This window comes from Haliotis cracherodii, unplaced genomic scaffold, assembly GCF_022045235.1.
Source record: "Haliotis cracherodii isolate W230 unplaced genomic scaffold, xgHalCrac1.p SCAF_9, whole genome shotgun sequence".
NCBI classification, from domain to species: domain Eukaryota; kingdom Metazoa; phylum Mollusca; class Gastropoda; order Lepetellida; family Haliotidae; genus Haliotis; species Haliotis cracherodii.
Window position 1 is genome coordinate 33184596 of NW_027266343.1, and position 234600 is coordinate 33419195.

General features: G+C 41.2%; 3 protein-coding genes across 3 annotated transcripts; 1 reads left to right on the forward strand and 2 right to left on the reverse strand.

The window, feature by feature from the left end:
• Nucleotides 1–23190: 23190 nt before the first annotated feature.
• LOC139452516 (sideroflexin-5-like) lies at nt 23191–47425 on the reverse strand. The gene is made up of 12 exons (XM_071234023.1): nt 47308–47425; nt 43600–43668; nt 42192–42296; nt 42050–42104; nt 40000–40025; nt 39427–39537; nt 37908–37973; nt 37260–37350; nt 36874–36989; nt 36145–36230; nt 35246–35363; nt 23191–23268 (listed from the first exon to the last, which is right to left on the reverse strand). Exons 1-12 carry the CDS (start codon nt 47371–47373, stop codon nt 23191–23193), a joined length of 987 nt encoding a protein of 328 aa, XP_071090124.1. The 5' UTR covers nt 47374–47425.
• A 2541-nt stretch (nt 47426–49966) lies between these two features.
• LOC139452243 (sideroflexin-5-like) lies at nt 49967–72633 on the forward strand. The gene is made up of 12 exons (XM_071233642.1): nt 49967–50072; nt 60145–60213; nt 61053–61157; nt 61766–61820; nt 63794–63819; nt 64835–64945; nt 65223–65288; nt 65826–65916; nt 67094–67209; nt 69646–69731; nt 71136–71253; nt 72235–72633. Exons 1-12 carry the CDS (start codon nt 49998–50000, stop codon nt 72310–72312), a joined length of 996 nt encoding a protein of 331 aa, XP_071089743.1. The 5' UTR covers nt 49967–49997; the 3' UTR covers nt 72313–72633.
• A 12548-nt stretch (nt 72634–85181) lies between these two features.
• On the reverse strand, nt 85182–232026 carry LOC139452682 (serine/threonine-protein kinase 32B-like). The gene is made up of 11 exons (XM_071234226.1): nt 231527–232026; nt 158065–158120; nt 109205–109530; nt 95999–96036; nt 95111–95200; nt 92619–92722; nt 91351–91467; nt 90306–90431; nt 89265–89402; nt 88287–88354; nt 85182–87877 (listed from the first exon to the last, which is right to left on the reverse strand). Exons 1-11 carry the CDS (start codon nt 231576–231578, stop codon nt 87730–87732), a joined length of 1263 nt encoding a protein of 420 aa, XP_071090327.1. The 5' UTR covers nt 231579–232026; the 3' UTR covers nt 85182–87729.
• Nucleotides 232027–234600: the final 2574 nt, after the last annotated feature.

Here is a 234600-nt window from a genome sequence, read left to right on the forward strand (position 1 = left end):
AGGTCTCATTGCACTTGAAACATCCCGTCCTTTGTTTCAGACATTACAAAAAGGTAGACCATTTTGAAAGCATATATTCATGATTTAGAGGATCAGATGAAAGGAACATCCTATTTTGCCCTCTAGATCAAATTCCAGATGAGGACGGGTCCGGTGTCCAACAATTTGTTTTGTTCTTGTCGTCACGTATTTAAATAATTTACCGGTACAAATAGGGTATGCTGAGACTCTATATTCACCATTCTCTGATTGTCACTTAGAAATGAATGCATATTACACTTCCCTGACATATGATTTATAGTATTCTACATGTTTTGGGATGTTTTCCCCAAATTATTAACACGTGCATATTATCATGTCTGGGACATCACACGCGCATACAGACAAAACATCCAAATTTGTCAACAGAAATGTGAGCTTTCAAAACTCTGTATGCAATATATTTTCACATTTCTACAAGGAATATGTGTTTATTTTGCCGAAATTCCTGCATTTTATGTTTCCACGCCGTCGTGTAGAGAAACCTGTAAGAAACATCCTAAAGCTCTATTCCTCTTGGGCGGGCTTCTGCAACAGAGAAATGTGTTTAAAAGACTAGTTACCATCCGACCATGAAATGAAGTGAGAGAAATCCGGATAAATCGTAATTGTTCGTCAATCTTCGACATTTCTCGGTATGATAACTTTCTCGGCCTGACTGTAGCCTTGCCAACAAGAACAACTAAAGATAGGAGTTATCTTTACCGTTCCTGTCAATAATATTCTTAATTTGTAATAATAATAATACAAGAGTTCCTTTTGTCAAATGCCCATCAAATAAAGATTGAAATATATTTTAATCTTCTCTTTGTTGTCTTAAAAATAACAAAGAATAGAAATTCCAAAGGTTTATGCGATGTTTTCATGTTTACATGATGCTGTGTCGCAGTGATTGTATCTTTGTTTCAATGTGTGCACTCCAGTACATCGCGCTCTTGTGACGGATGGCGATACAGCGTTTACTTGACTAAAGTAAGTGCCCGAGACTGTGACGTGGAGTAGTTTTCTGTCAACCCCTGTAGTCCAGTCTTTAACCGTTGTACTTAACCCCGTGGACTGACTAACCTGATTTTCAACACTATATTCTGCATCATTATTGAGGAGTCACGCAGTTAATGACAGATAAAAGCATATATTTTTTTTTTAAAACACGTCGCATTCAACTTCCATATGTGCAGTTCCGAGACATTGTATAGTTACTCTCATTGACGGTTATTTGTTATTTATTGCACGTGCATTGTCATAACCACTGGTTGCGTTCCGGTGTGCGTTTTAGGTAACTTCTTTTGTCACCTTCAATCTTGCACTTTTCATTGTTTTTATAATCGTTGTCCATTTCTCCAGTTTCATAAAAGCATTCAATCAGTATGACATAGACATAAACGTCATATTCTTCAACTGTTAACCACATTGTCAGCATACTCAGACCTGTTAACGCTTGTTGGCATATGTTCAATGTTTGACACCCAACACACCAAGGTGACCCTTAACTTATGACGCTGAGTATAATTACTGTAAGATCGATTGGGGAACTATCCGTGAAGACTGTAACACCGATTAAGTGTTAACCAAGTATACGACATATGCACAATATTTCACGAAAATTACAACACTAATATTGGGATCTTTTCATGAACGTTAACAAATGTTATATCATATGATGAAGAAATTCAGGGTGGTGGAGTAGACCTAAGTGATCAAAGCATTGCCTCGTCATCTTGGTTCGAGTCTCCTTTCTGACACAATGCATGAAGCCCCATCATAATATGGCTGGAATGATGCTGAATTTCATATAAGTTCTAGTTCGCAAGGTCCCCCTGAAGGATCTTGGATCTAGTAAGTCTTTATTGAATTGGTAAATTTCTCTTCAAATACTTTCTTTCTTTCTTTTCTGTGAGTTTATTTTTTCATGGATTATATCAAATCTATTTTCCAATAGACCGGGGCGGTCGTGTAGCCTAGTGGTTCAAGCGTTCGCTCGTCAAGCCGAAGGACCGGTTCGATTCCCCATGGGTCGATGTGTGAAGCCCATTTCTGTTGTCCCCCTCCGTGACATTGCCGGAATATTGCTAAACGGCGTAGAACTATATTCACTCACTCACTCCTATAGACCGAATTAAGATCTTTTTGTTTTACACTTATTCATTCCACCTAAATATTTTTATATACTTTACTTTTTAATATAGATTTGCTTTGATATACTGAAAGTTCTTTAATCTAATTTTTTTACTTAAAAGAGCATATCCTTCCAGTAACGCATTTCAATGCATTGCAGCAACGTATATATATAATTAGTAGGGTGTATTTTTAGCAGGGTCTGAGCACACACCACTGTGTTTACAATAGGTGTTTATATGAATATAAAGATGTCTGCATGGTGCGCAGCTAGACGCGACACTGTGAGCCTATCATGCAATTTAAATCTTCTCTAATGTTACCCTGATTGTATAAACGTCTGAAAGTATAAAGGCACATATCAAGCCAATAAAACTGAGTTTAAATCTCCGAACCAGAAGCAACATGGACAATAGCCATCATTGCTTTTAATCCTAAGTTCTGTCAAGTGGAGAACTAGAGACGAACAGCGCCGTGGCAGAACCTCAACACTGATACCCTAAGCAATTAAACCTTTGATGGCAGCCTCAGTTGAGTTTGTCCCCGCTCTGAAGCAGCACTTCACCCCCACATCTGAAAGTAAGCCAATTAGAAAACCGTTAAATGTGTAAGGGAAGAGATGTTTGAAAATATCTCCTCTTCATCTTAATGGCGACGAGAGGCTGATACACAGAGTTGAGCACCACACCGCTTTGAGCGCGTTACGTTAATTGGCTAAACGCTAGTTTATTGGTTCTCCGTTGGGAGGGGGGTACAACACCTCCGGGAGCGGTTCTCCTACAGCGTCTGCACTCAACGTAGGACCCCCAACTGGTGGAGAAGATGCTGTAATAGATACAGGAGCCACAGAAGCTACCTGATGAATTCATTGTGAGCCTGATTCTCATAATTAAGCCGTATAATTGGACGACACTTACAACAAATTGACTAATTGCAGGTGACGTTTGAAAAGCCTCTATGGCCGTGTGATGTTAAGGAATGCGTTGATTGGCTGTTGAGTTGACCTCTTGAGATGCACGTGCTTAGATCTTCCAAGATGGCGATGTCTTACAACTGAACAGCATGCTTGTCTTAATAGCAAAGGCCGATAGCTGTCAAAGAGATAGGCGCAATCTCAATCTGGATAAGGAGATTGTAGCCATTTAAACTTATAGCCCGCGATGTTTTCCTTGAAAGATACACTAATTGTTTGAAATTGGACAAATTGGACGGCTGTAGTTTAGCGCCATGCTTGAGTTATCAAAGACGGACTTTCTCCTTTGGATCTGAACGTTGTGGAGGCAACACTTGTCATCCAATAAAATAGACATTTACCGATACCATCTGACTTGGATCTCATCAGGCAGCAGACAGTGAAATTACAAAGTGTTATCTTTGATTCACCAAAACGCTATAAACCGTTAACTGGGCTCATTTGATTAGATAAATGATAATAGGATTTCGGGAATTAATTCGCTGCTCTTCAGTAGCCGTGTGCTAGTGCGGCAAATTATGGCATATGTCCAACTGGTAGTTTCAGAGGAGATTCATGAACGTGATGTCTGATGCAAACCCTAAATATGACTGAAGCTGCATCAATATAATATAACAGACCATACAACCAAATTGATTGTTCGTTCTTCGGCCCAAAATGAAAAGTTGAAGCCTCTTTGTCTTTTTTTTCAAAAACAAATAATGAATTTTCATAAAGAAAGAAACGACATGTCATAAGTTCCACCAAGACTATTGAATGACCATTACTCACAAACAGACCACTTGGTTTCTTTAGCTAGGTTAGGTGTCATTTTGTCACACACGTTGAGGGAGGAGGAGTTAGCGTGATACCATGAAAGAAATACTTACTTTTTTGCGGCCTTATCTTTAAAAAGAGACATTTAATAAATCCTAGGTTTTGTTTAACATGTATGTGCGTGTGTTTAAAACGTTACATTTAGGGACAGGTAATTCATTATAGGGGAGGAGGCAGCGCGATTCAAGGGAGGGGGGAGGGGGCATGAAAAAATGACACAGCAATAGAGAGGGGTCCCCATACCATAATTTCTCACAACCATATGGTTGCTGGGGGAATGAAACAATGACAAAGTTCTATTTTTGTCATCATATATTTAATGGGGGGGGGGGGGGGGGGGAGGCATGAAAAAAAAGTATTTGAGGGAGGGACATGATATAATGTTACATGAAATGGGGTGCAGGGTAGTCGACAAAATATGATACAGTCCTAAGACGAATCTCATCCCACCCCCGCCTATAATAAATGACCGGTCCCTTAAACAACCCTATATGTCATAACAATCGTGCTGTTTTTTGTAATGTAATTTATTTGATATTCACCACTACGTGTCATTCGGAATTATTTAAGACACTTCACATCGCCATAAAATAGTCATAAACGAGAAAATATATGGAGAGCATTGAGTTGCATCGTTCCTTGAATGAATGCGTTACTTCAGCAAATTGGAAACTTGTACCGTTTAATTCATAGAAACACTGTGAATTTTCTGCTGGAACCAAAGTGTTTTTGTACCTTGATATGATTCATTTTTATTGAACATCTTCTTCAACTTCTTTGATAATAATTAATAAGCTCGCCCGAACAAAATTCTGAGAAATTCTTTGAGAATGTTAAGGACAGCGGCACGGCTTCATTCAGCCGCAATGACGATGCGAAGGATGCACACATGCGAATTCAAGCAATGTTTCACTTGAAACATGGGAACTTTTCAGATTGAAGTCATGAATACCTATTTATACTGGTCCAGAACCTTTTGTTAAAAATATATGTATCGTTACGATACTTGATGTATTTCTGACATTTCTAACCAATTATCTTTTTCTCATGAACACTTAAGAGTATGTTAAGAATACTATATCGGTACCGTTTTATTTATTTGACTTATCTCCTGTTAATCCCATTGGCTTCCTCATTATATAGTGAGAGAGAGAGAGAGAGAGAGAGAAATAGTTTATTTATGTGTCACGCTATACGTAGGCTGTGTATATACGCAAAAATGGACATATAATTTAGTCACAATAAAACAATAAATACATGTGTGTATAAAACATAAGAATTTGTTTAAATCAGTCAGATTTGTAAAAGTAGGATTAATAACATGCAACATTAAAATGTGCTTGTCTTAAACCTTCATAAAATGGACATGTTATTAAGAAATGTAATTCATCTTCAATAATTCTTTTATTAAACTGTTTAAAACATCTTTCTAGAAGAGGGGTTGGTGGTTTGTTAAAACGTCCAGTTTCTATGACAAGAGCTAAAATATATATATACAGTAATAGTAATGTAATTGAAAGACTTTTGTACGGATTCTCTTTCAAATAAAACCTATAATATTACGATTTTAGTCGAAATTTGGACCTTATACAATATTATATGGTCTTGAGAAACAATCCAGTGATAATCACAGGTTTTTAACACCTCAAAGCATATTTCAGTGCCACCTCTCACGCCTGTCTGCAAGCCATTAATCTAACAGACAGCATTGCGTCACATGACGTCACAATGGTCATCTGAGCGTGCTTCCCTCGCTATGGACAATGTCAGGTGCTCGCTACACGATACCTCTGTTGTTGGTCAGCAGCACAAACATTTATCTACTGGCGTTACGGTCAGTGCTATACTGTTGGGTAACGGGGTAACTAAATGACCAGTTGGCGTCAAACTGAGCTTTGATTTGTTACAATTCTCACATATTGGAAAGCGATTACTGAGGTATTTAATGGTTGATGGAGCCTCTTGACAAAAGCCTTTTCGCGGCGAGTGCCCTGTTTCGTGTGAAACTGCATCTTACTTGCTACATGCTTGTAAAACATGGGAACCTAATTAAACGAGATTAATCGCACGGAAATATTAATTCCTTGTGGTGATTACTGATTAGGAGATGAAGTTCCGCTCTATTGTGAGGGGTGTCAACTTACGCTGACATTGAAGAATATTGTAAAATCAGGCATAAGACTTATCGATTTGAAATAAGGGGCTGGTCATTTGTTATAGTGAATGAGATGGATGGAGTATAATCAGAGACCATATAATAGACCTATTATATGGTCTCCGAGTATAATAGATTACTCGTCCCTGAATAAATTCGATTCCAACACATAAACTTTCAACATGAAATCAAGAGTTTAGAAAAAAAAATATAAATGCATTTCTAGTATACGAGGTTACGAATAGATGTAACCCGATATAGAATAGGTTTAGTATATGCCATCATACTAAACTGCCGGGCAGAATAAGAATACATTAAACATGAGATTTTACCAAAATATTACTAACGTTATCGGGTGAGGTGAAATGGTTTTTAAAGTCGCGTCCAAGATTATTGCACTTATATAGCGACGTGCATGTACGTGTGTGTGTTTGTGTGGCTGCTTGTACTAGTCCGGACTGATGCCGATTTATAGTGCTAGCTCACTGAGATACCACGCCGCAGTTGAACATGAATACCCCACTCAGACACAGTATACTGACTACGAGCCGACCAGTCCTTGTTTAAGCCTCTTAATGCCGAGCGCCAGACAGGGTAACAACAAGTACCATCTTTTAACGTCTTTTGGTATGACGCGGCCGGGGATCGAGCCCCGGACCTTTCACTTTCCAGGCGGACGCTCTACCACTAGACCACAGAGGCGGTCTCAAACGTTATCAAAACGTTACTAGGCTGACACCCGTTTCAGATACATCACCATCGAATAACCCTTTCTTGTCGCTTTCCTTTTTCCCGGCAGTTAATGATAAAAGGTGATTCCTGGTTATACACATTATGGCTCTTTGTCGGGAGAGTTAACAAAATGGAATAATACACAGCAAATGTTATCGATTCAGGAACCTATTGGGTATTTCGATAAATATAGTTTCCACTCTCACGTTCCATGTTTTGTCATGTCTACAATTATTTTCTATCTAGTGTGTATTTGGCGTGAACAAATTGTAATACTATCTTACTATGAATAGCCCTGATACGACTGAATAATGCTTCGACCCCCGATTAATTATTCATAGTCTGAATCAATATGCAATGACTTTTAATATAACTATACCTTTAAGTCCGGCCCAGTGTGAAATAAAAATTGACAATTAGTGATGCAAAACAAACGGCCATATACAATTTCTTACCTTTTTGGTCGCATATTTATATTTTCCAGCAAGGGAAATGGCGTCGAGACGTTTGTGTCTGTATATGCCCCCTTACCCGCAAGTAAATGCTAGATTGTTATCGTCAAATACTAGAAGAAGTTCAATTATAATGCGCCTCAGTGGATCAGTGTGCCCTCGATTTTCATTCTTCTCCATGGGGAGTATCCAACCCAAGCTGCCCGTGAGGCGCTATTGCCATTTCATCCTACCGGGTACCCACCAAGTAGATACAACATTTAACATGTGCTTGAGTGTGTCGCAGGACCGAAGCCCTAGAAATTCTCAGGAGCAAAGCTGCCTAACACGGTCACCTGTCTACTCTCCACGACCAACGTTGCTTAACCTGATTTGTGACCTGTTTGCTGTGCACAGGTATATCTGTCATTAAAATATTTATAAATATCTATAAATATTCCGTTATCTCTGTCAGACATAGGACCGCCTCCGTGGTCTAGTGGTAGAGCGTCCGCCCGGAGAGCGATCCCCGGCCGCGTCATACCAAAAGACGTTAAAAGATGGTACTTGTTGTTACCCTGTCTGGTGCTCGGCATTAAGGGGCTAAAACAAGGACTGGTCGGCTCGTAGTCAGTATACTGTGTCTGAGTGGGGTATTCATGTTAAACTGCGGCATGGTATCTCAGTGGGCTAGCACTATAAATCGGCATCAGTCCGGACTACTACAAGCAGCCACACACGTACGTCGCTATATAAGTGCAATAATCTTGGACGCGACGTTAAACCCAATTTCGCCTCACCTGTCAGGCATACCCGGTTACCAACCAAATCAAATATACTCACTTAACACCACCAAATATACTCATTTAACACCATAAACGTATATTCTTGCTGGCGATACAATACTCCTCTCTCTCTCTCTCTCTCTCTCTCTCTCTCTCTCTCTCTCTCCTTCGTTCTTTCTCTCACATAAATAATTCTAGCCCCGTTGAAGGTTGTTCCAAACCGAACTGTTAATTTCCCGTGATGTATCGGGGCACTGTTGACTTCAAGCAGGGCAACACTCAGATTTACTTTCCAAAGCAATGAGACGTCAAGACGATTTTGTCCCCCTCTCCTCATGGGGACATATCAATAACAAGAACGAAACACAACATCCACGCTACCCCCAAGTCATTATTTATACCTCATTTCGCCTTTGATCAAGAAATTCCAGTGAGAAAAAACTCAGTAGAAGCGGACTTAAAATAGTTTGATTATACAACATCGTACAGCAATCTATGTCCTCGTCAGAATAACGTCTTCATTAGGAGGACATGATACCCCACATCACTTCTCACTCCTATAATCATCTGGCCTTTTATCAGGTGTGTCATCAGAGACGGAGGGAGGGCATTCTCCAAACCGCGCCATTGACTTGTTTACATAATTCATAAGACTTACTTTACTCTCAGAAGCATTCCATGCGAGACGGTGGACGTTCCCGTCTAGAGTGTTATGGCTGAAAATTCCCTTCCAAGGAAAAACGGTCGTAATTGTCTCATAAAAATACTGTTCTTTTTGCGATCATGTTACCGGGCAAACTGGGACGGGAACCTGAAAACCCTCCCGAGAAAACGGAACAGAAAGAAATGATATCAGTATTTACGACCAATCTACAACAGATCTGTCTTCAACGGTTCTTATGCTTGATTCTTTGCTTACTGACTTGAATATGTGAAGCCGTTTGTCACACGTAATTGCTGTTCACGTGTAGTCCCATATTGACGCATTTGGAAGAGGCCTGGGAAGATCCGGGGTAGAATAGTTCTTCAGCAACCCTTGCTTGTCGACTAACGGGATCGGATGGTCAGGCTCGCTGACTTGGTTGATGCATGTCATCGATCCCCATTGCGTGGATCGATGCCCATGTTGTCAATCACTGGGTGGTCTTGTCCAGACTTGATTACTTACAGACCGCCGTCGTATAGCTGGAATATTGCCGAGTGCGGCATTAAACAACAAACAAACGAAGAATTTGGAAGAATACAATAATTATTTGAATATTCTTATTCTTATTCTCCATCACCGAACCCATGAGGTGAGGTGAAACGAGGTATAATTCTCGTTCAAGAGTATTGCACTAATATAGCGACGTACACCACCCACGTGTGTGCGTGTGTTTTTTCGGACTTTTTTCCGGTTTCAGATTGCTAGCCCATTGTATACCATGTCGCAGTTTCATGTGTATACCCCACTCATACGCAGTATACTGACTCCGAGCCGACCACTTCCTTGGATTAATTATAGTAACTACCTTGTTCTCATCGCGATATGGCTGCAAAACTGCCGATCCGATGTAAAATTTTAACTCACTCACTCACTTCTTTGGGTATTTTCTATCCTCTTAAGCCGAGCGCAAGACCGAGAAACAATAAGAAACAAAATCTCCTGACGGTTTTTTTGTATGATTCGGCCGGGACTCGACTTTGGCTGACATTGTATCCATTAGACCACGGAGGCGGTTGACACCAGGCTGTGATGAGTGAACGTTGTTTTCCGCTGTATTTCACAGCCGTCTTTTTCTAAGATCACACAAGTAATGACACCATAAACAACGATCCGATGTTGAATGATCAGACAGATTTTCCATTTTACCTGGTTATGTTGTCACTATATATAGTATCACCTTGGGGCTATTACGAGTTACATCCCTTCTGTCCCTCCTATTGACCAATCAGATTCCATCTTTTATATCACTTGGGTTTTCTTTAAACAAAATGGCGGCCCCAGTCAAGACAATCTGATCGATAATCTATAATGTAACAAAACGGGTCTTACCCCGCGATGTAGATCAAATTACTTGTGCATCTTGATTGAAAACAATTTCGGGAATATCTGTCGACGCCCAGCTGTCTCTACACATGCTTTGCAAATCCTGCACGTTGAAATCCATGTTGTTCGTTACGCGATTTTGATCGGACTATGCATAAGTCCAGCCAAAATGTGACGCCGGAATTCCAGCCTAGTTCGGCAGAGGTGGAAACTTGACTTTTATAGTCAGTTAACGCCCTTGCCTCGGGAAGAGTGAGTGAGTGAGTGAGTTGGTTTTAACGCCGCTTTTAACATTATTCCAGTTATATCACGGCGTGTCAGCTTGATGTGGGAGGAAAGCCCGAAGTGATGCAGGTCTCAGACGTTTACCACATCGGTGAAACCCCCGAGCACAGGTATGGTGCTGACAAACCTAGAAACATAATCGGGGCGAACTGGGATTCGAACCCACAATCATAGGTTTCTGGCGTGCCCAAGGGACGCAACTCTGCACAGCCAATCGCGGCGCCTTAGTCGATATGCTGTCAATATATTATCATATCATCTGGATATGCAGGCCAATATAGATTTTATCAACTAGAAATGCTGGCCAATGTATATGTATGCCTTAAATAGACAGTAACACAAGGTGACTCAGGAGATATAATAAAAACAGCATAAATCAGTGATATGAATAATAAAATGTATCAATACATTACATATAACAGGAAAAAATGCAAGATCAAAGTGATGTCACAGTCCCCTGACAAGACAATTTAGAGTATCTGAACCATTTTAATATGATAAAATTACGTAAAAGGTGATCTTGTTTATATGATCATTTTGTGAGAATTACTCAACTGACCATAAAAAGGACCAATGATAATAATGTGGCGTTTCTTGTAAGTTTGTGGATTTAGCGCATTACATGTATGCACAACATGCTTATCAGTGTCTGAACTATGTTTGTTTGTTTGTTTGTTTGTTTATTGTTTTCCATGTTCAGTATTCCAGCTGTATGACGGCGGTCAGTTAGTAATCGAGTCTGGATCAGACAATCCAGTGATTGAGATCATGGGCATCGATCTAAACAATTGGGTCACTATACCATGAAACCAAATCAGCGAGCCTGACCACTCGATCCCGTTAGTCACCTCGAACGACAAGCGCTGTTTGCTGAAGACCAGTTCTCATCCGGGTCTTCACGGATATTAAACTACGTAATATATGTGTTTATAGCGGTCAGTATATATGGTCACTGCGGCCATAGCACTTTATACGTTATGGTGTGTGAGTCGGCAGGACATGTGCGGGTGGCATATACACGGATTTCCACGTAGAAGTAGAATGTTTCGCGCCCAATAAACTCCGCGTTTCCGAATAGTTTAGCGTTGTTTATGGTTCTCATAAGCCAAACTGTCCGTCCTTGGGTATAGCACACATGCCGGTTAGGTGTCCCGGCGCCTGTGTGAGCTTGGCTGACAAAGGGGATTCTTAGCGATAAATTACCAACCTAATATTACCCTATCGTCAAGTTCTACCTCTTTCACTAAGGAGGGTATTTCACTATGACAAATGTATAGGCTAATCGAAACCGGTGCATTTACGTGAAGTGTATTTTGACGCATGCGCAGATATCTGTAGAATGCGCGTGCGGTATTTGTGGAGTGTTGACTGGTGCAGTTCTGTGGTGTGGCGCGGGACATGAGACTGGCGGGAGAGGGGGGAGGGGGATTCACAGACGCACATGTTTCCTTACATTTCAGAAAAGTGACAAACGTCAAAAATACCCTCAATAATTATCCCTAACAATATCATTTCGGCTTCCCGATTAAGTCACATCTGCTTGGGAGAATTCTTGTGTCGCCCGGGAGGCTAGTGTGATCTCCATCTCCGCAAATTGCCCGTTTCTCGTGTGAGAGCAGGGATGACGGCATACTTCATCATCGCAAACAGCAGTAAAGACATCGTCGACAACACGTTTACACAATCAGAGTGACAGCCGTGCTTAACACAACGATGTTGTCTTAGACGTTTGTGAGCAGACTACTGAAAAGAGCGTTTATCTGACGGGCATGTCTTACAAAACTTCAGCAGATATACACGTGTTAAAAAGTTAATGTTGTTTAACAACATAAAGAGCAATATTCTAGATATATCACGAGGGTCTGTAAATACTTGAGTCTGCACGTGCTAAGCAAACCAGTGACTGGCATATATATGGTATAAACTGACTTGTTTTTGTGTGTTTGTTTGTTGTTTAACTCTGTAAATAATCGAATCTGGACCACACATTCCAATGATTGACATCATGAGCATCGATCCACGCAATTGGGATCGATGACATGTATCAACCAAGTCAGCGAGCCTTATCACTAGATCCCGTTAGTCGCCTCTTACGACAAGCATAGTCGCCTTTTACGGCAAGCATGGGTTGCTGAAGACCTATTCTATCCCGGATCTTCCCGGGTCGTAAATAATCGAGTCTGGACCAGACAATCCAGTGATTGACATCACGAGCATCAATCCACGCAACTGGGATAGTATAACACGCATCAACCATGTCACTGAGTTTGACCACCCGATCCCGTTACTCGCAGCGTCTTACGACTGGCATGGGCTACTAAAGACCAATTCTTACCCGGATGTTCACTGGTCGCCCAGTTCGGTCACCTCTTTAAATTGGGTGCTAGCTGCACATTCTACCCCGGGTCCCCGCCTTGTTACCGTCATGTACGTAATGATCAACATGAGGGGAGGTGAAATTGGGTTTAACGTCGCGTCAAAGATTATTGCACTTATATAGCGACGTGCATGCACGTGTGTGTGTGTGTGTGTGTGTGGCTGCTTGTACTAGTCCGGACTTACGCCGATGAATGGTGCGAGCACACTGAGATACCATGCCGTAGTTTAATGTGAAAACCCCACTCAGACACAGTATACTGACTCCGAGCCGACCAGTCCTTGTTTTAGCCCCAAAATGTCGAGGGTACAGGGTAACAACAAGTACCATCTTTTAACGTCTTTTGGTTTTGACGGGGCTGGGGATCGAGCCCCGGACCTTCAGCTCTCCGGGCGGACGCTCTACCACTAGACCACGGAGGCGGTCTGATCAACATGAAATCAAGTCACGGAGTACGAAGTACGTTTTAGGTCGAAGGCTTCGATTTTGGGTTCTCGGACCTGGGCGGTTTGTTTATTTCTTTGTTTAACGCCGCACTTAGCAATATTCCAGTTGCCGACGGCCTGTAAATAATCGTAAACCAGTGATTGATATTATGAGCAACTTCCTAAGCCAGCTGGGTATGATGACACGCGATCAAGTCCCCAAGCCTGACTACCTGATTTATTTTGTGCTGCTCAGGACAAGCACATATTGTTGGGGCCTTTTCTAACCCGGAATACCTACGGGGATGTCTGGCATAAAACGGAGAAACGCCTAGTGGTCATAGAGCAACGACCCACGTCAAGGTACATGACTAAATAGATCCGGGTTAGAATTGGTCTTCAGCAACCCATGCTTGTAAGAGGCGGCAAAGAAATTGTGAGGTCAGGTTCGCGGACTTTGTTGATGCATGTCATCATATTTCAGTTGCGTGGATCGAAGCTCATGATGTCAATCACTGGATTGTCTGGTTCAGACCATCGATTATTACAGACCGCCGTCACATAGTGCTACGTTATAACAATAAAAAATAAGAAGAAAAAGTTGACATGAATCAAGTCACAAGCCTGACCATACGATCCATTTAGATTTCTAGGACCAATTCTAACCCGAAAATCCCCGCGGGTTGAGATTCGAACTCACGACCAATGTATAATTATATCCATTTCTTAGACTATCACAAAATATCAGGGCGGTCGGGGAGCCTAGTGGTTAAAGCGTTCGCTCGTCACGCCGAAGACCCGGGTTCGATTCCCCACACGGGTACACTGTGCGAAGCCCATTTCTGGTGTCCCCCGCGGTGATATTGCTTGAATATTGCTAAAAGCGGCGTAAAACCATACCCACTCACTCACTCACAAAATATCAACAGCACCCATTGACCCTACAGGTCAAATCTAGGTTTTTCTTTCAAACCATTACGCTTAAATATTTTCATGATACGAGACCTCGCGATGATGATGTGACGAATTCTTCTCTAACGTGCGTTAACACAATTTGTAACTTGTGTTGACATAACGTATTTCAAGAGTATTGTTACTCAAAGAGTTCTCTGCGGAGCCAGATCGTGCTGTTCGTGTTCTCTTTGCAACAGAAGAATTCAGATTACGTAAATGGACATAACCCCTTGAATCTGCACTCACTAACCTCCAACCACAAAAGGACAAGCTTGTTTATATTACACAACGCGCTTGTGCTTCTGTGGAATCTTTTACCATTCCGGCAGGTCATGCGCGTAATGGCGACAACGAACCAAATGGCCAGAACCGATGTCTCAGCTTGACGAAAACTCGCTCTGACAACAGTCGGCGTTGAAAGGAGACCGGCTCTTTGCTTCCCATGTCCAGCATTTCTCAACGTCCAAATTAAAATGTTTAGAGGCTACTCAAGTGGTCACGGTATTTCAGAAACACGTGCAGGCTGAGCGTGCGGGTCACGTGGCGCCGCCAGAGCACGTGCTGGCACCGGTCAGTTAGTGGTTGCCCACTGTCCATGTGGCGTGCATGCCATACGCATGAAACAATGTTAATGGATAAACTGTATTTGTCTAAAGCTATCTAAAAACGCATCGTTCTACCTACAGTACATCGTTTACTTTGACCCCAACTCAGACAGAATCTTCAAACTAAAGGTTTACCTTCCGAGGAACGCCTTTGATTCGTTTTGTAAATTAATAGTAAATGGTTGTTCGGACAGCGTCAATTATTGTGTCAGTCGTGTTGAATGTTCAGTTAATAATAAAGAGTGGGTGGGTGAGTTGGTTTAACAGCTTAGAACACTGTTTTAGTTTCACGTGGGACGAACGCCGCCCGAATGCATTCAGGGCCTGTTCCAGAAGGCGATCGCAGTGCAACAACGATCATTAATTTATGTTAAAGTATGGGAATTACGATCGTCTTAGCGCTACGATCGTTTTATGGAACATTTCACAAGTCCTTAACGTTTGCAAGTTTGGGTGAAACTCATGAGCACGGGTATGGTTCTGATAACCATAGAAACATAATCAGGACGAACCGGGACTCGAGCAACGATCATAGTCTCCCACAAGAGTTGCCAGAGGATTTTAGAAACATATATGCATGTATTTAGGTTCATGTATTTAAGTTTAATTGGGTGAGGGAGAATTGATTTTAACACCGTGTAGCAATATTACAGCAATATCACGGCGGGCGACCCCAGAAATGGGCTTCATACATTGAACCCATGTGGGGAATCGAACCCGGGTCTTCGGCGTGACGAGCGAACGCATTAACCACTAGGCTACCCCACAGCCCCATTTAAGTTAAAAATATCTAATCTCCATACAAAATCCCAGCCCAGCGCAGTGATTTGTGCCTTGACTGTCGCGTAGATTCACCATGTTTACAAATTATGAGGCCCATTCTTGAGCAGGTGAGCTGCCGCATAGTGTTGAGTGTAAAACCATATTCTCAGCTCAAGTGTAAAATTGATAAATAATTTCTTCAGCGTCTCAGGCTCTTGGTGCCCGTTTCAGAGCTACGCGATTCTCAGTGCACCAGTGTGACGCTGTAAGCCGACCGGAACGCAACGCTAGTGTATTCAAACTACACCAATAAGTACCGTCATCAATCTGTGGCGGCCACGCTCCCATCGGTGTCACCGTCAGGTCCATTTAAGGTCACCACAGCACTCAACCACGAATCCCACAGCTGTCATTTCCAAGTCAAATCTATTATGAAAACCCTAATTTGAAATATTTAACGCTACATTGCGTCAAATTTATAGGCTCGCATGTCTCTGGTGCCATGGTCGGTGAACCCTGTTGACAGCCTCACTGGCGGAATCCGGGATGGCGACAGTCATGGTGCTCAGCGTGCACGCATACACTTAAACACTGTCGCGGGGTAGTGTGGCAAGCCTTTTTCACATTTATTACGGAATTACAGATATCTTCAATTGTTTTTTTAAGATATCGGTATTTTATTTAAAGATATCAATAATGTTTTTAAGATATCAAAAATAATTAAAGACATCTTAAATTCATTTCTGATATCCATAATACAATTACTGATATCTTAAAATGTTACGGGGATATCAACAAATTAGTTTGTGATATCTCAAAATGTATTTTAGATATTACACATTTACCATCCTACTGTACATAAAATAAATTCAAGATATCTTAAATTCAATTCAAGATATCTTGAAATAAGTTATACATATCCGCAAATGGATTACAGATATCATTAATTCGTTTTAGAAATCTTTAATTCAGTTAGAGATATCTTTAATTCAATTCAAGATATCATTAACTCTAAACGTTACTGATATCAAAAATCCAATTAAAGATGTCATTAACAATTTTGAAGATAATTTAAGTAACATGAAGGAATTACACGAAGTATTCCAGGCTCCAAAATGGCGGGAAATGATTTACAGATATCTTCCTGTCCGGCTACATATCCCACATTACTTAACAGACGGAAGTATTTGAAGATATCTGTAAATAAGCAGAAGTCTTTAATAATGGCAACAATTTAGTTTCAAGATATAAGGAATTGAATTACTGATATCATTACAAAACGTGACATTTTGATATCTTTAAATCATATTTTGATATCAATAATCGAATGTAAGATATCAGCAATTCTTTTCAAGATATCAGTTATACGCTTCACCATATCCTTAATGCATTTCGTGATATCTTAAATTTTATTGCAGATATCTATAATTATCCGTATTTAAGATATCTTCAATTCCATTCATGCCATACGGTAGAGATGCAAAGGCTTTGTGGACATTTCTAGGGAGGTTTGGGGACAGAGATCTCATGAAGTTTCTTGTTATTTATTGGGATCAGCCGTTCGTTATTTTGGTTTTTTTAAATTCATTTTTGTTTAACGCTGCAGTCCATCTGCATGTAACAGCCGAGTCTGTACCAGATAATCCAGTGATTAATATTACGAAGCAACGATCCCGGCTGTCGGGGTACGATGCCACGCCATTAACCAAGTCATCGAGCTTGACTACCCGATCCATTATGTCGCCTCTTACAACCGGCATAGGTTGGGGACCAATTCTTACCTGGAATCTTCACGGGGAATGTCATGTTTGGTTCAGGAATAATGGTATTTGGGGTCAGGGATAACTTTTTCTATAAGTTAGTACAGTCTTGAAATCCCCGGTTCCTATGAATTAGTATACCACTCAACTTTTGATAAGGATATTCAGATGTGTTTGTTTATTGTTTAACGCCGCAATATTCCAGCTATTTGACGGCGGTCTGTAAATAATCGAGTCTGGACCAGACAATCCATTGATTGACATCATGAGCATCGATCCACACAATTGGGACATGATGACATGCATCAACCAAGTCAGCGAGCCTTATCACTCGATCCCGTTAGTCGCCTCTTACGACAAACATAGTCTCCTGCAAGCATGGGTTGCTGAACACCTATTCTACCCAGGATCAGATAAGTCAATCAATTTATACATACACTTGACATATTTTGAGAAGGATTTTAATGGAAAGATAAAAAAAAAACTATCCCCATGAAAAGTGGAGTGGTATATATCGGAATATAAAGAACAACGTTGGATGGCGTTCATGTACGACTTGAAACATTGGCTTGGTCTCTGGAGAATCACAAGGGTCGGTGACTCAGCAAAGACGACTACTGGGCGGAAAATTGGGTTCGGAGGATCCAGACGGTTAGGTGCCTAAAATGTAAGGTTCCTGAACTCGAAATATGACTCTGGTGATTATTAGGTTCGTTATAAAAGAGAATCTGAAGACATAGGAGGATATCCTAGTTGTTCCCAGGTACCGATGACCCGAGTGTGTGGGCTTCGGGGCAGTGGATTTAATTCAGTGTTCGAGGGCTTGCTTATTACGTTAGATAGTTACTCTGGGATCTGGATTCAGAAAATGACCTTAGTTTTACTGCCGACTCCCATTCTTTCAGCATAACATAACGATACTGGCAGTGCAAATACGCGGGCTAGCATAGCATGTGCTGATAAGATTGAGGTTATTACCACGATCGAGTGCGTGCGTGAATGAGTAAGAGTGCGTGAGTGTTTTTGTTTGTTTTGTTTATTGTTTAACGCAGAACTCAGCAGTATTCCAGCTATATGACAGCGGTCTGTAAATAATCAAGTCTGGACCAGACAATCCAGTGATTGACATCATGAGCATCGATCCACGCAATTGGGATACGATGGCATGCATAAACCACGTCAGCGATCCTGACTACCCGATCCCGTAAGTCGCCTCTTACGACAAGCATAGTCACCTTTTACAGCAAGCATGGGTAGCTGAAAGCTTATTCTACCCCGGATCTTCACGGGTCGCGTGCGTGAGTGAAGGAGGGAGAGAGCGAGAATTGAATTTAAACGCATACTCTGGAAAGGGATGGGGATCCGGAGTGCTTAACACTTACCTCATGAATAAACTGAGTTTTCAAATCAGGTGATAAATGGCTATAGCAGGTTGGTCTATAAAAGGAATTTATGATAAATGAATGAAAATCAGCTTTATCACAACAGAAACTACATTTTGGGCCATGCAAACCGGTGGTTGATCCACGCGGTCGAGTAACGACGACTACAGAGACTGCCAGATCAAACCGTGATGCCACCCGATCCACAATCTTGTCTATTCTTACAACACGTACTAGAAACCGGAGACCTATTCTGACAATACCCGCGGGGTACTTGGGTTGACAAGGAACGGATGTATTGACGTGTTTTAAGGTGAACATTTGTTCCTGATCAAAGCGGACACGATCCTAAGCGAAGGATGCCAACATCTCGGCTTTGAGCATAATGACTGTACATTAGTGCTCTCCATAACGTGTGTCTGCATAACTAGCCTTTGTTTTTGTAGTGAACGTGAAAACAAAGTACTTTTTCAAGGTATGCGGTGACAAAAATGACTTTAGCAGACATTTTCTGCGAATGTACGGAACACTTGACATAGTCTTCACATTGCAGGTCTCTTTCTGATCCTAATCTGGAAATCTGTGCTGGGTGTCACGGCAACAGAAACAATGTCACGTGCTGTCAGGTAGGGTTAGACGCACGATTAGTCTCTCTCGCCTCTAATACTACAGTCATGTGATGTGGTAAATATCAGAATGTCAATATGAAGCATGACTGAAGGTGTCAATGCGGAAGAATTAAGCGACGTCGGTGCAGAAAATAGGCCTTCTTGGGGGAGCTAATGGCGGGTGCACTCCATCACCTACACATAACACACAAGAACAGTCACATTATCGCAGAAAGCTGAACGTAAATTAGCATAACCGAATCGAAATTGGATGATTACGGATCAGTTTGTCGTTTTCTACGTATTCTACACCAACATAACAAGCGTGTATTCACAAAACACTTTGCAGTAGGAAACAAGCGAACTAACGATTATATAGCCGCGGCTAGGCTAAATTTCGATTAAAAGGGTGACAAGGCTCGGCAAATTTGACTCAGGTCAATGGCGATCTGAAAATGTTATTATGTACATTATCGATCTAACTGTTAATTTGTATCGTTATTTCACAGAGGCAATGCCTCAGTGTTACACATAGAGCTAAGGACAACATACGTATCCGGGAAAATCGGCAAGAAATTGATGAGCATAGGCTCTCTTTAGAATTTTGAAGGTAACGTTCTGATACATGACTCCAGTTGTCCTGAAATGGAGAAGCACACAGCCCGCCCCACAGGTTAAATGAGTCATGATTGCAAGGCTCAATACAAGTTACATGAATCATGATTGTAAAATTGACATGACACCAGTAGGGCTGAGACGAGTCCAAATTTACTACCCAGGTACCCACTGTAGGTCTCAAGAGATAGGTCCAAATGTCTGACTAAGAATAGTTTGACCGTAGCCCTGGCGAAATGTATTTAGATACAGGAATAAAAACGATCTGGTCAAGCATAAACTGAAGTTGACTGAAGGTTTTATCTTTAATCAAACATATAAAGTCTGAAGGAATGCAAACGTTAGTCACTTATAGTGTAACGATAGAGTTTTAGATATTTTTTGTCATTAAACCATATATCACGTGATTAACCACGGGTCCGTGTGCTCCTGTGGGTACCCGGGTCCTACTCAAGGCCCACCAGACCAGAGTACCCTTCGCAGCGCTATACACCAGGTGTTTTGAGGAGAAACCTATCCTTCCCTTAATGTTACATGAATCATGTGAGTGAGTGAGTTGGATTTAACGCCGCTTTTAACATTATTCCAGTTATATCGCAGCGTGTCAGCTTAATGTGGGAGGAAAGCCGGAAGTGATGGAGGTCTCAGACGTTTACCACTTCAGTGAAACCCACGAGCACGGGTATGGTGCTGACAAACCTAGAAACATAATCGGGGCGAACCGGGATTCGAACCCACAATCATAGGTTTCTGGCGTGCCCAAGGGACGCAACTCTGCACATTGAATCGCGGCGCCTTAGACGACTGGGCCACCCGTGCCCCCGTTACATGAATCATGAATGTAAGATTGATACATGACGTGTTTTGAGAAGGAGAAACCTATCCTTCCCTTAATGTTACATGAATGATTGTATCATTGCTACTTGGCACCAGGTGTCTTTTCTTCTTGTTACATGAATCATGATGGTCCTGCCTGACAACGGTATAAGGATCTATACCGAAATGTCGCTTTTTACGGTATTAAAGAAGTTGTTATCCATAAAATTGTGTCTAACTTGGATATCACGATTGCAAGATTGACACAGGACACTGATATACTGAGATGGATACACCTATTATGCCCTTAAAAGAGATCAATTGAAAACAAGTTTTAAAAACATGCTAAATTATCATACAAAGTACATACTCACACCAAACAAAAAGTCATACAGGAATCATGATGGCAGGTGATACACGACACCAGATTACCAGAATGATACAAGCATGGTACTAATGATATAATTTTATACAAATTATTCTTGACAGCACCATTGTATATACTCATGTTGGAAATTAGATATCGGTTTGAGATCAACTACAGAAAAACATTTATTTCTCAAAGTTAATTCCTCCATACAAAATATATGAAACGGCACAATATTCATAACAGTTTATGACAAATGTTAACGCTTGAATAATCAAGGTTCTTTTAAAACCAATATGCCAATTTTCCGGCTCAAGTTTAAATGCACGTTTACAATTAAATGAATAAATTAACTTAAACCATCAGCAAACAATACATTAAACTGTGACTATAAAATATATGAAATATATATACATATAAAACAAAAATATGCAAGACTTAAATTCCACCATTCCATTTATATTTGTTTACTCTGACATTTTCAACAACTCATTATATTCATAATATCCCTGAACTCTAGTCAGATAATCACAGACCCTTGTAGTGCAGCACACTCTCCTGGGTGAGATCTGGATCTTTGATTCTAGAGTCAGTTGTCCACCTGGTAATCACAGACCCTTGTAGTGCAGCACACTCTCCTGGGTGACATCTGGATCTCTGATTCTAGAGTCAGTTGTCCACCTGGTGATCACAGACCCTTGTAGTGCAGCACACTCTCCTGGGTGAGATCCTGGATCTCTGATTCTAGAGTCAGTTGTCCACCTGGTGATCACAGACCCTTGTTGTAGTACAGCACACTCTCCTGGGTGAGATCCTGGATCTCTGATTCTAGAGTCAGTTGTCCACCTGGTGATCACAGACCCTTGTAGTGCAGCACACTCTCCTGGGTGAGATCCTGGATCTCTGATTCTAGAGTCAGTTGTCCACCTGGTGATCACAGACCCTTGTTGTAGTACAGCACGCTCTCCTGGGTGAGATCCTGGATCTTTGATTCTAGAGTCAGTTGCCCACCTGGTAATTACAGACCCTTGTAGTACAGCACACTCTCCTGGGTGAGATCCTGGATCTCTGATTCTAGAGTCAGTGGTCCACCTGGTGATCACAGACCCTTGTAGTGCAGCACTCTCTCCTGGGTGAGATCTGGATCTCTGATTCTAGAGTCAGTTGTCCACCTGGTGATCACAGACCCTTGTTGTAGTACAGCACACTCTCCTGGGCGAGACCTGGATCTCTGATTCTAGAGTCAGTTGTCCACCTGGTGATCACAGACCCTTGTAGTGCAGCACGCTCTCCTGGGTGAGATCTGGATCTCTGATTCTAGAGTCAGTTGTCCACCTGGTGATCACAGACCCTTGTAGTGCAGCACACTCTCCTGGGTGAGATCTGGATCTCTGATTCTAGAGTCAGTTGTCCACCTGGTGATCACAGACCCTTGTTGTAGTACAGCACACTCTCCTGGGCGAGACCTGGATCTCTGATTCTAGAGTCAGTTGTCCACCTGGTGATCACAGACCCTTGTAGTACAGCACACTCTCCTGGGTGAGATCCTGGATCTCTGATTCTAGAGTCAGTTGTCCACCTGGTAATCACAGACCCTTGTTGTAGTACAGCACACTCTCCTGGGTGAGATCCTGGATCTCTGATTCTAGAGTCAGTTGTCCACCTGGTGATCACAGACCCTTGTAGTGCAGCACACTCTCCTGGGTGAGATCCTGGATCTCTGATTCTAGAGTCAGTTGTCCACCTGGTGATCACAGACCCTTGTTGTAGTACAGCACGCTCTCCTGGGTGAGATCCTGGATCTTTGATTCTAGAGTCAGTTGCCCACCTGGTAATTACAGACCCTTGTAGTACAGCACACTCTCCTGGGTGAGATCCTGGATCTCTGATTCTAGAGTCAGTGGTCCACCTGGTGATCACAGACCCTTGTAGTGCAGCACACTCTCCTGGGTGAGATCTGGATCTCTGATTCTAGAGTCAGTTGTCCACCTGGTAATCACAGACCCTTGTTGTAGTACAGCACACTCTCCTGGGTGAGACCTGGATCTCTGATTCTAGAGTCAGTTGTCCACCTGGTGATCACAGACCCTTGTAGTGCAGAACACTCTCCTGGGTGAGACCTGGATCTCTGATTCTAGAGTCAGTTGTCCACCTGGTGATCACAGACCCTTGTTGTAGTACAGCACACTCTCCTGGGTGAGATCCTGGAACACTGGTTCAAGATCCCGTACCTCTATCTTTAACCAGACAAAAGGAGGAATGTTACTATTGAGTTCTGAGGCAGGGTCACATTACATATAATGATTATCCATGGAATTCATCTTAAAAAAAATGTAAATGAATTCAATGTCTCAAACATTTCACTGTATCTCAAACTTCATAAACAACATATCTACCAGTATTAAAATTATGAAACAAGAAGGTTTATTTTCCCCATATCTTATTTGACATTTACCTTTAAGAAAGCAAGGAATGTGTCAATATTGTATAATAAATGTCAATTCAACCTCAAAGAAAAGAATCCATTGCATATGACATTGAATGATTTTTTGCATCATTTCTTGAATATTAAGCCATTCATATTTCCTATTCAATCACATACCTGTCAAATACAAAATATGAAAAGGATGATAAATGGCAAATTTAAACGATATTGATGACAAAATGTTAAATACTGTCATAACAGTCATATGATCTATTCATTTACCTGACACCAATGACTTCTGTGTCTGACACTTGAAAGTCTTAAATTCATGAAGTGATCAAGAACAGAAATATGGCTACAAAAGGTGTGAAAAAAGGCAGAAAATGCAACTATGAGTAAATATATAACCAAAGATGATTTTTTGACCACTTATATGTACTGTATTTACTGGCTCACCTTGATCTCAGAAAATGTAAGAAAATAAGCTTGGGTCATCCTTTTTTTTAAATTTGTGCCTTTCCAAGGGTCCAAAACAAGTATGTGCTGAAGCAACATCCTTTCATTACGATTTCTGAAAGTATTACTGATTTTATATATTTCGAAGATCTATTGGGCAAAAAAAAGAGTCCTTACTGTGCTGATAAAAGATTGCTAAAAAAATACACAGGGAAATTTAGTGCAGAAGAATTATTTTCATCATTGCCGAAGACATTGTAGATGATACCTGTTCATGAGGGCCTGCATCAGAAACATTCCCCTTCCCCAAACCAAGAATGTGGCGCTGGTTGTGGCGCTGGTTCGGTAACCTTAGTACAGCACAGAAAATGAGGCAATATACTCTGTATCCCCCCCCACACACACATATACAAGTTTCTTTGTGTCAACACTAATGACAGATTTAAGATGATTTGTTTCCAAACAACCTTGTTACTACACAGTTAGACCATGTAGCTCTCAATGCAAGGAGACATATTCGTGCAATGTGACGTCTCACTGTATTATACAGGTTGAAAGCTAAATAGCTAATTAGCACAGCTTTGTCCCTGGCAGGGTAGCAATGATGTAAGGATGCTACAGAGAGCGCCGTTGTTACAAGCCGACCATGTGACAATACAGTCTGAACACCCAGGACGACAGGTAGAGGACAGTCATGCCAGATTCATATAAATACTTGGTGTTATTACAACTGACAGACTTTACAAATAAGTGCTGTCAATAACTAGAAATATGTCACTTTGGCATAAGTTGGGTGAGAAATATGGGGGTGAACCAGTGCTTGTTGATCTGACCTTGTCATAAGCAATCAGACAAGCACTGGCAAGAACACTCAATGCAATTGAGAGTTGTCTTAATTACAAAGCAATTGGTGCTAATATTGGCGCTGACCATTCTTGCGAGTACTGCCCGGAGGATAACCCTCGTATCTTTCCGCTATCACCCTTGTATAACCCTTGTATCATCGCTGACCTACCGGACATATGGTTGCCATATTCTTCCTAGTATTGCCTTTGACCAAAGATATGCCTACAGCACTTTCAAACATTCCTCTCTGGACATAAAGTGGAGGTACAGCACTTTAACACATATATTCAAGCTGCTATTTGACAGCCCTCATCACAGGGGGCTCTAACTGCAACCACCCCTAGTTGTGTCATTACTGCGTTCACACCTACATCCTAGCATCTCTCACTTTGGAGGATGATGTATGGGCCCAGTTTGGCCACCCATCAGGTCCAGCTTCACAGATGACCTGGTCAGTGATGACCACTCTGCCAGTAATGGCAGGATCATCACTGGGAATTTCCCCACTAATAACTGACTTCCATGTGACCTGAAAATATACTTCCGATATTACATATGGCTTCCTGTTGGTCAGTAGGCTAAACATATTTTACATGGTATCACTGTTAATATTGCTTTGGTCAAATCAGTTTATGTTTTTGTTTTACACATCAACCTGAACTAAATTATTGAGCCTAAAGTAAATGAACTGTTTTAAGTTTGACTAAATGTTTTGATTGAAGCATTTTATTTGAGATGGAAGAGATTATTTGAAATTAACCCAAATTAACCCTCACAAGATCTTTTATTTATATATTTCGTATCCTGTCAGTTTTATATTTTTATTGACTCAAATAAAACATAAACAAAGAAATAAATTAGTTTGGCTCATGACAAAATAATATTTTCAGCTTTTTAATAGGAAAGGAATATAATCTAAGAGCCAATAGTACAACTTGGGTCAGTTAATCTGAGTTTACATTATTTACTTGATGGAAAGTGTATTTGACATTGAGAATCACTATGGCAACACTTTTAATGTTTGATTTTAATTTGCCAGCAGATTAGCTTTGGTAGGCAAACAAATTTTAAAAGATTTCTGTATGTGATTTTTAAATATTTTATTTGACATGACACTGTGGGGTGGTAGGTTTAGTTGGAAATAACTGAGCGTTAACTCGGTTTCAGAGATAATAGAGTCACTGTATCATCACAGCACCAAGTATTCCTGTCTCTTGTAGGAAGTTTATTCTCCTCATAAAATACTACACTATGCAAAGAAATAACATCTTTGTCACATTTTAAAATCATAATATATTTTAAACCAATAATATTCCCTGACTGTTTCGACTGTGGTGAAAGTGCCATTACAAGGCTCGGACACTACGTTAGTGACCTCAATGCTGATCTATACAGAGTGAACATATCTGATCTAATCTGATGCTCTTGTAATCTAATCTTCCATGTGAAAATGCATTCAACATTCCTTGAATTTACAAATTACCGTATTCGACCTAATAAGCGCCCTGCTCTAATAAGCGCCCACGGCAACATTTGCTAAGATATTGGCTAGTGAACAATCCAAATTAGCACCCCTTCCGATTGATCAATGTACACAAAACTTATTTATTTGCGTATAATGAGCACTTGTGTGTTATATGCACCCTTAATTATGGGCATTTAATTCAGGAAAAATATATCTGTCGTACATAAACAATTTAGGCTGTCAGCATAAACCACGAAATTTATTTTTCAACTCTGTTTTTTTTACCAAAATAACATTCTAATAAGAGCCCCCATTTCTAATTTTGAGAGCGCCCTGGGCGCTTATTATTTCGAATATGGTACTCATTATACACACTCTGTTAAAAGAAATATCAAATGAAGAAATTCTTTCAAATTGAGAAATATGATACCAAATCTGGATTCAAGTCTGTTCAAAAATACATTATAGCAACCAAATGATTCCTTTATTCACATCTTATGTTGTACTTACACCGTTGAACTCTCACATTTCCGTTTCTAGTAATATTTATCATTTTTCAAAAGACAATGTACATGTATTTATTTAGCATCTTATTAGATAGCCTATCCGCTATAGTTATCAAATTGTTAAATATTAGTTGTACGGCACATTGTACATATTTGCACATATTTGATATTGATGGTTATAAAGCCAAGCATGTATATTTCATTGATGTCAATATCTATATATATTCCACTACAGAGAGCTCTCATAAGTGAATTACTTTCGTCCAATCCTTTTGATTTTGTCAATATAATATGTTTAAACTAAATCCCATTATGCATAAAAAACAATATACATACACCAACAAAAAGTTAGAGAACACCCAATCATGACAGATTATCTATAGTCATATGAAAAAATGGGTGTTAATTTCTTTTGAGTAGTGTACAATAGTAATTTGGTCAAATGAGAAAGGTGATAGTGCAGATCTCAAAATAACAGCTGGAGACAGGCCAATAATGGATAGCACTGAACAGGAACATGGATAGCACTGAACAGGAACAGGAATACCATATTCGATGTAATAAGCGCCAAGGGCGCTCTAAAAATTACAAATATAGGGCTCTTATTAGAATATTATTTTGGTGAAAAAAACAGAGTTGAAAGATAAATTTTGTGGTTTATGCTGACAGCCTGAAATGTTTATATACGACAGATAAATTTTTCTAGAATTTAATTGCCCATAATTGAAGGTGCATATTACACACGAGTGCGTATTATACAAATAGGTCTTGTGTGCATTAATCAATCGGTAGGGGTGCTAATTGGGATTGTTCACTAGCCAATATATTAGCAAATATCGCTGTGGGCGCTTATTAGAGCGGGGCACTTATTACGTCGAATACAGTAGTTATATAATCACGGAAGCCATTAGGGTTAGGTGGTCAGGTTAATATTACACATCCTTTCTAGATCTGTATATGCAAACAACATATTTAGTGTTTCAACATACAGATGCAAAAGTGGTTCTATTCAATTATTTCAAAAATTTCTTGCTCAAAATGGTATAATAAAGGAAGCAAAACAAACAAAAAAAAGTAGTCTGGGATAATTTGAGGCTTATTTAATTAAATAATTGAAATAAATGAAATAACAAATATACAACCAAAATAATGTTGCAAAAAAGCATATTTAAAAGGAACACCAGATTCTTTATAACCTTTTGTTTCGCTTCTAAAATCTTAGCGCAGCTTCACCACTAAAAGTACCAGAAATACGGCCTGACCAGAAAATTATTAACGGTCTAACTACAGAGAAATATCCTGATGTCAACAGTGCAATTTTGATGATAGAAAAACATTTTCTTTAGAAATCATACTCAGTGGACCTTCCAGAATACAATAAAAACATGATTTAAAGCCGTCTTTTGGAAATGGTAAAACAAACAAATGCCTAACCATCTAACCAGGATAATCTATGACCCAGAAATAATGGAAGAACAGCGATGTCGGAGTGCCTGCAAGTGTGTCCCCAACATGACTGAATTATAGCAAGGGAATACAGGCAGACTATTCCAGTTATGTCAACCCAGCATTCCACCCCGGGTTTCATCTCCAGGACCATGAACTGAAGCTTTAGGTGAGTAAATCATGATCATCCTGCAACACATCTACAGAATGGCAGTGCTTTGTGTGTGAATTATTCTCCAAGTTCAGACAACCCAGTACCAAGGGCTTTGTTAAAATCAAAATGTCTTATATTGATGTTTCGTTTGAATAGTAGAAAATATTTGTTTTGTTATCATGTATGAAAACTTTTTTTCAGAGAAACATTTGAACCTAGTTGAACACATTTATACTGTACAGTTAATTGAAGCACTGTAGTAAATTATGGCATCTTGAAATAATTCACAAATTACGATTTCTTCCAAAAAACCTTTGTATGTCACCTCTGATTCTCAAAATATCATCTTCATTTTTCTTTCATTTTCTTTTATTTTGAACCCTACTTCTCAGATATTTATATATATGAAAATTAAATTTTTCTCTACAAAAATAGAAATTACACTAATAATCTTCAAGCATTTTACACAATTATATCCTGAATCTGACGTTAATTTGGCCATATTATATTTCTTTGTAATTGGCCTCAGAAAGTATAAATACATTATATTTAAGTTTTCTGTTAGTTGGTCTTCCAGGCTCCAGAGCATGTGTTTCATAAACTATCACCCCCATCCTTCTCTCATCCATTTTCAGTTCTAGTATCTCATTCTGTATTCCACTTCTTATCCCAGTTTCAGCTCGGAAAATAATTAAGAGATTTGAGGATTCTTTAACACTCTAGGAATCTTTGAAATAATCATTTTTATAAAAAAAAGTATAACTATATTTTGGAACTATATGTTAGTCTAGTTTTTGTCTCTTGCATCTTGGTGCATTGCCCAAGAAAACAAAAAAACATGGAAAACTGACAATGAAAATATGGGACTGATAATGCATCCATGGTAATGATACAACTCTATTATTTACTCACTCCGTGATAATTTTTCAACAAAAAACACATTCCTACCAAACGCAAACTTCTTTCATCACAAAATCACCTCTCCCTTCCTAAAAGTTGGACCCGTGAAGATCCGGGGTAGAATAGGTCTTCAGCATCCCATCCCATTGCCGTAAAAGGCGACTAACGGGACCAGATGGTCAGGCACGCTGACTTGGTTGATGCATGTCATCGTATTCCAATTGCATGGATCGATGCTCATGATATCAATCACTGGACTGTCTAGTCCAGACTCAATTTTTTAAAGACCGCCATCATATAGCTGGAATATTGCTGAGCACGGCATTAAACAAAAAACAAACAAAAAAAAACAAATCCTAAAAGTTAAATCTGCACTTGTGTGTTTTAAAACATTTGCAAAGGTAGAAAAAAACCTGTTTCACATACTTAGAACATGTTTAAACTACAAGTTTAAGATAATACAAAAAATAATACAACTATAAATCATTAAAAGAAAGATTTCTTCTTTTTTCCATATTGCCTTGGTGGAGAGAATCATGGGGCTAGAAGAGATTGAAAGGGTGCTTCACACACTGCAATCACTTGCATTTTACCATGTCAAATAGAATGTTATTACAGCAATTTCAGTCTGGTGATTTAAAAAGTAAACAATGTAAATGATTACTTTTAAAACATATTTTATTCAACAAATGTTATGTTGTGCATTTCAAAGTCCCGATTCCCTACCGCAGTACGACTTGGAGAATACTGCTCCCGCTTAAACAAACAATGCTGCCGGCCGAGAGTTCAAAAACTCCCACAAAAAACAGAAACACCATAACATCAATTTCAGTAATTTCTGTACATAAATCTAGAAATCCTAAATTGACATTGTCGCTGCACTACCACAAGTGACACTGAAAGATCCCTGGAGTTGATAACAACAGTTTTGAGGGGAAAGAGAGGCAGACCCCCCACCATCTCCTGTACCGTATCCCCAACGGTTATGACAATCATCACTAAATCAATCATATCTGACAATTTAATGCTGCCTGATATTGTCATGGTGTAGTCACACACAAGGTCAAGTGGTCCGCATAGTTGTACACACATAATTCTGACTCTAACCGCCATCAAATTGACATGAGGCGCAGTATAACATGAGAGGGGGGCCACAGAGGAGGGAGATGTCGCCCCGGGAATGTTCAACTCAACATGCACTCTGGTCGACTTACACCTTGATTGAACACGTATAGTCTACTGGCTTGTGCTAATCACTGCTAAGAACATTATCCAGTGGAAGCTGAGAGGAATGTTGTTATTTTATGGGGGAGTGAGGAGTGAGAATTGTCCTCTGAAGTGACTGATTCTTGTCCATTGTTCTAGTCACTGAACCTGTGTCACGCCAGGATCTTGCCAGAATCCCACCAGCATCTAGCACTGGTACTGTGCGACCTGCTTTAAAGGGGACTTGGCACATTGGCAGCTCCAGTAAGTGCTGGTTCCGTGCAACCTGCTTTAAAGGGGGACTTGCCATCTTGGCAATTCCAGTAAGTGCTAGTGTGACCTGCTTTAAAGGGGACTTGCCAAATTGGCAGCTCCAGTAAGTGCTGGTTCCGTGCAACCTGCTTTAAAGGGGGACTTGCCATCTTGGCAATTCCAGTAAGTGGTAGTGTGACCTGCTTTAAAGGGGACTTGGCAAATTGGCAGCTCCAGTAAGTGCTGGTTCCGTGCAACCTGCTTTAAAGGGGGACTTGGCAGCCCCAGTAAGCACTGGTACCGTGCTTTAAAGGGGGGACTTGCCAACTTGGCAATCCCAGTAAGTGCTTGTGTCACCAGCTTTGAAGTGAGTCTTAATTCAGTCCCAGTATTTGCTGGATAGGTGCGAACTGCTTTAAAGGGGGACTTGTCAGTCCCAGTATCTGCTTGATAGGTGCGACCTGCTTTAAAGGGGCACTTGCCAACTTGGCAATCCCAGTAAGTGCTAGCGGGACCTGCTTTGAAGTGAGTCTTAGTTCAGTCCCAGTATCTGCTTGATAGGTGTGACCTGCTTTAAAGGGGCACTTGAGAACTTGGCTATCCCAGTAAGTGCTAGTGTGACCTGCTTTGAAGTGAGACTTAATTCAGTCCCAGTATCTGCTGGATAGGTGCGACCTGCTTTAAAGGGGGACTTGGCAGCCCCAGTAAGTGCTGGTACCATGCGACCTGGTTTAAAGGGGCACTTGCCAACTTGGCAATCCCAGTAAGTGCTAGTGTCACCTGCTCTGAAGTGAGTCTTAATTCAGTCCCAGTATCTGCTGGATAGGTGCGACCTGCTTTAAAGGGGGACTTGGCAGCTCCAGTAAGTGCTGGTTCTGTGCAACCTGCTTTAAAGGGGGACTTGCCAACTTGGCAATCCCAGTAAGTGCTTGTGTGACCTGCTTTGAAGTCAGACTTATTAAAAAATAAAGTCTCACTAAGATTTAAAGAGCAAAGAACAATTCTAATTTCTTGTGTAACAGATTTCCATGGTCAAGAATCACAATGCAACAGAAGAAAGCTAAAATTGTTGTGGGGTTGATTTTATAAAGTTTACAGATAATTACTAGGAGATTGGCTTGGTTGGTTTAAATAAAAATGAGTATTGATTTGAGGATCTGAATATATTTTTATTTTATTTTGAAATATAATTGTTTGGATTATGGTCATCTTAACAGGCAGAAATCTCATTTGTTTCAAGATATACTTACAGTTACAAGTATTCTAGACTGTCACAGGAGAGTTTAGTCTTTTCATGTATGCCAACAGTAACCTTAGCAACCATTGGTATTGATTTTAACATTTTAAACTCTTGGTTTGGTTGGCTTTTTAGATAATCTGAATTGAAACCTTATGGCCTACAACATATGCTCAACATATGCAACATATGTGCTGTAATGCTCAATAGGATGGTCATGGCAGTCTAATTTTCCAAATATTTCAATTTCAGCTGCACTGTAGTCTTGTGTCTCTATTTACTTGTTGTATATATTTCCTTCTTCTAAGGGACATCAAACATACATCATACATTACGTATTGGAGAAAACACGCTCTTGAGGTTTTAGTAGACAGAGCATTCCCTGGGGAGAGGGAAAAACCAAAGGGGCGAAGCCCCCGCGGTTTTTCCCGACCCCCAGGGCATGCTCTGTCTACCAAAACCGAGGGAAAGTCTTTTTCCATACTTATAAACCGAAAAAAGAAACTAAAAAACAACATTTATCAACATTTTTATGTTTCGAACATACTTTCCATGAACCTCAGGAAGCGCGAGTAAAATATCTGTTGCTGGCGTACGGATCTTGAAAAGGACATTCTAAAAACCAGTGAGGCTTATCAACACCTCTGTAGCCTCGTGGTACACTCACTAGGCTACAGATATGAAGGTTGCGAGTTCGATCCTCGGGAATATAAAGAAAACATTTGTCATTTGATTTTACATTTCACTACATGTTACAATCTGAACGGAAGTTATATTAATAAAATACCCAGGACATTATATAAAATCCCTGGGATATTATATAAAATCCCAGGGACATTACAACATCCCATTTTATGAGATTTAACCCGACTGGAAAGTAAAACCTCACAATAGGTTTTAATGCCTATAGAAAGAAGTCTCTTACTTAATAGCGATCCCAATGAATAGGTTTATAAATTACTATAAAACTCAAGTGGACAATACTTCCATTTTAACATACACCTACTGGACAATACTTTCATTACAACATACACCCCAGTGGACAATACTTCCAGTTTAACACACACCTACTGGACAATACTTTCATTACAACATACACCCCAGTAGACAATACTTCCATTTTAAACACACCTACTGGACAATACTTCCATTACAACATACACCTTAGTGGACAATACTTCCATTACAACATACACCCCAGTTGACAATACTTCCATTTTAACACACACCTACTGGACAATACTTCCATTACAACATACACCTTAGTGGACAATACTTCCATTACAACACACACCCCAAAGGACAATAATTCCATTTTAACATACACCTACTGGACAATACTTCCATTACAACATACACCCCAGTGGACAATACTTTCATTTCAACAATAACCTACTGGACAATACTTCCAATACAACATACACCCTGGTGGACAATACTTCCATATTACACACCCTAGTGGGCAATACTTCCATTAGTACACACCCTTGTGGACAATACTTCCATATTACACATCCTAGTGGACAATACTTCCATATTACACACCCTAGTGGACAATACTTCCATATTACACACCCTGGTGGACAATACTTCCATATTACACACCCTAGTGGACAATACTTCCATTAGTACACACCCTAGTGGACAATACTTCCATATTACACATCCTAGTGGACAATACTTCCATATTAGACATCATAGTGGACAAAACTTCCATATTACACATCCTAGTGGACAATACTTCCATATTACACACCCTGGTGGACAATACTTCCATATTACACACCCTAGTGGACAATCCTTCCATTAGTACACACCCTAGTGGACAATCCTTCCATATTACACATCCTAGTGGACAATACTTCCATATTACACATCCTAGTGGACAATACTTCCATGTTACACATCCTAGTGGACAATACTCCCATATTACACATCCTAGTGGACAACACATCCATATTTCACACCCTAGTGGACAATACTGTGCAGCCACTTTCATCCCACAAAACAAGCCATTGCAAAGTTAAGCAAACTGCACTCTCTTATCTACAGTTTTTACGAGAATTCTTTTTTGATGGATGTTTGTAAATAGGATTGTTTTTAACAACAAGATCCAATTTCTTCATCGTCAGCTGTAGAAATTTTTTTAATATAAAAAAATATGTGCTCCTTTGTTCTTACCTTCCATTCAGTGGAGAAAATGGCCGCTAACCAACATGTTACATGGCTGGTTGTCATGTATGAATGTCCCTACGTGTTTCTTGTTTTACGTGACGAGTCTATGTTTCAGTCTCTTGACAGTTCCTAAGCAAAGACATCAACTTTGGGATGAAAAATCTAAATTTCTTGGGTGATGAAATATTCTAATTTATTCCCTTTCCAAGTTCTGTAGACAACAAAGAAGGAGAAAAAATGTATTACCTTATTTTTTAGGGATGTGTCATTAGAATACAGCTGGTTCATAAAAAATGCAGTAATGAATTGCACCAACTAACCATCTGCTTTCAAGATAAGTTATGCATGAGCTCAATGCATTCTACAATGGATAGCAAGTGTCAGTTTCTTTAATGCATTCATGCCTTGTTCAAAATAACTCAGATGTTTGAGTGAGTGAGTGAATGTTGTTTTACACGGATATCACGGATATCAGTAATATTTCAGCTATATCCCAGCAGCCTGTAAATATTGAAGTCTGAAATATGTCTCGTCGAGGTAAACCAGTTGATGATAGCAACCCACCGATCCAATGGCTGACAGTATTAGTACTGATGATGCACAATCACTCAAGTCACGCACTGTAACAACCGAGCCTATCAAGTCACGCACTCTAACCACCGAACCAATGGCTGACAGTATTAGTACTGATGATGCACAATCACACAAGCCACGCACTGTAACCAACGAACAATGGCTGACAGTATTAGCAGTGATGACACACAATCACTCAAATCACGTCCTGTTACCACTGAACCAAGGGCTGACAGTACTAGTACTGATGACACACAATCACTCAAATCACGTCCTGTTACCACCGAACCAATGGCTGACAGTACTAGTACTGATGACACACAATCACTCAAATCACGTCCTGTTACCACCGAACCAATGGCTGACAGTACTAGTACTGATAGCACATAATCACTCAAATCATGTCCAGTAACCACTGAACCAACGGCTGACAGTATTAGTAGTGATGACACACAATTACTCAAGTGTCAAAAATGTTGTGGTCGCTGTGGTGGTGGCAGCAGTAGGGCAGATAACTCCTGCTGTACAAAACAATGGTTAGCCACTAAATAAAACTCCACTTGTACATCTCACCTGTGAGAGTTGAGGAAACAGTGCTAAGGCCATAGGAAGTGCAAGTCCAAACACTGCTGTACACACAACTGCATTGAATGGCAAGTGGATTCTTGGATATGTCTTGAGAAACTTGGTTCTACAAGTTGAGCAAATCAGAATCACATTTCTGTCACATCTATCAAATCTTGAAAGGTCATAATGTAGGTCAAGGCCAGCTACTTGACCCACAGGGAATGGACATTTTTTAAGTGATGGAAAACATTGAAATATTGTTATGTTACTTGACATATATATATGGCATACAAGTAGGCATTTTCTTTCAAATTGATTAAGTACTTCAGTAGGGCCAACATGAGTGGAAAATGGCCCTAACTTCAAGATAAAACTATGTCCACATCCTTGACCCTAACTGATTTTTTGCATCTATTTTTCATGCTCAGTATTACAAAAAAGCATCCCGATAACCTCTCAAATCAACCTTGTAGCCTTACCTCTTATGAAAAACATCTGCTCACTATCAAAATGGTAGATCATGTCTAATTTGTTACAAATATTTGATTGAGCTTTTAAGGAAAAGGAACTTTACAGATACTCATTTGAAAAAAATCATCCAGTATTCATGAGCTATGTCAAGGTTAGGAAACATAATTCAGTTTCAAATCTTGACATAGATTATGTAAACTAGAAAGTTCAGTGTTTATTAAGGAAAATAATTTTCAATCTTTATGCTCAAACAAACATCAGGTGAAAATCTCAGGATGACTGTGTATGTATCACAGAGATTTCCGAGAAGACCAAGACATACCATTCCTAATGAGTTCACTTATAACTTTCTACCAAGCAAGTTTGTTTCCTAGGAATGATTCTCATTCCAAATTCTGACTTTTATATGAAACCCCTCAAGTCAGCTGACTCACTTTTCTAAGGCAGACATGATGATTGGAGGGATGATGAGAACTGGAGCTGGCAGGAACATCCGGGTCAAGGCCGTCTCCTTCAGAGCCTGAGGTCAGAGGTCAAGGATCAGAGGCCAGAGGTCAGAATCATTATTGTACAAGATAAGAAATACTACGTCCTCATAATGTCTTAATCTTCATAATTTGGGGTCAATGTAATATTTTTATATGAAACTTAAACTTTCCTTCAATTTGGATGAGCAACCTTGTTTTGTTTAGATAGTTGAAAACGTATATTAGTATTTGACAAAATGGCCACATAAATGAAATATAGTTCTGTGTATTTTGGTACGAGATAATCAAACGCAACAATGCCATTTTGTCACACAGTCCTCATTCTTTGTCATGCAAATAGAAATTTGCTCATAAAATCATTTTCTTGTCCTTCACTTGGAGTGAGTGGGTGAGTGAGTGAGTGAGTACGGTTTTACGCCGCTTTTAGCAATATTCCAGCAATATCACGGCGGGGGACACCAGAAAAGGGCTTCACACATTGTATCCATGTCGGGAATCGAACCCAGATCTTCAACGTGACGAGCGAACGCTTTAACCACTAGGCTACCCGACCGCCCCCTTCACTTGGAAGTTGATTACATGTTTTCAAAGTGTTTCGGTATGTAATCCAAGTAAACTTTTCTGCTGCTGATGTGTGATACTTTTCCGTTTATAGGAGCCTAGATACAGACATACTTTCCTGGCAGCAATCTTGGATGTTCCAACCATCTTCTCATTCTGGTCAAACACCTCAATACCTTCCGACAGCTCAAAGTTCCTCATGAGGAGAACATTGCAGGTGCTGCCTGTGGCTGAATAACAGAGAAAGGGACATGCTTCAATAGAATACTGGTAATTATACACGATGCTCCAATGCAATCTGTAAAGAAAGTGAACAATCAGTTTAATTTCAGCCAATGAATCATTCACATGTATCACTATTTTCAAGCACTGACATCAGAAATTGCACTCTCATATGTTGGCGATACAATAATGAACACTAACAATCATTATGTCACAAAATACCTACCTACTCCTGGGTAGGGAATTAACTTTTATATGAGCACATGAGACATACCTACCTACAGCTGGAAAGGGAATGAATTTCTGTATCAGCAGTTTTGTGGCTGGTCTGAACTTGTGAGCTTTCCTTATCAGTAGATTCAGACCAACCTGAGAAGAGAATGAACGGTTCAGACATCTGTGAGAGTCTAGGATGAATACATGGAGATTATCCCTCGTTAATGTCCATATTTTGTTGGGCATCTTCCCAAGACCCCAATATATGGCAGATACTGGAAAAACATTCCAAAAACAGTCTCCATTTCATCGGATGCAGTCATAAAATATCTTGATAGAGTCATTTTCCACAAACACGTTATTCATCTTGTAAACAGTTGAATGTCCATAAGTCTATGTTTACAGACTTCAGTTTGAAATAGGGGAACAATATGTTTTTCAACAAGTCAGCTTTGAAGTAAGGGATGAATAGATCATCACTTGCTAACCTCCATATCTTGCTTCAGAAAACTTTGAACAAATTCATTTATAGCGAAAGGCACAATGGATAATGATCTAATGTTATTCCTTTTGACTCGTATGTGACCGTCCATAGCAGCCCAGAAGTAACTAGAATATTGCTGACAGTGGCATTATACAACAAACTAGTCATTATCAGGACATTGAAAATCTGCAAGTGGAGGAAGGGAGACGACTGCAGCCAAACTCACGGCGATAGATAAGGCACTTGTGACAGCGCCACAGTAGCCAATCAGGAACCTGGATGTAGGGGTTTCCTGGAATTAAAAGACACTTTATTGTATACCAGATTTTAAAACTGATTTTGATTTCCTCACATCAAAATTACATTTCATTAATTAATTCTTATCTTACTGATGAATGAACTTAAGCAGGTGATAAAAACATTTCTTAGAAGTAAACAAAATTTTGAAAATCTTCATTGTTAAAATATATAACCATGATAAGGCCTAGTATTTTATTTCTCGTCTTCCAGTGTTTCTAGGCAAGATGCAAGATGCGAGAGACAGCTGCAAAATAGTGTCACAGCACTGTAGCTCAGTTGGGTAAAAAGTCAACAATCTTAAATGTCAGCGAAGTTAGCCACTAAAAATATTTTCTTCATAAATACTGAGGACTAAAAGCTGACACTTAGAATTAATGACTTAAACAATATGATATAATCATAAGGAGAAACATTCATGCTGAAGTTAAAAAGAATTTAAAAGTATGACCCAAGAGGTGAAAATTCAAAATATGGCAAAAATGGAATAGACACCTTGAACTACACAACAACAAAACAAATACCAAATTTCATTTCATTTTATACAAAATTGGCTGAGTAACGACCTTAAGATAGTTGAAGCGCAAACCAAGGTCAAAATTTCAAATATCGCAAAAAACAGAATATATATGTTCAGCCCCACTACTGACAACATTTGACTAATCTTCATTACATATTGAAGACAAAAAAATTCCTGGGTAATAGCTTATTCAATATGGCCGCTGTGGCGGACATATTGAAAATCAGATTCAAGATTCAAATCATTGGTGAAGAGGTTCCTGAGATTTTGATGCTATAACTAGTTTTAGCTCAATTGGGGGCCCGGGTGGCCCAGTCGTCTGAGGTGCCACAATTCGCTGTGCAGAAGTGCGTCCCTTGGGCACGCCAGAAACCTAAGATTGTGGGTTCAAATCCCAGTTCGACCCAATTATGTTTCTAGGTTTGTTAGTACCATACCCGAGCTCGTGGGTTTCACCGAAGTGGTAAAACGTATGAGATCTGCATCACTTTGGGCTTTCCTCCCACATTGAGCTGACACGACGTGATGTAACTGGAATACTTTTAGAAACAGCGTTAAACCCAACTCACTCACTCACTCACTGTAAGCTTACTTGAATTTCAGTCAGTTGAACCAAAAAAGGCAAGCACAAATTCAAACACTAAATACAAGGATAGAGATTGTTGAGCAATTAATGGATGTCACGAGTTGACTTCAAATTTCAGACTTGGTGAGCCAAAACTGATTTGGCTATAATAAATTACCATGTACTGAAAGTACACAAATGTTTATCAGTTGTACCAAGTCTGGACTATTTAAAAACTTATATTTTCAAATTATAATTTCAATTTTTTGTGTAAATGTCCAAAGTCTTCTTCCTCTAGTGAATGTGTTTTGTGTCTTTTAACACATTTATCTGATATTATCTGTTTTCATATCATTTTATTACCTTAGTGGCATTTCTATTACAGAAGTTAATACCGGCGTTGTGACTCTGGTTCAACCACTGCCAGAAAATGGTGTGGAACATGGAGGGGTTGGGCAGCAGAAGGCCGGTTACCTGCACAACAAACAACAGTTGGTAGGGGAACTGTATTAATAAAGGTCACAGTAAACAAACGTGTGTATTACAAATGGCTAGACAACAAAACAAATAAAAAGAATTGTAATTTCACAGAGGTTTAAAGCATTCATTGAATGAAGCAGTCATAAAATATCTTGAAAGAACTGTTTGATTGGCATTTCCAGAAGTTGGTAAGTGACAATAAAGTGAGTGAGTGAGTGAGTGAGTGAGTGAGTGAGTGAGTGAGTGAGTGAGTGAGTGAGTGAGTGAGTAAGTGATAGCTAAACTTTAAAAGTCACATCAACAATATGTCAGTCCTATTAAGACCAAAACTTTTCATATTCCCTATTATATGAAAATCCTGTCAATAACAGAGAGTAAAATAACCAGTATCATTATAAAAATATTCATTTAAACAATTTAAGTTGTGATAAATATGGATGTATAGCATTGACTTACGATAGGAGCTCCAAAAGGGACATTCCCTGAAAAATAACCAATCACATGTACTTCATTGTACCCAGTTCAGGTAAAGACAAGCGCCTGACCTCCCAATATTGATGGCTACAACTGACAAATCAACAGGAATATCATGACTATAGCATTTCCCAGTATTCTAAAAGAACAATCAGCAGTAATGGGCATAAAATGATCTGCGAACAAAATTGTATTCCTGATTATGAATCAACAACAACATATGGCCTCAGGGTAAATCATGGACTTACCTGACATACGGAACCGCATGAAGATCTACTCTCCTGTGTCAGGGTGGATCATGGACTTACTTGACATACAGAACGGCATGAAGATCTTCTCTCCTGTGTCAGGGTGGATCATGGACTTACCTGACATACGGAACGGCATGAAGATCTTCTCTCCTGTGTCAGGGTGGATCATAACTTATCTGATATACAGAATGGCATGAAGATCTTCTCTCCTGTGTCAGGGTGGATCATAACTTATCTGATATACAGAATGGCATGAAGATCTTCTCTCCTGTGTCAGGATGGATCATAGACTTACCTGACATACAGAACGGCATGAAGATCTTCTCTCCTGTGTCAGGGTGGATCATGGACTTACCTGACATACGGAACGGCATGAAGATCTTCTCTCCTGTGTCAGGGTGGATCATGGATTTACCTGACATACAGAACGGCATGAAGATCTTCTCTCCTGTGTCAGGGTGGATCATGACTTACCTGACATACAGAACGGCATGAAGATCTTCTCTCCTGTGTCAGGGTGGATCATGGACTTACCTGACATACAGAACGGCATGAAGATCTTCTCTCCTGTGTCAGGGTGGATCATGACTTACCTGACATACAGAACGGCATGAAGATCTTCTCTCCTGTGTCAGGATGGATCATGACTTACCTGACATACAGAACGGCATGAAGATCTTCTCTCCAGTGTCAGGATGGATCATGGACTTACCTGACATACAGAACGGTATGAAGATCTTCTCTCCTGTGTCAGGGTGGATCATGACTTACCTGACATACAGAACGGCATGAAGATCTTCTCTCCTGTGTCAGGATGGATCATGACTTACCTGACATACAGAACGGCATGAAGATCTTCTCTCCTGTGTCAGGGTGGATCATGACTTACCTGACATACAGAACGGCATGAAGATCTTCTCTCCTGTGTCAGGGTGGATCATGACTTACCTGACATACGGAACGGCTTGAAGATCTTCTCTCCAGTGTCAGGGTGGATCATGGATTTACCTGACATACAGAACGGCATGAAGATCTTCTCTCCTGTGTCAGGGTGGATCATGACTTACCTGACATACAGAACGGCATGAAGATCTTCTCTCCTGTGTCAGGGTGGATCATGGACTTACCTGACATACAGAACGGCATGAAGATCTTCTCTCCTGTGTCAGGGTGGATCATGACTTACCTGACATACAGAACGGCATGAAGATCTTCTCTCCTGTGTCAGGATGGATCATGACTTACCTGACATACAGAACGGCATGAAGATCTTCTCTCCAGTGTCAGGATGGATCATGGACTTACCTGACATACAGAACGGTATGAAGATCTTCTCTCCTGTGTCAGGATGGATCATGACTTACCTGACATACAGAACGGCATGAAGATCTTCTCTCCAGTGTCAGGATGGATCATGGACTTACCTGACATACAGAATGGCATGAAGATCTTCTCTCCTGTGTCAGGGTGGATCATGACTTACCTGACATACAGAACGGCATGAAGATCTTCTCTCCAGTGTCAGGGTGGATCATGGACTTACCTGACATACAGAACGGTATGAAGATCTTCTCTCCTGTGTCAGGATGGATCATGACTTACCTGACATACAGAACGGCATGAAGATCTTCTCTCCAGTGTCAGGATGGATCATGGACTTACCTGACATACAGAATGGCATGAAGATCTTCTCTCCTGTGTCAGGGTGGATCATGACTTACCTGACATACAGAATGGCATGAAGATCTTCTCTCCTGTGTCAGGGTGGATCATGGACTTACCTGACATACGGAACGGCATGAAGATCTTCTCTCCTGTGTCAGGGTGGATCATGGACTGAAAGAAACACAATAAAAGTAGGTATAATGTGTCTTTCTGTTCAATATCAAATTTAGACTGCAAATAAAACGAAGAATGCTTCACCTGTTTAATTTTCTGAGCTTCCCAGAGTTGCTTGTCTGTAGTGGTTGAGTTGAGGTTGCCATGACGATAGTCCTCTAGCAGAGCCACTGAAGCCTGCAGTTTAGCCTGGAACACAGGAAGCAGGAGATGTAATCCTTGCCAACAGAAAGGGGGGGGAGGAGGTAGGCTAGTGGTTAAAGCGTTCACACATCATGCGGAAGGCCCAGGTTCGATTCTCAACATAGGTACAATGTGTGAAGCCCATTTCTGGTGCTTCCACTGAATAAAAGCAGGAGAAAAACCTTACTCACTCACTCAAGTATGTCTGCAACAGTCCATCTATATGATGTTGTAAATAATCCATTCTGATCCAGCACCTAGTGTTTGACAGCATGAGCAATAATCCCTGCAATTGGGTCCGATGACAACCACCAAGGTCAGAGATTGTAGCCATCCAATCATTATCAGTTGTTTCTTTACAACCAGCCCCTGAATCCGCAGGTGGAGACAAGCATGGGGTCCTTGGGATCTAACCAAACCCTGAATCCCACAGGGGGAGACAGGCATGTGGTGCTGGGGATCTAACCAGCCCCTGAATCCCACAGTTGGACAAAAGCATGGGGTCCTTGGGATCTTACCAAATCCTGAATCCCACAGGGAGAGACAGGCATGTGGTACTTGGGATCTAACCGGCCCTTGAATCCCACAAGGGGAGACAAGTATTGGGTGCTGGGGATCTAACCGGCCCCTGAATCTGACAGCTGGAGACAAGCATGGGGTACTGGGGATCTAACTGGCCCCTGAATCCCACAGGGGGAGACAAGTATTGGGTACTTGGGATCTAACAGCTATTGAATCCACAAGGGGAGACAAGCATGGGGTGCTGGGGATCTAACCAGTCCCTGAATCTGACAGGTGGAGACAAGCATGGGGTGCTGGGGATCTAACTGGCCCCTGAATCCCACAGGGGAGAAAAGCATGGGGTACTGGGGATCTAACTGGCCCTTGAATCCCACAGAGGGAGACAAGCATGGGGTGCTGGGGATCTAACCGGCCCCTGAATCCCACAGGAGGAGAAAAGCATGGGGTGTTGGGGATCTAACCGGCCCCTGATTCCCATGGGGGAGACAAGCATGGGGTGCGGGGAATCTAACCGGCCCCAGAATCCCACAGGGGGAGACAAGCATGGGGTACTGGGGATCTAACCAGCCCCTGAATCCCACAGGAAGAGACAAGCATGGGGTACTGGGGATCTAACCAGCCCCTGAATCCCACAGGAAGAGACAAGCATGGGGTGCTGGGGATCTAACCGGCCCCAGAATCCCACAGGGGGAGACAAGCACTGTTTTGGACCTACTGTGAGCTGGCCGGCCATGCTTGAAGTACAAAGAGGAGAGGCTATTCTTGCTATTGGTGCTTGTGCACCTACCTCTGTCATGAAGAGTGTCCGTGGATCTAACACGTCAATGAAGTGGCGCAGTCGGCCCAGGTAGGTGCCCTGCAATCATCACCATAATACTCAAAATAAGATTAGGCATCAAACTCAACCATTCATTGAAATTCTGACCAAACATTTGGCTGGATGTGAAGTGTAAAAGGTTTCAGTGATTTAAGACCACACATATTTACTCACTGACTCACTACATTTGTAAAGTACCTTTTTCTCCACCTTTATTATATAATCACCGCTTAGGTCAAGACAAGCATTTCACAGTGAATGACATATGTATAAAGAATGTTGTGTCACTCTGCAGCCAGCACCATTACAAGACTATAGCTTGATAAACTTTCGGCAGACAAGTTTGACCACTCACCCATGGACTCACTCACGGACACACTCACAGACTCACTCATGGACTCACAGACTCACTCATGGACTTACAGACATACTCATGGACTAACTGACATACTCATGGACTCATACTCATGGACTCACAGATATACTCATGGACTCACAGATATACTCATGGACTCACAGACATACTCATGGACTCACAGACATACTCATGGATTTACAGACATACTCATGGACTCACAGACTCACTAATGGACTTACAGACTCACTGGACTCACAGACATACTAATGGACTCACAGACATACTCATGGACCCACAGACATACTCATGGACTCACAGACATACTCATGGACTCACAGACTCACTCATGGACTCACAGACTCACTCATGGATTCACAGACATACTAATGGACTCACAGACATACTCATTGACAGACATACTCATGGATTCACAGACATACTCATGGACTCACAGACTTATTTGACTCACAGACTTACTCATGGAAACAGACATACTCATGGACTCACAGACATACTCATGGATTCACAGACACACTCATGGACTCACAGACATACTCATGGACTCACAGACATAGTCATGGACTCACAGACATACTCATGGACTCACAGACATACTCATGGAAACAGACATACTCATGGAAACAGACATACTCATGGACTCATACTCATGGACTCACAGATATACTCATGGACTCACAGATATACTCATGGACTCACAGACATACTCATGGACTCACAGACATACTCATGGATTTACAGACATACTCATGGACTCACAGACTCACTAATGGACTTACAGACTCACTGGACTCACAGACATACTAATGGACTCACAGACATACTCATGGACCCACAGACATACTCATGGACTCACAGACATACTCATGGACTCACAGACATACTCATGGACTTACAGACATACTCATTGACAGACATACTCAAGGACTTACAGACATACTCATGGACTAACAGACATACTCATGGATTCACAGACATACTCATGCACTTACAGACATACTCATGGACTTACAGACTCACTGGACTAACAGACATACTCATGGACTCACAGACATACTCATTGACAGACATACTCATGGATTCACAGACATAATCATGGATTCACAAACATACTCATGGACTCAGACTCACAGACTCACTCACGGACTCACCCATAGACTCACACTCACTCATGAACTCACAGACTCACTCATGGATTCACAGACTCACTCATGAACTCACATACTCATTGACTCACAGACTCACTCATGGACTCACTCACGGACTCACAGACTCACTCACGGACTCACAGATTCACCCATGGACTCACAGACTCACCCATGGACTCACAGACTCACCCATGGACTCACAGACTCACCCATGGACTCACAGACATACTCATGGCCTCACAGACTCACTCATGAACTCACAAACTCACTCATGGATTCACAGACTCACTCATGGACTCACATACTCACTCATGAACTCACAGACTCACTCATGGACTCACAGACTCACTCTTGGACTCACATACTCACTCATGAACTCACAGACTCACTCATGGACTCACAGACTCACTCTTGGACTCACAGACTCACAGATTCACTCATGGACTCACAGACTCACTCATGGACTCACAGACTCACTCGTGTACTCATGAACTCACAAACTCACTCATGGAGTCACGGACTCACAGACTCACTCATGGACTCACAGACTCAATCATGGACTCACGGACTCATGGACTCACTCATGTACTCACAGACTCATTCACGGACTCAGAAACTCACATTCTCACTGACTCACTCATTCACACAAACCAATCACAAACCTTACAATACCATCCGTATTCTCAAAACCATTCTTCAGGCACAGCAACCCCCTGAAGACTGTAGCAATGTTTCAGGGCTCAGCCCAACTGTTAAGTTGTAATATCAGAGCATTGCTGGAATTACATCAGGGAGAAAATCAGAAAAGTAGCTGAAATTATTTTTATTTACCCAACCACTCTCTCTTTCATGGATTACAAACTAAATAAACAGCTACAAAAATTTAACAAACAGTAATTGTTTTTTAACTGATCAGATGTATTGTTTTTACATATTCTCTGGCCACTACAAACAGCTGATTAGAAATAAGAAATCTGTATGACGGAGAGTAAATGCATGTACATATCATGGTAAACATTGCCTTTAATCATAGACAAGATTCTTATCAAATTCAAGTATTACTGTAGAAAAAAAGAATTATCTTAAGCCAAAACATATTGCTTGTTGGTTAGAATCACTCGTCACACACACACACACATACACACACACATACACACACACACACAGCCTTTGCACTTACGAAAAGAACAGTAGCTCTACCGCCTGAACTAACGTAGCTCACATGATTGCCCTGTTAGCACAGGCTAGACACAGGCAAAAGTGGTCCCCTCGTTTGGTCAATTTGATTCACCTGCCACTTGAAGCATGAAGTTGTCACAGGCTATCCAAGTAAATATATCATTTGATTCATTCAAATATATTAAAAATACATGTAACTATCTATATTATGATTGCTGTATTCATAGTTGCACCAATATCCATTTTATCCCATGTTATTTTATCTGTATATTGTTTTACACCTTCTGTTTACTATATATGTAATTTTGTTCATTTATTCATCAATTGTTTTATCTTACATAAATAGGCCTACATTCATTTGTTTAACATTCTCTCACATTCCTTGGTGGATACCATTTGTCAAATTGTCATATTTAACTAGTCCACAGGTTATTTGGGATTAGTAGCTTATGTAACATAACTAGATTTGGGGAGCGAACACTACTAGTCCCTATAAATTTTCACGTCTCAGACTAACAGATTAGTGGCCATATTTCTTTCCCTGTCATATTGTATCTTGCAACAAATACACTTCTACATGTAGAAATAGTACAGCAAACTACGATTATAACGAGCTCATTGAGACCACTAATTTTAATTTGTTGTAACTGTAGTTCTTTATAAGCATATATATATATATATATATGTATATACATATATATATATATATATATATATATATATATATATATATATATACAGAATATATACCACAAATGGACGGGACCCCAAAACAGTTCGTTATATCCGGCACTTCGTTTTAAGGGTGTTCATCATACACGTAGTTTACTGTCTTTAAATTCAGCATATCAATTGAGATACCCGCCTTTCAAATCAATATCAGAAGTCTCTTAAAGAATGGATCAGCTGTTGATCATGCATATTGTCAATTTGAACTAGATATAACATTACACTGAAAGGAATGTCTATACTCACTTGATCATATCTGGGGCTGTTGAGTTTGAAAGAAGGGTACCCCTCGCTCGCCATCGCCCTGCCCATGGTCCTGTCATCTATCTCACTGTGACACAGTTTGTAAACTGGCGGGTCACGCGAGATGTGAACAGGTGCGCGGTGACAGAGTTGCCTCCCTTTGACCGTTGGGGCGTGATGTTAAACGAAGGAATTTTTCGTTGCACATTCGCTTTACTCGAGCGTTCGTGAGGCGCCGTTTCACTATATAACTGAATGTAATAAACGCCACTTTATAACCTCAGACAACATCCATATACAAATCATAATATAGTTATTGATATACATGTAATAGAATTTGCAATATATTTTACATCAACACAAAGGTTGACAAGTTGTTTTATGTAACATTCACCGAAATGGGTCAGCAACATTATGGAACGTGAGAATGTTTATGCAAGGTTGTCGAAACATTGTGTAACTTAATTTCAAATGGAGGGCGGGGTGTGGAGGCACAGTCGTCTGAGGCGCCTGTTCGCTGCACGCCATAAACGTATGATCGTGGGTTCGAATCCCGGTTCGCCCCGATTATGTTTCTAGATTTGTCGGCACCATATCCGAGCTCGTGGGTTTCACCGAAGTAGTAAACGCCTGAGACCTGCATCACTTCGGGCTTTCCTCCCAAATTAAGCTGGCACGCTGCGATAAACCCAACTCACTCACTCACTCTAAATAAATGACAGATTGACTCACCGGAATCTAAATCAGCGATAACACGAAAATAAAATTAACACTGAATATATATAATATAGAATTTTATATATTTATAGTTGAAACAATTTATTGAATTATTATTAATTGCCTAAATGTTTCAGCGTTACAAATTCTTTTGCATTTCTGTTACACAGGGAGTTTATCTTGTATGGAGTATTTATATTGTCCTGATTTGATATTATTCCGAAATGTTGTTCAGAAAAACTATCATCATCATCATCATCATCATCATCATCATCATCATCATCGTCGTCGTCGTCGTCGTCGTCGTCGCAGTTGAGATGGAGTTAATAGCTTTCGCTATTTCGTACTTGGGGGTACACTCTGTGAATCCCATCCCTTACCCAGATAAAATTCTGCTACGGATGCGTCCTTATAATTATCCCGTAGTGTTTCAGAATGCGTTGCTACAGCAAATAATTTTGAAAACAAATTTAGAAGGCCCGGGGTTCGATCCCCAGCCGCGTCATACCAAAAGATGTTAAAAGATGGTACTTGTTGTTACCCTGTCTGGCGCTCTGCATTAATGGCTTTAGCAAGGACTGGTCGGGTCGGAGTCAGTATACTGTGTCTGAGTGGGGTATTCATGTTAAACTGCGGCATGGTAACTCAGTTGGCTAGCACTATAAAAATCGGCATCAGTCCGGACTAGTACAAGCACCCCCACACACACGCCCGCCGCTATACAAGTACAATAATCTTGGACGCCACGTTAACCCCATTTCACCTAACCTATCTGCCCTAGTCAAAATTCAAACGGCCAAATGAGCATATTACCTGGGAAAGGGTTAAGCACCAGCACCCACTTCATTTATCCTGATCGTGAGTGTACCCTTTTGGAAATATCTGTGCATGATATTGATCACATTGATCTCAAGCCATCGATACCGATATCACCCCACGCATGTCGTAGAGCCGACTAAAATATGCCCAGGTCAACGTGTCCCGTTAATCAAGTGATGTTACGTAAAATGAGTATATGAGTTTAAATGTTTCTGTTGAATTTTAGTCATTGTGATTAGGTTGATGATGTGAAGATTTTACGACCACTTCCTGAGCTTCGATCACTATGCCTCACAACGCTGAACACGTACACATTGGGAAATATATATATACCGTTATTTGTACACTCGCGAAAATATGTTTAAATCAAGTAAATTGGATATATTTAGCTGTTCTTGTTTTAAAATTATTGGGCCTAATCGATTAGAAGTCACATGTGCCCCACGCATTTATAAATTGTCTGTATATTTATTTGTTTTAACTATGACAACATTTTGGGGGTATTTCAAAGCTTGACTGAGTAGGAGGGTTGAACTCTGCCTGATGTAACTGATCACGAGAACAAGGATCGGCAATTACCTAACTGTAAAAATCATAACAAAAAAATATCATTTTTGTGAAATATTTGGTGTCAATATGATATATTGTTGGGAATTAAGACTGTGCATAGAGGATTTTATAGTAGTATATTCAACATTCAATTTTCCTCATGTTTTCAGCATAACTTTAGCGTCGAGACAAGTTTTATAGTTTATGGCTACAAATTACAACCTCCTATAAAATTAGGTGTTTGGCCTCCATCGACAGACATATCACTCTCGGTAGCTTGGATTGTGAGGAGTTTATATTCGATAGCGATTAACCAATACGCTCCAAGTTGTTCCTATATATATGCCTACATTGTCTGAAAACTCGAAATACCTAATCATATCAAACTAGTTCTTTGACACAAAAATAATGATAAACTTAATCCAAACTGGTTACAGCCAACATAAAACTTCAAGATAAAGAGCTAACTTTGTTGTCTGCTTTTTCGGTATATGGTCTAAGGGAGGTAACTCTAAACACGCAGGTGCGGGCAGCGTTGTCACGTGACTGCTTAGTTTACACTCACCCTCCACATGACAAGTTGAGGTGAATGTGACAGAAGCTGGACGATGGGGAGTTTGCAGAAAGCCGTGGCCAGCGAAGGATACCCTCCTTTCAAGCTTAACAGCCCGAAATATGACCAGGTGACCTATAGATTGTGTCGATCGTCCTTACATTCAATGTCATCCATTGCACTTGAGCTGCTCAGCAAAACTGTGAATGGCTCCATTACTCGCTGTTGTACCGTAAACGGTCAAATAAGGTCACCAAATTATGTCATTATGACCCGTGCATTGTTTTGAATGTCTTTAATTTTCACATCGTGGGTTTTTTTGGGGGAAATTCTCTTTTCGCCGAATTGACATATTGGTCTATGTGTTTATGAAACAAAGTAAGCTTATTAATTGAATCTACATGAAATTTATGCTGAGTAATGCTTCATGTGCTTTTTTTTTTTAGGTCACGTCACATTTTTTCTCTTTTATTTTCATATGGAAATGTCAACATGATTTTGATTTGATTAACATTCTTTAGTGTTCACTGACAATTATTGTTGTTCTGGTCATATGCCTATGGTTATTATTGTAGAGATTTTTTATAAGTTGATCACTTTTTGTTCCCAGAACAATACTTTTAATGTAGGCCATATAGAGAATCTCACCCTTGTGTCTTTTGATATCAAATATATCAACACAAGTCAATAAATATAATAACTCTGTGGCTTGCCGTGTGTTGATATGTTTGATGGCAGAAGACACAGTTTAAGGGATTATTTAGTTTATCATCCCAAATCATTCTTCCTAATCGTCTTAGTTTTAAACACACTAATAACCAGTATCTTGAGTTTAGAAAGTACAGCAAATTAGCTTCAGTGGCAGAGAGATGAGTGATGTCATTTGATTGTGATGTCATGGTAACCAGTGATGTCCCAATGTTCTGCAAAGCATTGTGATGCAGTTTCATTGTAGCAGTATCTCCAGGGAGATATCGCTTGATCTCACACAAGGAGGACAGTTTTGGTTGATAATTGATGATACAACAGACTTAAGATGCAGAAGTTTGTGATCATTAGCATAGAGATTTACATATGAATCATGACTTTTAAGCTATCAGCACTTTGTGGATGTAGAGCTACAGTTTTCCAGTTTTGCAGATACTCTTTCAGTTTGCAGACAGTAATAAGCAGTGTCTTATGTGTAAAAAGTACTGCTGACTGAGATTATTGATGTTTTTTTATGGTGAAGTTATGGTAACCGATGATGTCACAGTCTTCTGCAATGGTCGCTTCATCTCACCCAAGTGATATCTCCTGTAGAAGCCAGCTTTGGATGATGAATATCAAACATTGATAACCTTAGCCTTTACCATGTTAATAATGGTTCTCCAACAGCTGCAGCTGTTTTTTTCAAAAGCCCACCTCCCTAACCTACTTTGAAATTAAATCAAGAGTAATTGGAATAGGTATTTGCCTAAGCTAAACATTGCAAAGCTACAATAAATAGAGAATCTCACCCAAGTGTCTTTTGATGGGAAGTTTTTTTACTTTTATCAACGAGTGTTGATATATTTGATGTCAAAAGACATGAGGGTGAGATTTTATTTATCATCCAACATCACTTTTTCAGTTTGTAGACAGTAATAAGCAGTGTCTTAAGTGTAAAAAGTACTGCTAACAACCTCAGTAGCAGAGCCATTAGTGATGTCATTTGATTGTGACATCGTAACCAATGACATCACAATGGTCTACAAAGCATTGTGATGCAATTTCATTGCCGCAATATCTACAATGTAGATATCGCTTGATCTCAAGCCATATCTCCTGTGGGAGCCACAATGGTCTGCAAAGCATTGTGATGCAATTTCATATCAGCTATATCTTCTATGTAGATATCGCTTGGTCTCACCCAAGCCATATCTCCTGTGGGAACCACAATGGTCTGCAAAGCATTGTGATGCAATTTCATTGCAGCGATATCTACTATGTAAATATCGCTTGATCTCACCCAAGCGATATCTCCTGTGGGAACCAGTTTTGGATAATAAACATGTTTATTTACTATATCCTGCCTACCCACCTGTGTAACAGCGCTGTACATGCGCTAGAACACGTGTGCAACCTCATTTCAACACCACAAGTTGTGCAGGTATTATTTGCTGTTAATGTCATTGTAACCTGTAAATTTGTTAAGAAAGCTTGTTGAATGATTGCAGTGAGCTTGAATAAGGACACAAGGTGAACAACAACACAGTTGTAAATGACTTAGATACCGGTAACCAGATTGTGTTTACAATGTAGAGAAGGTCACCTGTAGAAATAACATGCTAAATTGAAGTTGGAAGTGAACATGCACCTAGGATTTTGAAGTAAATGGGGAGACAATCATTACTTTGCTCAAAATTGTTAAAACCCATTAAATTTCAATTTTCGGAAATTAAGAAGAAGTTTAACGTTTCAGTCAGTGCAATAATCATAATAATGCAAAACTATAAACATCAACATTAGTAGAGCCTTATCCTTGTTACTCACAAACTTAGGCCACACAATTTTTATGTTTCGTTTCATGGGCCCACCGCTCCCACAGAAAAGCAGCAGGAAAAGAAATAAATTGAACATATAAATATTAATTTTTATTACCGTATATGACCTAATAAGCGCCCAGGGCACTCTCAAAATTAGGAATAGGGGGCTGTTATTAGAATATTATTTTGGTGGGAAGAAAACAGAGTTGAAAGATAAAATTTGTGGTTTATGCTGACAGCCTGATATGTTTATGTACGACAGATATATTTTTCCAGAATTATATTGCCCATAATTAAGGATGCATATAACACACGAGTGTGTCTTATACGTGAATAAATAAGATTTGTGAACATCAGTTGGAAGGGGTTCTAATTGGGATTGTTCACTTGCCAATATATTAGCAAATTTCGCCGTGGGCGCTTATTGGAGCGAGGAGCTTATTACGTTGAATACGGTATATGTCACCTGTTAGTGATATAGACCCTCTCATACAATAAAAAATGTTATATATAAATTCCATGTCTACATCACTATCAGTGATTCAAGAGGCTAGCTGCAGTTTTAACTCCATGGCAGAATGATATTAAAATAAAGAAATATTAATTTCATTTCTACAAAGCCATGACATTAATTATGATAATAACATCATAAGCTGGAAACATGTTTTCTTAAATTTTGGAATTTGTTCTGACATTTGCTGCAGGCATGGGTAAGTAAGAACATTTCACTGGCACTCTATTTCTTATTCATAGAATTTCAAACATGGCTTTTAAATTTAAAACATGTATGACACAGTCTAAGTGTCTTGTAAACTGTATACATTCTTCTCAGACCTCTGTCTATTACTGTATGTTAAATATCTTGTCAGTATGGATAGAACAGTTAATAAAATATCAAATAATTGAATTTTTGAATGCTTTCAAATAATTGGAAAGGTTTTAAATGCTATTATGAAACATACAGCCTGATTAGCAATGAATGATATAAATAAAACCAATATCCATTTATTGATCGAGTTCGCACATATTTTCAGATTATCAAACATAATCTTTGATTCAAGCCTGATAGGCATGATATTATTTTATTAATAGATATGAAGTAATATAACACACAGACTCGCAGATTCTTGCTGTGGAATAATTGTAAGCTACAAATCAAATTAGCACATTTTGTTTCATGCTAACATTGATTCTGCTTTTGAAATTACCCAATAATAATGATGATGATGATGATAATAATAATAATGCACTCATATAGCGCTTTCCAGCTACAATCCCTGTCCCATCCTTTTCTATTTCAGCTTCAGAAACAAATCTTGTTCTGTTTGGTCTATATCAGTCTACTCAATGTGACTTAATGCAATTTAAGATCTTATCTGTGTATCAAAAACAAACCGATCGTATATATGGACCACAATCCATCCCTTAGCACAGAGCGATCTGAACACATATTGTCTACGATGTACGTGTTTGTTGTTTAACTACGCAACCAGCCACATTCCAGCTGTATGATGGTGGCCTGGAAATAATCAAGGCTGGACCAACCAATCCAGTGATTGATATTGTGAGCAGCAATCCACACCATCAGGGTACAATCAGGCCATCAACCAAGTCACCAAGCCAGGCGATCCATTAAATCGCCTCTTACAGTTACAACCTGCATGGGAACCAATCGTAACCCAGAATCCCCACAGGGTGTGTTTACAAGGATATGTACGGTATGATGTGACATTTCACAGTTGCCAGTTCACTGAGACCAGGCCTGCATTTCCCATAATAAGGAAGCCATCAGTCTGACACTGTGTTGACCTATTGTCAGACATGGCATAGATACATACATACCAGCAAACTGCATACTATCAGAAGGACCCCGCGCTGACCGGTTCAAACCTGTGAGCTCTGGCTGCTTCAACTTTTGTTTTCAACTATTGTAAATCTTGAAATTAACGCGAGTGTGAATTAAATACGAAAAATGCGAGTGGTTTTTGTTCGCATAAATGAAACTTCGCATTTATGTCTCCAAAATGAATATCAACATCAAGACGGCCTCACTGCACACTTTGGATAGCTGAAATACCAACTTGAATATTTACACAAACATGTTTTGTTGAGCAGCAGTTGTAACAAGTACATGACAATGTCATTTAATGAATAGGAATTACACAATAGGCCCTCCGGTGAGTTATCGCTGTGGGGGTCAAGAGTTCTACCCACTCGTGTCAAACTAGGCATCATTGATCACTCTATTCCATGAACTGTTGTTGGTTCAATTATGTTATTGCCTTTGAATTTCCTTAATGCCAGTCAACAGAATAAACATATAAACTGTGTGTTGTTTTTAGGAAAACACTGTTTATTGTTACATGTATTACGAATGTGCTTTACTCAATGCTAATAAGCAGTACTATTTGCTGTTTGATTGGATTAAGGTAAGGATATGTATAATTCCACTGGGGGGGGGGGGGGGGGGGGTCGCATTGATTTTGAGTCACATTTTTGGCTTGGGGTCAGCAGTCGTATTAATTTGGAGACGCATTAATTTCAAGATTTACAGTATTTCCGAAAATGTTTTATAAAACCCTGGTGTTTAATAGATTTACAATGTGAATACATTAGATTATTAGAATCCATCTATTCCTGTGTTAAAAGCTGTGTTAAGATCAGAAATTGTTTTACAGAATGTTTTGATTGCCCTCTAGGACTTCGGCAAGGCTGCGTAATGAGCCCATTCTTATTTTCTATTTTTATAAACGACTTAGCTTTGTATATAGAATCAACATGCACTCCAGGTGTGCAGCTACACCCTGACACTGTACAGATTTTTCTATTGTTGTTTGCTGATGATGTTGCATTTATTGCTGATACTGTGTATGGCCTTCAAAAACGCATAAAAGCTCTGGAAAGATTTTGTAGTAACTATCATCTAACAGTCAACTTGGATAAAACTAAGGTAGTGGTATTTAAAAACGGGGGTATTTTATCAAAATATGAAATGTGGTATTTCAAAGGTCAAAAACTTCAGTGTGTAAGTTCTTATAAATATCTCGGTACCATTCTTTCAAAAAAACTCTCCTGGTCTTTGCATGTTAATAGTGCTGCTTTACAAGCTAAAAAAGTCCTATTTGGTGTCATTAAATCTCTAAAAATGCTTCAACCTCTTCCTTATGACTTGTTTTTCAAAATTTTTGATTCTAAAATATCTCCAATTCTTTTATACGGTGCCGAGATTTGGGGTGTAGATACCTAGAAAGAATTAGAGCAAATCCAGATACTAGCATGTAAACGCTTTCTTGGGGTTAAACAATCTTCATCAAATCATGTGGTTCGGGGGGAATGCGGAAGGTACCCTATGTACATATGTGCTTATAAGCGTGTAGTTACTTATTGGTACAGAATTTTACATTTGCCTGAAAATAGATTAGTTAAGAAATGTTATAGATTATTATTACTTGATGTTAATAATGGTAAGATCAACTGGGTCTCTAAAATCAAACACATTCTCTGTTCGTTTGGTTTTGGCTACATATGGGAGATGCAATTTAGTAATAATAGTAGAAGCTTTATCTTGGAATTTGTAAACCGTTTAAAAGCCTCGTCTGAGCAAGATTGGCATGCAGCTGTTTCATCTAGCACTAAATCCAAGAGTTACTCTCTTTACAAAATTTCATTTGGCTTAGAAAGCTATATCAAGGTAGTAAATGTTTCAAAATTCAGAGCTGCTCTTGCTCAGTTGAGATGCTCCTCCCATCGGCTGCGAATTGAGACCGGTCGATATATTAAGGAAATTAGAGAACAGAGACTGTGTTTGATGTGTAACCAGAATTTTATTGAGGACGAATATCATTTTGTGCTTGTATTCAATGCTTATAATAATTTAAGAGCTGAATGCTTTCCTCCTAAATATTTTACAACCCCTTCTAAAAATAAATTTAATGCTCTTATGTCATCCACTAACTCTATAATCATACGAAATCTAGCAGTCTACGTTTACAAAGCTTTTCGACTTCGTTCATTACATACAGTCTAAATATTTATTTGTGTATATGCATGTGTATGAATGTGTATGGATATGGATGTACATGTAAACTAGTGGTAATTCTTTTTTCTCCCTCTCTCTGTAAATACTTCTGTGTAATAGGCCTACGGCCTAACACTTTTTGTGAATAAACAATAATAAAATGTGAATACGTAGAACATCTTCGCACATTGTCAGAATTAATTGTTATTCAATCGTTTAAAGTGCATGCATCATGTAAAAAAAGTAATCGATTTGTCTTGCATCATTATGTAGCCAGTATGATGCACAATTTGATGACCGAGAATGCAGTGTGAAAATGTAGACTTAGCACTGTTGCTCTTCGTTAAAAGTACGTTTTTTGAGGTCTGCATTTGTAACAACCCAAACATATCTTACAAGCACTAACAAGGAGGTGTGGCTTAATAAGGCCTGCAAGCACAATGGATATTTCCACCAGCTGGGTATAGAATATACGTGATCGTTTCATTAGTTGTGGGGAGACCTGTGTTGTATATACAGTGATCCCTCGCTACAACGCTACCTTCGGGGTCCAAATAATTGATGAGTGTTATAGATGATCAGCGGTTTAACCGAGGTGGAGTTGTAGGTGGTAGATGACCAACAAAACAGTATACATGCTCTTCCTGCCTAACACGATCTACGTTGTTTAAAAACAGTTTAAAAAAAGATTAGTATAGAAGTTGTTTATGATTCATAGTGCAAAAAAAGATTTATCAAGTATTAATATGGGCTTTCAAACAAAGGATGGATTCCATGTATGACAAGAGTATGGCTAGTGGGGGCGTGTCAAGTAACCTTATTTAAACATCAGTGATATAATTTCAACATTGTACAATATTTTCTGTTTCAATTTTCAGGGCATGTAGTAGATATTTGCATAATTTAGACCACCAGTTAGTCCAGGTACCATGAATCACTCAGCCTTGTGTATTGTGTAATATAACACAATAGCAAGCGACACAGATTCACAGGTCCATATGACATGTCAGTTCATGTTTGTTGTGCTTTTTCAAGACTGAAACAGGGACACAGGTGGTCAAATTTTCTAAGGCGCCACGATTTGCTGTGCAGAGTTGCGTCCCTTGGGCATGCCAGAAACCTATGATTGTGGGTTCGAATCCGGGTTCACCCCAATTATGTTTCTAGGTTTGTCAGCACCATACCCATGCTCATGGGTTTCACTAAAGTTGTAAACGTCTGAGACCTGCATCACTTTGGGCTTTCCTCCCACATGAAGCTGACACGCCGTGATATAACTGTAATACTGTTAAAAGCGGCATTAAACTCAACTCACTCACTCACTCAAGACTGCAACAGAATATTGTGATTTGGAGAAAATAAACTTAACAAAATAACCAAGCTGTGTTTTGCAATCACTTATGATCTGCAGTCAGAGCTCTAGATAAGCTTGTGGTTATTTGGGTATTTTAGTATTTTTACCCATGGTTTTGATTTTTATTGGTTATCCTCAATTTTTAGTGGGTAATCAAATTTCTTTTACCCACGTATTTCTTGGAATTTGAATATTTTAACTTGACCTGTTTCATAACAATCCCTGTTAATCAATTAAACTAAATGAATAGTAGCTAACTCTTTTTACTGAATGTAACTGCCTGTAAATGAATTTCGTGATTGGCTTATACACAATCGTCTTATCGAACAGTTGTAGTATACTCATAAGTTGCTCAGAACCTAAATGTCCTGATGTGGCTGTCACCAGGTCTCAACCCAGTGGAGTGTCTGTGAGAGGAGCAGCACATTAACATCAGTGTCAACCAGGTTATCTGGAGCTATGTGGTTCCATTTGGGTCAACTGGCCAACATTGCTTGGAGAATGACCTCTTTAATCTAATATTCTAATATCTAATATCTGAAATGCCCATTCTCCACCCCACCCCACCCTTAGGGATAAGGTTATTGACCTTCTAGGTAAACATGGAGCTCAGGTCAAACATTGCTGTGCATGTTTATAGATGGTTGGGACAGTTCAGCCAGTATCAGTTGTTTTGTACAGCTACGAAATAGTTGGTGTGAGTTTGTAGTCAGATTGTCTCAGTTACACAGTACACATCTAGAACCAGACCATGTCATGACCTAATGACCTAGTGAACAGTTATTCTCTTCAAACTAGTACCAGAATATCCCATACTGAACTTGCATGTTCTCAAATATATGCGTGATAGATTTCTCTTGCTTTTGCACAGTGCTTTTGCTTCACAACTTTCCAACAAGAGCCTCCACAGACATGATGAACCACGACTGGCTGATTCTTTGTACTATATTAGTACACACACACACACACACACACACACACACACACATACACACACACACACACACACACACAAAATACCTCCAGGATGTGTGTACACATTGTGACATGGGTAGTGTTGACCTAACAAGGCAGCAACTAAAATGGTCATCTTTTGGTGAGGTTCTGATTATGACTGGAATTATTAAAATGCCTGCCTCTGAAACTACCCAACCACTCCTGTTCAGCTCCTCTTACAAAGTATTGCATCTCTGAGCCTCACCTGTTCAGCCTCTCACAAAGTATTGCATCTCTGATCCTCATCTGTTCAGCTCCTCTTTCAAAGTATTGCATCTCTGAGCCTCGTCTGTTCAGCTCCTCTTACAAAGTATTGCATCTCTGAGCCTCGTCTGTTCAGCTCCTCTTTCAAAGTATTGCATCTCTGAGCCTCGTCTGTTCAGCTCTTACAAAGTATTGCATCTCTGAGCCTCGTCTGTTCAGCTCCTCTTACAAGGTATTGCATCTCTGAGCCTCATCTGTTCAGCTCCTCTTACAAAGTATTCCATCTCTGAGCCTCGTCTGTTCAGCTCCTCTTACAAAGTATTGCATCTCTGAGCCTCATCTGTTCAGCTCCTCTTTCAAAGTATTGCATCTCTGAGCCTCGTCTGTTCAACTCCTCTTTCAACGTATTGCATCTCTGAGCCTCGTCTGTTCAGCTCCTCTTACAAAGTATTGCATCTCTGAGCCTCATCTGTTCAGCTCCTCTTACAAAGTATTGCATCTCTGAGCCTCGTCTGTTCAGCTCCTCTTACAAAGTATTGCATCTCTGAGCCTCATCTGTTCAGCTCCTCTTTCAAAGTATTGCATCTCTGAGCCTCGTCTGTTCAGCTCCTCTTTCAAAGTATTGCATCTCTGAGCCTCGTCTGTTCAGCTCCTCTTTCAAAGTATTGCATCTCTGAGCCTCATCTGTTCAGCTCCTCTTTCAAAGTATTGCATCTCTGAGCCTCATCTGTTCAACTCCTCTTTCAACGTATTGCATCTCTGAGCCTCGTCTGTTCAGCTCCTCTTACAAAGTATTGCATCTCTGAGCCTCATCTGTTCAGCTCCTTTGACAAAGTATTGCATCTCTGAGCCTCGTCTGTTCAGCTCCTCTTTCAAAGTATTGCATCTCTGACCCTTATCTGTTCAGCTCCTCTTTCAAAGTATTGCATCTCTGAGCCTCGTCTGTTCAGCTCTTTTGACAAAGTATTGCATCTCTGAGCCTCATCTGTTTAGCTCCTCTTTCAAAGTATTGCATCTCTAAGCCTCATCTGTTCAGCTCCTCTTACAAAGTATTGCATCTCTAAGCCTCATCTGTTAGACTATGTGGATTGCATGTTATATATGTCCATATTTTCACTTCCAGGGCACTTTTCTTGGTCGACTGCGACACTTCGTGGATGTCATCGATCCACTCACGCTGTTCACGACAGAGGTGGGTATCAGTGTTGTGTATACATATTGACAAGTAATAATACTCTAATTTAGCTTTTAGTATCAGTGATGATGGTGATACATGGAAACTTTAGCACCATTAACCTTCCTAGTTTCCATTTAGGATAGGGGCGGTCGGGTAGCCTAGTGGTTAAAGCGTTTGCTCGTCACGCCAAAGACCCAGGTTCGATTCCAGACATGGGTACAATGTGTGAAGCCCATTTCTGGTGTCCCCAGCCGTGATATTGCTGGAATATTGTTAAAAACGGCGTAAAACCATACTCATTCACTCACTCACTCCCATTTAGGATCATTTGTTTACATGAATACTAGCACTGTAGAGTGGAGCCATGGATTAAGGAAAGTCTAAGAGATCTGTTGGTCTTATGGAGGAATAAAACCATGGTACCAAAGTTGTCGGTAAAGAATATACATTGTATTCTTGTTTTGAATGAGTATTTTGAAAACTGAATGATAGGGAAGGAGGAGGTTGTTGTTTTGTTATATTTCTTTATGGTAGGTGACCATGGTTACAAATCTGTAAACATGGTAAATATAACTTGATTCTAACATACAACATGACATCTTGTGGCCAGGCTGCCAGCAGAATGAAGACACAAGGCAATGGTGGCCATTCCTCTGGGAATCTGGCACACTATAAATGGCATGGAATGTGCAAAAAGTTGGAATCTGGTGCAAAAATGAAACTTGCATTTAAAAGGGTGTTTCTTAAAATACTAAATATTAACCTAACAGTTAAACCAGGATTGGGTGCTCACAATGTTGGATGAGAATGAATATGTCCACTGTATCGTTAAGGAAATAATCTTACCTCCCTAGGCAAAGCTGCAGGCTTCTACTAAGCTGCTAGTTGACTTCAAACATGGCTGCCTTGAATCCTCCACTACAGACAAGCAACTCTGGGATGCACAGAAAATCAAGCAGGTAATGCACAGGTGTTATTGTGGGGGACATTTGTATTGAGTAGTATTGAATGGATAGATAATGCCATTCTTTGGCTCGTAAAAGGTTCATATATTTTTTCACCAAACAAATCAATACAGCAAGACCACTAGATCATGGCAATACTGCAGATTAGTTGATTTCAAACAGTGACTCGTTCAACTGTTCCATATATATATATATATACAACCCAAAGTAATCTAACTGCTTTACTTCTGAGTATTTTACATTTAAATAAATACAGCAAAGCAGCAATTTAGACAACAAGTATAAGCAACCAGCTGGAATCAACTCAGTCCATCATAGTTAGGCTCAGATCTTTTCCAACAACCCCTCGCTGATTGATTGGTGTAACACTAATATCTAACACACTCGACTATTGACAATAGAGATTATTCTTCATGGACTTATTCCAAATGGCCGAGGAAAAATCTTTGGGCACATGTCGGGAAAAGATCAAAGTCACAGGATGGAAAAAACAAATGTGTATTTTTTTATGCGGCACTGAAATAATGTGGCAACATGTAAGGTTTCATGGCAAACAGTCTGGAAAATATTCATGAATCTCAGTTAGTCAGTTTCTTCTTCAGTCCATGATCCATCCTGACACTGGAGAGAAGATCTTCATGCCGTTCCGTATGTCAGGTAAGTCCATGATCCACCCTGACACAGGAGAGAAGATCTTCATGCCGTTCTGTATGACAGGTAAGTCATGATCCATCCTGACACAGGAGAGAAGATCTTCATGCCGTTCCGTATGTCAGGTAAGTCTATGATCCACCCTGACACAGGAGAGAAGATCTTCATGCCGTTCTGTATGTCAGGTAAGTCCATGATCCACCCTGACACAGGAGAGAAGATCTTCATGCCGTTCCGTATGTCAGGTAAGTCTATGATCCACCCTGACACAGGAGAGAAGATCTTCATGCCGTTCTGTATGTCAGGTAAGTCCATGATCCACCCTGACACAGGAGAGAAGATCTTCATGCCGTTCCGTATGTCAGGTAAGTCCATGATCCACCCTGACACAGGAGAGAAGATCTTCATGCCATTCTGTATGTCAGGTAAGTTATGATCCACCCTGACACAGAAGAGAAGATCTTCATGCCGTTCCGTATGTCAGGTTAGTCCATGATCCACCCTGACACAGGAGAGAAGATCTTCATGCCGTTCTGTATGTCAGGTAAGTCATGATCCACCCTGACACAGGAGAGAAGATCTTCATGCCGTTCCGTATGTCAGGTAAGTCATGATCCATCCAGACTCAGGAGAGAAGATCTTCATGCCGTTCCGTATGTCAGGTAAGTTATGATCCACCCTGACACAGGAGAGAAGAACTTCATGCCATTCTGTATGTCAGGTAAGTCCATGATCCACCCTGACACAGGAGAGAAGATCTTCATGCCGTTCCGTATGTCAGGTAAGTCCATGATCCACCCTGACACAGGAGAGAAGATCTTCATGCCGTTCCGTATGTCAGGTAAGTCCATGATCCACCCTGACACAGGAGAGAAGATCTTCATGCCGTTCTGTATGACAGGTAAGTCATGATCCATCCTGAAACAGGAGAGAAGATCTTCATGCCGTTCCGTATGTCAGGTAAGTCCATGATCCACCCTGACACAGGAGAGAAGATCTTCATGCCATTCTGTATATCAGATAAGTCATGATCGACCCAGACACAGTAGAGAAGATCTTCATGCCGTTCTGTATGTCAGGTATGTTCTTGACACACTGCCATTCTGTATTCTATTCTGGATCACAAAACACCAGGAATTAGTTTTCCATAGTTTTTTAAGCGATTCTTGGTCATTGGTCAATGTTGATGTGTTGGTCAAGGTTAAAGTGTGGATAGGAGTTCAATTGTCATAGCACTAGGATTTGTGGAAGCGGGCACGCCCATGTTAGTGGATGAGATATGGTGGACACATACTTTACAAAAGAAAAAGAAACTATACCGTTTCATGGGACTGAGTTAATGATGTGTTGGAATTTGACCTCAGCCAGGGATTTTCTTTATGAATACATTGCAAAGTCTATTGACCTTAGAGATTCTTCTTGCATGGTCTGCTTCTAAATGGCCCTGGGGACTTCGTATGGCAATGTGGTGAAAGGTCAGAGGTCAAGGTCACTACATCATGTCAAAGGTCATCTGTGAAGTAATTGTGAAAAATAGTTGTATCATTTTTTCTCTTGCATACTGCAAGATTATTAGGGGATATCCCACAACGGATTTATTTCACAGACCTGGACATTTCTTTAGTACACGCAGTAAGAACATCAAAGGTCAAGATCCCGAGATAGAAGTCTCGCTCAAACATTTGTGTGTGTATCATTCAACTTTGTATTACCTTCGCCAGGTTATTGCTCTGCCTTGAAAAGCTTTTAGTCAGAATAAGTCAAAGGTCAAGGTGAGCATTCATGGTTATCCAATTGTTAGTTTCTGAGGCATGGTTACCAATGCAGCCATGAAAACACTTGCAAACACATCTAGTTTGCATTATATCTGTGAGATACACTGAGTGACCTTGAAGATAGCAGGTTAGAAAGGAAAGCATGTTTTGTTTCACTTTTTATAAACAAATATTATCTGAATGTCAATTTGTATTGCATTTCAGGATTTGTCCCATTTGGCGCTCCTATCGTAAGTTAATCTTCTGATAAAACTGTAAATTCTGTAAGGTCTAAGCCTCACATAGAAGGAATTGCGTAAATGTGATATGATATGATGTCATAAGAGCTATTTGTACAAAAACTAAATTGTTTTGCTGTGACGACAAAATAACCTTTGGTAAATGGACAAACTTGAAAATCATGTAGTTCAAACCAGTCATGTTTCATACAGTGTCTAATCAGTACTGTTCTCCCAACAAATAGTGTTGTTGTTTATGTAGGTACGTGGTAGGCCTTCTACTGCCCACCCTAGAGTGTTCCAGACAGTATCCAAGCAGTACTGTTCCCCTAACAAATAGTGTTGTTTTTCATGTACGTGGTAGGCCTTCTACTGCCCACCCTAGAGTGTTCCAGACAGTATCCAAGCAGTACTGTTCCCCTAACAAATAGTGTTGTTTTTCATGTAGGTAGTGGGCCTTTTACTGCCCACCCTAGAGTGTTCCAGATAGTATCCAAGCAGTACTGTTCCCCTAACAAATAGTGTTGTTTTTCATGTAGGTGGTGGGCCTTCTACTGCCCAACCCAAGCATGTTCCAAACAGTGTTCCCCTAACAAATAGTGTTGTTTTTCATGTAGGTGGTGGGCCTTCTACTGCCCAACCCAAGCATGTTCCAAACAGTGTTCCCCTAACAAATAGTGTTGTTTTTCATGTAGGTAGTGGGCCTTCCACTGCCAAACCCAAGCATGTTCCAAGCAGTACTGTTCCCCTAACAAATAGTGTTGTTTTTTCATGTAGGTGGTGGGCCTTCTACTGCCCAACCTAGAGTGTTCCAGATAGTATCCAAGCAGTACTGTTCCCCTAACAAATAGTGTTGTTTTTCATGTAGGTGGTGGGCCTTCCACTGCCAAACCCAAGCATGGTCCAAGCAGTACTGTTCCCCTAACAAATAGTGTTGTTTTTCATGTAGGTGGTGGGCCTTCTACTGCCCAACCCAAGCATGTTCCAAACAGTGTTCCCCTAACAAATAGTGTTGTTTTTCATGTAGGTGGTGGGCCTTCTACTGCCCAACCCAAGCATGTTCCAAACAGTGTTCTGGCAATGGATTAACCAGAGTCACAACGCTTGTGTCAACTTCTCCAACCGGAATGCCACCAAGGTAATTGTTTGAAAGAACTCAAATACAGTTTGACATCTTCAGTTTATTTGTTTTCTCCTAGAGCATTGAACTACTGTTTTAAGACTTTAATTGTCAATCTTATTTATATTCTTTTTGTTTTACAATTTACATTATGGTGTTCATTATAAAAGATTGATTTGAATTCTCTCGTCAATAAGACAGATGAACTCTACAAATATCATTTTAACCTCTAAAAATTCAGTCTTTCCTTTTTAAAACAAAAAACAGATTTTTAGTTTATTGTTTGCTGTTTCAGGAAACCCCTACATCCAGGTTCTTAATGGGCTATTTTGGTGCTGTCACAAGTGCTGTCTCCATTGCTGTAAGACATCATTGTAAACAGTATCTTCTAAATCATGAATTATTAAGGTATTCATTCAGCAGTTTCCGATATCTTTATGAGATTAATAAAAATAATTGATCATGGATTGTCAATTGTCAGTCCCAGGACTTATCTGTGTTTGGATGTCCTGGGCATGGAAGAACACTGTGATTGTGGGTTCGAATCCTGGTTCACCACGATTTTGTTTCTAGGTTTGTCAGCACCAAACCCGTGTTCCTGGGTTTCATGAAAGTTTTACTCCAAGCTTTCCTCTTACATCGAGCTGACACACTTCCATATAACAGGAATTCTGTAATACTGTTCAAAACAGAAACATACCCAACTCACTCACTCACTCACTCACTCACTCACTCACTCACTCACTCACTCTTTTCTGTGTTAACTTCAAGTTGATGTCAACCAGATCACAAATGGCTGCTATGATCACAGTGAGGACATATGAGGTGGTGTGGTATTTATAAACTGAAATCTGTTTCTTCAGATATGTCTGTTCATGTTTTTTTGTTATTTCTGCAGGTAGGTCTCAATTTGTTGATCAAGAAAGCACAGAATTTCAGTCCAGCCACCAAAACAATCATAAAGAAGTTTATTCCCTTCCCAGCTGTAGGTAGGTGTGTCTGATGTGTTGATACAGCTGTAGGTAGATGTGTCTGATGTGTTGATACAGCTGTAGGTAGGTGTGTCTGATGTGTTGATACAGCTGTAGGTAGGTGTGTCTGATGTGCTGATACAGTTGTAGGTAGGTGTGTCTGATGTGCTGATAGAGCTGTAGGTAGATGTGTCTGATGTGCTGATACAGCTGTAGGTAGGTGTGTCTGATGTGCTGATACAGCTGTAGGTAGGTGTGTCTGATGTGTTGATACAGCTGTAGGTAGATGTGTCTGATGTGCTGATACAGCTGTAGGTAGGTGTGTCTGATGTGTTGATACAGCTGTAGGTAGGTGTGTCTGATGTGCTGATACAGCTGTAGGTGGGTGTGTCTGATGTGCTGATACAGCAGGAGGTAGGTGTGTCTGATGTGCTGATACAGCAGGAGGTAGGTGTGTCTGATGTGCTGATACAGCAGGAGGTAGGTGTGTCTGATGTGTTGATACAGCTGTAGGTAGGTGTGTCTGATGTGTTGATACAGCTGTGGGTAGGTGTGTCTGATGTGCTGATACAGCTGTAGGTAGGTGTGTCTGATGTGCTTATACAGCAGGAGGTAGGTGTGTCTGATGTGTTGATACAGCTGTAGGTAGGTGTGTCTGATGTGCTGATACAGCTGTAGGTAGGTGTGTCTGATGTGTTGATACAGCTGTAGGTAGGTGTGTCTGATGTGCTGATACAGCTGTAGGTAGGTGCATCTGATGTGCTGATACAGCTGTAGGTAGGTGTGTCTGATGTGCTGATACAGCTGTAGGTATATGTGTCTCATTATGTAGATACAGAAGACCCTTTGAAGATCAGGGGTAGAATAGGCCTTCAGCAACCCATGCTTGCCATAACAGGCGACTATGCTTGTCTTAGGAGTCGACTATTTGGCCTTGGTGGTCTGACTTGGTTGATGCATGTCATCATATCCCAATTGTGTAGATCGATGCTCTTGATATCAATCACTGGATTGTCTGGTCCAGACTTCATTATTTACAGACCACCGTCATAAAGCTAGAATATTGCTGAGTGCGGCGTTAAGCAACAAAGAAACAAACAAAACATACAGGAATATATTCCCTTCCCTTTCCCTTAATAAATTGTTTGAAAGGCATTTAATAATGAATAGTTTTTTTCTTTCTTCTGTTATTCAGCCACAGCCAGCACCTGCAACGTTCTCCTCATGAGGAACTTTGAGCTGTCGGAAGGTATTGTGGTGTTCGACCAGAATGAGAAGATGGTTGGAACATCCAAGGTTGCTGCAAAAAAAGTATGTAAAGATTTTGTATGATTTCATTGCTTGGAGAAAGTAACAGTTTCTATCATATGGTGGTACCTCACTTCATACAACTTTGGCTAAGTAATTCAAGTGCCGAATTTTTGTTTGAAATAGATTTGTTCTCGGGCTGATAGTTTTCAGTTTCAGCAGGCCCTTAAGGATTGCAGTTTATTTGAAGCTGTAAACATGGTACATGAATCATAACACTGGGATTGCTTGGAGAAACAGGGTCCAGCTTCAAAGTGCTCCACTTGTTAACTCTTCCAACACCAGCCACACCGTAGCAAAATCAAAAGTCAAAATAATATATAGTTCATGAACCTACCTGTCATATCATTCATTTATTAAATCTCTCACTTTTAAGTCAAAAAGTACATATTTTATCAATAGATTTAAAATTATGAACTTATCCGAGCAATGTCATAAAAAAAAATCTGGGACACATGCTTTGACAATGGGTCCATATTGAACATGTCAAAGAGCAATATAAGCTGTTTCAAGCAGATCATAAGTAGAGTAAATAAGATAATAAATAAAATCAACATATTTCTAAAAATTCTAAAAATTACAACTTTTCGTGCGATCATGTAATGTAAGTCAAATGACATCTCGACATTTGTCGCCCAATTTTTAGCACAGACGCAATGTTTAATGCCCAAATAATTGTATGAGAAATCTTTGTGACAGGTCCTAACCTAGCATGATATGTCCACAAAGTTCCATATTTGAAACATAGGAGGCGATTTCCTGCTTAAAACATCCAAAATAACATGATAACTAAAACATTTTGTTTAGATCTGAAATATATCATACACAGTATACAGTATCCATTGCTGTAATTTGATTGGCTGACTTAGGTCATGTGCTTGATTTTGACCAATCACGATCCTTATATTAGAATATGTCAAAAGCGTCATTAGAAACCAATATCTATCCAATAAAATCACATGTTACAACTATGAAAATACACCTGGCAATGTAACTGTAATATTATTGATGTTCAGATCTTCGCACATGTTGTTTCTAGAGAGCTCGAAAACGGAGGTATTTCCCAGTAATTTTTCATGTCACTGAGCCACTATTATGAGGAAATATATGATGATAGATCATACTTAAAATTCTTTTTATCATCGTTTTCCGATTACTTTAATAATAAAAATTAAAAGAAATAAGTTAGTGGATAGCTCTATTATGAAATCTTAAAACTGTCGAAAAACGCCATAATTTTCGTTTCCTTGGTGCTCAATCTGGACGTTAAGAATGTAAATTTTTATTAGTATGAACATAATTAAGTTATAAATGCATTATTTGTATATTGTGATACACATAACTTTCATATTTATAAACAGTAGTATTAGACCATTCAAATGGTGTATGACATGCATTGGCAAAGATGTGTTACAAGCTGATGATTTCCTTGATCAGTGTAGGCTTCAGTTATCACCACAGTCTCTGTGAACTCGGTGTGGTAGCAGTAGAAGCTTCTGGTTGACTGGTTGTGTCTTATGTAATTTATATTGCAAGAGTAGGTCTCCCTGCTTCAGCTGACATGTTTGGGCCGGCAGCTTTTCCACTGGGCCTACAGCTTTTCCACTGGGCCTACAGCTTTTCCACTGGGCCTACAGTTTTTAAAATGTGCTGGCCCTTAAGGCTCTCAGTTTACCCTGCTGAGTTTCAGACACTGTGCCCAATGGATAAAACATTGACTGAGGAATATCATGTTTGCAGTTGGGCACAGAAGTGAGATTTTCAAAAGACCCTAAAAGGTCAAGGTCACTAGTGATCATTCTTAAAGTAATTGTCCAACTCTCTGTGTGTTACTCCATCTCTTTCCCCTGATTTGATTACCTTGACTAGGACCCCTTGAGCTGTAAACCATGTTCCAAATAAAAATAATGAAGTCCATGACGATCAAGATCATTTAACCATAAGTGTATTTAAAGGCGTACTGCTTTGGGCATTTGTTTTCACAACTGACAGTGACATTATTAGACCAGGGCCCACTTGCAGAAAGCGATCTTTGCACTACAATTATTGTAAGCCTATGTTAAAGAATGGGAGTTACGATCATCTTAGCGCTAAGATCGCTTTCTGCATGGGGGCCCTGGAGGGTAACTTTGTTATTAAAGTATCCAGAGCCATGGTTCTTTCTGTCTTAAAGTCCCACTGAATGTGACAGAGCCTAGCTTGCGCATAAAGTGGGTGTGTGAGTGAGTGGTTTAACGCCATTACGTTGTTGTTAGCAATTTCCGGCAATATCATGCTGGGTTACACCAGAAATGGGTTTCTCACATTGTGTCCATGTGAGGAATGAACCCAGGACTTCGGCATGACAAGCGAACACTTTAACCACGAGGCTATCCTACTGCTCCTCAGCATAAGGACCCTCTCTAGTTATATCATACTAATGATGACCTCTGACCTCAGGCTCTTACGGAGACGGCCTTGACCCGGATGTTCCTGCCAGCTCCAATTCTCATCATCCCTCCAATCATCATGTCTGCCTTAGAAAAGTGAGTTCAGTGTTCAACAGAGTATATAGGACATCGCCTTTAAAATGCTTAGTAACATCAATGACAAAGTAGACACTACTTATGGATAAGAACTTCTTTATTTACTGTAAAGGCTTGACGACAGTATAAGGATCTATACCGAAACAGCGCCTTTACATTAAGAAAAGAAGTTGTTTTCCATAGTGAGTGAGTTGGATTTAACGCCGCTTTTAACAGTATTCAAGTTAGCTTAATGTGGGAGGAAAGCCCAAAGTGATGCAGGTCTCAGACGAGCACGGGTATGACAAACCTAGAAACATAATCGGGGCGAACCCGGATTCGAACCCACAAACATAGGTTTCTGGCATGACCAAGGGACGCAACTCTGCACAGTGAATCGCAGCGCCTTAGACGACTGGGCCACCTGTGCCACCCTTGTTTTCCATAAATTGTGTCCACTTTGTCATCTGTCAACTTCTAAGTACTGCCTATCAAACAATTCAGCATCAATGTCTGTTAAATTGAGACTCTTCAGGTGGCATTAGTATGAAACATTATATTTGATATGTTTTGCAATACATTGTCCACAATAAGATCTGAAAACTATTTCAGGTGAAATTGTGATATTTTGAAACAAAGAACAATAGCTGGTTTCCTTTTCGAAAACCATTTTTTGGGTCAGTTGGTTATATTTACAACAATGCTTGATGGATAAAGTACTTTATTGGCTAAAACTAGACTATGACTAGATGCCAAAATTATGTTTTGATGTATTTGCTAACACACAATAATGATGAACTAGTTGGTATCATGCAAGTTATATACAGGTTGTGCTGTGTTATGTCAGTTTTTAGTGTTGTTATAGAATATCTTTATAGCAAACCTTTACTCCAATATGATACCTAGCTGTGAGAATATCTGACAAATCATCCAAGGGTGAATCAAACAGTCGGTGTGAAATAAATTACTCACTAATAGTGAGTCACTATTCGTTTAATGACCCCTGGCGTTTTGGTCAGTCAGATATCGCAAAATGTGTTGTAATTAGGGTTTCAAGTTCACTACTTAATATAGCCACAACAAGCATGTGTCTACAGCTAGCTTTTCCTTTTGAACCTGCTCTGAAATATTTATTGTCAAGAAGTTTCCATGTGATTTGACGTAAATATGCATATCGCGATGCGTATCATGTGACCTATGTATCATGACCTTGCTGTATCATTTCACCCCTAGCATATGTTTGTTGTGGATGTTTAATGATGTTCCTGAGGATCATAGCATCCACTACCAAAAGGTCTGTTTATGTTCTGTTTATGTATTTTGTTTTGTTAAAATCAAAATTTCAAAATCAAGGTGGTAGTGAAATGAAGATGAATCGCTTTAGAAAGTTGAATAGCATCATGCTTTTATTTGACTCTTCCACAGAACCAAATTCCTGAAGAAGTATCCCAGAATGCACTTGCCCTGTAATGCAGTCGTGTGTACAGCAGCATTTGGTCTCGCTCTCCCTGTGGCCATTGCCCTCTTCCCACAGGTGTCTCAGGTAAGAACACATCATTTTCTCTTGTTATACAGATAATTATGTATTTATGTGAAAAATATTATGGTTGGTCAAAATATAAAGAATAGTTAAATGTGCAGTGAAAAATAAATAACAGACCCGTGAAGATCCGGGTTAGAATTGGTCTTCAGCAACCCATGCTTGTCGTACTAACGGTCTCCAGTGGTCAGGCTCCCTGACATGGTTAATGCATGTCATCATATCCCAATTGTGTCGATTGCTCTTGATGTCATTCACTGGCTTGTCTGGTCCAGACTTGATTATTTACAGACCGCCATCATACAGCTGGATTATTACACAAACAAATAAAGACAATGAATAGCAGGTTCAATGATGCCTTGTACTTACAAATTAGGCCTTGATGTCCACTAGGCCACAAGCAGACTACTGTTTCCTGTTGCCTTACTATACTGAGTGATGTCAGTTATTTAATAATTTTGTCTACATTTTTTGTGTTACTGATTGAATAAGCAGTCTGTGAAATTGTTTTTGTTGACTTATTTATTTATTAAAATTGACTTCAATATTTTTTGGAGTTTATGGAAGTATGAACAAACCAAAAGGTGTGCAAACTTTGCTGAGCTGATTTATACAATGTGAACTCCGTTTTTTGTTTATACCTCCATAAACACAAAAATATTTAAGTCAATTAAGTAGATATAAATCTTAACCTTTTGAACTCTGGAGCAGAACGCTTCACTTCAATATGGGGGTCAGTGTCAAAAATGCTGCTGAAAAATAAGAATCCCACAGCAAACCCATTCTTACCCTTGCTTAGACATCATACCAAAAATAAATGAATTGTTGCTCATGCAGTTGACCAAAAGTTGAAAACTTTGCCCCCATGATGGACCTGTAAAATTACTAAGTAGAGCATAAAACTCCATGGACTCGTTGTTTAGTTCTCACCTGTCGTTACTTTTGAAGAATTTGTCACCCTCTGAATCTTCAATTCCTGTACAGGTGAACACATCAGATCTGGAACCGGAGTTGAAGGGTCTGACTGATGAATCTGTTCTCTACTACAACAAGGGGCTGTAAGAGGTTGTAACATGGAGAAGATGATGTGAAGAATACACAGACGATCATGAGAAAATGGAGATATTTTCAGTGTTGTGTAACAATATTGAACAGTTGTTATTTAGAAGGAAAGACGAGATGTTTCGATAAACTGCTTTTTATGGCACTGTGCAATGTCAGTGAATACTGGTGTAGGGTTTTTCATGCCGGACAAATGTGCGTCCAGTACGCACAAACATAGAATGGACGCAGAAAATAATTATACTGAATCCCGAGGGATGCACAATAACATTCATCGTACCTACACCTCATCAAGAGCAGTTGTGGGTATCTGTTATTTCAGCCATCCACATGATCATTGATTCATTCCAGGCTCTAAAGTAATTGTCTAAACGTACAGTACACTACACCATTTCATTACTTTACATGACCCTCATATTGCCTGCAAGGACCCTTAAAATAATTTTTTGGGATCCCCTGAACCCCCACTTTTGTAAGTCAAGGTAAAACTCTGGTGGTGCTCAATGGAACGTAATCTGGTCATGTCTTCATCACATGGCGTTTGTCTTGAAGCGAACCCATGTATGCAGACACACATTGTTACAGCCATACACGTTCACTCTCTCAAGTCTGGAATTTGTTTTGGTACATAAACTGCTTAGCGAATATATAGGAAATAATAGATATATAGAGGATATTCCATCTCTCGTGTGAATATAACATGTTTCTCTCATCGAGTGACAAGGGAAGGAGATATTTTCACGAGTGGCATAGGCATGAGTAAAAATATCACCTTTTAAAATTTACAGTTCATGACTAAACATTTTCAAAAGAATAACAAATGGCAAGAAGCAATATTGACACCATAAATGACCATCTGTCATTTTTTGGCCTTGTCAATGTGGAACTAACAAAAATAAGAAGTGAACAGTTTATGTATGGGCAAGACACTTATGATAAAGGGAGATAATTGGCGGGGAGGTAACTCTAATAAGACAAATGTTCCTTCAAAGTGTTATGTTCACTGCAGTGAAATATCAAGTGATATTATATTTGAAAATATATCTAAATATTCTAACATGAATTTGTAGATTTCTCCATTCTGATTGGTCCGTCAGTGGGTATCAAATCACAATAAGCCCCCTCTGACTGTAACAGCCGATTTGATGGCCACATCATTGCAGAGGTTAGTATTTATACAATAGTATTTTTTCAGTCATTGTCGCAAGGCAGTTAGTAATAATCATATGTGCAATTAAAGGTTACAAAATGCATAGTTGCAGTTACTACAATATTCAAAGTATGTGTGGTAATACATTTTGTGCGGAAAACATGATAGAATTCTGCAAAGAGAATGTATTTCAAGTTTCCATTACAACAGTGCTGAAAATTTGGTGACTAATCATATACACTGTGACGTCATTTCTTTTGCATGACAATGCGCAACAAGTCATAATAGTGACATGCAGTTTAGAATGAACCCTCTTGAGCATATAGAGAACCATATTTTGTTTAAAGGCTGTTATCAGTGATTCCATAATTCAGCTCGACAACCCATAAAACACTGGACTCAGCCCATGCAGCTTCACTCAATATATTTGCTAACACCAAAGAGTTAGTGTTTTGTTTAGTCATGGTAGAATGGAGATAAACACACTGTGTTTTCTATGTAGAGATAGGCTACCTGTAGATTTATCCAAGCTTAATTTGACATTCACGAAATATACCGTATTGGACGTAATAAGCGCCCCGCTCTAATAAGTGCCCACGGCGATATTTGCTAATATATTGGCTAGTGAACAATCCCAATTAGCACCCCTTCTGATTGATCAATGTACACTTATTTATTCGTGTATAATACACACTAGTGTGTTATATGCATCCTTAATTATGGGCAATTAAATTCTGGAAAATATATCTGTCAGACTTTTCTTTTGTATCATTTCAGGCTGTCAGCATAAACCACAAAATTTACGATCTTTCAATACTGTTTTTCTTCTCACCGAATTATATTCTAATAAGAGCCCCCTATTTCTAATTTTGAGAGCGCTTTGTGTGCTTATTACGTCGAATACGGTAAACCAGCAAATTCACTTGTATGTATATGCATTTAAATGGAAGGGAAGTAAATCTGTGGTATAGCCTTGAAACAGTATACATGTTAGATCTGGAACTACAGTCAGCTTATGTTAACTGAATCTTGGTTATGTGTGTATATTGTCAGTGTCATTGGTGTAGCTGGACGATCTGTAGTGAACATTCCCCCTCAGAATATAGTCAATAACTTTACAACATTTACGGTATTGTTAAATCAGGTATTTTTATACACCAACGTTTCTCTCTTTGAGAAAAGTGCCTTAGATCTATTTGAAACAAAATGGTTTTTTTCTGTTAGTATTTTGTAAGTTTTATCTAAATGTTTTTTTATATATATTTATAATTTAATGCATAACTTGTTCAAGTCACGATATGGCTGAAATATTGCCGATGTGACTTTAAATATTAACTCACTCACTCTAAATGTACATTGATGATGATCTTATGTTTATATATATATATATATATATATATATATATATATATACAGGTTTAAGATTTTTTATGTATGCCATGTGTTTTTTTATAGTGTGTATGTAGGTATGAAGACATTCACTGCCCCGTGTATTCTATCTCCCAGACCCTTGAACTCAACTCAAGTCCAGGATGATTTGGCAAGTCTAGATTGCCTCAGCCCTAAGCATTGTTCTGGTCTCCTTTTGGATTTTATTTCATATATTGTAGATATATATTTTTAACTCTATTTCTGGGACTAAATTTTAGTCTATATCCTGAGCAGAGTCACTTGTTTCAGATGACGTGTGTAATCAGTATGCAAGGCAAGGCAATCAGAATATTCATCTAAATTAAAGTCTGAAAAAGGATGTCCACTGATGCTTATTTTCTAATATTTAAGGTAATGAGAATCAGTCTCATGATGCATCTAGTTGTGGTTATAGTCAGCTAACTTGTTTCAACTCCTACTCAGGGTTTGCGCAAGTTTGCACAAATTGTGCTAAAGACTATAAATATTGTACACAATATTGTCAGCCATATTTAGATCTGCAGAGCGTGTTGCAGAAGTATGCACATATTTGATACAAGTTGGCCTCTAGTTGTATATGTTACTATCAATGTGTAAAATTATCACTTGGGCAATTAGAAAATGCCAAAATATTTCAGTTATTTTGCAATTATTTTTCCATTTATTTTATGATTTTGTTTGCTCTTTTTCATCACCCAGTGACTGAAAATGATAGGAATAATAGTAAATGAAAGTCAGTGTATATATTTTTTTATTTTTTGGCTTCTAATCCTAGCATAAGTAGTATATTGTGATTTTTTTTAACTTCTCATTAACGTTTAGTCATCCTGATGGAAAACTAATTGTACAATAGTGTTTTGTAAATTGCCTCAGTGAAAGCTTCAGTCATTTTACACATTGTCTGTAACATATAAAAGTTCTGTGCAAGGTAGCCACTAGTCCCATTTACAACGAATTATACATGTGTACATTTGTTGATTTTCTATTAAACTGCTTGATGAGTGAACTGGTGTTTAGGTATGATAAAACTCAAACCTCTTTTTTTGTCTTTCTTGTCGTAAGTTTGAAATGACTTGACCAGTGGGAGGACATGCTGAAGAAATCAGGTGTAGCAAAGGCCTTGGAAACCATGGGGATATTGAAGACTATCGCTGATTCCACTATCATGGTGCATGTCAATTACTGAACAACCAAGGAAAGTCGGCTATTCCATCCCCATCTTCCCGAGGCAAGTGAGTTAACTGACTATAAAAGTCCAGTTTCCACCCTTGCCGAACTAGGCTGGTATTATGGAGTTACATTTTGGCTGGACAAACGAGTCCTTGCATAGTCCAATCAAAATCGCGCACCGAAACAGAAATCCGGTTCGTAAACTGTCGTGCAGATTTCGGTCCATAGCAGGATATTCAAAGCATGTGCACAGCCAACTCGTTGTCAACAGTTATTTTCCAAATCTTTTCATGTTTTTAATCAAGGTGCTCACGTGATTTGATGCATTTCGCGATGTAAGACCCGTTTTATCACAATATAGATCTTGATTATCGAACAGATCGCCCTGACCGGGCGCCACCAAACGCAAGTGATACGATAGGTGGAATCTCATTGGTCCATAGGAGAGGCTTAGAGGGGACATAAATGGTAATAGTCACTGGTGGCGCTACGATCGAGCCCAGTAATTCCAGGCTAGTTCGGCAAGGGTGGAAACTTGACTTTTAAAGTGAGTTAACTCTCTTGCTTCGGTAAGATGTTCCATCCCATGCCTTGTCATAAGAAAAGACATTAGAAGATAGTATTTCTTGTTACCCTGCCTGACTCTTGGCATTATGGGAATAAGACAAGGACTGGTCGTCTGAGAGTCAGTATACTGTGTCTGAGTAGGGTATCCATGTTATACTGCGGCATGGTATCTCAGTGGGCTGGCACTATAAAACTGGCATTGGTCGGAACTAGTACAAGTAGCCCCCCACACACACATACATACATGCATGTTGCTCTACATGTATAGGGGCGGTCGAGTAGCCTAGTGGTTAAAGCGTTCGCTCGTCAGGCTGAAGCCCCGGGTTCGATTCCCGACATGGGTACAATGTGTGAAGCCCATTTCTGGTGTCCCCCACCGTGATGTTGCTGGAATATTGCTAAAAGCGACGTAAAACCATACTCACTCACTCACTCACTCACTCACTATACATGTATAAGTGAAATAACCCTGAAGGTGACATTAACCCAAGTTTACCTCAGCTCAGTTCACCTGTGTAAGATGTATATGTTGTTAAACAACAAACAAACAAACAAATAGGCATGAAATGACTTGTAAATAGTTTCATTCGGGAAGTATTGTTAGTAAAGTGCCTGTTTAAATGAAGGAGTTTTCACATATGCCTTGCTCAGGAAAATGAATTGGCCCTTATTTTGCAGACCTTTGCAGACACACACTAGTTTTTTATAAAATAATTTAGCACTGAATATCAAATGGTCGCTCCCTTAGGCACAGATTTGCCCAATTCTCTTTGGGAGTAACTTGGGACTATCACCCTACCCTATCAACCTGTGAAGATCTGGGTGAGAATTGATCTTCAGCAACCCATGCTTCTCTTAGAGGCGACTGTGCTTGTTGAAAGAAGCAATTAACAGGATCGGGCCGTCAGGCTCACTCACTTGGTTTATGCATATCATCGTAACTCAAATGCGTAGATTAATGCTCAGGGGGCGCTGATTTAAGCTTTCACCCGTCACGCCGAAGACCCGGGTCCGATTCCCCACATGGGTACAATGTGTGAAGCCCATTTCTGGGTGTTGTACAAAGCGATCTTAGCACTAAGGTGGTCGTAACTCCCATACCTTAACACTGACTCATAACAGTCGCAGTGCTAAGGTTGTTTTGTACAACGGCACCTGGTGTTCCCGTCGTGATATTGCTGGAATGTTGCTTAAAGCGGCAAAAAACGATATTCACTCACTTGCCTACTGAAGAGTATATAACGTGCACCCGATCCGCTGCCGTTTGGTCGCCCTTGTAATTCCCACGGTTGGTCGACAAGGACATCAACTTCAGCATGGGGAACTCGCCAGCTTCATCTTGTTAGATGTTCACGTCTCTTGTATTCGTGTATCCTCCCCTTCCTTAGAAACAACCTAATTGCTTTCAGCGTACTGCTGAGTGTAAAAAATGTACATGTATGCCTTCTCAGAGACCTCGTCCGGATCTTGTTGGCTTCCTGCAACGGTTTCGGTTTTCCTCCAACATCAACCTGACACACCATGATGTCGTAGTGAAATACTGTACCACTGAATCCAATTCACTCACTCACTCAACATAGTAGGCCTATCAAAAACCCAAGCATCATGTACACGACAGGTGTTTCTCACCTGCCAGACTCGTCAATGGTGATAGGAGCTTTGTACCGCTTGTGTGAACTTGTTAACATGTCTAATGCCCCTGACACTAGTGGCAACTTAATAAATTCAATCGGTCAACTTCTATCTGCCACATAAATTGCCCCGTGTGGCAACCTTTACGACTATAGTTTCACCTCAAAGCAACTTTCGGCGAGAGATAGAGATAGGCTCTATGCCAGGCCGACATCTGTTCACCCAGGTTAACAACTTTGGTTGACCGTGTGTTACCATTTAAACTTGTCTGCATGTAAAACTACCAATCCGATTGCTTATTTCCGTCACGTGATATTATCTGTCTTGCTCTCCTTGTCTTAATACACCAATGCCAATTTAATAGCTGCAAAAGCCTATTTGCCTCTCCAGCTCATCGTCAAATATTCATTCTCTCCCGCCATGTTGGTTTGGCTGAAGGGTGACGTAGTATCTTTTCCAATGCAGTGAGCCAGATGGCGGAAAAGCTTGAGGATGTATGTCTGTGCGTGAGATAGGTCTGTCTGGAGACCTTTTGGTCTCCCTCCGGATGTTGCCATACATAAATGGTCTCGTGTGTCATGAGCTAACGGGATCTAGTCCGTGGAACTCATGTTCTTCTGTGCAATAGATGCTCTGAATGATGGGGTAGCCTATATAGCGTTTAAAGCGTTCACAGCGAAGACCCGGGTTTGAATCCCGACATGGGTACAATGCGTGAAGCCCATTCCTGGTGTCCCCCGCCGTGATATTGCTGGAATATTGCTAAAAGCGGCGTAAAACCAAACCCAATTACTCACTCTGAATAATAGTGGATACATGAATGCACATTGTATTTTGTTCACCAACGAAACAATCAACAACAAAAAATATACAAAAACATCCACTTTATTCCATCTTGCTGCACATGTCACGTGATAGTTAATGCTGGTGCAGATATAGAAAATAGTTATATCACCACGTGTTTCCATGGCAACTGCAACGTACACGTACATGTACATCCCCAATCACAAGGTGGCTGTGCAGGCTATGCACAATACTCGCCAGTAACGTGTGCAATCGTGTAACACTTGTTGCGGAACAAAATAATCATACTTAGCTACTTGTTGAGGAGTAAGGGAAATCATCCTTTACGTCATGTTACGGAGGATAACATGATGCGGTGCATTAGAAATACTACTTTAACTCTTGTAGACCTATAAAATCCATACAATACTCAGCGTCATTTTTTAGGGAGCACGCAGATAATAAGAGTTAAAACTTCCCATTTGCTATGAGTGTAGTTCAGTTGCATCTGGAATGAACCATTGTAAACCCATAATGACTGTCACCTGTCATACATTGATCTAAACCTCTGCTTGCGTTCAACATGTTTGGGGTAGCTTTTACCATCACCTTCAATTTTGCGTTTTTTATTATTTAAAATAGTCGTTTTCCATTTTTTCCAGTTTCTTAAAAGCATCCAATCAGTGTGACATAGGCACAAACAACATGTTCAACTTTTAATCGCATTGTCAACATACTCAGACCTATTGACGCTTGTTGGTATACGTTCATGTTTGACACCCCACATAAGGTGAACCCGTGAAGATCCGGGATAGAATAGGTCTTCAGCAACCCATGCTTGCCGTACAAGGCGATTATGCTTGTCGTAAAAGGCAACTAACGGGATCGGGTGGCCAGGCTCGCTGACTTGGTTGATGCATCTCATCGATCCCAAGTGCGTGGATCGATGCTCATGATATTAATCACTGGATTATTGGAATAGCTGGAATATTGCTGAGTGCGGCGTTAAGCAAACCAACCAACCAACATAAGGTGATCCTTCAATAATGACACTGAGACAGTATATATATCGAATGTTGCGGAGCAAATTAATACACATTGTACCACATTTGTCCGATTTAAAGAAATAAAAAAAGAATTTTACTTGTTTCGTTCAAATAATATTCTCATATTAATGAAGAGGTTATCAATACTACCCAAAGACAAGTTTTATTCAACCAGCTATATAATAGGACGAATCGATCACATGCAAAAAGAACAAAAAAACATGCAAGACACAGACACAATATTTGTGCATTTAATTTGAGAATATCCATCGTATTAAAGATGTTGTAACTTCTTGTTGTAAAATCTGCAGCCTTCCTCTAAACTAATGAGCTAACCTGAGGGGCGAAAGAAAGTATACCGAGATTATTTTTATGTAATTGAAAATTGAAACAACTGTTGTTAAAATTTGATTATGTCTATTTAACCATCACTCATGCCTGCAACAGATTGTAAATGTTAATCTGTGGCTTGTTCATTTTGTGTAAATTTCAATGAAGACTGGGTACTAAATGAATTTGCAGCCACATGACCCCTATTATGTTTGAAATATTGAAAATTTGTGCGGAAAACAGCAAATCAGTCAACAGAGGTATTTTATGGAATCTTTTTATTTCAAAAGCTTTAAATCAAAGTATATTTTCAAAAAATGAAACCATGTAGAAGGATTCTCTAACTGCTGACTTATCGCCAGTACAGTTCTCAACTTAAGATATTTTAAATTGAAAAAGAAACATTAAAATCAACAAAAAGGCAGTTCCTTTTGCTTCTCAGATTATATTGATATTGTCCACTCTGATTTCTATGTTATAAACATGTAAACAAGGGCGATTTGAAAACTGTCTGGTTTCTACATACTCTAGTTTTAAATACTAGTATACATATTCTGCAAAACTGCGACCCCAGAGCTGAAAAAATCAAAATAGCTTAATGATGCTAATTAGATTAATTAGACTTACAGTTGAAGCGGACCGAGCGAGTAAGGCATCTTGTTGATGACAAAAAATCACAGAAGTGTAGAGGGGATTTTAAAAAAACTGATTCTAGAACGTCGAAGGTATGATTGTATTTCTTGCACATAGGCAGCAGACTCGTGGCCGTCTACTTCTCATCAGCTACTAGGGATGTTTACAAACCATGGCCAAGTGTTCATGTTAATCTTTAACGCTGGTGTTTGATATATAGTTGTGAGTATCAATGTTGTTTAACCTCATAGGAAGCCATATTACAGCTTTATCACAGCTGCCTGTACATGATCGAGTCTGAACCCATCCCCCCGAGGTAAGGGGGTTAACTGATTTCATAAGTCCAGTTTCCACCCTTGCCGAACTTGGCTGGAATTATGGAGTAATATTTAGGCTGGACTAACGAGTCTTTGCACAGTCCAATCAAAATCGCGTAATGAAATCGACATCCGGTTCGTAAACTGCCGTGCATATCTCGGTCGACTGCAGGAGTTGCAAAGTATATGTACAGTCAACATGTCGTCAACAGAAATTTTCCAAATCTTTTCATGGTTTTAATCAAGACGTTCACTTGATTTGATGCACTTCGTGACGTAAGACTTGTTTTTTTACAAAATAGATCTTGATTACCGATCAGATCGTCTTGACTGGGCGCCGCCATTTTGTTTAAAGCATATGCAAGTGATATCTGATTGGTCAAAAGGAGGGAAATAGAAGGGACATAACTAGTAATAGCCACTGGTGGCGCTACGATCGAGCCCAGAAATTCCAGTATGATTCGGCAAGGGGGGAGACTGGACTTATATAGTCGGATAACGCCCTTGCCTCGGGAAGATGGTCTGAACCAGGCAAACCAGTGATTGATAGAAAGAGCAACAACCCAAGTCATCGGAACTGTCTCGAAACCTGGCTACTGGAGGCCCTTTTTAGTCGGCTGTTACGACAAGCATGAGGTACTGGGAACCTTTTTGACATAGAATCCACACATGGTTTGATATATATGAATACACGAGCATATACACAATACAAATTGTCAATATATTGCCGACTAATTTAGGTGTAGGTTTCTTATTGTTAATAACATTCAATAAATAACAAACATAAATGGAGCTATGTTTAACAACTGGTGTGATTTGGCTCGAATCTATGGCACTGTTATGACTCTTTATCGTGGAAGGTGTGGTGGAAGGTGTGGCCGATGCTTCTCAATGCCTACACAACATACATGTGACGCGGCATCGTCCTAAGCAGTGTCAGTGCCTATTGTACGCTATACATGGTATAGAACCAAGGTTTAATGTTGACAGTGTATCGGATTCTGTCTTTGTTGTATTTGTTGTTTAACGCCGCACTCAACAGTATTCCAGCCATATAACTGCGGTCTGTGAAACCTTGAATCTGGACCAGACAATCTAGTGATTGGCATCATGGGCATCGATCTACTCAATTGGAATACGAGGACACGAATCAACCAAGTCAGTCCCGATGCTGTTAATCGCCTTTTACGACAAGCAAGAGTTGATGAAGACAAATTCTAACCCGAAACTTCACGGAGTGTAGTGTATCTACACAACGTACAATGGAAATGGCATAATCTTTGTTTCAACTTGTACATGTGAGTCTGGGTGCATTGTTTCCGGTCTGTCAGCTACTTGTACATGTGTGTCTGAGGGCATTGTTTCCGGTCTGTCAGTCAACTTGTACATGTGTGTCTGAGTGCATGGTTTCCGGTCTGTCAGCTACTTGTACATGTGTGTCTGAGGGCATTGTTTCCGGTCTGTCAGTCAACTTGTACATGTGTGTCTGAGTGCATGGTTTCCGGTCTGTCAGCTACTTGTACATGTGTGTCTGAGGGCATTGTTTCCGGTCTGTCAGTCAACTTGTACATGTGTGTCTGAGTGCATGGTTTCCGGTCTGTCAGCTACTTGTACGTGTGTGTCTGAGGGCATTGTTTCCGGTCTGTCAGCTACTTGTACATGTGTGTCTGAGTGCATTGTTTCCGGTCTGTCAGCTACTTGTACATGTGTGTCTGAGTGCATGGTTTCCGGTCTGTCAGCTACTTGTACATGTGTGTCTGAGGGCATTGTTTCCGGTCTGTCAGCTACTTGTACATGTGTGTCTGGGTGCATGGTTTCCGGTCAGTCAGCTACTTGTACATGTGTGTCTGAGTGCATGGTTTCCGGTCTGTCAGCTACTTGTACATGTGAGTCTGGGTGCATTGTTTCCGGTCTGTCAGCTACTTGTACATGTGTGTCTGAGGGCATTGTTTCCGGTCTGTCATTCAACTTGTACATGTGAGTCTGGGTGCATTGTTTCCGGTCTGTCAGCAACTTGTACATGTGTGTCTGAGTGCATGGTTTCCGGTCTGTCAGCTACTTGTACATGTGTGTCTGAGGGCATTGTTTCCGGTCTGTCAGTCAACTTGTACATGTGTGTCTGAGTGCATGGTTTCCGGTCTGTCAGCTACTTGTACATGTGTGTCTGAGTGCATGGTTTCCGGTCTGTCAGCTACTTGTACATGTGTGTCTGAGTGCATGGTTTCCGGTCTGTCAGCTACTTGTACATGTGTGTCTGAGTGCATGGTTTCCGGTCTGTCAGCAACTTGTACACAAATATAAACGTTGTCTTTTCATAGCAATCAATTTCGAAAATCGTTATAATTGGTTTCGTTAAAGTTTCGCGAAGTTGTTTACACGTGTTCATGCTCTTCTCAGCCGGATATTGATGTAGTGGCAATCTCTGGGCAGAATACATTTGAATTATTTGTTTACCATCAACTATCAAACATTTCTCAACTCGTTGTCTCGAATAATCACGTTCTTCTTGATGGAGACAGGAACAAAGTTTCGATCGTACGTGTAGAAGATTAGAACGTTCTTTGTGTTAAACACTGTGACACAAGGGACATTCTAATTTTTGTGTTAAACACTATAACACAAAGAACATTCCATCTTTGTGTTAAACACTGTAACACAAAGAACATTCTATCTTTGTGTTAAACACTAACACAAAGAACATTCTGATATTTAAAATGTACCAAATGTTATTCCTGACTTCAACAAGACGAATGTAATTATTCGAGCCAAAACAAACTCGAAAAACAAGCATTATGACTTTTGAATAATCTATTTGTTTGTAAAGGTTTTAATATGTTTACGTGACATGAAACGTGAGTCTGGGAACACAAAGTGAATCAATCAGATTTACATAATAACACCCAATCCGTTATAACCGTTAATAGAAACTATATACATTCCAAATAACTGTGACATTCATAAATATTTACAAAACGAATATACATTTGAATTATAACATATAAATATATACGTGTTAAATATACACAAGTTTAGAAATTAAACGTTTTACAAGGGATTGGACATGACATGGCATCAAATTCAATGGCACTACATCTCAAAACATACGTCCTCTTCTTTGTGGCATGGGAACGTTAGTCTTGAACAGTAATAATAAATGCGTCTCTGTAAAAATGCTGTCACATTTCCTGATCTTAAGTTTTCGCAGATGTAATACTTGAAATGATCAAGTATTTCCGTGTCTTGTATCTGCCGTTCGGTCGCTATATGGCTGAAATAATGCCGATGCGACGTTAAATTTTAACTCACTTTCTCCCGTTCCGCAAATAGTCAACACATTGAAGTTTGCCATATGACGGCGGTCTGTCAATAATAGAGTCTGGGCCGGACAATCCAGTGATTGACATCATGAGCATCGATAAACGCAATTGGGATACGATGACATGCATCAACCAAGTCAGCGATCCTGACCACCCGATCCCGTTAGTCGCCTCTTACGACAAGCATATTCGCCTTTTACGATCAGAGACTTTGCACACGCTCAAACACCGAGACAGAGTTAGAGTAATGCTGCCGGCGTAATGTCACTGTAACAACCCGTTTTCTGTAACAAATCCAAATTTTCTGTAACAAGATTTGCAGTTCTGCAGGTTTTTATTTACTGCATATAGGAGATTGGCATTGGGATAGATTGCTCTGTGTTTTATCTCAAGAACTGTTTCTGTGCGTATGTGTCCATCATCGATTATCACATGTATCAAATCTCTACTCTACTCAGATAAATACACGAGACTCCCTTCGACTCGACTCATTCAAGGCTCCCTGTAAGAAGTGAAGTCACCATGTCGAAATCTCTTGTCAGTAACTTTTCACTGATTTCCGTACATGAATGCGATTTGATGGGAAGGCGTTGTAGCGTCCTGTCCTTGTTATTCGCATTGGACTCAAACCAAAGCTAGAGCGAATGGGTCCGGGGTCTTAATCGTAACAAAATGGTGTTATAACACACTGGATAACCGAGGATGGTATGGGACTGGAAGAAGGGAATAGGATTTCCAAATACTAGAGTCAAACAAGCATTTGGACATGCATACGTGGATATAACATAGACAAAATGACACCCTCGAAGTCAAAGTCCGTCAACCCCGCGCAGTTCAAAACGGAGCAGCGCTGGGACCAACATATCTGGTCCGTTTCATCTTCCCGAGGCAAGGGAGTTAACTGACTTAGAAGTCCAGTTTCCACCATTGCCGAACTAGGCTGGTTTTATGGATTTACATTTTGGCTGGACTAACGAGTCTATGCACAGTCCAATCAAAATCGCGCACCGAAATCGAAATCCGGTTCATAAAACGTCGTGCAGATTTCGGTCGATTGAAGGATTTGCAAAGCATGTGCACCGCCAATTCGTTGTCAGCAGATATTTTTCAAATCTGTTCATGTTTTTAATCAAGGTGCTCACGTGATTTGATTCATTTAGCGATGTAAGAGCCGTTTTATCACAATATAGATCTTGATTATCGATCAGATCGTCCTGACTGGGTACCACCATTTTGTGTGAAGCAAACGCAAGTGATACGAGAGGTGGAATTTGATTGGTGTCCATCGGAGAGGCTTAGAAGGGACATAACTGGTAATAGCCACTGGTAGGGCTACGATCGAGCCGAGTAATTCCAGCCTAGTTCGGCAAGGGTGGAAACTGTACTTTTATAGTCAGCTAACTCCCTTGCCTCGGGAAGATGGGTCCGTTTTGGAGCTGGTCCATTCTTTGTGGTGCCCCTCAGTGGGCACTGTCCCGTGTTTTTATAATGGGTTAACCTGAATACAACTGACAGAACGACCGAATGTCGTGACATTCAGACATACATCCAAAAGGAAAATTATCGTCAAGACATACTTTACGGAATGATTATACTCATTTCTTGGGGCACGGGTGGCCCAGTCGTCTCAGGCGCCGCAATTCGCGGTGTAGAGTTGCGTCCCCTGTGCACACTATGTGCCAAGTGTTTCATATTGCAGGCCCAAAGGCCCGAAACACTGCATAAACAAAACATGATTGTGGGTTCGAAACCCGGTTCGTTCTTATTATGTTTCTAGTTGTGCCAGCACCATATCCGTGCTCCTGGTTTCACCAAAGTGGTAAACGTCTGAGACCTGCATCACTTCGGGCTTTCATCCCACACTAAGCTGTCACTTGTGATATAACTGGGATACTGTTCAACGCGGCGTTAAACCCTACTCACTCACTCACTCACTCACTCACTTACTCACTCAATATAAAAACAGTAATAGTGTTCAAATGCTTTGGGGTTCAACAGGTGATAGTACAATCGATCCATCCCATTAATCCGAGGCAGTACACCAATAAAACATTGATAGCTAGCATCGATGCCGCAGTGCGACGTATAAATAAAATTAATAAAATGAAAATGATATTGTTAACCTATTTACTTTAAATTTCCATATTGTTTATTCACACTTTTAAGAGACACTGCCTAACAGGCAGCTTGGGGTGCATACTCCTCAGGAAGCTGAGAATGGAAATCGAGTGTACACTGATCCATTGATCATGACTATAATAACGTCATGTCATGGAAATGTACTTAGCTAAAGGTAGATATACTTATGGCAATTCTACAGCAACAGTGGCACCGATATTGCAATACTATCACAATAGTATACTTAACTATCGAACCACTTTTCAATTAAAAAAAAGTTCTCTGTAGTCACCCCTTTTACTTGAGATGAAGATAGATATATTCCGTTTCAATTTGCATGAATCTTATAAGACAGCAAAGTCAATTGTGAAGTCAATCATAAAGGCGACATAACACACAAGGGAAGTAACTCACATGTTTGGCTCTAACAGTAACATAACATAAAAAGCAGATGATGATTACCATTTAATGAAAGAAACGAACGGCGACTAGAGAATCCATAAAACCACTCCCTGGACTCTTAGTCTCGGATCCAACAATCATTCAATAGATTTGACTGCTCGACACATATGGCTACTACAATCGGAATTCTCTTCCCTCGACAGCCTACCAGCAAACCTTGTGTGTGTGTATGTGTCATTGCAATAGAGGTGCTTGCTGTTTTTGGTAACTCCTAAAATCGTCACGAGAAATGTGTCGCAACCCATATGAAATTGGATGACGTGCTCCTATGTAAATCATATTATAAACAACAACAGAGCATGCGCATGTGCATTTTCATTCCTGGAATACAACCCACATATTGCAAATAATGACCTGATGGGGATGCTCTGGCTGCGTGATTGTTATATTTCTCCAAAACTGTTATTGCCTACATAATATAAGGGAGAAAACTCAGCCAAATATTATAACACAAATACACCCCTGTGTAGCGAGGATGGATATCAAGACGGCTCGGTGGTTTCTGCTTCTATCGTCTGCTTCTCCGGCTCGACCGAAACTGTCGTCTGCTTCACTGGCTCGTCCGATTCTGTCGTCTCCTTCTCCGATTCCAGGTCTGCTAGCTTCTTCCTTTCTTGTTCCTCGAGACTTCTGAAATACAAATGAAAGTAAGAACGTTAAAGTTGGATTGCACACATCAGGTTTACGTCTTGGTCATGAACGTATCATTAATATCTCAAGCACGGCCAGGCGCCGCGATTCGCTGTGCAGAATTGCGTCCCTTGGGCAAGCCAGAAACCTATGACTGTGGGTTCGAATCCCGGTTCGCCCCGATTATGTTTCTTGGTTTGTCAGCACCATACCCGTGCTCGTGGGTTTCACCGAAGTGGTAAACGTCTGAGACCTGCATCACTTCGGGCTTTCCTCCCACATTAAGCAGACACGCCGTGATATAACTGGAATACTGTTAAAAGCGGCGTTAAACCCAAGTCTCTCACCACTCAAGCACGGTCATGAATTGTACTGTCGAGGGAAACATATCGGAAGAGCTTATACTCACTTCTCCCTGTTGTAAGGTGTAAAGTTTTTCCCTATACTCTTTAGGTAGATCTGCAGCTCGTCCATTTCCTGAAACAGCAGAGTAGTAAACGTTGTAGAGTAATTTTGATTATAAATCGTCCTATGAACCTGTCCCTGTCCTTAGCCAAAATGTATACCGACCACCGCTCCTACGCCTACCCCCATAGCGGCCGGTTGACCAATTGACCGACCACCGTCCCAAGATAATCGCGGCCCCTGTTTTGCGCCCTATCACACCTAACCCAATCTCTACGCCGACCACATCTACACCTCCTTCAGGTACCACACCCACAACTACTGTCCCCATTCATTAACCTCATGGTTTTCCTGCTAATGTCGTATCCCCGGTCTCGTATCAATGGCACACGTTCCCCAACATCAGACTGCCCCTAGTCGAACCCATGTCGACCCCTTACGCATTTACCAATTATGCTGATAAACAAATTTCTTAGGTCGAGACACAAAATCTGCCCCCAACTGTGTTGATGCAAACTGTGTGAACGCGGGTGCTATCAGTTGCGGAGGACGTGCTTACCCTTTTCGCGAACACTGGTGTCATCACTGATTTTCAGTGATCCATTCATACAATGTTCATCCCTAGTTTGCCCTTTCCGCTCAATTGCATCTGTTTCGGCGGATAATCGAGACTGGCTAGTCTCTGGCGTTGACTTTCTATATGTGATCCATTCCTTGTCTGCCCCTGACCCTCCATCCACCCCGGGTGTCACAGCCCTACGCCCCTAATAATCGGCTAAGGGTCATTCTGAGTTCAGGCGCCATATCGTTAACAACTATACGTAACGTTGGATTATCTGGTCTGGCCGCCGTGAGATGACAACAATATTGTGGACAACGTAATTCCAAATTCACATTGGACTTGTCTCAATCCAGAGTCCATGGACTCTGTTCAGTCCAATTGGACCTGGGCCAGCAAGTTTGGTCACTACTCGCTCCCTACCTCTGTTGACGACTGGGACATCATTTCCCCCTTCCTGGAGTTTTGTTTGGCGAGTCTTTTCTTCTTCTTATGAAGTGGTTTCGTCTCTATGATCATCTCCTCCAGTTCGTACGTGGGGTCACAGTTGAGGTGATCCTTCTGGAAACACAACCACGCGCCTCGTTGTAAACTCACGATACAATGGGATCCCAATAATCCTGAAAATGCCTAAAGTCAGTTTAGACCCGTTTAGTGGACTAAATAAGTAAGGATGCTGCAATGATACAAAAGTAACATACAAACATTTGCACAAGACATCAAGTTGGCACGGCTATATATGCAATCAACACAATGAAGCTATCTTCACAATATGCATTCGCTGATGAGAGTTGTCTCCCTTAGATGCTGTGGCGAGTTGTTGGTTCAAATCCTTAAACCATCCTTTTTTCATCCTCATTCTATCAGTTAAAGGTCATTGTGAGTTTCGCCAAATTGGTAAACAACTTCCATCTGCGTAACGTTGGGTTTTCTAACCTTGTTGCCGTGAGATGACAACTATATTGTGGACAACGTGATCCCAAATTAACATTGGACTTGTGTCAGTCCAGAGATCATATGGTCTCTGTTCATTCTAAATGGACTTGGGCCAGCATTGGCGGGGATCCAGACTGGAACTATTTTCATGCACATGAGTATCCCATAAAACAGTACGACCAGGCAGCAGCCGTGAACTTCATAAAAAATGTTTCCGTTTGTTTCCATCTTCAAATCAAGCTGTATGCTTAAGTAATGCGACCTTAATTATATGGCGGGTCTCGCGTCATACGGTTTACAGTGAATGCATGCAGTATCACAATGCCACTGCTGCCCGAGGTAGTATGTAAGGGCCGAAACCCAGAGTGCCCAACTCAGTCAATTACATATATAAGCGGATCCAGATCCCTTTTCATTTTAAAACAATAAAATGTTTTATGTTGTAGGCCGAAAAATTATCTGAGACAGGATTTTGATATTTTGGACCCCTCCCTTTTAAAAATGCTGGACCCGCCCTTGAAGACTCACAGAAGGCACAAAGACAGGTTTGACTTCTTTCCTGAGCACGCTGTCCAAGTCGGTGTCCGCCATGAATGGATGTCTCTTGAAGCCAGCTAGTGTAGACAGCCTCTGGACAGGGTCCACCTCCAGTAACTGAAAGCAAGCAGTAGGAGAGAAGTGAAAGGAAACAACCCGGGGTTCCACGTGGGGAGGGTTGGGTACACCTGTGGTGGTCAGTTGACATTTGGACAGAAGTAATAAAAACAAAAAACTCAAGTTGGATGTAAGTACAGTAAACTACGTTTATAACGAACACGCTTATAACGAACTGGCGGATATAACGAACTGTTTTTTGTACCGGCCATTTGCTGTTTATATGCTGTCCCCTTGAGTTCGTTATAACCGTAGTTTACTGTCTTGTTATTGGGTTCTAAGGTTAAACGGCTATATGCCCAGGAATGTTGTAAGGAGGAAAGGACGTGTATTGTTTGGTTGTGATGTTTGGGAGAAAGGTACATTCTTGTATTGTAAGGGGTGGTGTTCGGAAGTACAGTAATAAATTGTTGTTTGTTCCTAAATTGTTGTTTGTTTCTAAATTATTGTTTGTTTCTAAAATTGTTTGGTTCTATAGTGAGGGGTGTCGTTAGGAAGAAGGGTAGGTAGTTGCTTGGTGTTTGGTCGTATGGTGAGGGGTTGTAGTGTATATTGCTATGGTTTATTCAAGCTGAGTACAGATTGTGTAAAAGACTATGCGAAAAATACTACCCGAACGGGCGTATTTATATGCCGCTTCAATGTAGTATTCCGTCCCTTAAACAAGATTTGTCTCCCTTTGCCCGTTGACATGACATCAATGCAAATGGTGATTCATATTGATATCCATGCATTCAGTTGTAACAAACAAAAGTCAAAAACGTTATTATTTATACATACATTTTGAAATGAATTTGTCACAAAACATTCTTTCTTTTACTTATTAAGTATTACTGAACTTTGGTATGGTATTTCATTGGTTGATTCTGTTAACGGGGACTGCTTAAAGGCTTCGGGGAGCCTCTAACACGCCACTGACCTGTCGAAGGAGATCCTTCATGCCGTTATCACAGAGCGACGGGTAGTGCACCTTGGAGGTATGAAACAGCGCCTTCACCTCTGTAAGGGTGGTGGAACCGTGGATCTCGTACGGCCTCTGGCGACACGAAGGGAACAGTGTAAGGCCTAGTTATGACCCCTTATAATGACACTATAAACAATTACAAAACATAATATGCATTTTAACATGACGAACCACTTCCTTATTTCTTTCCCGTACTTGCGTGTTTGGACAACATTATCGAGTACAGATACATAGCTAGTATGAGTGAAGAAGGCAGGTAGGTGATTGGGGTAGGAAGTTCCCTTGTTCTACCCCCTGGAGTTTCACTACATCACACAATGTTTACTGACTTACACGAGGACCGTTTGGTGACAAAGTGTGTGACCTGTCTGATGGTACGCCATTTTTCCCGGCTGGGAGTACTGGTTTGCATGGTCCAGACCATTTATAAATCACATTGACATAACTGTAGTATTGCTGGTTGATATAACTGTAGTATTGCTGGTTGATAGAACAGTTGTATTGTTCATAAATATAACTGTTGTATTGTTCATTGATATAACTGTAGTATTGATCATTGAGATAACTGTAGTATTGTTCATTAGAAAACTGTAGTATTGTTCATTGATATAAATGATATAACTGTCGTATTGTTCATTGAGATAACTGTGGTATTGATGATTGATAAAACAGTAGTATTGATCATTGAGATAACTGTAGTATTGCTGATTGATATAGCTGAAGTAATGTTCATTGGTATAACTGTAGTATTGTTGATTGATATAGCTGTAGTATTGTTCATTGATATAACTGTAGTATTGCTGATTGATAGAACAGTTGTATTGTTCATAAATATAACTGTTGTATTGCTGATTGATATAACTGTAGTCTTGTTCATTGACGTAACTGTAGTATTGATCATTGAGATAACTGTAGTATTTTTCATTAAGATATCTGTAGTTTGTTCATTGAGATAATTGTAGTATTGTTCATTGATATAACCGTAGTATTGTTCATTAAGATAACTGTAGTATTGCTGATCGATAAAACTGTAGTATTGTTCATTGAGATAACTGTAGTATTGTTCAGTGGGATAACTGTAGTATTGCTGATTGAGAAAACTGTAGTATTGTTCACTGATATAACTGTAGTATTGCTGATTGAGCTAACTGTAGTATTGCTGATTGTGGCGCAATACAATATTCACTCATTCCATTTTTCTAAGAGAACAAGTATACTCTCACCCTTCCTTTGAGCAATTCAAACGCTGATACTCCCATGGACCACCAGTCTACCGGGTACCCATATCCACGGCTTTCCTCCAAGGAACAGGCGAACACCTCCGGGGCTAAAAACATAACAACACACCTGTATGTTCAGTGCAGGTAACTTGGGAAGTGTTTACTTATCAACAGTGAAGCCTCGTCAAAACGAAAACCCCGTATTCCTGATAGACTACTGGAAGTAGCGTAACTATGGTAACCTCTTGATATAATGAAGGCGGATACAATGAATATTCCACCTTGACTTTGGGAAATACTCGATTCTGATTGGCCAACAATTTATGTCACCACGTTCCAAAACTGACTGGTTCCCGTTCCTTCCTGCTACAGACTGGAAAGGGGAGAAGCTACAGTGCCGAGAGGAAGCGAGAACCAGTTTTGCTCCCAAAGAACCAAGACTGCGAAGGACTATTTATAAGAAATCAGCACATTTTTCACGATTTCTTAAGGCGATATGTATGTCCTCGACAGAGACCCATAGAAAGCCTCATTGCGAGAAGTAAGCTATTGCATGTAAACAATCAATTGTCTAAATGTGAGGGTTCCGCTTCTAACAGGATCAATTATATTACGGCGTGTCTCAGCTTTATGTGGGGGGAGCAGGACCATGATGCTGACAAACCTAGAAACATAAATGGGGCGATTCGAACTCACAATCATAGATTTTTGGAGAGCCCAAGGGACGCAACTCTGCACAGCCAACTGCGACGGCTCAGACGACTGGGGCCACCCGTACCCTCTCAAGTCTTACATGTAAGTCTTACAATATAACTATGGTCCAGAGGATCAACACGGCGCAAAGACGCTATGTAGAATATCTACCTATCGAGGCAAGTACCTATACTGCCTTAAAGCGCACATGTGCAACCCAGATGATAAAACAAATTGTAATTTGCATGTGGTACCTTCAGAATCAGGAATATGAATATGGCACATTTCAGTTTAAATATTTATACAGAGCCTGTTTTACACAGTCTTATATGTTTACATGGCTAGATCGCAGGAGGGAGTCTGCTTTTGGTTGTTGTTTTGTTTTTGTTTAAGTGACTCAATGGACGTTGAACACAAAGACAATTCTATAATCCTGCGGTTATTGGCACCTCTGGATAAAAAAAAACATTCATAGACAGCGTTTTCTATAGAATGTTTAAGTGTAAAAACGTCAACGCCAGAGAACAACCAGGGACCCGTTTCACAAAACGATCGCAGCGCTACGACCACCTTAACGCCTATACTTTAACATAGACTTACGATCGACTTAGAGCTACGATCTCTTTGTGAAACGGGCCCCAGTCCGGTTATCCGCCAAAACAAGCCCCACTGGCAGCAAAAGGCGAATCAGCGGTGAAAAGCATATGCACCGAAAATCAATGACACTAAAGGGAGCACAAAGAAACACAACAGTTAATGCACGGTATTGCGAACCGTTTCCTCTTTGGATTGTTAACATATTTTTTCACAGACGGACGCTGCAAAATAAACGAAAAGTAAACCAAAAAATGAATGAGCACTGACTGTTTTAAAAATGAAACGACGAATTAAATTTATATCGTATTCAAATAACGTTAGTAATGCGGTAAAATGTTTTTAAATGCTTTGCTTTGGAATAACCATCGTTCCTGTTAGTGCTGCAGTGACCCAGTGGTGATTCCAGGGTCAAATAGGCCCCAAGTAATCTGTTTGTCGTAGCTGGCAACGTAAACGAACATGTGTTCATGCTTGCATTCGGCACCATTCGCATGTTTCCGTTACCTACAACCTACATTCGGCTTGTCCCGGAATGGGACGAGTTGGTCACGAATGGTCATGCTGGGTGAAGTGGCTGACTTAGTGTCATCGTACCCCGACGGCGTGGGGCAATGCTCATGACGTCAGCCACAGGTCCAGATTCGACTAAACTGCCGGGGAAGAATATACAGTAACCTCATTACTGTTTCCATCAGGTAATGGATTGATAACGTTTGTAATTTTTGGTCAAATCCAATTTTCAAATGTATACTTTCTTTTGCCCTCCAGTGTATTTACTGGCACTGATACCGCTAGCATAGCGCTGACTGCGGTGTTAAACAACATTCGTTCACTCACGCGTCCAGATCATTTGTAACAGTGGCGATGCACAATTTCACGACTCAGCTGAACAAATAAGCTGATTAATATTTATCAGTTCGAATCTCTGAATCGCTACAAGTATGATCCCTAGTCAGCACATGGTCCGTGGCGTGGTATTCACTTATATTTGTCGCTTTTATTCACCATAATGAAGGTTTGAGATCTGTGTCCATTTGAGATTTTGAAATATTGTTCAAAACGCCAATCACTCGCAATACACACTTACAGGCTACGTAACCAAGCCATATTGATGTATTTTGAAATTGACGCCATTAAGCGGCAAACTTTACAAACGAAATAAGGTTCCACGACTCATCGCTTAGTTCCATCTCATTGTCACATACCCATATACGGCTTGGTTCCCGACATAGATGTAGCTAGTTCTCCCGTGGCAAGTGTGGTGGCAATATTGAAGTCCGTTATATGAGCGTGACCTGTGAACATGAATAAATATCATCAATCCAGAGACTTAGAAATTAGATATTACAACCTGATCAAATTTAAAGATTAGTGATTTTTTATGCACACTGATGGCAAAAGCAAACAGGTAGGTTTATAATAGTTCTCTGTCACATCTTTGGCACAGGCTTAAGATATATCTATCCAATTCGTGATGCATTGATGAACGGATCAAAGGTCTTGTCGCGTTCGCATGAAAAAAGAAACATGGCTGCATTAAAAACACATTGTAGTATGGCGATCGCGTAAACGGTAAATTGCATTAAATTATGAACGATAGGACTTAAGTAGAAATTTGGTTTTAGTTCAATCGTCTTAAATCATAACAACGTGGACCAAAAAGCGAAAAGAAACTCATTTCAATTTCGCAGAGGTCGACAAACTCTATGTTTCTTTCGCTCAGGCGGTATGTTACAATTCCGACCAGTTTAAATTGTAAATTTTGAGAACTGCATTGAATGTATTTTGAATACAAAAATATATTCATAGTTATAAAGTCACAACATTTTTGAAAATAGCTAGTAATAGTAGGACATTTTGGAACTTGTAAATAGATCAGTGTATCAATCCGGAAGAAAATGGCCCTTAGGACATAGAAACACAGAAAAACTTGGTTGTCACACGTCTGAATTACCCTCGGGTAACCAAATCCTCATTAAAACAGAAACTTATTTGACCTTGTTCATCGTAAAGACGTATGTCAACAGTTTGGGGGATAGGATTCTGGCATCTGAAGAAAAAGCAACCAATACTGTTTTGAAAGAGGAACTTACCCTCTTCGTCCAGTAAGATGTTGTCAGGTTTAATGTCTCTGAAAATAATACAATAATATTTCAGCAATGTAATCAGATATATTGTCGGACATACATGAATCAGAGCGTACTGGTGACCTAGTCGCCTAAAACGGCCGCAGTCAGCAATACTCCAGCTATACCGGTAAACAATTGAGCAAACCAATGAGTGATAGCATGAACAACGATCCGTCATCAGGGCACGATGACACACAGTCAGGTAAATCACACAGCTTAATACCCTGAACTTCATTTAGTCGGCTGTAACATGAGGTATTTGGGACCTATTCCACTATTTGAAACCCGTATGTGGTTATCATAGGTACCTTTACCTTGACGAAGCCTTTCCTAGCGAAATTGTCCGGACCAATGAATAATAAAGACGTACAAATGTCCCTTTGAGTTGATGTTCTCAGCCCCGTGGGGATTCCGGGTTTGAATTGGTCCAACCAGTGAGTGAGTATGGTTTTACGCCGCTTTTAGCAATATTCTAGCAATATCACGGCGGGGGACACCAGAAATGGGCTTCACACATTGTACCCATGTCGGGAATCGAACCCAGGTCATCGACGTGACTAGCGAAAGCTTTAACCACTAGGCTACCCGACCGCCCCATAGGTCCAAGCAACTAATGCTGGTTGTAAGAGGTGCTTACGATATCGATCAGTGGATTGTCTGGTTCAGACATTATTTTCAGGTTGCCGTTAAAAAACTGGAATATGGATTAGTGCCTCGTGCAACTACAAGCAGACAAACAAAATATGCCCTCAACAGCAGTGTTTAGAAGGTGCGCTGGAGTATCCTAGTGGCTTAAGCGTTCGGTGGTCACATCGAATTCCCGGGTTCGATTCCCAAAATGGGTACAATGTGTGAAGGCCATTTCTGGTGTCCCCCGCCGTGATATTGCTGGAATATTGCTAATAGCGGCGTAAAACCGTACACACTCACTGCTTGGACCTATTCTAACCCGGAATCCCCAAGGGGCTGAAAACATCCACTCAAACGACATTTCTACGTCTTTATGATTCATTGGTCCGGACCTATTTTAGGTGTGGTATTGCTGGAATATTTCTACAAGCGGCGTAAAACAACACTCTTTTGAACTCTCGTCTAGAAGGCCTCGGCATACTCAGTAATAAATAGAACTGCTGAGGGATCTTAGTGCCATGCTAAATTTATGTTAAAAAATGGGAGTAACAGCAGTACAAAAGACGTGGTGCTAAGATCCCTTTGCGTAAGAGAACCCCGTATATAATACTAAGACGGTCGTTGAGTTCCGCTGGTTCATATCGTCGAAGCCCTTACATAGCCGTACAATAGCCGTAGCGCAAAGCTCCCTTTGTGCAAGAACACCCTGGTATTTAATACTAAGACGATCGTTATCAGTTGAGTTCCGCTGGTTCAAATACTGCCCAACTAGCCGACTGATGCAATAACGCCCTTGGCTTTCTTTCTACTACTGATTACATACTTGTCGAGGTTCTGAGGTGTAGTTCAGAGAGGCTGTCGTACTGCAAACATTTCGACTGGGTCAGAAGGGAAGTGTAAAATGTATTGACAGCTCTTTCTAAGTGCTTTATTTGATCAGTCGACTCAATCTGACCAGGATAACAGATTTAGCATTGATCAGATCTTGTGTCTGAAGAACGAGTCACGGACGCTGTAGTCGACTGTTACTGCCTTGGAGATGGGGATCAGTTCTGATGTAGCCATGTGGAGCTGGGTTTGTAGTTCAGATATCACGTGAAGCTGGGCTGTAGTTCAGATGTTAAGTGGTCATGGGTTGTGGTTCAGATGTCATGTGGAGCTGGGATTGTAGTTCAGATGTCAGGTGGTCATGGGTTGTGGTTCAGATGTCATGTGGAGCTGGGTTGTGGTTCAGATGTCAAGTGAGCGTGGGTTTGTGGTTCAGATGTCACGTGGAGCTGGATTGTTCAGATGCCATGTGGAGCTGGGTTGTAGTTCAGATGTCACGTGAGCCTGGGTTTGTGGTTCAGATGTCACGTGGAGCTGGATTGTTCAGATGTCATATGGCGCTTGGTTGTAGTTCAGATGTCACGTGGTGATTGGTTGTATCAGATGTAACGTGGGCCTGGGTTTGTGCTTCAGATGTCACGTGGAGCTAGGTTGTAGTTCAAATGTCATGTTGTGATGGGTTGTGGTTCAGATGTCGCGTGGAGCTGTATTGCAGGTCAGATGTTGCCATGTGAAGCTGGCTTGTAGTTCATGTCGTCACGGCGAGCTGGATCTGTAGATGCTCAACGTCTCTGCAAATAGCTCTAAGAATGCTAGTACAGCTCGCGGCCAACATGTTCTACATTGTCAGTGCACCACGGAGCGACCCAAGTAAGCTGTAATTAAAGAATGACCAACGAGTCACAAGGTCTGCGGATTTTTTGTCCGGAGTGATTGGGTTGAGTAATCCTCTATCCTTCGGAGACATTCATTTAAGAGAAACACAGATAGTAATTCCGAGTTTTGAGTATTTTTGTCGATATATTTAACAAAAAAATTATTGAAGGAAAATGATGAAATGTCTACGCTACAAGGTAGGTGCACTGACGTTTACCTGTTGTTTAGATGCCGTAAAGTGACACAATGGTGACGTGGTGAACAATGGATGGCGTTCTATCGTAGTGCTCGGAAATAGCAAATTGACGTTATATCGCTTCAACTGACCAATCAGCTTTAAGAATCGGTAGAATGCACACATAGTTTTCAAATATCGAAAGTGTTAACCTCATGGGCTAATTATATAGAGGGTACTCGGCTAATCGTGTCAAACATGATGTTTATCGCATCCAGTGACCTGACAAGTAGCACCAATCGATGAGAAATACATGTTATTTGACAAGGAAAGCCATCATTGGGATCTTAGTCTGAAAATCAAAGTGTCACCGAGGAAGACTGAAAGTAGTTCATTATATATTTCTTTCGGTACAAAAACAAAAAAACAGCGTTATCACTGTCCCCCGCCATGGGACACATTAGAATTGTTTGTTCATATAGTAGTGAGTATAAACTATAAAAAGAGTCCTAAAAAGCCTGAAGAAGAGATAGGCACTTGGGCTGCTTTATGTCATCAGAAAACAAGATAAAAAGTAAAATTAATACACACAAAAGGCCCCATTGCTGAAAAAAATAACTCAGTCTTGATAAGTATGTCTTAGATAAGCTAACTTCAGTAGCTTCTGAAAAAAACCATTGCAAACACTATGCACCAAGCAAAATAGCATTAATCAAGGTCCGTCACTCTGTAAAAAGATATTTTACGGGACCAATTTTCGAACTCTGTCTTGACATGTAATTCTGAGATAAACATGCATACTTTCATGTATGTAATTTCAGTATCTGAGAAAACTTTGTCCCCATGCAGTATGTACTAGTTGAAAAGCACGGAGCAAGGGCCATAACTCAGTAAAATATGAATTTTCAAACTCATTTGAGATCATGACCAGTAACATAGTGTGAAAACCGATGAGGAAGGAAACATGATTACTGTTCAACTCTCTATAGACAAGAACAAACTAGATATCATTAATATCAACGTCCCGAACACCGAATATCCACTTTTGTTTGAAAAAATCTCGATATACTGTTCCGTTCACTTAATAATAATTAAATTTTCGTTGTGTTCATTGAAATTCCTGCATTCTGATTAGCTGAATTGGTCACGTGTTATTCCATTCATTTCCCAATGAATGTAAAAAATTAAACCACGCCCACCGATGCGCACTCCTTTTGTAACTGTGGAATGTCGGGGAATCCCAATATTACAGTCGCGGGAATGCCCTTTCTGCTCACGTGTATCGTCATGCACAGGACATTTAGCGACTGTCATGCATACTCATTGTCCAAACTACCCTTTGAAACCGAAGGCCAAGAATGAATGAAACAGCAAACGTGCAGGCTCGCTCGTCTGTTTTTTCCCCGTTCGCCTCGGTTCAACTTTCATATCTTCGGGTTTCATTTCTAACAAGCATTTCCCCAAATGTGTTTTACCGTAATCAGGGAAGTAATGTTTGAATCTGGCGGTAACTGACCATGTTATTTAAAAAAGCTGCCTTCTACCGGACATATGTCTTCCGGTTCATTACAGTCTGACTGTTGCAGTTCTTTTAGCCTCTTGCCTTAATTGACAGGTCCAATGAACAATCATTGTTTTGATCCTACTCTCCGTTGACTGGCTACTGACTGTGTAGGCGTGTCAAGGTATGTGCATAAATTAAACGATCGTCTGATTCATGTCACGCCACAGGATGTATTCCTACACCTGGAATGTTTATCAATCTCGTCATTTTTGTCTGTTTTGATATATACAACTGTTTTAGGTTAAACTGTTGTAGATAAAACATGTTTTACGTTGTCGATTTTAATTATAAGCATTGCATGTGTATTTCTTTCGGTTCATTGAGGTATGAATCGAAAGTCCGATGTGCAAACTTTTGTAAGAATCCGCTACACAGTCAATCCTTAAGTTATCATGTAGTAGTTCGTGGCGATTGGAATGTAGTACAAGACTATGCTATAGCTACCTACAACTGTAAGAACACAAATCATCCAAAGTCAAGAGAGAGAAACATAAAGCTTCAGGACGAACAGGATTTAATTGACCCGTGGAGAACTCGAAACCTTTTTGAAAGACGATACACCTGGCGACAACCAAATCCCTTAAAACAATCTCGTTTGGATTCTTTTCTAGTTTCTCACAATATCCTCCCATCCATCACGGAAACTATAACACAACACACATCCATATCTATCATTTTCAACTTTTGCAACATGGGAAAGGCGTCTGGAAATTTAATAATTCTCTTTTGAGGGACACAAAATATGTGGAACTAATTAAAAATGTAATTTCCAGGACAAAAGAACAACATAAAACTCACAACAATTGTACGCAATTCAATATTGATGACCAATTATTCTTCTAGACGCTGATTTCAATGTTAAGAGGAGAAACGATTAAATATTCATCATATAAGAAAACAACAAGAAAACCACGAGAAAAAGTGCTATCAGAAAAGATAAAAAAAGCTGAGGAACTCCCAGCTGTGACAAACGACCTTTGCACAAAAACAGAATTACTTAATGAAATAAATAAGATGCAAAAAGACTTGGAAGATATTATTAAAATTAAAACACAAGGTCTCATTGTACGATCCAAAGCAACCTGGATAGAAAAAAGGGAAAAACCAAGAAAATTCTTTCTTTGACTCGAGTCAAGAAACTCCTTAAATAAATCAGTTACCAGAATAATGAATAGCAATGGCACAATACTTGATTCACAGGAAAAAGACTTCGAAAAGGCCTTCGATACAGTTGATATTTTACGAAGGAATTCAATCAAATGTATCAGTCAATGGTTATGGATCAGATATGTTTAGTATCTTCAGAGGATATCGCCAAGGAGATCCGAATTCACCCTATCTATTCATTTTGTGTGCTGAAATACTAGGAATAATGATCAGAAATAATGCAGATATAAAAGGCACGCATTTCGGTAATGTTGAATTTCCCATACAAGAGTTTGCAGAAGATACAATTTGTATATTAGATGGAACTGAAGTCTGTCTACACGCGGCACGGCGAGTACTTGATTTGTGTGCACGTATCTCTGGGCTAAAAGTAAACATTAATAAGACACGGGATATTTGGAAAGACTGAAGCTCACATGTCCACAGTGGAAACTAAACTGGTCTCAAGGTCCATCTGACCTCCTTGGAATATCCTATTGTCTTGAGTCAGAAGAAATGATTGATTTGAAATATAAAGAGCCTTTTAGAAATTGTGTCAATTTGGTCCTTGGCAGAAATATAATTTTGGAATCTCTTGCCCAAACTGAATCAAGTGCGTGCACGTCGCTATGTAAGTGCAATATTCTTGAATGCAACGTTAAACCCAATTTCACCTCACCACCTTCGTTTAGTTCACCTGTCATGTCGCGTTGTCCGTGGTCCAGTGAGCACACACACACGCACGCACGCTCGCACGCACGCACGCACGCACACACACAAATACACACACACACACACGCACAAATACATGTAGCCTCTGTGACACACACATAGAAACGACAGAATTTTTGGGATTGCAGCTAGTAAAAACGTTCTGGACAGCCCTGGAACTTTAGCTAAATATCAAAGGCAAAGGAAAGATCACAAAACGACTTGGTTTTTTTAGATACCAATTCAGAAGTAATGACCCATTAAAACTTACCATTATTCTTTGCAAAAAAACTTCTCATGAGAAAATCAATTTATCTTGTTAGGTAAATATATTATTTTATAACTAAATACACAAAGGATTACTGATTGCGGCCGTAATATCGACAAAATTTCTTCCGCAAAGCATAATACCAACAGATAACTGGTACCCGATACATAGGCATGGCCAACCCATGCCCTAGATAGTGCAGAGTGGTATGCCAGTGTATTGCTTTCTCTATTTCAACACACGTGTGAATCAGCAATCAGGCTTTGGCAATATGAACCGATAGCTAACCAATCACCTGCTAAATCGTTGAACAAACAATTCACCAGATGATAGAAGCTCCAGTCGTCTTCATGGTAGGACGATAGTTCTCTGTCCCGTAATTGATTCTAGGATGGTGTGTCAGGTGTATTTACTGTAATAGAGGCCTCCGTCAATAACAATGTTTGCACCACGAACCACGCTCCTGAGATTGAAAGACACATTCTCCACAGCGCCAACAAGGAACGGACATGGGAATCAAAGATGGCACTTAATGAATGGACGGTTATCGGTACCATGTTAAGTATAATAGTCAAGACCATCATCATTTGTCTCAAGGTCACATACTTCTTGATTCAGACATTGTCCTAAGGACGGTACTTTATTTCACTGGACCCGTGAAGATCCGGGGCAGAATAGGTCTTCAGCAACCCATGCTTGCCGTAAAAGGCGATTGTTCTTGTCGTAAGAGGCGACTAACGGGATCGGGTGGTCAGGTTCGCTGACTTGGTTGATACATGTCATCAATCCCAATTGCGTTGATTGATGCTCATGATGTCAATCACTGGATTGTCTGGTCCAGACTCGATTATAAACAGACCGCAATCATATAGCTGGAATATTGCTGAGTGCGGCGTTAAACAACAAACATCAACCTTTATTTCACTTCCTTCAGTTCTCGATATCCAGTCAACGGTGGTTAATTTAAACGAGATTCCTGTTTTTCATACCACAGAAATACCTCTTTTATATTAGAGAATACAAATACCATAATGTATATATTTATCTGCTATTCAATGTTTCTCCCTTACTGACCTTTGTTTTGAATGACAGAAATTACCTTACTTGCGCCGTTAGCTAATACAGCCATTAACTAAAAAGGTCCTTTAAGCAAATGCTACAAGCTCGTTCTTAAGGCAATGAATGTGTTAATGACGTCTGTGTCTAATTAACGAGCTTTCCGTTCCGCAGACAATCTATTGGCTCCCACTTAACCACTTAACACTTGTTTCAAGTCTGATAATATTGCGCCTGGCAAAGACATTTGTGACAGTAATCAGCCAATCGGAAAGCAGTATTACCTACGCCAGACAAGATCACTAATCCAATCTAGTCGACAGTGGAGGAAGGTATATGTCCTCATGTAACGCCATTAGGTATAAGACACGTTCTCTACTCCTAAGTGCCCCCTGGGGGTGCCTAAACAACGCAGGCTTGTAGGGAGGGGAACCACGAAACGCTATGTACAACCATACGGTAGACTCCCACACTTGTTTTCTTACAACGCAATCTCCACACACTATGAGTTCACGTCACGTCAATCATATGTGACAATTCCCTATTCGAATGGCGGAAACCGTTCCGTGGTACCTTGTCAGTATCGCCGTGTTCTGTGAATTTATCATTGCCATTGCGGGCGGAGGTATGGCATTGTATTGCGCTGATTGAGACGCGTAATCTGATTGTAGCTCGAGGTGGCTCCATTCAGTGTGGCAGTGTATCAGTGCGTGGTGTATTAGCTGGATTGTCGGGATATCATAGGATTACGCAGGAAGACTGTCAACAGTGTTAGGAGCAGTGATGTATTATGATAGCTCTGTGGGCCGTATACGAGGGCATTGCTTATCCTCTTGGCTAAATTAGTGTGAAAACATTGACAGTGGCCACTCTTGAAAACCGACATCAGAATAGACCACATTCGCTTTACACTACTGACACCTGAATAGTCCGCATTCTGTCTTAACTGACACCTGAATAGTCCGCATTCTGTCTTAACTGACACCTGAATAATCCGCATTCTGTCTTAACTGACACCTGAATAGTCCACATTCTGTCTTAACTGACACCTGAATAGTCCACATTCTGTCTTAACTGACACCTGAATAATCCGCATTCTGTCTTAACTGACACCTGAATAGTCCGCATTCTGTCTTAACTTACACCTGAATAGTCCGCATTTTGTCTTAACTGACACCTGAATAGTCCACATTCTGTCTTAACTGACACCTGAATAGTCCACATTCTGTCTTAACTGACACCTGAATAGTCCGTATTCTGTCTTAACTGACACCTGAATAGTCCGCATTCTGTCTTAACTGACACCTGAACAATCCGCATTCTGTCTTAACTCACACCTGAATAGTCCACATTCTGTCTTAACTGACACCTGAATAGTCCGCATTCTGTCTTAACTGACACCTGAATAGTCCGCATTCTGTCTTAACGGACACCCGAATAGTCCGCATTCTGTCTTAACTTACACCTGAATAGTCCACATTCTGTCTTAACTGACACCTGAATAGTCCACATTCTGTCTTAACTGACAACTGAATAGTCCACATTTTGTCTTAACTTACACCTGAATAGTCCGCATTCTAGATCTGTCTTAACTGACACCTGAATAGTTCCATATTCTGTCTAACCGACATCTGAGACACCTGACATTCTGTCGCAACTGACATTTGAATAGTCCCATATTCTGTTTAATAATATACCTGCATAGTTCCATATTCTGTCTATGCCGACATCTAACACCAATAACTCCACATTCCCAGGCATGCAATGTATCAGTAAATAAAAATAGCATTCTTACACATTCATTGGTAACAGTAACTCGAACAGGTGAGGTGAGGTGAGGTGAGGTGAGGTGAAATGGGGTTTACCATCGCGTTCAAGATTGTTGCACTTATTCAGCGACGTCCAAACACGTGTGTGTGTGGCTGCTTTTATTAGTCTAGACTGTTTTAGTGTTAGGCAACTGACATAACATGGGTACCTAAACGGAGACACATTATGCTGACTACGAGCAGTCCTGTTCTTGCTTTATTCCCTAAGTGCCGAGCGCCGGTCACGGTCGCGATGACCCTCCTATTTCAGTGGCACTACAAATTATGCATGTATGTCGTACGTTCGTTGGATCTTTATTGACAATCTCGATCGGTTAAACGGCCCTTAACTTTCTGCTTGAAGCTTGTAATCGACATTAAAGAACATGAATTTTGATAGAAAGTCTGACATTTCCATTGTGAAGACAATTGGTCAAGAGCTTAATATCATGATGGATGTTTTAACCAGCTGATGGGCTTTCCTGAAACGAATGTCTTTCAACAAGTCTATAGAACAAATAGACATCTTTTTTGCAGACGCATTAATCATATCCGAAGTGTGTGCACGAAAATCGGTTTGTCCATAACAGCCTGTTGGTTTTTATACAATACGGTCGATCGTACCTTTGGATCTGCAAGGCACAACCCCGAACGCTTTCATCAATACTATTTCTGTAGACTGCTCATTTGAGACACCTCATCATCGACTTAACCTAAATTTCATCAATTTATTGTCGGTATCCGAAGGCAGTCAACAGAAAAGACAGCATTTGCGTTGACTCGAACCGCTTGCAGCACTTCACGTTGCCAGTTATACAAGAGCGATCCCCATCCTTGGTCCCGAATCTGTTGCGCCATACACTACGCATTAGAGAAAGCTAACGATGTGTATCCATAGTAACAAAGGCAACCAAATGGTTTAAAAATGGTAATTTTTATTCATATCCCATTTGTGTAAAACTACTGTACGGATAGAATAATGGTCGGCGGCATCGTGGAAATCTCGTTTCATGGTGGATCGCTTTACAAGACAAATGAGATATCAAACAAAAAAGCACGACTCAGAGGCCAAGAAAACAGTATCGGTTTGCAATTAAATGCATTTGAAGACTGGTTATAGTTACACATTTTTAAAGGCATTTTCTGCATCTCATCTTCTCAAAATCGTGCCTTCTATCAAATGTCAGTGAATGGAGCCTGATTAATATTTACGACAATTGTGGGGGAAGATTTATGACACTAACGAGCTGCCCTTTATTTTCTTAGAGAGATATGATTCCAACAAGCGTCAGCGTTAATCTTCGTTTTTGAAGCTAAACAGCAACAGTAACGGTGAACAGCACTATAGCAAATAATTGATCGATCCAATGATCAAGGTTCAATTTACAAGCCAGTGTCACATACAAGTAGATTCTCTGTCACGTACTGCAACGGTTAGAAAATGAAATTTACAAAAGAGCAAACTTTGGTCCTCCGTCACGAATCACTGCGTGTCATGTCCTGCCTGTAACTCCGTGCCTGTCTGCGGTGATCCCCGAACAAATAACAGGTCAAAATGGTGGCATGGGTCATGTAGCGAGGAACGTGTCCGCGTCCCACCTGATTTGAAAAATATGTCTGAATGGTCGCACGCACCACACCAGATTGCAGAACATGTCAAAATAGTGCAAACGTTACACCTGCATGTGTCAAAACGGTTGCCCGCGTCATTCCTCACAAGTACATGTCTGAATGGGTGCACGCATCAAACTTGACAGGGACACGCCCAAAAGGTTGCACGTGTCATACCTGACAAGTACATGTCTAAATGGTTGCACGCATCACACCTGACAAGGGCATGTCTAAATGGGTGCACGCATCATACCTGACATCGACATGTCTAAATGGTTGCACGCATCATACCTAACAAGGACATGTCTAAATGGTTGCACGCATCATACCTGACATCGACATGTCTAAATGGTTGCACGCATCATACCTAACAAGGACATGTCTAAATGGGTGCACGCATCATACCTGACATCGACATGTCTAAATGGTTGCACGCATCATACCTAACAAGGACATGTCTAAATGGTTGCACGCATCATACCTGACATCGACATGTCTAAATGGTTGCACGCATCATACCTAACAAGGACATGTCTAAATGGGTGCACGCATCATACCTGACATCGACATGTCTAAATGGTTGCACGCATCATACCTGACATCGACATGTCTAAATGGTTGCACGCATCATACCTAACAAGGACATGTCTAAATGGTTGCACGCATCATACCTGACATCGACATGTCTAAATGGTTGCACGCATCATACCTAACAAGGACATGTCTAAATGGGTGCACGCATCATACCTAACAAGGACATGTCTAAATGGTTGCACGCATCATACCTGACATCGACATGTCTAAATGGTTGCACGCATCATACCTAACAAGGACATGTCTAAATGGGTGCACGCATCATACCTGACATCGACATGTCTAAATGGTTGCACGCATCATACCTGACATCGACATGTCTAAATGGTTGCACGCATCATACCTAACACGGACATGTCTAAATGGGTGCACGCATCATACCTGACATCGACATGTCTAAATGGTTGCACGCATCATACCTAACAAGGACATGTCTAAATGGTTGCACGCATCATACCTAACAAGGACATGTCTAAATGGTTACACGCATCATACCGGACAAGGACATGTCTAAATGGTTGCACGCATCATACCGGACAAGGACATGTACAAATGAAGTGCAGAACGCGTTAAGAAAGGTTAGAACCTATGGCATGACCATGGCGTTTGGAAACTTGTTCAACACTGAATTCTCAGACAAGTAATAAACGAAAGCAATACAACAAGAATGTCACATCCGCAGGTCAGGAAAATGTGACTTGGCGTTTCCCATATTACAACCAACTACCAGTGCAGCGGGGCGGGGGTGGTCGTGGAGATGAAGGCGATGTCTCGATATGCCAATACTCCCTCCATCGGAAAACAACGTGAGACCAATTCTTGGTATCAGTCATCGTGTGGAACATCGAATTAAGGACTTTGTGCCATTAATTTGGTTGTATCTTTGTTCAATGGCTTGTGGTGGCGCACCCTGAAGAAGTAGTTCATAGAGCCGGATGTGACGTTTACGACTTACATGAAGAATGTCCTCAATAGCTCCGTAACGATGATCGTGATGTGTAAATATTTTACATTCAAAGTCAAATTGTCGACTTGAGAAGTTCAGCTCATCATTTTATCGTACTATGTTGGCAGTGGTCTTCTCTTGAGCCTGTATGTAATTACAGCATCTTGAAACTGTCATCTCTAATATCTTTATGACAGATGCTCTTGAATTTGTGCAACTATCATTGTGTCGTACTATCAGAAAATATATATTGTCACTGAGCACAGGATACCATATAATCGTTACTGTTATATGATAATATGATTATAGTTGTTTAATATACAAAATATGTTTGATATTTGAACGTATGATAGATTCCATATTACTACCACAATGATATTATATCAATATTTTACACATGTCACTCAATATAACCTACAATCAGTGGAATAGCCTCTGGTTTTTAGCTAAAAATGAAGATCACATTGCGCACACTTTGAGGTCACGAATAAATGTCTGAAACAGCATGAAACACACTAACTCACTCACTCACTCACTCACCCACTCACTCACTAACTCTCATCCGACCTCCCCATGGTCTAGTGGATAGAGCGTCTGCCCAGAGACAGGGGTTCAATCCCCGGCCATGTCACACCAAATGTGCAACGGTTAAAATATGGTACATGGTGTTACCCTGCCTTGTGCTCGGCGTTAAGATGATAATTAAATCCCTGGTTGGCCGGGAGTCAGTATACTGTGTCTGAGTGGGGTATTCACGTTAAACTGCAGCATGGTATCTCAGTGGGGTACTACTACTAATAGGCACTAATCCAGACCAGTACGAGCGACCAAACACACAGACACATGAACATGTAATCTTGAAAGCGACTGCCTTCCACCCATCTCTTTCAAACTCAACCCCAACTCACTCATGTGGCGATAAGACTCATTCACACATGGAAACATCAATGATCTCACCTGTGTACTATGTTCCGACTCCTGAGGTAATCCAGTGCTAGAGCTATCTCACACAGATACAGTTTGACGTGAGTGTCGGTGAAGTCCACTTCCTGTTGCATGTGGTACCTGAGGTCGCCTCCCAACAGGAGGTCCACCACCACGAACATGTCCTCCTCGTCCTCGAAGGTGAACCACAGGTTCACCAGGAACGGGTGGTCCAATGTCCTCATGATTTCCACCTCACGCAACACGTTCAAGATGGCGTCCTTCCTCACGCACATGTTCTTGTTCATGTATTTCATAGCGAACATCTTCTTGGTATCCTTCTTCTGGACGATGCATACCTGGAACAGATCCATGTCAGTATCAGAAACATGTAAAAGTGTCTAGGTACTGTAGCTCACCAAGTACATAATGCGTGACCTGAAAGTTCTTTGTGAGTGAGTGATTTGGGTTTAATGCCGCCACCTCGCCAGTCAAAATCCTGTTGCTTTTGGACTTCGTCAACTAGACTGGATATCGTCACAGTGTCCTATTGTTATGATGAGTGAGTGAGTGAGTGAGTGAGTAGTGTTTAACGCCGCTTTTAACAGTATTCCAGTCTTATCACGGCGTGTCAGCTTAATGTGGGAGGAAAGCCCGAAGTGATGCAGGTCTCAGACGTTTACCACTTCGGTGAAACCCACGAGCATGGGTATGGTGCTGACAAACCTAGAGACATTATCGGGGCGGGATTCGAACCCACAATCATAGGTTTCCGGCGTGCCCAAGAGACATAACTCTGCACAGTGAATTGCGGCGCCTTAAAAGCTTGGACGACAGGGCCACCCGTGCCCCCCTTAAGTTCTTTGTACTGTAACGTAACTTTAAGGACGGTCGCAATGTCGCGTTTTAAACAATTTGAATGCCGTCTTTTCGCAATTCACCAATCACCAAACATTTCATGTCACTACAATAAAAAACGAAAAATCGTAAACAGGTGCTACGTTTTTCTCTAAGAGTTTAGAAATTTTCAAAGTTTACTGCTTTGTATCTTGCAAAAACATTTTACAGGCACGAACATTCCTAATTGTGTGTTACAATATTGTGGATATTGAACTCTGGAATATATAAGGTAGATATATAATACAGTGAAATACTTCCGTAGAAATAGTAACATATACAGAATATATCATAAAATACATAAACTAGAATGTGTTTTTACTCATATGTTTCCCCCATCCTGTTTTTGATACATTAGTTCATGTTGTGAGTGAGTGAGTGAGTGAGTGAGTATGGTTTTACGCCGCTTTTAGCAATATTCCAGCAATATCACGGCGGGGGACACCAGAAATGGACTTCACACATTGTAGCCATGTCGGGATCCGAACCCGGGTCTTCGGCGTGACGAGCGAACGCTTTAACCACTAGGCTACCCGACCGCCTCAGTTCAAGTTGTGACTATAAATGTGTGTGCATGTCCGAAAAACAATTCAGCTGATGATCAATGCATACTCGTGAATTTTAGCCTGGAAATATGCATTAGCAGTACAGTTTCGGCGAAACTTGTTTGAGACTAAGTCCAAATAGTTTCCATAGAAACACAAGACATTTCTAAACAAATAATTGAAAAATATTTGGAGCATGTTGTCATTGCACATGTATAGTTTCATACAAAAATAACATAGCCTAGAGTTTTTTAGACTGCGTCCAAATTGTTTCAATGGAAACACAAGAAATTTCTAAACAAATAATTGAAAAATATTTGGAGCATGTTGTCATTGCACATGTACAGTTTCATACAAAAAAAACATAGCCTAGAGTTTTTTAGACTGCGTCCAAATTGTTTCAATGGAAACGTAACAAAACAATATTTTCAAAAGGTACCAGTTAAAATGATGAGCAATGTATATGCCAAGTTTCGTTGAAAAATGTTAAAGTTTTCCCAGTTATGGCCAAGAAACGACCCATACCCTTGTTTGAGACTAATTCGAAATTGTTTCCATGGAAACGAAATGATTTTTAAAAAACTTTAAAATAACAAAAGGCATCAGTTAGGCAGATAAGCATATGCCAAGTTTCGTTGAAAAACACTGCACGGATTTCAAGTTACGGCTCGGAATAGTATGGGAACGCCCACAGTAACGCCGACGCCGACTGGAACCCACCCAAAAGAAAAAAATATGTCCCCCTCCCTTTGTAGTAATTAATACTGACAGTGTACAATAATTACCGAGAGATGTTTTAAAAAGTTGAACATAAAAAATAACACTGATGTCATTGAGCATAAATTGCACTAAATATACATGTTGAATAATCAAAGTTAACTATTTGGAAGACAAACTACATGTTAATACTGCAAAGAAAAGTCTGGATCGAAAAATGACCTCTAACTTACAATATAGGGTGGCTCACTAAAGTTCAAATGGCATTATATCTAGGGCATCAAACAAAGTGATTTACACATACACATGATAAATCTTCCGACAAATACAAAAAAAATGATTTCATGTCAGCATTAGAAGAACTACAACAACGTCTTAAATGAGTATGAAGCACATTTGTTATTCTAACCCTAAACATAAAACAACAAGGTGAAAAATGTATTTCTGGTGTAATACTATACATGAAAGAAGAAAGTGGAGCAGAAAGTCTACATAGCAGAAAGGTTATTGCATACAGCTGAAGCTAGAGCGTCTCTGGTATAAAAGAGTGTTGGTAAGTGGCAGTGTGTTAAGCATTGTACAGTATTGTTTCTATGTCTAATACCATGGTGACCAAAGTTGGCATTTCTTGGTGGTAAAGGGTCATTCAAGTTAGCTGAACCTGGGTGAGTGAGTGAGTGAGTGAGTATGGTTTTACGCTGCTTTTAGCAATATTCCAGCAATATCACGGCGGGGGACACCAGAAATGAGCTTCACACATTGTACCCATTTCGGGAATCGAACCCGGGTCTTCGGCGTGACGAGCGAACGCTTTAACCACTAGGCTACCAGAGCGCCACTTAGCTGAACCTGACCTTACAATTTTACATAAAGTAAATGGTAACTTTAGTTTGCGCCAGGCGAATTCCTTTTTTAACAGTCTGAAGCATAATATTTTTCTGCGAGAATTTATATTTCCGAAACAATCCCCCTCCCAATATGAAATGGTCGGTCCCCAATGCTGGCTCAAATTTACATGCTTTGTGAACTCCTAAAGAAATGTGACACACATCGTGGCATATTCCAAAAAAACGACCATGGTGTTACAAATTCTTCTAAAATTTCATTTTCATCCAAATTCAGAGAAATAATTGTCATATGACTCACAACGAACACTCAGTACACGTGTACCTTTGTAATGTCCTCTTTACAATCATGAGTGTCTGACCTTAACCTCATCACTAACATCAACCCATCGTTGTTGTTTGTTGCTCAGCAAACTTTCTGATATATGACGGCGGTCTGTAAATAATCGAGTCAGGACCAAACAATCTAGTGACTGACATAATGAGCATCGATCTGCGCAAAATTTGGTCGGTTGGTTCTTTAACGCCGCACTCAGCAATAGTCCAGCTATATGACGGCGGTCTGTAAATAATCGAGTCTGGACCAGACAATCCAGTGATTGACATCATGAGCATCGACCCACGCCATTGGGATGGATGACATGCATCAACCAAGTCATCGAGCCTGACCACCCGATCCCGTTAGTCGCCTCTTAGGACAAGCATGGTCGCCTTTTACGGCAAGCATGGGTTGCTGAAGACCTTTTCTACCCAGGAATCTTCACGGGTTACATGTACCTGTCCAAATGCTGAAATACCTCACGTCATTTTCTGTAAACTCACGATCTCCAAGCTACTGTGAGCTGAAATACATCGATGCCCAACGGATATCCCCCGCGTCCCTCACTCATTCCCTTTATCAGGTAGATGGCATAACGAACTCATAAGCATGTCTTGACGTCCTTCAGGCTGATCGATACCTAATAAATTCAGAACCTTATTTGATCTGTTTGCCATAATAACGCCTTCGCGTTTGACAGTTATAGGCTACGGTGATAAAGCTGTATGGATTTCCCAATTAGTCAGCAGAGTATAATGGCACATTGCAATTTCATCAAACCATCAACAGAAAACTGTTATTAAAAAGCCAGCGAAGCACATTTCTCCCTCAAATAAGTGCGTTTTCATGCCGCGTTGCAGTGTTGCACTTACACCATGTTGTTTTTAGCTTAATGGAGGAGGAACGCTCAAAGCGGTACGAGACGCACACGTCCGCCACCAACACGGGCTTGCTGACAAAGTAAGGTTCGTAATGGGGCAAAATGGGATTCGAACTCGTACTTGGAAAATAATGCACCGTAACTTCTTTATGACATCCTAAATTACCTCGCCAGTCAGAATCCTGTTGCTTTTGGACTTCGTCAACTAGATTGGATATCGTCACAGTTTCTCTATGTTCAGATGAGTGAGTGAGTGAGTAGTGTTGAACGCCGCTTTTAATAGTATTCCAGTTACGTCATGGCATGTCAGCTTAATATGGGAGGAAAGCCCGAAGTGATGCAGGTCTCAGACGTTTACCACTTCGGTGAAACCCACGGGTATGGTGCTGACAAACCTAGAAACATAATCGGGGAGAGCCGGATTCGAACCAAAATCATAGCTTTCTGGCGTGCCCAAGGGACGCAACTCTGCACAGCGAATCGCGGCGTCTTAGACGACCAGGCCACCCGTGCCCCCTGTTCAAGTGAACAGGTACATATATCGTCATATGTTTGTATAACTTTGGCGTCACATCTGTCACCTATGATGCTGTAAACATTCACGCTGTGTTAATTCAGCGGAAGACTAGGTGTCTAGCCGTTAGTGCTTGTAAGGGTGGACTTAAATGAGGATTGGATGGTTACAATGTATGATTGTGGCTGACGGTGTTCACACACCCATTCGGGGCGATGGGGTAGCCTGGTGGTTAAAGCGTTTGCTCGTCACGCCGAAGACCCGAGTTCGATTCCTCACATTGGTACACAGTGTGAAGCCCGTTTCTGGTGTCCCCCGCCGTGATATTGCTGGAATATTGCTAAAAGCGGCATTAAGTCATACTCACTCACTCACCCTTTCTTAATATTCAGGGATGATCTGATTATCTACGATAACTCAATATTGCTCATTCAGCCTACACGTTCTTTGTTTGTTGTTTCCAGCTACATGACGGCGATCTGTAATAATCGAGTCTGGACCTGACAATCCAGCGAGTCTTTACTCCGATCCCTTTCGTCTCCTCTTCCGACAACCATGTCTAACCAGGATCTTTAATGTGTTTCAACGTACGCTTATTGACTCTTTGGATAGTGATGTGTCAACTTTGCAGGAACCTTTCCAGTACCCACTGTTGAAATTCTTGACAAGTTAATATATAGCATACTCTGCAGTATAGTAAAGGAAGACATTAGTAGTACTCCAGTAGAGACGCATGTCAATATTTGCACTTATTTTTCAATTACCAGCTTCCAAAGTCTTTTAAAGTTATACAAAATGTTAAAGGAAGAAGTTACCAAGAAGTGCTGACGGTTTAAAAGTCACACAATGTAGCAGCGACACAATCCCCCAGTGCCAGGGAGCTCAGCCCTGGGCTCTCTACAAAGTGAGGACATTCCGGGATCTGTTTCTCCGCACCCACCGAGCTAGATCTTTGCGCTACTCGACGTGCATACATGTCGACCCTGCTGTCAATTATACTTCTGTTAAAACTGGTGGAGTTAACTGATATCATTAGTTGTCCCTTGAATAGTCATGTTCGTAGACGTTCAACTTCAAGTACGTTACATCATGGCAATATTACTTCAAAATTATACACATCATACTGATATGGCCCATTCCAAGCAGATGCCTCTTCATTTCAGCTGTCAGTTCCGATTTTTCAAGAGACTCACGTGTAAGACCTTTTGGAGTATGTAGACCATTAAATTCAAAAATAGAAAGCAACGCAAGTTTAAGGGGCAGTTAAATTCATGGGTTGTGATCATCACGTACAGGATATTATTTCATCAGTTTAGGAAGCCTGCTCTATTCTCTGACACCCGCCTCGGTCATCATCATCATCATCATCATCATCATCATGCTTTATTATCTTTTCGGGAATTTGATTTACATCACAGATCATTACAAAATAATTTGGGCTTATCACTTTTCACTCCCCTTTATTTATACTAGACCCGCATCCCATCTATTGTTTGGATGCTAGGCCAAACGGAAGCGGGTTCTCGTACGGATGGAATATCCCCTGTTGTGACGTCACCCATAGAATTCAGAAGGCATAAGGCTAACAGAATGTCAAAAAGAGTGAACTATTAAACTATGAACAATAAACGTGTTCACTAACACGAATACTTTTATACCAGAAGGAATACCAATCAAAAACTTCCCCCGGAAGTAAAGCCTAAAGGCATCCGTTGCAATAGTTATGGGGAGTCGAAGGTAAATAATGATGTTGTAATATAAAGCATTAGGATTAATTCTACACCAGCGTCCTGGTCGACGCCACCTTGCATGCGACATGAGACACGTACGGACTTCACATCGGGAAGGTGTAAATGTAAAATTAAATACAGTTCGGGACACGGACCTTAGATAGATGTTATAATGGGCTCCGCAATTCGTTGAGTAGAGTTGCGTACCTTAGGCGTCCCAGCATCCAAGGATTTGTCTTGACTACAATATCAGCTGCTTTGACAAGTTTCATCAAAGTGGTAAACGTCTAAGACATGCATCACTTCGGGCTTTCCTGTAACATGAAGCTGGCACGCAGGCGTACATGTATAACGAAAATGCTGTTCAAAGCAACGTTAAAACCACATCTGACAATGCTGAGTTACTGGTGAGCTCTCATAAATGCGGAGTCGTCATGGGGTTTTTTAGTAATGCTCTGCATGACCTATACAAATAAGGGCTATATATCACCTTCATAAACAATGAGCTGTCTTTTAAATGGCATATTATCTAATGCCGAACTGTTCAAAGCTGGTGTACCACAGGGATCGGTGTTGGGCCCGTTCCTGTTTCTTATGTATATGAATGATATAACTGATACATTGTAATGTTTAACGAGATTATTTGCTATTATCCTTGGGAATATCATATCATAACACTGAACATATAGAAACTACTATGACTGGCAATTTAAACACAATTAACAAATGGCCAATTCTTCGTCGTATGGCGGCAGCACTGCAGTGCGGCGTGGGACAACAACCTAACACTTGCATGTTCATGAAAACTGCCGGAGAAACCTGTACTGCCGGTAGGGTTGGTCATGCTTACCCTTTTCGCGAAGACCTGGTGTTCATATAATTTCAACTACAATTTGACCTTGTACGCCAAGTGGAATCAGTTGCAGCAGATAATCGCGACTGGTTATTCTCTTTCGTTGGCGTTTTATATTTATAATTCCGGTTAAACAAAATCGATTCTTTATCCACAAAAGAGCTGCATCGAACTCTGAAATACTTTTGGAATATTGAAAATGTTAAAACACACAAACACTGGGTGTTACATTGTCGTCATCAGGTCAAGATCTATATGTTTATAGCAAGAAGAGTAACTGGTTTACCAAGCTATACTTCTGTTAAACATTTATAATTGGAAACTTCTTGGGTGCCCTTATCTGAACGTACCCCACTGTCGGGTCACACATAACTCACAACCTTAGAACTGCTCATAATATAACCATGCCTTTATTACCTATAAACATTTCTGAATCCTCGCTTAAACCATCCTCTATCAAAAGAATATTAAAACCTACTTTCGATTCATATTCAGTTTAAGAACAGAATATCTATTGTTTCACCATATTTCTCATGTCGTCTAAGGCGCCGCGATTCGCTGTCCAGAGTTGCGTCCCAGAAACCTATGATTGTGGGTTCGAATCCCGGTTCGCCACGATTATGTTTCTAGGTTTCTCAGCACCATCCCCGAGCTCGTGGATTTCACCGAAGTGGTAAACGTCTGAAACCTGCATTACTTCGGGCTTTCCTCCCACATTAAGCTGACACGCCGTGATGTAACTGGAATACTGTTAAAAGCGGCATTAAATGGCGTACTATACATCGTTCGTTGTTAGGCTCGGAACTTTTCAGCCACCCCCACAACCAGTAGTAGTTTCCCACCCTGTTGACGGGCCTACTCAGTCTTCTGTCACGCAGCAACACTAGCCTCCATCCTGTGGGTTGGCACTTGCCGTGGCCGACAGTGTATATTACATTCTTCTTTCCTACCCCAGTAACAAACTACGTCTAGGCATCATCTGTTGCGTATTAGATGATGGGCGCTTCCTTTGATCTCGCCTCCAACCGTGATAGAATAGGTATTAATGAGTGGTTATCCTGAAATCATTAGGATAATAAACCCCAGACCTGTTCTGGCCAGTGAGGCTTACATGTAGTCAGTATTGATGTTTCAGTTACATGGTATGTTCTTTTGTGTTAAGACTGGAATTTTCGTGTTGTGAAATTCAGAAAAATGCTCTTTTTGAGTTGCTAATTTCACTGTTCCTCAACAGTGTTTTAGTATGCAAATATTCGGAATCAGTATTTATTAAACATTTTGCAATGAACGTAAGATTCATCTATTAACATAAAATATCAATGCCAGAGAATCACCAGCCTCGATTATCTGCCGAAACAGATTCCATTGGGAGTAAAAGGCAAAATAGAGGTGAAAATTAAATGAATGGATCACTGAAAATCAGTGATAACACCTGGTATTCCCTAAGACGGTAAGTTTGTCCTGCTCAATAGGTAACACCCGCCCCTCAAACGTGTTGAACCTGTTATCCGTAAACCATGAATCTGGTCAGTGGACAATGCTTTGGGATAAACTTTTATCGATATACGACGTACTTTTTTAAAATAACAAAACAAAAAACAACAACAATGAGAAAAATAGAAAATGGTTTCCTGATACGCCACACCTAAAAACATTTAAAATGGAAGAAAAATCTTAAAAGCGTTATTTTTTTAGTCCTCAGAATGCCATCCTGGTTTTTCAGCATTTATAATGTGCAAACAAAATGTTAAACCACGGGACTAGACGATCTTAAAAAAAGTGATCAGTGAACAAATGCCAACAGATTCAGTTAATCTTCTACAAAATGTTTTCTTCAGTTATTTTTTAAACCTATCGACAAGGGCTTTTCACAGACAAAAAAAATCCGTAAACGAAGAAATAGAAACGCAGGGAAAGATAATAAACGAGATGTTTTACCAAATATTGACCAACTGCAAAAAAAACAGATGGCAGCTTGAATTGCCTGAAAAGAAGTGAAATAACATTCTACATATTTGTGGGAGTATAGCACCATAATAAGCCCCATTTAAAAAATAAAAAAATATCCATTTGAAAATGCTAGAGACTCTGACAATATGCCATGCTTTATATAACATCCGTCGAATTAGGTGCAGCCTCCTGAAAAAGGACAAGGTAAGGTTCCTTTTTGAACAAATCGAAATGGCAAATTTTAAATTACGGAAATCTTTAAAATAGTCTTTTGAAGGTTATCAGACATAATATTATTGATAAGACTGACAGCTTGACATTGTTTTTCAATCATTTGCATTTATTTTCCTAAATAAACTTTTGGAACTTTGGGAAAATACGGAAATGTGAGCGGTTCTGTGAACCATGGTGATTAGTTCATTTGTCTGAACTGCCTTTACTAACAGCTTCTAAGAATACACCTTACAGTTCTACTCCTGTTCAAATAGTAGAACACATTAAACGTCAACGCCAACCGTCATCTCGACCATCTTCCCTGACAACCGGGGGCAAAAGGCAAAATAGCGATGGAAATTACACGAATAGACCACTGAAATCCAGCGATGACACCAGGTGTTCGCGAAACACGCTGTGATAACCTCTAAATGAACGTTTTCTTACATTGAGCCTTCCAACAACACCCGGTGGTTTTCATAATTATTTCTAAGTGTCTTCCCAATTCCTTTTCGCGAACACCTGGTGTCATCACTGATTTACAATTATGCATAAATAATTTTCACCGCTATTAGCTTTAACGCCCGAAGGAATATGTCTCGGAAGATAATCAACACTGATTATTCTTTTGCGTTGACGTTTTATATTTACTCGGGACGATTGTACTATAAACTGTACGATTCATAGGAGTCCAGACCCGTGAAGATCCGGGTTAGAATAGGTCTTCAGAAACCCATGCTTTCCGTAAAAGGCGATTATGCTTGTCGTAAAAGGCGACTAACGGGATCGGGTGGTCAGGCTCGCTGACTTGGTGGATGCATGTCATCCTATCCCAATTGCGTGATCGGTTCTCATGATATTAATCACTGGATTGTCTGGTCCAGACTCGATTATTCACAGACCGCCGTCATATTGCATGATTATTGATGAGTGCGGCGTTAAAACAACCAACCAACCAACCAAAGGAGTCCATCTTCACAAGTAGTGAACCACTGAAGTAGTAGACCACTGAAATCCAGCGATGACACCAGGTGTTCGCGAAACAAGCTCTGATAACCTCTAAATGAACGTTTTCTTACATTGAGCCTTCCAACAACACCCGGTGGTTTTCATAATTATTTCTAAGTGTCTTCCCAATTCCTTTTCCCGGTGTTATCACTGATTTACAATTATCCATATATAATTTTCGCCGCTATTTTAGCTTTTACGCCCGATGGAATATGTCTCTGGTGCCGGTTCTCCACAATGTAAAATTTGTGCGTTCCGACGAAAGATATAAATACATAACTTCTTTGATTATTTTAGAAAATGACACTGACTCACGTCTATCTCGAGGGACTGACAAAGAGCCGACTGACAATAAGAATCCTATAGGTCAATAGGTTGTCTGTATGACTAGTTTGGACACAATTGACCCAAGAAGGCGTGCTGCCGTCTAAGGCTGGTGTATACTAAAGTTAAATATCATCTAAACGTTGACATTTATATCATTAAACACGATTCACAACTTGACATTTCTGGAGATGAAATGTTCGATCACCTCATAGTATATATACCGGTGTAATGACAGACTGAGTAAAAGATCAATACATTTATTCTTATCCTTTTCGCGAACATTTGTGTCATCACTGGTCCATATATATCATTTTCAACACCAGTTTGCCGTTTACGCCAAAAGGAATCAGATAACCTAGACAGATCATTCTCTGTCGTTGACGTTATATATTTCCCAGCTGTATCACGCCGGGGGTACCAGGTAGCGGCCTCACAAATTGTACCCATGTGTGGAATCGAATTCGGGCCAAGGCTATAACCACTGCTCTACCCTATCACCGAAACGTTGAACAAGGCGACGTCGGATGAAGTCGACCAACGACTCCCCCAATACGTTCTGCATTGCAGGAGGTACCACTTCGAGTATGTTTTCCGAAAAAAAACAATAACATAAACCAAAAACTAGAGCCACGAATCATGAAGCTCATATGATTTTGTATCATATCTTATAATATACAGATCAAAGCGATATAGAAAATAAAAGCAATAAATCCCTTTCCATAATCACAAGAAATCTCCATCGTACGATTCCAAACATACCATATGCATTTTGTTCATAAATCACTATCCAGTAACGATGATTACCTGTATTTGTGAAACGGTCAGTTTATCCGGCCAAACCGGTGGCACCGTCACAAACACATGCAAAGGCAAATCAAGTGTTCATATGAATAAACCCGGAAACATATGGTACACATTCGGATATTATTTTGTCACTTCAGTGTCAAATTTGGAAATGGCCTCGACATGTCTACCATCAAACCTTGTGAAGTTTTGAAAGCTTTAGTAATACCCCCAGGTGTAACGTGATGAAACGAGACAATCGGGAGACAGAATGGTCAAAATAGACAAAAGTAACTCAATTTACTGTACGCGTTTCGACACATGGTCATGTTCATTGTATGTTAAAACTCAGATCTGAGTAATGTGAGAAAACTGAATAGCTTTAGGTTCTACTACACCGAATCAGAACCAGTTTGGACAGTGCGGTTTTCGTAGGGATCAGTGCAGATCGAGAGATATCTGCAGGCTGTGATTGGAGGATATTCTGTAAGATTTTTATGTCTTTCAAATGTACATCCATCCAGTTATTAAAACTGACCATGTTTTTCCATATTTAGTACTGTCTTTTTCAACATGATGACTTATGCTGAATGTGACCACAGCTTTTTTCAAGTAGGTGCGAAACTGGGGGTGGTGTGTTTCGCTTCCTGTACTCGGAAAAGGAGCTAGCTAAGCTAGTCATTTTTTATTTTTTTTATTGCTGCTCTAAGGCCAAGCTGTGCACACACGTACAGGTAATAGCTGTTGAATGCTTAGTTATTTTATTTTTTAAATATAACGTTACTATAGAAGTCTATGGGAAAACATTTGGTTGTGTGTAACCTTTAGGAATCAGATAGTTACAGTTCATATCTATTGCACCTACAGGATTAAAGGATACACTAAGACATGCTTGACAATATCGTTAAAGCATAAACATAGGATACGTGTATAGAATATGTGAGAAGGGGATAGAAGGAAAAAACATCAAAATACAGTACATATGAATGTATCTATTGCAAATGCCATGATGATTTGCTCACGTTGTTGAGAAATGGGCAAACAGACACAGTGACTTCTATATGGACTCATTAGCGCTCTAGTATCTATTCGAACGGTGATCACGTTGAAAGAGAAATAATCTCTCACAGTCCCACTTCAAGGGTCGTGTTACTAGGAAAATGTGTGACGTAACAGTGTAAGCTCACTGGACCACGGACAACGCATCATGACAGGTGAACTAAACGAAGGTGGTGAGGTGGAATGGGGTTTAACGTTGCGTCCATGATTATTGCACTTACATAGCGACGTGCATGCACGTGTGTGTGTGTGGTTGCATGCACATCGCTATTTAGTTGGGCTGCAGAAGCCACCCAAACTGACATCATTACAATCTAGTTTCCATGAGAACGCCAAACTAATGAACTTAGAAATTCTAAATGTCAAAAGGCGCCACAAAATCCTTGACTCAATTGCGTGGAAATCACAATGAAGCTGTCTTGAATGTCGTTTAGTGCTGCATTGAAAACAAAACTTAACCACCGACTTACACTTAACGTATATGTTCCAGTGAAACTTCTGGAATCCGCTTACACCAAAATGCCTATTGAGTGAGTACAAGCAATGTAGATGTCGTGGATAAGCACACATGGTTTCGGCCTGGAACCATTGTTTAACGAACTATAGGCCAAGTAATTGAAAACCCATGTTGCCAGAGCGCAAACGCCAAACGCCAGAGCAAAGACCATCATTTCTAATAACGAGCACCACGTAGGAATGACTCATGGAGAGTAGGCACAGTATATTCCAGAGTATATGTCAGACGGTATTATAATAGGATGTTTTACGCAGTAGAAATGGTAAAATTAATTGGGCTTCAAAAGTAAAGACACTTTGCATATAATACTTCACCTTTTATCTCAGAATTTGCGTTTCGTGTGAGGGTAATATACGGTTGGTTGGTTGGTTTGTTGTTTAACGTCGCACTCAGCAATATTCTAGCTATATGACGGCGGTCTGTAAATAATCGAGTCTGGACCAGACAATCCAGTGAGTAATATCATGAGCATCGATCCACGCAATTGGGATCGACGGCCAGACTTGCACGATACATCATTCTTAATAATTATGCCCTTTAAAACCATTTGCTCGGATATATATGAATTTGTTTCAAATTTAGAGAAGCCCTGGTTCGTTTTAGATGTAGCTAAAAAACACAAAAAAATAGAAACAGGAAGATTTATTCGGCAACCATGAGACCTGCGCGTGTGTAAACTATGTAACTGCAAGATGAGAAGATGAGTTTCAGTTTGTTATGATTTGCAATGCTTATAGTGCCATCAGGGAAAATATAGTTGTCAAAAGATGTATGTGTATCGTCCTCGTTGTAAATATAATGAGCTGATGTCTTCCTCTGATCCATGTACAGTAAACTACTGTTATAACGAACTCAAAGGGACTACTAACTTTAGTTCGTTTTAACCGTAGTTCGTTATAAGTACATATACAGCATGACTACAGCAAGTAGTCGGGACCAAAAAGTATGTTCGTTATATCTGTCAGTTCGTTATAAGCGTGTTCGTTATAACCGTAGTTTACTGTATAATGAGAAGTCTTTCAGTTCACGTATGTCACGCAATGTTTTGGGACAATGTGAACTGAATTAACATAAAACGTGTATTGCCCTCTTCCTCCAGTAAGCCACGTTGTCAACCCACGTGTGTGAAGGGCCGATGGCCTCCTGTGGAATAAACGTCTCGATAATATTCCAGTTATCGTTAATGGCTCAGAAAACGCATTGTATATTTTAATCTACACAGGTGAATCATCTACGGGGGGTTCACCACGGATGCACAGTGTTTACAAACAGGTCATTTGTCCATGTGGCTCTGTATTGCCATTGGGGCGGTCGGGTAGCCTAGTGGTTAAAGCGTTCGCTCGTCACGCCGAAGACCCGGGTTCCATTCCCGACATGGGTTCAATGTGTGAAGCCCATTTCTGGTGTCCCCCGTCGTGATATTGCTGGAATATGGCTAAAAGCGGCGTAAAACCATACTCACTCACTCACTCACTCACTGTATGGTCATGACCTTATTCCATTTAGCGTTACCTTAAGGGGGATTTCCAAAACGGACATCATGTCATGCACGTGCAGTTCTTGCAACAATTTCTACGCGGGGACACAATTGAAGATGGGCCCTAGGCTCCAGCACTTACAGGACGTCGTGATATAGCTGGAACACTACTAACTGCGTCGTTCACCAACATTCACTCAATCACTCACTCTTGCAATTGACTCGGGGCGGTCGGGTAGCCTAGTGGTTAAAGCGTTCACTCGTCACGCCGAAGACCGGGTTCGATTCCCGACATGGGTACAATGTGTGAAGCCCATTTCTGGTGTCCCCCGCCATGATATTGCTGGTATATTGCTAAAAGCGTCGTAAAACCAAACTCACTCACTGCAATTGACTCATGACATTATATTTCTGGGGAGTAATAATTCCCGCATTTTTTTCAGTTGCTGTACATTCGTGAACTGACAAACGCTCCTCCGCCTTATATTATTCTGTTTGAGGCGGACCACCAGATCTGTCGTATGACTTTAAGAGTCTAATATAAAGTCTATAAGTTAATTACCACGATAGCAGGAGGTAGAAGATAATTACTCCCAGTATTGATGTACTCGAATGTATGTTAATATTCGGTAATGTAGGCGATCAGCCCCATAATTAAAAAAACAATATATCGATGGAAGGTCCGCCATTGTACATTTCATGAATTAATATTAATATAAGTATAAGTTATCAAAAAATGCTATTAATTCACATCAAAGTGGTTCTCAAATTTCTCTAAATTAAAACCATAAACTACATTAGTTAGAGATGAATTCACAGAAAATACCGTGAGGTATTTTACCATTTGGACATGTATAAGTGACTCGTGAAGATCCGGGGTAGAATAGGTCTTCAGCAACACATGCTTGCCGTAAAAGGCGAATAACGGGATCGAGTGGTCAATCTCGCTGACTTGGTTGATACATATCATCGTATCCGAATGGCGTAGATCGATGCGCATGATGCCAATCACTGGATTGTCTGGTACAGACTCGATTATTTACAGACCGCCATCATATAGCTGGAGTGCGGCGTTAAACAACAAACAAACACATCGGGGCCCAAATTTAATTCAAAATCAGCAGATCAACAAAAACGTGCTATTACGATACTTGCTAGTCTAGTTTGTTTACAGGCCGCCGTCGCATGGCAGAAGTGCGGCGTCAGGAAACAAACAGATGTTTTTTTTATTCAATGTGAGTGGCGGGTGCTACTGGTTGGGCATGACATGTTTACCCTTTTGGCGAACATCTGGGCACATCTCTGATTTTCAATTAAACATTCGTATACTTTTCCCCGCTAGATTGTATTTTACGCCCAGTGGAATCCACTGGTTAATCTCTGGCCTTGACGTTTTATATCCACATACCTCAGGTAGTTGTGTTGTAGTGGTATTGCTGGATTTCATTGACAACCGCAAATGATCCATAATATAGTTCGTACAACAGGTCGGTCGATCTTGAGGCATCATTTTATAGTTAATAGGAATAAGGTATGCAATTTGATATGGAACATCTACATTAGGGTCATGACTGCTGCCAGATCGTGTTGATGGCCACGCGAACTGGTGATGGACTTATGTGTATCCAGATCAGGGCTTCTTACCGAGTGACCTCTCACCTCCCCCTCATCCCCGCCAATGCAGTGCCGTGTATTTCGAGGTGCCAAAGCTGTGTTTCCTGCTCCTGTCAATGCCCGGAGATCATCTACAGCTTGCCTCTCATCCTCCCATACAAATTCTCCAACAGACTAGTCATCTGGCCCATGGCCGTGTCATTACGTCAAATCAACCCTCCGCCAGAACAATACTCGGCAAGATGGTTCTTGAAGTAACTCACAACGAACTGAAAACCCTGAGAGGAGATTTTCAAGAGTCTATTAGTGCAAAGAGTAGGTTTTGATTCCGTGACTAATTTGGAGCACTTGCTGTCTCGACCCTGCTTTCTGTGAATGCAAAAAGTGGTGACTATTGTGTACAATAATGTCCCGTGTCACTCGGTGCACCAGAAGTTACCGGGTACATATATTCACAATTCGGTGTGAGCAGCCCTCGGAATTCACGCTAGCCTGTGATATCCGGGATAGAATAGGTCTTCAGCAACCCATGCTTGCCATAAAATGCGACTATGCTTGTCGTAAGAGGCGACTAACGGGATCGGGTGGTCAGGCTCGCTGATTTGGTTGATGTATGTCATCGTATCCCAATTGTGTGGATCGATGCTCATGATGTCAATCACGGGATTGTTAGGTCCAGACTCGATTATTTACAGACCGCCGTCATATAGCTGGATTATTGCTGAGTTTGGCGTTAAACAACAAACAAACAAACAAACAAAAACTAAATTGTGCTGAGGACACGTAAACATCCGATGATGGTTGTCCTCGTTCACAAGAAGCATTTTGAGGCTATAAGTCCGAACCAGTTGGTAAGGCTGCAACTCAGTTACAGATTGTAACTGAATAAAACTGAGAGAAAATGTAAACACAGTGAACATTTTTGCCATAAGGTTTACACTAGACCATTGGACTAGCCCAACAGACAATAATCTCTGAGGCTGGTGAGTTAATATCTTTTTTGCTGTTTAAGGCAATATTTCAACCGTACCACGACGGGGACTATAGTTCAGTCGTGACTTGAACAAATCTGGGGAATGACCTGTCGTGATTCGCAAACGCTCTAACCACCCTACCACTTCCTACAGAAATATTTAGAGGGTGTATCACTAACCACAAGAACTACCCTTGAACATTAAAGAACTGCATATGCGTGTGCGTGTGGTGTGCCTTGTCCCTTGATATTTCTGGAATCTCTAACCCAACTCGATCTTTCAGCATCTGTAATTTTCAAATTCTTTTTAAATTCCATCGCTAATGTTGTGCTATGACACATTCATGTACTCTCTTGCCAATACACGACCCATAATGCAAAGTTATCAAGCTATATCTATAAGCAGACAGCATCTGGTCATCACCAGCTTATAACATGGCCAGGTTCCACCAACATCAATAGAACGCATCATGTAAATCTAAGCCCATGCCCGCTAAAGTTACCCTGCATTTGTTCATTAAGGTTCCTGTCTGAAGCAAGTTGACCTGACCCCGTATGCCAGTTATGATCAGTTACCCCCATCCACTTGTAGGCAAATGCTATCATCTGCTTTGGATCTCTTGGAGGCGGTTTCGGCGTGGTCCGTTCACCCTCACTGACCTTTATTGACATACGTGTCCTACATCATCAGCCGATTGGCGCTTCGATTCCCATTTCCCCTTCATGTATCATATGGTCCATAAGCCCTCAACAGCAGTCGATGAAATTCCAATCATTACTCTATTACTGCTGACGAAGGGAGGAAGGGTAGTGGGCTGCAGCAGACGACATACATCGCCGAGCAGACGACACATGGAACAGTCCGCCCTGAACTCAAAAGTCCACTCTTTCATTCATCAGCCATTTAAAGGAGTTTATCGCCTCATCCGGGTACGATTCTAGCAATTTAATCATCTTCACAAAAGCTGTCAAAGAGAGCCGTGGCAACTGACGATAGAGATGTGCGTTGTCATGCGAGTCGAAGGCTATCTCGATTAGGCCGTCTTACACAGTGGTGATAGCCCCGGTCAATACCTGTGAGAGAGAGAAGACCTCGGCAAATCGTCGCTTTCGCAAGATGGGCAAATCTGCCATACATCATTACAGCCAGCAGCCTTCCTGTATTGCGAATGGTCGAACAGATCTGTCAAGAAGAGCTTGCACGCAATATTACAACCTGACCTCCACGTTTTTGCTAATTTTGTGTGTCCTTCATAACTCTTTGATCAATAAGCGGGGAAAATGCCATTCTAATAGGAATATTGGCAAATACTTAATGAACTCGATTCAGTCATGGTGTTCTTTATAAAGATTCATGATCACGTGGTCTTTTGATCTTTTCGACGTGTAGTTATCTGCAAAGGAATGTTTTCTTCAACTTTTGAAGAATGAGAGTGAGTGAGTTGGGTTTAACGCCGCTTTTAACAGTATTCCAGTTATATCACTACGTGTCAGCTTAATGTGGGAGGATAGTCCCAAGTGATGCAGGTCTCAGACGTTTACCACTTCGGTGAAACCCACGAGCACGGGTCTGGTGTTGACAAACCTAGAAACATAATCGGGGCGAACCGGGATCCGAACCCACAATCATAGGTTTCTGGTGCGCGCAGGGGACGCAACTCTGCACAGCGAATCGCGGCGCCTTAGACGACTGGGCCACCTGTGCCTCCTTTCGAAGAATGGAAAATGAAGGTCGAAGTCAAGGTCACCAATCAAAGGGACATCTGAGCTTTGAAAGCCCTGCAGCCTCTTTCTGGTATTTCTGGTATTCAGGATAGTACACTCCTTGTCCCTCTCCCTACCCCCCCCCCCCCCCCCCCCCCCCTCAGCTATAATCAAAACTGTGGTAAATATCGTTTATGAAAAAGCAAGTTTCTCATAAATCTTAGACAAACATACTGTTGTCGATTCATTTGACTCACATTAGATTCTACTCAATCGTATCAACGGATCCAAAGAAAGAGATGCACTGCCTGAACCCTGTGTTGTATTATTGCTCATCCTAATATGGAACTCGATCATTCACACTGCATAAAACATGTACTATTATAAGATTTTATTACCGACTTTATCTATTCCAAGCGGATGTATGTATCATTTCATTTTCTTGATATTATCCTTAAAACTGGAATTAAATGAGATATCATTCCATTCACCTGATATTATTAAAAAGGATGAGTATTGACATTATTTGAAATATCATTTCGGCCTCTCGATAATATTATATTGAAATTCGCCCGCCGTATCAGCTCAACAGATGAGACGGCGATATGAATAAAGGGAAATTTAATAAAGTTAAAGAGAGACAAAGCTGCGAATTTGGTGTGTATTCTGACCTGGGCCTTGTAATTTGAGCAAATTGTTATTTCTGTAATCATTTCTGTCAATTTTAGATTGATTATAACATTTCGTCTGCAGACAAAGTGTTTGAACGACTTCAATCCAATTTACTTGGAGTCAGTTTGAAGTATAGGTCAAGTCAGGATAATTTGTGCCTTTTACGAAACCGGGGTATTGTATCGTATTATATTTAGTCATTAACATTGCTCGCGAAAAGACCCCGTTTTAAAAGACGTGTTATATTTCCTCGCATCATCCTCAACGTAGTAGTAGTAGTAGCAGCAGCAGCAGCAGCAGCAGCAGCAGCAGCAGCAGCAGCAGCAGCAGCAGCAGTAGTAGTAGTAGTAAAAATAAAAAAATGCAGCAAAGAGGGTTTGGGTGATCCTGGCACAGTCAGGCTGGTTAGGCTCATCATCAGCTCAGGGCCCTTGCCCCCTCTACACGTAGCCCAGACAGCGAATGGGACTTCTCCCAGGAAGCGCTGCCTATTCAAACCTACCAAAAACGTTTTGAAAAATGTGAAGACTCCCCAACACTTCAGCCTTCTGCATTACCCAGATTGTCAGAAGGGCTGTATTCTTGGCAGCAAACCCGGGTACTCTCCCAATGGCTGTCAACCTAAGGCACCGAGAACAATGGGGAGTCGGACACCTTGAACTTGGTACTTGGGATGCAAGCGTGACATTTCGAAAGCGAGGTCCGCATATTTGCCATGTTTTCCCTCAATCTTGTCAATCACATAAAGGGACAGAAAATTCAAATGATATAAATGATTTCATTGGATTTATCAAAAGGGACAAGATCAGGTTTGTTGGCCTGGATAAGTCTGAGGCTGTAAATGGGCCTATTCCAAAGAATTTTGTATTTATCATTTTCAATGAAGCTTTCTACATATTCCGGGTCGTACTATGGGTGGACCTCTGAGTCAAAACCACAAGCATGGCGAAGACGGTAATAAAATGATCGAGCTACACCATCATGTCGTTTAGAATACTGTGTTTGTGCCAAAGCTGGGCATCCACTGACAATGTGTTTGACAGTCTCATTAAATTCATTACATAATCTACATTTCATATTTACATTTTGATGCAAAATCACACATTGACGGTTTCAAGTGGGAAGTAACTGGTCCTGAGCAGCAAACCGAAAGCCTTCTGTTTCACTTTTCAGGCCAGAGGACTTCATCCAAGCGAAGGACCTTCGCAACACACTGCACATAATCTCGATGCAGTGGTCGTCCAGCAGTACAGAACCATCAACAAAATCAACACCGACATTGAGATTATGTCCCACATCCTTGGCTCGTTTTAGAAAACTGGGGAATGCCTTGTTTTCATTATGAGTCTTGACATGCTTCACAAGAGGATCATCAGACAAATAAATGTGTGCAAAAGTGCACAGAACAATTCTATCATGAAGAGCCCCAACGTTAATCAAACCACATTCTCCCATAATGATTGGTAAATATAAGCGATTGAGGGAAGAGCGAGGGTGGTGGGATCTATTGTCTGACATGATTCTTCGTGTGAGGGTGGCAATACCCTGAATTTCATGTTTCGTCCAATCAACAGCACCAAAAGAATATGAAAGGACGGGTAGGGCATCACTATTTGTGGCTTTTACTTTATTGCGAGCGTTCAGCTCTGAACACCAGATTTTCTTAAGTCTACATTTGTACTCTGCCAGAAGTTTTTCCTTCATATGGGCATTCTGGAGTTTGTCCCTAAACTGCATCCCTAAGTACGTATAGGCCTGACCTTCCACGAGATGGTCAATAACTCCTCCTCCAAGTAAACTGACTGATCCTCCCTCTTCTACCTTGCAACGTTTCAGATGAAGAGTGTTGCATTTGTCGAGTCCAAAGGACATGCCGATATCATTATATCGTGTTGGGGATCTGTGCTGTTGAGGCCAGGATAATAACCTTCCTCTTTGCTAAGCAAAATGCTTAAAGGATTTAATGACAAACATAAAAAGCAAAGGACTGAAAGAATCGCCCTGAAACAACCCTCTTCTAATAGAAATGGGTTCCGAAGTCACCACCTGCCCCTGCGAATACATTTCAAGTTGAATTGACCAGCAATTCATTAAAGACTTGAGTAAAACAAGAAGTCGCACGGGGAGGTCAATACATTCCAGTGACTTCAAAATCCATTCGTGAGGTACAGAATCATAAGCTTTTCTGTAGTCTATCCAACACATTGAGAGGTTACGGTGGTAAGTTTTAGCCTTTTCAAGGATCATTTTCTGAACCAGGAATTGATCCTTACAACCCCAACACCCCTTTGTGCTCCTTTCTGCTCCTTGTAGATGACGTCATTCGAAGCTCAGTACGATGACCAGAGATCTATAAGACACCCTGTAAATAGTTTGTAGTGTGTGTTCAAACAAGTAATTGGGCGGAGGTTTTTAGGGTCAGTCAGATCACCTTTCTTTGGGAGAAGTATTGTTCGCCCTTTGCAGAACCAAGGCGAAGCATCCCCTGCATCCACAAGAGAATTAGAACAGTGAAGTAATGGCGTTTGGACACGAGGGAACAGTTTCCAATACCGGTTTCGAATACCATCAGGCCCTGGCGCCGTATTAGATTTGGACTTTTTAATTACATTTTTTCAGGTTACAGGTGTTGTTGTTATTCTTCTTATTATTGTTATTATTATTGTTGTTGTTGTTGTTATACAAGTGTAAAGTGTCATTGCACTATAGTTCTACGCTAATCCTCAACGTTTCCTTTGGGGCGATCTGTTGACGTCCAAGATAACAAGGTGGGATGACGGTCATCAATCAGGTGTCTGGATAGTCCCCCAATACAATAAATACTTGCTAACTTTAACTTAATATCGACCTATCAAATATCTAAATATAGTCCGGAGGCCAGCCAGCTGATGCCGGAGATCAAGCTTCACAATCATCTTTCAGCAAAGCCCCTTACATATACACATGGTGTCGTGTTTTATATGGGTAGCATAGTTGTGTTTGGGACCAGTTTCCAGTGTCTCGGCGACTGTTTTTGTTATTTGTGTTTTAAATCCAATTTTCAAGTGTATGCTTTCGTTTGCACGGCAGTTTCAAATGAATGAGTGAGTATGGTTTTACGCCGCTTTTAGCAATATTCCAGTAATATCATGGCGGGGTTCACCGGAAATGGGCTTGACACATTGAACTCATGTGGGGAATCGAACCCGGGTCTTCGGCGTGACGGTGTGACCATTAGGGCTACCCCACCGCCTAGTTAATGATGGTCAGACTCGGTAACGTGGCCTTGAAAGCTGCTCATACTATCAACCACTGGTTCTCTGATACCAAGCTCCATCAGGTACAAGCTGACGTGAATATTGTTCACTGCGGCATCAACATCCAAACAGTTATCATTGTGGGAGGATGCTCAAAAGTGATGCAGGTACTGGACAAGGTGAAACCCGTGCGAACGGGTATGGTGCAGACAGACGAAACATATCGGGACGAATAGGGATTCGAACCAACCATCTCTGCAGGGTGAGAATATGCGCCCTTCAACGCCTGGGGGACGGTCGGGGTAGCCTAGTGGGTAAAGCGATCGATCACCACCCCGGAGGCCCAGTTTCGATTCCCCACATGGCTATAATATGAGAAGCCTATTTCTGGTGATATTACTGGAATATTACGAAAGGCGGAGTAAAACCATACTCATTCACTCTTGCTACAAGCCCGATAAGGATAATAAAAGATATAGCGGATGATCCTGTATTTGGAGGATGCAAAATGGGCATACTAGTTGATAATAACTGGTGGAGATACCTCGATATTTATTATCCGGGTAGTATTACTAACAAGAAAACAGTGTTATCATTATCCCCCGTTATGGGGCACATTAGAATTCTGTTTGTTCATATAGTAGTAAATATATTCTATTTAAAAAGAGTCCTATAAAGCCGTAAGAGGAGATGTTGTGTCATCAGACAACAATGATTAAATGTGAAATTAATACACGCAATAGGTCCCTTCTCTGGAAAAAATAGACCACCTCCGTGGTCTAGTGGTAGAGCGTCCGCCCGGAGAGCGGAAGGTCCGGGGTTCGATCCCCGGCCGCGTCATACCAAAAGACGTTAAAAGATGGTACTTGTTCTTACCTTGCTGGCGCTTGGCATTAAGGGGCTAAAACATGAACTTCACGCCTCGGAGTCACTGACCAATGATCTGGAGGTGAACACCCGCTGGAACACGGTCAATGGGCCGCCTCAACAGGGACCGCCTCCGTGGTCTAGTGGTAGAGCATTCGCCCGAAGAGGGGAAGGTTTGGGGTTCGATCAATTAGACGATGAAAGATGGTACTTGTTGTTACCCTGTCTTGCGCTCGGCATTAGGGGGCTAAAACAAGGACTTGTCGGCATGGTATCTCAGTAAGCTAGCACTATTAATCGGCATCAGTCCGGACTTGTACAAGCAGCCAAACACACACATGTGTATGCATGTCTCTATTTACGTGCAATAATCTTGGACGCGACGTTAAACCTCATTTCAGCTCACCTCTGAAAAAGTAACTCAGGTTTGATAAATATTCCTTAAATAAGCTAATTTTTTTAGAAAACTTGTCCACATTGCACACACTATGCACCAAGTCAAATAATCAAGGGCAGCAATTTAAGCATCTTTTAGAAAGACCTGCAAAGTTACATGCAAGTAACTTCATTGGTTTCTGAGAAAAATTGTCCCCATTTCACGCAGTATACACTAAGCTGAAAAGCACGGATCAAGGGCCATAACTCTGTTAAAAATTGAATTTACGACGCCAATATTCAAACTCATGACCAGTAACATCAGTGCGTAAAATTTCATTTCTCTGACTTTAATAATTTGTTTGAAAATTTGTGCCCTTTGATAAGCGGACGGAAAGACGGAAGGACGGACGGGCGGACACACGGACGAGCTCCGGATAACAATACCCCCTGACAATGTAGATTAGAGGAGGATTACTTCAGCGCACATGCTGATCAATCAGCTGACGGTGACTATGCGCTGGAACATAGCTCATATTACCAGAATGACGGCTTGTCATCCTTAGAAGATGTGATCCCTCCAGGACAAGTGTTACAGAATATGTGCTTCTAGCAGCATACTGCAAGAGAATTGATGACTTCGAATAGAGGTCAATACTCGTCTCGTGAGACACGGGAACAAAATGAGGAAAACATTCACCAAACATTCACCAAACATTCACCAAACATTAACCCCAACTCCCGAGAGAATATCAAAAACAGTTGCCTAACAGGCCGAGGATGTTTCGTCAGGTGATTCAGATGAATCATTGAACTCATATCAACTGTAAAAGAAACGCAAGCTGCCAAATTTTCTTGTCTTTTACAAAACACATTCCCCCTACAGTACAGACAAGTCCCATGCCAATATGACAGAAACAAGATAATGGTTTCCCTTGTAATATGAGTGAATGAGTATGGTTTTACGCCGCTTTTAGCAATATTCCAGCAATATCACGGCGAGGGAAACCAGAAATGGGATTCACACATTGTACCCATGTCGGGAATCGAACCCGGGTCTTCGGCGTGACGAGCAAACGCTTTAACCACTAGGCTACTACCCAGCCTCCCCCCCCCTGTAATATGACGTCAGTTTTAGAATACATACGGTAGTTGAGCTAACACATTGACCTTGAACCCGAATAAGTTGCTGGCATTATTCTAAACTAACATTCGAAAGTGTAAGCTTTCTATGGCCGTTGGTTGTCATAAAATGTCTCGCCAGAAGCTGATTACCAGTTAACGACCTACAGAGTACGCTATTTCCCCAATCCGTGAAAGAAGATAGTCCTAGTTACAAAACAATTGCAAATCAATCTCTTTGTTATTCAGGTCTGAGTGTAAATGTCGGTGGAGACCATCAGAGTGCCCAAGCCATTTGTATGAAGAAGTCAATCGTCTGGCTGGTAAAGTACGGGTCGGCTTTTGAAGATTTCACAAATCTCCTTTGACAATAGATCTAATGCTGTCGTCACACGTTTCTTAAAAAAAACATAAATGGAAGTCGAAGGTCGTGGGTGATGCACGTGGTCATTATTTTACAATGGACGTAAATTCACGTTTGCCCTGGCGGTTACCGTTCCAAGTTAAGTCATCCGAGTAGCACATTTTGGGGGTAACGAAGTGTTTCACGGGAGATATGACTGATTTGTCTGCTGCGGGTAATGTTACATTGTTACATGTTACATGCTCCTGATCATCTAGATAAGATAACACTGTAACAGCATGTCCCTGATTATCTAGATAATAAAACACTATAACAGCATGCTCCTGATTATCTAAATAATGTAACACTGAAACACCATGTCCCTGATTACGTAGATAATGTAATATTTTCAGATCAATTTCCTGATTACCTAGTTAATGTAATGCGATAACAGCATGTCCCTGATTACCTAGATAATGTGATACTATAACAGCATGTTCTTGATTACCTAGATAATGTAATACTGGAACACCATGTTCTGGATAACCTAGATAATGTAATACTGTAACACCATGTTCTTGATTACCTAGGTAATGTACTACTATAACCCCATGTTCCTGATTACCTAGGTAATGTAACACTGTAACACCATGTCCCTGATTACGTAGATAATGTAATATTTTTAGATCAATTTCCTGATTACCTAGATAATGTAATGCGATAACAGCATGTCCCTGATTACCTAGATAATGTGATACTATAACAGCATGATCTTGATTACCTAGAAAATGTAATACTGGAACACCATGTTCTGGATAACCTAGATAATGTAATACTGTAACACCATGTTCTTGATTACCTAGGTAATGTACTACTATAACACCATGTTCCTGATTACCTAGATAATACAACTCTGTAAAATACCTTTACAGATTCCATTGAATTATATGAAGGGATCACTGAAAATAAGTCAAAACACCCGGTGTCCGCGAAAAGGGTGCGCATGTCCTGCTTCACCGGTAGAACACACCTTTGGGGTGCACCTACTCGCCCAACTACGCACATAGAATTCAAATGCTGACAGACGATGTCTCCTTTTCTTTTGAAGTCACGTCAATGTAATTAAAAATCTAGTTGTTTCTACTCAGTTTTTGTCCCGGGGTTCAGAGTTCAAAAGAACTTTTGAAGAAGGTGAAGGTGAAGAACTATTGAAGAAGGTGAGATGAGGGGAAATGGGGTTTAACGTCGCGTCCAAGATTATTGCACTTATATAGCGACGTGTATGCACGTATGTGCGTGTGTGGCTGCTGGTACTAGTCTGGACTGATGCCGATTTATAGTGCTATCCCACTGAGATACCATGCCGCAGTTTAACATGAATACCCCACTCAGACACAGTATACGGACTCCGAGACGACAAGACCCTGCTTTAACCCCTTAATGCCAAGCGCCAGACAGGGTAACAACAAGTACCATCTTTTAACGTCATATGGATCGAACCCCAAACCTTTCGCTATCCGGGCGGACGCTCTTCCACTAGACCATGGAGGCGGCCTCTATTGAGGAATAAAGGTTGGAGCAAAATCTGAAACGTTCATCTGTCCGCTGACAGTGGTGAATTTTGACATGATGACATACATTTATAGCAGTGACCTACTGTCCTTGGGAGATCAATGGGTCTTCCCGAGATATGACATGCTGTCACTCTGGTACAATGAGCCGTAAATATAAGACGGCACATTGACCGTGTTCCAGCGGGTGGTCACCTCCAGATCATTGGTCAGTAGGCCGAACGTGACCTGTGTTAACCTGATACACTTAACTAGTGAGTTTAATGCTCTTTGCCGGCCTTGGCACAATCCACGACATTTCTTACCGAGCAACTACATCGGCTCCAGCCAGTTGGTCATCCCGGGCAATATAACCCGTGTTCGACTTGCCCATCATGGCATTTAGCGCTTAGTCATATTTCTTTGACATATGAATTATGCATCTAATAATGGCATTACTAACTCAAATATAATTATCGTGAAGAGCAACAAAAGCAACCTTATCATATACCGGTGTTTAATGGAAGGGAAGAAAACAATTGTTTGAAATTGTTTGGATTTACATGTGTACCTTTATAATGATATAAAAGACGCAGGTATAGTTGTGTACCGCAAATGCACTACGGGCAAAAGAAAGTATATATTGAAAATGGATTTGACCAAAACGTTACTGGACAGGAAGGAGTCGCCGAAACACTGCATACCTAAGGTCCAAAACACAACTATAGTACCCGTGTCAAATACATAAACTATCGAACAACCATTTCTTGTTTGTTTTATTTAAAGCTTTCTATATTTTATATTGCCCGGCAGTTTATTACACAGCGCATCCTCCCATTTTGTAACCAGCTCATTCGACCAGTGATAATTCAAATTATATTCACAGCTCCCTTGGGAAGATACAACCAATGATGCATAGAAGGTTCTGCATTCTCATTATCCTGATCCTACCGGGTACCCATACACGGCTGCGAGTACCCACTGAAGATTTGAGAGGAACAGCCCATAACGATCACGTTAACATGGCCAATATTGTATAGGACGCCACCCTCAAAACTGTATCCATTCCGCATAAGAGTCAAATTCGCGAAGACATTCCGGTTCCCGAACAATATTCTCAAGAGTCTAACCCGGCATAATAGAGTTCCTACCAAACACAAGGCAAAGAGATATCGTGCAGGTCAAACGCGTTGATGGATGTTAAAGGAAAGAATATCTCTCTAAATATTTCCAATGCTCTTGCAAGATGATTGATGAGGAGTTTAATTCAAACAGTTGTTTAATCTGCGGTGCAGAGCTCTGGACAACCCACATCAGAAGCCACGTGATCACAATGCCGCAATCTGTTCACTTTATTACTCAGTGTGCTACCGTCTGTTGCTGGAGATTAGGAGACGGGAGCGGACTATCGACTGCCGAGGCAGCCACGGCGCTTTTCATGAGCGGCATTAGAAATGACGGATGTGGTAGTTTTTAGGGGGAAAACGTCTTGTTTCAATCGAACAAGAACAGATTGACATCAAATGAATATTAAGATCAATGTATAAAATCTCTGACAGTGCGATCTGCTGCAAATCACTACACACTAGGGTAACGTGACCCGGATTCGACAGCATTTCGTACAGGGTATAATAAAAATGTTCTACTTATTACATACGATTTGCACGATTGACTGTTTGTTTGGATTTTGTTGTTGATTTTTTGGGTTTTTTGTTTAACGCCACACTCAGCAGTATTCCAGCTATATGACGACGGTCTGTAAAGAGTCGAATTTGGACCACACAATCCAGTGATTGATATCATGATCATCTGTCAACGCAAGTGGGTACCTCAACCAAATCAGCGAGCCTCACCACTCAGTCCCGTTAGTCGCCTTTTATGGCAAGCTTGGTCACGTTTTACGGCAAGCATGGGTTGTTGAAGATCTATTCTAACCCGGATCTTCACGGGTCAAGATTGTTTAGTAATAACACGGCGTTTTAGCTACAGATGTGGTGTTTAGCATTTGAGGTGAGGTGAGGTGAGGTGAGGTGAGGTGAGGTGAGGTGAGGTGAGGTGAGATGAAATGGGGTTTAACGTAGCGTCCAAGATTATTGCACTTATATAGGGACGCGCATAGAGCCCTAGTCCACGGAGATACCATGCCGCAGATGAGATTTAATACCCCCACTCAGACACGGTATACTGACCCCAAGCTATCCAGGCCTTGTATTGCGCCCTAACGTTGATCGCCAGGCAGGGTAACAACAAGTACCATTTTTTGCACGTGTATCCGTGCGTGCGCGTGTTTGCACGCTAGTCCGGAATATGCCGTTTCTTGCAGGAACATCAATTAACGTCTTTTGGTATGACGTGGTCGGGATCGAACCCCGATCTTCCGCTCTCCACAGAGGTGGTGTAGCATTATGATAACGCCATGGATCTATATTATACATCCGTGGTGAGGGGGCACGGGTCGTCGCTGTGCAGAGTTGCGTCCCTTGGCCACGCCAGGAACCTTTGATTGTGGGTTCGAATCCCGGTTCTCCCCGATTATGTTTCTAGGTTTGTCAGCACCATACCCGTGCTCGTGGGTTTCACCAAAGTGGTAAACGTCTGAGACCTGCATCACTTCGGGCTTTCCTCCCACATTAAGCTGACACGTCGTGATATAACTGGAATACTGTTAAAAGCGGCGTTAAACCCAACTCACTCACTCACTCACATCCGTGGTGAACTCCACGAACACGAGTTGGGATCATAATCAATGACTTCACCCATGATCACGGCCCTGAAAAGCCTCCTCATATAAGAAAATAGTGATTTAGAAAACAACAGCGGAGAAGACAACACCTCCTCAGTGCATACATAGTCGCCAGAAATAGCCCAACTATCGCAGGGGGATTTAAAGTAATTCCTATAATCGTCCAGAGAGGGAAATGTGTGACAGAACCAGTTTCTCTGACATACATAATTTGTCACTGTAATACGGCTCCACAGCTATAAATGATTTATACCGCAGCTGCAAGGATTCTTTGGTCTCTGAGGGACGACTTTAAGTATCAACTCTAGAATTTCCTCCTTATGCCTATTTACAAAGACAGTAAGTTCTTCATGCAGCTCAGGATCTGTGATGAATCATCGTTTTGTCTCAGTTAATGTTAAATAACGGTTCCTATCGCATCAAGCGGCAGTGTACTTCTATGTAATTTACATATTATTCGTTGTGTAAAATGTATGAAGACGGCATCACTGACTATAATCGTGTTCGTATTAACGAGACTGTACGTCACTGGGTAAACTCTTATTCCTCGTTACAATTCCATCCTTTCCAGTATACAGTAAACTACGGTTATAACGATCTCAAAGGAGCCACGAATTTTAGTTCGTTATAACCGTAGTTCGTTATAAGCATATGTACATTATATATATATACAAAAAATGTCCAGGACCCAAAAGAATTCGTCATATCCGTCAGTTCGTTACAAACGTGTTCGTCATAAACGTAGTTTACTGTAAGCTAATGGAAATAATAAAGAGAACCCATGCAAATAGTGCATTTGTTACTTATAGAGCATGGCATTCTTACCCTTTTTGCGAACACCTAGTGTCATGAATGATCCATTCATACAACTCTCACCTCTATTTTGTATTTGACGGTCAATGAAATCAGTTTCGTGGGAAAATCGAGATTGATTATTTTCTAGTGTTGACCTTTTATACCTATGTAGCACTTCATACACTTCAAATACTGTCTAATTTCCTTTGCAGAGGGAATCTTGACACTGAAATTTACGTATATAATTCCGTTATTAATGTCCATCAGTATACGGTATATATTCAGTATATTCAATAATTCCGGAAGCTCCATCCTGCCATTGTACAAAAATATGTGTACCGTTTCGTCGAGATACAACCACGTTTCGCGGTAACCTTTGCGGCCTCAAGGGATACTATTGAGTACCCTCGTTAAAACATTAACGTTCACATTGCCCTCGCGATAATACCGCGTTCCCTCGCCATAGCATTAACATTACCTTCGCGTACTACTGCATACCCTCGCAATAGCTTTCACGGTCTCCCGCAATATTACCGCTTTCCCTCCCAATAACCTTCACAATACCCCCGCGACACCATCGCGTTCCTTCGCAGTACGATTCACATTACCCTCGCGATACCACCGCGTTCCCTCGCAATATCTTTCACGGTCTCCCGCAATACTACCGCTTTCCCTCGCAATAACCATCACAATACCCCCGCGATACCATCGCGTTCCTTCGCAGTACGATTCACATTACCCTCGCGATACTACCGCGTTCCCTCGCAATAGCTTTCACGGTCTCCCGCAATACTACCGCTTTCCCTCGAAATAACCTTCACAATACCCCCGCGATACCATCGCGTTCCTTCGCAGTACGATTCACATTACCCTCGCGATACTACAGCGTTCCCTCGCAATAATGTATCGGCGCGTCATGTGGATCGCACAAACCTGCTGCCTGCAGGACAGAAATTCCGGAATTCCGCTTAGCTCGTTGGCCATTTTGAAATTATGATAATATTTGATAATTAACTCTATCCTTGACAAACCTTTAACAAACAGTGGCCAGTGAGGTGAAATATATGTACCAATCATACATGAACTACGGTAAATATCCTGAATAGCATTAATAACAAGCATAAATGAAGCAAAGGTCTACGTAGATGAGCTACTTCGAATGCCCCACACTATGTCATTAGCGTTTGAGTAAACCATGGCCTCGTTTTCTCTTTGACCGTGCAGTAATTGACTGAACTTTCACTTGAACACGACTTGGCAATGACGGAGCTTTCGTGTTCCCCTTTTAGTTCGGTCGATGATGTACAATTCCACAAAAATGCATGTTGCTAGCTGGATTCGAACCTCAGGCTAAGTAAAGCAGTCGTCTGTCACATGGAAGAAATTATGTGGAATTAACAATGACATATTTACTCACCTCAAGACTCAAAGTTAATCTGTTTATAAACGGAGGTAGTTGTGATTTATTCAGTAGCTTACCCTTTTCTTGATCAGAGCTGTTTGCCCAAAATAGACCCATCAACATGGGCTAATAATATTTATGTGGGTGATAAATGTGCTCTATTTGGTCAAATGTGAATCTGTCAATGAGCGCGGTGCTCATTTTATTTTTATTTTTAAATACTTTTACGAAAACAATGTTGTTTAAACATTTTAGGTGCTGAGGTACTTTGATGTTGGTCATGGCTTAAATCATTTCAGAGTGAGGGACTGAGGGAGTGGGTTGGGTTTTTCGCCGATTTTAGCAATTTTAGCAATATTCCAGCAATATTACGGCAGACGTCACACATTGCACCCATATGGGTATCGAACCCGGGCCTTCGGCGTGACGAGCGAACGCTTTAAGCACCAGACCCCTCAAGCCATGGGACAAAGATTTCTGAAAATTAAATTCACGACCCGTAAAGATCCGGGGTACAATAGGTCTTCAGCAACCCATGCTTGCCCTATAAGGTGACTATGCTTTCGTAAGAGGCGACTTATGGGATCGTGTGGTCAGGCTCGCTGACTTGGTTGATGGTGCATGTCATCGTATCCCAATTGCGTGGATCGATGTTCATGATGTCAATCACCGGATTGTCTGGTCCAGATTCGAATATTTACAGACCGCCGTCACACAGCTGGCATATTCTTGAGTGTGGCGTTAAACAACAAACAAATCAAACAAACAAACAAAATTCACACGCCAACGCCCAATCCCAAACAGGGTACTTAAAGAGTTGCACAAGTCATTTACCAATATGCTCATTATTTACAGTTAATGAATCTGATTGTCATAGATCGTCTCCTGGTTGTACCTCATATTAATGCACAAATGGGGACTCGTTTTTTTTACAATTTCAAGAAAAGTCTTATTTTTTCTTCCATCCGAGTCTGTAAACAAATTTCTGCAAAAAAAACTGAAATAGCTGGATGTGAGGATGGAATTTACCCCTTGATAACTCATTCAATAAAAAATATTGTACATGATACAGTGTTTTCTATAACATTTCGTTTTTTATTTGCATGTTGGTTTATTTTTTACTCCGACTACCGACCCCATAAAAAGATCAAGCACTTAATTACAAAAACGGTAAGACAGAATTCAGGGAGTCAATAAACAATGTTATCCGTCCGAAACGACGCTAAACGATTATAAATTGGATGACCGATCTTAAGGCTGAATCATTTTTGAACAGGATGAAACATGGGACTGAAAACAAGATATGTTTTTTTGGCATTAGCGTGTCACTATAAATTCCGCGTGTCAGTCATTTTTATTGCCAATAAAAGCATATTGTTGAAATTTCCCGTGTTATTCGAAGCGTTCACCGTTTACCATAAAATGACACTACGGTGGCCCATAAGGATCATGGAGTCTGTTTTTTCCATATATTGACATAATTTCACTTACTTTTATCGTTACCTTTTGCAAATTAACACGATTTGTCTCACAAATATGTGATAAATCATGTGTAAAGAAGATATTGAATAGCTGAAAAGTGAAACGAAAATGTCAAAAACTAAAACGAAAATGTCAAAAACTAAAATGAAAATGTCAAAAACAAAAGCGAAAATTCAGAAAACTATTTCCACCGCGGTGGAAACAGTTAACTGTGGATTCATTTTAGTTTTTGAGATTTTCGCTTTTGTTTTTGACATTTTCGTTTTGGTTTTTGACATTTCCATTTTAGTTTTTGACATTTTCGCTTCACATTTCAGCGACTCAATAGCTACTTGAAAGTACATTTTCCATGTTATCGGTTGTTTTTATACATGATTTATCACACATTTGTATGACAAATTGTGTTAATTTGCAAAAGGTTACGATAAAAGTAAGTGAAACATCAAAATATTGAAAAACAGACTCCATGTCCGTTATGGGCCACCGTATGACATGCTTGACACCTGACACTGTATTAAAGAGCCGAGTTCCATGTGTGCCCAGATGTGGATGTTGGTTTTCTTTGTGGCAAATAATAAAAACGTTCCTTTTGCATCACCCTGTTTTCAAAAATAAACTTAAAAGGTCCCACCTAGTCATCATAAATACATAATTCTAAAACAATGGTTTCAAACCACAATAATCACCACGAAACAGCTGATTTAACGGCCATATTATCACGGAAGGTGTCATTAATAGAAATGTAGTTGCCGTCACCAGTGTCGCTGCACTCAATATTCGCTAACAAATGCGCGTTCGGTTCTCTATTCAATTTAAGACGGATACATCTACAGGTGAACCATCCCTACGCTGAAAACACAGTACGTTTATCTCCTAATAACGCTACATAGTATACACGCGTTGTGTATTCACTTATACATATTAAGTTAAGGTTGTTTGGGTTTCCAGGGGTGATTCATAGGATGCCGGCCCGTGAAGATCCGGGGTAGAATAGGTCTTCAGCAACCCATGCTTGCCGTAAGAGGCGACTAACGGGATCGGATGGTCAGGCTCGCTAACTTGGTTGATGCATGTCATCGACCCCAATTGCGTGGATCGATGCTCATGATATTAATCACTGGATTATTTACAGACCGCCTTCATATAGCTGGAATGTTGCTGACTGCAGTGTAAAACCATCCTGATATACTCTACATGCCATCATATAGCTGGAATACTGCAGAATGTGGCTATAAACAACCAACAAACATGGTTCAGACTGAAAAGCACACATTAGTCCAAGTATAATGCGCCAGATTCCAGTCACCACGTGAATGTTCTTGGAACTACATTATTAATACCCTGATCAATGGATCAGTGTTTACTCGAGTTTCATTCTCAGCTCCCTGGGGAGTATACAACCCATGCTGCTTGTGAGGCGCTAGAAGGTTAACAGTCACTACCGGGTACCCGCTGGATGAACATAGAAACCGATCACGGTCACCCATACCCTCCGCGACCTACGTGGCTTAATTTCACTTGATTTGTGCACAGGACCACGTTCCACAACTTTGGTAGAACCCATGGTCGTAGGCATGGTGCTGACAAACCTAGAATCATCATATGTGAGAATGTGGCACCCCAACCCACAAGCAGATGATCCGGTAGCTGGACCACCCCAGATTACTGGACCGTCGCAGGATACTGGACCACCCTTGACTACTGGGCCACCCTAGACTACTGGACCACCCGGGACTACTGGATCAACCTAGACCACTGGACCACTCAAGACTACTGGACCAAACTGGACCACCCTGGACTACTGGCCCAACCTAGACTACTGGACCACCCTAGACTACTGGACCACTCCAGACTACTGGACCACCCGGGACTACTGGACCACATCAGACTAATGGACCACCCTAGACTACTGGACCACCCTGGACTACTGGCCCAACCTAGACTACTGGACCACCCTAGACTACTGGACCACTCCAGACTACTGGACCACCCGGGACTACTGGACCACATCAGACTAATGGACCACCCTAGACTACTGGACCACCCTGGACTACTGGATCAACCTAGACCACTGGACCACTCAAGACTACTGGACCAAACTGGACCACCCTGGACTACTGGCCAGACCTAGACTACTGGACCAACCTAGACTACTGGACCACTCCAGACTACTGGACCACCCGGGAATACTGGACCACATCAGACTAATGGACCACCCTAGACTACTAGACCACCCTGGACTACTGGATCAACCTAGACCACTGGACCACTCAAGACTACTGGACCAAACTGGACCACCCTGGACTACTGGCCCAACCTAGACTACTGGACCACCCTAGACTACTGGACCACTCCAGACTACTGGACCACCCGGGAATACTGGACCACATCAGACTTATGGACCACCCTAGACTACTGGACCACCCTGGACTACTGGATCAACCTAGACCACTGGACCACTCAAGACTACTGGACCAAACTGGACCACCCTGGACTACTGGCCCAACCTAGACTACTGGACCACCCTAGACTACTGGACCACTCAAGACTACTGGACCACCCGGGACTACTGGGCCACCTCAGACTAATGGACCACCCTAGACTACTGGATGACCACTAGTTTGACGGACCATGGCTTAATTACTTCACGCCGCCATGGCATAGCTGTGAACACTCACCCAGGAAACGTCAGAGGATGTGCCTGGTCTGGAGACTTTATTCGTGAAACCCCTATGGCTTCATATAACCGCCAAGACAAAGCCCACAGACACTCTGGGGAACCATTTCATCCAGACACGGTCTTCTCAAAGGGACCACGACAAGGTCCAACAACAATAACAATCAATAAAGGCAACAATAGACTCCCTCGGATACTCACAAGAGACTTGCGATTCGCCAACTAGCCGATTTTCACTGGATATGATCTAGACTGATTGAGCCAACGATAAATCCTGATTGGTGATGATAAATATCGATCTGACAGATCGATCAAAGTGATTGACGTTTACAGTATCGGACACTACTCAATGGAAACGCTTCCGAAGTAACAGGAATAGGTAGCTGCCCTGACGAGACCTCGTATTCTGATGGATTTTGCAATGAGCGAACGTTCTTCGTCCTTGATCTCCACCAGAGACCCACCAGTGATAAACAGAGGTTTCTATTCAAGGAAATGAGATACACAACGTCTAAAAGTACTCTCATTTGTTCGTCAGATGCGCAGCATTGTTTATGATAACTTTATGCTGCAGAGACTTTAATGCACTTGAGGAAAGTATGGAGGCTCATTTGTACCACGTGTGCCACTTGTTTTAATCTTTCCGAAACAAAAACTTCTAAATAAACATAACGTATTTAAAGGTACTCTTGAAAACCAGCCTCAACACCAAACCATCCCCTCAGAAACCATAATGGTCTGAGTTTTATGTTTGCTTTGATTTTGAAAATCAAACAAGGGCAAAAATGAGCGTGGCTCGCTAATACCCCCGACCCGCCTAGTGTTTCAGTAGTTTTAAATTAAATAATGGATAGGGTTAGGGTTTGAAAAGTTCATAAAAAATGGAAAATTAATAAAAATATTTATTTTTTGGACTGCATATGACATAGATTATATGTACTAAGTTTGAGATGAATCCACTGAATAGTTTAAGAGAAATCGCGCGGACAAAGTTTTCGGACGGACGGAAGGACGGACAGACGGAACCTTGGTATAACTATATCCCCCTGAGCTAAAAGGTCGGGGGTATAAAAATGGCAAACATTAGACATTTCTGCAAGATCACGCAACTACCGCATTCTCCTACCAAGAGTTCCTTGCGGTCAACCTTGTACGTCTGCCACAGGCCAGTAAGATGTGACATTGAAAAAAATATTTTTCACCTGTTTCATAATTAAAATGTCTACACATTCAGATGAACACGTCATGAAACGGAGAACTTTCTTGATAACATATCCGAAAACATCACAAACTATGTCCAGTTGCGTGTGTATCCTTTGTTTACAATAGTTGTACGACCCTTGAAGATCCGGGGTAGAATAGGTCTTCAGCAACCCATGCTTGCCGTAAACGGCGCCTATGCTTGTCGTAAGAGGCGACTAACGGGATGGAGTGGTCAGGCTCGCTGACTTGGTTAATGCATGCCATTATATCCCAGTTATATCGTGATATCAATCAATTGTCTGGTCCTGATTCGATTATTTACAGACCGCTGTCATATAGCTGAAATATTGCTGAGTGCGGCCTCAAACAACAAACAAACAATAGTTGTACCTTCCCGGGCAGACATCCAGGCCTTACGGATAGCCAGAGTTACGGTCATTTTGAAGTGCATAGATATTATTGTCGTACTCAAACTTCAAAAGCCGAACTTATTTATTCTGCAAAACAATCCGTAAAGACTACCACTAGACTGTACTGCTCTGATAATAAAGGTGTGGAATTGCTGCAGGATATGTGGAATATATGTCATTTCAAATGTTTTCTCAATGTTTTTAAATTTGAAATGAATGTCTTCCAACTTGTTTGCCAATATGATAATGTTATGATAAGTTCACGCAGTGTCGAAATATAGGTATAAATTTAGGGGGAAAAAATTAATAGGGAAGTAGAAATCAAAAAGTCGATCCTGCCCAAATAACCATTAAGAATATTCAAACTTATTGATTTATCTGTATCCAGCATCACTGAAACTGACATGGAATTACATTGGATCCCGTATGTTCATGAAAACGCAAAGTTCGCATGTATCCTTGTCAACTGCATGTCATGGCATGTTCCTGTATATATGCATCCACATGCCGCAATCATGATTGTTCTGACACCGGGGAACCAGTGAACTAAAGAATTCTCCCTAGCACTGATACACCAAGACATAATCTAGCGGATCCTGTCGCGACCAAGGGGCGCAGCTCTGGCATCTTTTCCAATGGGTCATACCGGACTCGAGGAAAATGTCCTGCTTTTTGTTTACTTTAAGCACAATCAATACCATCACGTTGAACGTTATAAGCAGTGAGACTTCCAGCCGTTAAGTAGGAAAATCGGGGTCGTTATGAGGATTTTAAAGGCTCTTAACATTAATCGGCAGTGTAATATTGGCTTCTTCGTGTAGTACGACTGCATGGCACCAAACTGATGTTCAGAGTACTTAAAGAAATGTGTTTCAGGTCTCTTCTGAAAGGAATATTGTTTAGCAATGTTTTAAGGTTTTATAATGTTTAGAAAAACTACTAAACTCTTAAATTTTAAGGGCCATTTAAGATCATGTTGTCGAGCAGTCGAAGTTCTTCCATACAAAATAGCCTATTTAAACTGACGTGGAAAAGTCCACATTTGTTGCACTCGTTATTTAAGTATTCTTAATGCCTTTTTAGGCTAGACGGCTTAACATAACACTTCCTTCCACATTTCCCAGAATAGGAGAACAACTAAGTACGCTATTAATAGTCTGTTTCCTACTCCAAGCACGTAACGCCAATGCACGGTTTTCAATCCTATTGATTCGTTGAATGCCGACTTAAAAGCGCCACGTGCTTAAATATTAATCATAGTCCATTCACTTAATGCCCGAAAAAAATACTCAAGCGTTCTGTGAAGGTCAGAACTTTATGTTTTTTTGTTGGTCTGTTTGTTGTTTAACGCTGCACTCAGCTATATGACGGCGGTCTGTAAATAAACGAGTCTGGACCAGACAATCCAGTGATTGACATCATGAGCAACGATCTAAATAACTGGGATACGATGTAATGCATCAACCAAGTTAGCGAGACTGACCACCCGATCCCGTCAGACGTCTCTTACAAGAATGATTTGCTGAAGACCAATTGCAATCCAGGTCTTCGCGTGGTTCAAAACCTCTTGTTGCATAAAAAGGCTACATAAACAACTTTCTGGCTATCAAGAAGACAATGTTACTTTAGCTACAACATGATTCAACGTGTCCGAACTAAATGAGTGAGCGCGTTTAAAGCCCTCTTTGAGCGGTTTTCCATCGTTTTCAATGTAAAAGGCCAGCCCGATTGGACGCAGGTCTTCGATGCTTATCACTTTGGTGAAGTTTGCACGTGTTTGCAGGTGACAAACCATGAATCATAAAAATCATCGGATTCTGGCATGACTAAGGTATGCAGCTCTGCAAACCGACTTTTCGCGGCGATTGGCCAGCCATGATCCCGTTGGGTAAAATGAAAGTCTAGAAACAAATAAATATTACAAAATGTAAATCGCGGTCTTCATCATGTTTTCCCAATTTGACCAAATGGTATTTGAAAATGGAATATCGATTTAACTATAAGTTCCAAAGCTTGCAACTATAGAATTTACAAAACAAATTTCAAATTTGAACAATATCTTCCCTTATCACCAGAAATCTTTACTCCAGTTTTAAAATTCAGAACCTCGGGAGGGCATTGTAAGTGAATATACAATACATGTAAGCTATCTGCCTCCCCTGCCATAGCCGACGAGTTCCACTACCTCTTTAGATGTGAATATTTTGACCAGCAAATAAAATATCTCAAGTGATAATAGATATCTAAACTGGTCAAACTTTATTTCCTTTAAGCATTTGATGTCAAATATGAGAACTTACAATCTTAAAAAACTTTTAATTTGTAATAATATTACTTTCTGCACTAAAGTAAACCACTGTTGCCATTTGATCACATTGTATTTTTGTATATATGTATGTTATTATGTTGAAAAATTGAAATTGAAAACATATTTCGTGGATGTTTCAAAATCAAACGCCTGCGCACTTTGAACGAATTGATCAAGATTTGTATTAACACAAAAGCAAAGAGGTACATTTGATGTCAAACATGATAAACGACAAAACCACAGAAAACGACTGTGTACAAAATCGCAGAGTTGCGTAAGTCAATGTTTTACATCGCATCGGCAAAATCGCAGCCATACAACGAAGCCGAACAGCTGTCAATATTTGTGACCAACCATGCGATAAGGCTGAAAAATCACATTTTGACTTCTTAATATATTTTAAAACTACGGTATCTTATGATCATAAAAATTGATATACTTCAATTCATGTTTATTACAAAGACAAATGGCATCAAACAGTTGGACTAATTTTCTGCAGTCCCATTTTCAGACATGCTTATAACTGTTTATGTAATTATTGCAGTTCTTAGATATAAAGTCTGATTAACTGAACATAGACATGTATTCTGAAATGTTTTAAAATAATGTTTTCATTACATTGCAAATTAATGTATAAATAAAATATGTTTGTACAGTCCGCACTCATGGCCATTTTGACGTCAAACGTCCCTCTTTATGACGTCACAACACAATTGTTTTCTAGCACCCAGGTCCCTTTACTCCTGGACGGTCACGTTGATTGGTGTACTGGTTATACATGACACGTGACCTTTATTACGATAATTTTATATACATGTATATCAAAAAAATAAAGTAAGAATACTGGAATAGATGACGTCAGAGAAAGCATAATCTGGGCCAGATCACGACTGTATGCATGCCATGTTAGAAGATGGAGTGCCACACTACTGACCTGCGTTGAAGACCTAATGTTATTACCTACTACGATTGTGGAGGAATGGCCACATTCTCATTGACAGCAGATCATGTTCTCCTATACGACACCTCTCTGTGCGAGGACCTGAGGACATCTCATTAGATGGTTGCCTCAGATGAACTTTCTAATCATCAAAATCAGCGTTCTAAATGCTAGGTACGAGTGAACGAAGCATTCAGACAAGTATATCTTATCATTGTATCTCGAAACAGAACATAATCGGGGAGTTCCGAAAGCAAAAAAGTTTCTTGTTGTGGGTCGTTATTAAAGCTCTGGATAATTTTCAAAAAATGAAAAATAGTTCACGCACGTGGAACTAAGAAAACAAATATTTCTTTCACTTATTAATTTATTTTTTTTTAAATATGATGAAGAGTTTATATAGAATGTTTGCAAGCTTAACGCATAAAAAATGCCATGTCACTACTGGCACAAGCAAGTGTCAACACTGTAACACATTTAAGAAAGAAATCACTTTTAGAATACGGTTCTAATTCAGGTGATTTAAAAGTAATTCTTTAGAGAACCAAATTTTAACAAATCTATCGTTTTACATCAAGAAATACAAACATTAACATAAAACAATTTCAGTCACAACAAAAAAAGATGTATAACATGGCCCACTTTTCGTTTTGTGACATTCTCTATTTTTATACTCTTTAAAAATCATCTCCAGCCATGCTGGCATTCATACTGTCACAACGTTCAAATTGGAACTAAATTAACAAGCAAAAAAACACAACCAAAACCATTTGCTGCGTAATGCACGTGCAACAGTAGCCAGATCAGTGGAAATTGAGTTTCAAGTGAAAATATAGCAGCAAGTGCAGCAGAGATTCGGCAAAAAGGAACGATGCACTGTTCATTTACACCCAGACCGTTGAGAGATCGAGCTGTTGCTGTACGTCAAGGAGCATCGCATTTCCACGTCACTGTAGCCGAATGACAGTCGCCAGGCTCGTAAGTCATGGTCACAGACAAGAGCAGATTCCAGATTTTCAGAGCAGATGGAAGAGTGTCCAGAGCCGACGAGAACATACGTAGCGTTGTGGGAACCGTTTGGAAGTGGTGGCGTTATAGTTTGGGACGGCATCTGTGGCCAAGTCAAGACAATTCTGGAGATTTGGGAAGAAAATATCATTGGACAGCTTTAAACTGACCTGGTTCTCTGCCTGAGCCCCGGATCTTGTTCCAGTAAGACAACGCAAGGCCCCATATATCGCGTTTTGTAAAAATATTTCACTCAAGCCAAAAACGTGAATGTGAATATCTTGACTTGGCCACCCACATAATACTTGTCACATAAGAGCACGACCAGTTCGCCCTTATAACAGGGATCAATTAGCACACATCCTCCGAGTAAAATGGCGTCGAATCCCATTTCATGTGATCAGACGTCTCACATCTTTTGCCCGTCTTCGATTTAGGGCGTGCATTGATGCCCGTGGTTGAAAAACACGATATTGACCTACAGGCGTGACACTCTGAAGAATTAAAGTGAGTTTCATGTGTTGATATGCGTCTTGATTGTTGATCGATTACTGAACAACTGACCCCATCATCCAAACTGTGGACACAATACCTACATCCTTGTTCTCCTTCACGGCATACCTTGTAATGATGTTGTTAATTCATGTCTTTTAACAATACAAGTATATTCCTTGATATTAGTCCTGTTACAAACAAACGAGTCTTTTGCTCATCAATTTGTTTTAACGATTCTTTTTACACACTTATCTGTTATTCTTTATAATGTTGTCGACGTCTTTTAACAGAAATTGAATATCAAGAATTTGTTCCACCAGGCTAACGAATTTCGACAAATGGGCAAAATGTGACCCTTCAACGTCATGTTTTAGGCACATAGGTGTTTTTATCGTGAACTATTCACCTACAGTATATGCAGATTTGTATTGAATACAATTATTAAAAACTGAAACCTTTTTATTAAGGAATAATTAATCAAGTAGAAATACGAATTACCAATTTTGAAAGTGATGCCGATGCACCCTGTCATTTCTGAGCGTCAAGGTTCTTCCATCACAAAGCGTGTATTTCCCAGGGTATATTTGTGTTCTGTGCCGGTTTATTTTAATAAGGTTCACATTTCCGAGTCGGGGAGGTCAAGAAAGGGATCGTTTTAGAAAACTAACATCTGATTTGCTCAAGAACCCACGAATCCTTCGGCAGGGCGGTCAAAGATCCATCAATATTCACCTGACCAAGGAGATGTCCTCAGATCAGAGTTTATTATCTGATTTTAATCATATTTGAATGGTCACTTCGTAACAATTGCAGTGGTTTGACGGCCATGATATAAATCACAGGTCAAATGGACAAATTGTAAATCTGTCACAGGTCAAATGGACAAAATGTAAATCTGTCACAGGTCAAATGGACAAAATATAAGTCTGTCACAGGTCAAATGGGAAAAGTGTAAGTTTGTCACGGGTCAAATGAACAAAAAGTAAATTGTCACGGGTCAAATGGACAAAATGTAAATCGGTCACAGGTCAAATGGACAAAATGTAAATCTGTCACGGGTCAAATGGACAAAATGTTAGTCTGTCACAGGTCATATGAACACGACGTAAATCTGTCAGGGGTCAAATAGACACAATGTAAATCTGTCAGGGGTCAAATAGACAATGTAAATCTGTTAGGGGTCAAATGGACAAAATGTAAGTCTGTACATGTCACAGGTCATTTGAACACAACGTAAATCAGTCAGGGGTCAAATAGACACATTATTAATCTGTCACAGGTAAAATAGACAAAATGTAAATCCGTCAGGGGTCAAATGGACAAAATGTAAGTTTGTTAGGGGTCAAATCACCCCACTGTAAGACACTGAATAGTGGCATGGTCACATTGTAAGATCGTAAGTGATAGAATGGCAAACGATGTAGCATATCACTGTTTGAATGGTGGCAGAGGAATAACATGTACGTGATTGACTGACTGCAATGTGAGAATGTTTCTCGCCCCCTGTGTACCAATAATGGCGCACTGCGACTACCAAGTTCCATGTACCCCTACTTCAGGGCAGTGCTATGGTCGATGCTTGTAGTGTCACTGAACAAATACAGCTACTGGCACGGATTGGGGTATCTGATGCCGGTGATGGGAGGATATGGTCGAATGTCGTTATTGACACGGTGTTGATGATCAAATGACACATTTGGTCGATTACCGGTAATGGAGCACTGCTACGGTAGATCGGTATTAGCGACGTTACCCCTGCCCTGACACACCGTTGGTATCATTGGCCAAGTACGACAGTGAAGCCTCGCATTGATGTTAAAACACTAATTGGGATCTTCATCTGCACAAGGATGAATCATTAACATCCGGGTTTATCGCAAGGGAAAACACTTTTCGAGGAAGCGTGACTTATACGCATTAATATTGTACATTTAGCCTACCTTCTGGTATCGTAAAACCCTCGCCATTCTGTGTTGGGTCGAGACTGGATTGTCTTTAGATGTACATTAATGAAACCGAAACCTGAAGTGAAGGTAGAGTTTGATCATTTATAAGTGATGGTTCTTGTTCCAGGAGATAGGCCTCAGATTTCTGTGGGTATGTTTGTGTGTGAGAGTGAGCGTGTGCGTGCGTTCGTGCATGCGTGCGTGCGACTAGATACACGAACTTTAGACCAAGCCTGTCTTTTTTCATCCCTGTGTCACGCTCTCAACCACGGGGAAATACTGACGTAGGCTTCAAATCGTCTTCCACAATTGTGAGTCGTAACCTTAAAGCAAAAACGCCAAATGTTGTTCCCTGTCACACAATGGCAATACATTATTATTCATAAAAATATTTATCTTGGTTGTAATATACATTACTACAAGTCCCCGTGTGCTGCTAAGTTCAAGCGAATAACGGTGCTAGTGCGATTGTTTCTGTTGTCATGTATTGAACGTAAAGAACTACTTTGTCGATCAGAAAGTAAAGACGGGTAAGGTTACAAAGTATCATAAATAATATACAACGCCAACGCCAACGCCAACGCCAACGCCAACGCCAGAGAACAACGAGATTAGATGCCGAAACAGATTCTGTTGGGCAAAAGAGGCAAAATAACGATGAAATTTATATGAATGGATTACTGAAAATCGGATGCATATTGCAAGAAATATAAGGACTATAAAAGAGACATGTCGCTACCACAAGAGGTGAAATAATAACGTCTTGGGTCATGAAGAATCGTACTCTAAATAATAACGATAATAAGCCAAATCCTATTACTCTTTTAGTATTTTTAGACAAAATACGTTATTAGTGAATTATAATATGTTGTTTTCCATCAAGTATATACAGAAACGTACATGTGTTATCAAAGGTGTAAACCCTTTTGGCCAAGCACACTATTTTTAGTCTATTTGCTCTTGAAAATCTTCACATTTCCTCTGATAAGAAATACCCACATTTTCAGATTGCAAACTAATTGCTAAGGATACACGATATATAACATTTCGTTCCCATTAGCCTTCATCGGTACGTGTAATCAATAATACCTAAAGACTTAAGAATCGAATATCCCTACAACGCGGCTTATTTTTCTCAGATATCCACGCCTTATGAGAAAAATAAACCTAGCTGTGAGGAAATCAGTTTCTGGCTGTTTCAGATCGTCAAAACTCGTCATTCCGGGGCGAGCCGAATGGCCAGATGGACGCAGTTCAATTCATGATGGCAAGCAGCGCACATTAGAGCTGTTTCCGTGGTTAGCCAAAATGTACTGTTACCCTGAAGACTATTAATTTTGACAGCAAATCTTTCTATCCACGTCAATCGTAACGGGAAATCCTTTACTAGTATTGACAAGTAGTATAGCTGTAATACTAATGTAAGTGAAACCACGGTGATAAAGACGTCTTCGACGGCTCTCTGCCTCTACGGGGAAGCGCCGGGGTCATGGGGGACATATCTATCAGAAGCTGGGTCATTGAAAGGACAGTACACATTAGGAACCCATCAAATGATTTGGAAAGTCTTACTAGATCACATTAGGATGGTGAAAATAATGACCAATGATTCCTTAATGAACAAACAACCGAAAAGTTCAAGTCTTCATTCTACCTAAATGATTAAACGCTTCATCATAGCCAAGCCATATTTCCAGTGTTTATCAGACTATTTACTTAATATCTCTATTGCGTGATCAATATTTATTCTTCATCAGCAAATGTGGAGAGTGGGAAGTTGTAATTGGGAGATAGTTTCATCCTTCTGGGCGATCCAGATCCGTGTCAAAATGCACATTATAGCATTCAAATCCAGGGATCGCGCCAATACTTGAACTGTCAGCAAATCTCTGTACTCTCTCTCCGAAGTAAGAAATGTGTACGACCTCCATGCGTCTAAGCTACCCCCCTCTTTGCTGACATGCCGTGTTACAACCGAATTACCTGAAGACACTGTTACGAGCAATAAAGAAGTTGTTATCTATTAAAGTGTCTAGTCTTCGTGTTGTTCCAACTAAGTGCCAATTAGTGACTTAACCTGAAATACAATTCAAATCCAACTTCCTCACTCTTTGATAGCTTGGAATAAACCTCCACCGAAGGTATTTCCTTTCAGATACGCGTGTCGTAGTCTTGTGGTTCAAGTGTTCGCTCGTCACTCCGAACGCCTGAGTTCGATGCCCCACATGGGGACATAATTTAATGTGAAGCCCCTTCTGGTGTCCCTGCCGGGACATTGTTGGAATATTGCTAAAAGCGGCGTAAAGCTATACTCAGTTACTGAGACACGCCCTCACGTTGTCACTACTTTATATATTCCGATTCTTGTCCGACTCACTACGACACACCTACTCACGATTAAATCTGGGCATCCTGGAAATATAGCCTCCATTTATGCTCCTGAGTAAATGAGTGAGTGAGTATGGTTTTACGCCGCTTTTAGCAATATTCCAGCAATATCACGGCGGGGGACACCAGAAATGGGCTTCACACATTGTGCCCATGTCGGGAATCGAACCCGGGTCTTCTGCGTGACGAGCGAACGCTTTAACCACTAGGCTACCCGACCGCCCCTTATGTTCCTGAACATCTAAATATGCGTCAACACAGATATCCAGACACTACTATTCGACACTGTCATGTAACGCTCAGTAATGGGACAACCGCGGTGATTTTGCATTATGCTGTTAAGCGTCCCCACCCGTGAACCTATTTGGTTCCTTGCTCTGATATACCTTGAATATCCTTACATGCAGCTAAAAAAACACTCAGTCCCAATTTTGAGACAAACTAATTAAATTATCCAAACACAACTACGATACCCGTATCAAATACATCACCATCGAATAACCATTTCCTGTTTATCCATGTTTAGCCACCATCAAACATGGGTGTATACTTTCTTTTGCCCGGAAGTTTGTTTAGGAAAAAACATTTTGTGTTTTCGAATGTTAAAATTTCCAGGGATCGAATACTCATTGACAAGCAATCCCGTCAATCAGAAAACAAATGCTTCTCGACATTGTAAAATACAATAATTATCACATTGAGAAGAATTGAAAGTAAAAAGACCACTTGGGTATTTTCTTCATTAACCAACTGCCTTTCTTAGTGGGAGTTAGAGATCGGAGATTTACTTAGTATCAAATATCGCGGCGTCCTGAAACAATGCCAGTCAAATAGCATCCCAACTTTCGCCTTGATTACTGAGAAAATCGCAAAGAACCGACATCCTTTTACTTGTAACAATTTTAATGCATGTGTGCTTGAATGTCTTGGGTGTAACTGCTCATTTGGATTAAGACCGCATCCGTGGTCTAGTGGTAAAGCGTCCGGGTTCTATCCCCAGTCGCGTCATACCAAAAGACGTTAAAAGATGGTACTTGTTGTTACCCTTTCTGGCGCTCGGCATTAAGGGGCTAAAACAAGGACTGGTCGGCTCGGAGTCAGTATACTGTGTCTGAGTGGGGTATTCATGTTAAACTGCGGCATGGTATCTCAGTGAGCTTCACTATAAATCGGCATCAGTCCGGACTAGTACAAGCACACACACACACACACACACACACACACACACATACATGCACGTCGCTATATAAGTGCAATAATCTTGGATGCGACGTTAAACCCCATTTCACATCACCTCATTTGGATTAATTCAGGGCATATGAAACGCGAAATCCCAAATGGGGTTGGGGTTCACTCATATCAAGGACTCGAACCCGTACTTTGGCAGTGCCCATAAAACCACTAGCTCTTAACATCTGTAGCGAACGTGGGATTGAGAATAAGCACTTAGACGCCGGTCAAATCCAGAACAGATCAAATAAAACAAACCGTTATTTCTAATGCAGCTTCTTAATGGGAACTCGTCTTCATTGTGAGGGAGTATAGTTTATTGGTAACCAGTTATGCGATGTATGAATAAAAGCGATAGAACACTTTCCATAGTCATAAGAAATATCTGCTAAACGCAGAGCCGAATGTACGATTCTGACGACATCATGAGCACGTTTTTATGAAGCACTAACAAATGGTGATGATACCAGGTGTTCGCGAAAAGGTGAGCGTATCCTGCATCACCGGTGGCACCCGTCACAAACACATGCAAAGGCAAACCAATAGTTCACCTGAAAAATACATGAAAACATATGGTACATGTCAAAATAGGGAATTGAATCGGACATCATTCTTGTCACTTCAGCGTCAAATTTTAAAATGTCCCCCACATGCCTACCATAAAATTGTTTGAAAGCTTTACTGGGGCCTTGAATGCTGTAACCTTGATCAAACAACGTTTGACCACGAGTTGTATAAGGCTCTTTGAAATTTTCTAAGGAACGTATGACACCTACCTTCCCAAAACTTCCCTTCCCGATGGCACGGAGAATTTGAAAGTGATCAAAGTTGACTGAAAAGAAAAAGAGCATTCATATGTTAATAAAAATCTGTATTATTATTCAACATGTATTTTTCAAACGTGAGACGCGGCTGAAATGTTGTTTACACTCTGGTACCAACAGGCCACCTCACACTCCAAAACTTTATAATCATTTCACCAAAGGCAAAACTCTTAGACTGTTCAGAGAGATAACAATATGTTTAAAATTGATGCACCTCTGAATCCCCCCGAGAAAAACAGCCTTCTCAGCAGATAGGCTGTAGGTCATTCTTCGCGCGAGGTTTGCCCCGCGATGTTCGCAAATTGATTTAAAAGTGTTTAATATTCTAACTGTCAAGACCGCGTTGTGTTTCTGTCGCGAGATCCCCTGAAGACGTTAAGTTGGACATCCACAAATTGTTTACTTTCATGCTACAGCATTTAGAAGGCGCATTAGGAGTTGCTGTCTTTCCCGTTTCGGATCGCCTATAAAGTTATATCCCATAATTAATCGAGTTTACTGCCTCTGTCGCTGTTTTTAGAAACATAACAGTAACAGCGACCGAGGAAGTAAACTCGACCCGTTCGTGTTCCTAGGCTTTACATTTCGGAAGGAAAGGTTTGGTTGTTTTTAAAACAATAATTATATAAAAGCGACAAAACCATTTCCATATTCAAAAGAAATCTCTGCTAAAAGCAGAGTAGATTGTACTATTCCAAATATGTGTTTATGAAATAGTGATGATAACAGGTGTTATCGAAAAGGAGGGCACCCGTTACAAACCAATGCAAAGGCAAATCAATTGGTCACCTGAACATATGGTGCAAGTAAAAATGGTTTGAGAAGGTTTGGGTACCAGGGTGGAACAATAGTAATAGTCCAAAAATATAGACGGTACCATTCTCAGTGCCAGATGTTAAGATTAACAAAATAAAGTACCGAATGCTGGTTATGCGTGTAGTATCAATGACTGCAAGGAACAACCACGATATACTGACCAAAGAAAGTTGGGGATCATAAATAGTTTTGAGGAAATTTTTTGTAGTGAAGACACAATTTCATAAAAAATATCCCCCCCAAAAAAATCATGATGCCAAACTTATTTGTTCTGTATATCGTGGTTATTCCTTACAGCAACGTTCGCAAAGCCTGTTCCACCTGGCTGACGGTGTTTCGCCGAACTTGAGCCCGAGTGAGTGAGTATGGTTTTACGCCGCTTTTAGCAATATTCCAGCAATATCACGGCGGGGGACACCAGAGACCGAACGTCACCCACCAGCCTTAACATTATGTAGCCTTTCCTCAGATTTGGGAGCACGGTATCCCAGTCGCTTAGAGCACCGCGATTCGCTTTGCAGAGTTGCGCCCCTTGGGCACGGCAAAAACCTATGAACGTGGGTTCGAATTCCGGTAGGGCGGGTTTGTTAGCACGGGTGGCCTTGTCGCCTGAAGTGTCGCAACTGAATTCGGGCTTTCAACCCACACGAGCGGACACGCCATGATAGGGTCAAAGTGGCGTTAAAACCAACCCTGTTACTCACTCACTAATTCACATTCAATTGACCGACCCTTACGTTGTTATGGATTCAATTGACTTTACTTTATTGTGCGATGAGGGATTAAATTGACTAAACTCGTAGTGCAATGACTGGTTCAATTGACTAGAATATTTACACAGAGAGGGATTCAATTGAATTCTTTCTTGTTTTTACAATAATGTTTTGTAATAAACTCGATATCGCGATTTTGTACGACCGTCCACGTGAATATCCGGGTTAGAATTGGTATTCGGCAACCCATGCTTGCGTTAGAGGCGACTAACGGGATCGGGTAGTCAGGTTAGCTGACTTGATGCAAGTTGATGCATATCATCGTATCCCAATTGCGTAGATTGATGCTCATGATATCAATCACTGGATTGTGAGGTTCAGACTCGATTATTTACAGAACCCCATATAGCTGGAATATTGCTGAAGGCGGCGTTAAACAATAAACAAACAAACGCATCAGGGCCCAAACTTTATTCAAAATCAACAAAACCACTAGACGCGTTATTACCACACCAGCTTGTCTGGTTTGTTTACAAACCACCGTCGCATGTTAGAAGTACGGCGTCAGGAAACAAACAGATGCTTTTTTTTATTCAATGTTAGTGGCGGGTGCTACTGGTTGGGCATGACATGTTTACCCTTTTGGCGAACATCTGGGCACGTCTCTGTTTTTCAAATAAGCATTCGTATACGTTTCACCGCTAGATTATATTTTACGCCCAGTGGAATCAAATGGTTAATCTCTGGCGTTGACGTTTTATATCCACATACCTCAGGCAGTAGTGTTGTAGTGGTATTGCTGGATATCACTGTCAACCGCAAATGATCCATAATATAGTTCATACTACAGGTCGGTCGATCTTGAGGCATGATTTTATAGTTAATAGGAAATAGGTAGTATGCAATTTGATATGGAACATCTACATAAGGGTTTTCATTATATTAGGAATAGTCACCTGGGCAGAAATACGATATCTTAAACTTTATCGTGTCATCTATTCTCCATTCGTTGATTAGAGCGGAACAATGAGTGATGGTATCGGTAATCGTTACCTAACGCCAGACCGTCTTCATGCAAGGGCGACACGCAACAGGGACTTCCGTCTTCTACACAATGAATTGCATGTCGTCTTGAGCAGAATCAAGGCAACAAGAGGACATACATTGTAGTGTCAAGGTATCGACAGGGCGGTGGGTTCAGCCGGAGGAAGTAGACGCGACATTGTAAAGGAACGAAGGAGTGAGTATTGTTTTACACCGCTTTTATCGAAAGAAGAGTGGTAGGGTGAGCTGGAGGCAGTAGACGCATCAAAGTAAAGGAAGGGTGGTAGGGTAAGCTGGAGGTAGTAGACGCATCAAAGAAAGGAAGGGTGGTTGGGTAAGCTGGAGGCAGTAGACGCATCAAAGAAAGGAAGGGTGGTTGGGTAAGCTGGAGGCAGTAGACGCATCAATGTAAAGGAAGGGTGGTTGGGTAAGCTGGAGGTAGTAGACGCATCAATGTAAAGGAAGGGTGGTATGGTAAGCTGGAGGAAATGGACGCATCACTGTCTGGGAAGGGTGGTAGGGTAAGCCGGAGGAAGTAGACGCATTCCAGTTATATCGGGGGGTGTCAGCTTAATATGGGAGGAAAGCCCGAAGTGATGTAGGTCTCAGACGTTTACCGCTACGGTGAAACCCATGGTGCTGACACACCTTGAAACATAATCGGGGCGAACCGGGATTCGAACCCACAATCATAATTTCTGGCGTGCCCAAGGGACGCTTCTCTGCACAGCGAATCGCGGCGCCTTAGACGACTGGGCCACCCGTTCCCTCGCATAAAACAATAATAACTCCCTTTATCCACCAACAGAAGATGAAATATCAAAACAAATAAACGTCCACCTCCACAGCCTGGATGACTCTGCCAATGCTAATAGCACATACAAAACATTCATCAAAGTGATACAAATGCAGTACAGCAGCGTCATCTCAGAGCAACATCTACAACGACGGCTTTATTACAGCTGCAGGTGTTGCTGATCAGCACCGCCGGCGATAACATGCTCTCATGACGTCACAGCAACGCTTCGTTTCAGGGGAAGACGCATGGCTCGCTTTCACCTGTCGCTTAGTTATTCAGGATCTTTGCGAAACGTATCAATCACACTTGCGGAAGCCATTGTTTAATTTAATAATACGAGTCTAGTGGCTTGGGGGGAAATTGACAATTAGTGTTTGACTGAACATGAAAGTGACGGCAGGGATGAAGGTCAAGGTTGAATAGTAATACCCTCCCAATTGAGAAGTTCCAGCCTGGGCGACAAACGACGTGGACACTAATGAACAGTGAGACCACCAAATTCACTTCCTGGAAGAATTATATGTCCCAAGTTTTCCACGCGTATCTCCCTTGTGGGGACTTCAAATATAGGGTCCCCAATGTCCTGGACAGAGTAGGTGCACCCAGTACCCATGCTTGTCTCCCAGATGGGATTCCTGGACAGAGTAGGTAAAGCCAGTACCCATGCTTGTCTCCCAGATGGGATTCTTGGACAGAGTAGGTAAAGCCAGTATCCATGCTTGTCTCCCAGATGGGATTCCTGGACAGAGTAGGTTCACACAGTACCCATGCTTGTCTCCCAGATGGGATTCCTGGACAGAGTAGGTAAAGCCAGTACCCATGCTTGTCTCCCAGATGGGATTCCTGGACAGAGTAGGTACACCCAGTACCCACGCTTGTCTCCCAGATGGGATTCCTGGACAGAGTAGGTACACCCAGTACCCATGCTTGTCTCCCAGATGGGATTCCTGGACAGAGTAGGTAAAGCCAGTACTCATGCTTGTCTCCCAGATGGGATTCCTGGACAGAGTAGGTACACCCAGTACCAATGAGTGCCTCCCAGTAGGGATTCCTAGAGGTCCCCATGCTTGTCTCCCGCCAAGGATTCCTGGACAGGGAAGGCCCCCAGTACCCATGCTTAACTCCCACCAAGGATTCCTTGACAGAGAAGGTCCCCAGTATCCATGATTGTCTCCCGCCAAGGATTCCTGGACAGAGAAGGCCCCCAGTAACCATGATTGTTTCCAGCCAAGGATTCCTGGACAGAGAAGGTCCCCAGTACCCATGCTTGTCTCCCGCCAAGGATTCCTAGACAGAGAAGGTCCCCAGTACCCATGTTTGTTTCACAGTCGGGGTTACCTAACAGAGAAGGTCCCCAGTACCCATGTTTGTCTCACAGTAGGGGTTACTGGACAGAGAAGGCCCCTAGTACCCATGCTTGTCTCACAGTAGGGATTCCTGGACAGAGAAGGTCCCCAGCACCCATGTTTGTCTCCCGCCAAAGGATTCCTGAACAGAGAAGGTCCCCAGTACCCATGATTGTCTCCCGCCAAGGATTCCTTGACAGAGAAGGTCCCCAGTATACATGATTGTCTCCAACCAAGGATTCCTGGACAGAGAAGGTCCCCAGTACCCATGATTGTCTCCCATCAAGGATTCCTGGACAGAGAAGGTCCCTAGTATCCATGATTGTCTCCCGCCAAGGATTCCTGGACAGAGAAGGTCCCCAGTACCCATGTTTGTCTCCCGCCAAGGATTCCTGGACAGAGAAGAGCACAGGGAGCACAGGACAGAATCGCAGTATCTGATAAACCAGACTTATTTTGGTCAGATTAGTTGCTGTCAGAGGCGATAAAGATGGGGGGGGGGGGGGGGGGGGGGGGGTTGGCCACATTGGGCCCTGGATATGATTGTGTCGAGCTGCAACATGGGGCATCACAGGTACCCAGAACCAATAGCTTGTCTCCTTTGTCGCAGGGCAGGTTCACATTTGCCCGATTATGATATAATAGTAAGACAAACTGCCATGTGTCTCAGTTGTTTTGTACCCTATGGGAATATCCGGATCGGTACCTCATGCTTGTCGAAAAAGACGAAAGATGATGATGATTGACTGATTGTGTGCCATCGTACCCTGATGGTGTTGTTCGTTGATCATGATTTCAACCACTGGTTCCCTCGTACGGACTCAAACATGTAATGCCGCAATGATATAGCTTGAATATTGTTCGCTGTGGAGTTAGTAAGTTGCATACACTAACTCACGGGTCACTTATCACGATGCTCACACTAAGAATCACCAATTCGCCTTCTCAGCCCGTCATTTCTTTGTAATTCGGCTGAATTTAGTATACACAGAGACTGCAACTATCAAAGAAATTATTCTTCAAAATTTTATGTTAGATGTTAATAAATAGACTGCCCCTTATTCGACAGTGACCAAGATCGACTTCTGTGGAGTAACTACGTGGTCACTTTTTTCTTCGCTTTCCACAACACTTTAACCTAACTGCTGTGTAGATCCCCATTTGGGGCTTAGACGGTATACTAAGAGGACATTGTGTCACATTGCGTCCATATCAGCTTCCTGTTTTACCGGAAATAGCAAGCCTAAGGCGCATAACAAGATGGCGGCAAATGTGGTAAGGGTGATAACGATGTATGCACAACACTTAAACTCCACGAGGCACGGGTAACCTGGCAACCACTGACGTTTCCATCTGGTTAGTTAACAAACACATATCGTCTGCAAAAGGTCAGAAGTTGACGCGAGCAGGAAGAAATGATACCGGGAATCGTTTCTAGATTGGCTGGCGTTGACAGACGCGACAGGACAAGCATAAATCTATGATACTTTCCTAACGACCAGTGGATCCTCACAACTTGCAAGTCGCATAAGGCCGTGTATTTGTTAAGCGTCCAGAAACTTTGAAATGACTTTTGCTGATGGCCTACCCCGGGAGGCTAACAATAGCTAAAAAGCTTCCGACAACGGGGCCCATTAGACGGGGCTGTGACTAGATATGCATTTACACGTTAATTTATCAAAGCAGCGCAGATTCCAGCATATAAGATAGAGAAAGAATTCAATAGAAATTCATTAATGAATTATACACATTGTGGCCTCATTTCGTAACCGGAGCCGGGTTGCTTTATCGTGATGGATGGAGATATACTAAAAGTCTTAGTCTATCTTTAATACGGCTAATGTGACATGCCCACATCGACTGAAAAAAACACTTATTGACGTGGAACGGCATAATCACAATAATCATTTTAAAGTACAACTTTCTATAGTGGCTTTCTGTGCCGCGATCAGATTCCAGCATACTGACTAGGGCGTTAAGCCACGCATTCGCTCATTTTCTCACACGTTGATGAATGCGACACTAAACTATACTTATGCGTCCTCTATGATTTGATCACGATCAGGATGTTTTCGCGAAGGATATAATTTAGTTCCTTGGTACGGAAGAGGGCCTTTGCAGTCGACTATTTCCAGCCTATGTTCTAATGTGCATATGCGGTCGTCTCCAGTGAATGGTATAGTGCGAGTGAGGCCTGTCAGTTTATTGAGGCAGGGGGGAGGGGGGCGGTCGGGTAGCCTAATGGTTAAAGCGTTCGCTCGTCACGCCGAAGACCCGGGTTCGATTCCCGACATGGATACACAGTGTGAAGCCCATTTCTGGCGTCCCCCACCGTGATATTGCTCGAATATTGCTAAAAGCGGCGTTAAACCATACTCACTCACTCACTAATGAGGCAGGAAAACCCAAAGTGTCGCACCTGTATTGTGCAACTAGCATATGAATCTGAAGCAGGATCATAGGTTTCTGGCACGCCTAAGGGACGCAACTCTGCACAGTCAATTGTATAATTTAGCACAGCGATATTGCAAATACTGGTTTCAGATAGAGGTTATCAGTTTAAAGTGTTTATACAGAAAGCAGAACCCCCTTAAGGTCTTAAATGGCTTGTGCAATGACCCCAAACTGGGATTAGCGCCGAAATCAAAGATTGCAACCTGAAGCCTTGCAGATGCACTGATTTCGCTTGTATCCTTTAAAAATTATACATCAAATTCTAAAGCAATTGTAAAAACAATCCTTTGGGCACAAGTACAAGTGTTTTAATACTATTTGTCACATTCATGTTAAGGCATTTGGCTCATGCCTGAGTATATACAGTCAAGTTGGGATCTCAAATGTATTTCCAGAATGGCTGCCATGATGGCAATGTTATAGGTGAGGTGAAATGGGGTTTAACGTCGCGTCCAAGATTATTGCACTTACATAGCGACGTGCATGCACGTGGGTGTGTGTGTGGCTGCTTGTACTAGTCCGGACTGATGCCGATTTATAGTGCTAGCTCACTGAGATACCATGCCGCAGTTTAACATGAATACCCCACTCAGACACAGTATACTGACTCCGAGCCGACCAGTCCTTGTTTTAGCCTTAATGCCGAGCGCCAGACAGGGTAACAACAAGTACCATCTTTTAACGTCTTTTGGTATGACGCGGTCGGGGATCGAACCCCGGACCTTCCGCTCTCCGGGCGGACGCTCTACCACTAGACCACGGAGGCGGTGGCAATGTTATAAAATAGGTCGGAATAAAACATGATTTTGCGCAGCGACATGTTAATTGACGATAGAATGTCATAATGGTGCATGAATAGAATGTCATAATGGTGCATGAATAAATTGCGCAGCCATGGATTCAAACGACATTTCTATTCTGCTATGACACACAAATGTAACACAAAGCCTACACATAAACTGGACCATGGACAACTTGACATTTTCAAATATCATGTTTTTATTAACAATGAGAATCTGAATACTTTTAATTGGAGTACGGAGAAACCAAGGCACCGCATGAGTGAGTGAGTGAGTTTGGTTTTACGCCGCTTTTAGCAATATTCCAGTAATATCACGGGGGGGGGGGGGGGGGGGGGGGGGGGACACCAGAAATGGGCTTCACACATTGCACCCATGTCGGAACTCGAACCCGGGTCTTCGGTGTGACGAGCGAACGCTTTAACCACTAGGCTACCCGACCGCCCCTGGCACCGCATGAGGATGACTGTCGTAAAGGAAAGAATAATCTAAGAAATTAGTGTAAAATATGATACAACTAGAACAGTATGCATCAGCGTCTATAACATTCCCATTCCCTACAGGAGCGGTCGGGTAGCCTAGTGGTCAAAGCGTTCGCTCCTCACGCCGAAGACCCGGGTTCGAATCCCGACACGGGTACAATTTGTGAAGCCAATTTCTGGTGTCCCCCGCAGTTATATTGCTGGAATATTGCTAAAAGCGGCGTAAAACCAAACTCACTCACACTCACCATTCCCTACACCCCCGTCCTGATTAGATTATGCCTACTTCATCATGCAGCGGATGTGTTGTTGTTTATGTTGTTTAACGCCGCATTCTGGAATATTCCAGCTATATGGCGGCGGTCTGTAAATAATCGAGCCTGGACCAGACTATCCAGTGATTGACATCATGACATCGAGCCACAAAATTAGGATACGATGACGCGCCATCAACCAATTCACCAAGCCTGACCACCCGATACACAAAGTCGCCTCTTACGACCAGCATAGGTTGCTGGGGACTAACCCGGATTCTTCACGGGGTCCTCACCTAAGTGAGTGAGTTGGATTTGACGTCTTATTCAGTAAATGAACGGCGTGTCAGCTTATTGTGAAAGGTAATCAAAGCAATATGACCCGTAGCGTCTATTGCTAGGCTTGCAGCGTTCTTGCTTCAGCTATTTCAATCAATGAAAAAAACCGTATCGTTCGCCTTCAAGCAATCCTTATTTGTATAGATGGTGAAGAAGGGCCTCCTGTATCAGGTGGGTGTAACGCTAGCCTCGTAACGTGAATCACGAGCTCTTCCAAATGTCATACGAGAAAGCAGAATTCAAATCGACTATATTAAATCATCCATTTGACATCATAACGACTTCTTTAATACTGTAAAAAGCTACGTTTCGGTATAGATCCTTATACCGTTGTCAAGGATGTCAGAATGAAATTATTCTTATTCCACATTATTCATCGAAACATAATTTTATGTTATTAAAGGATAATTTAAAAAGCCGTGCATGTGTACGTCGCGCCTGTGTGCGTGTGTTTTCTGGGGGATTAGCATCCATAAATGATACAGCGACAGAGAAGAGGTCGTCAAAATGTATCACAACTATAAAGGAGAGCATCAATAATTAATAAATGACAAAGTTCTTTTTTTTCAAATAAATGTTGTTTTTGTTATAAAATTTAACATTATTTAGGGTCAGTCCATTCATTAACATTTAACATGACCTTTTGTAGAATAATTTCTTTGACAGTTGTGGTGTATACTAACTTCAGGGGAATTACAAAGAAATGACGGGCTGAGAAGGCGAATTGGTCATTCTTAGTGTGAGCATCGTGATACGTGACCCGTGAGTTAGTGAATGAATGTTGTCCAACTCTACAGTGAACAATATTCAAGCTAGATCACTGCGGCATTACATGTTTGAGTCCGTACGAGGGAACCAGTGGTTGAAATCATGATCAACGAACAACGCCATCAGGGTACGATGACACACCATCGGTCAAATCCCAAGAATCTGACCGCCCGATCTTGAGATATGAGAAAGTGACATCAGAGTCAGACGTCGCGATATCGCAGAAAACGGAAAATATGTATTGAGTCCCGATACTTACTAAATACAAGTGACAAAACCCTTATTGTAGTCATAAGAAATATCTGCCAAAATCAGTCAATTGTACGATTCCGACTTTGTCATGAGCATGCGTTTATGAATCTCTATCAAATAGTGATAACACCTGGGTCCCGTTCCTCAAAGCGATCTTAGCACTACGATGATCGTAAACCTATGTTAAAGTATGGGACTTACGATCACCTTAGTGCTAAGATCGCTTTGAGGAACGGGGCTCTGGCGTTCGTAAAACTGTAAGCGTACCTTGCCACACCCCACCACCACATCCCACCTACAAAAAAAAATATAAAGATAAAATTTCCTTAAAAAACGTGATATAGCGACATGTTAGTTAAATGTAGTGAGTGTTATCGCGTTTTCGCATTTTCGGTGTTTAGTGGCAGTCGCCCAGTCGCATCAGGCCCATATAAACATACACATCGTACGATGTTCCCCCATAATGAGGCTTAACCCTGTAACATTGTCAAACATTAACGTTTGAACTGTTTTTATAGTGAACAATTGACTTGCTTTTGCATGTGTTTGTGAAAGGTACCAACGATGGGGCAGGATAATCTGCGATCTCCTGATATCATCACTATTTGATAGGTATTCAAGCTCATGTCGGAATCATACAATCAACTCTGCTTTTAGCCACGATTTCTTATGAATATAGAAATGATTTTGACGCTTTTATTTTCTAACCCAACCAACACTTTTGCATTTTATCCATCCCTGACCATAGGACTTTGACTTTAAACTGTGGCTGTTGAGTAATTAACTCTTCCGACTGAAAATTGATTCATAATCAACCACATGGAGTGCCGCCCGAGAGGGACATTTTTAATCGATTTTTTAGCCATTTTGTCTATTATCCAGCCCATACCCCTGCTGTTGGTGCGTACACTAACACAAATGACTTTCATATTAAACATGTGAGCTATAAATTTTCATTTTATTTTAAAAGAAAATATTTTATAGCTACTGGGCAATATTTCATGATGGTATTATTGGAGCCAATGAAGTAAGAGCCTTCACGAAGAAAGTGAGTGAGTATGGTTTTACGCCGCTTTTAGCAATATCACGGCGGGTCACGAAGAGAGAGCTTTAAACTGAGGAGGAAAAGAAGGTATACTTCAGTTGAATTTATCACATCTTTTATTTTAAATTGAAAACATGTAACATTAGCGATATTATGTCCAAAAAAATTAAATGCACTTACCAGCACTCGGACAATACTTCTACATGGTTTTAATTTGTTTAAATATAATTTGATTTTAAACATATGAAAAAAATATAAATCGCACAATACACAACTGGTCATGGGTTTCTTATATTTTATATTATCTTATCTTATCTTATCTTATCTTATCTTTGAAAATGTATAAATTTTCCTTTTTCGGCAAATATTTACAGCATTTCAAACATGGTGGGAGTCTTGTGGTTGCCTATTCATTTCTTGCCCCAGTATTCATTGAAGCAATCGATTTCCACACACGAGTACCGAGTCACAGATTACTTTTTACAAACTGTTCCAGGAATGGGTGATGTTTAAATAGACATAAACAAAGTAAGCAGCATTTCTTTCCATTTTCAATTACATAAAAAACTCGTTTGTTCGTTTGTTTTACTTTCTTATGACCCTCAGTTTATAAGCACCAGCTGCAGACAAATTGATCTAACTGTCGCCATCTAAAGGATCGGAAAGCCATCATGTCCGGAGTTTATTTGACTCTTTTTCCATTGAGATATGACAATGGCAAGTTACAGTGGGCAGCGACACCTGTATTTCCTCTGACAACAAAGGGACGTCACTCCCGTGCGGAGGTAGGACGTTATCTTCCATTTATTGCTCTCATAAGGCAATCTTGCTATTGGTACACCCAATCACTGATAACTGAAACATGATCCAATAATAAACTTGGCGTTTGAGGATCAATGGACTTGTCACGTGGTAACCATGGCAATGGTCACGTGATGAATAGATGGTCAACACCCACTGAGTTCCGTCCACAATTGATTAACTCTTTGTGGGTGACACTTTTCATCACTTTCATTTCTCACCGACTTGTCAGCAGCGGTGCTAAGTCGAACACATTACATGCTCGATTTTTGTTTTACGAAATATTCCTTTGATGTAAACGGCGAGGTCATTTGGAGCAGACGACAATTTCTAAGGTCAAGCCGAAGCAGTCGAGGCTGACTGCAATCCTTCTATTCTGTGACTGACACTGAGATGGCTTCAGACATGAGGTCAGGATACACCAGCCTCTTTGATCCTAATCGCAGCTCAGGTGAACATTAAATCTCCCGACACTATAAGAGCGTCATTCTAGGCAATGGAGAGGCTTAATTAGGTTGGAAATATTGACTGCGCCGGTAGTGGGTTTGAGCTGGAGCGCGTATCTCTGTAAGAGTCTCACACAGAGATAATATCGCTCAATTGATCACAATTATTCGGTTCTTACATTCTGAATAAATCCAGGCTGTGCTATAGATTAAAAATGTGAAAATGTCCTGGGAAAAAAATTCTTACTGACAAATCTGATATTTAATAAAAAAAATATTGACGCCATAACCATCTTGCCGTCCTTTCACCTATCTAAATGATTGCGTTCGGCAGGACATTGATGGCATAGTGACATTTGTGGGTATAAAGAAATACGTACCTAGATATTGATGACATTCAAAGCTACCATAGTGCATTATTGATGACTGACCTTCTGTGGGACTATGAGCGGAAAACGAAGCACAAAAAGAGACATTACTTTATCTGATATGGATATCGGATAGAACTCAAGGTAAACTGTTTGATAGGCATTACTTAGAAGTGGACGGATGACAAGATAGACAGTTTTATGGATAACAACTTCTTTAATACATCCTTGCCAACGGTATAAGTATCTATACCGAAACGTCGCTTTTTACAGTATTAAAGAAGTTGTTATCCATAAAATTGTGTCTACCTTGTCGGGTAGAAGGTGCTGATAGTCGCCGAGCTAGCGTGTCACTGTCACGCTCACGAACCGGTTCGATTCCAATGGATATATTGAAGCCCAAGTTTGTGTTTTTACTTGCTGTTGCTGCATAGTCGTAATACCGTAGTTGGCATTATCAACGATGGCGTGCCGAAGACATTTGCAGAGATCATATAATATGTCATATAATATTTACATACCCATTTACGTAAAGTGATGTTTCGGCTTCTAGTAATTGCGTACTCCCACAATGTTCCTTATAATTTGCCATGCACAGTAATGTGTCTGAGTGTGAATTGTGCAATGGATATACATGTAATGCACGATGCCTGACCTTACGGCAACCGTGAAATATGCAATACATTCTTCAGGACTTGCCATGTGGTACAAACGACCGTTGATTGTGCGACTATCACCCAGATATATCCTTCCTTTTTTGAGAGTGGCGGTCGGGTAGCCTAGTGGTTAAAGTGTCCCCTCGTCACGCCGAACACACGGGTTCGATTCCCGACATGGGTACAATGCGTGAAGCCCATTTCTGGTATCCCCCGCCGTGATATTGCGGGAATACTGCTAAAAGCGGCGTTAGTATATTCCCACTCCTTTTTAAGATATAGTATTTTTCTATGAATGGACTGTAAATGTTATCGATAGTCACACATGTGTAACATCTCCTGATCAACTACACCAGCAAAAGAAGGCCGGCAGGTATGACAGTACAGTGTACATCCAACTCCAACATCTACATCTACAACTACACCCACGTAGGTGTCAGAGCCACAACATCCCGCTATACGTGCATACCCCGCATGCCTCACCAACGTTAACTACTTTTACACCTGCATTCAATTCTGGACAAATAACTCACCGGCCATCGCCCAGACTTAACACCCACGATTACATCCGCACAAACAAGCACCCATTCCGCACAAACACGCTCAACGCGATATCCGGTTTAGAATTGCTCCCTATCACACGTTGCTGGTTGTAAACGGTGGCCAAGATGTATCGAGTGGTCAGGCTCGGTCATTTGGTTGATTGCGTGTCTTGTACCTCGACGGCAAGTATCTTTGCTCATGAGATCGATTATGGTATTATCTGGTTCAGATTAGATTTTCCACCAACATCCACTGTCACATCCACATACACACCTGCACCACACCAACTGTCACATCCACTGTCATATCCACATTTACACCCGCACCACACCCACTGTCATATCCACATATACACCCGCACCACACCCACTGTCACATCTACATACACACTGTACCACATCCATTGTCACATCTACATACACACCGCACCACACCCACTGTCACATCTACATACACACCCGCACCACACCCACTGTCACATCTACATACACACTGCACCACACACCCTGTCACATCTACATACATACCCGCACCACACCCACTGTCACATCTACATACACACCCGCACCACACCCATTGTCACATCTACATACACACCGTACCACACCAACTGTCACATCTACATACACACCGCACCACACCCACTGTCACATCTACATACACACCCGCACCACACCCATTGTCACATCTACATACACACCGTACCACACCCACTGTCACATCTACATACACACCCGCACAACACCCACTGTCACATCTACATACACATCGCACCACACCCACTGTCACATCTACATACACACCGCACCACACCCACTGTCATATCTACATACACACCAGCACCACATCAACTGTCACACCCACTGTCACATCTACATACACATCCGCACCACACCCACTGTCACATCTACATACACACTGCACCACACCCACTGTCACATCTACATACACACCCGCACCACACCCACTGTCACATCTACATACACACCGCACCACACCCACTGTCACATCTACATACATACCCGCACCACACCCACTGTCACATCTACATACACACCGCACCACACCCACTGTCACATCTACATACACACCGCACCACACCCACTGTCACATCTACATACACACCGCACCACACCAATTGTCACATCTACATACACACCGCGTCTACGACCACACACATCCAGTCCTATTCACATCCACTGACACACTCACATCGGCACCCCCACAGTCACCCACGCCCACTGTCACATCTACATACACACCGCACCACACCCACTGCCACATCCACATCAACAGTGACACCTTACCACTGCAAACCTCAACACCCACAGCTATCAGTTGTCACATAAAGAATAATATTAACAGATATGGCTGTGCACTTTCACAAACTCTGACATCCATGGCCTTCATCAGTGTGGAATTGGGCATACCTGCAATTACTTAGTACTCTGCTTAATCAAAGACAGCCAGTGCTGAATTAGCGCCATGGACATGATAAGGCAAGTCTGAGATTGTCTAGCTGGAGTTTCCCTTTGGTGCAAACAAATGAACTCGGTGAAGAATGTCATTTGTGAAATCAGCAAATTGTAGCATCTAACTAAACGAAGCGCAATACGAGTTGACAAATCGATACCAAACACAAGGGTGCTCCTCCTGATCTTCATTCGATCTGGATTAGTGCCAGGTTTGAATTAAGCGATTGTGTTGGTACGGCGGCCCACTGGACACAAGCATAACGGTACTGACTGCTCTTTTCACGCGCACATTGCTGAAAGGTCCTCTTCAAGTGCAACTGGAGCAACAACTACTTCTAACAAGCACTAACATCCCTTGCCTTCAGCCGGAGGCACGCTTTCTCAATATTACATTTACTGACAGGGCCTGGGGACCATCTCGCGACAGTTCCAGTAAAAAGCGTCCAGCTGACTGAGATATTGGTTCATTAGAGTTTAGCCATCGGGGCGGAGGGTGGCGGGAAACGCGACGCGCTCGGAAGCGCCAAGGTATACAAGGCTGTGATGAGAGCGGAACTCAATGTCACAGCCGTACAGGCAATGTCTCGGCGGGAGGGGCAACGGAAGAACCCTCTCACAACATGCCACCTTGACCTCTCAGGTCAAGTCTTTGGTTGTGACACGTTCAAAAGCGACTGTACTAGATTGTATGCAGAAAAGTATTATCATACCATTCATACGACACAAAGCGTGTTTCTAGCCAGGGTCATGCCAAAGTCATTTCCTGTCCAGTTCTCTCTGAAGAGAAATCGGACGGTAAAGTAATCATGAAGCTTGTCGTGGTCATTTGGAAGAGAGTCTCCAAACAAGGCCATTCTGAGGAACATCTTCTAGCAAGGCCATTCTGAAGAACATCTCCCAGGCCGTCACTGACATTCTGAAGAAAGTCTTCCGCAAAGGCCATTCTGAAGAACATCTCCCATCATGGACATTCTGAAGAAAGTCTCCCGCCATGGACATTCTGAAGAAAGTCTCCCACTATAGACTTTCTGAAGAACATCTTCCAACAAGGCCACTCTGAAGAACATCTCCCACAAGGCCATTTTGAAGATAGTCTCCCATCAAGGTTATATTCAAGAACATCTCCCATCAAGGCCATTCTGGAAAAATCTCCTCCCTCAAGGTCATTCTGAAAATAATCTCCTCCCTCAAGGCCATTCTGAAAACAATCTCCTCTCTCAAGGCCATTCTGAAGAGAGTCCACCACCAATGTCATTCTGCAGACAATATCTCACCATGACCGTGCAGTGGGCGGTGTCATGCCAAGACTATTGTGGAGACTCTCACCAAAGCTATTCGGAAGACAACCTACTTCAAAGGCGTCAAGACGGCTTTCCAGTAAAGGCTAGAACAATATCTTAGTTCAACGTACGCTTTAAGAAAGCCTCCTGCAACACTGAAGTCAAAGGAATTATCACCTCCTATAAATTATCCATTTCAGTAACATTATCTGTTTCTCTTTCGGGGCGTAAATTAATGGCTTTGTACATTCTACCTTTCAAACCACTGAAATATTAATCATAGTGAGTTGACCCGAAATAAAATGTAACCTTTCTTTCAAATATTTCCTTTATCGTGCAACCAAAGGCTAACTACCTCATCGCCTGTGTCATCAATGTCCATCCTCCATTGACAAACGTCGAGGTAAAGACAATCAGCATTCCACCGTAAAACTAAAGCCGACATTAATTCGACCCACGTGGACAGGGTGGCAAATTACTGCATGGTGATATATGGCGATTGTCAGCGTCTACCTAACATGTCTTCCAACGTGGATCGTCAAACCTCCAGGGTGTGTTTAGGCAATCAGAAGCCAGTGTATTTTCCTTCCTTGACTGACAATGGCGGACAGCTAATCCAATTGAAGCCGACCGACGTATGCTGAAATCTGCCGCAAATGAAACATGAAGTTCAATACGTGGAGGATTTGCTGTTTTTAAATGGAACCATCGTTAAACAGTTAAAGTTGAGGCGGAGTCTGCGTGGCCCCAGGAGACAAAGAGATCTGCTTATCTTGAGACGGGAATCTAGAATCGTGGAATCACAATTTGACGTAAAGAGTGGGTCACGATCTCGTGAAAGACATTCAGGTCACGTTTATGGGGTCACTGTCCCACGAAGGGAATGAGGTCACGTAGATAAGGGCCACTGTCACACAAAGAGGATCAGGTCACGCTGATAGAGGAAAACTGCCTTTCGAAGAGGACCGGGTCACGTTGACAGGGTCCACTGTCACACGAAGAGGACCGGGTCACGTTGACAGGGCCCACTGTCACACGAAGAGGAACGGGTCACGTTAACAGGGTTCACTGTCACACGAAGAGGACCGGGTCACGTTGACAGGGCCCACTGTCACACGAAGAGGACCGGGTCACGTTGACAGGGCCCACTGTCACACGAAGAGGACCGTGTCACGTTGACAGGGCCCACTGTCACACGAAGAGGAACGGGTCACGTTAACAGGGTTCACTGTCACACGAAGAGGACCGGGTCCCGTTGATAGGGTGAAACTGTCACACGAAGAGGACAAGGTCACGGTGATAGGGTGAAACTGTCTTACGAAGAGGATCGGGTAACGTTGACATGGTCCACTGTCACAGGAAAAGGACCGGGTCACGTTGACAAAGCCCACTGTCACACGAAGAGGACCGGCTAACATTGACAGGGTCCACTGTCACACGAAGAGGACCGGGTCACGTTGACAGGGTCCACTGTCACACGAAGAGGACCGGGTCACGTTGACAGGGTCCACTGTCACACGAAGAGGACCGGGTCACGTTGATAGGGTGAAACTGTCACACAAAGAGGACAAGATCACAGTGATGGGGGCAACTGTCACACGAAGAGGACCAGGGCACGTTGTCAGACGAAAACTGTCACACGAAGAGGACCAGGTCACTATGATAGGGGCCACTGTCGCACGAAGAGGACCAGGTCACGTTGATAGGGTCCACTGTCACACGAAGAGGATCAGGTTACGCTGAAATGGGGAAAACTGTCACACGAAGAGGACTGCGTCACGTTGATTGGGGTCACTGTCTCACAAGAAGGACCAGGGTTGCGTTGATTGAGGTCACTGTCACACGAAGAGGACCAGATCATGTTGATAGGGACCACTGTTTACGTAAAACGGGGTTACGTTGAGAAGAGTTCTATGAGTTTCGAAGAAAACCGGTTTACATTAAGATGAGGCCAGGGAGTTGCGAAGAAAACCGGATTATGTTGAAAAGACGCCACGAAGTCACGGAGAGATTCTGTCTATTTGGAAGTGGTCACTGAGATGCGAAGAAAACATGTTTATCTCCAGGAGAGACGACGTTTCCAAGGACAAATAACCCATGCAGAAGATGGAGAAGCGCCTGTCGATAGAACCATATCTTACAGCTTAACTATAGTCTTATTCTGGCATCAAGAACTAGAAAGACTTCAAAGGAAGATTGTTTACACCGACCTATTAATCATTCATCATTACGGGATGTAGGTATGTGAATAAAATGGCATCGATTTGACATAGACGCAATGCACTTCTTTGAAATTATTTGCGTGACTCGTATAGTTATATTTCAAAGACCTTGATGTAAAGTGTGCAACCAATCCAAGAAGAAATACTGAAAATGTCGTGGTAATAAAAAGGTTTCTTCTTCATCAATAACGGCAGTGGCCTTTCAATAAGTGAAATTATCTCTGCACGTGATGTGACGTAGATGAATGTCACGTTCGCGGAGTATGAGTCACTACAAATCTGGATGAAATGATAAGTCGACCTTACAGTATCTTGGTTTTATCCCTTATTGGCATAGGTGGCTTGCAGAGTTGCGTCCCTTGGACAAGCCAGAAACCATCATTGTGGGTTCGAATCCCGGTTCGCCCGGATTATGTTTCTAGGTTTGTCAGCACCATATCCATGCTTGTGGGGTTCACCGAAGTGATAAACTTCTGAGACTGCTTTGCTTCAGGCTATCCAACCACAGTAAGCTGACACGATGTGGTATTACAGGAATAATGTTCAAAGCGGCGTTAAAACCAATTCAGTCAGTCAGTGATAGATTGTGTATTTGAACATTCACGCCGATAGTGTTGGAGACACTCACTTCTCGTGATTCTCGGTCGTATACACTATAGGTGCCGACTAAGGCTTCACAATTTATATGTGATATAGGTAGGGACCCGTCAGGGGATATCCATGGCGTAAGCAGGTATGCATGGTATAGGCAGGTACCCGTCAGCGTCACGCGGTGTCTTGGCAGGTTCCCGTCAGGGGATATCCATGACGTAGACAGGTACCCATCAGGGGCTATTCATGATACAGTCTGGTGCTCGTCAGGTGATACGTGGCGAGTGGTGTGTATGGTGTCGCAGGTACCCGTCAGCGGGAAACATGGAACAGACGCGCACTGAGAAGGGGCTGATGAAGGCACAAAAAACATTATGGCTTTTGTAGCGGAAATGCAGAATAGAGTCTGTGACTGAATGTTTGGCGACCACCTCCGTGGTCTCGTGGTAGAGCGTCCGCCCGGAGACGCCCTGAGAGCGGAAGGTCCGGAGTCATAACAAAAGACGTTAAAAGATGGTACTTGTTGTTACCCTGCCTGATGCTCCGAGGCTAACACAAGGACTGGTCGACTAGGAGTATTCATATTAAAGTGCGGTATCTGAGTGAGCTAGCACTATAAAATTGGCATAAGTCCGGTTAGTACAAGCTCTCTCACACACACACACACACACACACACACACACACACACACACACACACACCATTTCATCTCACCTGAATGTGTGGCCACTCGCAAGCGTTACTATAGCTGGACAAAGATGTCAGTGAGTAAACTCATACCACAGAACATTGTTTGACCCTAAATGTACGACGGAAAACCAGATGTATATTACTGTATGTGCACCACAATCCCCCTTATACAGTGTGTTCTGACAGCGTAATGCTATTCACCGATCATTGACATCTCCATTAGTATTAACAATGGGACCATCACGCAGGCTTTATTGCGCTGAAGTCATATGTACCTTTGGTAATGGACAAGTTAATCCCCATCATTGAGGATGTGCGCAGGTGGAGATTCTAGAGCCGGGTGGTTCACCGCGTGCTTTGCATGTGCACGTTGGGACAAGAGTTGAGTGCATTCATCACGTGGCTGAATGTGTAACAAGAGTGTATTCATCACGTGGTTGGTGGTTGGATAAGAGTTGAGTGCATTCATCACGTGGCTGAAGGTGGAACAAGAGTGTATTCATCACGTGGTTGATGGTGGGACAAGAGTTGAGTGCATTCATCACGTGGTTGATGGTGGGACAAGAGTTGAGTGCATTCATCACGTGGTTGATGGTGGGACAAGAGTTGAGTGCATTCATCACGTGGTTGATGGTGGGACAAGAGTTGAGTGCATTCATCACGTGGCTGATGGTGGGACTAGAGTTGAGTGCATCCATCACGTGGTTGATAGTGGGACAAGAGTTGAGTGCATTCATCACGTGGCTGATGGTGGGACAAGAGTTGAGTGCATTCATCACGTGGTTGACGGTGGGACAAGAGTTGACTGTATTCAATTTCACTTTCAACCAAAAGTCCCAGTCCAATACCAACATCCAGGGCACAACTACAAGCCTAGGTTCCGCTGGCTCATGTCCCAGCAGCAAGCCACAGCACGCGTCCCCAGCTTACATCCCATCAGAGGCATGCCCACAGCTACAAGTGATATCCCATATGTCACAGCTACATGCTCCACCTAGGTCCTGCCCTACTCCCAGGTCCCTGCCCACAAGTGATATCCCATATGTCACAGCTACATGCTCCACCCAGGTCCTGCCCTACCCCCAAGCTCCTGTCCACAAGCGATATCTCATATGTCACAGATATATGCTCCACCCAGGTCCTGCCCTACCCCCATGCTCCTGTCCACAAGTGATATCCCATATGTCACAGCTACATGCTCCACCCAGGTCCTGCCCTACTCCCAGGTCCCTGCCCACAAGTGATATCCCATATGTCACAGCTACATGCTCCACCCAGGTCCTGCCCTACTCCCAGGTCCCTGCCCACAAGTGATATCCCATATGTCACAGATATATGCTCCACCCAGGTCCTGCCCTACCCCCATGCTCCTGTCCACAAGTGATATCCCATATGTCACAGATATATGCTCCACCCAGGTCCTGCCCTACCCCCAAGCTCCTGTCCACAGGTGATATCCCATATGTCACAGCTATGTGCTCCACCCAGGTCCTGCCCTACTCCCAGGTCCCTGCCCACAAGTGATATCCCATATGTCACAGCTACATGCTCCACCTAGGTCCTGCCCTACCCCCAAGCTCCTATTCCATCAGTCAGAGCTACATGCCCCACCCCCAGGTCCTGTCCCACGTCGCAACTCAAGCCCACAAGCGTCATCCCGTCCCTTTCAAAGTTCCTCGGGCGCGATGTCCAGCTTCTATCACAGACTTCGCTACAAACGAAGCCTTTGTCATTGACATGATCTAATAATACTCTTCTGTCATCTCATCATCATCTGAGGACAATGTATGTATCCCGGATCAGGCTATCTACTACATGGCGTGTACCGGGCTACTAAAACACGCGTCACGCCATTGATCGAAGTTTCTTATCATTAACCAAGTAATATCAGAGACATTGACAAGAACCACATTCCTCTGTAGTCGTGACGGAACTGTGCTACTTCATTGATTTATGTGATAACAGCTGGATGATTTACTGAAAAACTACACAGCTATTATTTCTTTCTTTCTAGTCCCGGCACATGTATTCATTAACATGGTGTAAGAGTGATTCAGAGAAGAACATAGCATCGCATGCTTGACAGCGCTTTTGTCGTTATTTCACGCCCCTGTTGCCGCAATCAAAATGCGTTGATATTGCTCTTAATGATGCCAAGTTTTCATCAAAGGAGGAAATCGATAATTACATAATACGGTGAAATGTCCTTCTTTGGACGCATCTGTGGTTGAGAAAGGAAGTTTAGAAAGTTCACACAGCATTAATCCGCTGAGAATGTGAAATAAAATAAAATAAAAATGTGGCCTGAACACACAAGGTACGGGAGGTTACTTGGTCTATCTGGCATCTGGTAAAACAAAGAATTACAGCGTTTACACGCGATACACGCACTACCGTTTCCCCCTATTTTCGCATACCCCTCCACGGGCCCCTCACTCAACTATGTCCACTCGCTGCGGCAAGCCTTTATTCTACGATGGTATATCAGAAGGTTTGGAGGCTAGCATATGTATGTTGTTTTGGGGCTTTTTTGTGATTTAATAGTATTGATCTTTTGAGTTATCTTTTACAGGATCTCTGGGTGCCTGCATTCTTACCCGGAATCCCCGGGTACCCTATACCAATACTGAGCTACGCCGCCTCTCCAATGGTTCTGTTGTTGTAAGTACACTTGGCAAGTCTTGAACGCGATTGGCTTGGTGTTGAGTCTGTTGCGGTTTGGGGTGTACATTTGTAAAGTTCTAAGAGGCCTGATGTTCTTAGACTGATGTCAGGTGCCACTTTGTGACCACTCCTGTCATTCCGGGACAGGTTACGGAAAGAGACGAGCGGTGACAAACGGACAGGCATCGATGTATTCGTATGTCACTGTTAAGCTCTTTGTACATAGTTTCACCACATTTCTTTAAAAAATAAACAAGAGGAATCATGGACAGAAAGGATTGGTCTGGCTACTCGCTAGGCTGTATTCGTGTCGAGCATGTTGGAACCTTCTGCAAACGTGGATATGCCAGCAGGGCGACCCATGCCACTGACTATTTAAGTCCAGAAACTCTCTGATGCTTTAGTCATGGAAATATTATCTGTGTCAAGTTGGGATCATTGACCTGGGTACGGATGTGACCTTGGGAGAGTGTGAGAGTAACTCTTGTTCAACGTTCTTTAAACAGTATTTGAGGTATGTGATGAGTGCTTTATGAAGAAAGTCCTGAGATAGTGCAGGTCTTTGACGTTTACAACCTATGTTAAACCAACAAACACGGGTTAGGTGTTGAAAAATCTTGAAAATTAATCAAGACACCTCGATCATAGGTTTCTCGTGTGCCAAAAGGACGCAACTCTGCACAGCGAAATTGGCGTGGTAGAAGACTGGGACTCCGGTGACCTCACGGACTTGAGGTGAATTCCTAAAGCAGAGGTTAAACGGTTTGGCAGAGGCTTTTCGGCGGCTGCTCAGGTCCCTGAAATGACACATGAGCGCATGAATGTTGTTTTATACCGCAGTCAGCACTTATCCAGTTTTTTTCTCCGTGGCATCTGAATATTTGACCTTGGGCCAGGCAAACCAATGACTGCTGCCTGAATAACGCTTCATGCCGTCGGGGTATGATGGTACACCATCGCGCATTGTAACCATACGATCCTCAGTGGCACTTACACAAGCCTGGAGTGTCAGGGACCTGTTCTACACGTATATCGTCGGGGTATGATGGTACACCATCGCGCATTGTAACCATCCGATCCGCAGTGGCACTTACACAAGCCTGGAGTGTCAGGGACCTGTTCTGCACTGATATCGTCGGGGTATGATGGTACACCATCGCGCATTGTAACCATCCGATCCTCAGTGGCACTTACACAAGCCTGGAGTGTCAGGGACCTGTTCTACACTGATATCGTCGGGGTATGATGGTACACCATCGCGCATTGTAACTATCCGATCCGCAGTGGCACTTACACAAGCCTGGAGTGTCAGGGACCTGTTCTACACTGATATCCCTGCGGACATACAATGATTCATCCTAAGGAACAGCGCTCTTATCTCTCAGTTACTACACCGTGGTGTTGACGGATTCTGTTGGTCTTATCATGGTGATACTTCACACTGACTATACACATTCGAAAAACATCAGCTGATTTAATTTTACAAAAATAAATGCTATGTATGAACTGTCATGGCGCTATGCTCCACATATAAGGGTGTCCTTGAACAAGAAAATAAAGTAATAATGAAAATATGTTCACAAGTTTATTATTGTCAGCTAGTAGTAAGTATAGATGACAATGAAAAGTATAAAAAGAACAATTTACATTGATAAGATATATGGATAAACAACTTCTTTATTACAATTAGGTGAGGTGAGGTGAAATAAGTTTAACGTCGCATCCAAGATTATTGCACTTATATAGCGACGTGCATGCACGTGTATGGCTGCTTGTACTAGTCCGGACTGATGCTGATTAATAGTGCTAGCACACTGAGATAACATGCCGCAGTTTAACATGAATACCCCACACAGTATACTGACTCCGGGCCGACCAGTCCTTGTTTTAGCCCCTTAATGCCGAGCGCCAGACAGGGTAACAACAAGTACCATCTTTTAACGTCTTTTGGTATGACGCGACTGGGGATCGAACCCAAGACCTTCCGCTCTCCGGGTGGACGCTCTACCATTAGACCACGGAGGCGGTCTATAACAATTAGGAACGACGTGTACTTCACATGCTTCTCCACTCCAGTGTAACTGCATCTTAAACCTACTCAACTGTATAATGACTGTCTCCTATCCTGTATATATACTTGTCAACTCTGAACATAACTTGCTTGATAACGGTGTTAGAACCTACACCGAAGCGTCGCTCCTAATTGTAACAAAGAATGTGTACATCCATATATCTTAGCCTGTCTTACACCGACAACGATCTCCGATTAATTAGGTCAGTATATGTATACAAGCTGATTCGATGAACAACCATATAACAGTAACACAAAAGGAGTACTAAGTAAGGATGAGAATTTATGGATAAACAACTTCTTTATTACAATTAAGAGCGATGTTTCCTACAAAAGGAGTAGCTAAATCAACCCTTTGACAAGAAGCAGAGACAGCCAATTAATCCGTGCACCTGAGAGTTAACTAACTCAACACTCTAATGAGTGAATAACCTCGGCTGGGTTGAATAGCGGGAAATAAACACAGAGGGCCTATCCCTAAAATAAATATCTTTGCAATGAAATAGACAGACATGCCTGAATATCAAACTAGTCTAATAGACTAAAGACTCAGTCACATTGACTGGGCAAAGAAATTCTGAACTTCCCCAAAATGCGAGGTACTTGACCTACGGAGTATCTAGACTGACCATCATTAAGAAAGGTACTTGACCAAAAGAGTAACTTGACTCCCAAACGTAAATAGGTACTTGACCTAAGCTTGGCAATCGCGGGAAGGTTTGTTTTCCACGGACTACGAGAAAAACGGAGTACGAAAAGCCCTAGCTAATAAATTGAGCTCTATATAACCAGAGTAAATCAGTACTAGGTTAAAACTGACCCGTAATAACTTAACCTGAGTTTCGAATGACCACACAGTAGCATGACGACCTGTAAACAGTCTAGCGATCCCTGTCGGTGAAGACAGAATTTCGCCAAGGGTTATATACGTGGGCGCGGACCTCGGAGAGAACAACCTCTCCTGGTCAGCTGTGGGAACGCAATATCCTGGTGAGGTAGCCGAAGTGTGTTTCCTTACAGTGAAAACCCAAATAGAAAACAAGCTGTAATACCAATACAGAAGATGTCAGTACCGAAATAAAGCGTTGAACATAAGCTATCCAACGGTACCACTAAAGATATACAACCAGATATATACAATTATTGAGGTGGCAAAAATGACCATAAATACAAGAGAAATATCTACCAGTACTAGATAATCGCGCTACTGCGTGAAAATCAAAGTTTAGATGTTTAGAAAAAGATTCATGAAGAAATAAAGAGCGGTTATGGGTTATGCTTCGGAAACGAAACGTGACAGACAGAGCCCGTTTCTATATTACCGCAAAACATTTCGAAAGAAACTAGATACTTCTGTTTGAGGGAATGATCATGATGGTTAAGTGTGGCATTGATTCGTGTGTAATGATACGTTTATTGATGGAACTGATAGGCTACAGGCCCAGTGTACAATTTTTACATTTTTTTCACAAGATATTTATAATTTCTTTTTAATAACAGAGTATTGTCAAGACAAAAGATATTACTTGGGGCATTTCTTGTAGACAACTTTTTTACAACATAGATGTCGGTAAGGACAGCCTGAGCATATATTTTCTATAAAATATACATTTTCTTACAATTGAGTTACAATTGAGCATAAAGCAAAATTTACCTAACCACCATGTACAGAGGTTGGTTGTTCCATGAAACACTAACATGACGGGGAAATATAAAACGCCAGAAAGTAACCAGTATCAATTATTCAACGAAACATAATTCTCCGGGTGTATAAGGCAAAATAGTGGTGAAATTATATGAATGGATCACTGAAATCAGTAATGACACCAGCTGTTCACGAAAATGGTAAAATAAATTAGATATATTGTTCATACACCAACAGACCAAATCTATGCATGTAACTAGTATTACATACTTCCACAACCCTATCGGGATTTGCGCTGTATAACGTACAAGAATTTTGAAAATATTATGTCATATTATATTCTCTGGGCTAATATGTAAAAAAAAATCTTGGCCGGCGTCAATAGTGGTGATGGGATCTGGCAGCGTTTATGTTCACTTTATGACATTCTTCATTGTTAATCAATCACTTTGAAAAACTCTCCAAATGAGATAACGACTCTACATAATAACCTGCTTTGTTGTCTTCTACTACTTCGGACACAGCTGGCTACACTGTTTTGTATGGAGTCGGAAAAAACAACAGAGTAATTAGGGGGCAACTTTAAGCTGCAGCTGTGCGTTAATATAATGTTTACGCCACCTTTTTATCTTTGCCTATTTCTATCTTTTATCACTGGTTTTCTTTCATTAAGATGCGGCATCATGACATTCTCCTCTCGTACCTTTGTGTACATTGCTTTTAAAGATAACCCAATGGAGAAGCTCAGTGACGGATTCACATTCATATTCTTGTTTTCGCCGGTGATACTGTATTTACTTACTATTGATTTAGTGAAGCATTTTCTCGATCTAAGAGGGTAACTAGATCACAGTTATTAGTCAATCGGCCGACCTCGCCCTTTATCGCAAAGAAGACTCGGACGTGCGTAGGAAATAGGACAACTTGTCAACATGCAGTGAAAAGGCTTCCGCCTAAACACGCTCGCGGATGTACATTTTTCGGCCGTTAACTGGTTATGTATTTTATTTTCGTTAGTCTTCGATAAAAGTAGTTACTCATTTTCAGCATAGTCGGCTGTATTTGACAGAGATTTCTTATGAATATGGAAAGGTTTTGTTGCATTTATTTGCTCATTTAGAAGTGTTTTTCCTAATCATATTCAAAAAGATACTTCTATACAACGCCTTTTTAAAAATATAGTTCCAATATGGTGATTGTAAACAAAGCACGAGGGTACCTGCACTGTAGTGACCATAGCTAGCATTGAACTACAAACGGTCACTGAGATTGCTAAAACAAATACTTTTGTAAATTTTGAACTCAAACCCAAACAGATCGAGATACAAAGGAGCAGTTTTCTGCGGCTTTTTCGTCTGACACGGATTTAATGGCTGTCGAATGCAAGTGATGATGTTTACATCACGTGAAGGTCATGTGCTAGCGAGGTCGACTTGTCAAGCAGTTCCGGCTTTTGACCTCGAGCTACTTCAGAGGTCTATTTTCCAAGGCCTGTCGTGTTCAAAGTGAGTTTTTGGTACGAGCGAGCGAGTGACAGTCCGAGGGTCGCATTCGGAGCAGGGAGTTGGACCATTGAACTGCCCGCGTCACTGTCGTCGGATGGAACATAACCTCGGAGTCGGAGTTAGCCGACTGTTGTTGTTTCAATGACCCAGTTTCAAAACTGCCCAGGGGACTACTTCCCTACCATCAGCCTTCTTTGTTATTTTGTAATAAAAACAACATTTTGTAAATGTTATATGTTGTAAAGTTTAACTGAATATACCTCGAAGTCAGGAACTGAATCAGGACATTTTAATTAGAATTTCTGTATTTTTTTTGCAAATTGCTCGATTCAATCTCGTGACCGAAACTAATTATTGCTGCACACGAAGGACAAATAAGCGACTGAATACTAGTGATATGAAGTTGTATTATTATTTTTTAAAATCTTTATATGAACGGAAATGTTCAATCGAAATAAGCAAAACTATCTTCTGCCTTTATGTGCAAATGCGCCAATACGCCCATGCACTTTTGCATGGGCCGAGTCGTTTCAAAGCACATACGTATACATGTAAAGATTTCCTTCTGGATTTTATTTGTTTTTCTTTGACGCTACACTCAGCAATATTTTAGCCGTATATGGACGGTCTGTAAATAATTGAGTCTGGACCAGACAATCACTTTTATTCTTATGTCTACTGATGTTTACTGAATACCTCGCAAATCGTCGTGCCCTTATTCACAAAGCGATATTTGTGCTACCGATGTCCTCTGTCTATGGTAAACTATAATGTTACGACTAGAATCGCTTTGTGAATACGGGCTCTCGTTATTTCCTCTGCCTTGAATGAAAGTGTTCGGAGATACAGTATTGACCCATACCGGCGTGTAGGTGGTGTTCATGACCCATAATGCAGCGGAAACAAGATCCATGTCAGTTCTTTTACAATCCCCACATGACACGGGATCAGTAGGGGCGAAGCCAGCTTACAACCCTGCAGATCTAACATGATAACGTATGGACATTAGTGAAGGAAATACCGCTGTTTTCACCAGATAAATGAGATAAATGCGTTACCAATGTCAAGAATCTCCTTCCCGCAGTTAGATCGATCCCATCAGTTGTTACTCCAGTTCTATCCAGACCCACATTTGCTGATCCAGGAGTTCTGGACAGGACCGTGTATCTACAAGCGTTGCAATTATCCGGATAGATAAAGGCCCTTGTTTTCGTCAGTGTTGGGATACCCCTTTATTACGACCAGATCACCCCTTGGAGGTAGGCATTGAGTTGATCCTCCTTTAATGCAGTCTTCAGCTTTGGTTTGGTTGTGAGAAAGGTCCCGCTTTTTGTTCTTTCCGGATCTTTCAATTGCGTGAGCAATAAAACTATCGTAATTCTGAAAGACGCTGAGTGCATGCAAATGAGGCCTCTCTCCGTTGTAACGCTGTTATCAACTCCCTCCCGACCGCTATTCGCGCTGTTAATCTATACACTGTCAGGTATCTGTGGTTTAGATGTCGCAATTTGTTGTGAAGAGTTGCATCCCTAAGAAGTGCCAGGAAACGCTATACGTTGGATCGAATCATAGCTACCAAGACGATGTTTGGTCTGTCAGTACCATCATCTTACTTGTGGTTTCACTAACGTTGTTTGTTTGTTTGTTTGTTGTTTGTTTGTTGTTTAATGCCTGTCAGAGCAAATATTCAAACTATATGACAACGGTCTGTAAATAATCGAGTCTGGACAAGCAGTCCAGTGACTGACATCATGAGCATCGATCTGCGCATTTGGGATACGATGACAAGCATCAACCAAGTCAACGAGCCTGATCACACGATCCGTTCACCGTAAGCAAGGGCTGCAGAGCTAAAGCCGTCAAACAAGCGTGCGTATGCGATGTATGAACCTATAGGTCGAGGCCCCATGTACATGTTGGGATAAAGGTGGTCGTCGATATTGATATAATATATGACGTCATAAATATATGACGTCAACGCCAGATAACATCCTGTCTCGAATATCCTCCGAAACAGACTCCAATGGACGTAAAAGTCAAACTAGAGGTGGAAACTAGACAATGGACGACTGAAAATCACTGACGAGACCGGGTGTTCGCGAATAGGCCGGTAGCACCCCCTCAAAATGTGCAAGAAGCAGTAAGCGGTTGTTTGTCACCCAGCGCCGCCACCCGACGGCGGCCAGAAAATCCAGGAGTAATCGACGTTATTATTCATTGACTGAGTAAATGTGTTGACTTAGTGCTGCTTTGAAGACCAATTCAGTTATTTCACGGCGTGTCAGTTTGCTGAGGGAGAAAAACCTAAGTCATGCAGGTCTAAGGTCACTTTGGTGAATCCCCCGAAGGTGCTGACACACCAAGAACATAATCAGGCGAGTCGGGATTCGAACCAAAGTTCATCGGTGTCTGGTATACATAAGGGACGCAACTCTGTAAAGCGAAATACGGCGTCTTAGATGTCTAGGCCCACGTGCACAAAGCCATGTTAGCGTTAAGATTATCTTAAGCCTATGACAGAGTATGGGAGTTACGATCATCTTAGCGCTAAGATGGCTTTGTGCAAGTGGGCCCAGGACTACCCGTAACCCCTTGTTCATATGGGTAGGGTTTCCGTATTATCACGACCTGACTTAAATGTTCATCATCAGAACGTATTTCGTTATATTTGCAGCTGGTGAAATGTTAACAGTGAATGATGATCACTCGCAGTAAGAACGCATTTGTGAGTGACGTCATCACCTCAATGCGTATCACGTGTTTTGTGCCCGTGCCGCTTATTCATCAAGACAATACGAAACGCAATTATGGCAGGAATCAAAATAAATTTAGAAACTCTTAAGTAGGGACATAATGGATTTCAACGTTATGTCTATATTGATTTTGCAACCTGCTTAGAACGTCAACTGCATACGTCACAAGCGGAGTTAAACAGCAGGGTCAATTACACATACGCCAATGGATTCGTTACTCTTCTGAAGGAGGTCAAAATGAGAGAAGGGTTTGAACCTCCTTAGTTTCATAGTTAACCTAGATGTTGGAGAAAAACAGTGCAAGAAGTCCTATTTTAGACAGGAAATCGACATGTCTGACAATCAGATAATTAACTCTTACGTCAGCTTTAATATAGCAGACATGATTTCCGTACAGCGTTGTGAGATCTCCAAAGTGTATCAGAAATTGGACGCATCAGACCAGGAGAACCAGTTCCCCATTTTGACTTGTACCATATGTCCCCATGTTTATTTTGAGGTGCAAAAATTGCCTTGCCTTTGCATGTGTTTATGATGGCGCATAGGTGGGCAGGGTACTATGAGGATTAAGATTATGGAAATGGTTTTGCCGCTTTTATTCTATATAGTCATGGATCCATCTGGAAATATTGTGAATGATATAAGAATAGGTCTTTAGCAACCCATGCTTGCCGTAATAAGCGACTATAAGTGTCGTAAGAGGCGACTAACAGGATCGGATGGTCAGGCTCGCTGACTTGGTTGATGGATGGCATCGTATCTCAATCGCGTGGATCGATGCTCATGATGTCAATCACTGGATTGTCTGGATCAATTATTTACAGACCGCCGTCATATAGCTTGAATATTGCTGAGTGTGGCGTTAAACAACAAAATTAACAAAATAAACAAAAAGGTTTCAGTAAAGACCGTTACAATATGATCGTTGTATTCGTAATACCTTACTATTCTTTACAATTGGATTCGCATGTGGAGCGAAACAGTACAAACGAACAAAACATAGCACTTTACGCTCATATATTGTACAGCCATTGTGTTATCACCGATTAGACAGTAGACAGGTCTGTCTGTTATTATTGATTGTCACTGTTTTATCACATAGTTCAAAGGTCATTTTGTTGTCACACATTTAATACAATCTAATTAATATATAATATAAGTCATTGTATTATCATATAATGTACATATCATTGTGTTAAAGAACAGAAAAGGTTATTGTAATGTCATATATTTTACAAGCAATATGTTTCAACGACTGAGCAGTCTGAAGTACATGTACAGTCGGAAATGCTAGCAAAATGCTTTTTCTGGCTTTATTTAATAAATACGAATCATAGGGCGATGAAAATTGCATATATCAAAATAACGCAAATCTACCTAATCTAGCCTGTCCTAACTGACACTGTAATTAGGAGATAAACATACTGTGTTTTCAATGTAGAGCTAGGTTACCTGTAGATTTAACCCCGCTAAATTGAATTTGGAACCGAACGAGCGCTCAACATTGAAAACACAGTATGTTTATCTCCATTCTACCATGACTAAATAAAACGCGAACTCTTTGGTGTTAGCAAATATACTGAGTGAAGCGGCATGGGTTGAGTTCAGTGTTTTGAGTGGGTTATCGATCTGAATCACGGAATCACTGAACAAAATATGGTGCTGTATATACGCAAGCAGTTTGTTTACACAGTAATACTTCGCTCGAACATATGACAGGCATTGAAAGTATATAATCACGGCAACTTGGTAAGCTAACATGAGGTGGGCATCCCTAAAGAAAACAAAGCAAGCTTTGCAAGGCTTTCGCTCTAACATCGCGCGTCACCATTATGACGTCATATCGCTCATTGTGACGCAAAAGATATGACGTCACAGTCGTATATAGAAAAGCGCCAAAATTCCAAGCTCTCTGTTGTCTCCAAAACGTAAATACATTCCCTTTGTTGATTTCTGTCGTATTTTTCTGCACGAAATGTATTGCCACACATCCTTTGAATATTGTAGTAACCGCATCTGTGCATTTTGTAACCTGTAATTGTAGATATAATTATTTAAATGTGCCTACCGACAATGACTGAAAATAGTACTATTCTATCAATTTTAGCTTCCGCGGTGATGCGGCCGTCATACCAGCTGTTTCAATCAGAGGGGGTTTATTGTGATTTAATAGCCTCTGATTGACCAATCAGAATCGAGTAAATTTCAAATTCATGGTAGAATTAGCCTTAAAGGTACTTTTACAGGTAAAATGACGATAAACTACAAAATATTCGTGTGTCAGACGATGACGTATCTGAATCTGTAACATCATTCAAAGGTATGATAACTTGTGCAACAAAGTTGCTATCTACACCGTCACGTTTTCGGAACTGACGTTCTATTTCAAAACGTGATCTTCAGCCATTTGCCATATCTCTGGGGTGGTTCTAGCAAATCATGTGTGAATTTTGAGTTATGTTTTGCCACGAACCCTTCACAGTTAGCCCAGATAATAGGGTTGAATTCACAATGTCTGACTGGCGTACGTAAGACAACGTGACCGTGTTGTGCCACCAGGACATCTGTCTTGTACTTCACTGGTTTCCTCATCAGGCAACTTTTCTCCATGAGTTGAACTTTCGTTTCAGATGGTCTGAAGTCGACATTGCTGATGACAGATGTTGCAAGATGACAGATGTCCCTGCGTGGTCGCCTTCAGACTACTCATGGTTGGCGCGACATTATGATAACTGGAGTTATCCATGACACATGTCCCTTCGTGGTCGCCTTCAGACTACTCATGGTTGGCGCGACATTATGATAACTGGAGTTATCCATGACAGATGTCCCTGCGTGGTCGCCTTCAGACTACTCATGGGTGGCGTGACAGTATGATAACTGGAGTTATCCATGACAGATGTCCCTACGTGGTCGCCTTCAGACTACTCATGGGTGGCGCGACATTATCAGGTTCTCGGACATTATGATAACTGGAGTTATCCATGACAGATGTCTCTGCATGGTCGCCTTCAGACTACTCATGGGTGGCGTGACAGTATCAGGTTCTCGGACATTATGATAACTGGAGTTATCCATGACAGTGTCACTGAGGTTGAATAGATTGGGCAGTAGCTGATATTCCAACTAGTGTGTGAACGCATCACCATTCATTTTCTTATGATAATCACCAGTTTTCTTTTTAGCCTAGAAAATAACAATCCAGCCAAACATCACGGGTTCCGCCGTACAAACAAGAGTCATCAAAAGATGACATATCCCCCCGGTCTGGTGCAAATCGGAATTGGATGTTGTTATACACCACTTTTGGTTCGTTGCCATTGGAAACCTTCGGTTCAGTTAAGAATAAATTATACTGTTCAGCAGTTTTCAAAATCCCTAATCCTCAAAAGACACCAGTTCCCCACTAGACTGATCTATATCGCAAATTTCAACAAGAAATATTCAACAGTTTGGGAGTTCTGCTTGGGAAACGAGCACTACCCTCATTTTTAGTACAAGTCCAGCTTGTCCTCATTAAAAAAAATCACAAATAAACAAAAGTCCCCACTTTCCCACTATACTATCTATATACTAGTAGCTAGTTTCAACAAGAAATATTCAACGGTTTTGGACTTCTACTCCGGAAATGAGCACTACCCTCAATCTCAGCAAAGTCCAACTTCTCGTCATGAAAACGTAACAAACAATCCCCAAATTCCCCGAAAGGCACAAGTTCACCACTAGACTGAACTATGTAGCAAGTTTCAACAAGAAATGTTGAACGTTTTGGGAGCTTCCGGAAATGGAAAACGGATGGTTGTTGACAGACGGACATGGTGATCAACAACAACAACAACCAACCAACCAACACACACACACACACACACACACACACACACACACACAACCCACCCCCCACCCAACCCCACACACCCCCACCCCACCCACCCCACACACACGCCTAATCGCCTCTGTATCAAGGCGAACTGATATCACTTTACGTCCCGGTGATGCTTTTGAGACAACCCCTACCGTCCATGTTTTATTTATCATACCGTGGACTTGTTCGTTTGAAAGATCCAGAGCGTGGGTAGATTCTAATGGTTTCCCTCTATCTCTCTCAAGTGTGAGGATCTTCTCGTATACATGCCCTATTACAGACTCCGTGTCGGGTACCATGGCAATGGTTATCTTCGTGTAATGCAATATGCATCATGGGAGCAATAATTTATATCATTGTTATAACGGAGTCACATGCGCATATTTCTAAAGTCCGTTTCAGACTTCCCTCATTGAAAGAAGCATAAATCTGAACTTGCTGGTTTCTTCAAATTATTCACCTGTAAAATTGTCGATAGGACTCATTGTGATTGTAATGCTTCAAACCACAGGTGGGTAGATCGGTAGTTATTCGATATTTCAATAGGAGCAGTCTGTAAAACATTCTATCCTTTTTAACTGTCAAAAAGCATTTTCGAGCATTTCCGACAGTATTTTTATTTCGACACAGGCTGGCTTTCAAATATTGTACACATCATTTTGTTATTAGATATTGTACAAGTCATTGTGTTACCGTTTGTACATATTACGTTAAGACTGATAGTACAAGCATTATGTTATCGACGAGTGTTCACAAGTCATTGTAGTATCACAGATCGTATAAGTCATGGTGTCATCAAATATTGTACACATCATTTTGTGATTAGATATTGAACAAGTCATTGTGTAACCGTTTGTACATATTACGTTAAGACTGATAGTACAAGCATTATGTTATCGACGAGTGTTCACAAGTCATTGTGGTATCACAGATCGTATAAGTCATGGTGTCATCAAATATTGTACACATCATTTTGTGATTAGATATTGTACAAGTCATTGTGTAACCGTTTGTACATATTACGTTAAGACTGATAGTACAAGCATTATGTTATCGACGAGTGTTCACAAGTCATTGTGGTATCACAGATCGTATAAGTCATGGTGTCATCAAATATTGTACACATCATTTTGTGATTAGATATTGTACAAGTCATTGTGTAACCGTTTGTACATATTACGTTAAGACTGATAGTACAAGCATTATGTTATCGACGAATGTTCACAAGTCATTGTGGTATCACAGATCGTATAAGTCATGGTGTCATCAAATATTGTACACATCATTTTGTGATTAGATATTGTACAAGTCATTGTGTTACCGTTTGTACATATTACGTTAAGACTGGTAGTACAAGCATTATGTTATCGAAGAGTGTTCACAAGTCATTGTGGTATCACAGATCGTATAAGTCATGGTGTCATCAAATATTGACACATCATTCTGTGATTAGATATTGTATAAGTCATTGTGTTACCGTTTGTACATATTACGTTAAGACTGGTAGTACAAGCATTATGTTATCGAAGAGTGTTCACAAGTCATTGTGGTATCACAGATCGTATAGGTCATGGTGTCATCAAATATTGACACATCATTGTGGTATCACAAGGTATTGTTTCATCACATAGTTCACAAGTCATTGTGTTTAGTTTTTTACTTTGTTGTTTAACGCCGTACTCATATTCCTGCTATATGACGGCGGTCTGTAAATAATGGAGTCTGGACCAGACACTCCAGTGATTGATATCATTAAGCATCGATCAGTCATTGTCATCACATAGTTTACACATCATTGTGGTATCACGATCAGTATGTTTCTACGTACTGAACATGAAAGTATGATACAGACTTGCTCTGCTGAAACGCTACATCAGTCTTCGAAATTTACGCTAGTCTGCAAGCGCGAGTCTACTAAATTATGCTGAGGACAAGTAAAAATTCAATCCTCATTAACCAGTAGCATTTGATGGCTCTAATACTGAACCAGTTCTCAATACATCAATTTTGCTATAAATTGGAACTGAATAAAACATCAGAAAATGTAAACACAGTAAACATATCTGTCTTGTTCACGCAGGACTAACTACAAACTCTGAGTAACTAGGTCTACACAAGTCTTTTGAACCAGTCTTAAAATACGAATGTCTGAGGCTGAAGTGATGTCCTCCATTACGCTCTCGTCATCATGTACACCACTATAACGGGGGAAGTAATACGATTTCAAAATGTCCTCGTGATTATATTGATCCATACATTTTTTCATCAAATACAATTAGAACGAGAAATACAATCTCTATCCGCCCATCTAATTGTGAGTGGACAGCATGAGTCGTATGAAGCGTATTTCCTTCACGTTCATTAACCCCAAGATTCCCATTTATTCATTTTTCAGGCGTGTTACTAACCTATTTCCACACGAAACCACTAACCACTCTTAACAAGTTAAAATAGGAGCATAATGCAAACTAGAAGGCGGTGCAATCAGCTGTTAAGCCATTGAGTACTTTAAGTGGCAACATCGGGAGGATAGGGATGCTGGTAACGTTTTCTGACGGTAATAAAAGTGCCAAGCTTCTGCAGCCCTGGTCTTGTGTGCACGTGTCAGCTTCATCTTCACCTCGACGGTGTCAGACCAACCATTGCTGGTTGCAGAAGTTGCTACACCTTTCACAATGGACATGATTAAACCATGCAAGGGCATTAACATCCGTGTAAAAGGTTAGACGCGGTCAATGGGAGAACTTGCAACGGCCGTCTTTCTAATCATAGTGCCTAACGAAGTGACATTGAACGCTACAACTAATCAAGCCTGCTACTGAGAACCAAGGGTCTACCACAACCGCTGTCCTACATCTTCTATATCATTCCAAGAATTGGGGAAAACTGTTTTGTTGAGAAAGTCCCGTTTCCCGGAGCAATCGTTGCTCAACGAGATGTTGAATTGGTGATTTTAACGCCAGTTTGAACAGTATTCTAGTTATATCACGACGTGTCAGCTTAAATAGGAAGAAGACCGAACTGATGCAGGTCTTAGATGGTTATCACTTTGGTGAAAACACGAATAAGACTATGGTGCTGACATACTGAATCACAGCATGTCTTAGACCGCCGTACGAAGCACAGTCGTATCATTATCATCGCTTTGTGACAGGGAACCCTGATTCCCTGGGTAGGCTGTGCTGGGTTGACCAGTCCTTAATGTTATGCGCCAGGCAGGGTAACAACAAGTACCATAATTTAAGATCTTTTGGTATGACATGACCAGGAATCGAACCATTGATCTCCCGCTCCTCGGACAGAGGCTCCACCGATTTGACACGTACGCGGTCCCGACACAAAGAACGCTAGACTGATAAGTGTATGCATGGCAAATCTCCTTTATATGGAATACTGTAGGCGATATTGCGTTCTCGAGGTAAGGCGATTCTTGTTTTTCTCACATGACATGATGGTCAAATGTCGCGATATCACGAAAAACGGAACATATGAGCTGCGTCTCAATACCAACAAAAAATACTAAATATCATTACTTGTGAACCTATATGGTTTTGAAAGAATGTCAATGCTCGTGTGTATTCTCGCAGCAGGCATACAACAAAGAACCCATCCTAGAATTGTTTCAATCAATTATTTCTATTATGAACTACTTATTGGTTGGTTGGTTTGTTGTTTTACGCCGCACTCAGCAATATTCCAGCTATATGACGGCGGTCTGTAAATAATCGAGTCTAGACCAGACAATCCAGTGATTGATATCATGAACATCGATCCACGCAATTGGGATCAATGACATGCTTCAACCAAGTCAGCAAGCCTGACCACCCGATCCCGTTAGTCGCCTTTTACAACAAACATGGGTTGCTGAAGACATATTCTACCCCGGATCTTCACGGGTCGGACTACTTATTGAACTATTATTATTTTATTCCACCTCACCTTGTAATTCAAATACTTTTTGAAAAAATACCAGACAGAGTTGAGTCTGTATCTGACAGGTCAAGGGACAAGGTTGGGTCAATCACCTGGTCATGTGACCCTGTTCTGTGACCATTCAATCCTATATTAGTTTGAAAATGTTATATGAGTACCATAAGCATTTCAAACTATGAATAGGCTTTTGTTAAACTTCGTGGCTTTATCTCATTTGGTATTTAGAAGGGGCGGTCGGCTAGCCTAGTGGGTAAAGCGTTCACTCGTCAAGCCGAAGACCCGGGTTCGATTCCCGACATGGGTACAATGTGTGAGGCCCATTTCTGGTGTCCCCCCGCCGTGATATTGCTGGAATATTGCTAAAAGCGGCGTAAAACCAAACTCACTCACTCACTGGTAGTTAGAAAAACGGAGAGTTACAAGCACCACAGACGATATGGAAGCTCCGTGCAGTGACGGTGTGTGTTAGAGGACGATTCTCATGAAGTATTCTACTGTTTTAAGAAACGTGAACACCAGAGAATAACCAGTCCAGCTTATCAGACTAAAGTCATATGACGATATCTGCAGGTTGTTTGTGCCCTATTTAAATAATGCCACGTACGGAGACATCAATTTACTGAATTTGCCATCAGAGAGGTGACACGTAAACAATATGTTTGATATTTTAGATACATGTAGATACATCTATACCCTGGTTTTATTGTCCTCGTATTCAAGTAGTTCTTGGGCCCTCGAATCTCTCCTTGTCATGGAGTGAGTGAGTGAGTATGGTTTTACGCCGCTTTTAGCAATATTCCAGCAATATCATGGCGGGGGACACCAGAAATGGGCTTCACACATTGAACCCATGTCGGGAATCGAACCCGGGTCTTCGGCGTGGCAAGCGAACGCTTTAACCACTAGGCTACACGACCGCCCCCCCCCCCCCCCTTGTCATGGAAAATGTTTTGAAAAGTGCCCGATTCAAAAACATTGACTTATATAATGGAAATGAAACATTTTGATATAAAGAAAAGAGAGAATGTATCGTGTCCATGACGCCTAAGACGTTGAACGTTTTATAGAAGAAAGTAAACTGCCGATCAAAAGAAAGTATACATTTTAAAATTGGATTTGAACAAACCAATTCAACGTCATCAAAACGTTTAAAGGCTGAACAAAACGTAAGGTCCAAAACACATTTATGATACCCGTCTTAAACACATCACCATCGAAAAACCATTTCTTGTTTCATATTGATCGACAATGTGTGAATATTTTCGTTTGCGCTGCAGTTTAGCTGGACTGGTACATTTAGACCCCTAAACTCGCTTCGTGCAGGTGTGCCTTAAAGTCCCCGTGTCTGTCGCGTGACAGTCCCCGACAGACATACGTCACAACTTCATTGAACCCTGGGAAATCCCCATGTGGTGCCGATATAGGATCGATTATGAACACATCCATTTAGCGAGGAGTTCATTACACGGGAACAATAATGCAGGTGTTTGATTTGCCCCTCTAACGCAGGATACCATGTAACAGGGACGCCAGTCTGTTATGATGATCAGATGTAGCGTGCTTCTACACTGCAGCATTAGGTATGACATGACAGGCACCTGTTAGTTCGCACGGGACAGATCAGCAACCTAAAATTTTGAAACATGACATCTCCGTGACTGGTTGAGATTGATGGATCTGAAGAGTCACAAACAGTTTCGATATTCACGTAATTAATATATTAGGGTAACAGTTCCTCAATGGTCGGCGACCGTCCAGTTATGGCTACACGTACCGCTGCAGTGATATATGAGTAAGTCTGTGTCAGTAAGTTATAAGATCCTGAATAGACCAACATCTACATAACAGTTTCTTGGTCCTGTGCCTTCCTATAGTAACAGGGGGCACGGGTGGCCCAGTCTTCTAAGGCGCCGCGATTCGCACTGCAGAGTTGCATCCCTTGGGCACGGCAGAAACCTATGATTGTGGGTTCGAATCCCGGTTCGCCCCGATTATGTTTCTAGGTTTGTCAACACCATACCCTTGCTCGTGGGTTTCACCGAAGTGGTAAACGTCTGAGACCTGCATCAATTTTGGCTTTCCTCAAACATTGAGCTGACACGCCGCGATATAACTGGAATGGTGTTAAAAGTGGCGTTAAACCCAACTCACTCACTCACTCCCATAGCAACAGCCAATACCCAAAGGAATCTCAAACGATAACATCGCTGGAGAGACATCGATGACATTATAGGTACTAATAATGAGGAGAAGTGTGAGAAGGAGGAGAAGAAGGAGAAGTCCATTTGTAACGCACCTGATTTCATTCACCAAGCGAATGTTTAAGGCGCTGAACCCTGTCAATGGATCAGTGTCGCTCGATTTTTACTCTGAGCCATCGTCAATAATTTTGTCATGTGAATGAGTTTCCCAGTTAGCGCTAGTCCTCCCGGAAGTTTCATCACTCTTTAAGTAAAGGCCAGGGGACGATCTCTCACCCATGGCATGGTTTACTAACCCAGATTATAACACGTCATCAACCCAGACGGGCCCCGGTTATTGACAACAGACATACCCCACAGCATCCGTCCCAACCAAGCATGTTCCATGTTGCAAAAACACTTTCAGGCAATGAATCATTGATTTTATTACAATTCCTTCATAAGGTTATGTGTACTTGATGTTGTAGATCTGGGCAGGCAGACATACTCGTCATAACAGAGCCAAAAATATGCCTTCGGGTGTGAACGTACGTTGACATTTAGACATCGGCTGGGACAGTGGGATGTGGGAGACGCGACGGAAAGCGGAAATAGATATTAGGGGATGACTCAACATCATGGCGTAACTGGACCGTTTTAATTTGGACTTAGACAGTATCAGTATTTTTAGATACACGAACACCCCTATTGTCTGTTAAAATTTGGGTGTCCTGAAACAGCGATATATGTATTTCAATAAAAAAAAATAAAACGTGAAAGCAAGAGGTGGGATGAGGGGAAATGGGGTTTAACGTCGCGTCCAAGATTATTGCACTTATATAGCGACGTGCATGCACGTGTGTGTGTGTGGCTGCTTGTACAAGTCCGGACTGATGCCGATTTACAGTTTAACATGAATTCCCCACTCAGACACAGTATACTGACTCCGAGCCGACCAGTCCTTGTTTTAGCCCCTTAATGCCGAGCGCCAGACAGGGTAACAGCAAGTACGATCTTTTAACGTCTTTTGGTATGACGCGGCTGGGGATCGGACGCTCTACCATTAGGCCACGGAGGCGGTCTGTCAAAGCAAGAGAATAATCAGTCTAGATTATCTGCCGAATCAGATTCCACTGGGCGTTAAAGGCAAAATAGCGGGGAAAGTTCTCTGAATGGAAATCTGTGATGGCACCAGGTTTTCGCGAAAAGTGTTTATGTCATGCCCTCCCGGGAGCATCCGCCATTAACACAAATTGAATACAAAAGTAAGAGTTCGCCAAATGTCAGTTTGACCAATGCCTTTCTTCAAGACGTACCAGAAACAGAGTGAGTGAATGAGTTGGGTTTAACGCTGCTTCGAAATGTATCCCAGTTATTTCCCAGCGTGCCAGCTTCAAGCGAGAGGAAAACGGAAAATAATGCAAGCCTTCGACGCTTGCCACTTTGATGAAATCCACGAGCAAGGGTATGGTAGCGCACTGACCAAGATTCATCATGGTGCTAGGTTCTAGGATTCGAACCCACGATCATCGGATTAAAGTAAGGGACGCGACTCTGCAAAGCGGGCCCTCTCGATCATTAGTTATTGTAACTAGTTGTTCAACGTCATTTTTATCAGTTAGATCACACACTGTATTGTTCGTCATCCAAAAGACCAATTTTGTATGAAATGTTTTGCGATTTATTTGGACCTTTTAAGTCGCATATATCAAGATACGAGGTCGCTTTGGCGGCCAAATGTGTCACCTTATGGGTGTTTTTGGTAAAGGGTGTAATCAATACTGAACTCATTGTGTAGTGACCCTGTCTGCACAGAACCATGATGCTGCTTGATGCTAGTTGACATTTCAACAAGACAACACCTGTGGCCTATATAAGGTCCAGGCAATTAAAAACAAGATACACGGATCGATTTAACACAAAGGCGATACAATTATTTGGGTTCATAAAATGTCAGTTGTATTTTCTCGAACATACATTGCCCTGTTGAATAAATAAAACTGATCATTTCCAAGTCTTTCACAAAATGGCGACCGTCAAGACGGCGTGCTATTTTCATACGACTACAAACAGGCCAAGGCGTGTCTATAATAATTGCCATGTATGAATGTGGGGAGTTCTTCTAGCTATTCTCACAGCAGTACGTGTCTATATTTAATTCAATGACTGAAGTCAGTACGACAGTAACCACTGGTGGAATCAGATTAACAGGGACACTTGTTATTTGCGGAACAAAATAAGGCACAGCTTCCAAACCATTTGAATTAATTCAACGGAAGTTATTTATAGCTACAAAAGCGTCATCTGATTTCTAGGACGCCGAGCTATCAGTCGCAGAGCGCATGACCGGATGTTAAAACAACGAAGCGGTGGAGTCACCACATCAAGCGCCTTCCGGTCCGAAGGAAACTAAAACCAATTACTTAAAAGAAATATATCGCTTTGTTCATTGTGTAAGGTATTTATTACAATTTATTGTAATTTGATAAATAATTTTCGAAGATATGGTTGTATAATGTTACTTAACGAGAGTCAGCACTGTATAAAAAGTTTAATAAATTTGTAAATATATCATGTTAACCCACGAGGCACAAAGTATACGTATAAACTTGTCACGCAGCGGTAATTGATGTTGAATGTCAAATTATATCTCTGTCATTTCAAAACATATACTGTGTCATATATTTAGAGGTTTCACATTTAAACGAAGCATAGTATACGAGGTGAGGAAAATTGGGTTAACGTCACGTTCAAACGGCATTTTGTATGAGTGAGTGAGTGAATATGGTTTTACGCCGCTTTTAGCAATATTCCAGCAATATCACGGCGGGGGACACCAAAAATTGGCTTCACACACTGTACCCATGTCGTGAATCGAACCCGGGTCTTCGTCGTGACGAGCGAACGCTTTAACGACTAGACTACCCGACCGCCCGCATTTGGTATGAAGCGGCCGGGGATCGAATCACCGACCTTCCGCTGTCCGGACGGACACTGTCCACTAAGCCGCGGCTAGCAGCCCTGTTACCCTAGACAATTCTAAAATGACGTCGTCAAAATAAACACATCTTAGACACATCATTTCTCCCGGAGTTCGGATCAAGAGGACAACGGTGTTTAGCTGTACACAGTATAGGTTTAATATTTAGGTATATGGATAAGACCGCTTCCGTGGCCCAGTGGATAGAGCGGAAGGTTGGTGGTTCGATCCCCGGCCGCGTCACACCAAAAGACGTATAAGTATGCTCAGCATTAATGGGATAAAAGACACACGCACGCAAGCACGCACGCACGCACGCACGCACGCACGCACGCACACAAACCGCTGTATAACCTATGATCTTGGGTTCGAATCCCGTTTTGCTTCGATCATGTTTCTAGGATTGCACCATACATGTGCCCGTGGGTTTCTCCGAAGTGGTTAACGTCTGAGACCTGTATCACTTCGGGCTTTCCTCCCACATTAAGCTGAAACGCCGTGATATAACTGGAATACTGTTAAAAGCGGCGTTAAACCCAACTCACTCACTCAATGATCGTTGTCTCCAAACAAAATACCAAAGCGATCCAAGAGTAACAACTGTAGTAAACCCCGTACTTAAGCACATGCTTAATAAAGTCGTAACGCTAATACCGCTTTGCGAAACTATTCCGCTTACAACGCTTCAACTGACTGCACCGATCCTAGCCCCATACTTAAACACACACTGACGCAAGTCGTAGTCTAACCGAAGACCGCTTCACGAAACGATCCCAATGGGTTATTACATTACATCGCTTCATCTGACTTCAAAATGGATGTGCTCAAAGAAACAACCCAATTTTGTAAAAAATAAAACCAATATTACTAAGAGAATATGTTTTTATCACACATTAAACGAGTTTATCACACGTGATTTAAGGGCAAGATTGGATGTTAACCTATTTAGTGCCAAGGTGGAATTCTGCGTAGCATGGCAACTTGACTCAACCAGGGAAACACATGAATTGAGTCCAAGAGGCTAAAAGAAAGCAATGCTTCCTTCACCTGCGCAGCCAGATTGGTAATGTCTTTGATATGGAACAGATATGTACTGGCCCTTGACAAAGTGTCGGCGAAAGGCTGGATCGTCTAGGAAGCCGTGTTTTCTTTATCCCCATCAGAAAAATATCATTTCTGTTACTTGGCCGCCTAGTTCCTTCAAGGAGTTCGGCATACAAATTATTCTAAATACGGTTTCCGTCGTTGAGTGGTTTTACGTTCCTGGCATTGTGGAACTACATCATGTCGAAGATAAAGTGGCTTAGATTCTTTAGATTCTTGCACTATAGAGCCACGTTTAGCCGTTTTGAAAGGAATGCCTTATTTTTATAAGTATGCTACTTGAATAAGCATATTGACTTATAATTGGATATTAACACATAACGTTCAGAAATAGTTCGGAATATGACTTTAGTCAATGAAGGGACAGATTGACAGATTGAATGCCATGATTTTTATTCTGCCGTTTCCCATGAGACTTAGTAGCAAGCTTAACATTATCCTTTATTAATAAAATTAATTCGGTATCACGAGATACGCTAACTAGCGTAGTTTAGGCTGAACAGGAAGTTGCGCAGCAGAGCCAATAGGACATGCACAATGCTTCTATTTGAAAGTCTCGTGAGACTTACCGACATCTCCAAGAATGGAATAGGATGTCATAAAAAGATAATCCCTTGAGGCATATGTCGTGTTTTGATCACATTTGTAGGCACAAAAGTGCTTACTCACGAACGCAAATGAATTAAATTTAAATTAAATTTTACAACAGGTTCCAAATACATGGAAAGGGGAGGCCGCCCTGGAGGCGGGATCTTAGTTCCCCATCCCATGGTAAATGATGCGCACGGGATGTCGTAAACGCTGTTTCTGCAGTTCTCTCGTTTTGATTACACTACAGCCTAAGTTTCGTTCACAGTGATCCTTACCGTCAGTCCAAATCAATGAAGACAAAATTATAAAGTATCCTTCGGCGTGGATACCAATCTCACGGGGATTTTAACTTTAATTTGCCGGCAGCTAATTTTTTTCACTTTGATAACAAATAATATTTTTTGTTTTATGTTTGTTTTATATTCAAACTAAACGATTGAAAAGAATAACTTTGCCATAAAAGGAACATCTTCCACTCAGATCATGGATAAAAATATGACACGCTACAAAAGTACAAAAGGTATTTTTAGCAGTCTTTTAAATAACAAAATAATCAATATACTCCAGGCTGCATCCATCTTCTTATCTTGGCGATGTAGAAGACCAATGGTTAAAGCGTTCTATCGTCACGCTTAAGGCCCGGGTTCGATTTTCGATTTGGGAACAATATGTGAAAACCCATCTCATCTTAAGTTCGCGAAGAGTGTAATTGCAAGCGATACCAATTTATCAGGAAACACCACTTTCTGCCATTTAAAGGGGGTACTACTTAATCCGGAATTTCCTGGTATAGGACGGTATCATAGCTACGTCCGGATAAACGGGGTTTCACTATTGTGCTTGTTTGTTTGTTCGTTTGTTTGTTGTTTAACGCCACACTCAGCAGTGTTACAGCTATATGACTGCGGTCTGTAAATAATCGAGTCTCGACAAGACAATCCAGTGATTAACATAGTGAGATTAGTGAGATATATATATTTTTAAATGAGCCTGAATTCTTTCTAAAGTAAATGACCTTGCAACAATGAATATCAAAGGCGCCTAAAGTCCTTAGGCGCCCTAATTCGCTGTGCTGATTGGTGTCCCCTGGGCACGCCAAAAACCTGTGATTGTAGGTTCGAATCCCGGTTCGCCCCGATTAATGTTTCTAGTGTTGGCAACACTACAGGCGAACTCGGTGGGTTTCACCAAAGTGATAAACCTCTAAAACCTGCATCACTTCGGGTCTAGAAACCATAGAAACTACACTGATACATGATACTTCGATTATGATCAACTTAGTCAATATTCAATTGAATATAGGCAAAGAAAATTAATGTTCAAATAACTTTACCGATATTTACAGTATCATTTTTTTAATCATACTTTGGATAAAGGGCATTCAAGTATAATGACGAGTATTGATAATAGGAAACAAGGATAACCTTTGACTATATCTGATGTTTAATCGTGTTCAATTACGATAAAAACAATAATATAATAACTGAACTGTATATAATCATTCGTAGTAATGTGACTACCTCATTCCAACTTGGGGCTGAATTGGACACTTCAGTTTATGTCTCAACTTGTTTTGATGAATATGATAACCGTTTTAACGATCAGTTTGTTTCTCGCTGACTGCATCTTTAAAATAGGAACAAGAAACTCAAACAACGTTTGTGCAGTGCAAAGGTTCAGTCTGAAATCTGATTCATAACTCCGTCCCGTGACGATTTGGGGTTAGAATTGGTCTTCAACAACCAGTGCCTGGCGACTAACGGGATCAGTTGGTCAGATTTGGTTGATGCATGTCACCGTATCCCAATTGCGTAGATCGATACTCATTATACTCATCAATCACTGGATGTCTGATCATGATTCGATTATGTACAGACCGCTGTCATAATCTGGAATTTTGCTAAGTGCGATGTTAAACAACAACAAAAAACACAAAAAGAAACAGTCCACTGCCATACAAACTGTGACTGTTCTAGTCTGGGTAAAGGTTTACATTCTCCGTCCTCGTCGTTAAGCATAGAGATGAAGTTAACAATCCTGGCTATATTGGATTTTTAATAGGTAAGAAACAAATAAAAATGTGATGCCGGAAAGCGTCACAGAACAGTGGTGTCTACGATTTCCCGGCCGTAGGACAGACATGTTCTGCATCAGTCCAATCTGAAACCAGCTTGATGACAAAGGTTTCTCAACGAGGGCTGTTATTGCTGGGATCCGAGTCCAACTTGTTATTATGACCATGAGTGGAAAATGAGTGGAAAATGACCATGAGTTGATTAGTCGAGCGGATCCCGACACGCTGTGATATATTGAAAGAAATGTGACTGACTTACTTTAAATATTGCAAATGATGGTTTTAAAAATGAGATGAAACGAGAAACATTTTCATGGTGATGTTCTGAAACAGGAGTCAAAGCTCAAGTGGGTACAGGCAATTAAGGGTATAAAAAGTTGTGCTTGAAAGCATTAATCAGGTAAGGTTGTTGTAAAACTTAAGTTAATTGGATTTAGGTATCTTAATTATATTGCGGCGCGTGTGGGATGAATATCGGAAGTGAGGAGGGTACGGTACTATTAAGACCTACGATCGTGATTCTAAATTTGAATTCAAACCCACGATAAGACAATCCTGGTACGGCTAAGGGACGCAACTTTACACAATGAATTCCCAACCAAGTTCAAGGAGCATATATATCCTGCTACTTGCATCTCGGAAATCTAGGGGGGTTAGGGGCTAGCCTGGTGGTTCGCTCGGCACGCCGAAGATTCCCCTCATGGATGCAACATACGCACTCACTCTGAAATCTGGGAACGCAGTGAGATGTCTTGGCTAAATGCGTTCCAGTACTCAGTGACAGTCATGGGTCGAGATCTGTGAATCGGGTGATCACAGCGGCTGTGGGTATAAAGAGTGAAAAATCGTAACCATGACGCAGCTGCAAGTTAGCTGGAGTACGCCTCTCATCCTGTGTGTTGGGTCCTGAGATCCCGAAGTGCAACATGGTGTCAACAGAGGCGTTCGCTCGCCTGAGTACAATGCTTGTTGGTTTCATCAAAATAACAAACGCACCCCTTATGCTGATACTTCGTTCAACCCACAAACCTAACCAATTAAGTATGTCCCTTTCATTAAATGTAATAAAAATAGTACAAAATGTGCATTTAACCTGATTTCTGAGAATCTGTTTAGACACTAGCTTACTTTTATAAAATGAACAACAGTATGAACAACGGTCCAACTTATCGACGGTGCATACACGTACAAGCAACACAACTGTGATTGAACGCATCATGACGCCTATTGTGGGCATTTTGTGGTGGAGCATCGCGTGGTGTTTCGCATTCCGTTTTCCTGTGCTAATTTTCAGAGGAAAGGCTGACCACGCCTTGTCGAGTAGGACGTAGATCTGATGCGGATGTTTGTGTTACAGTGCGTTGTGTGTTTCCGTTTTCGTGATTCCGGAGTTCACTGAGCGTCCATGGCCTGACTCCAGAGTTGGGTACCCAATGCTTGTCTCCCCGTAAGCATCCCCGTGGAGGGTACCTATGTTCGTCTTCCCAATAGACATTTCATGGCAGGCAAATCCATGATTGTCTTCCCGTAGGCCTTCATGTAACCACCATGTTTATCGTAGGTTTTTCGAGGCGAGTTGACCTCCTGTCTCCAACGGGCCTTCAAATGTCCAGTAACCTCTTGTCTCGTGTAGGCCTTCCAGGGTCAGGTAATCTAAAGTAAGTTTCGGTGACTTCTTGTCTCCTGTAGGCATTCCAAGGTCATATAAGCAGAAACGTACGGCATGTTTTATACCTGTGACCGAAAACATATAATTTCAGCCCAGCCCGCCACCTCACCCAAAATATTAAATTGTGGGTCCGACACTGTTCAGGGGACCTACTGCATTCTCGTTCTCGTAGTACTGGTGGTCACACGCACGCACGCACGCACGCACGCACGCACGCACGCACGCACACATACACACACACACACATTCACACACACACATACACACACACACACATACACACACACACATTCTCACACACACACACACACACACACACACACACACACACACATATACACACACACACATTAGTTCTTAACATGTATGTAGAGGCATGTGTAAACAAAATGCTTACGATGACAACTACCCTGGTTAATAACTCAGACTGTTGTTAATAAAGTCTTTATAAGGAGCAAAGTCAAAGTCAGTAACTCAGACTGTTGTTAATAAAGTCTTTATAAGGAGCAAAGTCAAAGTCAGCGTACAGTCAACAACATTCAAACTTGGTCAATATTTGCTTTAAAAAATAAATACATAACATCCTTACTCATGAGCAGAGATAAAACAAAATGTTAACCTAACCACTCGACGCCACCTAAAATTAATATTTCCCAGATAATACATGATTCATAGTCCGCATTATGCTGTAAAGCGTTGTTATTGATTGACATCGACGGTTGTATGCACAGTACATAATGTTTTCCTTGTCCTTATTTGTTCTGCGTTAGATTTACAAAACAAGCTCTCCTTACACTGATCAACTATTCATATACATACTTTAATTGGATTACTTTGCCGTCATTTTCTGAACAAATGTGATCATATTGGTATTTTCCGTGTTTATTTGCACATTCAGTCACGAATGGAAGTACATATTAGGAAGAGTAAATCGTAAAGATGTTGTCAATTCAAGCTGTACATACTGTCGGCAGTTTCCCTCGGAAGAATGGTGCCAATTCAACCACTACATATCGTCGACCACCGCCCCATGGAGAATGGTGTCAATTCAACCACTACATATCGTCGACCACCACTCCATGAAGAATGGTGTCAATTCAACCACTACATACCGTCGACCACCGCCCCATGAAGAATGGTGTCAATTCAACCACTACATACCGTCGAGCCTTTCTCCATGAAGAATGGTGTCAATTCAACCACTACATACCGTCGACCACCACTCCATAAAGAATGGTGTCAATTCAACCACTCCATATCGTCGTTCACCACCCAATGAAGAATGGTGTCAATTCAACCACAACACACCGTCGGCCACTGCCCAAGAGGATGGTGTCAATTCAACCACTACATGCCGTCGGCCACCGGCCCATGAAGAATGGTGTTAATTCAACCACTACATACCGTCGACCACCGCCCCAGGAAGAATGGTGTCAATTCAACCACTATATACAGCTGGCCAGTTCAATTTAGCCCGTAGATACTGTCGGGGTGTTTCCCCAGGGTCAATTCAACCACTACATACAGTTGGCCAGTTCAATTTAGCCCGTACATACTGTCGGGCCTTTCTCCATGAAGAATGGTGTCAATTCAACCACTACATACTGTCGGGCCTCGCCCCATGGAGAATGGTGTCAATTCAACCACTACATATCGTCGACCACCACTCCATGAAGAATGGTGTCAATTCAACCACTCCATACCGTCGTTCACCACCCAATGAAGAATGATGTCAATTCAATCACTACATACCGTCGACCACCGCCCCATGAAGAATGGTGCCAATACAATCACTACATACTGTCGGGCCTTAACCCATGAAGAATGGTGTCAATTCAACCACTACATACCGTCGACCACCGCCCCATGGAGAATGGTGTCAATTCAACCACTACATGCCGTCGACCACCGCCCCATGAAGAATGGTGTCAATTCAACCACTACATACCGTCGACCACCGCCTCATGAAGAATGGTGCCAATTCAACCACTACATACCGTCGACCACCGCCCCATGAAGAATGGTGTCAATTCAACCACTACATACCGTCGCCCACCGCCCCATGAAGAATGGTGTCAATTTAACTACTACATACAGTCGGTCACCGCCCCATGAAGAATGGTGCGAATTCAACCCCTACATACCGTCCACCACCGCCCCATGAAGAATGGTGCCAATTCAACCACTACATAGCGTCGACCACTACCCAATGAAGAATAGTGTCAATTCAACCACTACATACCGTCGACCACCGCCCCAGGAAGAATGGTGTCAATTCAACCACTACATACCGTCGACCACCGCCCCATGAAGAATGGTGTCAATTCAACCACTATATACAGCTGGCCAGTTCAATTTAGCCCGTAGATACTGTCGGGGTGTTTCCCCAGGGTCAATTCAACCACTACATACAGTTGGCCAGTTCAATTTAGCCCGTACATACTGTCGGGCCTTTCTCCATGAAGAATAGTGTCAATTCAACCACTACATACCGTCGACCACCGCCCCATGAAGAATGGTGTCAATTCAACCACTACATACCGTCGACCACCGCCCCATGAAGAATGGTGTCAATTTAACTACTACATACAGTCGGTCACCGCCCCATGAAGAATGGTGTCAATTCAACCACTACATACCGTCGACCACCGCCCCATGAAGAATGGTGTCAATTCAACCACTACATACCGTCGACCACCGCCCCATGGAGAATGGTGTCAATTTAACCACTACATACCGTCGACCACCGCCCCATGAAGAATGGTGTCAATTCAACCACTACATACCGTCGACCACCGCCCCATGAAGAATGGTGTCAATTTAACTACTACATACAGTCGGTCACCGCCCCATGAAGAATGGTGCCAATTCAACCACTACATACCGTCGACCACCGCCTCATGAAGAATGGTGCCAATTCAAACGCTACATACCGTCGACCACTGCCCAATGAAGAATAGTGTCAATTCAACCACTACATACCGTCGACCACCGCCCCAGGAAGAATGGTGCCAATTCAACCACTACATACCGTCGGCCACTGCCCCATGAAGAATAGTGTCAATTCAACCACTACATACCGTCGGCCACCATCCAATGAAGAATAGTGTCAATTCAACCACTACATACCGTCGACCACTGCCCCATGAAGAATGGTGTCAATTCAACCACTACATACCATCCACCACCGCCCCATGAAGAATAGTGTCAATTCAACCACAACATACCGTCGGCCACTGCCCAAGAGGATGGTGTCAATTCAACCACTACATACCGTCGACCACCGCCCCATGGAGAATGGTGCCATTTCAACCACTACATACCGTCGACCACCGCCCCATGGAGAATGGTGCCATTTCAACCACTACATACCGTCGACCACAGCCCCATGGAGAACGGTGTCAAATCAACCACTACATACAGTCGGCCAGTTCAATTTAGCACGTATATACTGTCTGGGTGTTTCCCCAGGGTGAATGGTGAGGTGAGGTGAAATGGGGTTTAACGTCGCGTCCAAGATTCTGTCTCCTTGTACCTGTCCGCACTAATGCCGATTTTATAGTGCTTGCCACTCAGTTACCATGCCGCAGTTTAACATGAACACCCCACTCAGACACAGTATACTGACTCCGAGCCGACAAGTCCTTGTTTGAGCCCCTTAGTGCAGAGCGCCAGGCAGGGCAACAATAAGTAACATAATGTCTTTAAACATTTTTTTGGTATGACGCGGGCGGGAATGGAACCCCGGACCTTTGGCTCTTCGGGCGGACGCTCTACCACTAGACCACAGAGGCAGTCAGGATGAAAGGTGTCAAATCAACCTGTACATACTGTTGGCAGATTCCTTGGACTAATGTTCTTCATCTCAACCAACAATAACCTGGTGAATAAATTGCAACCGCGATGCCATGTTAGTTTTTTCTTCTTAATCACAACGTCATAAATTGTTTCACTGCATAATGACGTTTCAAATATAAATGTGCAATTTTATCTCAAGATAATGGTGGGGTTGCTTTTTTAGTTACCAAATACTTATAATAATTATGCTCTTTTACGTTTTCTGTATTTATTTCATGGTTTTTTTCACAATTAAGTAGGCTTCAAACACTTCAAATGTCTGTACAGGCATAATCTAAAATGAGAAGCATAAGAAACCATACTTCTCAGTTGATTTAAATCATGTCTTTTATTTTCAATTAAAAATATCTTAAGTTAGCAACATTATATCCCCAAAATAAACTGTACTGGCGCTTAGTCAACACTCAAAGAATATTTCTGTTTTGTTTTGTTAAATATAATTTAAAAAATTTAAAAAAAATTCGCATAATGTACAACAGCTCATGGGTATCTTAGACATCTTATCTTTGAAAGTCAGTAAACAGGATAGGGGCCACGTGGTTGCGAATTCATTTCTTATCCTGGTCTTCATTGAAAAAATCTATTATTAAACAAAATTTCTCAGCCACAGATTACGTCACCTAATATAACAACAGTTCAATTTTCAGTTACATCTAGGTATACTTTCTTTTGCCCCACAGTATATATGTAAAGTAATAAAAGTAAAAGATAACCGAGTTAACACGATAACAGAGATATCACTATTCCCCCGCCACGGCGCACATTAGAAATTGTATTTGTTCATACAGTAGTGAATATACACTATAAAAATAAGAGTCATCCGGCGATGACATATCATGATGATATGTATAGCCAGTTTCATCTTGGAATATTCGACGGTTATGGAGTTCTGCTCCGGAAAAGGAAAATCATGAAAACAAAACAAAATAATAAGATAAAAAATCCCAAATCACCAAAAGGCATTAGTTCCCAATTAGGCCCATCTATATAAAGTTTTCACAAAACATATATATTTGACGGTTTGGTAGTTCTGCTCCGGAAACGGAAAACAACTTGTTTTCATCACGAAAATCACAACAACAACAAAAAAAGATAAGAAAACCCCAAATCATCAAAAGGCATCAGTTCTCGATTAGTTCGATCTATTAGAAAGTTTCCACAAGACATATTTAACGGTTTGGGTTTTGGTGATTTTGAGAGCATTGTGTTTTCTTACACAATGCTCAGTCTCAAAATGCCAAATCATCAAAAGGAACCAGTTCACTACTAGACTATTTAATCAAGAAATATTCAACGTTTCTGGAGTTCTACCACTACCCTCATTTTCAGTAAAATCCAACTTGTCATGAAAACATAAAAATCCCAAGACAAATCCCCATGGCTACCACAAATTCGAAACAAGAAATCATCTGACTGTTACTTTAAGTCCAACTTGATGAGCGAATTTCTATTTAATCTGTCTGTCTGTATACAAGAGCAGTTATTGAGCTATCAAAACTATACCATACAGTAGTTCTATGTCAGGTACATACCAATATGTACAGAGTCAAAGTCAAACTTGTTGCCATGGAAATGTTTTTTTAATTCCTAAAGGCACAACCTCAACCTCTGATTAATACATGTACCGGGTTCGGAGGAAATATGTTGAAAAGTATTTTTAGTTCTGCTCAGGAAACACCTAACTTGTTTCCATGGAAACAGGGAAAAGTCAAATTTCGAAAACTTCCTAAATAGCAAAAGGCACCACTTCGAGTCTACCAGGTTTGGATGAAAAGTTTCATGGTTTTCCCGTAACGAAATCCACCACCCCTTTTAGAGACAAAGTCCAAATTGTTTGATATATCTGCCAAGTTTTGTTAAAAGATATTGATATTTTGGGGATGTACTCTAGAAATGAAAGCCACCCCTTATGATACTACATTACTTTCTATGATATATAAATAATTTCTTAATATTGTTTCTTAATGATAACTAAGCCATGTACATCATAGTAGTTTTCATACTAGATCCATAGGAGTGGCATTTTCAACGATATCTGTAGAAACATTGAAATTTAGAACTTGTCAAAATCGAATCGAACTTAGACATATATAAAACCTGAAAGATTGTTATGAATTGTATTCCATTTATTAATAGTGAGACACTGTGCTGTGAGAAATGATACACGACATGATACACCACGTGATACACCATGAGATACACCACGTGATACACAATGTGACACAACGTGATAGTGTTAGTTTTGTCTGATGGGGACATTGGTTCCTAACGAAGATATTGTGCTAAGAAATATGCCCATTTCAGTGACCTATGTTGGTCGTAGGAGGTCCCTGTGGGTCGGGTGATCAGCCTCGCTGCCTTGATTGATGCATGTCATCGTATCCCAATTTGCGTGGATCGATGCTCATGATGTCACTCACTGGATGGCCTGGTCTAGGCTCGCATACCTTCGCCATGCAGCTGGAATGTTGCTGAGTGCGACGCGAACAAAGACAAAAAAAAAAGGCTAAACCTCGGATACGATGTGAGGATATATCGATGTAAGATGTATTGATAAACAACTTCTCCCTTACAATTAGGACTGACATTCAGGTGTAGGTTCTAACACCGTTATCAAGACTCTTAACCGGGACTTCCCGTATTTAAGCCCCGGGCCTAATTACGGAAAATAACACTTTCTCATTTAAAATATATCATCCGAAATTAAGCCCAGGGCTTATGTAATAGGGGACGACCTTTGCAGAAAAAAGTTGTTTTAACTTGGAAAACACATACATGGATTTTACTTTTGAACAAGAAGTAACTTCATAGAATGTCAAACTTGAACTCGCATTTGTTGTTGAATGTGCATTTAGATCTTCCTGGTGCAGTGCATCGCCAAGTATTAACTTTCGGCAAGGTATTAATTTATGGAAGATCACTCCAAAATAATATCCGAATTTAAGACCAAAAACCTAAAAATAAGGAAATATGTTCCGTTTTCAAGTCTATGAGCGTAATTCAGCTTGGGCCCAAATACCGGTGCCGGTTAAGAGTATGGTTGGCAAGCATATATACAACCTGTCAGGAAGGAGGTAGTGTTTATACAGTTTAGTATAGAAGATTGGAATGCGATGTCCGCTGTAGATTGAGTTCGTACGCCAACATCATCTACATCAGCGGTCGTGTAGCAACATCATCTACGACAGCGCTCGTGTTTCAACATCATCTACGACTGCGGTCATGTTTCAACATCATCTACGACTGCGGTCGTGTTTCAACATCATCGACGACAGCGGTCGTGTAATGTCAGTGCGACTTGATACAACCTATATACATATAACCTTCCATCGGTAGTCCTATCTAACGGGGCGGTGAGGTAGGTAAGCGGTCAAGCGTAAGCTCATCACTCCGAAACCCCAGTTCGACTCCCACATGGGTAAAATTTGTGGAGCCCATATTTGGTGTCCCCCGCCGTGATATTGCTGGGATATTGCTGTAAAAGAGCTAAAAGCGGCGTAAAACCATATTCACAAACTAAGTTTTATATCAACACACATCCACAGTTAGAGTGACCTGACTCCCGATCTTTACACAAACATAATTTCTGACTTCAGTTAGAAGGTCTCTAATGTTGCAACGGTGAGTTCAGTTACGTTAAGTTTTGCAATCAATGTCCGCCTGACTGGCCATGCTGCCATCAGCTTACGGTGTTAATGTCCCACACCAGCTCAATACCTCTTATCTCGCCAGAAGCCCTCTCTACAGACAGATACATGAACATCAGACCAGTGGAGCGCCACCTAGTGTCCATTACGACGCCATCTACCCCCTACAGTTATTCCCTATCGACATTCCAACAGTTTTATCTCACTTATCGCAGTACCATTTTCCTGAAGACAACTGCCATCATCCTGTACTCGCCGCTCCCGTTTCCCGCTCTGGACAGTCATCTACCATGCAGTATGGCGGCCACTGGGCCCCAATTGGGCTTCTATCGGGCCAAATATTAGACGTTTTACGTCAGCGAGCACAAGGATAATTATTGTGAGAAGGGTTATCAGGAGTAATGAAGACGCTTATTGAGCGGGCTGTGGGAAATCCAGACATGTTTTTGACGGTTGAGAAGGTCAGGTTATTGCCGCTAGTGATGTATGTCTTTAGTGTGATCAGTGAGCGCGAGATCACCATTTTCTTATGCCACAAGACTTGTCAACACCCCGCGCCATTTACCTCCATGCAAGACTGCGAAATGCGCATCTTGAGATATCGTCCCCAAAACAGTCAAGGTCGACTGTAATAGGAGACTGTAAAGTCATTAATTCTTTCACAAACTGAAATGTTGTCGTCTGCCTGCAAATATTTGCACTTTGATCGCGATACTGGCGTTTGACAGACTTGACAGACGATATGTATCAGGTCGTTTCTTTGAACGTATATTTCTATTACTGTTTAATACAGTGGCTGTCAGTACAGGCGAGTTGCTGCATGGTTGTCCTGGGCATCGTCCCACAAGGCGATCGTAACTCACATACTTGAACATTGGCTTACCAAAGTCATAGCGCTAAGATCGCTTTGTGGAACGGGAGCCTGGAGAATGTCAAGCAGTGTTTTATCGCCCGCGTGGTCTAGTGGATAGAGCGTCTGCCTGGACAGCGGTAGGTCAGATGCTCCATCCCCTGACGCGCCATACCAAAAAGACGTTAATATATGGTACTTGTTGTTACCCTGCCTGGTATTAAGGGGGCTAAAACAAGCGTTAGTCGGCACGGAGTCTGAATACTGAGTCAGTATACTGTGTCTGAGTGGGGCAGTCATGTTAAACCGCTGTACATTATCTCAGTGTCTGTTGGCATGTACACATATACTGCTCCACTTTGCATGGCGATATGGGGGCACGGGTGGCCCAGTCGTCTGAGGCGCCGCGATTCGCTGTGCAGAGTTGCGTCCCTTGGACACGCTAGAAACCTATGATTGTGGGTTCGAATCCCGGTTCGCCCCGATTATGTTTCTAGGTTTGTCAGCACCATAACCGTTTCACCGAGGTGGTAAACGTCTGAGACCTGCATCACTTCGGGCTTTCCTCCCACATTAAGCTGACAGGCCGCAATATAACTGGAATACTGTTAAAAGCGGCGTTAAACCCAACTCACTCACTCACTCGCATGGCGATATTGCTATCTGCCCCTAAATAATACTGATTCTCATAGTAAGCCAAGTACATATAATTATCCCTATCGAAAGTTGAGTAGTATGTTTACCGTATCCAGGTCGGTATGTCATGCAATAGCAGTCTTTCCTTATCAAGTATTTAGTAGCATATTTTCAACGACGGCCTCGGAAATGTGGTCCCAAAAATTTAGTACGTCAATTTCATGTGTTTTATTCGGATAAAGAGCTTTATAACAGGCACGATTTTGGTATTTTGAGTCATTGTAAATATGATTAAGAATTTAAAATATCAAAACTTCCCCTCGTTGGGCTGTTTGTCGAATGCAAGGATGCACACAGTTATCGATCGACTGAAATGTGAACGGTGATACCTTAATAGCATCGCCGTCACGTAGAAGATGTAACGGTATGGATGGAAATACACGTAGTGGCATCAAAGAAAATGATAAGCTTTGGTGTTCATATGTCTCGATCAGCGGGCTATTAAGAATCATACTTCAACCATCGATACTATCATCTGACCCTCTCTTCTGGGGTAATTGTGCTGACGCAGGATACAAAAGAGATCTGGTTAGCCCTCACTCCATCAATGTTCGTGCACATTTAAATCTGATTAAAGGCTTGGGTAGGATCCTGTAGACAAGCGATAGCCGATTTCTCGTAGGCTGCGTTTGGGCCACACATAACATCATTGCTACTCGGTATCGAATAAAAACAAATAGCTTTGTGTAGTAAAACTACTTTCGCCAACCTAAACAAAAGCAGAACAGTCTGTTACACACTTTTTTGTATCGACAAGAAGAAACTTTCTAGGTGTTGACATGTCGCCATGTTGATTTACATCCGTACCTAAGGACACTGCGCATGCGCACCTACAACCAGATATGGTACAGACGTGTACTATATTTCTTGGCCGTTGCATGTTGGCTAAAGCGCCCTGAAGGTCATTACTTTGGCCAAAGGACAGTCTTCCCCAGTCCTCGAAGTCAAAAATTGATTTCATCTAGGTAATCAGTCCATATAATGCCCACCATGTAAACTATTACTTTGTTCTTTGGTGACAAGTAGTTCCAAAACGGTCAACGTGTTGAATATAAATTTTGGATAACGAATTATGAGTAAGTCAAGATATTGAAAAACCCTCGGATAAATAAGTCCGTTAGAGATTTCTATACCATGTCAGTGTCTTTTGTTTACAGGTCACTGAGGGGACTATCGGAGTATCGGACGGACAAGAGACATCCATAGTGCGTTTTTGTGCATACTAGAACATAATGATCCCCTTGTTAGTGTAGGGATTTCTATAATTTCTAAAGGTATCAAAAGATATAACTAGCCACATATGTCATTCGGCCCCGTGTTTATTTATGCTGTGTCTGTGACTGGCTAATTACCTATCGGGGAAATAACATGAAGACGTGTTGTTTGGTGCAGTAATTATCCACCAACTTCATTCAAATGTCATTTCGCCTGGCGTTAAATCACATGCCTGGCGATAGTTATTTTGTACCCAATCTAAATTCATGACTTCAAAGAGAAAATATTAAGATTTAGGAGGTATTCGGGTCCCAACGACGCCAGTTTGTTTTTTGGTGTCGTCCACTGGTGCACACCACACCTCACCACACCACACCACAACACACCACACCGCACCACATCACACCACATCACACACAATACCACTCCACATCAATCACATCACACAACACACAACACAACACAACATCACACCACACCACACCACACCAAACCGCACCACACCACTCCACATCAATCACATCACACAACACCACATCACACTACACCACACCACCTCATCGCTTCAAACAACATCACATAACACTACTTCCACATACCACATCACATCACACCAACTCCACCCTTCACATACTACACCACATCACCTATCAAACCACGCCCATGAAAACACACCATACACATCACATATCATAACCACACACCACCACCACTATGTCACACCATAGCACACACACACACACACACACACACACACACACACACACACACACACACACACACACACACACACACACACACACACACACCACGACTAGCAACACGCCACGCCACGCCACCACACACCACACAATAATCACACAGACCACCACAACACACCAAGCAACAAGCCACAACACCACACCACACCACGCACCACATCACGAATAGCAACAGGCCACAGCACCACACCACACCACACCACACCACACCACGCACCACACCACGACTAGCAACAGGCCACACCACCACACACCACATCATCACCACGTAATAACAAATAAGCCATGTCCTCGAACCACATAAACACAGAATATCGGAAGAAAACATCTAATTTCTGTACGCGGAGAACAGACCATTTTACAATCAGCGCATTAATCGATGTTGTAGATAAGTTGTCTCCATGTCGTGACCAAGTGTATTAACACAGAAGTAATGCGAGTCACCTACCATATCCACTAAACTCAAGCATCTCCGTAGTAATTTCCTGACGACTCGCGTTATTTTGCCCTCAGTGCACTGATGTTTTGTGTGCATCATCTATCTCCTACTTCCCTTCTCTATTGTTGACCAGAACTATTGCACTAAACCAAAACCAAACAAACCGCTCACCGGGTCATATATTTTTATATTTATGTCTCAAGTTCGTTTGAGGTTTGTGTAATGTGTCGTAACAGGCTTTTATTATCTAAATGTTTTAATGACAATTCACCCAGTGAAGGTCGGGGTGACATAGGTCATATGCACCTGTACGAATCATTTCGGAATTTTTATTGTGTTTTCGACAAATGCAGGATTATTTTTTTTAAATTAATCAATATTGGAAACAGGTTTTATAGATTACTGTAGTTTTACAGAATCGTGTATTATCACCATGTAAACATTTCATCCCATGCTATGCTTTGCAAATGTAACGCGATTTTATACCTTCTTATGTCAATATATTCCATGTTATATCAGATCATGTTATACCATTTGAAGCCGTGCCATATGCACGTTGTACCATTCTCTCATTTTATGCACTGCTTTGCCATTCTGTCATTTTATACAATGTCATATCATTCTATGCAATGGTATGCCATTCTGTCATTGTATGTAATGTCATATCATGCAATGTCATTTTATGCACTGCTATGCCATTCTGTCATTTTATACAATGTCATATCATTCTATGCAATGGTATGCCATTCTGTCATTGTATGTAATGTCATATCATGCAATGTCATTTTATGCACTGCTATGCCATTCTGTCATTTTATACAATGTCATATCATTCTATGCAATGGTATGTCATTCTTTGCAATGGTATGCCATTCTGTCATTCTATGCAATGTCATGCCATTCTATGCAATGGTGTGCCATTCTATATCATTCTATGCAATGGTATGTCATTCTATGCGATGGTATGCCATTCTGTCATTCTATGCAATGGTATGCCATTCTATCATTCTATGCAATGGCATGCCTTTCAATGTCATTCTATGCAATGGTATGCCATTCTATGTCATTCTATGCAATGGTATGCCATTCTATGTCATTCTATGCAATGGTATGCCATTCTTTGCAATGGTATGCCATTCTGTCATTCTATGCAATGGTATGCCATTCTATGTCATTCTATGCAATGGTATGCCATTCTGTCATTCTATGCAATGGTATGCCATTCAATGTCATTCTATGCAATGGTATGCCATTCAATGTCATTCTATGCAATGCTATGCCATTCTGTCATTCTATGCAATGGTATGCCATTGTATGTCATTCTATGCAATGGTATGCCATTCTATGTCATTCTATGCAATGGTATGCTATTCTATGTCATTCTATGCAATGGTATGTCATTCTATGCAATGGTATGCCATTCTATGTCATTCTATACAATGGTATGCCATTCTGTCATTTTATGCAATGGTATGCCATTCAATGTCATTCTATGCAATGGTATGCCATTCTGTCATTCTATGCAATGGTATGCCATTCTGTCATTCTATGCAATGGTATGCCATTCTATGTCATTCTATGCAATGGTATGCCATTCAATGTCATTCTATGCAATGGTATGCCATTCTATGTCATTCCATGTAATGGTATGCCATTCTATGTCATTCTATGCAATGGTATGTCATTCTATGCAATGGTATGCCATTCTGTCATTCTATGCAATGGCATGCCATTCTGTCATTCTATGCAATGGTATGCCATTCAATGTCATTCTATGCAATGGTATGCCATTCTATGTCATTATATGCAATGGTATGACATTCTATGTCATTCTATGCAATGGTATGCCATTCTGTCATTCTATGCAATGGTATGCCATTCAATGTCATTCTATGCAATGGTATGCCATTCTGTCATTCTATGCAATGGTATGCCATTCTGTCATTCTATGCAATGGTATGCCATTCTGTCATTCTATACAATGGCATGCCATTCAATGTCATTATATGCAATGGTATGACATTCTATGTCATTCTATGCAATGGTATGCCATTCTGTCATTCTATGCAATGGTATGCCATTCTGTCATTCTATGCAATGGCATGCCATTCAATGTCATTCTATGCAATGGCATGCCATTCTATATCATTCTATGCAATGGTTTGCAATTAAATGTCATTTAATGCACTGCTATGCCATTCTGTCATTTTATACAATGTCATATAATTCTATGCAATGGTATGCCATTCTGTCATTGTATGTAATGTCATATCATGCAATGTCATTTTATGCACTGCTATGCCATTCTGTCATTTTATACAATGTCATATCATTCTATGTCATGCAATGCAATGGCAAGTCATTCTGTCTCATTCAATGCAATGGTAAGCCATTATATGGCATTTTATGCAATGTTATGCCATTCAATGCAATGGCAAGTCATTCTATGTCATTCAATGCAATGGTAAGACATTCTATGGCATTTTATGCAATGTTATGCCATTCAATATCACGTAACAGTACAACATTTTGCTATGTTAATGCATTTAATGTCATGTTTATGGGAGGTAATGTCATGTTGTGCTCATGTCATTTCATGTTTTGTGCCAAAGCGGGATGTTTACGATCAAATCCCGAACGCAGCCAAAAGACATTATCTTTATTCTCAGGCGTTCTCTAAAAGACTTTTATTGTTTTCATTGTTCAAAAGTGCCCTTACAATTCCTGACGTTTTCTCTTCCTCTATATCCATAGCCCAACCTATTCCTGTCGACAATAAACGCATGTTTTCCTTTCAACTGTTTTATTATTTCTGATGTCTAATTCCCACACCAATTGTGTTTGCTACTGTTCATTGCGTGACAGTCTGTATTCTTCTTCTTGTTTAAATGTTTTAGCATTACGTTTGTGTTAGTCATCGCCTCACGCTTCTAAACATGGCGCCAAAAATGACATCTTTCTCTTAAAGCAGTCGACGATCAAACGCACCGGGCGGCAGACACTCAACTGCAGGTGACATGGCCCGGCAGCAGACAAGACAAGAGCACCTGACTGCAGACGTTTGATCTTAGATCCAGGTGAGGTGAGGTGAAATTGGGTTTAACGTCGCGTCCAAGATTATTGCACTTATATAGCGACGTGCATGCACGTGTATATGTGTGTGTGGCTGCTTGTACTAGTCCGGACCGATTTATAGTGCTAGCTCACTGAGATACCATGCCGCAGTTTAACATGAATACCCCACTCAGACACAGTATACTGACTCCGAGCCGACCAGTCCTTGTTTTAGCCCCTTAATGCCGTGCGCCAGACAGGGTAACAACAAGTACAATCTTTAAACGTCTTTTTGTATGACGCGGCCCGGGATCGAACCCTGGACCTTCTCCGGGCGGACGCTCTACCACAAGACCACGGAGGCGGTCCTTAGACCCAGGTCTACAGGAAGGACATTTCAATCATACGCATTACCCCGATATTTCCAATGTGAGACCGCACCAAAGCAATATAGTTATGCTATTTGTCCTTTATCGTACACTTTGGGAAATGTATGTAAATCTCAATAAACTTGTATTCAGTAAAACCTTGTTAGTCCGGAATTGATATGTTTCGTTTGTCTGACCATTTCTTAATTCGCACTATTATTTCACATGGAGCGGTTGAATAAACAGGTTATATTGTCAGACCGTGGTCTAGTGGAAGAGCGTCCGCCCGGAGAATGGAGAGCGGAAGGTCCGGGGTTCGATCCCCGGCCGCGTCATTCCAAAAGACGTTAAAAGATGGTACTTGTTGTTACCCTGTCTGGCGCACGGCATTAAGGGGCTTAAAAACATGGACATAAGCATGATTGTTTAAAATAAAGAGAGGAAAATCCGGCCACGTGATATGAAAGGTAGCTAGCTGATGAGGCCATATAGGTATTTTTAGAGTCATCCACATTCCCCGTACACTAAAATGCGCAGAAAATGACTCGTTTGGTTGTTTTGGCCCTACGTAACCCCCGACGCATATCACCTAAAGACTTGCACCTTTCACATACCACGGCAACCTGCACGTCATATAAGGCATGTTTGGTTTTCGCCACACTGTTGGAAGATGTCAGAAAATATGACATCCTGCAGCATTAGAAAATCTTCTCTAAGACAAGTCTAGAGGATTAGCGTCAACCTTTGAGTTTGTAGCTAGTCCTGCATAAACGAGATAAAACAATTTACTATGCTAAGATTTTGGGTAAGTTTTATTCAGTTCCAATTTGTAGTAAAATTGAAGCATTGAGGACTGGTTCATGATAATAGCCGTCAAAATGAAGCTAGTCAATGAGGACTACAATCAGTGGATTTTTACTTGTCCTAAGCACAAATAAGTAGTCTCGGGTTAGGGGACTAGCGTGAATTTCGAAGGCTGATTCTGAAAGCGGACACTATCGGACAGACAACCACATTAATAGGTGATGTCCAATAAAGGCTTGTGATTAGGATCAGCCAGAACTTCATATTACCGACTTGTAATTCCGAATGAAGGTAATTGTTCGTCGTCATTGTATCCAGTAATGAAGCCATAATGAGCTTCCGGATTCCGGAGCAAGTGGTCAGCCAGCAGTATCTCGTATCCACAAGATGCGAGACTTCGTTGCATATAATGATATTCATTGAATATGTGCAAAATAGAGCATCGTCATATCATAGCATCTGGTTGAGTATATCATCATATCTATGTTCATCTGGGTGAATATATCATCATATCTATGTTCATCTGGTTGAATATATCATCATATCTATGTTCACGCGGCTGAATAAATCATCATATCTATGTTCACCTGGTTGAATATATCATCATATCTATGTTCACGCGGCTGAATAAATAATCATATCTATGTTCACCTGGTTGAATATATCATCATATCTATGTTCACCTGGTTGAATATATCATCATATCTGTATTCATCTGGTTGAATATATCATCATATCTGTGTTCACCTGGTTGAGAATATCATCATATCTATGTTCATCTGGGGGAGTATATCATATCTATGTTCATCTGGGGGAGTATATCATCATATCTATGTTCACCTGGTTGAATATATCATCATATCTATGTTCACCTGGTTGAATATATCATCATATCTGTGTTCACTTGGTTGAGAATATCATCATATCTATGTTCATCTGGGGGAGTATATATCTATGTTCATCTGGGGGAGTATATCATCATATCTATGTTCATCTGGTTGAATATACCATCGTATCTATGTTCATCTGGTTGAATATATCATCATATCTATGTTCATCTGGTTGAATATATCATCATATCTATGTTCACCTGGTTGAGAATATCATCATATCTATGTTCACCTGGTTGAGAATATCACCATATCTATGTTCACCTGGTTCAATATATCATCGTATCTATGTTCATCTGGTTGAATATATCGTCATATCTATGTTCATCTGGTTGAATATATCCTCATTTCTATGTTCATCCGGTTGAGAATATCATATCTATGTTCATCTGGGGGAGTATATCATATCTATGTTCATCTGGGGGAGTATATCATCATATCTATGTTCACCTGGTTGAATATATCATCATATCTGTGTTCACCTGGTTGAGAATATCATCATATCTATGTTCATCTGGGGGAGTATATCATATCTATGTTCATCTGGGGGAGTATATCATCATATCTATGTTCATCTGGTTGAATATACCATCGTATCTATGTTCATCTGGTTGAATATATCATCATATCTATGTTCACCTGGTTGAGAATATCATCATATCTATGTTCACCTGGTTGAGAATATCACCATATCTATGTTCACCTGGTTCAATATATCATCGTATCTATGTTCATCTGGTTGAATATATCATCATATCTATGTTCATCTGGTTGAATATATCCTCATTTCTATGTTCATCCGGTTGAGAATATCATCATATCTATGTTCATCTGGGGGAGTATATCATCATATCTATGTTCATCTGGGGGAGTATATCATCATATCTATGTTCATCTGGTTGAATATACCATCGTATCTATGTTCATCTGGTTGAATATATCCTCATATCTATGTTCACCTGGTTGAATATGTCATTATATCTATGTTCATCTGGTTGAATATATCATCATATCTATGTTCACCTGGTTGAATATGTCATAATATCTATGTTCATCTGGTTCAATATATCATAATATCTATGTTCATCTGGTTGAATATATCATAATATCTACGTTCACCTGGTGGAGTATATCATCATATTTACGTTCACCTGGTTCAGAATATCATCGTGTATATCTTCATTCGTTAGATTTGGAGTAAGCCGTCGAAATCGATTTCTGTGCAAAATATGTCTTTCATCCATTATCCTGAGATGTGTAGGTTTGGTTCTTGCAATTCATTATTCATATGCTGTTATATGCCATTTTACAGACTACCGGAAACCATGTGTACGATTCAAAGCGGCGTTAAACCAAACTCTCACACACCATGTGTTCGCTGTTTACAGTGCCATCCCGGGAACGTATTCAGTGATGATATGTAGAACCTTTCCGGAGATTAATGGGGTTTGTTTTTTTAACAGGGGCCTATCTTCTCATGGAATGGTTTCAAATCTTATTAAATCATAAGAGGTTTAACATTAATAGGGCCAGTAAGGAGGTCAAGTGGTTAATGAGTTTGATCGACGCACCGAAACCCGAGATCGAATCCAAACATGGGCACAACGTGTAAAACCCATTCGGGTTTCGGGTATTGTACCAATGTTGGCAATCGAAACCGGGACTTAGGCGTGACGACTGAACGCTGTGACCACTAGGCTACCCTTGTCAGGAGCCGATGACCGTGGGTTCGAATCCAAGATTCCCCCTTTATTGTGATTCTTGGTGCGTGCGTGCCTTCCCCCATTAAACGGACCGTGTGTCCAGGGCGGCGTTAGGCGTTAAACCAACTCACACGCTCACACATATTCAGAACTTTAGTATACTATGGTATCTGGAAATATATCAGGTGTTTCATAACGAGTCGGGGACACAGGTGGCCGCGTCTGTAAGGTATGCTAGAAACCTGTGACCGTTGGTCATAACAACGTTTTATGTCTGTCAACACCATGTCCGTTGTCGTGGGTGTCGCTAAAGTGTTAACGTCTAAGACTATAGTCTGAGGCCTGCATCACTTTGGGCTTTTCCAACACATCAAGCTGACACGTCGTGATATAACTGGTGTTACAACGCTTAAGTACATGGACATTTCTTACAAATAAATGTTTATTTCATTATTTGCAACGAATGTCCATTTACGCGAGCGTTATCTTATACTTTAATTACAGCTTCAAAGTAACAAACATGCTGTGTAATCCTATTTATAATACAGATTTCCGTATTTAAATATAAAATTGAAAGTTTAAATAAATCAATAAATAAATGAAAGTAAATGCAACACAAATACGCTGCACGGAAATGTCATAACAGTAATTCGTAAAACATGAAAATCGTGTCGCGATACCCGTTCTATATTGACCTCGGTATATTCGTTCTACAAGTGTATTGTGCGTGATTTGATCGTTGTAGCCAGTACATTCGCCATGCACCAGCCTAGAATTTAAACATGAGTTTAAAATTTGTATTGCACAGTAGGTCAGTAAGCCGCCAATTCGTTACGGATAATTTCCAGTTGAAACATCAGAGTGACGTCATAGGTGTATTTTTAATACTGTTCAAATCGGCCTTTAAACATAATCAATCACTCACACGTACTCGCTAGTCATTAACGAAGCTGTCCCTGATGTTTTATCTACTCCCTGTATCCAGAAGCGCCCATGGTGCTTAACAAGTTAGCAGTGTCATATGAGGAAGACGGCTTAGAACATTCGTCACCACTCGCCCCTTTCCGTAACCAGCTATTCGGCTTGTCCCGGAATAACACGAGTTGGTCACGAATGGGCTGAGAACACACGAGTTAACCTGGACCAAGCAGGCAGTAAAAGATTGAATTAGTGAATGTAAAAGGAAGGACAAAACACGTTTAAACCTTAGTCATGGGCCCTCGCGGCTTGAATTAGTGTTTTTACATGGGTAAAGTAGTGTTGAAGACCATGTTCTATGCGCTGTTCTTTTTAAATCTAAGTTAGAAAAAGTCAAAGAACAAAACAGTTCCCAAGCGCAAGCAATATGGCGACTTTGGCTTGAACAAGAGTTTGTATAAACAGAAGGACACTCGCTGCATTAAATCAGAAGGCATTATAGCAAAGGGCAACAAATAATATGATGCGCTTTCTTTGAATCGGGGGTTGTAGACACAAAGAACACAGACTTCAATTCTCTAACAAAATAAAATTGTCTCTTCCCTTGAGTCGACTCCTGAAGATCCGGGGTAGAATAGATCTTCAGCAACCCATGCTTGCCGTAAAAGGTGAGGTGAGGTGAAATTGGGTTGGTTGACTCCGAGCCGACCAGTCCTTGTTTTAGCCCCTTAATGCCGAGCGCCAGACAGGGTAACAACAAGTACCATATTTTAAAGTATTTCGGTATGAAGCGGCCGGGGAGCTTGCCGTAAAAGGCGACTATGCTTGTCGTAGGAGGCGACTATGCTTGTCGTAGGAGGCGACTAACTGGATCGGGTGGTCAGGTTCGCTGACTTGGTTGATGCATGTCATCGATCCCAATGGCGGGGATCGATGCTAATGATATTAATCACTGGATTGTCTGGTCCAGACTCGATTATTTACAGACTGCCGTCATATAGCTGGAATATTGCTGAGTGCGGCGTTAAACCACAAACAAACAAACAAAAAACTAATCAAATATCAACGAAGAAACGTTCATGCCTGGCATTTTACCAAAGACATTCAGAACAGGTTCTATAAATATTGAATGCAACACAATCTCCAATATTTTATTAAAGAATTACAACTGATTACACGTAGGCGATACTGTCATTCGCTTACAGGAATAGTGGATATTCGCGAGCAGCGAGCAGAACGATTTCATTGACCCAGCGCATACGACTATTTGTAATGCGCAAGTGGGCGTATAACACGGGTATAATTAGGTGATAACAATGGGAATTTCAATTGCACGAATAAATACTAGTATCCAAATGCGTCCATTGAGATTGAGTGTGTCTGTTGTTTGTGGAACACCGCACTCAGCAATTTATATGACGGCGGTCTGTAAATAATCGAGTCTGGACCAAACAATCCAGTTATCAACATCATGAGCATCGATCCACGAAATTGGGATACATGCATCAACCAAGTCAGCAAGCCTGACCATCCGATCCCGTTAGTCGCCTCCTCAGTCTGTAAATAATCGAGTCTGGACCAGACAATCCAGTTAGTAACATCATGAACATCGATCCACGACATTGGGATACGATGACATGCATCAACCAAGTCAGCGAGCCTGACCATCCGATCCCGTTAGTCGCCTCTTACGACAAGCCTAATCGCCTTTTATCACAAGAATGGGTTGCTGAAGACCTATTCTACCCCGGATCTTCACGGCCTGCCACTTTGGTGAAACCCACGAGCACATGTATGGTGCAAACCTAGAAACATAATTAAAGCGAAACGGGATTCGAATCCACGATCAAAGGCTTCTAGTGTGCCTAAGGAACGCAACTCTTCAAAGCAATTGCGGCGCCTTAGACGACTGGGCCACCCGCACCTCGGAGATTGGGTTACGTTAGGTTAAACGCCATTTAGAATGAGTGAGCATGGTCTGACGCCGAATGTAGCACTATCGTGACATGTGGCACCAATATAAGGTTGAACACAGTGTATCAATGTGGGGAATCGAATAAGGATGGTGATGTTGTGAAACCCACGAACCTAGAAACATTATCTGGGCGGACCGGGATTCGAACCGATCACTGGGGGTTTCTGCCCTGCCCAAGGGACGCCTTAGACGACTGGGCCACCAGTGCCCCCACACTATACTGACTCCAAGCTGGCCACTAGTTGTTTTAACCCTTCAATGCCAAGCGGCAGGCAGGGAAACAACAATTACCATTTTAACGTCTTTTGGTATGAACCGGACTGGGGTCGAGCCACGGACCTTCCACTCTCCGGGCGGACGCTCTACTACTAGACCACGGAGGCCGTCGCGATGAACCAGAACAATGACTGATAGATCCTCAGATACTATTCCGTGGGTCATTGGGGTTCGTTACCAAATTATAAAGATTTAACGAGTACAAAACAAGCTGATGAAAACAACAGGCTCTGAAAGTTTTGTTCTGATAACATCCCTTCCAAGCTTAATGTCACGTAAACTTACAGGATATCACACGACCATCACATTAACAGTAAAAGAGATCCTTGTGAAGGCGATGAACTGGGTTTCGTTCAACAAAGCGACCTGAGTAAATACGATCGCATGCATAACATAGACGTATGTTTATTGTAGCTACAAATGACATTATGGGATGGGTCAGTTTATCAGGTAAGCAGAAACATACATTCAAATATATATTTATTTTTTTGGAGGGTGGGGTGGACGAGTCACTATGCAACATGCACGTTTGTTTGTTTGAATGTTGTTTAATGCTGAATGCAATATTTCAGCTATATGACGTCGGTCTGTAAAATAATTGAGTCTGGGCCAGACAATCCAGTGATTGATATAATGGGCATCGATCTACGTGCTGTATTCTCCGTGCAACCTGCAAAATGTTGTGTTAATATGAATAAAATTGAGTATTAATTGCAATAGAAACGAGTTTTAGCTCCGCCGATTCAACAGTCTTACTCTGGCGAGACTATCGTTTGCACCGCTCTAACCAGTCGCAAGTTTAGTACCAGCAAAAAAACATACGTTTCTGAGCTTATTTTGAGTGATGCTGATGCGAGGATCTGGAAATGAAACATTTATATAAAATAACTCAGCCGACAAGTCGTATGCGCCGAAGAAGTTATAGGTTGGTGGGTGTGAACAATTCTAATTCTGTTATTTGTCATATGGCAATGTAGTGCATTAATAAGTTACTACTAAAGTAGCTAAACATAAACAAGCCAGGCAACTAGTCTTTCAATCCATCCAGCTTGAAAACGGTGCCACTTGACCACCTGGACATGCAATAAACCCAGTTACAATATTCTTCATGAAACATATATCAAGGTTAATGTTGGTGACGAGAAAAACAAACGGCGTTATGTCCCGTAACAGAAGTCAATTCAGCTCGAGGTGGGGGTGAGGTGAAATGGGGTTGAACGTCGCGCGAGTCCAAGATTTTGCACTTATACAGCGTCGTGCATGCACGTGTGTGTGTGTGTGTGTGTGTGTGTGTCCACTCTAATGCCGACTTTTTAGTGCACGCCACTGAGAGACCATGTCGCAGTTCAACATGACCCACAAATCCAGCTCGAAACAGGAAAGCTATGTAGCCCAGTTTTCCGGAAATAGTCAAAGTCCATCCTTGTTGTGGCAAGTTGTTTACTTGTTTGTTATTCAGATATATGACGGTGGCCTGTAAATAATCGAATCTGGACCAGACAAACCGGTGATTGCAACGATCCATGTCGTCGATTACGATGACGCAGTCAATGAAGTCACCAAGTCGGACCACCCGATCCATCCTGACGCCTTTTACGCCAGCTATAGGTTACAGGAGACGTATATATATACATATACATATATATATATATATATATATATATATATATATATATATATATATATACCAGACAATCCAATGATTGATATCATGAGCATCGATCCACGCAATTGGGATCAATGACATGCATCAGCCATGTCAGTGAGTCTGACCATCCGATCCCGTTAGTCGCCTCTAGCTGATGCATGTCATTGATCCCAATTGCGGGGATCGAAGCTCATGATGTCAATCACTGGATTGTTTGGTCCAGACTCGATTATTTACAGACCGCCGTCATATAGCTGGAAGAATGCTGAGTGCGGCGTTAAACAACAAACAAACAAACAAACATCGGACTGGATCGCTTTATGCACGGAGAGACAAATACAGTAATATAGAAATGCATCTGTATCTGTGTTATATTATCAGAGAACTACAGACCGAATCGATACATTTCTAATAGTAATAGCTATACGTGAACGTTATCAAACCAGATATTCCGCATTACTCCCGACGTGTATTGTCATGGAAGAATCTGTCGAGTTTCCAAATAAAAACACAATGTGTTACCTGTCTTATGATTATTAAATATCTTTCAGACTAATCTTCCCAAGGTGCATGGTACGAGTTGCTTTTCTTAATCCACGGGGTCAACAAGAACTATGACACGATTGACAACTGTTCTAGTGAACATGAAATGTTCACACACAATTGATCTTATTCACGTATGAGACTAAACGAGTATAGTTCGCATTCTTGCCCATAGGGGTACTAAAAATATGACACGCATTAATAAATGGATGTCAATACAACTTGTTACATCCGCATTTGTTTAATATGTGGCAAGATAATAAAGCTTATGAACATATATCACAACTGCAACATTGCTCTAACATTGAAATCATCTCTATACAGTCACTTCCCAAAAGTCAGGGTGTATTAACAAAAAGGGTGTATTTTCGTAAAACGGTTTGCAATGACAAGGTGTTTTAAACGTTTTAACGAGATGTTCAATAAATGAATGCTTTTCAGGTAGATGGATGACAAAATAAATGCAAAATCCACAAGATAGTTCACATGCGTAAGACACTAGTTATTATGTGGATTCGTCAATGACGGTCACTGGTTATTATATCTATTCCTACCTTCTCCATTCGCGTCGAAAGATTCTTTCCGCGCGGAATGCCCCGTTCCCATTGTACAGCCAATCTTGCTGAGATTTCAGTCGACCACCATCAACCTTGGTGGTCCAAGCTTGAAATAAAAGTCACGGTGTGCAGTGATAATAAAGTTACACGACGCTAGTCCCAGCCTTCACAACATAAATGCCATCCTTGTCCGTTAGTCCAGTCCAGCATTCAGCATTGACATACATCCAATGAGTTTACAGCCATGCTATACACAAAGAGCTGTCTTTTCCGTGCCGACTGTCACAGAATTGATCTCTTCACGTTATAGTTGAGATCAGTTTTTCAACACAGAATGAATCAATGCAGCTTTGCCAACTCTTGGGTCGGACACCCTCAGGTTATAAATGAATCTCCAAAAATTTCTCTCGCAAGAAATTCTATTCAAGTGAATGAAAGTAGTTTTTCTCGCTATCGACAATGCACACAAGCGCTTGCTGCTCTTGCATGTGCTGCTTTCGAGTTTGGCCGAATATAAACATCACGTGATCTCATAAATATTTACATTTTGTACGGCGGAGGTCATCTAGTCACATGATTTATCACGTGATTTACGGAACGATACTACTTTCCCCGAACAAGGTTATGTTTGTAACATACGCCAGTCGGCGTTCTGAAATAAAATTTATTTAACGTAGATTGTGGATCCATTATTCAAGTGTTTGCGTGAATTGTGAAACTTATTACTACAATAACAGCAATTAGATTTAAAGGCGAATCATATGTTGAAAGCGGAAACTCAAATAAGCTTGTGAGGAATTTATTATTGTGACAAAAATGATTATTAAAGCAACACGATTTCAAGAAAATAAGACATTCATAACCGATGCATGTGATGAAATAGATGTAATTATTGCGATATATGTATAGGACTCCAATCCATAGTTAGTATCCAATCAATAAGAGACAAAACATGAAGGAGAATGTACCATACAAATGCCATGATTTTATACATGGCGATTGTAATTAGTTTATGTAAGTATGTAGCACATGTACGGCATTACTACTGTGACGTCATGTTGATGTGATGTCATCAAGTGATATTGCATTCATATGAGTGTTATTCGCCCTTTACTCCCTTTTACTCTCTCATGTGCCTTGGGACCTCTTTAAAGGGGTTATCTGTTTTAGGGCTAGAATGATGCTATTCGTACAATTATAGCTCTTGGAACTTTAATAGGGCAGAATATTTGTTTGGTCATTGCTTCAGTGGATATAAAAAATATTTTGCTCTGAAAGGAACACGGGATCATTTTAAACTAAATTTCACTTTTTGTTTATATATTTATATAAGATAGCTACGCGTTAATCGCAAAGTGTAACGAAGAGCAAAACGTGGTTTATTTCATGATAAAACGTTGTTCTATCATGGTGTCATTTCTGGAGATTCGAACATGCGCTCGCAAATTGATGACGTCGTAAATTGTATTTTTGAAAAGGAAGTGTCTTATAATTTATTTCCTATAGACGCAGCTGGGCAATGTAGATATACGCAATGGCAGAACGATCGCACACAAGAGTGGGATAGATATGATAATCGGTATTGGCAAAAATGTACAGATAATCGACGAGAAAATTGTGAGAATATCCGGGAAATACCAAACTGAACCTCTCTGTTACATAACGACTTGTCCAACATTGCCCAAATCGGAATGTGTTCAGGGAGTCATCATTATTTAGATACGGGTACATGTTTTTAAAGCTTGTACATTTTATTAACATAATAAAAAGAGGCCTGCGTCATGGTTTAGACCGCCTCCGTGGTCTTGTGGTAGACCGTCCGCCCGGAGAGCGGAAGGTCCGGGGTTCCATCCCCGGCCGCGTCATACCAAAAGACGTTAAAAGATGGTACTTGTTATTATACCCTGTCTGGCTGACGGCATTAAGGGGCTAAAACAAGGACTAGTCAGCTCGGGGTCAGTATACTGTGTCTGAGTGGGGTATTCATGTAAGTCTGTGGCGTGGCATCTCAGTGAGCTAGCATTATCAATCGGCATCAGTCCGGACTTGTACAGAGCCACAAAAACACACACGTGCATGCACGTCGCTATAACTGCAATAATCTTGAACGCGACGTTAAACCCAATTTCCCCTCACCTCATGGTTTATTCTCCCTGCAGTATTATATTGTAAGATAAACAACACCCATTCGTCGTTTACTTCTTAAATATATTATAAATTTGTATAGCGCACTTTCAAATTTGTAACACCTCTATAACTTTATAAAGTCAGTTAACCCCTTTGCCGCGGGAAGATGGCTGTTAACAGGACCACGCGCCACCACACCAGGCAAGTCCAGCATTTGTTGTTGTAAAAGCTGAGCCCAACCGATTTTTCGGTGTTTTCTAGAACAATTTATTGTTTAAAAACAAAACGAGGGGGGCCTTTTATTACTTCAGTTTCCTGTTAGAAGTACCCGGCACAAGAGAGGATAAACTTGACAGTTGAGTTTGACCAGAAAATTATTAACGTTATCAAAACGCTACTTGACTGAAAACAGTCACCGAAATACTGATATCCGCATCAAATACACGACCATCGAATAACCATTTCGTGTTTGATTCATTTTTAGCCACCATCAAACGTGGGTGTATACTTTCTTTTGCCCGATAGTTTATTAGAGCTCCGAACCTTAAACCTTGGGTTTTTTAGACACTGGAAGTGTAAGTAGTGTTAGTATACATGTATTCTGATATACTGTTTATTCTGTATATCAGGGAAATTTAACTTTCTATGGTTGATATAAATACTATAGCATCAATAATGCAACTTTGATGACGATTTTGCATCTGTTTGATGTTCTACGCCTCATTTTGATTTTTCTTGTCGTTTTATATTAATAGAAATGCTACAATAACACTTGCTTGAAAACGGTGTTAGAACCTACACTAAAGTCGCTCTAAATTGTAATAAATCCTATCCTTACTTGCTACAATAACAGCTTTGTCAAGCAATGGAACACGTGTTACTATCTCACAGTTGTGTGTTATAGTAATACACGTGGCTGTTGTGTTCCATCTTTTCATGGCAAC

Excerpts from the sequence above, each read along its gene's own strand:
- LOC139452516 (XM_071234023.1), bottom strand. The coding sequence starts at position 47,373 with ATGGGCAGGGCGATGGCGAGCGAGGGGTACCCTTCTTTCAAACTCAAC. Across the intron at positions 37,351-37,907 it reads CAAGTGCCTTATCTATCGCC|GTTGGTCTGAATCTACTGAT; the intron begins GTGAGTTTGGCT and ends TTCTCTTCTCAG. Across the intron at positions 36,990-37,259 it reads CATTCCCTTTCCAGCTGTAG|CCACAGGCAGCACCTGCAAT; the intron begins GTAGGTATGTCT and ends TCTGTTATTCAG.
- LOC139452243 (XM_071233642.1), top strand. The coding sequence starts at position 49,998 with ATGGGGAGTTTGCAGAAAGCCGTGGCCAGCGAAGGATACCCTCCTTTC. Across the intron at positions 50,073-60,144 it reads ACAGCCCGAAATATGACCAG|GGCACTTTTCTTGGTCGACT; the intron begins GTGACCTATAGA and ends TTTCACTTCCAG. Across the intron at positions 61,158-61,765 it reads ATGCACAGAAAATCAAGCAG|TCCATGATCCATCCTGACAC; the intron begins GTAATGCACAGG and ends TTTCTTCTTCAG.
- LOC139452682 (XM_071234226.1), bottom strand. The coding sequence starts at position 231,578 with ATGGGAACGGGGCATTCCGCGCGGAAAGAATCTTTCGACGCGAATGGA. Across the intron at positions 96,037-109,204 it reads AGTCGGAACATAGTACACAG|AGACATTAAACCTGACAACA; the intron begins GTGAGATCATTG and ends TATTATTTTCAG. Across the intron at positions 89,403-90,305 it reads AACCTGTCTTTGTGCCTTCT|AAGGATCACCTCAACTGTGA; the intron begins GTGAGTCTTCAA and ends TTGTGTTTCCAG.